Consider the following 205,077-nt stretch of genomic DNA (forward strand, 5'->3'; position numbering starts at 1 on the left):
AATTATTATAATACACACACATATATGTATATGGCCTTCCAAATACTGTTTCGATCCCTAACATCACTGAAGAGACATTAATTGTCGAAATCCGGATATGGTGTAAAAAAAGCACCTCATGTTTGTGGTTTACCAATTTTGACGCAAAGTTATTGTTTTCTGTTTGGTATTAAATTAAGATAAAGATCCATTTGTTAAATCTTGTGATCAATTTATTTGGCAATCGTCAATGGCAGTCAGCAGGGTTAAACTTTTTCACTCTTTTGGTCTTTTGGAAAATGTTGTTTGTGCTGTATTTATAACCCTCTACAACGAAATTATTTTACACGCACACATATAAAAATTGCAGTTTTTATCCAACGCAATCATAGGTTTGAACGTTGCTTTCAATTTAGACTTGTTTATATATAATGTACACAGCCACGCATCACCTTTACTGCTGGTGATCCGATTGATAAATCTACTGAAGAGTTGTCACGGGTTCAGACCTTCTTATAAATATAATTATTTCTGTGACTGTATCTTGCATTAATTTGTATGATTCTTTACAATAGATATTTCAGCTGATCTGTAACCATTCCATCTTCATGCCTTATATATAATGTACTGTATTACGACGCCAGGTTAAAACTGACTAGGAAAGATAACACTCAGCCACCAAAAGCTTTATTTTGGTGAAGCCCAGGGGGCCGAGTGTGCAAGCGCGTCGGATACATTGCAGGCGATTTGTTGCGACGATATCTCAGTAGCATGAATTCGAATCCCTGCGACCGAAGAACAAAATATTTGTGAAAGCAAATTTACAGATCTAACATAAATGGGTTGATGTTTAGACGAATTATATATACATCATTTGGCAATCGCCAATGGCAGTCAGCAGGATTAAAGAACATCAGTTGTTCGACTTGTTAGTAAAATGCGTTTTGTTTAAATATACTTTTTAACATTTTTTGGTCTTTTGGAAAATGTTGTTTGTGCTGTATTTAAACCCGTCTGGAAATTTGTTTTACATGCACAAGCATTAAAATTGCGGTTTTTATACAACGCAATTATAGGTTGAAGGTGATTTTCAATTTAGACTTGTTTACTATCAAATATATATATTTATACGGCCAGCGAAAGCTCTTTTTTTGAGAGCCCAGGTGGTCGTGTGGTCTAGCGAGACGGCTGCAGTGCAGGCGATTTGGTGTCACGATATCACAGTAGCATGGGTTCGAATCCCTGCGCGGGGAGAACCAAAAATTTGCGAAAGCAAATTTACAGATCTAACATTGTTGGGTTGATGTTTAGACGAGTTGTATATATATATATATATATATATATATACGAGTCTAAATTGAAAACTACGTTCAAACCTATGACTGCGTTGGATAAAAACCGCAATTTTTATACGTGTGCATGTCAAACAAATTTCGTTGTAGAAGGGTCTAAAAACAGCACAAACAACATTTTCCAAAAGACCAAAAGAGTGAAAAAGTATATTTAAACAAAACGCATTTGACTAACAGGTCGAACAACTGATGTTCTTTAACCCTGCTGACTGCCATTGGCGATTGCCAAATAAAATTGATCACAGGTTGTAACAAAATGGATCTTATTATAAATTTAATACGTCACAGAAAAAAAAAATTGTTACTTGTGGACAGGATGTTGTGCCACAAACATTCGGTGTCAATATTTCTTTAGTACACCATATCCGGATTTCGACAATAAATGTCTCTTCAGTGATGTTAGGGATCGAAACGGTATTTGGAAGGCCATATAAAAAGCACCCTCATTTTTAGAGAAAGTACCCTCATTTTTAGATTAACTCTTGAATTTTAAGAGTCAATATATAGGATGAACGGATCATATAAACCGGAGGGAAAATATGATACATGCCCAAACAAAAAATATAAACGAGTCTAAATTGAAAACTACGTTCAAACCTATGACTGCGTTGGATAAAAACCGCAATTTTTATACGTGTGCATGTCAAACAAATTTCGTTGTAGAAGGGTCTAAAAACAGCACAAACAACATTTTCCAAAAGACCAAAAGAGTGAAAAAGTATATTTAAACAAAACGCATTTGACTAACAGGTCGAACAACTGATGTTCTTTAACCCTGCTGATATATACACACAATCATTCAATTACGGTAAATATTCCAGTGTCCCTTGTCCTTAGTTCTAAATGACTTTTTGATGTAGGACACTAATTTATTTACTTGTGATGGTGTTGATGGATTGAGTACAAACATCACATTTTCTTCATCAGATAAATCTTTAACAAAAAAGTTTTATTCCAACACGAACATTTATTACTCTTTTGAGGACATTAATTGCGTATCAAAGAGTCAGTGTACTAGTAGTTTAAAAATACTGGGCCTGTGATTTTAAATATTCTATCATGGTGTAGTTTGACCCTCATTTCTAGTCTAGCAAAACATCTGGGGCTTGGGAGTCAAAGACCACAACGCGGATACACCATGTAAAATAATGACAAACCGGCGTCGAGCTTTCTAGTTTTCAACAAATACAAATGCAAAAGTAGAATTTTATTATATGTTTGATTTTTGTTATAAGCCAACTAGAAAAGGAGAGCATGTTAGACAAATGTGTCAAAGAGACAACAACGCGACCAAGAGGTATAATTCATATCTCTATTTTGTACTGGCCATGTACGTTTTGACACATCTCTATTTTTTTCTATATCGAAAAGAGTTTAGTTTGTACAAAACCTATGATGTCATATTTTACTGTTAATCAAAATAAGTACGTTTAGAAGAGTAATTTTTCTCCTTTCCATACATGTACCCCATTTCCAATTTTGCCTTCTACCAAAATTATTGTGTAAATTATTAAATTTAAAACTTAAAAAAAAAAGATATTGTACATGACATTTTATCTGATCGTTGACGGTTCATTCCAATAAGGTTAGTGTCAATATGTACACCAAAACGTTTTTAACAATCTATAGTTTAATTGATCAACTGAAATATTAATATCTGAACTATTTCCAGTTGAATAAATCCTCTGTTTTGAACCTATAATCATTGATTCACATATTTTTGGCATTTAGTTTTATTCAATTTTTGGAACACCAATATTCAGTAGTATAATTATATCATTTTTAAGGTTTATAGCATTTAAATCGTGTACATTATAACATTTACTATGTAAAGAAGAATAATTTTATATTAATACATATCTCCAATTCTATGAAAATAAATCATTGTTTGTATCGGTAGTTATTTATATCAATAGTCAACCACTCTGGGTTTTTGCTTGGTCTTCCCACTTTTCCTTATAATTTTTGTAAGTCATGTTTGTCGAGTGTTTGGAAAAGGATTATACCAAAAATTAGCTGCTTCCTCAACATCTCCAATTGATTTGTTTTATTCAATTTGATCAAATTTGTTTGAACGATCTGTATTTAATGTATATATTATATATTAGTTGACTATTTTTATTACACATACATGTATAGAATAGTTAGCACTAATTTCATGACTAGGCACATTAAGTTTTTCCTTCTATGATATGATCTTCATCCGTCACCGGTATATATATGGTCTATAATAGTTGATGTACAGTTATCTGTTACTCTTTTCGGTTTATGTATAATTTTCTCTAAACCATAAAAATAAATAGTCTTTCCAATTTGATTTCTGACAACCGTATTTCTTTATATGTGAATACTTTACATTGAAATCTAATAAAAGTATAATTTCTTTATTTTCTGTTGACGCCTTGTCTATTTGATTTCAATTGAATCAATATAAGATTGCAGATTTTTTGCGGACGATAAAAAATGCCTATCAAAATACATTTTGTTTTTTGGATTTTCATTTCAATCCAATATCAATATAGATTCAATACCACCTTATTCTGTATCAATTCTTCTCTCCGACGTGGCAATTACAATAATCGCAATATTCCTGTCAAAACGAAAGAACTGAAGTAATGTTCAATGAACTTGTTACCTTTATTTTCATTAGAGTGACCAAGCCACCTTTCCACATTTTCCACTTAAATGGACCACCATATCTGCAGGCTAAATTGTGATTTTCGTGTAGAGATATGTTTCAATTTTTGTCTTGTGGAAGAATTGAATACAGGTGCAATTTTTAGGGCAAAGTTCGGTAACTGGGATTTTCATAAGTGTTTAACAAATTTCATATTGGGTAATTGAAAGTAAAAAAATGATATCCGAATTGTGAAATGAGCAAGACAATACTCCTTTAACAAAAGAATAAACAACGGCAATTCTTTTTCGAATATTTTAACTTAAGAAACAAAAACAAACCCGATGAAATATCATAGGAACAAAATTTATCAGTCAAAAACATTTATAAGCATTGGTCAACATACATGTGATACAAAAAATATCCATCCTAACAATTGAAGCGCTTTGTTATTAAAAGTGAATATGCCTCGTATCGGTAAAATTAATAAATCCAGAAATTCACAGAATAATAATGTTTATCAAGAATATGTTGAAAAAATGTGAATTCATTAGACAAACTGAGCAGGATAGGTCTCATAACTTTTCAAATGAAGTGTTATTTCTTTTTAACACACACAAATTGGAAGATATTGGTATAATGTAAATTTACAAATGTATGTAACCACTCAGTGGAAATAAAACAGGGTGCATATTCTTAAAATAATTATCAAAGGTACCAGGATTATAATTTAGTACGCCAGACGCGCGTTTCGTCTACATCAGACTCATCAATGACGCTCATATCAAAATATTTATAAAACCAAACAAGTACAAAGTTGAAGAGCATTGAGGATACAAAATTCCAAGAAAGTTGTGCCAAATACAGCTAATCTATGCCTGGGATAAGAAAATCCTTAGTGTTTCGAAAAATTCAAAGTTTTGTAAACAGTAAATTTATAAAAATGACCACATTATTGATAATCATGTCAACACCGGTCCGAAATGTTGACTACTGGGCTGGTGATACCCTCGGGGACGTAACGTCCACTAGCAGTGGCATCAACCCAGTGACGTAAATGATTATCAAAGGTACCAGGATTATGATTTAGTACGCCAGAGGCGTACTAAGAGAAAAAAATATAAGGCTACATTAAAGAAATTATAGGTATGCCATAGAAATAGCACTTGAACTTTCATAAAATGGAGTTTGAGGACTATAATAAAGAAATAAAGTTAATATTTAAATTTGTCGAGTTGCATTTTGAATGTCTTTTTATTTCCATTTTATGAAAAACAGATCATTATGAAATGGCTACGACCGGGCAAAAATGTAAGATTAGTGAAATTTGCTTTGCAATCTTATTTTAGTCGGTCCGTCAAATTCGTAAAATAAGCACATTTTTCTTGATTTCCCACTCCACTATTTTAAATAATTGAGAGAAAATAATAAGACAAACAACATTTTTTGGTAGCCTTTTCAATGATTCATTGAAACCGTTTACAACTAAACGTATTGTATTCTTCGGGTCCTTTATAACTTCATTTTTTAGCCGTTGGTGCTTGGGAGTGATTCTTTGGAGTTTGTTTCTGTGGAAGTACTTTTATGGTGTTCACTTGAGCCTTCTATATGATTCTTTCAATTACAGGAGCATATATTTCGTTTATATATGTGTTGTTCTTGTAGTCGCTAATTTCATACGCCATGCATACCAACATACATATTGATTGTTACTTGTTTATTTTGCTTCTGACTTTCTTTGAATACTTGGAAAACAAAAACGGCTTTTGATTATTTATTTTTATTTTCACGATCACGTACTTTGTAATGGAACAGATTCCAAACATACCACTATTGGATGTTGGTATGCACCATTCTGACAGAAGCTTCATGGGAACTTTCAGTTGGTTGTAGTTCTCATTTTGAAGCAAATCCATTAAATAAATAACACCATACGCTTTTGCGATTTATGATGATGTCAGAAGGGTATAAAACTTAAAGAGATAATACGCAGCAGTTGTTGCAGCAGTGATGAAACTTAACTCGGCAAAGTTGAGATATGTAAGAAATCGCCCAAACAGAATGAAGTGATATCCCTGGAAATTGGACCACAAGAATTGTGCCATAAGAAAGTTTTATTACGTTCAAAGCAGAAAACGATGATGCTGATGAAATCGGGAAGGAGAACAAGTCACATCCGTGAGTTTCTCTTATTATTTCGTAACTGACTTTTAAAGTTTGAACTGTATAAACTGAAACAAAAAGTTTATTGGTATTGGCATTTCGTGTTTTGTGTTCAATTTCATTCTGAGAAAAAAATTAAAGAAAAAGTTTTTGTGTTCACTTTAAAAAAAAAAGAAGAAAAAAAGAATAGAATTGACGAACCAAGGACGGCTAGTATCACATGACGACTAATGGACATGTGGTATGACGACTCAAAGACATGACCACGAAGAACCCTTGAAACAACTCTTCGAGGGGTCCGTAGTTGGCCTGTTGCAAGGCAAGATTTCTGTCCATATCCAATATACCCTCATTTTCCAGTGATAGTCGGAATTCCAGTAACCATCATCCTGGTGGGCCTCTATTATCACAGAACCTACCTGTTGTATCTATTGTTTACTAGTTCTTGTACATGCATGTAATATTTGCCAGTGTACTTTAGGCAACCAACAATAACGCAATCATCAACAAATATCATAAGTTGGTTAGGGATAAATACAAGTATTTTATTTAAAAACTCGATCACTGTATTTATTCTTACATTTCAACCATTAATGAATGGAAAATGATTTTTTATGAACTATATGGCCACGTTCTTTATGTGCCTGTTTTAAGCCATGACTTCTCATTTTCTCGATTGTCGTTGTTTGTTGTGTGTCATTAATGATGTTATTCCATGTTTTTGATGAAGATGAGAGCAGGTTGGTTTTTTTTACGATTATTTAGTAGTTTCGCTCGCTTTCAAGTAGACATTTACAGCTTTCAATGTGGTATGATTTTTCGTTGTTGATTTGTGTGTGTGAAAAACGGAGAAGAAGCCGTCATAAAGACAGTCAAATTCAATCACATAAGCAACCCATACAAAACCATCAAACGGAGGTCACCAATACAATTCTTCAATGTTTGGCAGTCCACAACATACAAGAAGCGCTGAATGACTCCGACAAAAAAAAAAGCATATGTAGCTGTGCAGCAGCATGTCAGAATATCGTTCATCAAACTAAATGCATAACTACACGAAGACATGACATGACTTTGTCCGACTTGGGACAGAGGTGCATATAAATGTGGCGGGTTGAACATATTTTGTCGTCGTCTGACAATTATAATTACTAGTATACATAGTATTCTTGTTCTGTTGTTGATAGTTGGAAGGCATACCACATGTCTTTTTGAATTCGGAATAAAACTGGGGAAGGGCTCAGCAAAAACTCGCCTTTCCCCAGTTTTTCAGCCTCATACAAACATTTTAAATTTTGTTCTGACATTGACCTTATATTGCATGTGAAGAAGTACTTAAAGATGATAAAAGTTTAAGTACTGAAAAATGAGTAAAATATTTAGTACTGAAAAATGAGTAAAATATTTAGTACTGTGACATGACTGAAATTTACAATAGTGTAAAATAACAAAAATTCACAGTACTGGAAAATGATTGAACTTGCAGTACTGTTAAGGTGGTATGGGTGTCTTCCTTCATCTTGGTTTGTAAAAAACAGAGAACCAAAGGTCCAGATTTTCTATCAAGTTAGCAAAATGGGATCAGGAATGCAGATATTTAATGAGGATTTTCATTAAAAAGAACCAACCAATTTATAAGAATATAACTTATAAATATTAATATTTTTGCAAATGTTGATATTTTTGGTTGACTTTATATTTTTTTTCAATTGGTATTTTAAGGGGAGGTAACTCTAAAATAGTTCATTTTCTGAAGGATTCTACATGAAATTTTCCTATTTTGTATTTTAGCCGAAAACAACGTACGGTGACCCTATCTTTTCTTTTGATATTCTCAAAACATTGTCTGAAAGCTATCTTTTCCTTAAGTATTTAACAATTCTATCATTTGTTAAGTTTCTAATCACAAAATGGTGTTTTTTCCTGTACAATCCATACAAAATATGTCATTTTGTAACGTCCTGCAGCTTGAGAAAATGCACGGTGACCTATCATTTTTATTATATTTTTCAACATATATCAATAGATACTACGTTTTGGCAAAGTATGAATAAATTCTATCATTTTTATTTCAGACTCCCATACCACCTTAAATGACTGAATTTTCCAGTACTGAAAAATGATTGACATTTACAGTACTAAAAACGACTGAAACTTTCTGTACTGAAAAATGAATGAAAACTTTTCCACAACATAACTGAAAAAAACCCATACAATTAATTGTACTGAATTCATATGAGTAAGAAATGTACTGATTGATGGCATTTTATACCGGTACTGTACTTGCAGTGGAATTAATTAATATTAACATGTAAATGCTGTATCAATTCCTGGTAGTGTACAGTTTGATTAAATAAACTGTTACATATAGTTGAATTCCTCAAGGTTTCAATAACTGAGAGTGAAAACAAAAACAGGAGAATGAGGCTGAACCCTTAATCGGTGTGCGTTATTTGTTAGATTGGTTCAATTCACAAATACTATATCTTTAGACAGAACAACAGACTAGAAAATATATTGTATGCTAAGTAAAACCGCCAGTTTCTATGCTTAAACTGAAAAAATGGCACTAATCAATACTAGTGTCTTTTTGTTCTTTTTCCCTTCTTAATCATTATTGATTTGGACAAATATTGACCAAATCATGTCTTTTTGGCTTATTTCGTGATTTTTATTTAACCACTGTGAAATCAAATAATGAAATAAAACACATCTGTCCAAACAACTGCCGGAGTCATGGATTGAAGCTATTCCGTCATACTATGTGATCGAATAAATATAAAAGAAAAAAATCGGAAGCGTAAGTAATTGAATTGTTTAAAGCAGTGTTTATGTTCTATAAATGCAATGCATAAGAAAACAAGTTAAAGTCATATGAAACGAGTGAGTGGTGAAAAAATGATGTTTATCCAATTCTTGAACCAATACATGTATATATCATAAACTTAGTCCTCTGTGCAAGATTTTATCATTTTTTTCGCAAATAAATCATATAATCGTCAATTTTTTTTCTCTCTGTTTGTTATGATTTAACTAATATGGTTGCTCATTAAATGCCGTGTTTTGAAGCCGAGTTTTACCGATTGTGAACTTATTGTAAACAAATCACAAAAGGCATGGGTATCGAGCACGTGTTTAACATGTATAATCAGATATTTGTTTATTTCAATGATAGATCCATGCGTATTGCGATCACCGAATTTTTACGAGAAGGGTTACGCTCGGGTCACTATGCATACGGGAAATATGTCGGCGAATTGCTTCCTGGAAGCAAGCAATTAAAGATAAATAAACTTCTTCTAAATGTGGACAAATTAAAGAATTTTCCTCAGAAAAAAAGTATATGTACATAAGTTTATTTTTATTTTTTATTTTAATTTTTTATCATTGTATAGTGTAAAGTATCCATTTAGTTATATAAAAACATATGCATATTTTTTTTCAATTTGAGGTTTCTTATGACTTTCACGATGCAGATAATAAATGCTTAACGTTTTATGGAAATTTTTTACATTCATAAAAATATGTGAACAAATTAATGTTAATATATATCAAATCCTGCTTTGTACTAGATAGATGACAAGCAAAGCCATATTTTTAACGTGACAGTTCACAAGGTAATGACATGACACCGGGCACACCTGTCTGTTTTCCGATCCGACTGATAATGGTTCCTACTGCAAAATGCCATGTTATTAACAATCAACATTTATTTTCAAGGCTTCTTGTTTTAACCGTTGGTAGATCGAACCTAAAAACCCCTTAGCTTAAAAATATTTATTTAAAGTGGATCGTGAAATAAGTTATTGCAACTTATATTAATCCCTTTCAACTTTGCGGGTGTGAGTGTTGCCTTGAAGCGGCATTATCCTGCTCTTTGGAAATCTGTAAGGGTGTCTTTTACGTGCAAGAAATATGGCACTATCTTAACACGGATTAGCCATTTATCGTATCTTTCCATCGGACTATCATCGTTTCTCAAGACCATACTTGCAAGCCAAAAATTCAGTCCCTGAAACCAGGAACCTTTGTGCAAACCACTACACAACGGCTCGCCCAGTCTCCTTATCAAGGCAAGTAGGCTACATCGAGACCCACAAATAACATTCAAAAAGAAACGAACTATTTTTCAGTAGATATAGGAAGATGTGGTGTGAGTGCCAATGAGACAACTCTCCATCCAAATAACTGTTTTTGCTAGTGTCTTTTTGTTCTTTTTCCCTTCTTAATCATTATTGATTTGGACAAATATTGACCAAATCATGTCTTTTTGGCTTATTTTGTGATTTTTATTTAACCACTGTGAAATCAAATAATGAAATAAAACACATCTATCCAAACAACTTCCGGAGTCATGGATTGAAGCTATTCCGTCATACTATGTGATCGAATAAATATAAAAGAAAAAAATTGGAAGCGTAAGTAATTGAATTGTTTAAAGCAGTGTTTATGTTCTATAAATGCAATGCATAAGAAAACAAGTTAAAGTCATATGAAACGAGTGAGTGGTGAAAAAATGATGTTTATCCAATTCTTGAACCAATACATGTATATATCATAAACTTAGTCCTCTGTGCAAGATTTTATCATTTTTTTCGCAAATAAATCATATAATCGTCAATTTTTTTTCTCTCTGTTTGTTATGATTTAACTAATATGGTTGCTCATTAAATGCCGTGTTTTGAAGCCGAGTTTTACCGATTGTGAACTTATTGTAAACAAATCACAAAAGGCATGGGTATCGAGCACGTGTTTAACATGTATAATCAGATATTTGTTTATTTCAATGACAGATCCATGCGTATTGCGATCACCGGATTTTTACGAGGAGGGTTACGCTCGGGTCACTATGCATACGGGAAATATGTCGGCGAATTGCTTCCTGGAAGCAAGCAATTAAAGATAAATAAACTTCTTCTAAATGTGGACAAATTAAAGAATTTTCCTCAGAAAAAAAGTATATGTACATAAGTTTATTTTTATTTTTTATTTTAATTTTTTATCATTGTATAGTGTAAAGTATCCATTTAGTTATATAAAAACATATGCATATTTTTTTTCAATTTGAGGTTTCTTATGACTTTCACGATGCAGATAATAAATGCTTAACGTTTTATGGAAATTTTTTACATTCATAAAAATATGTGAACAAATTAATGTTAATATATATCAAATCCTGCTTTGTACTAGATAGATGACAAGCAAAGCCATATTTTTAACGTGACAGTTCACAAGGTAATGACATGACACCGGGCACACCTGTCTGTTTTCCGATCCGACTGATAATGGTTCCTACTGCAAAATGCCATGTTATTAACAATCAACATTTATTTTCAAGGCTTCTTGTTTTAACCGTTGGTAGATCGAACCTAAAACCCCCTTAGCTTAAAAATATTTATTTAAAGTGGATCGTGAAATAAGTTATTGCAACTTATATTAATCCCTTTCAACTTTGCGGGTGTGAGTGTTGCCTTGAAGCGGCATTATCCTGCTCTTTGGAAATCTGTAAGGGTGTCTTTTACGTGCAAGAAATATGGCACTATCTTAACACGGATTAGCCATTTATCGTATCTTTCCATCGGACTATCATCGTTTCTCAAGACCATACTCGCAAGCCAAAAATTCAGTCCCTGAAACCAGGAACCTTTGTGCAAACCACTACACAACGGCTCGCCCAGTCTCCTTATCAAGGCAAGTAGGCTACATCGAGACCCACAAATAACATTCAAAAAGAAACGAACTATTTTTCAGTAGATATAGGAAGATGTGGTGTGAGTGCCAATGAGACAACTCTCCATCCAAATAACTGTTTTTGCTAGTGTCTTTTTGTTCTTTTTCCCTTCTTAATCATTATTGATTTGGACAAATATTGACCAAATCATGTCTTTTTGGCTTATTTTGTGATTTTTATTTAACCACTGTGAAATCAAATAATGAAATAAAACACATCTATCCAAACAACTGCCGGAGTCATGGATTGAAGCTATTCCGTCATACTATGTGATCGAATAAATATAAAAGAAAAAAATCGGAAGCGTAAGTAATTGAATTGTTTAAAGCAGTGTTTATGTTCTATAAATGCAATGCATAAGAAAACAAGTTAAAGTCATATGAAACGAGTGAGTGGTGAAAAAATGATGTTTATCCAATTCTTGAACCAATACATGTATATATCATAAACTTAGTCCTCTGTGCAAGATTTTATCATTTTTTTCGCAAATAAATCATATAATCGTCAATTTTTTTTCTCTCTGTTTGTTATGATTTAACTAATATGGTTGCTCATTAAATGCCGTGTTTTGAAGCCGAGTTTTACCGATTGTGAACTTATTGTAAACAAATCACAAAAGGCATGGGTATCGAGCACGTGTTTAACATGTATAATCAGATATTTGTTTATTTCAATGACAGATCCATGCGTATTGCGATCACCGGATTTTTACGAGGAGGGTTACGCTCGGGTCACTATGCATACGGGAAATATGTCGGCGAATTGCTTCCTGGAAGCAAGCAATTAAAGATAAATAAACTTCTTCCAAATGTAGACAAATTAAAGAATTTTCCTCAGAAAAAAAGTATATGTACATAATTTTATTTTTATTTTTTATTTTTATTTTTTATCATTGTATAGTGTAAACTATCCATTAAGTTATATAAAAACATATGCATATTTTTTTTCAATTTGAGGTTTCTTATGACTTTCACGATGCAGATAATAAATGCTTAACGTTTTATGGAAATTTTTTACATTCATAAAAATATGTGAACAAATTAATGTTAATATATATCAAATCCTGCTTTGTACTAGATAGATGACAAGCAACGCCATATTTTTAACGTGACAGTTCACAAGGTAATGACATGACACCGGGCACACCTGTCTGTTTTCCGATCCGACTGATAATGGTTCCTACTGCAAAATGCCATGTTATTAACAATCAACATTTATTTTCAAGGCTTCTTGTTTTAACCGTTGGTAGATCGAACCTAAAACCCCCTTAGCTTAAAAATATTTATTTAAAGTGGATCGTGAAATAAGTTATTGCAACTTATATTAATCCCTTTCAACTTTGCGGGTGTGAGTGTTGCCTTGAAGCGGCATTATCCTGCTCTTTGGAAATCTGTAAGGGTGTCTTTTACGTGCAAGAAATATGGCACTATCTTAACACGGATTAGCCATTTATCGTATCTTTCCATCGGACTATCATCGTTTTTCAAGACCATACTCGCAAGCCAAAAATTCAGTCCCTGAAACCAGGAACCTTTGTGCAAACCACTACACAACGGCTCGCCCAGTCTCCTTATCAAGGCAAGTAGGCTACATCGAGACCCACAAATAACATTCAAAAAGAAACGAACTATTTTTCAGTAGATATAGGAAGATGTGGTGTGAGTGCCAATGAGACAACTCTCCATCCAAATAACTGTTTTTGCTAGAATCATGCAGGTTCCTGCTAATTAATGATTTTTACCCCTCTTTACATGTCTTTATATTATGCCTTTGAATAAGGTATCATAAAAGTGGGAAATAAAGTTTCATCATTCAGGCTTAATAAAGTAGGGAATTCTACCGTATTGATAGACAAATAACAAACAAAATAAAAATTGTAAAAAAAAAATCATTTACCACATACTGAAGGGTACAACAGACATAAATTAGCCCACCCTATATTCGTTTTTGTAACTTTTTAATAAAATGAGTTCCAAGTGAATTACGATTAGCGCGTTAAGGTTTTTGTCTGTAACTTAATAGAAAGGCGTTGGTAAGGACTTCATAATATTGTAGTACTGGTACTACTCTACGACTTCCCCCAATAACATCTTATTAAATCACATGATATTTTTTTCCTTTTCAGCTATATGATATTTTCTGCTGCAAACAGGGATCAAAAACATGAAACAACGAAATAAGATTGGAGTTTATATAACTATATTGTTAGAATGGAAGCACACACAATTTTTTTTCTGATTATTAAAGCAAATGTTGTCGCATTAATTTACTGTCTTCATTTTTCTTTCCAACTAGGCAGAAAAATTACATGTAATTAAAGTCCTAGATGATGCTACATATATTATTGATTATTATTGGTCATTAATTGAAATTATTGCATTTGTAATCATCATTATAGATAATTCTTAAACACATTTCTCTTGAACTAGCCTTGTGGGAGATAATTATTCTATCGACTAGTTTTTCAATAAAAGTTTTCTCTTGTATCTAATCATTCCTAGACAATAAAATCTGACTGACTGCCTTATCGTCATACTTAGAAAAGAAAATTAGTATATTATTACACTACAGGGTTTTAGGTCTTTGTACAATCAAGTGCTGTGATAAATCAGTGTCGCTTCGGGGATCATTTAGCGCCCATTGGGGTGTGTACTTAAAGATCCATTTCGATGTTGTTAATCAAATCATAGGTTAAGTGGAAGGAACTGGCTACCATACAACTCGAAACACTGCAGCAATAGTACAATGAAGAGGCTATTTTATGTATCATATTGACTGGCCATGACGTTAAAATACTGATTCCCTGGGATGTGTTTTAGTTAATTTTAATGTCTGATACATGATGTTTTATTATTGTGTGTGGCTTTCAAAACTAGCTGTTAGTAACTGCGCGTTTTAGTTAATTTTAATAAAGGCAACTTGTATCAGCATCTCACTCTTGATCACTTACTGAATTTCCATTACACTACTTTGATAAAGGTAAATAGTCGATAGATTTCATTTCCATGGAGATTATTTGACCTGCACTCTCAGTTATGGTCTTTTGACTTGGAAATATTAACTTAGTTAACATGTTAAAGTTTGTGTTCATGCCAATTTAAAGGGCATATATGGTTATGTTGTTGTATATGCATTGGAAAATTTTATTTTCGTGGAGATTACGGGTGTAAAAGGTCAAAATCTATGGTAAGAAATACATCTCCAAAACATAATTGATGGATACGCGGCAATAAAAAGACTCCAAATCACGACGATGACCAACCATTTAGAACGTATAATCTCTTCCGACTTTCGCCAGACATGCACTTTATTATGTCACAGAAGCAATATAATTTTTGTTTTGTTACTGACATTTTCAACTACCATTTTTGACTGCCCAGATAAACTCTGTATACACAACCGCTTAATTTTGTCGCAATTCATAACTGTTGATGTAAATGTCTTTCGGTTTTTCGAGTCTTTATTTACTCCTTGGTTTTGATTGATATTGTCTTTACACCTGAAATTGTTGTTTTCTTGTTGAAACTTTATACGATATATTCCCTCATCAAATATCGTAACATACAGTAGTAGAAGACACATCACATCATATCCTACCACAAAATAGTCACATTTTATGGCTTTCAGAGTGCGACGTCGATCAGCTTTTATAATCCGGAAAAGGATCATGTCGTCTCGTGTGGTTGTATTTTTCTTCCATCACTTAAAAACATTAAATATTTTTTTGTCCCTCCTGCTCCCGAATCCGGTTGAAAAAATTATGATTCTTTAACGTTGATTCAGGTCGCGATTGAAATTGTATAACTCGAAAATCAATCATTTGACATAAATCGGGTTCCTTACCGCTATGTGTCATACCTAGGATATGATTTTCTGGTTTCCTAGTCTTACTTCCACATGACATCATAGTGAAAATAGGTCCAAATAGCAATTCTAAAACGATAGAAGAAAAGAAATTAAGACGAATTTCTTAATATACTGGTTTCACGTAGGTTGATGAGGTGTGTACTACTGCTGACCTAAATTGATAAAAAAAACAAACCATTTTGTGACTTGATTTCTCAGGCGTCTTCAACAAAATTTCGTTAAACTACTAACAACTAAGTGTCGAATTCATGTACTTTAGCATCTGGTGCAAGAAAATTGGTACCGTTAATTTTATTAATTTACTATTTTCGTGGATTGGAATAAGGCTTAGAAATTAAACCATCTAAATCGGTTTACTTCAGGTGAACAAAAAGCCATAAGAGATTACCACATCAGTGATGACTGTCGAAGTTGTTTCTTTTATCTTTTTTTTTGTAAACACAACTTAGCCAGTTGGAATCATCCTGTCCACAACTTTCACGTATTCTTATGATGTAAATTTAAAGATTATAACATTATCTAACGTTTCTAACGCTCACACATCAGCATAATCAACGTTTATATATACTAGTAGACTTAACACTCATTTGATAGCTCTCATTTCTTAGGAAAATTAATGAGTTGATGATCTCCATTTAGTATAATGCCCGAACCGTGATATTAAAACGAATATATTTAATGGACTTTAAAAGTGTTTGTATAAAAAATTCTGAAAAATCACGTAGAAGCTTCACAAATGGAACACCTGAGGTAAATTAATCTCCCATATTTTAAGACAGACCATGCAAACTAAGATTACCAAGAAATGTGCAAATATACTTGATAATACACAATCTAAAGTTATCTTTGTTTCTGTCGTATATGCCCATTGTGTTCTATCAACTTTCGCATTGAGTGACCATCTATGCTTTCGTTTAAAAATATTTTAAATATCATCAATTTTAGATATAATAAAAACATTGTATTACACTTTTATTTTATGGGATCAAAGATAATAATGAATTACTTCCCTTCTTATTGGGGGCATCTACTGCTGTTTGTAATTTACGATCTTAATCAAAGAGAAAAACGCCGTTGACCAAAAGTTTATAAAGCCAATATCATCAAATGTTTTGTTAACAGAACTATCAAAACCGTATAAGGAAAATTCGTCTGTGGGAGTTAAACTATTGTATCATAGTTATCTTGTTGTTTACAAGCTGGAGATGTTTCATTTATGACAGTATTTACACAATAAAAAATGGTTTCATGCTCAAACCCAAGATCTGACATATGTATCTGTGGGATGTGGAATCAAACAATGCGCTCTGACCATAATTAATTTGTATATCTGTTCAAGGCTGATGATAGTCCAATTCAATGTATATGACGAAGATTTCGGAATAGACAACTCGGAGCCTGCAACTCGTTAATACCTTTACATTAATCTCTCCAGTTCTTTTTACAGCTAAAACTAGAAATGACCTGTTACTAGTGTGTTGAACGTTTTATATTAAAAAAAAGTATCTTTATTTTTTTCAAAGCGGCTGGCTCTTAAAGCTTTTTTTCAATCATGAATAACAAAATATGATATACATAATAAAATTAACTGTTTTGAAACTTTCGGTCAAAAAGATAAAGACAGTTCTTGTGTTAAGTCATTAATTACTCCTGTTATAATGAACTTTACGCTAACAATTCCGTATTTCTATGATATGAAATAAGTTCAAAGATAATTTGCACGAAACCATGAAATAATGTTTTCTTTACTCGTTTGTAGGAGTTTCATTGCCTTCCGGAAATTGTTTTTCTTTCGGGTCACAGAACCGCCTTGACGCATTCATACTTTTAATGATTCTAATTCAGTTCTATGATTAATTGTAAATGTAACATTTGATTTATTTGAAATGATGAAACTTATTCCTACGAGAAAGTAATTATGAATTTGAAAAGGGGATTTATGGTTTGTTCTTTTTCAAATAAATGTTTATAATGAAGATTATCGATCAAACAAGCCAAGATATCTTCCGAAAATTAGTTTTCTTCATAACAGAAAATTCTATAGGATTGGAAAAAAACACAAAGATTCCGGTGATAATTTCTGTCATTGTTAATTGTATATGTCATTTATTGTAAAACAAATTTCAAAATTTTACGAGATAACCTTAAGGTTGATATGATAAAAAACAAATCTCGAGAGTAAGAATGACAATATTTGAAATTACAAAAGCAAGAAATAATGAATAAGCCTTTATTGTTGTTCTTTTTTAATGGTTTGTGTCAATATGATGAGTCAAGTCTTTGGAATTTGATTTTTCAGTTCGCTTTCATGTTGTGCTGTTACAACACTATTCCGGATTAGACAACGGATAATGGCATGTTTAATGCCCTTTAGTATTCTTTGTGTGACTATCCCATAGGCGACAATACTATTTTTTTTCTTCTAAATTTACCACTTTTTATAATAGAAACTTGGATAAATCAGTCATGTGTGGGATTAGTACGTTATTATTCTGTTTTAAAGATTGAAGCCAAATAGTATCATGACCAATTTCCAACGGAGCTTGTTCATGCCCATTTTACATTTTTATACGTCATTTTACACCAAATTAATGAAATTTTGGAAGTCTTTTCGAAAAATTCTCTAGAAAGTATTTCACTAGGTTTAAAAATGTATATTGTAAATATACATACTGCAGTTATTCATAGATAAATAAAAACATAAATATTGTACCCTTCCATTTAATCACAGCGCCCCTAAGTTGACTTCCTACACCTGTCAGTGGTACACAAAGGTCAACCTGGGTAAATGTAACAGTATCGTTTTCCTTATACCCGTTTATGTTTTGTAAATATATGAGTCCGTTGTTTTCATGTTTAAATTTTATAAATTGTCATGTCGGGGCACTTTATAGCTTACTATACGGTTTTGTTTATCGTTGACGTCAAACTGTGACGTTGTTCGTCAGATATCCGAAGGTCCTCGGCGAAGTGTCTGAATGCGTGTTGCTCAGTCTTTAATTTTCTCTGGTGTGTTTTATGTACGATTGTTTGTCTGTTGGTCTTTCTCCTTTCTAGCCATTGCGTTGTCAGCTTGTGATTTTGAATACCCCATGGTATCTTTCGCCTCTTTTTGTGAATGAAATGCACGAAATGTCCGTTTACAAATTTGAAAATTTTAAGAAACAAAGGTTTCAAGTCCCTCAGGCAAAGTTGACTTTTGATGAATTTTTGACATATAGCTCTTCAACGGTTTTGGTACTTATACATCCTCGGATTTCAAATGTTTGTCTTTGAGAGTTCCTGATGAAGGTAAATCCAGAAAGATGCTTCCGACGCAAGAAATTATTAAAGTTATTTTCAATTTACATTCAAAATCAACTAAATATTTATCCCAACGTTTAACGCGCTAAATTTTTTTATACTTTGGATCTTAAAAGACCAATATTTGGGCTTACATGACGTCGTTCCCTGTGCGATACATCGTCAGTTTGTCTCTTAACGGAATCTTGATGAAAACAATCAAGTGAAGAAATTGGGAACATATAAAAAGGACAATAACCCGACCAAAGAACAGATAAAAGCCAAAGGGCACTAATGGCTCTTTATCGCAGCGAGGTAATCCCGCACCTGAAGGTCGACCTCAGCTGGCCAAAGTCGGTCAAACTAGATTAACGATGATTTTTTTTATTGCATTTTGCTCTAATACGAAAACAAGATATATATATATTCTATAACGCTAATGTCAATTTACTATTTACTTCCAAGTTCTTTTTGGTGTTCTCATTGCGCTCCGCGTTTAAGTCATATCGATTACTTCCAAAACACTCATTCAACGATTTAGTCGTGAAAAAATGTTTTAATTAGTTGCAGGACATATCAGCTGAATTTGTACTTTGCTCGCATTACATCTGTTTCGTGGCCGCGTACAAATACAGCTGATGTTTAAAGACACTAAACAGTTAATACGTATTTGGGACAATTTTTTGGAATTTCGGATCCTCAATGCTCATCAACTTTGTACTTGTTTGGCTTAATACATATTTTAAAATGAGCGTCACTGATGAGTCTTATGTAGACGAAACGCGCGTCTGGCGTACTAAATTATAATCCTGGAACCTTTGATAACTAATAATATCCTTCAGAAATATGTAAATAAAGACGCAGCAGTTACAATTTACAACTGAAGCAAGCAAAATAGTTTGTTAGGAGACTTAATGCTACCATCAGAATGTTCTCTAGATTACCTAACGAATATCAACTGATTAAAAGGAGAGGTTTCAGTTCATTTCCAATTTGTCAACATCACAAACCCTGTTTCTAAAACGACAAGCTAACACAAAGTTATATATAATATTGATTTATTGTTATTATTTACAGCCATATCTTTCTCATTTCTCAAAGCTCTGCAGAAAAGTATTTTATTATTTTTCAGATAGATTTTTAAATTTAATCTTTATGACTTGACTTTCGCTTACGCCAAGGTCATCCGACAATCAAAGCCAGGAAAAAAATCAAATTAGTCTTCATCTCAGCGGCAAATAAAGAAGTAATTACTAGTATCTTGCTTTCTCATCACATGGTCTTACCTAGCTGAGTTAAGGACGCAATATCAATTATCTTTCTTAAAAACAAGCAGTTGACACAAAAAAATGCAATCAACAAACAACCACACACATTATACCCATCAGAAAACTATTTTTGGGTGATTCGTTGGGATTCAGTGGTATAAACAGCACATAGAATGTCTTATATACTTGTGAAATCATTACATCTTTTGTTTGTTATACACATTCTTATCATTGTAATCACTGTATATATAGCCTTTCTCGTTGGGAACCATGTCAAAACGTTAATCTATATCACAAAGAATGGATTAGCACATCAGGTGCATACTTATAGATCCATTATGTACCATGATACAATCACCTCAACGTATTCTGATAAGTATTAGACAAATGCACTATGTTGTTTACACAACTTCCACCTTTCATCATAAGTAATGAATTTCTTTATCCTTATTGTCTTATACTTTATACATGATATATTTGATTATTCTCTTCATTGTAATTATTCTGAATGCTGAAGTTAATGAATTCCTTATGTAAATATTTAACCATTCAACGAAAACATTATCTATTTACATAACAAATTAAACCTTAATTTCGAATTTTCGAAATAAACAGAAAATACTTCCAAGACCAATTAGATATTAAATATAGTAGTGCTGAAAGGGTTTTACAGATATAATTCTAAGTAGAATTTTGTTGTGAATATGTTTTATATATATATTTTTCAATCTCGACTATAAAGTAGTTTTGGTTAATCCGTCTGTTAAAAAGTTTGTTGTGTAAAAATCGATTTTGCATTATTTAAAACAAATAAATGTTTTATTTCTTTTGCAAAATAAAGAGATACAAAACTTCTATATCGTTTGTCTATTTTGATGTACGAATGCGTCTTAAAGATTATCTCCTTTTCCCATGTAGGAATCAGTACCAATATATATATATGACAAATATGAATATATAACAGTCTTCTGTAGACAAAACGCGCGTTTGACGTACACAGTTTTAGTCTTTGCGTTTACGATGAGTTTATTTCATACCATATATCAGGGTAAGTTGAAGGTTCATCATAGTCATTATTAGTAGATTTGTGTTACACAATACTACGGACTAAAATCATAATCGAACAAAAACATATCTTAATTATACACGCTGGAACAATTATAAAGCTCTATGTTTTTTTACCACTGGAACATTTCTTATATTTATATATTTTATAGGGCGGGTATACATTAATTTGTATATCTGGTTGTATCTTACAGATCACATAAAATGGCATTGAAAAGATATAGAAATAACAAATGTCTATTCCAGGTTTCAAATTTCAGCTGTCTTTGTAGTTCTTCAGAGTTTTATAATTCTATTTTGTTACAGGATTAAGTCTCAACCTGTGAAATTACAGTGCAAAATTGATATCAAGATATTAGATAAATCCCGAATAGTATCTGTTTTACATCTACATAAAAACATTCATTGATTGCGTTAAAGAAAAAAAACAAAAAAAGTAAACGACAATCCAAGCAAGTGAAATATTATTGAGTTATCAATTTTTATTGTCACAGTCGGACTGTTATATAGTCTCCCTATAAATTAATGCAGTTTCCTCATATTCTATATATAAAGATAAATGATATACATTCTCATAGTTTAAAAATTGAACATTTAAGAAACCAAATAAAAGGTACGATATACATGTTGTAAGTGAATTCTTCATCCCGGAAATATATGACTTTAAAAAGGAGAGAAGATACCAAGGGGCAATCAAATTAAATTCATACGAAGAACAAAACACATCTCTATACTTCAAAGAAAAAACAAAGACGAAATACAGTTCACAAAACACTACAGGAAAACTAAAGGTAAATCTTCACGAACACCATCCAAAATGGGGGTTAAATAGATGCTTTGTAAGGCTCGCCGTTCTTGTTACTCATGTAAAACGTTCCAGTAGAATAAATGAGAATATAGCATTTATCAGTGTCATATATTTGTTATAATTACAGTTAACCGAAATTAAATCTGTTAATTCTATTTAACAGATATACCCTTTTGAAATATAAATTGAACATATATGGATAAATCATAGAAATATGCGAGACAGTCGTAGAAAGTTTCTCTGGATGGAATGATATGTTATCACTTTCGCCATTATACTTTTATTAACATTGCCCACGATACGTATTTCTGGACGAATTTTCATCAAGCACGCCCGGTTAAGTTGAGATAGAATAAATATCTAAAACTGTTTAAAGGAACAATAAAACTTTGCCAATTGTCATCAGTACAATGTTTTTTTTTATATATATATATACAGGTACTAATGCAGTTAAAACATCTGTGGATTGATTTACGGATATCTGTGTGCTATGAGATGGGTCTAGAAAGCATCGTCGTCATCAATGCCAAATAGGCTAAGCAGTAGTTCATTCTAGTGTTTGATGTTCTAGTTCATTCCAGTGTTTCGCTGTTCAGAACTTGTTGACAATTCGTTTTTAATGGAATTGACGAGCCATTCTTGCTGATGTTATCAAGTATTCTGGAAATGTGATAGTTTTAGATCCTCTTATAAATATGTCGCTATACCTGGGCCTCGAGAATACTCATTCCTAATGAATCTGGCTGCTCTCCTTCGGACCATTTCAAGTTGGTGAATGTGTTTTTGTAGATGTGGGTCCCAGACACTGCTAGTGTATACTACTGTTGTTCTTTGATTGACTCTTTAGTGATATGTCCGATGTGGTCATTCCACAATGAAGTTTTTGATAGCTCCAGGTATGAATTGTGGTTGATTGTTTCAAAGATGTGTTCTTTGATTTCATATGCTCAGATTATTGTTTGTCGTCTTGTAGTTATACGTAGTACAAATGATTTCTCCTTAGTAGAATATATCAATATTTTACGTTTAACCTGAAAACTTACATAATATGTAGGACGGATTTACATATTTCATTCTTTAAATTTCTTCTAATTGGCTTGCGATTTCATTTGAAAGGTTAGGAATATAAGCAAGACAGATGTTTACCTTTATTTCTTTCTTATCATGAGGCTTTAATATAAGATAAAGAAAGGAGGAAAACAAAAGTAGTTAAATTTTACTGTTTTGTAGTGAATAAAACTCAGATTGCTTTGGAGAGAGATAAAAAAATTGTTGAAAATATAAAAGGAGTATGTAACAGATTACTGACTTTTAATCAACTGTAATGCAAACATTGTAAGATGCATATCAGTATCGAATTGAAGGAAAAAGTATCTTTGCTAGTGAAGAGATTCGTGTACGATATTTTATTGTTATGTTCTATAGACTGAGGTTTCTAATGACAACTCGATTACATTTAGGACATTTAACCTGTGACTTGAGAAACCATTTCAAAATGCACGTCTCATGGAAAATATGGTTACAAGGTGTAACTTTTGCTGAATCCATGTTCTGAAAGCATATTGAACATACATCATTGTTCAGTACAATTTGATCCTCGGTGGCATTGTTCAATCCTGCAGTAAACTCAAATATCTGCTTTCTTTGAAAATAAACTTTCCATATAGCCATTATTGCATGATAAATACCAAGAGATGCAATTCCAATTAATTGAAATACATCCAACTTTGTGTAAACGCCGATATTAAGGTGTGTGAACAAATTACGTACAAGTGTCACGATGCCAAAACACACGGTTAAAATGTTAACCACTATTATTGTTGCAAAACTTACGAGTCTAATACTAAATACAATATCATCAAAATTTTCCCAAAACTCCTGGCGTATGAACTCATATTTATTCAGGATAAATATAAACAATGATGTAACGGCTCGCACTCCTAAAGTTACATAAAATGAAGTTGTCAGAAATATTGCCAAATTCGTCATAGAGTAAGTTCTAGTAAACTCTAAAGTAATGTAGACTGGAAGAACGATTAATAATGATTCAATGAAAACAACCCTCACTGCTTGAAGAAGGGTACCTTGTATTAATTCTGGTTCTGCTGATATTTTATCCACTTTTATCAAACAAGCCTCCAGTAGAAATACAATCAATATCCATACACAATTTATTATAAATTCGCCACGTATTACTGACTCTAAATCAAAAAAGCACATATCATAAGTCACCACAAGTACTCCTATCATATATCTTGAATCAATAATTTGTTCTTCTTCAATAGCATGGAAACCTTTGACAAACATAGAGCACATTTTAACGATATATTTTGAAATAAGGAAGAATGATTCGTTGAATGATTTCAAGGAAACTATCGTACAAACGCATGAGCCGATTGTGGATTGTATGATCCATTTGGTACTATTACTTTCCTCATCTACATTAACCCAATAATAACTAAAGGTTACAGTTATTAATAACGCAAAATAGACCTCATATACATTTTGTGTTCCCCGAATAAATGTCAATAAAAGTTGTCTATATAGTTCTACTTCGTTGCCATTCTCAGCATCCTGGAATATGTTATTTATTTCGTTTTCTGAGATCGGTATTCCATTGTCTAAAACGTGTAAAAAAAACAAGACAAGAAGAAACAATGTAACCATGGAAATGATATTGATGGTCCAGGAAGGTGTAACTTTGAGTATAGTTCCTGTAAGTATAAACAAGTAAACGTACATGGCAAACCGAAATGGTGAGTTCACGGCCATCACATAGCATATTAGAATGCCGATACAAAACTGGATGTGTGCATGAATGAAAAAAACAATTAAAGGAAAATGTTCCTGATCATTGTCAATTCTTTTAAACTCGGAAACAAAATACCACGCGAGTCCTATGAGGCTAATTCCACAAACAAACCGTGTTACATCCTTGAACTGATAACCTCTCAGAAATGGAATGCAGCTGATAAATACCACAGCTACAAAAGAGAAAAAAGACATGAAAACAAAAACATTTCAGATTTACATAAATGCATACATTTTTTGTACTTCTTACTCGATTTATATTTTTTAGAGATATTTTACAGCTCGGAACGTTTGCTCTCTTTAATTTCCGTTATATTTAGTATTAAGGAACGGTGAAACGGTATTTGATTTTCTCTTATTATGATGACGTTCATGTGTTTCTTAATATTAAGGTCACAATGATTGATTTCATGGACATTGCTATGTCCAGATTATACCTGTTATATTCTTTGACATTTGTTTTTGATATCTGATACTTGGATGCACCATCTCAAGAGGCTGTGTCATCTTCTATGAAATAAGAAACTTTGATCTTATTACATTCAGGGTCAAATTTTTGATTTAAATTGTTCATTTATTAAAGCTTGTTATTATTTACATACAGTTACACCGGTAGTGTCATACAGTTTTCAGTTCAGGATGTAGGTATATGCTTTGACAAAAAGCTCTCCTACAACTGTTTATACTGATTAAAAACTTTTCTGTCCATTTACATAATCCCTCTACGATGTTTATTGTTTTCCTATATGGTATGCGGTAGAGGTAGTGGAAGATCTATATGTTCACAGGGCCTACACTAACTAAAGTAAAAGAAAAATATCAAAAGGTAACTTATTAGCTTAAAAATAGACTTACCAAAAGAACGAGCAATGTAGGAGAACCATCCAATGTAGTAATAGCTGTATCTACATACTACATCTGTGAAAGCAAGACACAGTACGAAGGAACCTGTGTTGATTAGATTTTTTATTTGAACGGATTGATATACAATCTCAAACAAATAATTCATTTTCTAAAAAAAAAATATGAAAATGTATCAACAAAAAATAAAATTTATCAACAAAAAATAAAATCCATCTATGAAACGAAATTAAACAATGATATATATGATGTTAGATAAAATACAAATTTATAACAAATAAAGTTATAACGAAATAAGAAACAACAGATGATTCTAAAGTTTTAATCTCAAAATTATTTGAAACTTTAATGATTTCTAATTTCACGTGAATCTAGCAATATTTGGCTAAGTAAGTTTGTAGTATTTTTGGTTTACAATGCTATTCAAGTTCGATAAGGAGATGAGGTATGATTGGCAATGGGACAACAATCCACCAGTGTCTCAGTGACAAAGAAATTAACCAATGATATATATGATATAGGTCACCGTTCGGCTTTTAACAATTGGAAAAACACTTATCGTAGTCAGCTATCACAAGATACGAATGAGAAAACTAACAGCCTGATTTATGACATAAAAAAATGAACGAAAACAAAAATTACAAGACAGCAACCAAACCCTTATACTTAAGTACATCCTAAATTGGGTAAAAAACATCAGAAATGAGACGGGGTCGAACCATCAACCCTCCTCTTACACGGAACAGTGATAAATATAAAGCAAAACCTAAGAAGAACCAGCATCAATTAGTTGCAAATAGCCTGATTCATAAAATTAGCACAAACAAAAACACAACTAAAAAGTAAAATCACAATACTGAACTCAGAGGAAAATCAATTTGGAAAGTCCATAATCACATGGCAAAATCAAAAAACAAAACGCATCAAAAACGAATGGACAAGAACTGTCATATTCCTGACTTGGTACAGGCATTTTCAAATGTAGAAAATGGTGGATTAAACCTGGTTCTATAGCGCTAACCCTCTCACTTTAATAACAGTCTCATCAAATTCCGCTACATTTACATGATGCGTTTAATAAACAGTCACAATTAATAAAATAGTCAAAATATGGGTACATCAGTCATCATCGTATAACAATTTTAAAAGGAACAATTTAACAGGACACAAAAACATCTACTATCTACGAACACATGGATTGATTTGAGTGTCTGATGTTAGAAAAATTATATACGTCACATAAATTTGTCGTTCAATGTGCATACAATAGTTATCAAAAGTACCAGGATTATAAACAATTTTAAAATTTACATAGGCAATGAACGCATACAGGGTTAAAAAATCAAAAGTATGTAAGAATAAATTACAGAAATAGACCGAGATTCAAACTAGTCCAAAAATTATACATAGAATTTATGAGAATCCAACTTTTAAAAGGAACAATTTAACAGGACACAAAAACACTATCTACGAACACATGGATTGATTTGAGTGTCTGACGTCAGAAAAATTATATACGTCACATAAATTTGTCGTTCAATGTGCATACAAACAATTTTAAAATTTATTTAAGCAATGTACTAACATAATGATAAACACCCACAAAGTACCGAACTATAAGTTTATTTTAGATAGTTCTTAGCCATTTACTATTGATAAATAAACCATGTTCTCAGTAACTTAATCCACATTTTCCCAACTGTTGCAGTTATACCAGTGAGGACGACTTGTTTCCTTTGTACTAAATTTCAAAACCATTATCTTCAGTAGTATTTTTAGATGCCAATCTATAGGATAGTGATGGAGCAATGATCACAGTTCACCGCGATCGAACCACAAGTACACTGTGATGCAATTGTAGTGGTTATCAGGGTTATTACATCAAAACATAGTTATTTCCTCCCAGAAAGAGTACTATCCTTTTCCGATTTCAAAGTCTCTATGAAAAATTTAGGGGCTATGAAATTTCGGAATAAAAAATCATTTTAGCATTGTTACGAATGGACGTCTTGAATTAGAAATATGCCACAGACCACATCGACCTGCATTACCTCCTTTATTATACATCGAATTCATTATTTGTTCATACGTTTTTAGATAATGTACGTAGTTAATGTCAAATAAATATGGTGTAATTCTAAAAACTAAAGGTTTGGTTGTTTTTGACAGTCATTTCTTATTCTACAATAAGTTCTTATAAAGTTCGATAGTTTGAAGTTTCTCCTTCATTTAATGTGTTTTCTATTTAAAAAAATAAGAACAAAGAACATGTCTGAACTGGACCAGTTTTGATATAATGAACATGGAGTACATCAAATTAAACGCACTAAGTAAAATTATGTGTCTCTCTGGAAATAACTTGTAACATCCCTGCACAGGAATGAAGAAGATATGTAAAACTATAGATGAATATTTATTGAACAACTTAGTCCAAGTGACTAGTTGAAGTGATTTGGAATGTGGGAACCTATTCCACAAGTGACCGACCAGCACGCTATTTTACAAATACGCAGGAGTGAATTGTCAGTGTGATGTCTTATCTTGAAGATAGTTCAACTGAAACGAAGATATCACGGGAATAACATTTCAAAGCGGCATTTTAAAAACGGTTTTATGAAGAAAAAACCATTGCTTGCTTCTGAACGCCATTTGCAAGTGTGAAAATATTTCGTATAATTCCAGATAAAATATTTGTTTACACTAATTTGATTGCATGGTTATCACGATGTATGTGTACTATGACATTGAAGAAACCCTTAAGCACTCACCTGTATGAGACTGTTCTAGTAAAACACACTCATACTCATGTTGTGAAAGCCTTCACTTTTAGCATATACTTAGACAATGTTAAGGATGAATGCTAGCAGTTTTTATGACACCCCTGTCGTTCATTCCTAACAGGTTAATAATATACAGTTTGTATCAACAATTGTTCAAGAAATTATAACTTAGACGGATTTGTGTTACAACCGTAATTCATGTTTCTTACCTGCAAAGCTGCCATACTTTTTTCAGTTTTGAAACTACTTTCGTTTTTTGTGGAATGTGTTTAAAATATAACCCATGTAAATCTACAGGATCTTTGCCAATTTATGTCATTGTCAAATAATATTTTTAAAAATCTATTTTTAGAATTTGAATAAGTGGGAAAACCAACAACCTTGAAAAAAAATTAATTTAAAATATCAACAAAGGTGTTAATAAAATAGGAAAAAATAGTAATGCAATGCTTGCTTTAACAAATGGGAAAATAAAAATTACAAAAAGTTTTCAAAATATAAAAAAAATAAAAAAAATGCATCTGCATGGACTATTGATCTTGTGTCGCCTTCTTTAAAGGAGCTTTACCTACACATTAACAAAATAAGCGAGAGAAAAAACCCAAAACATTGCTGCTGTATTATTGGCTCGCACGTCTTTTAAGTTCATTCATGCAATATTTTCTTTATATTAGTGTACATGTGTGCATCATGCTGTAAATAGATATAGGAATATGTGATATGAGTGAGAATTCATTTAAAAATTGCAAGAATGTCAACATTGAAAAGTGAAACCGGGGATAAGACTAACAAAAATCATTTCTATACTGGTAAAACGATGATAAATACACAGTTTTCATATTATCAGTATTGACTCAATGTTAATGGTAGCAAACTCAACCTCACAAGTCATCGTTCGGTTTTTTGCATTACATAAACAATGAAGAGTCGGAGCATAATGTCTGAAAAGCGATAGGCGTATAAATATAATATTCTATAAACATAACAATAATGATCAACTGAAAAAAGATGAATAAGTTAGGATGCAACTTTGGACGCCGCCGAATTAGTTTACATATTTAGAAAATATGTGATCTATGGTTACAACGTTTAAACATATTGTTTAAAGTCCCCGTCACACCAGAACACGATCACATCACGCTCACCGAGATCTAAAATAAATTCAGATCGTGGTGAGGTCAATACACATTTTTTTTTGTATTATATTGCTATAAATGTTAAATGGAGATTCAGAAGACTTCATAAGTCTGTTCGACTTGTGTGTTATCCAATTTGTACTTGAACAAATAAAATATGTTTAAACTATACATATGAGCGCCATCACAATGTAAATTTGCATTGTTTTATTGTTGTGATGGTGATACAAGGCTGAAAACGCATTCTGTATATATAACTCGTCTAAATAACTCATGATACTGAGATATCGTTGCACCAAATTAAAATATAATAATAAATTTTGACTAAGGTTAGATAGTTGAATGTGGCTTTTTACTTTTACATCCCTTAAAATGAATAGAACCAAGCAATTTAAACGGGTATACTCACCAATTTTTTTTAAGAGTTGAGTTTAATAGGTAAAGAAATAGAAACAGAAACTATAGTAATAAGTCAAATATAAAGCTCTGCACGAAGTCTAACTACATCTTTTCATTTATCCCATTTGGTGCAAAAGTTTTTAATTTTCTTATACAAAATATTTCCCGAGTGTCCTCCCTATACCAAGCAGTGTTGGGGTCAATAATTTTTGATAATAATTCGATCGGGATCTGCCTTAGTTTGGCCAGGGGAGCTCAAATGTCGACTGAGAGGGAGGTCTTGCTTGAATTGGTATTTGCTATATACGATGTGAACTTTCCATTTATGTGTAGTATTTTTCCAGCAGTGCATGCATGCACATAAATATCTTAGTTGAAACTCAAATCCAAGACGTGTGCTTCCTATAATACATGGACAGAGGGTTGGTGCTTACAATGATGCTATTGTAACAATGGTTCCTGTTAGTTGATTCATTCAAAAGATAGCATCATGATTTGGTTGATTGTTATTGAATATATGTATCAACGGAGAACATAGCTATGATCCAATGATCGAATCTACAATCCTGCCATTGTTCCTCGATCATGACAGCGCTTCATACAAACTGCACTTCGGTCAACGCTTTTACACCCCAATGAAGTTACAAAAAGAAGCATTCAATTCTTAAATAATATACTTGTCATGTACAACACGACGAGTGACACTCTGTTGAGGAGAATTTTCATTCCTTGCACCTTCCGTTTTTGTTACCCAATCATAGATATAGGAAGATGTGGTGTGAGTGCCAATGAGACAACTCTCCATCCAAAAAACAATTTAAAAAGTAAACCATTATAGGTTAAAGTACGGCCTTCAACACGGAGCCTTGGCTCACACCGAACAACAAGCTATAAATACCCAACATTACTAGTATAAAACCATTCAAACGGGAAAACCAACGGTCTAATCTTTATAAACAAAATAGGGTTGTTTTTGTTACCCAATCGTAGGGTTGTTTTTTGTTACCCAATCGTAGGGTTGTTTTTTGTTACCCAATCATAGGGTTGTTTTTGGTGTTTTGTAAACTGTTGTTTGTCTTTCCGTCTTTGTTCTTTCTTTTCATTAGATTATCTGTTTGTCTTTCCGTCTTTGTTCTTTCTTTTCATTAGATTATCTGTTTGTCTTTCCGTCTTTGTTCTTTCTTTTCATTAGATTATCTGTTTGTCTTTCCGTCTTCTTTTTCTTTTTTCATTAGATTATCTGTTTGTCTTTCCGTCTTTGTTCTTTCTTTTCATAAGATTAGCTGTTTGTCTTTCCGTCTTTGTTCTTTCTTTTCATAAGATTAGCTGTTTGTCTTTCCGTCTTTGTTCTTTCTTTTCATTAGATTATCTGTTTGTCTTTCCGTCTTTGTTCTTTCTTTTCATTAGATTATCTGTTTGTCTTTCCGTCTTCTTTTTCTTTTTTCATTAGATTATCTGTTTGTCTTTCCGTCTTTGTTCTTTCTTTTCATAAGATTAGCTGTTTGTCTTTCCGTCTTTGTTCTTTCTTTTCATAATATTAGCTGTTTGTCTTTCCGTCTTTGTTCTTTCTTTTCATTAGATTAGCTGTTTGTCTTTCCGTCTTTGTTCTTTCTTTTCATAAGATTAGCTGTTTGTCTTTCCGTCTTTGTTCTTTCTTTTCATAAGATTAGCTGTTTGTCTTCGACTCATAATTTATCGTCTCATTATATAAATAACAATCAATCAATCTGTTGATGTCGGCCAGATACAGGGTAAAGACAGAATACGCAGTCTGGGAACAGCATACACCAGGTATCGTATAGAATGCCAGATGTAAGCATCGACAGTATGCATGACTTAAAAAGATGTCCAGATAGCAACTGATGCATAGTTTTAGTACCGATGAAGACAATAGGCAAATTTCTTACTAAATTGTTATTTTCGAATCAATACCATTGAGGACCAATAAATTTACATTGGTCGTGACTTAATTTGTAAGCCTAATTCATGTAACATCAACTTAATGAAATATATTCCGTTTGATATTAAGCTATCTTGAAGTACAGTTCAACAATTTTGTGTAATATAACTGCAGATTCTATAATTGTATCAACACACTGTGCTTGTCATGAAGATGCAAACACAGTTTTGAATAACAATTCAATGATTTTGGTAATATTAACGTACAGTAACGTGTCTCAAACAAATCACGTATAATATTTCATAGAAAAGAAACTATACTCCGAGCAAATAGATTTCCAGTTATACTTCATTTAATGTTAAGGAATATTATATATGTACTTTTGATACCAGCCTGTCTATGAAAGAACCATAACTTTCAAGATAAAGGTCATTTCCAAAACCATTTATCATTTGACATGTTACATAAAAATATTTTGTTTCTTTGCATTTTAAGATAAATATCTGTGGGATACATATATAGTGTTTTATTAAAACTATAAAAAAAAATGTAACCGATAACTTATCACAATCGTAGCATTACTATCTATTTTCTGTTAAAGTGTGTAATACAAAATACTTTTCATGGTTACCAGTTTTAAGATAAATTGACTAGACTAATTGACTCTCCATTGTTATTAATGATTATTGATAGCTTCTTGTTAGATCTTTGGTTATTCAAAAGCCCATTTCCTGAAGTAAATACAGGAGTCGTATCATCGAAGGACAATCAAGATAAGTGGAGGAAGCAAGCAAGTTTAGAACGTCATTGACCATGTTCTAGGGATTAATTGTTTTTCCCGCTCTTCAAGTCTTAAAACTAATTACTGGGGTAGTCGAAACTACATTTGTCTTTATGAACACTTAGCAGACTTACAAAAACATGGGTCACAATCTCATATAAAACCAAAAATCAAATTAAATTAAAGCTACGTCTATCATTTATCGATCATTCGATTTGCCTGTTAAAACTTTGAAGGGATTGTAAAGAGTATTAAGAGACTGAAAACATAACATTAAATCTAATTACCTTATTCTTTAGCTTGTCTTACAATGGAAAGTTGACTCCAATTTAACATGTCTTTTTCCCTAGAACCAGAATCGATAAGAGTCATGTCTTATTCAATAAATTGTTTTATACTTCTTCAATATTATGGTGGTTTAAATTGTAATTTCTAAATCTAATACCAACTAGTTTGCTTATTTATTTTTTTAAATCAAGGATTGTCAAAGATTAAGCAAATTTGTACACTTATTTCGATGCAACAAATATCTCATTGCATAAGTTAAGTGACTTCAAATGGCCTTTTTTACAAATGAAATTTGATTATATTGGCCTATAATATGTTTTACAACAAATTGGAGTATGAACAGTCTGAGACTTGATTTGAAACCACCTGATGATGATCTTGTAAAAATATGTGATATATATATTGTAATCAATGTTATTGTGTTACAATTATTACTTCAAACTTCACTTTTACATTTGTGAATTGATTAATGTTAAAATTACTTGTCCATTAATACATTGATTTGGTAATTATGGTAAATAAATCCCAGATTAAAAATCGTCTTGTTTTAGTTTTAGTTTTAATTTAACGTATCGTTATAAACAATCACTGAAAAAACGAACGAGACGCACATTTTGGCTTGGTGTTTAGTCACTGGTGGTAAGCGGACGGTCGTAACGTAGAGCTAAGGTTATCCGAAAATGGGAGACAACTCTGGAGGTCAGTTTTTCTTTTCCGATTTACGTACAGTAAAAGGTTTATTCGAGCCAAACCGCTTGTCTCATATACACTAATCGTCAGTGGTTGAAATTGAAAAATACTCTAACGCATAAAAACATTCCAATTTTTGTAAAATAGCCATTCAAAAATTCAAGCTAATGGTCGTAACTAAAACATTAAAAAATGTTGAGGATGATCGTAACGAAAATTGGGATGGTCGGAATTCTTTATTAAATAGGACCAAATAAGGCAAGTCCAGATTTTTAAACGTGACTATATTTATGAACATATGATACGATATTTTTGCGATTTTTTTATTTTTTTTACACATGCACAACGTATAAAGCAATTTCGGTCCGTGTAACACTTATCAATTCACACTTTTAAAGAGTTCTCCAATTTTAGTTTTTTTGAAATTTTTATGAAAGTTTTGAAATATAAAAATTTGAAATTTTTTAAATGTTTTCAAATTTTTTAAATGTTTTCAAATTTTAACCAAATGATAAAAACTACAAGGGATGAGAGAGAGGAACCTGTAAAGTGCGAAACGGGAGAAAAGTGGAACGCATCAATACAAAATAAAATGAGCAGTCACTGTTACTTAAAATATAATGTATAAAAAAAATTAAGAGGCGTTTTAAACAAATTAAACATCACATGGAATAACAGTGTCCTGAATTTTTTGATAGAGCTTGCATCTATTGAAAACAAAAATCTTTTTAAAAATATTTTGAGTATGTCTCCATCCAAGTCACAATTATAAAAGTAAGCCATTAAAGGACAATGTACGGTTTTCAACACGAACAGCAAGCTATAAAGGGCCCCAAATATTACTAGTGTTAAACCATTCAAAAGGGGAAAACCAATGAGTATATTGAAGCCATGATAATATTAAAGTTAGAACTTTATTTATGCTTCAATTCAGCGTGCTGGTCTTTTATCAATGATATACAGAAATACATATATCGTATAAGATCGTCATGCAATCGATAAAAAATAAAAGCAACGCGAACTGCAGGATTCTGACGCGCATTTGTGGAGTTACCTTCATCGAGTGCGACCGAAAGCCGAATATTTAAAGGTCAATAGATTAGTAGAACTGCAATAGTTGATTAAAAGTTAAATATAATTGTTCAAAATTTACGTTCAATAATTTCATTTTCCGACATGACTGCATATAATAATAAAAAAAAGTCGTAAATAATTTTTTTTATTTTAAAACAAAAATGAGGGAATACACGTTTATTGAACTATTGTGTGTATGCTTAAATGTACAGTAAAAAGTATTTATTTTATACTTAGACTAAATAACATATGATTTTTACTGTATGATATAATACCATTGAATTATCGTAAATTTCATATTTTTCGAATTGGTCCTTAGCCGGCTAATATAAAAAGATTATCACATGCTTCGATTGTTATCTCATGGCATTCCGGTGATACTCGGCAAATTCAGGAAAATACACCTCAATGCTACGTTTTCAGTGAAAACTATTACAAAGTAGTGTACAAAACAATCATTTGGATACTGGGAAGTATATTTTGTGAAATAATAAAAAAAAAACAAAAAAAACAAAAAACAAAAACAAAAAAAACAAAAAAAAATAATTTTTAAATAAATACATTGTTTAAAAGTTTCAAACATAATTTAGAAAGTTACTTTAAAAAGTTGCCAAACAGTCTTCATTATGTGTATTGTTAATTTTTGTTTGTTTTTGTCAAAACGTCCATATTAAAATGTGTTTCTTCTCTGTTGAGGCAAATGATAGAAAAATTTCATATCGAATGTACTAAATTTGGGGTCCTACGTCCGTGAACTTTTCAATCTTTAAACTTCTATTACAGAACCACGTAAAAGGATCAATATACGAATCAGTTATTTTTCTCCATGGTTGAAGCATATGATAAAAAGATCATAACATGTCATTTTGCATATCGCATGTATTATCAGCCTTCGGTCAATATCAGCCATGTGGCTCTTGAGCTGATATTGAACCTAAGGCTGATAACACATGCGATATGAAAAATACCATGTGATAATCTGATAATATAAATACTCAACCCTAACATACTGTGTGTATGTTTTATATTTCTTTAACTTAATTTCTGCATACCATTATCAGAGTAACAAATAATATTGTTTGTAGTAACCATATACTAGTATGACATCTGAGTTTATTAACATGATTATGTGCACAGTACTTTTAAATAACTTGTTAAAAGTTCGTCTTAATACTCGAATTACGATCATCTTTCAAAAGTTACGACCATCTTGTGCCGGTTACGATCGCCACCTTAAATACTAAAGTTGACGTTACGACCATCACACATTTAAAGTTACAACCATCATGCTCGAATTTTTGAATAACTTATATACGGAAATTTTATCCCTAGAGTTGTTTCCCATTTTCGACTAAACGTAACTTTACTTTACGATCATCCGCTTACCACCAGTGTTAGTGGGATCATTATCCACGATGTATTCTGAAATGTAATGTATTCTCGAGTTTGAATAACAATCATCATACTAAGTAACATGAGTCAACCTCCAATGCTTCAATTACATGCTTTTTTATATAAATGTAATTTCCTTTTGATTATAAAATGAAAGGATCCAACGATCTTATGTAATTTGATTATATACACCAAACGAGCAAGTATCGTTATGCGTGATCATATTAACATTTTATAGTTTGTTTGGGACATAAAATTATGTAAATACACGTTTAGTTCTCTCTGTAACTCTCATTTTATACTGAACTTAGTAGCGATCTCCAAGATAATAAATAAGGCAGTTTACTTCTATGATCTATGTTTAGCCACACCGACAAGCGGGATGACAGGAAACATTCATTTTTAAAACTAGATCCCCCATGATAAGTTTCTTTAAAATTGGTTCATTAGTTTCAGAGGAGAATGACATACGACGAACACCAAATTATTGAAAAAGATCAAACTGGTCTTTTGGTCAGGTGAGTTTACAAGGCAAATTAACTAAAGTGAATGCAATGCGTAGAAATTTGGTACTAGTACTATAATACTTTACTATGAGACTAATATATCCAGTTCAAGAAAATGACTTTGTTTTGGATTTTCATATAATTAGAGTTTTTAAATGCCATTCCCAGGTTAAATCAACTTTCAAATTGAATAACTTTCATAACTTTCAAATTATTGTTCACCGATTTTAAAAAAAGAAAATAGCAACTCCAAGAAAAAATCGAAACGGAAAATCCTATATCAAATGGAAAAATCGAAAGCCCCCAGAGACACACAAAACGAATGGAAAACAGCTGTCAAATTCCTGACTTGGTATAAGCATTTATTTTCCTTATGTAGAAAATGGTGCATTAAAGCTGGTTTGACAGCTAGAAAAACTAGGATAATCGAATAGTCTTCTCTTATATTTTTGTTTGCGTATGCTTCAGTGTGATTGTCGGGCTTAATAATGACAGTATATTGTTTTCTTTGCTAGATTTATGTTTTTGATATATCTCCATGGCTTTGTTCGTCGATTCACAGTTGTGGTGTGATCGTCATTTTGCAAAGAATTCCGCTCAAAATGAAGCATAGGGCATTCTGAAACTTACGAAAGAGCTGGTTGTTTTTTATTTTTGGTAACGGCTTCGCTGTAACTTGAAGATGCAGAACATCAATAAAAGCGTTCCTTTGCTTTTTGTGTTGTTTTTGTCATGGATTTATAGTTATATGCTTTCTTTCCTACCAAGTTTGAAATACAAAATAAAGTTTAACCCTGCCATTTATTCGGGTCTCTGTCAAAAGTCAGAAACCTCGTTGTCTTGTGTCGAGAATATATATCGTCTTCTATAGGTGTCTTTTTGGCTTTTGTTACGGTTGGGTTGCTGGAGTCGTTTTAAAAATAAAAACACCATCTTCATTTTTCTTTACGTCTTTCATCACTATATATCCATGGGTACTTTTGACGTTTACAATTTGGTTTATTCGAATTTAATCTTTACACAATGTTCTAGATCTTGTATAAAAGTTTTATTCGTCAAATACATGATGTATATATAAAAAAAAACACAAAAAAACACAAAAAAACTAACTATACCAAAACCCGATGGTGGACGTCAGAAAAGAATGATAAACAGTTGATGTCGCAAACAAACAATTATTTATAAATTTGCAGACATCAAAGATTAGTTTATGCATCTTACTGTTTACAGTTCCTTTTTATCAATTAGCATTCTCCATATACTACCAAACAATGCTTAGGGGAAAATAAAATAACGGTTAAAATGGGTATGACTATCAAGGAAACATCAGTCCGTTTTTGACGAATTCATAGTATATTATGTCTTTCAGAGCATGGTGTTTCATTACGGGCCTTTTATAGCTGAATATGCAGTATGGGCTTTGCTTATTATTGAAGGCCAAACGATGACCTATAGTTAGTTGTTAATTTCTGTGTTATGTTGGTCTTTTGTGGAGAGTTGTCACATTGGCAATCATACCACATATCTTTTTTTTTAATGTTTATTTGCATTTACATGTAACACTTTGGTTTCTTTTAAGTCATTACGGTTGCTTGCTACTCAACATTTGCGATAGACAAAACTATATAAATTGCTTAAACATCTATGAGTAATCTTTTAAAAGACTAAATCGTATGAGTTATAGTCCCTTACTAACAATTTGAAAACAAGTTCTTATTTAAACATCTTTTATTAACTAAAAATTGTCTGAGTTATCTCCACTTGCTAACGATTTAAAATAATGAATCAATCAAACGCATTCTGTATTTATAACAAGAAAAATACAACCTCTATAGTTATATGTTTAAGAGTTTTATAACAAGACAAATACAACCTCTTTGGTTATATGTTTAAGAGTTTTCTAACAAGACAAATACAACCTCTATAGTTATATGTTTAAGAGTTTTATAACAAAGAAAAATACAACCTCTATAGTTATATGTTTAAGAGTTTTATAACAAGAAAAATACAACCTTTATAGTTATATGTTTAAGAGTTTTATAACAAGAAAAATACAACCTCTATAGTTATTTGTTTAAGAGTTTTATAACAAGAAAAAAACAACCTCTTTAGTTATATGTTTAAGAGTTTTATAACAAGAAAAATACAACCTCTATAGTTATATGTTTAAGAGTTTTATAACAAGAAAAATACAACCTCTATAGTTATATGTTTAAGAGTTTTATAACAAGAAAAATACAACCTCTATAGTTATATGTTTAAGAGTTTTATAACAAGAAAAATACAACCTCTATAGTTATATGTTTAAGAGTTTTATAACAAGAAAAATACAACCTCTATAGTTATATGTTTAAGAGTTTTATAACAAAGAAAAATACAACCTCTATAGTTATATGTTTGAGAGTTTTATAATAAGAAAAATACAACCTTTATAGTTATATGTTTAAGAGTTTTATAACAAGAAAAATACAACCTCTATAGTAATATGTTTAAGAGTTTTATAACAAGAAAAATACAACCTCTATAGTTATATGTTTAAGAGTTTTATAACAAGAAAAATATAACCTCTATAGTTATATGTTAAAGAGTTTTATAAAAGAAAAAGGTACCAAGTGGTACATCCAAACCCATAGGTCGAATATAAACTGACTGAAAAAGAAACATACTAACAGACAAATAATAGTACACAAGCACAAAGACTGAGCAAAACGAAACCCACCAAAGAGTGATCTCTGGTACCGCGGAATAGTAAGCAGATCCTGCTCCAAATCTGCTCCACATGTGGATCCTGTCGTGTTACTTTATGTAAATTTAAAGACGGTGACAAGTCTTATTTGGTGGGTCACATTCGGAGAAAAGCTACTAGATCATATATCCGTCTTTTCTGTGAAAAAAAGATATTTCATAAAGATCAACCAACTCGTAATGGCGTACGTAAAATTTACGAGGGGATGGTTCAGATTATTTGGTCTTGCATTTCAAATTACTTAAATAGTTTGAACACACGACCTGTTGCAATCAACTGGAACTTAAATACTAGGGACCCACCACCTTCGCCATTTTTTCACGTTTGGGCACATATGACTTAATTATATGTTGTATATTGTGGATCCTATTTTAATGTTGACAGATTATGCCTTTCTTAAAAAAAATTTGATATAAAATATAGATTATCGTTGATCATCTCAACGAGATTGATTATGATAATCTGTTTATCGCTATTTCATTAGCAATTTCATTAGCAACGCCACGTACCTCTAGTTTCTAGTGATAATTTTTCATCTCAAGCGAGGAACATGAAATGAAAAATTATCATGAAAAAAATCAAAGGAAAAATTCAAAAAATAGCAATAATGGGCAAAATTCATTACAAAAGATCGGTATATGACGATCTGAAACATTTTTTCTATATCTATCATTGTCTTCATGATATCCCACAAATACTTGCGTTTCACCCTTATGTTTTATAACCATGTTGGTTAATGAACCTCGATGCATATCAAAACACTGGATATGTGGAAAACTTATTTTAAACGGGATAGCAAATCCTCATTTGACGGAAATGTTGTTTCCTATCCCAGGAAATTTAGAAGCGATCCTGGCAACTAATAAATCCTTTAAATATTTTATCAGTTTAAAACCGTTACCAATTCAACAGTGTAATTAGTACTTTGTACTTTGTATATTGTTTTATTGGTATTAATATTGATTTTGTTATCAGAAAATTAAAATGAAACAAAGTATATAATGGTTATAAACATGGTTATAAACATATATATATATATATATATATATATTTATATAACTCGTCTAAACATCAACCCAACAATGTTAGATCTGTAAATTTGCTTTCGCAAATTTTTGGTTCTTCCCTCGCCGGGATTCGAACCCATGCTACTGTGATATCGTGACACCAAATCACCTGCACTGCAGCCGTCCCGCTAGACCACACGACCACCTGGGCTCTCATAAAAGAGCTTTCGGTGGCCATATGTTACCTTTCCACGTCAGTTTTTAATCTAGCGGCGTACTACAGTACATGATATATAAGGCATGAAGATGTTATTGTTACAGATCAGCTAAATTATCTATAGTAAAGGATCCTACAAATTAATGTAAGAGTTAATGCGGGACGGCAGCAGTGCAGGCGATTTGGTGTCACGATATCACAGTAGCATGGGTTCGAATCCCGGCGAGGGAAGAACCAAAAATTTGCGAAAGCAAATTTACAGATCTAACATTGTTGGGTTGATGTTTAGACGAGTTGTATATACATTATGTACACAGCCATGTATCACCATCATTGATGGCGATCCGATGGATACATCTGTTGTAGGGTTGTCACTGACTCAGACGTACTTATGAATATAATTATTTTCTGTGACTGTATCTTACATTAATTTGTAGGATCCTTTACTATAGATAATTTAGCTGATCTGTAACAATAACATCTTCATGCCTTATATATCATGTACTGTAGTACGCCGCTAGATTAAAAATTGACGTGGAAAGGTAACATATGGCCACCGAAAGCTCTTTTATGAGAGCCCAGGTGGTCGTGTGGTCTAGCGGGACGGCTGCATGCAGTGCAGGCGATTTGGTGTCACGATATCACAGTAGCATGGGCTCGAATCCCGGCGAGGGAAGAACCAAAAATTTGCGAAAGCAAATTTACAGATCTAACATTGTTGGGTTGATGTTTAGACGAGTTGTATATACATTATGTACACAGCCATGTATCACCATCATTGATGGCGATCCGATGAATACATCTGTTGTAGGGTTGTCACTGACTCTGACGTACTTATGAATATAATTATTTTCTGTGACTGTATCTTACATTAATTTGTAGGATCCTTTACTATAGATAATTTAGCTGATCTGTAACAATAACATCTTCATGCCTTATATATCATGTACTGTAGTACGCCGCTAGGTTAAAAACTGACGTGGAAAGGTAACATATGGCCACCGAAAGCTATTTTATGAGAGCCCAGGTGGTCGTGTGGTCTAGCGGGACGGCTGCAGTGCAGGCGATTTGGTGTCACGATATCACAGTAGCATGGGCTCGAATCCCGGCGAGGGAAGAACCAAAAATTTGCGAAAGCAAATTTACAGATCTAACATTGTTGGGTTGATGTTTAGACGAGTTGTATATACATTATGTACACAGCCATGTATCACCATCATTGATGGCGATCCGATGGATACATCTGTTGTAGGGTTGTCACTGACTCAGACGTACTTATGAATATAATTATTTTCTGTGACTGTATCTTACATTAATTTGTAGGATCCTTTACTATAGACAATTAAGCTGATCTGTAACAATAACATCTTCATGCCTTATATATCATGTACTGTAGTACGCCGCTAGATTAAAACTGACGTGGAAAGGTAACACATGCCCACAGGAAGCTCTTTTTATGAGAGCCCAGGTGGTCGTGTGGTCTAGCGGGACGGCTGCAGTGCAGGCGATTTGGTGTCACGATATCACAGTAGCATTGGTTCGAATCCCGGCGAGGGAAGAACCAAAAATTTGCGAAAGCAAATTTACAGATCTAACATTGTTGGGTTGATGTTTAGACGAGTTGTATATGTATATATATATGAGAGCCCAGGTGGTCGTGTGGTCTAGCGGGACGGCTGCAGTGCAGGCGATTTGGTGTCACGATATCACAGTAGCATGGGTTCGAATCCCGGCGAGGGAAGAACCAAAAATTTGCGAAAGCAAATTTACAGATCTAACATTGTTGGGTTGATGTTGAGACGAGTTGTATATATATATATATATATATATGCACTTTCATTGATCTACAATCTGTCGATTCCTGCACCTTGGCAATGTACTAGGTCAAGTTCTCTCTGACTGTTTATAATGTCTTTAAACTAAACTATTTGGTGTTGGGTGTGCTCTGATTGATAATTTTAAAAGTCTTAGATACATGCATTTTGTTATCAGTTGTTTTTGGGTTTTAACTAGCTGTCAGTAGCTTCGACTACTCTCAGATCTATACATAGTGTCCGCTTTGTTGTTGTGATGTGCAAGTGCCCAGCCACGTCCAGTCTGTGTTTTTTGTAAGTTGTATTTCTATTTGTATTCATCTGATGAGCCGTTATCAACTGATTTTTGTAGATCGTTCTTATGTTGCACTGTTACATTACTGTTTCAGGTTGGGAGGTTGAGATCCCGCTAACATGTTTAACCCACTACATAGGGATTCTGTATGGGTGTGCCTATCCCAAGTCAGGAGCCTGTAATTCGGTGATTGTCGATTGTTGCTGTGTTACATATTTGTATATTTTGTACATTAATTAGGCCGTTAGTGTTTTCGTTTGAATCGTTTTACATTTGTAATTTGTATGTGCATTGCTCATTGCTGAATGCCATACGGTGACCCTTAGCTATTAATTTCTGAGTCATTTTGTCTCTTATTTTCATCTTTTTTTTTTATTGTACTAATCAATTTGTCCGGTTGCTTTAGATGAATAAGCCGACGGACAGTGACATCATGCGATAGCAAAGGCCCATATTACAACTTGTACATGTAGTAATCTTCGGCTAGATGAGCAAAAACAAATCGTGCACTTGGAACTGACAATTTTTTAATAACAAAACCGGAGTGGCAATCTCTCGAAAGTCAATGACTTGAATAAATAAGTGTCATCGACAAAAACAGGACAGCTGCAAAAGTCTTAAATTGTCAATCGTGTAGGCGGTTGATGACCTGAATATATTATAATATTGTTAGAATTTCTCCAAAAAAATATAAACATTCTTAAATTTGATAACATGAACTTAAAACTTAAGACGATATATGTGGACATACCTTTGGCATAAACAATGGACTCATAACCTAAAGTTTGGCATTTCAGTAATTAATTATGTCAGTCAATCGCGTTTATGTTTTACTCTTCGTTCTTATTCTAAAATTAAAAGCATACTATATTCCTCACCAGGACAACTTCAATAAAGTGTTCATTTTCTAATAACGGTAAAATGATTGTTAGGACTTAACAGTTAAAGCTTATAATATTGTCATAAATTGATATTGTATTCACTGAACAGTAACATTAAAGATCCAACAGTCAGCTATTTAACACCACTGCATAATATATATCATGCGTGAAAAACTTTAATGTCACATATCCGGCTAGTTTCGACGTATAGGAAAAAGTGCCAGGGTGATTCTTCAATGACAGTGAGGAATTCTATTAATTTTGTGTAATTATTTTCTGCATATGTTGAACACATTTCATATATTTCCGTATCAATGTAAAACAGTGTAACTCAGTTAATAAGTGAGAAGTTCAAATATAGTTATTCAATACGGAATGGATAAAACTTTTCAATTTTTAGAAGGTATGTAAATTATTTCTCTATTCATATAGATGCAGAATGTTTGATTTCAATTGATTACAACATCATCTTCAAACGAATTATTCGAATCCACTACCCTCCCTAATCTTCACACATATCAACATGGTTCCACCGTAAGAAAATGCAGACAATCATACCTATGAAATTAAAAGTAATTGCATGAAACTGTTAAGTATTCTCTCTATTTTAATTTATAAATCATTAAATTAAGAGGAAATAGCCAGCTAGTCCATACAGTATACAGGGTCTGTTGTAAATTACTATCTTAGGGTCAATATGAAACTTAATATTCTAACTAAAATTGTTTTCTTTTCTAGACTACAAAAACAACAGGACGCCCTTTTAATTTTAAACAAGGTTAGACAGGGATATATTTATAAAATACTGATAAGATCTAGAACGTATAAGCAAACGGAGGACATTATTTGTTACAATTTGTATTTTAATTTGTGACAAAAATGTATGTATACTTGACTCATATATAACTTTGAACCCATTTATTTAAGTGTATTGGATAGTAATGACACTTAAAAACCATATTTATTTCATTGAAGTTAAACACTTAAAATGTTTGAAAAATTATAGCTAGATTTGCTAAAAATAGCTTATAATATTAGTATCGATAATTTGGACTGTATAGTGTATAGATAATATGATAATTATATAACTCCATTTATCTGGTTTTAATTATTGTAATTATCAGAATACATTGTTAATAACCAGCCAATTGGAAATATACTTTATATTAAGCTGTAAGGGCTTTCAAAACGAATAAATCGTAGTGTATAGTGCACGCAAAGCGTTGCAAAATTAACTTCTGAACCATGAAAAATAACGTCTTTGTTTTTGTTCTAAAGCAAACATGAAAAAGGCCTGTCAAGGTATTGTCCATTTAACCAACTTAACATATAATCCTGGCAAAATAATTACAATCATTCAACATTGTACAATTGGGATTGGTATTTTTAGAATCAAAATATAATATTGTTTTCTAAAATCAATACCCAAAAAAGGTTGCAATTACATAGAAACTGACAAGACAATGTAAACTGTAATTATAGTAAAACAAGTTGAGATATCATATAGTGTATTGAGGATTGACAGTTTAAATTAACTTTGTTATTTCCCATTATTTTTTATGTCAGAATAGAGTAAAATGATGGGATAACCGTCAGATAGGCAACAACCCAACAATCTGGTATAAACATAACTATAAATATGTCAACCAAAGTTTTCAATGATTGTGTAAACAAAAAGGGTCTGCTCAATTCTATGCGATTGTTTTCAGTTTCATTTTTAACAGAAAGCATATAAGTGGGTATATTACTGTGTTGACTTGAGTTATCATTGATATGTTCATAATCATAAATCAACTGTTTACAAAATTTTTAATTTTGAAAAAACTAAGGCTTTTATCCCTCAGGAATAGATTACCTTAGCTGTATTTGTGAAAACTTTAGGATTTTTTGGTTCTCTTTGCTTTTCAACTTCGTTCTTTATTTGGCCTTTTAAACATTTTTTGATTCGAGCGTCTTTTGTAAACGAAACGCTCAACGTCTGGCGTAAATATGGAATTTTAATCCTGGTATCTATGATGAGTTTATTTACAGGATGAATGCATGGATATATATATTTGAATTCACTAAACTCTATATGTTTGAATAGAAATTGCACCTTTAAAACTAGATATAATTTGTTATATAAGAGTGAAATTTTGCCATAATATAAAAATGAATTAAAACAATTTCTTATACCGACTAATCTAGTTGCTTGTTCTGTAATCCCCATTTCGTTTTATTACTTGTTTTGTATGTCTGTCTTTGATGATATCAATTGTATATTCCACAATGTATCTTACCCAAGTCAGTTGTCTTTCAATTGAAGTATGGTTTTTCAAAATGAGATTTTTTTTGGCATTGAAGGTAAAATGGTGTACACACTTTTGTACACATGAATTAATTCAAATTTCAACAAACAACTGCCAGCACCATCTTACGTCAATTACATCAGCTTTATTAATATTCTTGAAATTGATGGAATTCAACTTCAAAATTTGGAATGTGCCTTTTTCAATTACATTTCTCTTTACCAAATTAATCATATATAGATTACCGTGGCCACGTAATATGAATATGGAGTCATTATAGCATGCCTATACAGCTTTACATGTTCTTCTATAGATAGAGATCAATTATATTTTATTTTCTGTAACACCTGCAAATAGGTTAACGATATATTTTCTGTAAACATTGCATTAAAAAAAAACACCAAATGACTAACATTAACCACAACACACCCTATATCAAACTCATATACCAGTAGTAAGTGTTAATCGTTATGTATACTTAATCTTTTAATTTCTCGTGATAATCATCATACCATAATTTTATCCTATTGTTAATTTAACCTTCCTTGACGATACTGTACCGTGTGATATACCTGACTTAGGTTTGGGGGACTAAAGACGAATTATATATATTGCAAATAAGAAGAAGAACTTTCAAATTATGATCCTTTACTTTGGATTCAAACGCCAAAAGAGGCTGATACATGTATGTAATCATCACAACAATCATGGTTCAGACAATACAACGTTTCCGGAAAGTACGGATTCAACATACATATATATAACAACCGTTGTCTCACTCTATTATGTTTAACAGTTGTTTTTCGGCTTAATGGACTCATTTGGTAAAGTTTAACTGTTGTTTTTCAATCACAACATTGGTATTATGGGGGATAAAATTCAACTCGTTAATTTATAGTTTGATACCAAAAAATGTTTCGTGTGCTTTTCTTCATCGTAATTGTCTGGTTTGTTCTGTACATTAATATGACACAATCATGTCTGCTTGTACTGTTACTTATTCAAAATATATCTTATATGAAGATCAGTCACCCATAATATGGTGTAGGAGGATTTTTTTTTTGGGGGGGGGGGGGTCATCGGTCTCGCCAAATTGATCTGCATTGATCTTTCGTTTGTCACCCAATATCCAGAAAAGAAATAGTTTGTCAGATAAAAACAAACTTGCCTGTCTGCAGAAGTAATGGTTTTAAAATTGATGACTTTTTAATATCATTGTAAAGTCAATCACAGCAAATTTCATCAAATTTACAACATCTCATGAATACAAAATACTTTCGTATCATTTGTGAAAAACGAATCACTTAGAAATGACATTTATAACTTTAAAAATGTTGCAATGACAAAGAACAAAATAATAGATTGAATTCTGTTTTAAATCATAAAAAAATATTGTTTTGTTGTAAAACACAACCAATTACTGAAACGGAAAGGCACAATTAGTTTTTCTAAAAGTATTAACAAAATAATAAGCAGACAAATGCCATCAATAGATTTCACGTATTATTTTATATGTAGCGTTTACTTCCATCTTAATTAGCATATGATTTCAAGACAAGACAAAATATTTTATTTCCTCAGACACAAACGTGTCTAGTATGGTAAAATTTTCATAGCGTTTTTCTTTTTATGTCATTGTCTTTACCAATTGTTCTGTGTCTGGGTTTTTTCTCCAACAAAATGAAATCAGATGAGATTTTTTACTACTAATTTCTTAAAGTTTTGCGTTATATATCTGTTAGTACTACGATGGTACATAGGTTGCGCATACAAAATACAATTTTCATAAGTGTATAATTATATAATATTTGCATTTTAATCATTTACTATACACCTTTGACGAGTGTCTTTCTGTGTATCTCACTTATGCACCATCAAACATAACGTGTGTATGTAGATATATTCCATGAGATGATAGCTTGAGAAAGTAGTTACAAATTTATAGCATAACTTTATAAGTTGAGAATGTCAATGATATGATGTTGCAAACGTTCAGCAGAAAATTGTGTAATGCATTCAATTGAAATTCATGTTGTAGTTGATATTTTGATGAATTCGTTTTTTTTTTTTATATATTATAGTGTTTCAAGAATGATAATGTATTATTCAAAACACCAGTTTTCATTTAAGACCAAAAAAATGTATACTACTAGTATAACATTCGCAAAGGATGTTAAAATTTAACAGCTACTATCACTTTTTATAACCAGAAGGTACTTGCCATTTCAAATTGCGCTTTTGAATAAAGGGAGCTGTATACAGGAACCATGTATATGAGCGAAGGGGTTAACTGAGTCTTGTAAGCGAAATTTCAACCGTTTTAAATTTTTAAAGGACATATACTTTTTTGTATTAAGCATTAAATGCATATTGAATGTACATGTATCATTTGAACGTCTGGTGTTAAGCGTAAATTCACACATGTAAATGTCCCTCATATGAGCCTTACAGTCCATTATATATGGTAAAGTATTTCAAATTGGTAAAATTATCTGTCTGTTAAAGAAAATGTTTTCTTTTAATCATGGAGTAATAACTGACGTTCGTACGATGCATTCAGACTATATATATAGAGACTCGGAAAGCCTTTTCAGCGTGTCAGCAACCTGATTAAATCTCAGCCTGCTTTTTAAGATGAAATTTAAATATGTTTCAGCCTACGTTATTTATCGAAGAGAACATTTCCATCTCGCATCTCTAACAAGAGTGTTATTCAATTTTGTTTCCTGATAACAAAGTTAAATTTGAGCAATATTGGTTCATTTTATTCTAACAGAATTTACAAAGGGTTGATAAGAAAGACGTATTTTCATAAAAACATTGAAAAGCTATTTAGAATTCAAATTACATTTCAATCTAGTGTTATGGAGTGTTGAACGACGGGGACGTCCGTCGAGATTTGTCAGGTTTATTTTGTGTTGAAATAATCAGATTCTGCTATTTATTGTACCATACACTGGTGATTTTTATCTGACATAAGAAATTTGAACTGAGACTCTCATGCCGAAGTTAAAATACAATACTTTCCCCAGATATATTCCGAACAAAAAATTGATTCATTTCATGAGATTATGAAGTATCAAATATTTCCATTTAGATTTTCTCGATATCAAAATGTGACAAAATGGCAAAATTATTACGATAAAATGTGAAATTAGAAAATAAAATGCTATCTTCAAATCATTTCAACTTCTGTCATCAAAGTTTCACCCCAATGAAATAAACTGAATGTATATGCAAATTAAAATCCTATTTGCTATCACACACACTCAAACCATAGTTGTAAAATTGAAAATATGTTCAAAAGCTCCCCATCATGTTCGGAATATATAGAAATTGTCAGTGCAGAAATAAACAAATACATAAATTAAGTCAAATTGCAGTTTACCCATGCAGTGTATTCTTTGACTTGGGTAAAGTGAATCTCAGTTCGAAATATAAAAAACCTAAGGAATTTAGTACATTAAAGTTAACCATGAAGGTAAGAAGAGACAAGTTATACTTTTAATGTTGTGCTGTGAAAATATTTTAAGTGATATAAACATTGTTGCCACTTTTGTTTTAATTTCCAGACTATCGTTAGTATATATCTGGTTAGTAGAGTAGACATTAAACATAAACCCACAAGTGTATGTCGCACCACCAATAAGGTTATCAATTAAATAACGATCACAGCGAAGTAAATATGAAAGTCACACCACAGACGAGTTCGCAGATCACCTTTAAATAAGGTTACGAACGTACGACTTATTTTGTGAAATTCAATATGACATGAACGAATTGACCATTTGAAGAATGGTTTGCAGACACCATCACGAGTAGGTTAATACCATTATAGAATATCTGTGTCAAAGATGACCATGAACATGCCCCAAATTGGTGCAACCACAATTCTTTCCTCCTTTTGTTTGGTTGGTTGATAATACTCTTTAGTATCTATGTAGTTTTCTGTGGATTTGTTATCTTTTCTTCAATTGTATTGGTGACCCGTATAGTGATTCAAGATTTCAGGAAATATTTATATAATTCACAACCAGTACGAAATCAGTCTACATTAAACTCGAATTTGCAAAGGAAATCTTCCCCATTCTCTAAACACCATAAAATTGAGAACTTACACAATTCTTTTGCAAAATTCCAATTACACTTGCTCAATAATTTTCAAATTCTTAAAACCCAGGGGTGGTGTTCTCGAAGGTATCCTAAGATTCGTCCTAAGTCATAGATAAGACCGATTTAAGGATGGACTTAGGATCGACTTTGGACACTCTTAAGTTGTGTCTCGAAGCTCTCTCAGACGAATCTTATGTTAGGACGTCCTAAACATTTTCTAAGTCGAAATTTTAAATCTTCAAAGTTATTTTTTGACAAAACATTTATTAATGACGAAATTATTTAACAAAATTGTTTACGAATTTTATAATAACATGTACAGAATTAAATGCATAATTACCAATGTAATTATATCAAAAAGGATTGTTATTTAAACTTGAAAACAATTTGTTTTGAAATGAGAATAAAATTTGTTGTGTAATCGTTTCGTGAAACACGAAGTTCAAAGTTTAAAATCATGCACAATTTCTTTATATACGAGTAATGACCGATGATGCTATTCATTTCATGTTCATTTTCACGTAAAATAATGAGCAAAAAGCGAAATCCAAACATTATTACACTAGGATGAAGATATGATGCTCTTAAGACACCTTATTGGGTGTCCTAAAGTTAGGACGAAAAATGAGATATATCATAAGTTAAGAGAGGTTCGAGAACACGACTTAGGACAAAGACTTGTCATAAGATAGACTTAGGACACGTCCTAATCCTAAGATAGCTTCGAGAACACCACCCCTGAACCTCAGAACAATATAAAAGAATTGTTTCTATCTGAGAATAAAAAAAGGTCAGTTGCAAATCTATCGGATTTTTTTCGTTTCCAACAATTCGATGTATAAAATGCATCGATTTTTTGCGCTTGGTCTTGGTTTTTTTTTGGTATCTAACAATGTACCGACCGTTATATTTAAAGTTTTAAATACCAATATAAGAACAATTTTATCCAGAAAGAACTTCTTTTTAACAGAAAGACATAAAGTTTTCTGTCATAGAAAGGAATTATTTTGACATTTGTAGAACTATGGAAGTCTGAAGTTGTCTTTTTAAGGTATAATTGCATTGAACGTGTAATTTATTCACAGGAACACTACGAGTTTTCAATGATATTTCGTTCCTATGACCAACATTTGTTAACCAATACATTTTTAAACTCCTTTTTGAGTAAAACTCATATCAGTTTCTAGTAGAATTAATAACATGTAATCATTAAAAAAACCTTATACCTCGACAAAATGGAAATTGTGTAATGAAAGAAAATTTGACAATTTGCACCGTCACTTAAAAACGTAAATTATGCTATTCGGGTTAATGTAGTTTACTTTGTCTGTCTTTTTAATTCATCTTGAATAATAGTTGCATGGTTAAATATTTGTTTGTCTTTCTATGTTGTGATGTTACACGATTGTTTCAGGTATACGTAAGATTGAAGGGTTTCATACATATTAACACGTTTAAAGTCTGGAACCTGATGTTCAGTGGTTGCTGTTTGTTGATGTGGTTCATAAATGTTTACCCGTGGGACTTGGATGGAGAGTTGTCTCATTAGCACTCATACCACATCTTCTTTTATCCAATTAAACATGTATAGGAAGATATTATATGTTTATTCAATTTAAAGATATCTTATACAGGTTATAAGAATTATCTTTTGAAGTAAATAAGGTATCTTTTATTATTTATATGATTACTTATGTGAATTGAAGTTAATCTGTAATGTCTCAGAAAAATATATATCGCTGTATATTAACATCAATTTCGGGAATAGAGATGTGTTTTTTTTCTGAGACAAGTGTTTATGACTATCTACAAGAACTTGCGGTCATCCGATATTCAGTGCTTCAGTACTTTGATTTACATTGAAGCTTGAAGATTTAGTTTGGTTTAAGCTTCAAAATTCTACAGAAAGATATTTAGAAAACATTAAGTAAAATCATTTTGAATCACCCGATACGCAAGTATAAGCTATAGAATCAAATACAGATCAGCGATAAGAAAAAAAGTTATGTATACAAATTTGTTGATTTGTATCAATTTATTCCATTAAATGAAAATGTGTTTTTAAAGTGAAGTTTAATTTACAATATATGCTGAATAGATAATAATACTGTTGGTTTATTGCATTAATTTAAAGTGATAAACATTTAAATTTAAGCAGGATCATGGATACAATATGAATGAATGCTGATGTTACTGCTGGATGCAGGTTGACATAATAGAATGTTTTTGTTTTCATTTCAGTAATACATGCATTTATTATCAGAGCTAAGCGATCTTAATGCAAATAAAATATTTCATTTTACCGAAATCATGACTTGTGGCTTGATTTGTTATGCATTAAAACGTCAAAATCTGCATTGTTCTACATTAAGTAAATATGAATGCATATAACATAAATAATTAGATTATTCAAGTAATAATGAGTATTCCAATTACTTGTTTTCACCTGAAATGGATGCAGTGACGGATTCAAAACTCTTTGATTAGATGTTTGTGTGTGCGTATAATGTATATATTCAGAATTCAACCTTTTAAAAATCCCGAATCCACCCCTCGTCGTGTACATTTAAGCCGAAACATTACAGTGCAATTGACGAAATCTGATTTATTTTTATTTAAGTAATTTATGTTTAAACACCCTAACATGGATAACATTAATACATGTACCGTTTCTTAATTTCAAAATATCTATGCGATTGTTAATGCTTATAAAATTTTATCTCTGTTCTAATTAAAGCATTTTGATTTATAATTGTATTTTTTGCCTTTCATGTTTTATGGCCATTCCATATATTTACCACGATTAAAAGCTAAACGATCTTTAAAGAAATATATAAAAGAATTTATCATTCGATCAACCGTGTCACGTATTTAGTATATTCTCTAGTCAACCATTCAATCTTGAAAAAAAATTATATATCTATTAATGAAGGCGTTTTCGTCTTACAAGTATGTATTGTATCATTTGAATTTGAAGATAAGTAATTCACGTCCTCGCCTAGGCCTGAATGCAACTAAGCCTCTGACTGTGAAAAAAAGATGCTTTTAGATGTTACAGACACCTACGGTTCTTTTTACATCATATTAAGGGAAAGTTTATTACAGGAGTGTTTCTCAGGTAGACCTATTCTACACGTATTCAACAGCTTTGCTATCTCATTTCAATTCTATTTAACAAATCGACAGGGATCTTTCTATGTGGCTAAAGAACAACCTTAAAATGTAATTTGTCAAAGGGATAACGACTGAGAGCATATATTATTTTACTATCTGTGAAAATAACATCTTGGTGTAGGTATTAGAATTTGAAATAAAAATTTAAATCGAAAGTTGTATATAAATTGACTCGGATTACAACATTTGTTATTGATATGAACTCTAGCATGACATTATGAATTCAGTTTTGAATATTTATTTGACGTCTTTATTTATATATTTTAATCAAAATGTTAAGTATTTAAATATTTTTTCTCGAATGAATTGATATCATAATTTACCTTTCATTACTAGGGTTATTCAGACACCATAACCGAACAGTTACGATAAATTAAAGAAATTTCAATTTTACCAAAATAATGCAGTAGAACATATAAAATATACCAGTGCTATTGTAATCAGTACACATTTGTAAATACATTATAATATATTCAAAAATGTTTAATTTTCGATAACAATATAAGTAATAAAAATAGTACTAAACGAAATATATGATAAAACAAAAATATTATAACCTATATATGCCAATTTTTGTCGTTGGTTTGCTGTCTTCTCTTGACTTAAACCCTATTATGTTGTTATATTATACATACCATGCAAAGTCGGCGTTTTAGTGCATTGATAGGATATTTCAGCGAACAAAATCAGATGTTTTAGCGCCAAAGAAGAACCACTTTTAGCGCCTGTTTTTAACCTATTTTAGCAAAAATTAAAATGGTCAAAGCCCGTTTTAGTAAAATATTTTTAACCCATTATGATATATAATAAATAAATAAAACTTTTCTAGACCCAAAACAGCACAATATAAAACATATGATGTCCATAAAAATACAGCACTAAATGTCTGAAAGATTTAATCAAATGTTAAAAGTTCGTTCTAGCCTGGAATAAATGTCCTAGAGAACGTACGCAATCTATTATAGTCCCTGTACAATACCGTTGAATTGCATGAGGAACTGTTCTAAGACTGTCTCTTTATCTTTTTCTAGATTTTAATGCACACTCGCCTATAATTCGTAATTTTGTATATGTTGTTGTTTGGAATTTGAGAATAATATCAAGTAAAACGTAAATAGCTCGTTGACAACTATAACATTGCTCATTATAATGGTCATGGAAGACTCTGGACCATTATTTGTTCCCTTCGAATTACACTAAACTTCTGCCCAAAGCTAAGTGAGGATTATTCAACCAGGTTAGTTTTCGCTTAAATGGGCTATCGAAAAAAACAGGTGAACGGATTAATCCGGCGCTAAAATGGGCTCTAAAGCTGGCGCTCAAATGGGCGCATTGCATTTGCGCCAATTTTTGAAAAATTACAATCTTTCATTTGCGCCACAAGGTAATATTTCATTTGCGCCAAAAACTAAAAAAAACTTCATTTGCGCCATTTTACAGGTAATTCAGGAAAGAAATAACGGAGACGTTAAATATGCATTGCTCTAAAAGGTTTGTCTCTACAGTACTTCTCTGGATAATGGGGTGAGTTCAATGCCACACTCATTTCTGAAGCCGAGAGTCACTAAGGTTTATAATTGGGGTGAGTTCGATGCCACACTCATTTCAGAAGCTGAGAGTCACAAAGGTTTATAATTATATATAGTGTTCACATGTTCGAGGTGTCAAGATGGACATTTTCAATTTAGACATAAAACAGGAGAATAATTTAAAAGTGTGTAATATTTGATGACAACACTTTTAGTTTATTATCAGATCATACGTTCTGAAAAATGGAGACCAAGAAATAAACCTTGCAAAGCAATTATAACAACTGAAATGGACTGCAGTTCATGAAAAAAACGGACTATCTTTTATCAATATGGTATGCACTTGAGATCAGAAATTTTCCAGACATGAATTCATCAATGATACAAACTTTAATTATCAATAGTCTTTTTTTTAAAATATATACTGAGTGCCAATGAAAACGCAACACTTTTGTTTTTCAAAAAAATCTTATAATTTTTATTTTATTTATATTAAAACTTTGTATAGTTGGTTTAAAATGACTTTTAAGACCATTGACGACAACTTTATGGTTGAGTAATTTTTGGAACAAATGCGAAGTAAGGGTTATTTTGAACGGACATAATCCGAGTTCACCGCTTTTCAACATACGCATCATTTTCACGATTTTGTCATTTAAAGCTTGGCTAATGTCATGAATTTTCCCGCCCTTATTGTAAGGAAACTGCAATAAACATCTGAGTAAATGCCAGGACTTTCTGACAACCAGCGACATGCAGTTTTGAGCATGATCCAATGAAGCCTTTCAAATCATACAATTACGAGAAGACTGAAGTTGTAGCATCTACAATAATCCAAATCATCCAAAAATTCAACCAAAATGGATCATTTAATGTTAAGCGACATCCCGGGGTACAAAAAGCAAGAAACGTTCAGCCAGACCGATACGTTTGGTCTTAAACATATTCGATATTGACTCTGATGGGTGTACAAAGGTCACGAGACTTCAATGGTGGTCACGGTAGATCCATTGGAGCAATTTTAGTAAAGCACCCTTTGCGCAGAAATTGTTAAAGAGCACCAAAGTCTTTCCTCGGTGACATCTAAATGGACGTAAGGCGTAAATATTGAATTCTGTAAACCAAAAATCATTCAATGTTACCCAAACCCGTCAGTAATGGTTACATTGACATTTGGCACCAATCTTGGCCAAAAGTCATGTGTTTCGCCCGATTTTGGTCCGATCGAGCAAATTTTGCATCCGATTGGACATGGTTTAGACGACGAAAAACACCACCAATATCATAAAGTCAGCTTGAGTTTTATATGCGGGACAAGTGGAACAACATTCCTCGAGATCACATTAAACGTCCTGGATGATCAATTCCATGGCGCTGTCGAGATTGCGCTGCACAACGGGGTTGTAACATGTTTTGTTAGGACTGTGAGTTGAACATTGGATGTTTCGTTTACCTATATCGTCTGAAAGATGACAATGAAACATTTTTGTTTGATATCGATCTTTTGTTAGAATTGTTAATTTTCAAGAACAATTTATTTTGAAAGATTATCATTTCTATTATAAATTTTATTTTGGAAAAACCAAGTGTTGCGTTTTCTTTGGCACTCAGTATATATGTTTTATACTATTTACCTGTATTTACCTGTAATATTGGCGCAATTGAAAGGTTTTAGTTTGGCGCATATGAAATATTGTTTGTGGCGCAAATGAAAGATTTTTTTTGGCGCAAATGAAACGCCAATTGGTGCAAAAGCAAAGCACCGGCTCAAATGTCCCATAGTAGTTTACAAATTTTCGCTTAAATGTCCTACGCCCATTCAAAGGCGCGTACATAAATTATTTAAAAAAAACCTGTCCATGTTCAACTTTGCTTTACTGAGTTGCCATATATATAATATATGTATCCATGCATAGACCAGACCTATGATTATCCAGGATTTCCTTCTTTGTAATTTATGTTGGGGTATATTTTGAGTTTCCGGCTGAACTATCAATACCTTTATATTCATTTATTTAGCATTTCATGTAAAGTATTTTCCTCACAAAACAATGTTTGCGGCTTTGTCTGTGGGTACAACAACATAACTGACACGGAGGAAGGACTGGTTTGATGGAACATTTGTGTCTAAATTGCGAATGAATTTAATCAATTTATTTAAAACCCCATGAACAAAAAAGGTAACGCTAGTGAGGATCGAATTTGTTGTTGTGGTTAGTGCTCCTACGTTATACATGCGAGGTAATGATCGTTGAATGATGGAAACAATACAAGGAAGATCGTCTCTCTAGAGATGATTTTGAAATCAAATATGTGTGAACAGACGATGTTGCAGGAGGAAATTAATTGAAACTGTTTGGTTAAACAGTACGATAAGGAGGGCGATTCACCGAGCATAGTTGCAAGAACGTCCAAGTCCTTACAGAAGTTTGAATTCGCTAGATTATAAAATACCAGTAATCCGGTTTTTTCTTAAATTTATTATTCTGTGCACGAGAACATTTTTCCATGCGTATGCTTGTTTGATGATGTAAAGAAAGTCCGATTGACACATGCTGTGAGGCGTATATACCTATATATGACTACTAGTATATAAGATTTGCAGATATTGAGGAATGTGCTTTCGGCTAAATTCCGACTAGAGTGTATGTGGTACAAGCTTTGACAAGTTAATATTTTATGGTATTATTCTTAACAAAGCATAAAAATGTCGGCATTCACCTTAAAAGCTAACCAAGCCTTTAAACAGACTATTCGGAAAGGATACAGTTACAAAAAAATGCGTTGAAAACCCATTGGTGGTTTTCGGCTGTTATCTGCTCTTTAATCGGGTTGTTGTCTCTTTGACACATTACCTATTTACATTTTCAATTTGATGATGGTATGTTACATTATAATTATTTCATTTCTTTTGTAGAGTGGTCAGTTTCCTTGTTTTTCAATTGTACAAAATAAGTTTTTTGCAAATTGTCTTTTGGTATATAATGTCAAAGTGGGATTTTGTGTTTATAATATTTAATGGTCATTAAAATAAACTATACTACGTTCAATACGGTTATGTGAATTGACCACTATATTTTTATGCAAGCTGATGTGATTGCAAAACAAAATGAACAAGCACAAGCTGTATAAGTTTATCTATTATTGACTTAGTTCCTCTTTTAGTTAGGTTGATTTGTTTAAACAATATTTAAAATGTGTTGAATATAATCAACGGAGTGGCTATTCGTCCGGCTAGCCGGACGAATAGTTAAAAATCTCTATCATCGTCCGGCCATCCGTCTGCGGATGCGCAAATCTTCAATATCAACAAAAGTGTCATGTGACGCGGAAAGTGTCCCGGATGAGGTGTCGGATAACACACGCGGTGTCGGATAACACACGCGCGTATGCAATGGACGTTTTGAGATTGGAGATAGTTACTTATATTTAAAGATGTCATAGAGAAAACCTGAGAGAATGTGATTGCTTTAAACAAATGTAAACAGGAGTGATTCTAGAACAATAGCGTGTACATGTTAATTGTGAGGAATCTGAGTGAGGAATAAGCTTGAAATCGAAGTGAAATTGATGATTTACCCCCATTTACCTTATGGAGGCAAAACGCATTCGGAAAAAATACTATATCAAACTTGCTTGAATGAAAATTACTATATCAAACTTGCTTGAATGAAAATTACTATATCAAACTTGCTTGGATGCATTATTTTCAAGTTCTACTACAACGGAGATATATGAACATACTGATGTGCCTTGACAGTGAATAAGACACAAGGGTTGGAGTACCCACCCCCTTTTTTCTGTTATATCTATACACAATTTCCAAAACAATATTATCGAAAACAAAATCCTACTTTTGGGGACAGGTTACACGTGCCTGCCCTTGTCTCTAATTTTCTATGAATTAAAAATCTCCGAACAATTTAAATGAAGAATCGTGCATAATCATATGGAGACCTTCCTTTAACCAAACTTCACAGAAACAATAAATTCAGGATCTTTTGGAATCATAGATAAAGCCAATAATGATTGGCCAGACTATTTACCTTTAATGAAATTCTTAGGCAGAACTACAAAAGAGAGAAACATCCCCCCTCCTACCCAAATTCCTTTAGAATATTAAAAATAAATAAATCTGAATCAAATGTATAGTTTTTTTTTTTTTTTTATTAGAATGAGTTCTTTTTCATAAAACGATGTTAGACAACATTTTTTCAAACAACTCGTGCTTTATTTAAAACCTTCAAAACACAAAGCTATATCTTGATTATTATGTTTTTGGCCGGACAAATAGCGAAAAACCGTAAAAATGCTATTTGGCCGGCTTGCCGGATGAATAGACATTTTTGACTATTTGTCCGGCTAGCCGGACGAATAGCCATTGCCTATAATCAAGGGTCGTTATCCCTTTTTACTGCAACTACCGAAGGCATCGAATGGTTAGGAAAACAAATACAAAACATTACAATACATATAAACATCTAAAATATGTTCAACACCAAAAATAATTAAAGAATTCTAAATGCTAAATACTGATATGTTGAGATATATTATTTCTGTTAATATGTGTTTATGTAATATGTACACACTTATGTTTAGTCGTAATTGATTTTTCCTTTTGGTATTTTGCTGCGCTAGTGCTCAAGCTTTTCCGTGCAGAGATGGCACGAAGCAAACTAAACAACCAATCATTGTTATCCGTGATATTTATTGATCCTTAATACGATTCATTGATTTCATTATGGGGTATATATTTTTAGCCCGATTTTGGTTGCATTGTTGAAGATACAAGATTTTGAACTTTCTTACCCTGTAAGGGGCGATATCTATTTGCGCCAAAAAAACGAACCCATTTGCTCCAATACAACTTCTGAGCCACTTCATTTTACAAACAATAGTTATCATTTGCGCCAAATAAAGAATCATCTAAATGCGCCAATTTTATGAACTTATTTGCATTTACTTATATATTATATATAAAAACTAAATGATTGCCTTTCATCCTCCTTATCGAGGCTTGAGTCTGGCAGTTTACTGACTGACCAGGATAAGGTTCATTTGAATACAAAAAATAAGCCGAATTAGAATGTCTAAATATACATGTACATTTGTATATATAAGTCTAAATTGAAAACAACGATTAACCCTATGATTGCGCAATTTTTATACGTGCGCATGTAAAACAAATTTCGTTGTAGAAGCGTCTAATACAACACAAACAACATTTTCCAAAAGACCAACACAGCTAAAAAGTATATTTCAACAAAACTTATTGTGTGTGATGTGCTTATACTCCCCATGATAGACAATAGAAAATGTGTAGAATGGATTTTATTCCGATTTAACGGTATGACAAAACAACAACATAAAATGAATAAATTGTTTGAATGCAAGAGTGCCTTATTACTTCAAAAAGAGTTACAGTACAAACTTGACTTAGCATTGACCGAGCGAAGACCATGTAATCACACGCTTGTGATCATGCAGACCATTCTTTAAATAGAATTTGACCTTTATTGAGGTAGGTGATATTTAACGCCAAATTAAACAGAAGTAATAGTCAACATTGTTGTTTAATAGGAGTTATTTATCCTATTTACCTACAAAGAATCGCAGATAATTTATTCAGTTGTCAGCCATGTCGTATGGAAATTGAGATGCAAAACGGCATTCGATCATTTGTCTGATGACTGAATTTGTATAATTATTTCTTATGTTGACTTACTGCAACATAACATCCGCTTTCATGCATTTCTATACTTGTTTGGTTGCGTAGTTAATCTTTTAAACATGATAGGCTTGGGACAATATTATCCCACAAGTAAAACTTTTAAATATTTGACGCATTACAAGTAAGTCTATATATAGAAAACAAGCTGAAAAAATAGAGTGTAATTAAAGTTGACGATAAAAATAGTTTTAAAACTATAATTGTTTGTAAAACTGTATTTATAATACTCTTGAAATTTAATCCTTATGAAAGGTTAAGTCTATTGCTCTCACTGATAGACAAGTATGCATAGATCTGTATAGAGTAGGTCGATATCGTAATTGTATTGTTTTCGGATTTTAATAGACATGTATTAGTTCTGTGACAAGTAAATGCTTGTTCACTGTCATTTGGACACGTTCTGTGAGGCAAACTAGGTAGAAAATAAAACCACAACGGCTTGACTTTAATGACAAAACGAAAAAAACGTGTAACAGACTTCAACGTCAGCCACTGAATTACAGGCTCCAAAGACATGACTTTTGCAAAAGACATAAAGTCTGTGACGAAGTTAAACACTTGTGTGAGTCCACACTTAATTTCGGATTATGGTTTAATATTTAAACCAACTGATGATATCGACACGAAGCATAAAACAACCAGCATAAAAAACACAGAGTAAAAGTCTAAGATTACTCGCAGTTATTGCAAACTATTCAAATCTCCAAGACTTCGAACGCTTACATCTCTATGCCTAACTTGGAACATATTTCAACTATTGAAATGCAGATGTGCGGTAAAAAAAAACCTATTTGCAGCATTTTTATGGTTGTATTTATACTAATTTGAAAACAACGTTCAGTATGGTTATATATATATATATATATATATATATATGTTACATACATCATACATGAAGGTGTTCTCCCTATACATCATACATGAAGGTGTTCTCCCTATACATCATACATGAAGGTGTTCTCCGTTGCTTTTGTTGTTTGTAGGATTTTCTCACTGAAGTTTATATAACACCTTTCGATTCTCAACAGTAAATAAAGTTATAAATTAAGAAGCATATATATATCGATTCTCAGAAGTAAATAAAGTTATAAGAAGCATATATAGTTAAAAGCATTATAAATTGAATTAGGAACATATTTAAATTAAAAAAAAAAGACTGCATTTGATTTGAAGATTAATAATATATCAATGCGTGTTAAAAATCTTTTGATATAATGATAAAAAAAATTCGTAAAATACAAAGTTTTGAAAATTTGTATGATTTTCTTACTATGCAATGGGTTTATTTGATAGTGCATTATTAAGTGTAATTCATCGTATTTGTAAATGTATTTTAATTCTATTTCTGGAGTAGGAACTATACTTCCACAATAAATCTCCATACAATTGAAATTAAATGAATATTATAATAGCCAATGTTTAGAAAGTTTATGATATCTAGGAAAATCTACATCAAGTCGGACACTTTTTACTGTAAAGGCTCTTTGTACCGTATTAGAACAATCAAGTACCTGGTTAGTTTCGATATATATCGAAGTTCTTCAGAAAATAGCACTATCAGTCAATAAATGTCCATGAAACTATCGTAATTGGTCTCTTTAATCATAAACGTAATTAGGTTCCATATCTGAACAAGTCGTTACGACAGAGTCGGACAAAATTAATATCGTCTTCAAGTCGGTTGTTTCAAACATGGAATTATGTACCAAATTCATGTATAATATTAATTTAACAAGGAGATTTGTTATGATTTCAAATGAGACAACCACTGTCTCAGGTTAGGGGAGGGTTGAGATCCCGCTTCCATGTTTAACCCCGCCACATTCTATATGTATTTGCTGGTCCCAAGTCAGGAGCCTGTAATTCAGTTGTTGTCGTTTGTATGTGTTACATATTTGTTTTTCGTTCCTTTTTTGTACATAATTTGGTCGTTAGTTTTCTCGAATGAATTGTTTTACATTTGTCATTTCTGGGCCATTAATAGCTGACTATACTGTATGGGCTTTGTTCATTGTTGAAGGCCCTACGGTGACCTATAGTTGTCAATTACTGTGTCATTTGGTTTCTTGTGGAGAGTTGTCTCATTGAAATTCATACCGCATCTTAGAATGAAATTCAAAACAATGTTGCTATTGATTGACAGATTAAATTCATCCATTGACTGGGACAATTTACGTATACGCTTGTCTGTAACGACCACTGTTCACGACGTACCTACGATAGACATTTAAACTGTGAGGTCACCAAAGGTTTCTAAACGCCTTTAATTATAAAATAATTCGAAATTTTAATCAGGAATAATCTTTATGTTTTGATTTATATAATTGATATTAATCGAAACATCGTGTTACTTCTGATTAATTTTTCGAATTACTTTATTTAGGTGTTGAGAACCTTTGGTGACCCCATAGTTTAAGATACTTTTAAAAGTGCATAGTGAGCAGTGCTCGTTACATACACATGTTCACCTAAATTGTCCTAGTCAATGGATGAATTAAATGTGTCAATCAACGGCCACAGCCACACTGTTTTGAATTTCATTCTATTTTTGTATATGAACTATCTGAGACTACTATAGTAGTCTCAGGAACTATGTAATGACAAAAATACTTATCCAAGAATTAAAACTGTGATAATTATTGCGTCGTTCTGTATTTTCTAGATATTCAGATAGTTTATTTAATTGTCGTGTTTGAATATAAAAATAAGACAATAACCGAACAATGCATGTATTAAAAAAGTGCGCATAACCAAATAGTCTTATTTCTTTTAATTTTTAAAAGAATCATATATATATAAAATATTTTTAGAGTTATATTGGTGTTAGTTAGAGTCACTATAAGTATTGTCGATTTCACTTTTTTGACATATTAATAAATGGCAAATTGCCTAATTGTCACTTTGGAAGATTGGTGCCGATTTGATGAATTCTTTTGGGCTTTTTATTTTGACATTTTCGTAGTGACTTTTTGTTTAGTATTTTCCTCGGAGTTCGGTATTTTGGTTATTTTACTGTGACTTTTTGCGTTGTGTTTTGTTACTTTTAAAATTACGAATGGAAACCTGTTTCGTCTTTAGATCGTTTTTCGTTTTTTTGCCATGTCATTTTCAGTTTGTTTTCGACTGATAAGTTTGACTATCCCTATGGTATCTTCCGTCTCTTAATCAATAGGTTAAAGTATACTTTTTCACTTCTTTTATCTTTTGGAAAACGTTGTTTGTGCTGTACCACGAAATTTGTTTGACATGCTCAAATATAAAAATTGCGGGTTTTCATGTCTTTATTTGTACACTACACATGTGTATTCCTCAAAAGACGCTTGACTTACATGTAGAGTTTAGAGACTGACAAAATTCGAGATGTCGTGAATAAACGTTTGCTAAATTTGACAGTAATGTGTTGCACTAAAACAGTTTTGGTTAAACCGGTAATTGGACGTTTGAATTAAGTATTGATTTTCAAATATTTTTGCCTAAAGTGTCTGTGAAGAAACATTAATTGTTAAAAATGCGCATCTGGCGAAGAAACAATTGTACGTTAATTTGTTGCCATTTTTATATTTAGTGTTCCCTATGTTCAATTATTAAAAAGGTTTTAACTCTGTATATTCTTCTTATTTTAAATGTACTTATATTGGAGTTCAAATTGACAACAGTATTTAATTACAGTAACTTATAATTGAACATGTTAAAGTTTTAATTAAAACTTGTATGCTGTTACAGTCGCTGCTTGGTGTCAGTTTGTTCAGAACCTGCCAAGAACTACAAGACAGTCTTTAATGGTAACTTGAGCAAACATTAATTGACAAATTGTTAAATTAAGGAAAGACATCTGCATTGTTGAAGCTTATCATTAAACTTGAAGTTGAAGAGAAACAAACCAATTTGCAGTTCACAAAATTAGACGGAAGCAACATGTTGAATGGGAATCAGTAATGACATACGTGCAAGCATTGTATAATTATGACTTTTCTTTCCTTTAGTCAATTCCAAAAGTCGATATATAATGCACAATGTTGAAAGAGGGAATAGGTTACATAATTCATTTTGGATTATTATACTTAATTACATTTTGGATTATTATACTTAATTACATTTTGGATTATTATACTTATTTACATTTTTATCATATTGTAAATATCATGTATGTTGTTCTGTTGGATTTTCCCTTATATATATATATATATATATATTTCGTCGAAACTTCATCACTACAAGTTTTTTTGCAAATTTTGTTTTCTTCCCTGCCCAGTATTCAAACACAAACTACTGAGATATCGTGGCACCAAATCGCATTCATAATACCCGACGAGTTCGTCTGAACCCTTGACAACTCTACGACAACTTTTATCTATCGGATCACCAGAAAACAAGTCTAAATTGAAAACAACGTTCAAACCTATAATTGTGGTGGATAAAAAAAAACTGAAATTTGTATACGTGTGCATCCAAAACAATTTATTGGTAGAGGGTCTAAATACAGCACAAACAACATTTGACAAAAGACCAAAAAAATGAAAAGTATATTTTAAACAAAACGCTTCTGACTTACAGGTCGAACAACCGATTTTCTTAAAACCTGCTTACAGCCATGATGTTCGCCAAATAAATTGTTCACCAGATGTAACAAAATAAACTTATCATAGATACCAGGATTAAAATTTAATATATACGGCAGATGCGCGTGTCGTCTTCAAAAGACTCATCAGTGACGCTCGAATCAAACATTTTTAAAAGGCAAAATAATTGATTTTTACTATTAATTAAAAACCATACAGAAAAAATTAAACTTGCGGGAAAATGGTATACCGCAAAAATGAGGTTCAACAATGTGTACAACATATGTTGATTTCGGATATTAATGTCTCTTCAGTGATGTTAGGGATCGAAACGGTATTTAGAAGGCCATATAATTTTCCTCAAATTAAGATAGACTCTTGTATTTGTAGAGTCGAAATAGGATGAACGGATAATATAAAACACACGGGAAATATAATACAAGCCGTAAACCGACCGTGCAAGGGCTGAATAGCCAGTGAAGGTCGTTAAAAACTTTCATTTGCTGTATAAGCCCTAACGAACAAATATAAACAAGTCTAGATTAAAAACACCGTTTGAACCAATGAACATTTTCCAAAAGACCAAAAAGTGATAAAGTATATTTCAACAGAACGCATTTAACTAATAGGTCAGACAACATATGTTCTTAAACCATGTTGACTGCCATCGCGATTGCCAAGTATACGGATCACCAGTTGTAATACAATGGTTTTAGTTATTAATGTAATGCTAAACAGAAAACAATAAACAATAAACTTGCGAAAAAGATGGTATACCACGATCATGAGGTACAAACAAATTGACATTAATGTCTCTTGATGTTACGAATCGAAACAGTATTTGGAAGGCCATATAATTTAGAACAGACTCTTGAATTTTGAAGATACGAAATAGGACGAACAGATATATTATGATATATGTGCTGTATTCAATAAAACATTTTATTCCACTCTCTATTCATATTGATAGTTAAATCGCTATTTGATTGGTTGATACTATATCCCACGTGTCATTGAACATATCTTTATATTCCCGTCTCAGTATCATATTCCCTTCAAAAATGTCGGGACAACATCGTGCGACGTTACGCGTTCTGAGTATGTTTTCAAATTGCGATAGTAAAACTCATTATCGTGTTCAAATTTAGTTCAGACGTTAAAACAAAAAGACTAATACTTAACTTTTGATTCGTACTATTTATCAATGTGTATGTAGTGTTTAGTTATACAAACAAGCGGATAAGAAGACAAATATGAATACAAACTAATATTTTATGTTCAGGTAGTAAATTTAATAAAGCAAGGACAGTAGAGTTAAACATTCATTTCCCTTGTCTTCGAGAGATATGAAGATTTGCTCACCCTTGAAGAATCATATTTCCCTCGGGCAAAGCCCTCGTGAAATATGATTATTCTTGGGTGAACAAATCTTCATATCTCCATCAGGCACGGGAAATTAGGAGATAACTGTATTGTATTTTAAGCTTGGCCTTCGTAAAACGTAGATTTTACTGTGGCAAATTGAGTTTACCTAGCGACGCGGAGCGGAGATAGGTAAACGGATATTTGCCACAGTAAAATCAAGTTTTACGAAGGCCAAGCTTAAAATACAATACAGTTATCTCCATTCTAATGCCACATATTAAATTAAATTTCATTTAATAAATGTTTTGGCTTAAAAATGCCATAAATGAAAAAGTCCGCGAAACTGTTGCATCGTCTTTAGCATCTAAACAATGTGACGTCATATGTATACTCTGGATGTCAAACATGAATACTAAATGTATTTTTACTTTTCGTACGCTTCAGAATGGTTTCAATATAGACAAAAAGAAGAATTTGAGGCTCAAAATGTGACAATCTTGTTTATTTTTTGAGAAAATATATACCCCAAAAAAATCGGAATTCAAAATGGTGGCTTTCTTAGTTACGGACTGGTAGAACGTGGAATCTAACCCCTCAAAATATTTGTCAACGTCCAATGAAAATTATCGTTACAAACTAATTGCATTAGAATAGAAGTTTTGATATTTAATTTTGGTTTTATTTCAAAATGTGTTATATGTTACATTGCTTGATGCATACTTAATATTTGACCCATTTTTTTTTAGCTGGGTGACTCTTCAATTACTAAGGTTATCTTTATTTAGCAAAGGATATTGAAACTATTCATCAATAGGCACATGCATTCCGTCTAATTAACAAAGAACAAAAGTATAGATAATTTAGAAATATTAGCCTAGTATTTATTATAGTTGACAAGCAACATCTCTACTAAAATCCATCTAGTCTGGGTCGTTATAGAATAATTCCTATATTACAAAACAAAAATCCGAATAGTAATTGTCTGAAATCCGGTTTTAATTACTTTTCCTCTTGTTCAAAACAATATATAGACAAACTGTATCCATTTGTATCTATATATCTTAAAGGATTTGCATTGTAGAATAATTTGCTCCGTTTTCTAACCAAAACAATATTGACCGATTTGAAAAATAACCAAGTCATTTATTGTAAACGACTGAAGTAATAAAAGTATACTAGTATAATTAAAAAGGGAGATAAAATACTTATTCAAAATGCAATGGAAAAAAACAAACATCTCATGAAATAAAAGCAAGAAAAAATAATGGAAATAAAAAAGTTAGACTTTACAAAGAGCTGCATAAACACTTGTCAAGACTAAATAATGTGTTTGTAGTCTTCTTTGTATATCAATTATTGCATGGGTAATGTTAACATAAAAACATTTGTCGAATTGTAATAAAACTGAATTGCATCTGACAAATGTGTTTTTTCCTTCTTCACTGGCATATTTTTACGAAGGATCAATTGTAGAAGCCGGAGCATTCCATTGGGACAAAGTTTCGGGTTTCAATCATAATCCTCACATCGAAACATTTCACATAATTGATAAATATAAAAAAGATTTTAGAAAAATGATCATTTTCTACCTCAGGCATACATTAACTTAGCTGTATTTGGCAACACTTTTAGGAATTTTGGATCTCAATGCTCTTCAACTTCGTACTTAATTCGGCTTTTTAAAACTTTTTTGGATTCGAGCGTCACTGATGAGTCTTTTGTAGACGAAACGCACATCTGACGTATATATAAAATTTAGTCTTGGTATCTATGATGAGTTTATTTGCAATAAGAAATGTCTATAAATAAAGGCAACAGTAGTATACCGCTACTCGAAATTTATAAATCGATCTTTGCCATGGTGTTAATCCAATTGAAACCAAATGATTATCATTTATAAAAGACCTCTTATACATTATTCCTGTCATGATTTGAAAAAACTCGCTAAAAGTTTTGTGAGAACATGAACTTGTGATTTTTCAATAGAAACTGTACTGCCTGTGTCATAATGTTTGTTTATCGATCAACATTTATGTATGATGGAATTGTTGAACGACCTTGACTGGTTATTCAGCCCTCGCACGATCGTCTCGATGCCCAAAGGCGTTTGGTTAGTGTTTAAATCAGTTGTTGTCATAGATCGAAATGCAGGAACAGTTGGAAAGGACGGCCGCCATTTTGGTTATGGTTTTAGGGCCAGGTTTGTCAGCTTGGCAGCCCGCTTACCACAATGACGAGGTTCTGGTCGACGAGTCGCAGATATATAAATAACGCTGACAGGAAGCATTATCAGAACCAAAATTGTAGGTATACAGTGAAATGGCGGTCCATTATCTAACACTTAAGATAAAGACTCTTGAACGTCAGTCGGCAAAATATTCACCATCCAAAATGTTTTTTTTAGTATATGCTGACGTGGGTATCAACGTAGACTGTACAGCGTTGAATTGGTTAAATGCTTTTCAAATTTGTACTTGTTTTGGCTTTCGAACTTTTTTCATCTGAGTGTCACTGGTTACTCTTGTGTGGACAAAACGATCGTCTGGCGTATTAAATTTAAAACCTGGTACCTTTAGTTAGCTATTTTTCGTGTGTTTCTCTGTCCTGTCCTATATGTTCTCCCATTTTGGTGTTTGGACTTTTGATTTTGCCTTTTGATTTTTGATTTTCCTTTTTGAATTTTCCTCGGAGTTCGGTATTTTTGTGTTTTTACTTTTTATTTGTATTGTAGTCCTGTCGTGTAATGTTGTCATTGTTATGTTATATTTAACATTTCCATAAAAGCGGAAGGTTTGGCATGCCACAAAACCAGGTTCAATCAACCATTTTGTTTCTTAAAATGTCTTGTACCAAGTAAGGAAAAATGGACATTTTTATATTAGTTCGTTTATTAGTTTGTTTTTGTGTGTGTTACATTTTAATGTTGTGTTTCTGTTGTGTCGTATATCTCCTTTTATATTAGACGGGTTCCCTCAGTTTTAGTTTGTAACCCGGATTTGTTTTTTTCTCAATCGATTTATGAAATTCGAACAGCGGTATACTGCTGTTATTTTTGGCATCGAAAGTAGCAAGTCGTTGATCCATCTATCAGTATATTAACATCGTAGGTAGCGGATAAAGATGAGCTTACCCAGCACGTCCTGTCAGTTGTAATGGCTGAGATGTGAATGGATTGAATTGAGATGGACACTTATGAAAAAGGCATACCTACGGCAAACAGAACACTTGCATTATGTTATGAAAAAGGACAATAGTAGGGCTTGAAAAGATTAGCTATCCATCCCCACTGTCTCCAAAATAAATCTCTTGGAGCGTAATTGAAACTGTACAAAAATATATAGCAATAGAATGCCCGCTTTATTTGTAAAATCAAAACACAATTATCCGTTAAAGTGCCATGAACTCTTCAAAAGCAGGAAGTGTTATTAATAATAAACGAATCAATAGTGCAAAATCCTAAGCAGGTAAACTTATTTTTAAATTTTCAGGAAATGTAAACTTGTAAGCGTTAAACATTAAAGTTGTTTTAAGTATGACAAAATTTTGTAAAAAACAGATCAAGAACAGACCGAGTATTTTTTTTTATATAAACAATGCATAATAAATGTATTTCTACAGAAAAATTACCAATCATTAATTCTGCAATAATGATTATGATTTCTTTTTTACAGAATTTTCTGTTATTTCATGTTTGTCGGACTTATAAAAAGGGAAAATAAATCAACCTACAAAGTACATACAATAAATATTAAAATATGAAAGTGCATTATAGATTTAAATACAGTAATATGTTCATTTTAATGACCTATTTGGGTTGAATTTGTACCTTGTCATTTCCAGTAACTATCGACAACAAAACAGAAAATGTTCAAAAAAGTAAATATCTCAGAACTTCGGTGTTGGCATGAATATCAATTATATGGTCATTTTTTTTTTTATGAATTTACTGTTTGCAAAAGTTTGAATTATTCCAAAAACTAAGGATTTCTTATCCCAGGCATATATTACCTTTGCGTATTTGGTACATCTTTTTGGAATTTTGGGTCCCAAATGCTCTTCAACTTTATACTTGTTTGACTTTTTAACTATTTTTATCTGAGCGTCACTGATGAGTTTTATGTAGACGAAATGCGTGTCTGGCGTAATTAATTATAAGCCTGGTACTTTTGATAACTATCAACACCACTGCTGGTGGACGTTTAGTCCCCGAGGGTATCACCAGCCCAGTAGTCAGTATTTCGGTGTTGACATGGATATCAATTGTATGGTCATTATTATAAATTTACTGTTTGCAAAAGTTTGAATTATTCGAAATACTATGGATTGTCTTATCCACGGCATAGATTACCTTAGCCGTATTATGCACATCTTTTTGGAATTTTGGGCCTCAATGCTCGTCCACTTTATAATTGTTTGGCTTTTCAACTATTTTGATTTGGGCTTCACTGGTGAGTCTTATGTAGACGAAACGCGCGTCTGGCGTAATAAATTATAAGCCTGATACCTTTGATAACTATTGAGATGACCTAGTCTAGTCTACTAGATGCTTTTAATTCTTTAATTTTATTGGTTGCTGTCTGATTGACGATACCCGCACATATTTTATTAAGAATATCGATATAAAAAAGCAAGAAAATATATTGCAATCATTAGATTGGCGGTATATAATATATACATGAATTAGGTCTTGACAATTCACTTGGAAACTTAACACTTACTCCCTCGACACTTGATAAAGAGGAAATCCTGTATAATCATAGGTCTGTTAAACGTTCCTTTGAAACTTTGTCCAAAGATAAACTTGATTTTCTTTTACTGTATTGGATACCTCAACTACATAAGTATCGTTACAACAACGGTATATTGTTGGGTATACCAAGTGTTCAACGAAACTTCTTCAAATTGTTAACTTCAATTTTATCAACAATCAAATCCGGGCTTCTAATTTATTGTGGTCTGAATCAGATGTGGATACTAAAAATAAAAAAAATAAAAATATCTTTTAGAGTACATACAATCTTAATCTCTTTCATCTTGCTATATAGTATTATAACGTTTGACTTTTTCTACGCTGAACACAAGTATTTCTCATTCTAAACTTATGGACAAATTGAAAGAGTTTGCCCTGCTTTGTTCACTGGGGTAAAGCTGATGACCGTAATTCGATTCAATATTCAATGATAATACTATAATATATAAAGGCAACAGTAGTATACCGCTGTTCAAAATCAATCATCAGCTACCTCAGTGTTGTTTCTTAAAAAATGAATGGCCAACGTATTTACAAGTATCTTGTCTAAGGGGATCTTGCTTTGTGAAAAATTACTGATTCTAACAACAAATTTTCTGAAAATGACAATATCAAGATGTTTGATTTCTTGATTGACAACATATTTGTTGCGTTTGGAGGACGACTTTTTCAACAAACAATCGGCATTCTCATGGGAACAAACAGTGCCCTTTTCTTGCCGACTTGTTCTTTTATTCATATGAGACTGACTACATACTGGAACTTCTGGAAAAAAAGAATTAAGTTAGCAGTATCCTTTAAATTTATTTTCCGATTTTTAGATCTTTTAGTAAATGATTCAAAATTTGAGGACTGTGTTGAACGAATCTAGTATCCTATCGAACTCGAGATAAAGGATACAACAGTAATAGTTAGTCTGCCTCATATTTTGTCTTACATCTATAAGCTGATAATGAGGATCAGTTGAAAACAACTTTACGACAAAAGAGATGATTTCAGCTTCTTATTGTGATGTCTTGTGACTCGAGAATTCTAAAACTATGCTACTACTCAGTTTCGGAACATTTGGTTTGACTTCGGCAATCACTTCAATATACGAAACAATATGCAGACTTTATTTGTTTGTTCTTGAGATCGTTTGAAAAAGGACCTAAACGATGATGGTGATTATGACGACCTTGACTGACTGTAAAGCTCTCGTATAGTCGACACTCGATGCCTGAAGGCGATTGTTGGGCGTGAAATAATTTCTGTTTGCAGATTTGGTCATTCAGGTAGAAGTCGCAAACTTGGTAGGCGGCCATTTTGGTTTACGTGAGTTGGTATGATATTTTTTTTGGACTATTTTGTTGTTTCTGTACAGTTTCAACTCTAAAAAAGGTGCTTTCATGGCCAAACGTTCTACAGTCGGTTGCTTATATACACTTGGAATGGATTAGATCATACCATTACAGAGCAATACTATTCTATTTTTTGCCGTTTAATGAGGGGTCTTTGAATCATGGGCGAGTCCATGATGGGATCATAATTGGACTACACCATATAGAGCGTGGTGTTGTTGTGGCTATACGAAAAATGGTATCAAAAGACCTGTTAGACCAGAATGCATAAATCAACTAACTATCATCAACTACCGGGCAATCTTCATTGCAAGTTTACTCTTGAGCAATTTTATATAATAGCTACAGATATATATTCATAAACAATTAAACAAAATTAGAATAATGTCCAATTTAAGATCTATGATAAGGCAACTAGTCGATTGATAAACATTGCAGCTTAAATATTGTATATGATATGTATCTAATTAATATTAGCATGTCTCAACCGAGTACTAAATATAATTACTGGTTTGTTATTTCAACTTTGATTGTCATTTATTATCGGTTTAGGGGACTGAAACGACCGATTTTATCCGTTAATAATATCTTCTTTATATTTTATATTTACTTTCGGTTAGGTAAAAGCTTCTAAAAAAGCAAATGAAAAAATGGGGTCACCGACCTCGTTTTCGATTTAAAACGACGTCTTTTTCATGGAATTTGGAAATCGGGACTTCTAGTCAATAGCAGTGTAATATTTTTTTTTTAAAGTTGGTTTCCCATAAAACTTGTTTGTTCTGTTAACCAAGTTGTTAATACAAACTATTTTAATAATTTTACCAATTTCTGAGTTGAAAATAAAAGCGATAAGTTGCGAAAATAATTTCCCGCCTTTTTTTATTGTGAAATAACTACAAAAGAATGATATTTAATAAAAATTGACCAATAATTTCTCGATGAGTATTCAACAGAATATGCGTTGTGTATATCTAAATAAAATCATGAAATAAAAAGTTGGGGTCACCGGAATGGAAAAAGAGATATTTCTACCAAATGGGTTAACAATTTGAAATGGCGGGAATACATTACGCCAATTCTAAAACAACGTCGAAAGCCGTTCTGCCGGTTTTGAGCGATATTCCTATACAAATTACGGACAACACCGTTCTCATTATTTGCTGTTATGTTGTTTTTGTTTGTTTTCAACAACAATAAATGAATATTAATTTACACGTGATAGTACTTAGTTTTCAGTCAGTTTCATAGACACGATATACAAATGCGGTGGTTGGAAAACAATGCGTTGAACAAATGTACACGCGAATGGAGTATGCTTCTATGAACAAAATTTCTATTCAGGTTATTTATAGTGCTTATGTGTTGAACAGAATTTCTTATTAAAATAGTAAAATTGAGAATAGAAATAGGGAATGTGTCAAAGAGACAACAACCCGACCATAGAAAAAAATAATAGCAGAAGGTCACCAACAGGTCTTCAATGTAGCGAGAAATTCCCGCACCCGGAGGCGTCCTTGTGAATACATTTGTTATCATCATTTCAAAGTTCAGACAAAGTATATCTGAAAGACAAGACAGACTCGGACCTTTGCTTTCGATATCATGAATTCTAATTTCGGTTTTGATTGTTGTTCCTTTTTATTTTGATGATAATAACTTAAAATAAATAGAAGTCCCCTAACAATAAAGATCGCCAATCTTTAGTATTGCAAATATGAAAAAGATCGATCTTCATCGGACTTAAAAATACCACTTCCAAATGTAGTTATAAAAAAGATCGATTTTTTATGGTTCTGTTCAATATCGTAGCGGCTACGTAGTGCTAAATAGATTTTGTTTCTATGAACGAGTAGCTAGGCTAGCTGCAATCAATATCTATGTAGCAGCTAGGCTAGCTACATGTTCAATAGTCATAAATATATGTAGCCGCTACGATATTAAACGTAGCCCTGATCTTTGTTTGAATATAAACGCTTAGAGAAATCGCGATCTACTTTTCATGCAATCGATCGACCGATCTTCAATTTAAAGTGTTTTATGTAGATCACCATACGGCCTTCAACAATGAGCAAATCGCATAATGCATATAAAGCTATAAAAGGTCCAGACATGACAAATGGAAAACAATTCAAACGAGAAAATAACGTCTTAATTTATGAACAAAAAAAAAATAAATGAAAAACAAATATGTAATACTTTAACAAACGGCAACTACTTTTAATTTACAAGCTCCTGACCTTGGTCAGGACCCGTTTCAATGCTCAATTGATACCGTTACTTATTCGTTCCGTTTCTGCTTAATATACATGTGTTAATCGGTGCACATTTTAAAAACTATCTTTTCAATTGTATTTATTCATTATTATTTTTTTTATTATTTTCTGTAAATTCCTAGTCTTCAAACAAAATGACCGTTAAAAGTAAAATTATTCTGACATTTCTTTGTTTTTAAAAGAACTTATGACATATTAATCAAAAAGATAAATAATAAATGGAGATGCACATTTAATGAACCAAATATTTTCTTATTCTATTAACTTCGAGTTTTTTTTAACGAAATGACCGATTTTTTTTAGAATTGCAATGTAAACTTAATGTAAACGCTCAAGTTCTAAAAAGATCGTAAACGCGAGATGCTCTTAAAAGATCGACTCAATTTCGTGTAAGTGGTTAATGACGGGTCTATTTAACATACTACTGTTTTGATCATTCATTCTTAGGCATCTATAATTATTGAAATATTCCATCATGTTGCTAGAAACTCAGTCTACGCATACAGTTGTCATACCGCGTGATTATGCCTGACACATTCAAAATACGTATGTGCAATTTGCCGTATCCATACAGGTACGTAAGGTTTTCTATTTATATAGATACATTGAATTTTGATGACATCATTGATGGTTTTCGTACTTTCTTAATGATTTGTGGAAATATAAATACAATTTAAAACCTACCAAAGAGATTGACTCTATAAAATAGATCAGTCCATACACGTAGCAAATTATGGAAATTAGTTTTATATAATAATATGATTGGCTCATCTCGAAAGGGGGGGGGGGTAGGAGGGGTCCTGATTCCGAAATCACTTTAAAAAAACTTAAGACTTAAAAAACCGTTGTTTCAGATACACTTAATTCACATAATTGATGCATATATCCAATTCCGGAACATGTCTATTATATAAAAACAATTTTCATTATTTCTCGGCAAATCTACCTATCAAAACGTTTTACACTCTCTCCATCGGCTCAAAGAGGAATAACTCTCATTAACGTTTCGAGTTCGCGGAAACCACGACGTCATAAATCGCTGACGGCATAGTACTGTTGCGCTTGTATATGCGCATGAACAATAGAGGGATTTGTCTTTAATAGGTTTAGTAGGTGATTGGAAGTACTTTTTATTTAAAAAAATAATTCTACAATGAGTTGAGGTACTCACATGTAACACTTCGTAATGTTTATGATAAGAGAAACTTTAAATAGACTTGATTCTTATGTTCTGCATTCAAGGGAAATGCAATTCATTATATAACAAGCATGAACTTTTCTGACATTGTAAAATAGCTATTAGCTTCCCTAATCAATATCATAACATTTCCTTGAATTATTCCTTGCCCATTACATTGTCTGTTGATTAGCCGCTTTTAGGGCAATAAATTTACAGCACGTGATTTAATAAGAGAGGTGTTGCTAATGATATTGAAGTTGCTTCATGATGATTTGGAGAATTGTCTGAGTGACATTTATTTGACAGCTTTAAATATCAAGGGACTACGAAAACGACGTTTCAATGCAATACTGTGACATTACAAAATGTAGTAAACTGTTTCCGTAGGGAAAGAGGAAATCTGTTTTGACAACTTTCTAATCGTTGGCTTTTTCACTGTTTAATATCTTTTGGTATATGCAAATAGTATGTACGGCTACGAATATATGGGGAAAAGGTTTAGGATTGTAAAACATTCTTGAATTTCTATTTGATGTTGGTTGGAAATAATTCATTTAACTAGTGATAACATAATTCTACTATTCTTATGAAGAAATCGTCGGTTGCTTGAGAAAAGTAAGCATATATTCTGTTAGAATTCACGTTGGAATCGTGTGGTATTGTCGAGATACTCATGTAATGTGATGCAATATGGTTGGTTCAAATCTATAAGCATAAAAACTGCGATACAGGCAGAACAACATTGAAACACGATGCAAGGTTCGAATAATTAATTTTTAGCTCACCTGGAGTCCGTCGTCGTTTGTTGGTTGTAGTCGTTTACTTTTTACATTTTGAACTTATTCTAGAGAACCAACAAATGTAATGAAACCAAACATGGCATGAATGTTGCAAATGATGTGCTAATCAAGTGTTTGTTACTTTGAAGCCGATCCATCATCCAAGGTGATCCCCAGGCTTAGTTTTACCTTGGCCCTGTGGGCAAAGATTTGAATGTCTTTTTTTTTTTTTTTTTTTTATATAGAACCACTACATGGAATGAAATAAAACATAGCATGCATGTTCCTTATGAGGTTCTGACCAAGTGTTATAACATTTTAGCAAATCCATCAACAAATATGGCTGCTAACGGGGGATTAAGTTTAACAAGGGACCTTATGGGAAATATATACAAATGTCTTCATCTAGGAAACCGCTTCATGAATTGAAACCAAACACGGTATAAATATTTTTGAGGCTTTGTAGCTGATTTGTCTTCCGTCATTTTCTACAATTCCAAAGAATTTATTGGTAATTTCTGTAAACTTCAAAAAAATCGTCTGCTTTTAAATAAATTATGGGGCCAATATTAAACCTAAATAATTTTTTTTATTAGGTATCTGTTATGATTTTAATCTATTTTACAAGAGTTCAAACTCCAAAGAAGCATCAAGTGAGCGACAGCCTTTGGGAGCCTCTAGTTTATTTTTAATTTAGAAACTTTATTATTTGTTCATGATGGAAATCGTTACGTCTTCATATTATTATTTCCGATTTCATGCCGGTTTTTTTTTTTTTATAAAAGGGAGTAATTATATCTTATTGTCTTTGGATTTGCATGGCTTTAGAAAAGTTTTGCTAAAGATAATAAGTTTTGACATGTTGTACACGTAAAACAAAAGATTAAAATAACATGATTTTACATTCAGTTGGACTTGTTATTTGAATTATTTTCCTTGTAGACTGACAAGTTATGGGATGACAATCGTTATAGTAAAGTACAGTATTGTTTTATTGAGGTAAATTCAAGCACATATACAAATCTTCACATGACAAGACCATACTATATATATACAAGTTGATACACGGCTGAACACATCTTGTCCTCGGGTCGTGTACTGTATATGGGTTTTGATTTTTGGCTTATACATTTCAAAGTAAATGCATGGTAACCACTTCGTACGTTATTCTATAATTATAAGGAGCTTGAAGTGTGAACGTTGAACTTTAATATATATTTTTTCAATATCGTAACATGTTCTGTCCGTTTTAATGATTTTTCATGCATCGCTGCACTTTTGTCGGTACTTCTAATTGTATTGACATCTAGATTATACCATTACGACATTATTCTAATGATTAAACACTATTACTAGTATGTACACACACTGAATATTTATAAGCCTATGATATATGTGCAAAACAGCTGGTTCAGGTATTCTTTTATTTATAAAGGAGATATTTGATAAGTCGAGAGGAATATTTTTATTAATTGTTTTCCAAATTTTTGCTGAGCCTGCGATTGACCGCAAAAGTAGGCGAGACACTGGGTTCCGCGGAACCCTTACATTTTTTTTGAATATCAGCTTAATGCTGAATTAGTATTGCAGATTATGATGGAGCTGACGCTAATTATAAAAGCACTATGATGCATAAAAAGGTCTAGATCAGATATGATATAAAAAAGAAGATGTGGTATGATTGCCAATGAGACAACTCATCAGGTGTTATACCACCAAATCATGTTACGTCACAACCGGTTGCATACAAAAATAGGTCACATTTTAATTTGAGGTTTCTATAGAATATTTTGAAACTTGAAGTTAGATGGTTACTAAAGTTTGTACACATGTTAAATAACTTCGGGGAATTTGATTGGTCCATTTCCATTTATGTACATGTTAAACTGGTGAAATGTCAATATTTTCAGTTTTGTCAATGCTTTTATCTTATTTTTCCTTGTGTCATTTTCTTTGCTATACACTTTTTCTTCAGTTGATGAATTAATTTCAATTTCATTTGTATCTATTTTTAAACTTACAATTCCGATTTACAATACTGTATTAATGAATGTTGTATATACAATGTGTCTCCGGTGCACAGTTTAATCAATATGTGACAGATGACAAGACAAATGTATATTTCATAAGATAATCACCCTAACTTTTCTTTATACATCTATAGATAGTTTAGCCTTAAGCCGTTTAACGTTGGTGTTAAGAAATCGTGAACCGTCAGCCGTGAAGATGCGACTATTTAGGAGGCAATCAGCGTGATGAGTTGGTTAGAAACTTCACAAACGATCCGTGAGAGGATTATACAATTCACACATTTCAATTGAAATGGAAATATAAAAAAGTTAACTAATAAACATTCTACAAATGAAATCAATATCTTGATGTATTCTATAAGTTACTATACATCAGTATTAAGGCAGTCCGTAGATTAATTTGAGTTTGAGAGACATTGTTTACCGGTACTGATGCTGTTCAGTTTGTCATTTGAATTCCTCTCAAGATGATCAATTTCTTCCATTGATCGATCGTCAACTGACGAGTAGCGTTTGAATATTAACAAAAACCTAGCGTAACTTCACTAAAATCCTCACTCGCTGCCAAACGAGGTTATTTTTATCAGGATGTCTGAGAAACCTTACATGATGCTTTATGTGTGTTAAGTGACAAAACAGATTTCTTTGTTGGTGATATAACAATTCTTTTTTTCACTTCAGGACGAACTATAGTTAACAACCAAAGGTAAGGGGATTTTTTTTTAATTATTAACACTTGTAATTTTTGTTTGTTTGTTTGCTTTCTTCTTTCTTTATTTTCTATCAAAAATGTAATCATGTTATTCAAGTTCAGTTATAACTGAGGTCACATGTAATCAAGACTGTAAATACTCCATGTCATCTCAGAACTACAGCAAATTAAAATGTTATGGAAGAATGGCAAAAATTGAAAGTAATGTTACTATCCTATAGATCCTGATGAAGTGATTATTTTGTACAGAAATTCTACTATAAGTATATATGTGACGGGAACTGTCTTCCTTCACACTCTTTATCTTATCTGCAGAATTGTGCATAATTGAAGTTAACAAAAGATACCAAATCTCGCAAATGTTAATAATATTTTATTTATTTATATGTTGTAAAGTCTCAGAGGACATTGTATTAAACAGGTTAATTAACAAACAATTATATATATAAATCGATAATATACAAACTTATGTTGCAAGATATATCCACATGTGTTATTGACAATTCAGGACTTTAACGTATTTCGTTTCCTTTTAAGTTTAAACGTAATATCAAAGAAAGAGTGACACATATGTCTTTGATATATACAGAATGACTAATGTTGGGTCATATTGTTGAACAGAATAAAAACAGAACGATGATATTAAAGATAACGCAAGTTAACTGATAATTTAAAATTTTGTCCACTAAAAATATGTTGAAGGCCGAAGTTTGACCTATAACGATTTACTTTTACAAATTGTGACTTGGATGGAGAGTTTTCTCAACGGCACTCATACCACATCTTCTTATGTCGATGTTCTATAATTATTTTCTTTGTTGAAAAATTTCTGATAAGAAGTATCAAACATTAATTATCTGTTACAGAATTGTCGTCGTTAACATGTAAAAAAAACATGGGCTCATGCAACATGTTTTTCTGTTTCTGATTATTGGATCCACTGTATTATTCAAGCTACAGTTGGTATAACCCTTGGCCGTAAAGTGCATATTCAAAAGGTGCATTTCTTAAACAACACATATATCTAGTTGAAATATTTGTTTACGAGAATGTTGACATTTGTTGCTCCCTTTCCCCATTCTTACAAAGGGTGAATGAACCTTCCATGCCAAACGTATTTAGTATATATATATATAAATTATTGACGAAATGTATATAGTAACTGACTAGCTTAGAGATAAAATGTTAGCTTACCTAATGATTTATTACCTCTTACACATATTGTTTGTAACTTTCTATTCTTACATGATATGCACAATATTCATCATTCCCATTTATTTTTAATTTTGGCTTTTTACAATCAATTTTCTCAAAATTTTACATTTATTATTGAAAGCCTTAGTTTATTTATTTTTTTACAGTTACTACACGATGTTTTCATTAATTTAAAAGATTTGATTCACACCCCTCCCCTTTTTCCAAAAAAAAAGGAGAGAAAAAAAGAAGTTATGCCTTTCAGTGTATGTTAAAAATTTCAAGATCTTTATATGTTTGTTTTTTTAACCAAAATAGAAAAGAACTTCATTTTTCAACAGCTTAATGTTAGTTTATTTTTTTTTTAGTTTAAACAATATTTTATTCAAATAAATTGAATTGGATTGGGCAACCAGCATAGCCTATGTAAGCACTCTCCACAAAGAGGATGAGTATCAATAACATGGTTAGCAACTACATGTACATTTTGGTTGTCATGGCTTCTATTTAAACACATTATATGATGTACTGAAACTATAAATACGTAAACCCTCGGTTTGAGTCATAGGTTACAACACTTAGTAATCTGAAGTTGTCATTTATACATGTATTGTGCTAAATTTCGTGCCATACCAGTTTACTTGTGTTCTTCTTTTTGGCGATAAAATTTCCATTCATAAAAAGGCCTTACTAAAAGTTCAGTATTCCTTATGGTTTACTTTACCAACATATTTTAGCCTTTAGAAACGGTTTAATTTATTAAAAGGTTTAAAGGGATGTTGTCAAGGTATACCAATCCTTCTTTGCTGTCTTGAGTCTTATCGAAGAAATGAAATCAATGTATAATAAAGTGTGTCGTCCTGCTTCTCACAGATATTTTTTTCAAGGTCAGTATCGGGTAAAAAAGCTAACCACCTTAGGCAAATAATGATATGCTGGGGGGAAGGGGCTTCGCGAGTGCACATGTGTTGGAGTCGAGAACGTCTTTCTGTTTGTGACATATGCATAACTGACGATTCTAAATATGCTTATACAGATGTTTATTTTTTTAAGCCAGCTATCTCATTTAATTAGTCTTGAGCGGATGAGTATCAATAAATATATATTCAAGGTTTTATCAGCACTTATATGTAAAGGCAAAATACAAGGGATAGAGAAACTTGAAACTTTATGCGTTAAGAAAGAAAAAAATATATTCTTTGAAATTTGTTTTAACAAAAAGCTGTCTTGTTTTCCTATCGGTTGGTCAAGTCAATTTTAAAACTCCATTTGATGCTGTTTGACAATGGCAGAAGAAGATCTTTTTGAATGATGCATGGAAATTGAGAGTCGAAGGCAGTAGTTGTTTTTTAAAGCTGAAAATTGTTAGTATTTTGTCTATTCTTCAAAAAAGTTTTGTCGTAGCCTTCGACTGTTCACTGGCTCAATTAATCGCGCCTATGTTCTTCATTTCTCCTTCGCCTATGTGTTCTTCCTCTTAAATACGAAAAACCCCATTTATTCGGTCATGTTTTTCTATCATAAAAAAAAGAAACACAATCTCTGTAAAGCATTTTTGTATCATTTCTTTTTTAAGTCTGTTAAACGATACTTTGTAGAGAGAAGGGAGGAATTAAGAAGTGGTAAGGAAGTATATTTAAAGGCAATTGCAGCAAAGTCAATGTTTTGTACAAGTTTTCATTTTTATATTTAAGAATTAGACCATATACTAATACAGCGGAAACTGTATTGATTAAATACAGAAAAGACTGTGGCAATTGATTTTAATAATCTCAGCATAATAAGGAGAAGTGACTGCTTTTTTAAACAAATGAGCAAATATGGGGAGACATTAAACATGAGTGCTTGGTCGGTCATTGCGCTATAAAGTTTTGTAGTAGTCTCATAAGTAGCCGGAACAATTGTTTCACTGTCAACAGTGGGGTGGTTCTCTCCAGGCAATCATGCTTCCCAATAAAATCTGGCAAACATCAATATAATGTTGTTTTTTTTTATCTTACCATTTGTATCTAATTGTTTAAAACAATGTATTGTACAATTCCAATGTTTATGTCAAGTCTGAGAATACCATTACAGTTACAGTTGTGTCAGTTTATGTTCCAAATTGACATAAGCAATTACAGTGCATGTTTCAACTTGTCAGAAACTATATAAAAAATGTATTACCCAAATATTTAGTACCCAGTCTGGTGCATATCTATAGAAAAAACGAGTTTACCCTCGACCATGTTGACAATGCCGGATGAATCTAAGTGACATAAAAGATATTGCTTAAAATATAACTTGAAAAGTCCATTTTAAACGAAGTATCAAACTTTTAGTTTTTATCGCTGTGTAAATCGGATTAATTATTCCGTTAACAATGATGTATGGAACAGACTACAATATCTTGGAAATATATATAGAAGTGGCTTACTCAGCTGTGAAATAACATCTCTATATTTGCAACTAATTTTCTTCACTTTACTGAACATATTATTGAATGTTTAGGAAAACCGATGCTTGCATCGCAAAGCTATTTCATAAAGGCTTAATATAATAAATTCTAACGTATTTTTCCTCCGGTTATATACATTTGTAGCAGCATAAATCACAATACACTTGATGCCGTCGATGTAATGAAATACAAGCCAATAATATAATTTTATTAGATGTTAATTGGAAATCTAATTTATCACTTAACATGTAGAAATAAACAATCGACATGATTACCAGTCATTAGATCAGCATGCACATCAACCAATTATCGTACAATTCACTACAGTTTAAGCAATGGATTGACAAAAAAAAATCGACAATAAATTTTTCTAAAAGACGTTTATTTGTGTGCAATTCATTTTAAAGTTGTTAAATGATAGCTATTTAAATTTTTTGGGGAAAATGTTTTTTATGAATATAAACAAGTGTGGACACAGATGAGTGTGGATAGTATGTTTGGATGTTTGAAAGTGTCTTAAAGCTTATGACAATAAAGTTCTATGTTTTTCCTATATGGTGTTAATAACTGTGTTGCACGGTGACAACCGATCTGAGCATTAGGAGTGTTATTTATTTGATATTTTTTTATGTTCAATACAGACATGGGGAGACAGTAATTACATTAGTTACCAAATGATTATGATAGAACATGTTCTACATCTTTGGTTTTGGATACATTTTGTAGCTGGGAGAGCAATTGTAAATTTCTGTGTCGATTTGGTCTCTTGTGGAGAATTGTCTCATTGGCAATCATACCTCATCTTTTTTATATGTATTTGCTTACTATTGGTATGGTTCTATTTACATTACATGTTGTACTTTGTGGTGGATCGTCAGTATCATTAGTAAATTTTTTTGATAAATGTCGAATTTTTTCCTCAGATTAGAATACATTTATTGGTCTTAAGTAATGACAATGGCTTATATCTGACATGATTATTGGGACTAAATAAGATAGGAGGTAAACCTCTGTGCTGATTTATATCAATTCTTTATATCTCCTCCAAAGCTGGTCGAAGCAAAGACAAATTTTGACCAATATAAAAATGATTTCACCAAAAGAACCTTTGTGAGCATGCTTCAAAGACTCATAATTGCTCCAAAAGTAATCTGATCTAATTTGAAGCATGTCAAGCAGATATCATCAACATCTACTTAATAAGTCTTAATATGTCTAAATACCTAAAAAGCTCTTTATTACTCAAAGGTATTGCAAAATTATTCCTTTTCATTTTTTGTTTTGTTATATGGATACAAATATAAGTGATACATATGTACCAATACAGTATGTATTTGTTGTGGTATGCAAGTGTAGTAATTAACATTTACTGTAACAATGTTAATTCACACAAATTAAGAAATAACAAATGAATGGAACAGATACTCCGCAGGGTGCTGCTTTATACGACTGAAGAGGTGGAAACCTGAATGGTTGGGGCTAGTATGGACACAACATTCAAGCTGGATACAGCTCTGAATTTGGATTGTGGTTAAATAGTTGACACAACATAGGTTTCTGACACAGATTGAATGTGGTCTAAGGCCTAAATAAAAATATTGTTTGTTTCCCCAATCCCGACATCCACAGTATGTTATAATTTTAAGGCTTCCTTTTTACTTATACTGAAGTTATTATCTGGAAACCATCCGTCTTGGGAAGACGACGACAGGATACCTACATGTATTTCAACTGCAAAAAATTCTGTGGTTGTTTAAAAATTTCAAACATGTACAATGAAATATTGTTTTAGAAATTGATAAGCCTAGATATGCCTTATAATTTTTCCCCGCATAGTTGAAGGACCATTTACACTCAGAACCGAGTCATCAGTAGGCAGCTAGTACAGATGTATTAAAACAACCTAGCATCATATTGCTAGTTGTGGTAGTAGCATTCTCGGGTAAATTTGTTCTTTTTTTTTATAATATGTTTGGTTCAAATCAAAATAGAATGCTTTTATCTCCCTAATACTTACATTGTAAATAGAGGTGATACTACTTTGACAAATCCTTTTCCATGAGAGTTTTCTGTCAAATCTTTATTTCACAAAGAATGATTTGTATAACAATGAACTGAGCTCAAAGCAAAGTATTCAATAATACACTTAGACAAAGAGCTAAATTCAGTGATAAACTTTGTACTACAGGTCCTTCATTAACATCCATCGACCAAAACCACATCTCAAAAACATTCCATACTACATGGTTGGATTCAGAAGTCCTGAAAAAGACATGATTTTTTTTATCATATTTTAAGTATATATATACACAGGTTAAAACTTTCTTGTGGTACAATCATTCCGTATCTAGCAACTATCAATTTGCTTCATGCACATATTGATATGTGTTGAGTTTACCTCTGTTGGAAATAAGAACACACAAACCTCCACCTAATTTTAGTCAACGGACAAAACATTCAAAACTATAAAATATTATCTAAGACTTGTCAGTGTCTATTTACCATTGCCACTGAATCAGTGATATATGTACACATAATTATGTACATGTAAGACTAAAATTATAAAGTATATATATAAGACTAAAACTGACATTCAGTCTTTACGATATCTTCATTCCCAAAGTCATTTTCAAATCTGACTTCATGGTAAAATAAGATTCCATATCTACAACCAATGAAAAAGAAATATCCCTCTAATAGACTAGCATTAAAATCACAGTTTTCGAAAATGGAAGCTAGGTCACCGTGGAACCTAGAACTAAAAAAATCGAAACAATATATCTTAAATATTTCAAATGCATGTACATGAAATAATATTAATCTCTAAAATTCACCATATTGTTCCCTTTTTTATCTTCTGTTCGATACTGTATATCCAGTGGCGGATCCAAAAATTGTCTAAAGTGGGGGCCCACTGACTGACCTAAGAGGGGGCTCGCTCCAGTCAAGATTCAGTGATTCCCTATATAAGCAACCAAATTTTTTCTCAAAAAGCAGGGGCCCACCCCCCGGCCTAAATCCACCTCTAATATCAACCTCTAGATGTCTTTCAATTACATTCAGTTTAGTGTGGGTTGATGTTTGATTGTTGTACATGTTACAATGAGCAAAGCCCATACCGCAGTCAGCTATAAAAGGCCCTGATAAGACAATGTAAAACAATTCAAACGAGAAAACTAACATGTTTGTTTAAGGTTACATCATCAAAATATGTAGGGTAGGTAGGTAGGTCGGTATTTTCTTTTTATTATTTTGTCCATTTTATTTTATGCGCCATGATTTTGAATTGTGTGGTCCATCTGGAAGGTCCGAGTTGTCCATGGGGCGAGAGTTCCCCTATTTATAATGATTGGATTATTTCTTATGACGGCAATAAAATGGCTTAGGGTGGGTGCTCAAAATAGGATCGGTCAGGTTCCCGTAAACAAACATATTTTTTTGGCCTTACCGAGAGCACCATTGAAATACAAATGTATATACAAATCACGGATGGGATACGCATCAACTATGTAAGACCTAATTTCAACACCCCTAAACAGTGAATATTTTTATCGCAAACAGTAGAATTTTATAACATAATCTGAAAGATGAAACCTTGAACTTCACAGGAAAAATCGTTTAAAAAAGTATCAGTTCAATATGTAAAGCCATTATTATAGCATTTTTTCAACTCAAATAGAATTTTCACCTAAATGATAGCATCAAAGGCATACAACTTACTACTTAAAAGTAGCAAAAAGTGTTTTTTTTTTTTAAATGTACATGTACTAAATAACAGATATCATTTAAATCTATTTGTTTTAAGTTTTGAAAAACTACAAAATCCCAGTTTGTGACTAAACCTTGCAAATTGAATTTTCTACTAAAAAAAGTGATTTAATAATCACTTATTTCAGTAAGTCCCCTGCATGACTGAACATGGCAATTTATGAGCTGCCATTTTATCACACCAAAACATCGGACCATATGAGTATGAATACTTGTTTGGTTATTAACGGGCCGGACCATATGAGTATTTGGACCTTATAGGTATATTTTTTTAAATTACATTATACAAATTTCAATAATAGAAAAACTTTATATAAAAAACAATGATGGTTACATGACAATGTAATATTTTTATAATTCAAATACTACATAAAATTTAAATATTGATACCATAGCTAGTTTTCATCGCTAATTACATTCTTGCATGTAGGCTTGGGGTGACATTTACTTCCACACGGTATCATAGCCTTTTTTGTACAATCTGCAACTTTTGGTTGTGCAAGATCCTTTTCATTTACATCTTTCGTTTGCAAGTGAAAAGCTAGCCTTTTTGTAGCTGCGTACAGTGATACCGAGGTCTTGGGCCATTCCGATATGTCTACGGTGTTTTTAAGAGGCTCTAGATCTCAAATATCTTAACATGACTGCAATACACCATATTCACAAGACAACTTAAATAAACTTTGTTACTTCCAGTGACTTCTTGTGTAACAGTTCATTAAGAAACTTTTGGAATTTCTTTTTATAAGTCGACATATGCCAATCACTCATAAACCAAATCAGTAATGACCATCGGTAATGACCATCGGTATAAAATGTGTTTATTATAGTATTGACAAGTAAGTAAAACTACCAATGTAAAACTTCTAATTTTTATTAAGCTAACCTTTTTATTATAATATTACATGTATAATAAAAATTAGCTATATGATAGCGTCTTTTTAATGAACGATCATACAATGAAGAGTCTAGGAGTATTAAAGTAAACTGTAACAGAGTGTTAATTACCCCGACCATACGCGTACGGTCGGACCATATGAGTATATACCCATATGGTCATGACCATACACGTATGGTCCGTATGGTCCAAATACTCGTATGGTCCGGAACATATAAACAATCATTGCTAAACTATACATTTCATACTCTATGCATTTATAAATAAATATTGGTTTAAAAAAAAAAGAAATATTGATGTGTATGACAGTCATGACTATCATGCTTATTCCAAATTGATGGTAAATTCCATGTCAGCATTGTATTTAAGGAATTCCCAGGTAAATGCCATGTCTAAATACAGCTGCTTCATCTATACTATAGCTGTCTGTAAATATATTCTTCCAATCAAGGCAAACTCGGCTGAGTACGGTGTCTAAAAATACACTGAATATCCTCCACCAGTATTTACATACGTACAATAAATCCGTACAATAAATCCGTTAAAGAGTAAACCTCTCCTACCCCCCCCTCATTAAATGCACCAAGAATTTCAGGGCTGTAATGTAGGGCATTTATACACACCAAAATTGTACAAAAAACTTATCATATGTCATGTTTCTGTATACCAAATTATCATGAAATTGAGCTGTTTCCTTCAACATATACAAATATGTAGAAATAATGTACATCGTTTTCATTAAGATACCAGATACGACTAAACATGTAAACAACCCCTGAACTACAATGTTATATGGAATCGTCCATAATGTAAACCCCTAATATACAATGTTGTATGGAATCGTCCATGCAGGCGAAAGACAGAATTCGCGAATACACGGTTTCCGCTGTTAATGCAGGTGTTATCATGACTGACATTAGGGGATGAAATGCATATAGATGTCTATAAACAGCTGATAAAGTCTATTCAATAGTAACTTTTTTGTTCGTTGAAATGTGTGGGATTGTGCAGCACGTGTCATCATGACATGTGCCCCTTCGCGGCCTTCAGTTTAAATTATAGACTAGAGAAGAGACTAAATGCGTACAAACCTGATGTCAAATGAAGATATACGGAATTTAAATAACGTTGATCCTTTAAATGTACGAAACACAAACACATATGACAATTGTTCACATAAAATAGATAGCAAAATTTTCCAAATGAACGTCCATTAAAATTAAGTCTCTGATGAATGATTCCCGCGCAAATGTCATGGAATAGACCAAAACGAATTTTAGGTGTGTGTTGTCATTAAAACATTCGGGTCAATGAACACAGTTAGATTAAATATATAAATATGTTAACTATATTTATATTGGTTTTTCAGAAAAGTGACTTTACCAGATTTTTTTTTGTGGCAAACAACGGTAAATAGCCTATATCATCTTGACATGACATATGAAAACCCCTAAAGCATAATGGTGTGTGTATGGAATAGTCCATGGAATTGTCCAAACCGATACAGGTGAAATACATAGAATAATATTGCTGTGTCTATTGTGGACACAGCAATAAAATCAGATTTAAGATCCTTATGAGCCCGAAGTAAAGTAAAAAAAACTGTAAAAAGCCTTATTTAATAAAATTTGATCGATTAACCTTGAAGTGAAGACTAATCAAAATTTGCGTGTATAGTGAACCCCCTAAATAAAATAATACTGTGTTCTAGACCACTTCCCCTTTCGGTGATCTACAGAAATGATTTTTTACTATATAGTATGTTAATCATTGAACGGAAATTCGCTTAGAATATATAGATAGCTTTAGGAAAAGTACAAATTGGAAACTATATCCCTTGTGTCTTTCAAAAGTAGAAAACGAATTATAGATTACTATAGTATAAAATGTACAAAACCAAGGACTTAAAATAGACGTCCCTGACAAAACTAAAAATAATTAGAGAACAAATATTTTCTGTAGCTTTAATAATTAAGTGAAATAGTTCCAGTGAACTTCTTTTTTGAATACGATTAATGGAGCAAGTTTTATATTTGTGTACACTTAGAGTGAGGGTGATATAATTAGAACTATTGTAAAATTCATATTCTAGAAGTTCAAATTTAGTAATGAATAACTATATGGTACTAACTCTTTCGCATAGATTTGTATATCAATGGAACAATATTTTCTTTTAAATAAGAGGGGATGTATTTTTGAATGCATGTCGTGTTGATTATGATGTTCAAATAAAGCTTTTTAAGTAATTAATTTGATTTTCTTTACTTTTCTGTACTATAAGTTTTTGACTTGAGCTGCCTATTTATGGTTTCAGTCCGAAGTCCGTCCAAGAAACATTTTTCCTCTTTCTTCGTACGAAATACGAAAGAAACAACATTTTGTTGGGTGTTAATTGGATACACCGAAAAAATATCGAGATCTACATTTAGAAAAAAACGCACATAGAACAGAGTTTTAAACTTGTATGTCAGATAGTTCAAGTGAGCGATTACTGAGACCATTTTATTAAAAGCCTAACGTCTCTATATCGTTCTCAGCAATAATTATGTTTGTCATGTTATAATGGCCGCGGTTAATAGAGATCAGTAATTGAGGGATGTTTTATAGTTCTATGCGAATACATTTATCGACAAATTTCACGATTGTCTTTTCGTTATATTGCTTACAGCAAGTGTCTAACCGATATTAAGATACGAATTGCATTACAGAGAAACACACAATTTATAGGGTTTTGCATACCTGATCTATTCGTTGCTCTACTATGAAGAAATGTTTTATTGATATAACCTTTTATTGGTCTTTTCTTTGAAGTCACATTAATATCTGACCATATAGAAAATCATTACTCTTAGTATAAGCAGCTCTATTGTTTGCAAATGTTCAGCCTCTTAAGGTTTTATAAAAACGTCCTATAGCCACGTTTTTATTAATTTATGAAATTCAGAAACCATAATACTTTGTTGTCGCTCACCTCACAAATCTGACGGTAGTTAGAAGTGAGGTTTATAACTACCCTCAGCATATGAGCGGTAGCTGGTCACGAGGTTTACAACAATCATTAGTACCCTCAGCATATGATCGGAAGCTGGTCACAAGGTTTACAACAATCATTTGAACCCTCAGCATATGAGCGGTAGCTGGTCACAAGGTTTACAACAATCATTAGTACCCTCAGCATATGAGCGGTAGCTGGTCACAAGGTTTACAACAATCATTAGTACCCTCAGCATATGAGCGGTAGCTGGTCACAAGGTTTACAACAATCATTAGTACCCTCAGCATATGATCGGTAGCTGGTCACAAGGTTTACAACAATCATTAGTACCCTCAGCATATGATCGGTAGCTGGTCAGAAGGTTTACAACAATCATTAGTACCCTCAGCATATGATCGGTAGCTGGTCACAAGGTTTACAACAATCATTAGTACCCTCAGCATATGATCGGTAGCTGGTCACAAGGTTTACAACAATCATTAGTACCCTCAGCATATGATCGGTAGCTGGTCACAATGTTTACAACAATCATTAGTACCCTCAGCATATGAGCGGTAGCTGGTCACAAGGTTTACAACAATCATTAGTACCCTCAGCATATGAGCGGTAGCTGGTCACAAGGTTTACAACAATCATTAGTACCCTCAGCATATGAGCGGTAGCTGGTCACAAGGTTTACAACAATCATTAGAACCCTCGGTATATGAGCGGTAACTGGTCACAAGGTTTACAACAATCATTAGAATCCTCGGTATATCAGCGGTAAATGATAACAAGGTTTACAACAATCATTAGAACCCTCGGTATATGAGCGGTAACTGGTCACAAGGTTTACAACAATCATTAGTACCCTCAGCATATCAGCGGTAACTGATCACAAGGTTTACAACAAGCATAAGAATCCTCGGTATATCAGCGGTAACTGATCACAAGGTTTACAAACATCATTAGAACCCTCAGCATATGAGCGGTAACTGGTCACAAGGTTTACAACAATCATTAGTACCCTCAGCATATGAGCGGTAGCTGGTCACAAGGTTTACAACAATCATTAGAACCCTCGGTATATGAGTGGTAGCTATATGTACAACACGTTTCATAACTTCCAGCAGTGTACTGGCGATAGCTAATAACAAGGGTTATAACTTCCCTCTATATATGAACTGTAGCTATGTAAAGTGTATAACCGCCCTATGTATATGAGGGGTAGCAAGTTGTAATGTCAATATAATATTCATCTTCAAAATTTGAAATATATGAGCAGTAGATAGTAACACGGTTTATAGCTATCCCTAATGGTCACAGACAATGTAACAAAATTTCTTTTTTATAGTATAGTTTCAACTGGCATTTACGATGCAAATATAGTCTTTCAGTTAATGTATAGAGAATTATTGTAACCCGTATTTTAAAAATTTGTTCTAAGCAATTTGCTGCATAGTAAATGTCATCGTTCTTGGTAAAACAGAAACATGTATATACCAATATGCAAAAAGGATCTGCGGAATGTTTGCCAATAAAACAATTAACCACTCGAGTTCCTGTACACTATGAACAGATAGCAATTGTACAGTTTAAATTCGATAGTTTTCTCCAATAATAGGGTTTTATAAAATACTTTCGAAGTTCATTATACTTTTCACATACTAAAATAAAATGATACTCATCTTCAATTACTTGTTTATCACACATGTTACAAAGTTTCAGATGTGTCTCAATATTTTAAAATCTACAAGTATCTATATTCAAACAATGAGCAGATATGCGATATTTACAAATACATGGTTTATAAATATAATTTACAGCATGATCTAAATAAAATTGTAACCTGTTGGGGTCAAATGCATATCTATAAAACCTACATTTTGGCTAATCTTCAAAAAAAGGGTTTAGTTCACTATGAAAACTACCCTTTACTCTACCCTTAAATTTAATTACAAAAAAATCCACATTTTAACACCCAGATGTAACCATGCATACATTCTGGAACCCATACATGTATAATATGACTCTAATTCGATATCAAGCATTTCTTCATAACAGATAATAAGAATACAGATATCAGTTTATAATAACTTAAACCAATATTTTAATATTCGACAATATCTTACTATAAACATAGGGTATCGTCCACAACTCACAATAAACCATATAATTAACAGTACTGTAGATGCTTTCACCTTTAAAATACGTTTTTTAAAGAATTTCATTTGAACTTGTTCGATAACATCACATTTGTGATTACCCCAAACTTCACAACTATAATTCAAAATACTTGCTACATACGTGTCAAACAATGACAGCAATAGTTTCAAAAATAAAACAGTCAATTCTGCAATTTACTAAACAAACTAAATAATGCTTTACGACCTTGTTTCGCTTATGATTTTGGGTATATGTAAAACAACTATTATATCTAAATAAGATACCCAGATACAAATGTATACAAATTAATCACACATATCTATTGAATTTCAACTTAAATACCATCTCTCATTTGCTTTAACTTGACCTCTTTTTCTAAACACAACATTTTTTTTATAAACCAAACAATTGATAAATACATTTTGCTTATTAGAATAGTCATTTATACAATTAATCATGTTTTGTATATCTTCAAAATTTTCGCTGAAGAAAACTGTGTCATCTGCATGCATAAGAAAATACAAGTTCAAGATTTTCAACTCGTACTGTTGACATCCTTCACTAATAAGTTCTATTTCCATCATTGTCCATGTCATTTACGTACAATGAATATAAAAATGGGGATAATAATAAAATGTGGCCGATGACACGATTCCTTAAATTGAGTATGACGATGAAAACAACCGACAACTGTTTTTTATTCTTTGTGCAGATGATTTCATCTTGACGTTTTATTCAATAGTACCAGGTAAATTGACATGACTTGTGACATTTTTAGACACAACAGAATACGGTTTAAGTCAATATCTGTTACGTCAAAAAGTAAAGAACATGATTTTTTTTTGAAAGAAATTGAATAAACTGCAATTGAAATTTCCATTTGTAAAAACATGATACGAATTTATCACTTTTAATAGCGCATATTAAGGATTATGTTATCGAAATAATATAACATCAAATTTTGGAGGAGCCCCTTTGGTGTTCTTATGTTTAAAAAAATATATGATAAAACATAAATAACAACACAAAATGGGCTTGAAAATGGCAGTAGTAGAGGTTATCTCCCATAAACATGTGCTCGTCAAAGTTTGTATATATATAAAGAAGAATGTCTGGCGTAAAAAAATCATAATATTATATATTTTTACAATTGACTCTACTGAAACTTGAAATACTGTAATTGTGTTGTGTAGTTCCGTTAAGTTTGCATACTACAATGTATATAAACACTTTATGTAGTTCCTTTAAGATGGTATACTACAATGTAAATCCACACTAGTTTTTTGTGAACGTGATTGGTAACATAGTTCTAAAAAATCTATGCCTGGCTATTTTCCGCTATTATCTTATTATCAAGAAGCTTGCTATTTTTTCTTACATAAAATACACAGTAGTAAGTTTCCTGTGCACATTCATTACGACCTCCTTACTTATCGATTTAAAACATATCATAGATTTTGCATTGTCTCCTTTTATTTCTGAAATGAAATAGAAGGATTTTAATTCCCACTTTAATTTTGAAATCTATCTTTTTTTCCCCTTTTTAATAATTTCTCCATTTTATTTAACGTTGTAAAATTTATCGTCAGATTTATGTCCTACCTAAACTATTAGAGCTATGTCAGACTATTAAGATTTAAATACTATTGGTTACAGTTCATTATTCTGCCATAAATGATTTTTCAATCTTTGATGTGCAACCACTTTATATGAAAGGTTAGAAATAACATTTCTAATAAGCCCTAGAAGATGACGACATTAATGTTTTTTGAGGTTTCTACACATTTATTTCATTTAAGCTTGTAACATATTGCAAAATATTTGTATAATAATAAAAACTCTACAATGTCAACCAAGATGTGACAGCATGGTGTAAATAAAAGCGTAGCAGATATTGTATCATATGAATTGTATTGAGATTATTCGTTCAAGGTTAATTTATAGACAGTAGATGAATGTATATATTTCATTAGTTATTAACATTTAAGAGGATGGGTTCCTTTATAATGAAACACACTTTTCTAATTTAATGGTAGTTAAATTTAGTTAACAAAATAATCTTTTTTTAAATTTTGAAAGTCTCTTTGTTCGTTTGATTATCCAGTGCAACAGTTACCGTAAACGATTTTTTTAGGGTGGACTTTGTATAATAATTAACTTGTGATGCAATAGAAATTGGTTGTGTGTCTACATGTCACTTAACGATTGATAATTAAGATCTATGTCTAGATGTTCTGCAACTTCATTAATAACTGTCGTATTTTTTGGTATTTTTTTTTAAGAATGCATCAATTGACAAAAGTTGAAAATTCAGACCTCTGTTCTCTGGAAATTTACAGATATTAGTATTTTTCTCAGTGGAATTATAACTTAATAATATTGTTATGAAGTAAATGGTATACAGGAAAAATAATCAAGAAAGATTAGGCTATGCGTTATTTTGTTCGTGAAAACAATGCATTGGCAAGACTATATGTTTTGCTTTTCGTAGATAAACTATCCATGCTTACGACGGTGCATAAGTGTCTCATTGGCAATCTTAACACATCAGTTATTATGCCCCACCTACGATAGTAGAGAGGCATTATGTTTTCTGGTCTGTGCGTCCGTTCGTCCGTCTGTCTGTCCGTTCGTTCGTTCGTCTGTCCGTTCGTTCGTTCGTCTGTCCGTTCGTCCGTCTGTCCCGCTTCAAGTTAAATTTTTTGGTCGAGGTAGTTTTTGATGAAGCTGAAGTCCAATCAACTTGAAACTTAGTACACATGTTCCTTTTGATATGATCTTTCTTATTTTAAAGCCAAATTAGACTTTTGACCCCCAATTTCACGGTCCACTGAACATAGAAAATGAAAGTGTTAGTTTCAGGTTAAAGTTTTTGGTCAAGGTAGTTTTTGATGATGTTGAAGTCCAATTAACTTGAAACTTTTTACCCAATTTCACGGTCCATTGAACATGAGATATTATAGTGCGAGTGGGGCATCTGTGTACTTTGGACACATTCTTGTTTTTATTTATATTTCTCTTTGAAAGAGGCAAACTGTGAACATAACTAAAAAAATCCAAAATAATGTCATCATGGATTGATTAATATCTTTGTAACTATAATGTTAGGCCACACCAATTTGATTCCTTGTTCGACAGACCCGCCCGCACCCTTTTTTTCAAAACAGAATGTTTTTATTTTTATTATATTCCCGCTTCCCGCATCCGGAAATGAAATCATGTCCAATTCCCGCACCGTTTTTTTGTAAATATTATAAAATCACATTCTAGCCTTTATATAACGATTTTAAACCTATCAGTACCCCACAACACTCTAAATATCTGCGAGAATATTTGTTTCAGCATGAAACCAATTTATTTCACATGGGAGTGCTCTGGGAGAGTGCTCCGAGCCTCCGATATAAATATATAACCGGAAATACCAGTACAGAACAAAACGTTGCTTTCTTTCCCCCTAACTTGTATTCCCTATAAAAAATGTTCGTTGTTAAAATAAAGTACGAAGAACTTCTGAAGGATTTGCCTTCAACTGCAATTATTATGTATGGTGATGATCATACCCGCTGCAGGTTTGTGCACCTGTCCAGGTATATTCAGGGACCTGTCGTTCAGCCGTTAACGTTTGTTGATGTGGTTCATTGGTAATTTCCCGTTTGGAAATATATTATAAGTTAGATCGTTGGTTTTCCTGTTCGAATTGTGTACGATACTAAGTTGTGGTCCCTCATAGGTTGCTGGTTGGTCTAGATCAAAGCTGTGTGTAAAAGGCCGTACTTTGGCATATGTTTGTTATTATCAAGTTGGGAACAACCTTCCTTCAGACAAGGGCCTTGAAGGGGTCATTTTACCATGTTTACTGATGTAGAAAAGAAAATAGAAATACTAAGGATTTGTATAGTGCTACTATACAAAACCTTTGACAACTTAGAATGTTTTACTCAAAAAGAGGAGAAATACATTATATTTTAAAATATTTTCTAAAAGAGGGATGGGTCCACTTATTTTGAATAATATTAAACTGTTAAAGTAAATGTGTTAACATGGTTAAAGTCCAGCAATATTACAAAATTCTTGGACATGTTTTGACCATTTAATACCAAATATTATAGTTCTTTTTGGAAAATATTAGCCCTTTTGTACAGAACCGGATTGTGACTTGGATGGAGAATTGTCTCATTGTCAGTCACACATACATAGACCAGATTTAATTATTCAATTATTTCTTGTTGAACAGGGAAAATATATTTCGTTAATTAAAGAAATGTCAAGGTACAAGTAATAAATCAAGTTTTAATATAGTCAAAACCTACTATTTTATGTTTACAAAAAAAAATTATAATCGCTCGCCTTTACTTTTTAAGCTTCCGAATCGCCTCAAAAATTTGCAAATTAAATATTTTTTTATTAAAATTTTCAAATCGCTCGCTCGCCCCAATTTTTGAAGTTCAACAATCCGTAGAACAAGAAATTAAATTGGTGTGGCCTTAAATGCATTTGTGAATGCCCAAAGTGAGAGGGAGTTTTGGTGTTCCTTTTTGGAGTTAAATTTAATGTGAACGCATTGATATAAGTGAAAATTTTAACTTTTGAACCGCGAGTGTGGTTTGATTAGTTTTCTAGCTGGGTCTGTACTTTTACAACTTTGTACTTTACTTGTTTGGCTTTATAAATATTTTGATATGCGCGTCACTGATGAGTCTTATGTAGACGAAACGCTCATCTGGCGTACTAAATTACAATCCTGGTACCTTTGATAACTATTTACACCACAAGGTCGATGCCACTGTTTGTGGACGTTTCGTCTCCGAGGGTATCACCAGTCCAGTAGTCAACATTTCGGCGTTGGCATGAACATCAATAATGTGGTCATTTGTATATATTTCCTGTTTACAAAACTTTACTTTTTTTTAACTATGGATTTATTTTTATCCCAGGCATAGATTACCTTACATGTATTTGGCACAACCATTTGGAATTTTGGATCCTCAATGCTCTTCAACTTTGTACTATACTTGTTTGGCTGAATACATATTTTGATATGAGTGTCAATGATGAGTCTTATGTAGACGAAATGCGCGTCTGGTCTACTAAATTATAATTCTGGTACCTTTGATAACTATAATATTACCAATGAGTTCTATTTCTGCTCGTTACACGTCTGGATTCGCTTGCCTGGTAATGTTTCTTACCAGAAGACGGTTGCTTGCAGACACAACTGCTCTCGTTCTGTTTGGAATAAATAATTTACCATGAGTTTTTTTTCATAGTATTAATGGATTCTTTAAAAAAAAAATCAATCTTAGGGAGTGTACACTGTCTTACTATTATGCATATCTTATTCATATTTATCAACATTGCCAAAGGAAATAACATTACTTATTAAAATAACTCAATAAAAAAGTAAAATAAAAAAAAATACAATATTCAGTGAAAATATTCTATTTAAAAAAAAAGGTTTTACAAACTATATTCTTGTCAATAAGATGCGAATCAGCATAGTAAAGTAGTTACAATACTTAAATAGCTGTCGGTGAAATTTACTTCTTCTATGTTATCCGCCCCATTTACCTCATATAAAAATAAGGAGATGACTCAGATACTATTTTCTGAGGATTTCAGTCCCGAAACTAGTTTTATTTGATTTTTAAAAGATTATTTTTTTCATTATAATTTTCTCGAAAAAATAGACAATTTTGAATACCGAAAGTACTGCATTTCAGTTTCTAAGTTTTCAACGGAAATATATTTGATTCGACAATTAACTCTTGATGGCTCTAGGCTACGGACACAAAACTGCTTGTTATTCTTAATCATTGAAAGCTAGTAATTTTCACAATCTTTCAGCTATCGTTAATTCCTGATAACATACATGACCATAAGCATTTTGAGATCGCGTTTCGATGGGAATTCATGGCCTCGATGCATTTGAGTTTTAATTCTGTTTCAAATTTACAAAAAACACTTTTGATATTCTTTCACTGATTACGTTGAGGATGGTGATATATTGATTTTTTAGAAGTACGGAACGACAAATAAGTATACGTTAGTATTTAAAACGGTTCTTAATTTTTTAACCGCATTTAAAGGTTTCTTTCTTCTTTCTAAGTAGTTTGACGTTATTAGAATGTATGTTAGTAAAGTGTAATAACTCACATTTGAACAACCTATACGACGAATAACTATTCAACAGACAATAAGAGAGCTTCGAGATTGTAAACGGGAAAATATGTTGTATAGTTAATATAGTTTACATATTGTCAAATAGTGAAATCATCCAAGATTCTTCAAGGAACTGATGACCTTTTCTTGTTATTGACCTGTACAAGTGATGAGTCTTTTGTAGACGAAACGCGCGTTTGGCGTATTTACTAAATTTAGTCCTGGTATCTATGATGATTTTATTTTCAACCACTGGGTAGATGCCACTGCTGGTGGAGATTTATTTCCCCGAGGGTATCACAAGCCGAGTAGTCAGCACTTTTTGTGCTGACATGAATTGTCATTGATATGGTTATATTTATAAATTTACTGTTTACAATTTTTTTTATTTTTTTTAAATACTTAGGCTTTTCTATCCAGACATAAATCACCTTAGCTGTATTTGGCAAAACTTTTAGGAATTTTGGTTCTCAATGCCCTTCAACTTCGTACTTTATTTGGCCTTTTTAACTTTTTTGGATTCAAGCGTCACTGATGCGTCTTTTGTAGACGAAACGCGCGTCTGGCGTATATACAAAATTTAGTCTTGGTATCTATGATGAGTTTTTTTTAGCACATGTTTATATATGCATATTTTGATTTTTAACATCTAATGTTGTCTGCTATTCGTATAATGATACTGCTGACCGTTAAAACAAAAAGCACATCTTATTTCGACCCCTTGAGTGAACATTTGAAATCAAACTTTTCCAAAACCTTTTGTCAGTTTCCTAAACATATATACATTGAAAAGATATAAGTTGTCGAAACGCATATTTGGTATCATTAATGTTGTCAATACATCAAACAAAAATGGTTTAACAATACGACTGCTTATATACAACCGTTTAAAACAGCACTTACGTTTAATCTTCCAAATTAAAAAAATCCTATTGGGAACTATTCAGACATAAAGTTACATATTTTCAACCAGTGAAAATTATATGCACAAAGATTTTAAATACTTCTTGTTAGTTTTTATTGTAAGTAGTTATCATGTCATTTTTTAAATGATGTGTAATTAAACAAAAAAACACACAAAAAAAGATTTTTATGATGACTTTTCTAAGAAGATGATCAAATTTATAACATACTAATTGAAGATACTTATTCAAGACACAATTCAAGATCAATTTTAGGAAACGAATGTAATAAGCAAATAAAACCTAATGAAAAGATGCATATGTACATATAAATGCTTGTACGTGTAGTTAGTTAGGTATACTCCATTATACAAAATTTCCCGATCATTACTTCACAAAGATGTTAAGTTGTTTAGGCAATCTCGATAATACAAATTTTCTTGATCATTTACTCACAAAACATTGAAAGACTACTATTGACTGTCAGTGTCGCTTCCGGAATTATCGACTGCTTCCTGTTTATCCCTATCATCTGGTAATTATGTAATGGTACAATTTAAGGCGACCCAATTTATGCTTCCTTCAATTTCTCTATGCTGATACATACATACTTAAGGATGATAAGCCTTAGATGAATCGTGTTTCTTCTAATGATGGATGGAATATTTCACCGTCTGTAATTCTGCCAAGACATGAATTTTGAATTCGTTGATATGTCCTTTTAATCATTAACGTTATTTAGGTTTTGCATACCATTACCGTTCCTTTATTTTCATTATTATAAAGTGGGTTTCAAACACCTTTTCAGCATGTTATACAACCTAGAATAGCAATTGGAAGCTGATTTGCTTCAATTTTGATACACCTGTGTTTTTCGACTTTTTGCTTTCGTTTCATGATTTGCTTGGTTTCAGAAAGAGCTTCTTATTGACTATATTAATGTTGTCGTTTTATAATGATAGTTACTGATAATGATAGCATGGCCCGATATATAATCAATTAAGATCCCTTTTAAGATAAGACGGACAACTGATACATCCAAGTACCATCAAATTTGGTCCTAAAGCTTATCGTCTAATAAAAGCACAGTTCAATGCAGACAATTCAGACACTATGCAAATTATCAGTTGTTACAAAATGTTGGCTTGTGTTCATAATTATAAATCAACTGTTCACAAAACTTTGAAAATTTGAAAAACTAAGGTTTTTCTACCTCAGGAATATATCTTAGCTGTATTTAGCACAACTTTCAGTAGGAATTTTTGGTCCTCAATGCCCTTCAACTTCGTACTTTATCTGGCCCTATAAACATTTTTTGATTCGAGCGTCACTGATGAGTCTTTTGGAGACGAAATGCGCGTCTGGCGTAAATATAAACTTTTAATCCTGGTATCTATGATGAGTTTATTTGGGTATCGATGCATGTATAATTGTTTACAAATTGTTGTGATATAATACATTTTACTTCCTGCTAGAGCTGACAATGGAAAATGTCTTCAAACGTAAAGACCACGTGACTATTGACCTCTATTGATGTCTTGCATCTTTTGGATGTTGTTTCATTTGCGTCTATCCCATTTCTTCTTTTATTCATAATGATTACATCACTTACTAAACATCGGAAGATTGAACCCTTAAATAAATCTTGAACATTATCAAAAGGACAAATGGTAACCAATCTTGTCGGAAACGTACTGTTAAGAGTAAAAAAAGGACATTATTTGATTAAAGGGAAGTAATATTTAATAGGTCATGTCATAGATTTTTGTCATATCTTGCATAGAGCATTGGTTTCTTTTTCTCTTGATAATCATAGAGCATTGGTATTCTAAATTTGAACTCCAAAAAGGTAATTCGTTTATCTCCTTTTGCTGATATATTATTGATTGAATTTATTTTCATTAGGTGAACATTTGTGTAGAAAGAACATAGCATCTTTAATTTCTTATGGTACTTCAAATTTTTTAAAAAGTTGGAAGATTTTGTATAAACCTGAATGGAAATTATACTACAAAACACGTGTATATGGACTTTTTCTTTCTCATATTAAAATCTTGATAAATGTACTGTTAATATTTGTTGAACTGTTGTTCTCCCTTGCTGTAATTTGCTGAAAGCTTTATCATTGCAGTGATTTAACCCCAAGACCACTCGGTACGTCGAATACCTAATAATATTTAGTTTAACAATACATTAATTATAACGATATTGTATTAGAAATTGTTAATGAGCTTACTTATCTACATACAGGTGTCTTATTCAGTAGGTTTTTTTAAATGCTTAAATAGCCCAAGCAAATAAAGCACATGAACATGAACGAAATTCTCAAAATCTTTCTATTGAATGTCAAATGGAATTATTTTACAAGATTGTTAAACCTGTTTTAATTTATATTTTTGTGTAATAATTCTGTTAAAGAAAGGGTTTATATGAAATTCTGCCAGCTTTTGCTAAAGGTTAAAATTATACACCTACTTTTATGATATATGGATAGTAGGATAGATATCCTTTGGAAATTGATGTAAAATTGCATATAATCCAATACTGGACAAACGTATTGTCTGGAAAAACAAGAAAAACTTTCTTGCAATTCTATACAAGTACTCATTGTATAAATATAAAAATGAGTTTACTTGATTAAAACATGTTAAATCTATTCTTTATGAATCTGGTTTGTCATTTGTGTGGGATACCCTATATTTTGCAGGTGAAAAAATGGCTATATTCTATTATTTAAAAAATCTTGTTGATCATTTCATACCAAAGTGATTTGGTTTGCTAAGAAATTAAGATAAATGTATCGATCAAGTGCAAGGAAAAGGCCGGGATAAAACTTTGAAGTAAGATAGTGTCAATTCATTCTAAAAGAAACACACACAAAACCAACATTTGACACAAACAAGACATTAAAGTGAACAACAAATGACAGCTGGTATTAAATGTATATCATTAGGTTGTGTTGTTCAATATTTATTGTATAGACGTATTATTTTATGAACTGTCTTTTCTTCATTTCTTTTTGCAATGATGTGTCCTATTTTCCGACTTATGGGTTCTTGATTGTCTTCTTTGCATCAGTTTTTAGTTCATCCTAAATACCACTAAAAGATGGATGATGCATTTTAGTACTGATAACTGTCAGTACTTCACAAGAAAGTCTGTCTTTCGTATAACTGTCAGAACGTCATAAGATCATTGTTATGATTCTTTTTAACGAAGAGTATTGCTGCAGATAAATAAGATATTTCAAACTTGTTTGGAAAGTGTATGTAATCTTTGCAATAATCAGGTTCCTTTCTAAGCTGTTAATGGTCAGTTAACTGTAGGTTAAATACACATTACAACAAGGAAACAAGTGTCGAGTGATGTGTATCGATTGGTTCGTATTCCCTTGACTCGAACTTGTTCAAAAATAATCTTTAGTGTTAATTAATATGTGTATAAAATATATCCATTTAATCCTTGATGAGTTGTTATCGTGCCTAATGCAACGCTTCCAAAGTTTTCTCCGTTAGTAAATATTTTTAGCCATAATTTCCCTTGAGCTTCCTATATTCTTCTGTTTGTTATTATATTATGAGTTTTCGGGCTTACTCGATTGCATTGGAAATTCATAATATGGAGTTGTCACATAAAAATGACAGAAATATTAGTATTTATTGCGATACTCCAATATTCAACAACGTCTTCATAATTTTAGTTTAGGAAGCTAAATCTGGATAAAATAGAAAAAAACGACGCAAACATAAAGGTATTCTGAATAAACTAAATGCTTGGAGATTATATTATCAGTTGCGGATCCAGAAATTTTCACAAAGGACGTACATTGAATGCTAAAGAGGGGGCTCGCTGCAGTCATTTTTCAGTGATTATCTGAAATAATCAACCAAATTGTGCCGACTAAAAGGATGAGGCTCCCCTGCCCACCCTAAATCAGCCTCTGAATAAATCACAATGAATATATACACCGATCATATGGAAAGTATACAAAATTGATAACACTAGGAGAGATAAATTCCTTGTGTTGTTTTTCTTGAATAAATAAGTATTATGTAAAGAATCCTAATTACGCTAAAAATTCATTTATTGCAACTTTTAATTTCATACATGTAATAATGGAGGCACAATTTTGAAAGTTTTGATTTACTCCTCTTGGGTTTAACGTTCTAGAATTAGATAACATTTTAACTGCCATATCTGTCAAATACTTAATTCTTATTAATTTAGGAAGCTATATTTTCTGCAATTACTTGCAGATCACATCCATTTCTAGATCAATACAGAAACATACTATCTGATCAAACTAGCTTCGATGTTCAATGTCACTCCTTGTTCTAATTGAGGCAATCAATGGAAAATAGGATACCTTGTAAACAAGTAAAAAGCTGGGCTGCTCTATCACCCTTAAGCAGCTGATACATCATAAAGTATTATACTTGACGGGTTCATATATTTGTTGTTGTTTGGAAAATTTGAAGAATAGATAACCAAATGTATATGCACGTTTCATGAACTGGTAGCCATCTGCCGAGAACATAAGTTTTTATATGTAGGTTCATTGGTAAGTCTTCCGTATAGATACAGTATGTCTGAGTTTATGATATCACTATTTGGAGGCCAACGCCGTTTTTCATTAAGTTTATCGTTTGATAGATTGTCATTTATGATGTTAGCCTAACGATCGGAAAATAATTACTGAGTACGGACCCGATAAGAATTATTTAATCATAATGGTTTCAATCTCTTCCTATTTCATTGATTGCATTGCTCTTATTCTTTAAATACTTTCGTGGTAGGATCTTCTTCTAATAATATATGTATAGGCACAATTAAAGAAATAAATGGAATCTAAAAATCTACTGGATATTGAAATTAATTATTATTGTGTGTGCATGTGGTCATAATTAGTGAAAGTTGAAAGCATTATCGGGTATTTGTCAAATGTCATTTTAAGTATGAATACGAAATATCAGTCACTGGGACAAAAACCAAACAACTCAAAATCAACCAAGTGTTATCGTACAGTCCTCAAAAAGGGGTAACTCAAACTGTATCGTCTTTTAAAAAGGGACCTTATATTTCAAATGTGAAACAATTCAAACGGAAAATTCAACGGCCTTATTGGGGTAAAAAATACAGAGAAGCCAAAAATTAACACGCAATAACTAACTCCAACAAATGATTAGGAACAGTTACATACAGAATGTGGCGGGGCTTAGTATGTTGACATTATTATTTCAAATTACACTTGACATTTATTATAATATGTATGCTGATTCCTTGTTCAAATTGGAAACGTCTGTTTTCGGAGAGATTGTTTGTGTTAATGGCTCTGATGTCTAATACTTTTTTTAATGCAGGTAAAATTCTCTATCATACATGACTGACGAAGTAATAAATTAGAAAATTATTGATAATAAGCCAATTGAATTCCGTTTATGATAGACCCAATTTCAATGTGAGAAGATAGTCTTTTACATTTGTCTTTATTGTCGGTTCTTAAAATGTTAAAAAACGAACATTAGTACAAGAATTTTATGGCAACAAAATCGTCAAGGGTTATCTATTCCTGTATACAGTTAATTGACGCAATATTTTCTATTTCGATGCTAATGTTGCTTATGCATGAATGAGTCAATAGACGTTCTCACTGTAGATTTTTTTCCCGTGAAACTGCTTTTTTACTTCTTTTTTCAATGATGATGTATTCATTATATGATGTATGTTAGTCTTGCGCTGGATATTAAAGTAAAAGCAAACGTTCATAAAACATCCTGTTTTCTAAAGCTTTCTCCTATTCATTAGAAGTATACTTTCACTACACCTAATTTACCACGTTTCTTTATCAATGCCAAACATTCGAGCAGCAACATTTAACTGATCAAACAGAAATAATTGCTTTACCATAGAGCACGTTAAACGTCAGACTGGGATATCGGTTTCATTATTATGGAAATTACTGTAATCCTATTGATGTTACCAGCAACAAAAACTTATTCGAAAAAACGCCGGCATCTACTACTTCGGTTTTCCTTTCCCAATAGTTTATCTATTCAGTTCATTTGTCGATGAAAAGGCCGCCATCCATTTGAATAATGTAAGAACGGGCATTTAGAAGCAATCAGACTCGTATTTAGAAGAATTTGATGTATCTTTAATTATATACATTGTAATGAATATTTTTATTTCTCAGTATTTTATAGCAGAAGAAGCTTCTGTATTCATTTTCTTTGACTTCGTTTAAACATTTAAATTTACATTTAACAAGTTCGTTACTTAAATTCAATTTATATTGTCATTTATTACTAAATTTATGTATTACATTTCACATTTTTGATTCATTATTTCAGTGACAATTTTTGTTTATATTGTTAACAGCAACACATTTATACGGGTGTCATCAAGATTTGAACGAATTTCATTAAAAAAAATGGTAGTATTGTCAAAACAAAAAAAACAAAAATGTAAATAAGTAACAACTGAGAAAACAATTGCAAGATACAACATTTGTACCCTTATCACTAGACGAATGAATACATTGGAATGCCCTTACAGTGGGGAAGTGTTTGAAAAGAAAATTTCGATTAAGGCATCATAGGCACCATAAATATGTCAATATCGTCACTACCATACTTCTTATACATTTAGCCGTGCGCGTATTTTATTCAGATTTTCAAGAGACACATGCATGGCCACAAGGTCAAGTGAAAGATTTATTGCAGGGCGTTCCCGGTCGTGTCAAATCAAGACTTTATTTTAGACTTGTATCTATTGCTTCTCCGCCAAGCAAGCAAATTTATGACTGGATGCAAATACAGTTTGGTTCGGCTCCGAAATAATGTGTTGGCTGTGCTAAAAAAAAAATCTTGATTTTTTCGATTTAGTCTTGTTCTTAGTTTTCTCGTATCATCGGTATTGTTTGACTATTATGTTTACAGATAAACACATAAGAAAAATCAAAAATGTCTATCCCGAGATTTCAAATATAGTTAATACTCAACGAGTGACGGAACAACACATTAATTCAAGAAAGTGCGTAACATATGAGTTAAATATCAGTGTTGACTTGTACCGGCAACAGTTTAACTGATATATTAAACTCTTTGATAACTTATTCTTTTGATTACAATGCTCATGGACAATATAAATGGAAACCATTCAGAAAATGTTATATAAATCATATATCTTTTCTACGCACCCTCATGTCGTTATGGCGCAACGTCATCGACAATGTATTGGCAAACATATCGTATGCTGTATGACGTCAGATGAGTGAAATTATCTAGTTTTATTTTTATAGGAAATTTCCGATATTTAATTGCAACCAATGAAAAAAGTTGTGTGCTTTTACTTACGATAAAGATTGGATCACGTCAACCATACGATATCGCATGGTTTTCATGTATCGAATAGTGTAACATTTTTCTTTAGTTATTTAATGAAACAAGTTTCCAATAAAATGACATAATTCATCATCGGACTTTCCTTAAAAATAGAACGAACGTAAATATTGGCGTATTGATAAATAAACAAACGTTATGAAAATCTATAATACAATTCTATTTTTCAACTGAAACATAATAGAACTCTTATACGTTAAGAACAATTTTACCACACGCCTTATTGTGTCACAATATTGTAATTCCCTTCTTTTAGATTACTTTTATGTCTGCTGTAGATATATAAGTATAAGAAAATCATTTGTTTGTCGGCTCTCAAGAGATAGGTGGAAAATTTCAATTCATTGATTGGTCAATTCTTTTAGTCATATATTTTTTTTTCAAAGTTTAGCCTAATAGTAATAATAGTTATTACGACGAGGTTGAATTTCCTGTCATTTATTCATCATCAACGCACGAACTTGTCTCAGAAAAAAAACTTTATACATTCACCTCAGTTTCAGGTATAGAGGTGTGATTTTTTTTCTGTGACAAGTGCATTTGGCCATCCACAAGAACTTGCGGTCATCCGATGTTCAGTACTTCAGTACTTTGATAGTTTTATGCTTGTGATACATAGCAATCATTTTGACATTTATTCCAAGATACCATTTTAGAACTGAGATGGTTACCATACAAATAAAAGTTTTGGTGAGCTGTAAAATCTAGTTCAACCAACCATTGTCTATCAAAAACTGAACAAGGACAGTCATGTAATAATTGTCGATCGTTCTTATTAGGAATTTCTCTACAAGTATTTTTTTGTTTGTTTAACATGATGTTTTTAAAGTCAGCAAAGTAAACTTACACCTACTTAAAAAGTTGAGGTTCTGATGCCTTAATTTTTTGTTTCATTTATTACTTGAATTATTTCTATGCATTTTTGTTAGTTTAAATACCTAAATGAATAATATAAAATTCAGCAGACTGGTTGTTTGGTTTGTAGCTGTACTGTAATAAATATATGTTTGTATGTGTGACAGATATTAATTAAGTTCACAACCACTTCCACGTTCCTATGTTTTTGTTGTGTCATGTTTGTCATACCATTATTATTTTATCCTCTGATTAAAGATTGTCTTATTGTGATCATTCTAAGTGTTTAAGTTTATTGAAATAAAGAATTGTGGCACTTGCTCGTTGTATATATATACATTTGATATCGAATTGCTAGCCTAAATAAGAGGGAATGCAAGGAAATCTAGTTTACCTGATATTGTCTTGTCCTCCCTTTAATGACCGGATAGGGTTTTGCACCAGTTGTACCAACAACAAGTGTATAATGCATTCAAACTAATCAATCATCTGATTTCACTTAATATGATTGATTTGTTGTTTGTGTTTAATGCCCCTCTTTAGCACTTTCCCTGGCAATTCAGGTAAATTAAAATCGGGAGTGGGGATACAACTGTTACGTGCGGGGTTCAAACTCACATCCTCAGTGTTATGTTGACATGTTTGTTGGTGACTCCTTTGAAGAACTTTTTATAACCGCATAGATCGAAATAATCCGACTTAAAGTTACATCAGTACTATTAAAGATGGATAATGTACGATAAAAGTCTTTAGGCAATATCTGCATATTAAACCTGACTCGAGACCCGACTCTGTATTCGGAGAGAATGTATAATCTTGCTGACAGATTTTACCACTTCGATACATCATTTACTCAATATCCTTCAGAATTGTCTGGAAAATTTAAGTTCATTTTTTTGTATTAACTTAATTTTACTCTTCATTTCAGGAAGCGTTGGTGTATACTTTCTAATAATTGATGCTTCATTGTAAATGTCACTAAACAAAAAACATGTCAAAGAAGATGTGATGTTTTTTTTTATTTAGATCTGCATGAATAATTGCTTACTTGTACTCATGTTTGCTATTGAAAGTAAAAAGTAGGACCAATTTGCATATAATGTTTTATCGTTCGCAGTTTCAAAATCCAAAAAATGTCATAAGATTGAGTTTTTTTTTTTTTTTATAAAACACATTAAAGATACTGACTATGATGACGTACTGCAAACAAGTAACTCACATTCTAGTGATTGGTTTACCAAATCATGATTTATCTTCAAATAGTTGTCATGAATGCGTACCATTCTTCTTTCTGTTTAGAAGAATTCAATACCTGACTGACTGCTGAACATCCCTGATTATTGACGTCTCATAAATACCTTAAAGCGAATTAAAAGTTTTTTTCTTCGTAAAATGTTTCTTTGCACTCAGTAAAAAATGTACATTTCTATATTACGGAGACAACGCCGCTTTGATAAGTTTTCAGAGATAGGTTTACGATTGAACGTCACTGCTAACAATGTCGTCGGATGTTGTGGCAGACAGAATCACGCAATAATATTTCCCCATATATTAAAATGCCGACTGCAGAAAAAAAATATGTTTAGCTCTACAGTATAAACCACATTGTTGCCATAACTGACTTGTATTATGGGAAACAGAGGCTAAAAAATGAACAAAACAGAACCCAACACATGCCCCACGGAACTGTTTGATAGAATTTTCTATCTATCGTGGGCTACCATACATTTATTTCCTGTACCTGATGGAGATAAGAAGAATTTTTTTTCATCCAAGAAAAAATATATTTCACGAGGGCGTCGCCCGAGGGAAATATGACTTATCGAAGGTGAACAAATCTGTATATCGTCCTAAGCCAAGGAAAATGAAGTTTTATTCCAATGCATATACTTTTTTTTATAACTAAACACAGCATACACAATACTAATCAGTATCGATTAAAAGTTATTTAATCATTTATTTTTGTTTGTTTTTATATTTGAAATATTTTTTAGAAACGATCAAAAAGTTTTTAAAAAATCTAACCAAGGGTAACGTCGCACAAGGCAATCCAGACGTTCAGAGTAGAATATGATATCAGAAGGAAATATGAAGTTTTGTTCGACGTCAACCAGAATACATGTAGTTTCAACCAACCAAATGTTGATTTTGCTATCAAAATCCACAGGCAGCGGAATTAAACCAGTCATTTCCTCGACAGTTTCATATCCATTCTAATTCGATTGTGACTGCTTTGCAAAAAAAAAACAAAAAAAAAACAATCGTCGGGCAATCATAATTTGGTTACATGTTTAGACAGACCTCATCGTGTATTTACATTGTAGTACTTCAAATACCAAATTCAAACTTTCATATTGCCAATTTTACAAGACTGGAAAGTTTGAAAATGGCCCTGTTATAATTTTGTTTTAGAAGGGGGCATCGTGTTAACATCTTTTTGTATTCAAAACAACTGAACAAAATAAATTTCAAGATTAAATTCTTGATAATGTAATTGATTTCAAAATCATTTTAGTTACTTTAAAGTTCTTAAATGGGTAAAAAGCTAGCACATACATTTCTCTTTAACGTAATTATTGATGATATGTAACTGAAAAGGGTGTTTCTGATGAGAAGGGAAATAAGATCTTCCTTTGTTTCATAATAAGTATGAATCCAGCGTAAATCTTCTTTTATGTCATAATAAGTATGAATCCAGCGTAAATCTTCTTTTGTGTCATAATAAGTATGAATCCAGCGTAAATCTTCTTTTGTGTCATAATAAGTATGAATCCAACGTAAATCTTCTTTTGTGTCATAATAAGTATGAATCCAGCGTAAATCTTCTTTTGAAACATCATAAGCATGAATCCAACGTAAATCTTCTTTTAAAACATCATAAGCATGAATCCAGCGTAAAGCTTCTTTTGAAACATCATAAGCATGAATCCAACGTAAATCTTCTTTTGAAACATCATAAGCATGAATCCAACGTAAATCTTCTTTTGAAACATCATAAACATGAATCCAACGTAAATCTTCTTTTGAAACATCATAAGCATGAATCCAACGTAAATCTTCTTTTGAAACATCATAAGTATGAATCCAACGTAAATCTTCTTTTGAAACATCATAAGCATGAATCCAACGTAAATCTTCTTTTGAAACATCATAAGCATGAATCCAACGTAAATCTTCTTTTGAAACATCATGAGCATGAATTCAACGTAAATTTTCTTTTGAAACATCATAAGTATGAGTCCAACATAAATCTTCTTTTGAAACATCATAAGCATGAATCCAACGTAAATTTTCTTTTGAAACATCATAAGCATGAATTCAACGTAAATTTTCTTTTAAAACATCATAAGTATGAATCCAACGTAAATTTTCTTTTGAAACATCATAAGCATGAATCCAACGTAAATCTTCTTTTAAAACATCATAAGCATGAATCCAGCGTAAAGCTTCTTTTGAAACATCATAAGCATGAATCCAACGTAAATCTTCTTTTGAAACATCATAAGCATGAATCCAACGTAAATCTTCTTTTGAAACATCATAAACATGAATCCAACGTAAATCTTCTTTTGAAACATCATAAACATGAATCCAACGTAAATCTTCTTTTGAAACATCATAAGTATGAATCCAACGTAAATCTTCTTTTGAAACATCATAAGCATGAATCCAACGTAAATCTTCTTTTGAAACATCATAAGCATGAATCCAACGTAAATCTTCTTTTGAAACATCATGAGCATGAATCCAACGTAAATTTTCTTTTGAAACATCATAAGTATGAGTCCAACATAAATCTTCTTTTGAAACATCATAAGCATGAATCCAACGTAAATTTTCTTTTGAAACATCATAAGCATGAATTCAACGTAAATTTTCTTTTGAAACATCATAAGTATGAATCCAACGTAAATTTTCTTTTGAAACATCATAAGCATGAATCCAACGTTCGAAGTCTAAAGAGGTGTACCATTCAGAATTCATTACCAGACCTTCTTATTATTGTATATTCACTTCTTTATATTTTATTGATTGATTGTTTTTCCACAACATATTGATTTCGTGAACAGAGTCATTATACTTTCTGCAAAATCAACTCAAGTAACTTTTAAAAAAAAACATTCAACTTATCTAAAATCTATTTACTAAAAACTGTCTATTTCTTTAAACAACATTGAAAACTTTTATGTCATAATAAGTATGAATCCAGCGTAAATCTTCTTTTGTGTCATAATAAGTATGAATCCAACGTAAATCTTCTTTTGTGTCATAATAAGTATGAATCCAACGTAAATCTTCTTTTGTGTCATAATAAGTATGAATCCAGCGTAAGTCTTCTTTTGAAACATCATAAGCATGAATCCAACGTAAAGCTTCTTTTGAAACATCATAAGCATGAATCCAACGTAAATCTTCTTTTGAAACATCATAAACATGAATCCAACGTAAATCTTCTTTTGAAACATCATAAGCATGAATCCAACGTAAATCTTCTTTTGAAACATCATAAGTATGAATCCAACGTAAATCTTCTTTTGAAACATCATAAGCATGAATCCAACGTAAATCTTCTTTTGAAACATCATAAGCATGAATCCAACGTAAATCTTCTTTTGAAACATCATGAGCATGAATCCAACGTAAATTTTCTTTTGAAACATCATAAGTATGAGTCCAACATAAATCTTCTTTTGAAACATCATAAGCATGAATCCAACGTAAATTTTCTTTTGAAACATCATAAGCATGAATACAACGTAAATTTTCTTTTGAAACATCATAAGTATGAATCCAACGTAAATTTTCTTTTGAAACATCATAAGCATGAATCCAACGTTCGAAGTCTAAAGAGGTGTACCATTCAAAATTCATTACCAGACCTTCTTATTATTGTATATTCACTTCTTTATATTTTATTGATTGATTGTTTTTCCACAACATATTGATTTCGTGAACAGAGTCATTATACTTTCTGCAAAATCAACTCAAGTAACTTTTAAAAAAAACATTCAACTTATCTAAAATCTATTTACTAAAAACTGTCTATTTCTTTAAACAACATTGAAAACCCCATTTTTAAAACATACACTCTAATACATTGACCTTTGTCTGAAAGATCTTCGTTAAAAGATACTTCATATTTAATCAGACAATTTCAGACATACAAAATAATTATATACTGTAGAAATGTGCTGTCTTATAATGATTATCCGCAAATAGATCTTCAAATGAACCACAACTTCCTGATTGCGCGTTGCTCAAAGACGATGACTGGACATATACAATGCATTTCCTATATATATACTGTATCCATTCGTATGTAAGAAAGATAGGTTGATATATTATTTTTTGACAAAGTATGTGAAAATTCAAGTTAGTTATATAACTTTAGAATTATGAAGCTCACTCAAGTAAATTAACATTAATAGGGCTTGGATCTTCTTTTAGTTCTTTGCGTGCGTGTCGGTTTTGTATACCGACTTCAATAGCCAAACATTTCATTTTGAAAATATATACTTATATTTAAAAAAAAAAAACCTTCATAACATGGATGTGTGAAATTCGCAGTGCTACCTTCCAGATTACAAACTGTGTGTGGACTGCTTTACAATAAAAACATCAATATTTAATCAACGATGTTATGTATATGCTAATAGTATTGGCTAGGGCGTTGTCTGTCATTCTCTGGTGGTTACTTTTGAACTAGAAACAGAATAATTTCTTAATGGATCAAAACCTTTTCCTAGAACGAAGTTACTCAGTGCAGATTAGTTGTAATTTGGATCTATAAGATTTTAAAATCAAGGGTCTAGCTGTGCATTACTGATAATCAGTCAATCAATTAAACATATTTTTCTCTATCTAACACTACATTTTACAACATTATTACTGAGAACCAACGAACCAAAATGATGCAACTTTATTTTAATGGAAGAGAACAATAAAAAATCAATATTGCCTTCAAACACTTTTAATCCTGTAATCAAACGTTATAAAGTGATAATAACATATTTACATGTTCTGATTCAATTTTATACTGACATAACAAATACAATCAAATAGAAACTTTAAAAAAAAAGTCAAATAAATTGCCGTGACCATGTTGACCTGTCAATGGCTAAATCTAGTGTGGCTGTTATCGTCACCTATATGACAGGTACTTTAAGTGACTGTTCGGACTTGATAAACTATAGATCAATCTTTAAATTGACTTTCTCTTTTCAATCAGAAAAATGGAAGATTGGTTCAGTAATAATTGTTTATTTTTCTAGACACATTTAAACATAAAAAATCGGAAAAGACTTATTATTGTTCAGTAGTATACGGATGTCAACAAGCAATCTTTAGTAAGACATAACTTTGAATATATTTTGTACATTTGTAACCAATTGTACTGTTATTTTAGAGTTAATTGTGTTTTCTGTACTGAAGTATACTGTAAGTTCTATTATGCACGATTTGTTATCATACTCTTCTCGAGGAAAAGTGTTGACAACTCAAATGACGTTTTATTTTTTCACATATATATATACACGTACTCGTCTCTAAAAAATGAAAACAAGATTTTATAAATCTCATGAGTAGATCGCGTTGTTCTGCATTTACTGGATCTATTTTCATCAGGAATGTAGAAACGCCCGAATGTTTGAAAGCCGAAAGATGTATACGAACTGAACAGTTGATAAGCTATATAACCAAAACAGTAACCTCGTTAGAAGTTGTTATGTCATATCACTCAGACGTTTTTGTTTTTGTTTTTTTGTTGTCTTTTTTATGGGGAGAAGGGTTAGAAAAAATGGCAGATCGTATAATAGTTTGCGTTTAATTAATTCACAAATGTTTAAAATTGATTTTGGATTATTTAGAGCTAGACATATTAATATATGAAAAACTACCTAGTTTTTGTGATGTTTAATATATATTTAACATAATATCCAAATTTCACAATAATTTATAAATACTTAAACAAAGCAACTCTTTTAAATCGGTTATTGTTTAATAAAAAAAGGACTGTGTTTAAGCAACAACACACACTTTCTAGCTGTTTACTACGATGCACTAAAGGTAAAATATCCAACCGATAGGGGTCGAACACAAATGATGGGCGGGAAATTTGGGAATACTGAAAATAGACAGCTTTGCATTAGGCCGCCTACGAATTCCTCACATACATCATAGTTGTTGCAAGGATTCTAAACGTGAAGAGAATTTGACACTATCTCTACAAGAGGCATAGGATTCCTTTACGCAGATGTTGCAACGAAATTAATTTAAACATCAGTGCAGCCAAAATAGTCATACTTTGTCATATATTTTACTGCCAGTTGAGGGAGGGCCAATGGGTGATCGGGGTTGAACTGCATCAAGATAAAACTGTATCTTGCCTGGTCTACTACAAGCATAACTTTAAAGTTTTAAGCACTCAACTTTTATTTTGACTAACAATTGAATAGTAAGATATTATAGATCCTACACATTCAAAGCACAAGATTAATGTACATTGTAGTATGGCTGAGCTATCGTTATTCATCAAAATGTTAAAACCAACGATCGCGCATCAGATAAGAAAATATTCGGCTGTCGTTTTTTTCTTGTCGTTCGTCTTTACACTTGAATACCAGACTCCTCAACATATTTTGTGATCTACTGTAGGGCATCCACTGGTCCATATAGCATCTGTCATTTTAAAATACCAATCAAACAATGGTGAACAACTGCAAAGTATAGAAAAATGTTTGATTACGAAATGTCTGATACAAACCGATGCAGACCGGAGAAAGTAACAGTGAGATATCCTGTACAATCGAGCGAAACAGTCCAAGCAAGTTTGAAGTGACGTTCAAATGCATACATGTATAAACGACTAACACAATGTGTCTCCGAAATTCGGTTTCCTCCTTGAAATACGATGCAAGCATGCTACTAGAGGTATAAAACCGCTCACTTTGACATATTATATGTATTGTCGTGGTATCTTCTCCCCTTTTTCAAATAGCTAAACACTGGTGGGTAGGAGAAAAAATACTGTATTCCAATTATAAACATGTATAACTGTTGAATCATGATATTGTTTTTAAGTCGTTTGTTTGTAAAAGTATAGAACATTATGGATACTAGTAATTGAATTAGTTTTAATATGATAAAGGTAGCAACTAGAATTGAAGAACATGGCATTTTATAATCATCATATATATTCCTAAGGCGTAGACGTTAAATATAATTCATATATAGATATAGTAGTTTTTCTATGTTCGTAAACATGAAATTATGTTAAGGAAACTTAATAAAAGCATGCATTAGTCTTTTATAATCATTTGGGTCTATGACATTGCACCGATGGAATCTCTCAAGTCATCGTTGTTAGCTTCCTTATTAAATCTCTAAATTTATTCAATACCCTAACTATATATGGTCGAAATGAGAATGGCGGAATATAATTGCAAGGTTTTCAATAGAAGCACGAATTTGAATGCAAAATTCTACTAGATGTCTGTCACAATCCAATTTTTGATTGACAAATGATATTGGTTGTATCGATTTGGAAGACAGATACACGATATTGCTTTTTGGTCTACAGCTTTTACCTTCTATATCTGTACCTAGAAGATACTTTCCATGAAAAAGAATATTATGTTATTGCAATGCAATTATGCAATGAACATAAGTCGGTTCATTTACATTTAAATTGTTTTCTGTAGAAGTGCAGACCTATCTGAATCTCAGAAGGCATATGGGGATGGTAAACAGAATAAAGGCAAATCTCTTTCAGTATAATTTATGTACAGGGGATAAAGATTCAATTGAACTGTAAACTTTATATATGAAAGTATATTGATGTTTACATGAAGTTGAACTAACATAATCTTCTTTATGAAAATATTGGTATATTGATTATTTTTATTTATTTTCTTTTTTCTGTCTCCTAAACAATCTTGTTATAAAATTCTCATTGCAAAATTACAAAGAAATAAATTGTACGGGCAATACTTTTGTATACTGAGTATATATCTCCCAATTGATACGCTATTCCCGCGCTTGTATTTTCTATCATGATTTCCTTGATAGAGGGTTGCTGCTCACAATTTTAGGAAGCTATTAAGCCAGGAGTTCCAAATGGTGAAGTTGAAATCATCCCTTCGTTAATTTTACAGAGTTGGTTGACCGTTATTGGATAACCGTTTCATAGATGATATCCTCTTCCCTTTTTATACAGGAGATCTACCAAATTGGAATATTTACCCAATTTGTAATTAAAGAGGGACGAAAGATACCGAAGTGATAGTCAAACTCATAAATCTTATACAAACTGACAACGCCATGGCTAAAAAGGAAAATGACAAACAATAGTGTATACGACACAACATAGAAAACTAAAGAATAAACAACACGAACCCCAACAAAAACTAGGGGTGATCTCAGGTGCTCCGGAAGGGTAAGCAGATCCGGCTCCACATGTGGCACCCGTCGTGTTGCTTATGTGATAACAAAGCCGGTTAATAGTATTATTTGGTAGGTCACATTCATGAAAAGGAAGGGGATTGTAATTACGACGTAAGAAACATATCCGATATTATTTGTGAAACGGTTATTCCATTTCGGCAACCAACTCGTGATGGCGTCCGTAAAATTTACGAAGGGATGATTCCAACTTCACCATTTGAAACTCTTGGTTTAACAGCTTCCTTGTGAGCAATACGACGGGTGCCACATGTGGAGCAGGATCTGCTAACCCTTCAGTTTTTTGGTGGGGTTAGTGTTGCTCAGTCTTTAGTTTTCTATGTTGTGTCGTGTGGATTATTATTTGTCTGTGTGTTTATTTCATTTTTAGCCAAGGCGTTGTAAGTTTATTTTCGATTTATGAGTTTGACTGTTCCTCTGGTATCTTGTCTTATTTCATTGAAAGTTAATTTCAAGCAATAAAATTAAGTAATTTGAAAATCTTTATGAAAATGTACTTTACTAATGTACACGTATTCAGTAAGAACCGATTTTTTCCATTGATTTTTAGTGGTCTCTTTTATCGTTAACCAATTTCCTACCATGAAGTATATTGTTGTTGTGTAGATGTGTATGATTTACTTTATATTGACCTTGAGGTTTATTTATTTGTTTTCTTTGTTATCTTTTGGCACACAAGATTGATGGGGATTGTAAAGAGATATATATATTTCTGCATTTGCAAAAAGGAGAAACTTATTATGTTTCATGAGATATTTTTCTCTCCTTCATAATATGTGCATTTTTGCAATGACAAATATATATAAATAACCACATAACAATGCAAAAGGAACTGTGAATAAAAATAGACTTGACAGTAATAACCAATGCAAAGGTATTCAGAATTGTGTCCCGTGATTAATTATATTCAGATTGGAGATAGGTGCAGACGTTAATGTCGTTCACAGAAAGGGAGTACTCGATCATAGTATCATCATGCACAAATATAAAATCAAGTTTTAAACTTAGAAAAAAAAAAGGAAAAAAAAGAACAATCAGAATATGTTCTAGGCATGGTAGATCTGAGAGAATATGTTTTTAAAAGTCAACAAAGGTTCCTGGTTCAATTCCCGTTTGGGATGAAAATCTCAGGAACTCAATTTTCGGCTCTCCCTTGTTACTGTTTGTATGCATATTGAACGACAAATTTATGTGACGTATACAAATTTTATGAAGTCAGACACTCAAGTCAATCCATGTGTTCGTAGATAGATCTTTTTGTGTTCTGTTAAATTGTCCCTTTTAAAATTGTTATGCGATGATGACTGATGTTACGGAAGCGTATTAGCGCCACACATTTTTTTTCCCTATGTTTGCGTTATAACGCAAAATGTTTGCGTTATAACGCAAATGTTTGCGTTATAACGCAAAGGTTTGCGTTACAACGCAAAGGTTTGCGTTGTAACGCAAACATAGGGGAAAAACAATTGTGTGGCGCTAATACGCTTCCGTATGATGTACCCATATTTTGACTATTTTATTAATTGTGACCGTTTATTTAACGCATCATGTAAATATAACGGAATTTGATGAGACTGTTATTAAAGAGAGAGGGTTAGCGCTATAGAACCAGGTTTAATCCACCATTTTCTACATTTGAAAATGCCTGTACCAAGTCAGGAATATGACAGTTCTTGTCTATTCGTTTTTGATGCGTTTTGTTATTTGATTTTGCCATGTGATTATGGACTTTATCGATTTTCCTCTGAGTTCAGTATTTTTGTGATTTTACTTTTGACACCATTTGCGAGTATGGTCTTGAGGAAACGATGATAGTCCGTCGGACGGGGACGATAAATGGCTGACCCGTGTTAAGAGAGAGCCATATCTCTTGCACGTTAAAGATACCCTTGTAGATTTCGAAAAAAGAGTAGGCTTATGCCGCTACAAGGCAGAACTCGCACCCGCAAAGTGGAAAGGGATTAATATAAGTTGTAAAACTTGTTTCCCAATCCACTATAAATAAATATGTTTAAACTAAAAGTCCCATTTACCACAATTTTTCAAACTGTGATCATTTGGGCGCCCATGATGAGTCTTATATAGATTAAACGCGCATATAGCGTATCAAATTATAAACTTGGTAGCTTTGGTGATTTTTTTTAGGTGTCAAGAGAGGCTATGAGAGAATGTCTAGAACAGTTCTTAGTGTAAATATCTAAAGATATGTTTGAATAGATTCAAACTGTACGCCTAATCTTCTGGATACTTCGAAATATATCGACTACTTATTGTTCCCGTTCATTGAAGAAAAAATAGGTGCATTCTGCGTTCTGTGTTTATTTTGCATACTCTGGACAATTCAAAAGAACGTTATATCCCATTGTTGCCACATATTGAGTAAACAGGAGCCAAGTTGTCTGTTTGACATTGATATAGATGGTTATATGTATATGATATAAATCTGTAACTATGATTTATTAATACTGAGGATGTTGTTGTCTTCTGATATACTAACGATACTATTCTAGACACGAAGACACCACAATTTTATACAATTGGAATTACTAAAATATTTGATTTATACAAAAGAAACGTCTTGGTCCTTATTTCTTACTTTCATTGTGAATTATTGAAGATATGACGTCAAGAAAGGCCAATCTACCATTTTAATTATTTTGTTGGGTCGACATTCGCATTCGTTATATACCTAACAGTAAACATTAAAGTTATTTCCCTTTTTGATATTTACTGGTATTGGCATCATTTTAATTTTTCATAGAATAGAAATAACACGTTGCACACTGTATCTATTTATCATTTGGTGTCATAAAGACTGTTTAATATATGTGGAAGGTTAATGTCCTATTAATTGTGTAATTTTGTAATTTAGTGCTAAGTGTAGTTTCCTTGATTTCTGACTTTTTATTTATACTTGATTTCTTTTCCTGTCAACAATTAACAGAAACCATAAAAAGATTCTAGCAAAAATAATCTTCTATCGGAAAACTTTAAACATTCGCGAAGAGCGTATTGTTTTCAACATTTTCTTCTTAGATTGATATCAATAGCTGATATTGTATTATATTTTGTATGTTGAATTGACACATTTTTTTTTCAATATATGGCATAAAGTGTTTCATTTAGTTTTGTAGCCTCTAAGCGTGGATTGTAACCTCACATTTACGTCAATCCTACAAACACATATTGATTAATATGTTCCCAGTGCAATTGTTGTCTTTTAACCTAACTCAAAGTCTGAAAAGTCACTAAATGCTTGTCATGTTGTGGATAACTCAATCACATTATTTTGTCATATGTAACTTTTATCAAGGGATAGAGGAAGGGACATTCCTATCAAAGCAATATACTTTTATTGTATGTGCAACAAACGCAATATAAATTTGGTGTAATTGTCATCTAAAAAAAATAATAAGGGAAATTGGAAAAAAACTTTCGATCATCATGCTTTTAAATGTTGTTTCCCTTTCTGTTGACCTTCTTCAAACCCACTTATTTTCTACCTATCAAAGCTTCTAAATTAATAAAATTAATCTTCTTTCGATGTTTTAGAAATATTGGTGAACCTTTCACCGTTTCAGGAAATTGATTACGGCAGTATTGGTTAAAGATTACAGGGTTACCTGTATCATCGTTCATCAATTAATATCAACGCTGAAATAAACTGTAGTTAATAAATACCGTCATACCCAGTTGCATGCGGTCTTCCAATATTTTGAAGGCGATGTTCAACATACTAGTAGTTGTGATGGCATAAATTCAAACAATCATTTGTATAAATCTACAATCAGAAATGAAATTTAAATTATGAATCAAATTGTTAAATAAATACATTAATCTTGATATTAAGTATGTTTTCCCCCTTTTCAGTCCGCGTTTTTAAAGACAAATATCGGTTATTAAGTTGGTGATATACAGCAGGTGGACAGGCAGGTGGGCGACATTAATCTGTCATTGGACCGATGAATGGAATTAAAACAAAGGTACAGAAACTTAATAAACATTGATTGACTTTTGTTTTGGCCTGACAAGGCTGGGTATTTACACATACTGGATAGCACAGTAAGCGTCTCTCTTTAGCATGTTTTTTTTTGTAATGATAAGGTAACCACACCCCCTATAATCCAGTCAACCATTGCGATCATAAACTTTGAAACATATATAAAGGCATTTTGTATGTTGTTGAAACAAGAGATTGAAGATATCAATAATCGCTATGCAACTGTTTTTTATAACTATTTTGAACAATGGTACGATGCTTATACAATTTTGAATATCAGTAAATTCATAACAGATACCAGGATTTCAGTTTTGTATTTGCGCCGGACGCGCGTTTTGTCTACAAAAGAGTCACCAGTTACGCCAGAAAAAATTGAATAAGACCCAAAAAATACTTGACGTATGTTACGCAAAGTTAGTTTCATGCAAGTACAAAAATGTACTTGATTGTTATTAAGCGAAAAAATTTAAAATGGTACGCAATAAATAAATTGGGTGTGATATTTTTTTTTATCATTAGGCTTATAAAAAGGGTATTAGGAAAGATTATTTTCCGCTTCACGGTGAATGTCCTTAAACAAATTAAGGAGGGGATCTCAAATAAATAAATCAGATATAGTGTTAAGCAAATGTTGATATCGTTAGACAAGTACAGAAATTTATATACGATTGTTCTTTGATAAATGAACGGTACATGGATTTCACTCAAGTAGTATGCACGAATGACAGCCAATTACCAAGCAAAATTAGTTAAGCAGATGGACAAAAGCTGTAAGAACATTTATTATTTAAGTTTGTTGCTTTTATAATAACGGAAGGTTTGAGTTGCTTTTTTTTGGTGAGAGGCATTATTTTAACTCTTAGCTCTAGCAAGCATATGTTTTGTACGTTAATAAATATAATGATAAAAAATTCAATCGTTGAATTCATATATATTCCACCCGACAAAAGTTAAGAAAACACTCAACTGCTTTTATATGCGTTTGTGTTAATTTTTTAAACGGGACGATTCCTATATGAAGCCTCATTGCAGCTAGAAATAACTCGATAAGATAATGCAAAATGCAGAATTTAGAACGCAAATAGACGCATGCATTTCAGTGTGTATATAAAGTGCGAATCCAGTAAGCTTATTTTCGCTGTCGTATGCGAATTGTAGAATAAAAGATGATGGTGAAAAACTGCGTTTGTTTACTCCTGAAAATACGAAAAAAAATATTTGAATGTATGTTTTAACACAAATTCATCCAAATATAGCTTTTGATCTATGCCAACGGGATTCAAGTAAAAACATGTGTAATTAAAGCAGATGAATATTAATGAATGCGATTAATTTTAATTGTAAATGCTATGCATATAATCACTGTAAGTGCGATAATTTCTGATGTGGAATTTTTGGAGGTGCGATGAATTTTCATTGTTGTTTTATATGATAGTTCGATATGCAACAAATGAAAATAGTCTTTGATGACTTTAATATTCATGATCTTTACAATTTCAATTGCAAGCTAGTCGTAGATGCTTTCTTGAATATACACACTGGTATAATCAATGTACATGTATGGTTGATTCTGGACTCTGAACGTTGTCTATTGTACGACGATTTTTTTCTGTAGTTACGTTCGTTGCGTGATTTCGTCATAGTTCTTTACCGTTCGTAAGTCAAACATCGAGAACAAAATAAAGATTTTGCTTTTTATATTCCAATACCTATTTTGTTTTTGTTAGCAAATATTTGCAACTTCTTATACTATTTGACATTTCTAACATTTCTAACATTTCATATTAAAGATTAAATCATTCTGAATTTTATATTTGCTTGGTGTGAAGCAGAACTTGCTGGAGCAAGAGAAGCTCACTCATCGAGAGCGCCTTATTTCAATCATGTTTCTTAGAAATTCAGTATTTTGATCTCGAGGTAAAAGGTCAAGCTTACACGAGGATCAGGGTGATATGTGACACATGGTCTTAAGTAAAACACGTTCATATCATGCAAGAGTTGAACATTCATGAGCGTATTTTATGGCGAATTGTTCATGAAAAGTTTTAGTACTCTCTTAGAACATTTGTCAAGCCTGATTCATACGTATTGCTACCATAGTCTTTCGCACAACGAATAGTTTAAGAATTTAGAACGGTACTAAAGAAAAAGAGAAAAATACAAAGAGAATGAATCGTAAAGTACCGAAATTCAAGGCTTTATGCATAAAACAATTTCCAGGTTAAGTTTTCCATGAACAAAAAACAAAGAATATTCTTTTCGGTAACACTTACAACATGAGTTATTGTTCTTGCGAAGTGCAAATATGATTAGGATTAAACATTTGCGAAATATCCATCAATCATAGGTGATGCAATTTGAAGATCATTCTCTCGAGATTTAAATCACTGTTTTTCGTTTTTTAATTATCAAATTGTTGCTCTTGGTGTCCGGACTTTTCCCAAAACGCCTATAAAGCTTTGGTATATTTGATAGTTATACATGGTATGAGTGGCAAACCAATATAATTCTACTCGTTTCCGATGTCTGAACATCGAACCTTTGAACGATCCTTTATAATTTCCCATTGATCTGACGGTGAAGTCTGTCAAAGAATTTAGAGCAATAATGTTTCAACGAATTACGCAGACAAATCACATTATTCCCAACGCCAGAATTTAGTATACTTTTACTTCAGAAATACGAAAGAAACGTTTTTCTCTCAACCGATATTATCTTAAATGGATATCGACGTATCGTGATCAATTCATGAAGCAATTCTTGCATGGGGGCTATCTGTGGGAACTCTTTAAACCAAGGAAAAAATATAAAACAAGAAATATCTTAATTTATTAACTCTGTGTTGTGGCTTATATTCTCGGGGTCAAGCCATGTGTTCTGTGTTCATTTCTACAACACCCAATCCGACAAAAAATATACAATCAATTAACACTGATTTCACAGAGATCGACAAATTCGTTACTTGCCATCAGTGTTATTCAAAAGTATTATATGCAGTTTATGACAATGGACACTTAGATGCTGCATAAAATTATTTTTGAAACTTATCTTATTATCACCCGAACAGATAATAAACCCCAAAGTGGTGTCGTGGGTTAATATTGGATACCGGGACTGATATGGAAAATAATTGGTATTACTCCTTTGCATAAAAATATAGATAGCAAAATCAATATATTATTGGTTGAGACTATCCCGCGTGACATTGCACAAAAGTTCATATTACTCTTGAAATTTGGGACTACCTCATTCTACGTTACACGTATACATATAACGTTTTGGTGCTGTTTAAAGCTATAGTATACAATCTATAGATATTGGAAGATGTTGTGTGAGTGCCCGTGAGACAACTCTCCATCCAAATAACAATAGTTTATATCGTGTTTGCACCATCAAACGGCGTTTATATATCCTAACACGTTGGTTATGGCCCCTTGGTTATGCCCACGTGTGCAATGATCTTACGTTCGTGTTCATTTGACCTGTTACCACAATTTTTAATGCATTTTTGTTATTCAATATTTACTTGTTTTGTGTTATATATCGTCTCACTATTCCAAACAAATACCACCTTTGTATTTAGTATGACGATACATTTTCACTTTTGTATTCGTACTGTGAACTACATATTTATTTATTTTGTAAAATATAAAAAAAAATAATCTGTATCTATAACAACAAAATTATTGTATTATTTTATTTTTAAAACTTTATTTATTTAACTGATTTGAATTGTCTTTTTGACATTGTTCGTTTGTTTTTTATTTTTGTTTTTACATTAATATTGTATTTATAATTGTGACATATCGAACTTATTCATTTGAAGTGGTGTATGTTGACATGTTTTTTTCTATGTTTTTTTATTCGAGTTAAGATATTTCAATTGATATTTTATAGTGCGTCTTTTTATGCTGTAATGATACACTACTGTTTCAGGTAAGGGTGAAGATTGGCGCCTGTAAAAACATTTTAATCCGCTGCAAAATCCAAAGTACGACATTCAACACGAAGAATTGTCTCACACCAGACAGCAAGTTATAAAGGGCCCCAAAAATGACTAGTGTAAAACCAATCAAACAGGAAAACCAACGGTCTAATATATATATAAAAAAACAAGAAACGAGAAACACTTATGAACCATATCAATAAACGACTACCACTGGACAACAGGTTCCTGACTTAGGACAGGTGCACACAAATACATCGGATTTAAACTTTTTAACAGGCACCAACCTTCATCCTGACCTGGAAGTATCTATTTATAAGCGTATGATATACACAATTTACATCTCATACATTTGATATCATTTTATCAAAGAAGAAACTTTGATCGAACTGTGAGCACTGATCGAATTCATTATTCAACGTTTTGACAGTGTCACACACTTCTTCTTCAGTTGAACCGTTTACCATCTATGCCACAAGACTTACCTAATTGATAAACTGTTAAATATGTTACCGTCTTAAATTTGATTCAATGTTTAATAATGAATATAAAAAAAATGCAAGGTACTTTAATAGTCTAACAGTAAGATTGAATTATTTATAAGTCAGTCATCAGTCATCTGAGTTAACAGTACGTCAGTGCTTTGATTAGTATTGAGTTAAACATCAATAATGAAAGATAATTAACCTGCATGTGTCCTTCGAGTTAATCGATTTGATTTTATTGTCGTCGTTGTGTAGAAAAGTTGGGATACTTTAGAGATAGGTGAACGATCAAGACTCTTTCAGAACTTTGAATGTTTCTGAAAATGACGCATTTGTACGTGATAAGTCGAAAAAATATTATCAAAATAATTTCATTCCATTTAATAATCATTTGCATCGCTTTTCTCTGATAGCCCCGATTTTCTAAAGGAAAACAGATACATTTCTGCATCTTCTTTTCCCGTATAGAGAGACAGTAATTATGTTTTTTCCTGAATAAAATGCAACCCCCTTGATTGCAAATAACATAGCACGTTATAGTGATGAAAAGCTTAGAAATTCCAATGAACCAAAGAGTATAAATGTATCGACTTTAAAGAAAGGCAATACATCATCTATAGCAATGCTATTCGAAAATAATGTATACCAGAAGAAATTTTAAGCAGAGGTTATAATTTGCACTGAGTTCTGAATGATGATTGACCCTCTTAGAACTAAGATAATACGTACAGTTAATAACTCGATAGCTTCATTCATTCTTTGTGATAAAAAGATGTGCTATATTTCAAGTAAAAATACGTATATGTGCGTTTTAAACCAATATGTAAAAACATTTTGTATAATTAATTAACAGATTTGTTTTTTTAGAGGATACACACTTCTACATTTTTTAAAAATAATTAACAGATTTGTTTTTTTAGAGGATACACACTTCTACAGTTTGTAAAAGTAATTAACAGATTTAATGAGTTTGATGAGTGATGATAAAAACATTTATAAAGGTCAAAGTTGGATTTCCTTATTGAAACAGGTTTATTTAAATCAAACGATTCGGATCAATTGCTCTTGAGATTGAAACTACTAAAATAGAATCAATCAATGGATAGTATGAAAGGATGATACGTTCATATTGAAAATCAAATGATTTAGTTCAAATCTGAAAGAACCATATATTTTAAGCTGCGACTTCTTAGATCACTGCACTATAGCATATAACAAAATCATAATTAAATCGGAAATTCTCAACCCAAAGGGTTTATAAAGTTATTCACTAAAACCGGTTAACATGAAGAATTTGTGGTAATAAATATAAGATAGTAGAGAAAATCAATGCACTGAAGTGTCAAAAATGCAGTTAGATGATTTATCTTACATGCCTGATCTGCTTTAACACATATTTACCCTTTGTTTGCTTACAAGATCACTCGGAAAGAAAGTTGCGTGTTTCTGTTGTACTTCAAATAAGTTTTTTTTTGTAATGTGAAATCCGTTTTTTTCCTTACAGATCTAGAGATCTATCCAAGTACATTTTCTGTGAATGCATACATGTACATATTGAAAAAATCTTCGGGCTACGATTAGCATATGACGTTTGCTTAATACTATAGAGCTGTCGACCAGTAAAAATAGTAAATCATTAGTATGATTTATAGTTTGATTTGTACAAAAGTTATGAGACGGATACACAACGGACGGACGAACGGACGGACAAATAGGTAGACAAGGTGTTTCCTTTTTACCCTTTAACTATTTCTGAGGGAGGTATAATAAAGACAGCTGCGCTCTACGTACTCCAAGACCCGAGAACAGAATAAATCAAATATGAAAATAACACTTTATCAATTGCACGTGGTTCTCTGAACAAAAAACAAATATTTGAAACCCAAAGATAATTCACGAAGACATTATTTGAAATATAACATATACAATGTAGCCCCCAGCCATCTAAGGTCAACTGTGGCCTAGGAAGTAATAACGAAAGCTCCTTAATGCCGTTAAGAACATGTATAAACGGAATAATTAAAAAAGAGATGTAAAAAATAATGGCAAAGCACTGACTATTGGGCTGATGGATACCCTCGATGATAAATAGTCCACCATCACGGATTTCGATACAAAAAAATGTTAATATAAATTGTTTATTATAAATATGGTGAACCTTTATTTTGAATTTCTGAAAGCTGTAAAAATAACAATGAAAAGCAGATCTATAAAATAAAATCAAATGTGATGAGTTTATACTTCAATGTGACATAATTTCTACGACATATACAATACATAAAAGACATCTAAAAGTGAACACAGTCAAAAAATGTTTGCATCTATAAAATATGTAGTTCTCTAAATCTAATCTAAGATAGTTGTGACTAAATTTACAAATCACAATCAAAGATCTGTTATCAACACCAACTCCGTTAATTATAAAAATCAACTTTCCTCATTTCCTTCCTCATTCCCTATTTTAATTCTCAATTATAACTATATTATTTGTTAGGATTGATTGATTTATTGAACTTGTTAAATTATAATATAGTCTGTCCAATACCTTAAAAATAGAACGATACTTCAATGTAATCACAACGAGACTGCAGTGTAATCAGGAAAACCATGAAAACGCAATTGATTGATACCAGTCAAATGGTTTTAATCCTGATCAATTTGAAGGCAGAATCGTGTGGAGAATTAAGATTCATTAAAACACGATGATATCAACAACATTGGTGATCTCGAAACTATGTATAGTGTTATTCAAATATGTACAATGAAACATATTCTACGTAAGTGATTTCATAAAAAAAATATTCAAGTGTACAGTAAATCTATTTATAATAACATTTTCTTAGAAACAATCGCACAAAAGTATACTATCTTCCATTCAAAAACTGCTTCATTCGATATTGACGAGAATTGGTAAATTATAATTCCCCCACATATCCGTCTTATTTACAATTGACAGATATATAACTACAATATAATTTTGATGTGATCAGGGTTTTACAGTGCATTATGTATATTTGTTGGGAAAGGGTCACTTTTAATTATTTTGATTATAGTATTTGATTTTAAAAGTTAAAGTACAAATTTGATATCTATTACAATACATTATAACACGTTTGCTTTCTTATAAAAACATCAAAAACATCAAAAACATGTGTACAGTTAGCAACTGAACGTTCAGATTTATTGAAGACCTCAATGTTTAATTTTCTTTATTTATATTTCCAAAACATGATGGTTGTGTTACGTAATGTAGTGGTATTCTCACTTTACGTTTTATTCATATAAAACGAGTGACTGGTGAAAAATAATGTTTATCCAATTTTTGAAACAATGCCTGTTTATATCATAAACTTACTTTTTTGTGCACGATTTTATTATTTTTTACGCATTCATAACGTACAATCTTTTTTTGTTTGTTTTGTTTTTATCTCGGTCTGTTATGATGTTAAAATATGGCAGCTAAATAATTGTCGTGTTTTGAAGATGTAGCTTACCGATTGTCACCTTATAATAAACAATCAACAACAAAACATGAATGTTGAGCACGTGTATAAAATGTACAAGATAATACTAGGTCATTTCAATGGCGGATCCATGCATATTGCGATCACCGCATACGGTGAAGCTAATTCAGCATGCGTTAAAAAGAAGATTTTTCAAATATACAGCATTCAATTCAATTTAACCTGTTTTGGCCATTATTCAAAATCTTTAAATCCATGCATAGTAGTTTGTGTACTATTAAAAGAACAAGACTAAAGCTTTAACTGGACCGCGTTCAATATCGTAGCTGCTACGTAGTGCTACGTACATAATGACCATTGAACGTGTAGCTATAGACTAGCTGCTACATAGATATTGATAGCAGCTACGTAGCCATTACGTAGCTGCTACGATATTGATTTCAACACTGTTGTAAATTTCGTGATAGTTGCTGGGATGTCTTCGGTGACAAAATAAAAAGCTCACGCGTAATTGACTGGGATTGTCAATTTTCCTGTTGAAGGTATGTGGTTCTCTACAGACATTCGAGTATCCTCCACCAGTACAAACTGGCCCCCATGAAATAGAAAATAGTTCTGAAAGTGGCGTTAAATATCTAAATAAACAATGTTGCGCCATGTATCGGTTGACTAAAGTCACGCACATTCTGGATATATTTTTCTTGACCAATGGTAGCACCTGAACTCCTTTCAGTTCATGTGGAGGTGAAAACAAAGTTACAAACTTGGTGAAGCAGAAAACGAAAATATACGTTGACATTTCAACATTTGTGCAGGTAACATACACATGAACTTCTATAAGTTGATTTAGAACATTTAAATCGTCACTTAATGCCGTGGTATGTTGCGGGTTTTTTTTTGGAAAACGGGGGGGGGGGGGGGGGATAAATACCTGCTGCACAATCAGCGCGTGATTTATATTTATACGGTAACGAACAATATAATTAGTGGCAGTATGACTATGCATGAAACGAAGTAAATAATTCATTCTTAAAATTATATATTGCATATTCTTCGTTTCTGCCCGTTTAAAAGTGTTATTCAATAGGTATGTTGTATTACAAAGCAATTCGTATTATTTCTTGACTTATCTATTACTTGCTATTGTAATCTTACAAGTTGCATATTGTACCGGTTTTCGCTTGAAAAGGGACATCAAACAAGTTATTACACTAAGCAGTTTGTTTACAAGATAAAGTTGACCATTAGCCGGTCCATGAACTTGTTATAGACCTAAGAAGATTAAATGTAATGCTTTACAAGTATTCGTTTTAGTAATGCACAAATGTGTATGTGCCGGTTTATAATTAGTTTTAACTCAAGTTTTGTCAAATGGAGGAATTGTAAAATGTAAAAAAGTGTCATAACGGGAAAATAAAAGAATTAATTTGTGTGTTACTAAAGTACATCGCTTAAAATTATTGTTACTGATAAACTTTCCATAATGAGTCTGTATTTTACAACTGTCTTGATCATTACACTTGTACTATGACACAACTTTCAATCGTGCGACACTATGAATATTTAAGCTTCTTGCACATGTAATGACATGTTACGTGTCTTTCTTTTAAAATTCATATTAGGGATTTCGGGGGGGGGGGATAACCATCAGGTGAAATGGTTGTTCTTTATAAATTCGGAAACATACGGTGACGACTTGCTACAGTCGCCGACATTAAAGGGACACTAGCTGTCAAATTCATGTTCACCGATTTTAATCAAATTCTTATATTTGATTTAAAACAATGTAAAACAATTATCAAAATCATAAAAAGTCGAAAATTAAAAATATACCTGGCATACATTAGGCTCAGCGTGTTATTTTAAAGTGTGCACCATATTAAATCCAATTCAAAATTCCATTTCAAGACGAAGTAAATCATTAATAACATTGAAGACGTCACGGTCACATGAGAAAATAATGTCTATGGGCTAATAGATAAAACACTGCCAGCCAATCAGACGATTCGATACATCTAAAATTAAATTATTAGATCATAAACACAATTTGAAAAAGAAACTTATGGTGATAAAAGAAAGGTTAACATTTCCTTTTTCGTTAGTTAGACATTTTCTTCCTCCTGTCAAAAAGTCATAGTTGGTAACAAGTCATGTGAATGTCGTTTGTTTATGTGTCACATATTTGTTTTTCATTCATTTTTTTTTTATATAAATAAGGCCGTTAGTTTTCTCGTTTGAATTGTTTGACATTGTCTTTTCGGTGCCTTTTATAAATGAATATGCGTTATGGATTTGCTCATTGTTGAAGGCTGTACGGTTACCTATAGTTAATAATTTATGTGTCATTTTGGTCTCCTGTGGACAGATGCCAGTCCTATTGGCAATCATACCACATCTTCTTTTTTGTATAAACGATGTTAGCATATATCAGTAGGATTAAACAATGAAGTAGAGGGAGTAAACACATGATGAATCGAGTTATTAAAAAATACTCGCGATACCTTAAACGTGTTGATGAAAGTTTAAATATATTTATAGTATTCTGAACGTTAAGGAGATTGTCTCTTCACCTTAAAGAGTAACAATACTATATAGATCCAATTATTTTACAGGTAAAGCTTTAGTAAGAAGTTAGTTATATACTGTATCCCTACACTTATCTATCACGATGATCACCATAGGAATATTATAAACTATTCATAGGACGGACAAATTCACGTGAGTATAGTATATAGTACATTTGCTTTATCAACCTTTTGTCTATATGTCTCAAATGACCTTAGAATATCTTACCAGTATCCTTGCACACATCTGTAGACTTTTATACATTTTTTCCTGTTTGCATATCATGTATGGGCGATTTTTGTTTTGAGATGTGTAATGTACTAGAATAATAAATTTATCTACATAAACACATTTTTGTGTCATATGATAAATATTGAGAATGTTTTCTTTAATATCATTCAGATTATCATTTATTTATAAAATATATGATAGCAAATCCAATCAATCGTAGCAGGACTTCCTTTGTAAATGTTCATTTGCCATAGACAGTATAAAAATATTTATATATTATTTTAAATTAGATTGAAGTATGTTAGATGTATCATTACTAGTCCACTTTTGACTACCCTTTTCATAATATCATAAGCTGTTTTCTATTTGGCTATTACCAATCATGGACGAATGCCCACAGTATGATAAATCAATACCCTTTACAAATACACCGAGGAAATTACTGAACGTTCCGCAGTGTCAGAGAGGAAAGTAAAGTGTTGGAAATTAACACGAAAATTTGGTAGGTTATTTCATTTTTATGAACAATAGGAGATAACTCAAATTATATAAAAATTAGGAGCCTACTCAAATGATATAAAACATGTAAAATGATTGCCAGTGAGATAAATATACACCTAAGTCCAAATGAAGAATATTTAAGCATGTATATAGAGGTCATCATCGTACGACTTTCAACAAAGATTATTTATTATGTTCATAAAATTTGCAAGTATTTCACAAACTAGTTTGGATTTCTACTCATTTTAAATGTACACGTATGACAGGGCATTGACCGGCTGTGGTTTTATTCATATTACAAACAATAGTTTCAAACAAGTGTAGTAAAAGTATTTAGTCGCCACGGTTTTTTAAAGTTGGTTTTGCTCGGTCTTAAGTTGTGTTTTGTGTACTGTTGCTTTTCTTTTGGTCTTTTTCATATTAAGCCATATTTTATCAGTTTATTTTTTACTTATGAGTTTGTATGTCCATATGGTATCTTTCGCCTCTCTATTGATACAAGTAGGTTTCGAATAATTGCAAAAAAATGAGTTTAAACTTTGTTAACATCTTTTGTCTGGAGTTTTATATTCAAAATGTGCAAACGATTATTTGATTGCTGATAGTTGTTCCTGTGTGGATTGTTTCTATAACATTCAGAGACCATTCAGATCACGAACAATCAATAAAAGTAAATTTTGCACTAGGTGAGCGTAAAACAGATCATCGCAAGGAAATCTTAAAAATAGCGAGATACGTAGGATTATTGAGTACCAAATGAGTTGCATTTTGAATGCGGACTATTACAACTATATCAAACAGAAACCGTGTAGGTTAATTACATTTTGATATTTTCCGAATGTGTTCTGTCTGATAACCATGTCAGGCTATTTGTGAAGAAGCTTTTAAAATTACAACCAATTTTAAACTGATGTCTCTCTGAGATCAAATAATGTGGCTTCTATTGACAGTTTGTTATAAATTCAATGAGGAGGTCGACATCTAAATCAACCATGCAATTTGATTTTTGTAATATTTTGTTAGGAGGAAGAACGGGAAATGTGGCCCTCTTTTTAACCATGAATTTGCCAGGACTTCTTAAATGGATTCTTCGTTACAATGTACTAAATTACAACATTTAATTTCTCAATTGCAAATTAACAATTCTTATTCAAACAAGATATTTATCCGATTTCCGAGTGAAATGCTCCTTTGAATGCTTTAATTTATGTTAATTTAGTCATATCCAAGATGTCGAATAGTTTTCCAATGTGAATCAAAAAGAGAATGCTCCAAACAAAATGTCACCACCTTGCTATATTAAAAACAATGAGAAACGGTCTTTGATATGACTTTTTTTGTAAAAACTACCAAAAATATTAACGAACGTCTTCTAAAACGTTTTATATGCAGACCGATAGGATTAAAGCATTGTCACAATACATTTTTTAAAGCAGATATGACCCGTTTCATGGAAAAGATTACACTATTTCCGATAATACAACCTATTACATGTAGTTATTGATAGATACGTGGTTGCTGCATCAGTTGTCTTTTAAGATATAGTAGTTTGTCAACTTATGTTTGTATTTTTGTTTGACTATGTTTTTCTCTGTCCTTAGTCACCTAGTACTATTTGCCCCATGATATCTTCTTACTTTGCTTCATTCATGTATTATTGTTCACGAGATACACTATTAAAGAGAGATTGTTTGTCCTTTACGATTAAAATATATTTGAAAAATAATATTAATACAAATTTAAAACCCTTTCTGTAACCATGTGAATTACGAAATTTCCAACTGCAATAAAGTAGATAAAGTATGTCATATATTAGATGAGATTTAAATTGCAGGAGTTATAAGCTGATAGTATTTAGTATCAGATGAAACGTATGAAAATAATCATTACTATTGCACATTTATATAATCATTACTATTGCACATTTATATGATCATTACTATTGCACATTTATATAATCATTACTATTGCACATTTATATGATCATTACTATTGCACATTTATATGATCATTACTATTGCACATTTATATGATCATTACTATTGCACATTTATATGATCATTACTATTGCACATTTATATAATCATTACTATTGCACATTTATATAATCATTACTATTGCACATTTATATAATCATTACTATTGCACATTTATATAATCATTACTATTGCACATTTATATAATCATTACTATTGCACATTTATATAATCATTACTATTGCACATTTATATAATCATTACTATTGCACATTTATATGATCATTACTATTGCACATTTATATGATCATTACTATTGCACATTTATATGATCTAACAATTAGTAAATTTCTGCTTTGATATTTAGAATTGAGTCAGAATTATACAAAACTCATAAATTTCTGGTATTGTGATTTTAACCTTCATGGATTCCAAAGCATTTAACTAATTTTATAAACATTTATTTATTTTTGATTGAAAGAAAATAATAACTTTCAAATTTCAAATCGATATTGTGAAAGGGGAAACACCTAAATTACTGTTATATTATACCCCTGTTCAATGAAACAGTGTATTTTGCATTTTATTCGTTGTGTACGTAAGTTGGACTATTCACACTCTGTATCCACATTTCTCAGCTCGAATGGTGTCACGTGTAAAGCAGGATATGCTTACCCTTCCGGAGCACCTGAGATTATCCCCAAATTTTGGTGGGGTTCGTGTTGCGCAGTATTTAGTTTTCTATGTTGTTTCTTGTGTTCTATTATTTGTCTGTTTGGTTTTTTTTTTTCATTTTTAGCCCTAACGTTGTCAGTTTATTTTTGATTTATGAGTTTGATTGTTCCTCTGATATCCTTCTAATCAAGTGGCAGAATTTGCAATGAATATTCCAGATTTTTTTTTATATAACGTTGTTGTGCACTTAAAATTTGTCTTTTATCCAAATTGTTATTGTTACAATATAGTATTTTTGCTCTCTCTGCAGTTCCAGTATGTGTGATGCATTAAAAATTGATCAACGTGATATTTTTGTCGATTTGATGTCTTGTTCACGCTTCACATCGAGACTAGTATATATCTACTAACACATATCATTTGATTTTAAATCCAAACTGTTGACTGATCAAAACTCAATTTAAAGTGAAAAAAGCACTTTCTGTAAATTCTATACATTTATAGACCTATTTCACAAACGTTTCAATAACTCTCTGTGTGTGTGTTTGTGTGTGTTTGTAAATGTATGTAACAAATGTCAATTTTTCGATAATCAGCTACTGTACAACGACTACCAAAAGCACACACAATTTCATAAAAAAATCAAAATAATTGCCTACTGCGTATATTAAGAACATCTCGTGGCGAAACCGGTGACGCGAGAACAATTGAAAAGTAAATCGACGATAAGGCGACAAAATCAAGAATGCAAAACAATACTGGTGAGGAGACTTATTAGAAGCAGGTTCGGAACAATAATCGTACATTTTAAAGAAATTATTTTTATGAATGAATGAATAGGTTCATTTGCAATCAGCATATACAAAACAATCCAAACATATATTACATGTATGACTCAAAGATAAACAGAAGACAACACCACACATGATACAATTTTAAGGTGGTACCTAACACTACATGGAGATAACTCTGTAAAATCAGCTAAACGTTTTAATCACATTGTATTGTTTTAAGGAAATAAGCTTCACAATGATCAAAATTAGTGTTTGTTTAGTTTAGTTTATTAGAGAAAACTCAGCCGCAGAAGACTGCGTAACAGGAGCATATTTATATACACAATATATTAATTACAACATAGTTCATAATACAAACAGAATACATTTTTAAATTATATATCTTCAGAAATAAGTTTGTGTTTATTACAGTTTTAAATTAGACAAGCATCTTTTCTACCTTTTGAATAAAAATTGACAGCTTAGACAGCACATTACTATTACTATATTTAAGCATGCCAAGTACTTTTTTTTCATTTGGATATTTTAAATAATATGGAGGTATGAACTTCCCCCTTAAATCCTTAACTTCACAGTTGGTATATTTACATATATAGTGGTATACATCTCCAAGACCAGCTTTACAGAGTGGACAAATCCTCTCATTTCGTGGTACGTTTCTCCGTCTTCCTGTTTCGATGGGAAACTTTGTGTTACATACCCTTAATTTACATATGTTTACTCTATGACCCCGCCTTAATTTTAACATATATGGTTCCAAGCAAAATTCTTTTTTAAAGTGTAGATAAAATTCCCCCCTTGATGAATTGTTTATATCTGAGAACTATTTTTGAATAAACTGGTCCTGGAGACGCTGCCTTACATGAATTTTAATATAATTATAGTCAACTTGCTCCGGAAAATTATATAGTTCACAAAAGCCACAATCATTAAACACAGATTTTACATAGTTAAACCACTTAAAATTATAACCTTCATGCTCATGCATGTACCAGAGTCACTTATAAAATTTACCCGATAGTTTTTTTGCTAGCTTGTGCCAAAAACAAACCATTTTTAACTTGATCTGCAGTTCAAGTGGAAATCTTCCAAGTTCCCCATATACCATAAAATGTGGCGTAGATGATCGCACACCCAAACTGCGCTTACAAAACTGTAGATGTAACTTTTCAGTATTATTTTTATTTTCAAACCCCCATATTTCCGAGGAATAGGTCAAAATAGGAACCACCAACGCATCAAATAATTTTAGCTGTAAATCAATCGGAAGTGAAATATTTTGAATCTTCTTGTAAAGAAAAGAGCATAAAGTGCTTTTTGAGCTTGGTCTACCAATTTTTTACGAGCTTGAAAGAAATTTCCGTTGTAATTAAACATTTTGTCAAACTGTATATGTCCAATGACATTTTTCTGAGGAAACGCTTGGTTCAATTTTTTGAAATTTTTATATTTTTGTCAAAGAGTAAAAGGAAATATTTTGACAAAGTTTTATGAAAATTAAACGACCCAAAATAATTTTAGTTAAGGTGTTGGATAATTTATATTCACCAGAGAGGTATACAGTCATAAGAAAAATTTAATTGAATTTGGTATTTCAGGAATTATATCGTATAGCAACTTTGTAACCATTCGTCGTTTGCTATTTTAAGAGGGAAATAGTGACATAATGTTAACAATTTGTATGTATTTCAATTTGTGTTCATTGTAACGATTTACCATAGATAAGGACTTTAACGGGACGAATATTGAAAAGACATCATTTTCAGTTTGCAGGGGAGGTAATATGTTAACACTAAATGTCTCGCTGACCCTTATTAGTATATCTGTCTTTTTAGTGTTCGTGTACTATAATTTTTTGTAACGCTACACATTTACAGCAATTTCAAACCATAAAACGAAAAATTAGACTCCGATCATTGAAATGGCAAAAATAGTTCAAATGATTCTATAAATACAAGGGATATGGACTTCAGTCGCCAACATACTTACTCGTATACTGATCGAATAGAGCTTTATTTATTAACAATTCAGTTTGTTTATAACATGGAATAAATTAATGCCTAATAAGGGTTTATCTGTTAATAGATTAGTTATTATTGTGGAGCATTATAGAATTCCGAAGGGTATTTAAATTTTACAAAATTGGTTGGTGTATTTGTATAATTGAAATTAAATCCCGACTTTAACAGTAGAAATGATTTAAAAAAAGATTTTGATCTTATTTGAATTTAATTTAGTTCCAACTCATGTTATATCGTTAGTACACAGATTCGAAATAGCTTTTTTTCACAAAAAAATACTTTTAAATAAGTCATAAAATTGAGAATGGAAACGGGGAATGTATCAAAGAGACAACAACCCGACCATAGAAAAAAAAAACAACAGCAGAAGGTCACCAACATGTCTTCAATGTAACGAGAAATTCCCGCATAACTGTTTTAAAACAAAAATCCATCTTTATAAGTAAGGACAATTTCCGCCTGAATTTAATTCACACCATTGTTCTTTTCGTGAAGTTTTAAATTGATACTAAAATTCACAGAATAACAGCTTCATTTGTGTTCTTTGTTGTTATTCTACGGCGACTTCGTATTGACCGCCTTCGCTGCCACGTTGAAGTTTACGTAGTGGAAACGTATAAACATATAAAAAGAAAAAAAAATTCCACAATTAATAAAAAAAATAAAATCGCATAGTGCACATTATTAACATTGATTATTGTCCTTTTTAAGATTAATATAATTACACGTGATAAAGCTACTGTCTGTAGGTGTGATTTGAAACAGCTGCCTTGAACGACTCTACAAAGCCGCTCATCACAATAATTAGAGGAAGGTCGTTCCATTGTTTTGAAATCGTACGAGGAAAAGCTATTATTACAGTATTTGTGTTTTGCAGGATGCAATTTGGTATGAGAGTGTGTTCATGTTCCGAATCTGTCTGTTTTTGTGAGTACAAGGGGTTGATATAAAAGTTTAAACAACATTACAAGGTTTCTTCATTTTTTTAGGTGTTCCTGTGTCGGTAAACGAAAAATCTAGTAGTCCTTCTTTGAATTTTTTAGTAGATTATATCTTCATTAAATTTAGGGTTCCACACTTAACAGGTATATTTTAGTTATGGCCTGACTAATGATTTATTTGCCTTACTGAGGTGAAACTGATGTGTAGATTCCTTTTGAGAATTATTGTAGATGGTTTATGTGCCATTGTAGGTCTTATTGAATTGTCACGCCTAGATATTTTGTCTTGTCAACATGTAGTCATGAAACGGCCATGTATGTAGAGTATAATTCGATTTAAATGGATTTTTATTTTGGCTGATGGACATAACATTACACTTGTCAAATTGAAAAGCCATTTTACAGGTGGGTTTCAAAATGCCTAGTGTATGAAGGGATTTGCAATCGCTGTTATTACCAGATACGCAATGGTGTTGTCTTCAAATATGCATTATAGAGTCATTGGTGAAAAACACGGTTCCAAAACAGATCATTATGGCACTTTTAATTTCACAATGACATAACCTGAATTCTCCATGATGACTGCTTGTGTACGACATGATAAGAAACCCTGTATCCATGCGTTTATTTTAAACTGTATCCCATAGTGATTTGCTTTGTGCGTTTCTAAATCATTAGTAGCTTTATCGAAAACTTGTTAAAAGTCTGTTACAAATACATTTGTTTGTTTTGAGTTTTCTAATATTTTAGTGACATCATTTATAAATTCCAAAATGTGAGGTTCACAAGATCTATTTTTTTCGAAAGCCGTATTGAAGAGGACACATGATATCGTGGTTGTCTATGTGTGTTATGGTTGCACTGACTACAACATGCTACATTATTTTGCAACATGCATGTTAAAGAAATGTATATCCAATTTTCTGGGTTATATTTGTACCCTTTTTGAGAATGGGGTCGTTTTGTGCAGTTCGCAAGTCAGTGGTGACTTCGTCAGTGCCTAATGATTTCTTGCATATAAGAGATAGCATACGTGATATGTCATGTGCTAACTCCCTTATGAGATGTAGCTTAAGTTCGTCTAGTCTATTTGCTTTTCTTGTGAAATTTTATCATCGTGTATCCCAATATTTAACTAAACAACACATATATAATAAAAGATTGCTCTACACTCTTATTTTGCTTGATTTTGACGAATTTTGTGAAACAGATGAAAAATCAAAGTACTAAAGTACTGAAGTACTGAACATCGGATGATCAAAAGCACTTGTCACAGAAAAAGATCGCATCTCAATACCTGAAACTGAGGTTATTGTACAGAGATATATTTTTTTCTGAGACAAGTTCGTGCGTGGATGACGAATTAATGACAATGAAATTCAACCTCATCGTAATAACTATTATATTGTAGTGATACAATTCAGTATACAATGGTTTGTTATTATAGATTATATTAATATAGCAGTTACATGTATTTATAGTTTTCATCCATTTGTATTCTATTTTATTATTCTAATAATATTGCAGTCCAAGTGCATGGTGAAAACTCTTCTATATACATACATTTTTCTAAAAGATTGGATATAAGTATAGGCATTCATATTTTCCCGCAAAAACAATTACAGAATTACCGGTCCTTGCCGGGATTGTCGCAAAACGTTCTTTTGATATTCTTCTACGTGCTTTAACACAATTTTCTGTACATTTGCATAGATCTTATCTTATCAATGATTTTGTACTTACATATATATGTTTCGTTGAAGAAGGGTATAAATACAGCACAAATAACATTTTCCAAAAGACCCAAACAGCGCCGTATGAGACTTTCTTCAACCCGACTTAGGATCAAAACTTGTCCTCGCCCTAAAGAGGGTTGTTGAAATGGCCCCATGAATGGCAGTAGTCTGTTGACTTCGCATACATTTTTCTTTTTGTAAATTTGTGAATTGAATTTTTTTTCTTGAATTTGACTATTCCCATAACTTAATTTTAAAATAATTTTAATCACATTTGATATATTTTGCATTTTGGAATTTCTCAACCAGAGATAAAGAACTGGATCTTCCATCACTGTATTGGATACCTAAACTACATAAGTGTCCTTACAAACAAGGGTATATTGATGTGTCTTCCAAGTGCTCCACGAAACATCTTTCTAAATAATTAATATCTGTTTTATCAGTAAATAAAACCGGGCCCAAAAGTTATTGTGAAACTGCCTATTCTAGAGTAGGCGTGAATCAGATGTGGATGTTAAAAAGTTCTTTAAGAGACCACACAATCTAAGACTCTCTCATCTTGCAATATTATTAAAACATTTAACTTTTCTACACTTTACACAAGTATTCTCCATTCCAAACTAAAAGACAAATTAAAAGAGTTGATATTACTTTGTTTCATTAAAAAGAATGGCGAACTTAGATGCAAGTATCTTGTCTATGAGAGGGATACATCCTACTTTGTAAAGAATAACTCTGATTCAAACAAAAAAATCATAAACTGACATTATCAAGATGCTTGATTTTTTTATTGACAGCATATATGTTACGTTTGGCGGACGTTTATTTTCAACAGACTGTCGGAATTCCAATAGGAACCAATTGTGCTCCTCTTCTGGCCGACTTGTTTCTTTATTATTATGAGATTGACTTCATACAGGAACTTCTTAGAAAGAAAGATAATAAGTTCGCAATATCCTTTATTTTCACGTTCCGCTATATAGATGATTTTCTCTCACTAAATAATACAAAATTTGGTGCCGACTATGTCGAATCTATCCCATCGAACTAGAAATAAAGGATACTACAGATGCAGTATAGTCTGCATTATGTCTAGAAATAGACAATGAGGGTCGGTTGAAAACAAAACTTTACGACAAAAGAGATGATTTCAGCTACCCAATTGTGAACTTTCCATTTCTATGTAACAATTTGTCAGCAGCTCCTGCATACGAAGTATATATCTCCCAATTGATACGATACGGGCTTGTATTTTCTATAATGATTTCCTTGATAGAGGATTGCTACTCACAAGGAAGCTATTAAACCAAGAGTTACAAATGGTGAAGTTATAATCACCCCATCGTAAATTTTACGGACGTCATCACGAGTTGGTTGATCGTTATAAAATAACCGTTCCACAGATGATATCGGATATGTTACCCTACAATACTACAATACCCGTCCCTTTTCACGAATGTGACCTACCGAATAAGACTATTTACCGGATTTGTTATAAAATAAACAACACGACGGGTGCCCCATATGGAGCAGGATCTGCTTACCCTTCCGGAGCACCTGAGATCTTCCCAATTGTTTAATAGGGTTCGTGTTGCTAAGTCTTTAGTTTTCTTCTGTTTTGTTGATTCTTCTGTACTATTATTTGTCTGTTTGTCTTTTTTAGCTTTATCCATGGCGTTGTAACTTTATTTTCAAACTATGAGCTTGACTCTCCCTCTGATATCTCTCTTCCCTCTTTTATGTTTCTTAAATAATCCCCACGCACATGTTATATGTTAAATGAGACGATGGGTATACTGTCAGTGTTACAATAGGACAGTGCCATTCCTTAAACCTGAAAGCATTCTGAAAATAGTCTCATGTAAATTGTTTCTTTATTTTTTGAATATATTAATAGATTAGCCCAAATGAAGGCGGTTCTGGTTATTGTCAGCAAAACCTAGAGTAAAATTATCACAAATTGCTAGTTCTTAATAGGACTTTAGCAGTCGAATTCATATTCACCAATTTGAATTTACTTCTCATATTTCATTTACAGGGCGCATTGCATTTGGGCCAATGTAAAAAAAATCTAATCTTTCAATTGCGCCACAAGGTTATTTTTGATTTGAGCTCAAATATAAAAACTTCATTTGCGCCATTTCACAGTTAATACAGGTAACATATGACGAAAACGTTAAACATTCATTGCTGTATCGTGAATAAGATTTGTTTCTACAGTATTTCTCCTGGATAATTGTTCATACTCATTTCTAATACAAAACTGAGGTTTAGAATTATAAAGATGGACATTGTCAGCTCAGAGTCTGAGACAAACAGAGAAAATAAGTCTATTGTTTATGATCACACATACGGTATATCATAGCTTATCATATGCATCATGATATTAAAAACATTGAAGTGTTCCTTAAAACTATGGTATGGACAGATTTATAACTGTAATTTAGTAAATAATGCTTAGAAATATTTGCAATTTAACTCCCTTTATACACAGCTACTTTTGCATAGGTACTATTTCTGTACTAAAAATCTGTAGTACTGGAAATTTACTTTTAATATTCAGTACTATTTTGTTACTTTAAAATTATTGTAATATTTAGGTACCTGTATTTTACAGTACTTAATTTGTACTTGAAATTTAGGTACTACAGATTTTTGGTTACTACCGTTACATTTTCAGCATTTTGAAAGTTTTTCTATTTCAAATCTCTTAAAATTATGTTTTCAAACATAGAATATTGTATTATTTCTGTACCAAAATATTTAGTACAAATCAAGTACTGTAAAATACAAGTACCTAAATATAACAATAATATTAAAGTAAAGAAATAATACTAAATATTAAAAGTAAATTTCCAGTACTACATATTTTTAGTACAGAAATAGTACCTATGCAAAAGTAGCTGTGTAATATGTTCAAAGTAACAGAACTGTGTTTAAACGAAGTGTTAACATACCTTGTATGGTTTAATACTATTTACCTGTGTTATTGGCGCAAATAAAAGGTTTTATTTTTGGCACAAATGAAAGATTTTTCTGGCGCAAATAAAATGCCAATTGGCGGAAAACAACGCGCCGGTTTTCTAACCATATAAACATTTATCCAAATTATAAAAAGATTAGAATAAACAATTAACAGGGCTCGATAATATGTAGCTTCGTTTTGTGTGTATTTAGTCTTGTTGCCATCTAATTAACTACCGAGTTGAGATTCGAAGACCACCGATGGTTATATAAGCGATATAAACATAAATATGATATAAATAGAAAGCGACCTCATGCAATTGCATTTTTCTACGTCTGTTTAATTTCATATTATAGATTAAAAATATATGTTAATCATCTTTTTTACCTGGCTAAATTGGAACATGGGGGTAAAATGCATCATTGGCATTTAAAAAATATATGACCGATAGTTTAGTTCAAAGATATTTATTTATTATAGTGGATTGGGAAACTAGTTTTACAACTTATATTAATCCTTTTCCACTTTGCGGGTGCTGCCTTGTAGCGGCATTAGCCTACTCTTTTTCGAAATCTACAAGGGCATCTTAAACGTGCAAGAGATATGGCTCTCTCTTTACACGGGTCAGCCATTTATCGTCCACCTTCCGACGGACTATCATCGTTTCCTCAAGACCATACTCGCAAATGGTGTCAAGGGAGAGCCGAAAATTGAGTTCCTGAAATTTTCATCCCGAACGGGAATCGGACCATGCAGAAACCTTTGTGTTAGTAGTCCGATGCACCAACAACTACACCACGACTCTCAGTGGTGTAGTATGACCGATACAAAGAACATTTATAAATAAAAAAATTAAGCCACTCATTTATTTATATTTAAAAGCAAAAATAATCATTGAAATTAGTGGTCAGCGATTCAGTCTCTTGAGTGCCTCTTGTTTGTATTTTCGTCGTCATTTGTCTTTTGTCAAGTTATTCTTATTCATGATATTTAATTTACATCGGATGACCGAGAGGGCTATTCAGTGTATTGCTGTCGCCTATATTTCTTAACGTAACTTTCATGTTGGGATTGTTACCGATCTATAAACATTATACATATGTTCCGGACCATATGAGTATTTGGACCATACGCGTATGGTCATGACCATATGGGTATATACTCATATGGTCGGGGTAATTAACACTCTGTTACAGTTTACTGTACATACTTATAAACTTTTCATAGGGTATGACCGTTCATTAAAAAGACGCATTCATGTAGGTAATTTTATTATTATATTATAATAAAACGATTAGCTAAATAAAAAATTGAAGTTTCACACAGTTAGTTTTATTTACTTGTCAAAACTATACTAAACGCATGTTATACCGATGGTCATTACCGATGGTCATTATCGATTTGTTATCACGAGTGAAGGGCAAAATGTCGATTTAAAAAAGATAATTTTCAAAAATTTCTTCTGTTACAAAAAGGCTACCTTTTCACTCGCAAACAAAAGGTGTAAATGAAAAGGATCGTGCACAACCAAGACTTGCAAATGCGAAAAAGCTATGTTATTAGCGATGAAAACTAACTATGTCATCAATGTTTAACCTTTACGTAGTATTTGAGTTATAAAAATTATACATTGTTATGTCACCATTATTGTTTTTTTTATATAAGTTTTCGTATTATTGAAACTTTTAAATTGTAATTTAAAAAAAAATACCTACATGGTCCAAATACTCATATGGTCCGGCCCGTTAATAACCAAACGAGTATTATACTCATATGGTCCGACCATACGCGTACGGTCGGACCATACGCGTATGGTCGGACCATATGAGTATACGTATATGGTCATGACCATACGCGTATGGTCCAAATACTCATATGGTCCGGAACACATACATTATCGAATGTTAAATATTATTCCTTATCACTTGTTATCAATTCATTTTTTCAATGGATACTCCTGAAGAAAATAAATCAATAATATGGAAATGCTTTGTCGTTAGAAATATATATATAAGTAAAAAATCTTTAATATCTATGCAAACATACAAGAAAAGTATGTTAAAACGCATGCGGAAGAAAATCGCAAGAACGTTATCAATCTCCCATGCATACTAGTAGTTATCGGTCCTTGCTCTTTCAATGACCAATAACTCTTTATTGGAGAATGAAAGTTTGGCGGGAAAATATGAATGAGTACTAAAATCCAATCTATTAGAAACATCGAATTATTGCAGAAGAGTGTCCATCATGCACGTGAGCACTGCACTATCTTTAATATTGTAGATAATAATGATAAATAGATGGATGAAATTTATATAAACATGTTATTGTAATATACAAATATTTGAATAATATTTAACAACAAACCAGAGTATACTGATTTGTATTACTACAGTATAATAGTTATTACGATGAGGTTGAATTCCCTGTCATTTCTTTATCATCCTCGCACGAACTTGTCTCAGATTTCTTTTTATATTTTTACATTAACCTCACTTTCGGGTATAGAGATGTGTTTTTCTTCCTTTCTAAAGTGCTTGTGACCATCCACAAGAACTTGCAGTCATCCGATGTTCAGAATTTCAGTACTTAGTATGGTCATACACAAATTGTTTCTTACAATTACCGCTTTTAAGGCGGATATTATACATTTTGATTTATTTTAAAATCGAAGTTCAGTCGGTGCTCTCGGCTGAATGATTAGTAAATATATTATCTAAAAGTTAAATCTATAAACTATAATTACCATTAATCTATAGACAATCCTGCGTCAAACCTACCTTTTTATCAGAATGAACGCACAATGAGAACTATACATTTTGATGATTCTTTGAAATAAAAATAAAATAATCTTCATTTACATGCAGTAATTCCTCAAAACTACTAGACAATCTTTAGTTTTTCGCTATACGTGTAGATGTGCTATACACATGCTTTTTTTATCCCTTTGTGTCAGATCGATCTGTTTCCGGATGGCAACAATATATTTGGTTAAAAATACTACAGACATATTCTTTTCATAAAAATTCTTACGCATAAAATTGATCGTACGTTATACTGAAATGCGTATGTCTTGCGAGTATTTTTTCTCTTATAATTTTTTTTGTGAAAAGATCCGAAGGGTTAGAATTTTTGTACGCCACACTCGCAATTCGTCTACAAAAGACCCACCAGTGGCACTTGAACCAAAAACATTAAAAGACCAAATCAATTACGACTTTGATATTTATTTTTTGATGGCAAGCATTGACCATTCGACTTAAAACGTAAACATTCTTTTGTCGATGGGATAAATTCACCAAAAGGAAAGTTACCCCTCAAACAAATCAGCTAGGATTAATACAGATGGTTTAGGAAAACCATAACAATAAAGAGTTGGAATAGTATGAAATCAGGCAAGACTAGCACTGATACATTTGTATGAGAAGGGTCAGACGAAACCCTTGCACTCCTGCAAATCTGAAGTTTTCACAAAAGATCGTTGTTCCCTGGAAGAACTTTATATAGTACTTCCAAGTTTTTACCAACATATGGTATTATTAAGTATTCCCTGTATATTATTTATCTTATTTATAAATAATTACATTGTAATATTGTCGTCAAGATTTCTTTGTAAACAAAGGACTTATAAATAATATATATATATATATATTTAATAAGTATGTCTGAATCAGTGACAACTCTACGACAGGTTTTATCCATCGGATCATCAGTGATGGTGATACAATAAAGGCTGAAAATACATTTTGTATATATAATTCGTCTAAATATCAGCCCAAACAATGATACATCTGTAAATTTGCGTTATCATATATATTTATATACAATTTTATATATGTATGAAAATTATATATGAACTTTTGACCGGCATTATTTGTATTGTTTTAAGTGAAGATAGGTCGCAATTTGTTATCAAACTTAACTTTGACTTTATTAAAAAAAAAATGGCAATAAAATGATACAACCGCCAATTCGATTAATCAAAAAAAATCCTGGTAACAAACTATAACCGAGTGAAACACATAAACTAAATTAACTAAAGAAGTGTTTTCATAAACATTTCAAGAACTGTCTTCATAAACATTGATAAAAAAAACTATCTTCATAAACATTTATAGAAAAAAACTCTCTTCATAAACAGTATAGAAAAAACTATCTCCATAAACATTTATAGAAAAAACTATCTTCATAAACATTTATAGAAAAAACTATCTTCATAAACATAAAAATAACTGTCTTGATAAACATAAAAATAACTGTCTTCATAAACACATAAGTTCTAAAGACAAATACTGTTTAAAAATGAATATCATATATCACATGGAGTTTCAAAAGTGTGCTAAACTTTATATCGTAATTCGAACTATGGCTTAATTCCTATATATTAAACAAGTGTGTTCTTAATTGATATAAAGAATAGTTTGGAGGGGGGGGGGGGGGAGAGAAGTGTTCGCAACTTCAAAAAAGACACAAGCTGGTAGATTCAAATTGGTACACTCAAAGAGTTTTATTAGTTTTGGTGACAAACAGGTTCAACATTATCGAGTCTTATGTAGAACTAAAATAAAAAAAATAAAAAAACTAGAGAGCAACATACGATGTAAACACAAGTTAATCTAAACAAATGAAGTCGAGAACATGCAACTACAAAGACATTTGCGAACAGAAAATGCTTTCGGTCATCCGTTGGTCATTTTTATTCCTACTTTTAGTAAAATATCGAGTTATGCAAGACTTTTAAATATTCATATTGATTAAAGAACATTTAAAGAACTTCAATAAATATTCACGTCAGATATTCGAGGTTTAGTAAGAAAGTAATTCACACTGTGGTTCTTCAAATTACCATAATTTCCTCCCTTGGACATCCCGACTTGTTTCCGTCAACACATTATCATCATTAATAAAAGTAAAAATATTTTAAAATGTATATTTCTTCGTATTTTTCAGATACAGTTATGCTTGAGCAATCACGATACGTTCATCGACCGCTACGTTCCTAACTGAAGAAATAATTTTATTTAGTGAACGAAAGGATTAAGTGAATTATGGGTTTATAATATCATTTGTGAATATGTTGTAAACGTGGGTAAAAATGGCAATACATAAGATGTAGACACACGGAAAACTTTATATTAAAGGTGAATAGAAGTTCTCTTCGAGTGCAACTATTAAAGGATGAATTAAAGTATATATTAACAGGGATTATATCAAGAGGATTATCGTTATTGCAAACATTTTTAATTCAGGGCTGAATTATAATACTAATGACCCTACTGTGTTACAAACGTATCCAAACTATACCAGGTGGAATATAAGTGAACGAATCATCCAATACAATAATTGAAAGTTCTAAAGACAAATATTGTTATCTAAACGACTAAGCTGTGATTCTATCTTGCATATAGGAGCCAATACTCGAGTGCATACATCATGCATACGGCACATAATGCGTCAATTTTCCTGAATTGATACACAGATTGACATACAAATCAATAATTGTAGGTGTGTCAGTATCTTTTGTAACCGTCCGAATTGATTCAAAATTTATCACGAAAGATGTTTGAAACAAATATCAGATGCGCCAACGATATTCTTAACATGGAGTGCGTTGAAGTATAGGAAACCAATCATTACTTATATTTTCTTCCGTAGAAATGAGTGCAAACATTTCGGATAGTATATCATCGTACGATATATTGCCGATTTTCAATAGTAGTAGTGAGTTTACTATCGGACACATTGGCGATAACAGTTCTTCAATACCTCCGAATACATCAGGAACTAATTATTCTTCTGACGACCCGCCAATATCTATTTACACGCCATGGCAGCAGGCACTAGTGACGTTAGCACTTGCGTTAATGGTTTTAGGCACAATAGTTGGAAATTGCTTAGTGTGTATAGCCGTTGGAATAGTGAAAAAGCTTCAAACACCTTCAAATCTTCTCATTTTATCATTAGCCGTGTCGGACCTCTTAGTTGCTGTATTAGTGATGCCATTTGTAACCACATACCAAGTGCTGAGCTATTGGCCGTTCGGAAATGTGATTTGTGATTTGTTTACTTCTTTAGATGTCATATTGTGCACAGCATCCATCCTTAATTTATGTATGATTAGTGTTGATCGATATTTTGTAATCACACGGCCCTTTCAATATGCAATGAAACGAACACCAAAAAGAATGGGCATAATGATTGCCGGTGTATGGTGTTCCTCTGTGTTGATATCTCTTCCACCTTTATTTGGATGGAAAGAAGACCCGCCTAAATGGCATTGTATTATCAGCCAGAATATAGGCTATCAAATCTATGCAACTTTAGGTGCCTTCTACGTTCCACTTTTCGTCATGTTGGCAGTTTACTACAGAATATGGAGAGTATCTTCTCGATTAGCAAAAAAAGAAAGTACAAATCAGCTTGGCAGTATTGACAAAGGCCAAAGCAATGCCCATTACTCAAATAGAGTAAAGACGAATTCTGTTGAAACGGGATGTACTGTTTTACCTAACGGTAACGTAAGAAATGGTTGCCATAGTGAAAAAGATGAAGATGAAAGAGTAGAAATGCTTGCAAAAAATAGTGCTTCAATTCAAAGACGTAGATTTACAATTAAAAGTATTTTACCAAAAGGTCGTAGATCATCTGGGCATAAAGATTCGAAAGCCATTAAAACACTAGGAATTATAATGGGTGGATTTACGGCGTGTTGGTTGCCATTTTTTATTCTTGCCGTTATTAGACCATTCGTAGGAGATAACGACATTCCAATCCACATGATAAGTGTCTTTAATTGGCTAGGATACTTTAATTCATTTCTGAACCCAGTGATCTACGCAAGGTTCAACAGGGATTTTCGAACTCCTTTCAAGGAAATTTTATGCTTGCGTTGCAAGGGAATTAATGTGAGAATTCGTTCAGAAAGCTACGTCGAGCAATATGGACCAGATCCTAGATTGAGAGATTGTTTACGACCTCCTACCTCCTCGGTTGTTCGATACGACAGTCAAGGTCGCACGGAAGTTCATTTAGGAAATGGTTCGACGCCTTCTGAAAGTAAAGTATGACGAACCAAAACAATCTTAATAAAGCTTATACTCTGTCTCCAAAGATGACACCTGCATGCATTAAGAATGTCGGTGTTATCGACAAGTTCATCGACTTCATGTACTGTGATATAAACTGACGAGAGATTTGTAAATTGTTATTTAATGACTTTTTTGTGACCCAAAATGTAGTTTTGGGCTCATTGTATATTTAAGAAGCTGTGATAAAACTTGCTATAAATACAATAGAGAAACTCATTTATGTTCTTCTATGTACGACAGAATATGGTATACATTATATGTTAGCATTTACAGTATAGGTAAAATACATTTTATACGTTTGAAACTGTGCTGACGTCACAGCGGATTATAAATCCCTTATTTATATACGTACATTCTCTGTGATTTTTACGGTTATATTAATTTCAACTTGGAAACAATATCGTTTTGTTTTTGTTTTTTCAATTGCCTCCTGTTTTCAAATATTTGTTTCTTAATTCTGTTTTGAAATTATCAGCTAAATTATTAGATATTGTTTTATTAGGCTGTAAAATTTTTTGAAAATAAACTTATTATCGTTAAATTATGTACAGTTTGGTGAAACCAAATTAAATGCATTGATACAAATAAACGAAGATTCAAGATTTAATTACACTGTAACGACGATTTTGCAGGTTATCTGTTTATTTAAAGAATGAAAAAAATATCGAGTTTTATCCGTTAACCGTTATATTTGTTCAGACATTTCATAATCATGTACGTCTGACTTAATCTGGTGCTAAGTGTTATTATAAAGTAGATATTAGGAGGCAATTGATTCATTTCATTACAATCGCTACAAAATAGACGACGAGATATGAAAAGTTATTAGATTTGATTTCATGTAAGAGACTTCAGATATGAAATTATTACTCATATTTACTTCATTCAAATAATTGAACTTTTTTTCCTAAGAGATTGTCGCTTTTTGCGTTTTCATAATGTATGTGGTTTTTTTTTTAAAGAAAAGGGAGAAAAAACAAGGAGAGAGACTCTTTTAGATATAATTAACCTACTTAAGTTTGAGTAGATTTAGAAGATTCAGTTTGATCTTACAATTAGCACACTTTACAAATAGGTTTTAAATGTTTTTATTTTTATATAAAATTCATTTGAAAAACCTCTTGCGGCAGATATTATTCAATTTTTACAATAGAGCTTTGGTCAAAGTTCTTTTAATAGGTATGTCCTGCTGCTTTTATTAGCACATATTATATTTGGCTTTAAAAAAAAATAATGCTTTTAAAACTATATAGCTTGAAGAAATGAAATGATAACGCTGAAAGAAGTTCAAATCGGCTTGTTATTCAGTGCGTCTTTGTTGAATTTTCAATAAATCATATGGAAATAAATCTTAAAAATTTTGTGCTTCCAAAGGGGTTTAGATTAACAATAATGTTTTAACAACATGGAGATGAATCTCTGGGAAAATACTGAATTACTTTACTCTAGACTACACCATACATATGACAAGTGTGTTGGGAAAGAACGTAGTTTGAGTTTATAACCTAGCCGATATCGATTAAACTGCACACGATGCGAATTAAAATTTTACTGTCTTTTCATCGACCCTCCATGCCATGAAATAAATAAAAAAAAACTTATACAAATTTGAAGAGCATATATATACAAAAGAATAATATTTACTTCACCAGATGTGCATTTTGATATTTTATATGTCTTTGGTTATTCTCAAGGTCAAAGTATTTGAAAATCCTAAGCCGAATATAATCTTTCAATATTTGTTGTTCATAAAGGGTTTTTGTTAAGTCATAACTGGTCGTAATTAAAATTGTTGGTAAGAACAACGTGCGTTAAGTTTGTCATTAAATTTGTAAAAGTGTTTTTATTCCAACCCTTATTATTACAAAAAGTGTAAAACAATGTTAATAATTGAAACTAAGCAGGACTAAATGTTTTTTAAGATACATATGTATTGTAAGTAAAATTACATGCAGAAAAGACACATACTATCATAGTGTAATGTCTTTGAATCGACCAATGAAGAACACAACACATGTACAAGTCACTAAACACAGAATTTTGATTGATGTGTAACAGTGTTTGTGTTATTATTTAAAACATAGAATATATGTATGAGGGACGACAATGCGATTAATTATCACGGGTTTCTTTCTGTGTCGTTAAGTATTATAAAAAAATATCAGCTTAATTTTTGGGTATTGTCCAACAAGCAAAGTTTTTGTAATAACTATTAGCCATTTACTAATGTTATTGTCAGCTCAGTCGATTTATAGCATTCTCTTACGTAATAATGAAAATAAAAATTGTTATAAATATGATCAAATATGTATATGGTTCTATTATGAAAAATTACTTCCTAACAATGACTCCCAAAAATGTCAGGGCTTCTTCTCAATTTAACAACAGGGCAACATACACTTTATTATTAATAACTGAAACATTCTTTCATCTCTGATCTACACTGTATGTAAAACAGGTAATACATTTGTACAAGCAAATAAGAAAACCAATAAGGGGTTTCCTAACGTAGTGGAAAGGGGGACTTGGAAAGACCGTAAGTATAAAAGTCCATATATATCACATGGGCCTACATTATTTACCTTTTGCTTGGGAAAATGTGTACATCAATTAATTATAACTGCTCGAAAGAAAATCAAATTTAAAAAAAAAACATGGATAAATGTTTTGTCATAAAGACCACATAGTCCTTTTGTCAATAATTTCCTTTAGATTTTTATAGTTAAGACTTATTGATATTTTAATTTATCTCTTCTTCAAACGTTATATATACAGTGGTTAATTCTCGCTTTATTTATAATATTATGCACTGCAGAGAAACAAGATATTGCTATGTGTGTTTCCTAGTATAGACGTACATGAATATGTTATTTTCTTTTCAATACAGTATAAATGTCATTAAGGATACAAAAATTCCAAATATGTAGTAGTTTAGATTAGCATAAAATTGTAAAAAATCACAGAGAATGGTTTATTTTTATTATTTGTGTTGCAGCTAAGCTGTTTTATTAATTTTACTGCTGATTATTAGCATGCAATAGCAAAGACTTGTAAATAAATTATCATATTTATTTTCATCATCATCCATAGAACAAACAAGTTTTACAGAAATTGCATTTATCGCCATGTGGTAGAAAACGAAGTGGTCACACGTAGAATCACATTCCATTTATTTAATTGATGAAGACATAAAAAATTCCAAGAAAATTCAAAATCCAGTATTTTTATACGAAAAAATACTCTTTAGTTAAAGATTTTTATGATCATCTTGCCTGCTAGTATTTATATTTGATATAATGTTAGTGATGTACTGTTTAAGTTATTACTTGAATCCTATGAATTATAAATTAAACTCGTTATCTTAATTGATTAAATCCACTTAGTTTGCGAAAACTTGTGTACCAACTGATACCAATCGACTAAAAATATCATCGATTAAAGACTTAAATAATCTAATGAGTTATAATTTAGACCCCAGGCAAACTATCACCTATTTTTATTTCATACGTTTTTATAAATTTTATTTTTCGAAATAAGCATTATGATGTAAAGACACTAGAAAGATCCTCTTTTCTAAAATTTCATTTGATGCCAACATTTCCTAAATATATTGCATGTTTAAAAAGTTACACATATGCTTGGTGAAACGTTAACTACTTTGTTGTATATTATATTTATTTCTGTAATATTCTTCCTGAGCGAAATTTTGATTACATTTGTGAATTGTGTTAACTCTGTTAAGCAGTGATACTGCTTTAGAAGACGGCTTTAGTATATCAAAGCTTTTTTGTTAATTTTTCAGTAACAAAAGTAACCAGTGTTACTTGTGTATTTGATGTTATTTTTGCTTGTTTGTGTGTTAATTTGAAGGGACTGTTTTTGTTTATACATCTTGCCATATTAAACTTTTCAGTTAAAAGCAGATAAATGACTAATTATTACTGTTGATAAGATGAGGTTTTATAAAGTTTAGTTATGAATTATTTGCTTTGACAAGTTATCATATTATTATTTTGTTTTTAATTTTAACTACATTGTATACTGAGCAAAGGTAACTTCAGACATAAAAAGGGTTTACATCCAACTAAATGTTAGGTAAACTGCCAGCAAACTTCCTTGACTATTGCTCTCATTACTTATTCATATAAGAGATAATGGAACAGCTACTTTTTAAAGGATGATATTTCGTTTGCTAAAATGAATCACCTGGTAATTAAGATAAATGTGCATGAAAGTTTCAAAAAACAATTACAACTGTTATTGGACCAAACAGTAAATGATATGTTTTAATTTTTAAAAAAATCTGGATTTGTTTCTGCATTATTTCCAAAACGTTTAAACCGAGAGGTCTTTTTTTGTAAACCTTTTATTTTACTTAAGCTATTAAGGTATCAACGACAACAAAAAATAAAATAGTCTTTTTTTGTCAAATGGTCAAATATGAAATAATACTATACTCTTGATACTAGGTTCTATCATATATAGTTCATCTTTTTTAATACGTTTTTATCTTCTTTTGGGACAAATAAGATGGAAGATTGCCCTGTCACTCAATTCATTGGCCTTGTGGACGTTATGGGAGAAGAACGCGAGAGATATTCAAAAATGTATTTAAGGAGAAGACATCTATTGTGACAAATACCTATATAATTATTTAGAACATTTATGTTGTAATTACAACTGTTATAAACTTAATATAAATAACTATTGATTTTCTAGTTTGTAACATATACATTCTATATTGTAAAATATTGCTCACTATCATTTCTAGTCGATACCATTAGAAACGTTGGTCACTTGCGTCAGTTTTTATTTCTTCATATTCTCAGGTTTTTTCATCTCAAATCTAAAAAAAGTTTCACAACTATGCACATAAGTTATCAAAAGGTACAACCCTCTGACTAAACTTAAGACTTTAAATCTCCTCAAACGAAATTACACAAATAAATAAAATGAATTGATACCGCCAACGCCACCACATACCTTAAATAACAACAGATTGTTGTTTTCTGTATGTGCTTATTAAAAAAAAATATTCCTCTACAATTGTTTCATAAAGCTTCATGAAAGGAATAAAATTGTTCAGGCACAACTATTTGGTAAAAATTGTACAAGCCTAGTAGTTATCCTTCATGGTATAATGCAAACTACGCGACTGATGGTTAACATTTTGGAAAATAAAAAAAATGCAAATTAGCGAAGCAGCAAAATTATTTCTGATAATGTAAGAAATAAGTGAACATTTGCATTTTCCGAGATGACTTTCGGTTATGTCCTTTTGTACCCTTTCAGAGGGTTAAAAGGTGCACATGTGAAACTGCACATAAGTCCATCTCAGATTTACCTCGAATTTTTGGTGGTTTTTTTTTTAATAAAGAAATCAATAAGGTAAAACTAAAAGCAAACAAATTCTAGACAATTATTTTTTATCATGCTGTTGTACCAAGCAGAAAAATTCTGAATTAAGAAAATAAACCTTGTTGCCTCAAGCAATGTAACTGCTGCTATATACTTAGTAGCCCGGATGATCAGTCAATGTATTATATTTCATCGTGCAACTATGTCTTCTGTTGTACACATGACAGGTATACAAATACAATTATTGCTTTATTTCTATAGTATACAAATACAACCTTCTTGTATCTGGTTGCCTTGTTGAACAAACGGTTGTTCTAAAATTTTTGGGCGCTCTTCGCGGTTCGTAATTGTAAATGAAAATAGTCGAAAACAACGGTTAGGAATAAAAACAAATAAACGTAGCAGTAAAAAGGTTAAATTTCAGGATAAAAATTTTACAGTGTCAAAAGACATATATTTAACTTTGCCCGCTTCGAAACAAAAAGAATAGCTAGGCTAAGCTTCTGCTAGTTTTGGATGCACGGATAGATACAATTTATATTTTCTTCCAATGTACATTTGTTGAACACGTCTTCATTGATGTATAACTGATAAGAAATCATTTTTAAAGTCAATTTTGTAATTTTCTTGTTTGTGTTACGTCGATCTCTTAAATTGCCATTGCCATCGAATTCCACTGGTATTAGTCTCCTTCATTTTCAGTTTTATTTGCCAAAAATTTTCTTTTTCCTACTAGCAATCAATTTAACTAATAAGTCCTCTAATACATTCAGGATTGTTTATTTATTGAATATTAACTCATGAGTTACTCATGCATTGTATAGACAGCAGTCTCAATGCTTGAAATTTTGCGCAGTGACAACGTGGTCTTTTTTCTGAGGAAAATCTTCCCCTTCCTATACAAAACTTAAGATATCGGTCTTTATCAAATTAGATAGGATACTAGTAGATACTTTAAGTGTTGATCGTTACCTACAAGTGAAGGTCAATTGAATCGTCTGGGCATACTCCTTTAAATTACTGCTGAAATATTAGCTGCTTGTAAACGCCTGTTGAAATAATATTTTTGTATAAAACAGTTTAGCGCATTGTTGATCATATAATAACGTGAATTTAGAGTTCATATGGTTCAAAGCATAATAAATATATAAATACTGAAGAAAGAGTTTTTTTTATTTCTGTCTTCAAAGATTGATGTACTCCTTTTTCATGACACGATTATCAGTGTAAGGTTTCTGGAACAGTTACCGCTATGGCCATGAAAAAGTTGATGTCAAAAATGTGAAATGTTCTGTATAAAAATGATAATACCATGATATGGCCTTGTCAATGTCACCAAGTATTCAATTGACATATAGGTGAATTGGAATACCGGTATAGTCTTATATACATTGATCTTTTTGATCATCACTGTAAATATGCTGATGCATTAGTATAGTTCATTGTGATATAGATATTCTTTGCTTAACGCCCTGTGGCAAATATTTCATCTGCCAATGTTATATGCGATATAACTGCAAATGAGAAAACTATTAATCAAAGGATTATGATATCAACACGTATAGGTCATTATACTGCCTTCAACAATGAGAAACAAAACCTAAAACCATATGGTTAAAGATGAGAAATTTTGACTAGCACGGGGAAATGAGGGCATTTTAAATATAAGTAGACATTTAGTCTGGTAATAGTTTTTAAACGCGCCAAAAACTCCGCTCCATATTTATTTCTGTGGTTTGTGTCTATCGTACGAGAAAAGCCTTTTACAATAGATTTGTTCGGATTTTCCCTCTGTTGTGATGTTGTGTCCCTATAGTAGATAAGGGGAATGTTGAGCCCACACAACCATGTTCAACTCCCTACATATTATAATTTTTTTGTGCAACATCAGTGGTTGTCGTTGTTTGCTGGCCGGCACATTTTATTTTGTTTTTTGATTTCAGCCTTAATCAGGCCATTGCTTTGCTTGAATGATTGGTGTTGAATGCCTTGTTTAGCGCTAATGAATATTTCGTGGCGGTCAGTTTTTATTTGTGAAGGAAGCAGGAATACCCACAGAAAGTCTGCCTAAGGACAAGTTGCTCTCTGTTTCCTTGGATCAGTACATGATGATGTGAATGAGGCTCCTCCTGTTGTCAAGGTTGATGTTAAGGTCATTGATTGGAAAGATTTGTCAAGACTTCTCAGATATCATCCCAGGGCTTCTTCTTGCTCTTCTTCTTTCTTAATAGCATATGAAGAGATCAGCCGTAACTAGGTGGAAATAAAGCCAAAATTGTAAAGCAAGAAGGGGGGTTAGCGTTGTGTTGTCCCCCTCCCCCGAGTAAATCAATCCTCACTGGAACAGGGAAATTATTTTACTCCTTATCTTCTAGTGGGAGGTATGCTTTCTCATTTTCTAGATCAATGGTCTCTGATGTTTTTAGATAAGTGATTTATTTCGAAAGACGCTTATTTGAACATTCAAATTTCTCCTAAGTTTCGTCATTTCCTAAAACTAGTTTGGGCAGACAAGGTGTACAATTTCAAAGCTAAATCTTTTGGCCTTGCTACAGCTCTCCTAGTTTTTACCAGGATTTTTTCAGACTGTGGTGTACTTATTTACTTCTAACTAGACGATTCCTTTATCAAGAATTACTGCCGAAAAAAAAATCGGATAATTCCTAGTAAAAATTTCATTTTCCTGGAAGAACATTTTCTGACAGATAGGGTCTAGAGATTCCTCCAGATTAGAAGGTAATCAAGGTACTTCAGTTGTCAACTGCTCTGATACAGTTTTCAAATGTCCCAGCTTTTTCAATTTCTACAGCTGGTGTGTTTCTTGATTTCAATCATTGACATCATTCTACTAAGAGGTCTACGCATCCAGTTGTATCTGTCGGAGTTGTGGCAACCAATTTCTCAGTTGTGGGAGGCATCTCTTCCAATTCTGCCTCGGTTGTCACTCATCATCATTACTGGCTGCAACAAAAAACCTGTTCTCTAGGGAGTTTTGTTGAATCATCGACACCCAGGTCTATCTCTCTTCACAGATGCCAGCTTGATGGGGTTGAAAATTCATCTGAAAAGCAGAACAGCCTCAGGTCTTTGGTCAGGTGCTCAATTTTGAAGAACACATCAATTTTCTAGACATGAGACCTGTATTACTTTCTCTCCTTTATTTTCAAGCCGTGATTTAGGATCAGTCACCTCTGGTTGCCATGCAACGGACAACTCCACAATAGTAGCTAATCGTCAGAATCAAGGGGAACTCACTCCTTCTCCCTGTTTCTTCCGAGTATGGAAATTATTCTTCTGTGTTACAGTTCCGATATAGTTCTGTATTTCAATAATGATCTAGACAGTCAAAATCTATCAACAGATGCTCTTTCCAGTTCGCATTTCCAAGTGAACATAGAAGGGGAACTTCATTCATCGGTGAATCCGCATTCTTCGTTGGGATCGTCATCATATAGATATGGTGCCACTAGTCTGAAACACAAGTTGAAGACGTAGATTTTCCAAATTCAAGACTTCCTTCTTAGTTCAAGGGAAGAAAGATTCATCAAGGTCTAGATAATCTTCATCATATGCACGCATGGTTACTGTCAGGAATTCCATCATGAAAGGAAGACTTTTCTGAAGAAACAACCAAGCGTATCGAAGGACTAGTCACGTAATCTACAGGAGTTGTTTATGCAATTTTGCTATTACAAGATCAACTTCACCATCTCATTACACAGAGCTTTTTCTAAAACCATTGGAATCGGTCTTCTGGCCGACTTGTTTTAGTACACGTTTGTAGCAGAAGACAATAACAATCAAAACCAAGAAGTAAACAAAGACTAAAAACCCAAAGGTCATTTACAACAGCATACTCTTTTCCTCAATTCGTTCAGAACCTTATAAAGGACAAAAAGAAAACAAAAGCTTGCAAAATTGCAAAATTCTTTCATTTTGTTTATAGATATATTGATGATTTTCTATTACTGAATAATCCATATTTCAGTCAGTATTGCATCTCATATATCCCAAGTGAACATGAAATTAAGAATCTTTTTCTCAATGTTGACACAGATTTCACACTACAATCTGTGACAAACGGGATGATTTCAACTTCCTAATTATCAATTTCCCAATTTGTGGCAGTCACATATCCCTCTGTTACGTCGTATGGTGTTAACATATCTCAACTGATACGTTATTCTCGTGCTTTTTAACACTATACGGAATTCATATACTAGACTTTTCGCAGAAACTGCTCCACAAGAGTTAAGTGAGAAAATATGAAATATGAAAAATGAAACTCCGTTAATTTTATGGACATCATCACGAATTTGTTGATATATACAATTAAATGTGGCTTAACTAACTAATGACAGTTTTTCCACGTCAATATCTATGTCGTATGTCTACGAAGAACCGCACATTAAATATTTCCGATTATGGCTGTTTTACCGGGTGTGAATTTGCATTGATATAAGACATATCTTGGTATTTGGTACATCCATCATTCAAATGTTTATTTTTGGTGTTTCGGTTGGATAATGTGTTATGTCTTATCGTTTGTAATCCAAACAATCATAATAGGATTATAATTTAGTACGCCAGACGCGCGTTTCGTCTACATAAGACTCATCAGTGACGCTCATATCAAAAAAGTTATAAAGCCAAACAAATACAAAGTGGAAGAGCATTGAAGTTCTAAAATTCCAAAAAGTTGTGCCAATACGGCTAAGGTTATACTATGCCTTGGATAAAAACATCCTTAGACTTTAGAAAAAAATCAAAGTTTTGTAAACAGGAAATTTATAAAACTGACCGCATAATTGATATTCATGTTAACACCGAAGTGCCGACTACTAGGTTGGTGATATCATCGGGGACAAGACGTCCACCAGCAAAGACTTCGACCCAGTGGTGTTAATAGGTATCATAGGTACCAGGATTATAATTTAGTACGCCAGACGCGCGTTACGTCTACATAAGACTCATCAGTGACGCTCATATCAAAATGGTTATAAAGCCAAACAAATACAAAGTTGAAGAGAATTGAAGATCCAAAATTCCAAAAAGTTGTGTCAATACGGCTAAGGTAATCAATGCCTTGGATAAGAAAATCCTTAGTTTTTAGAAAATTTTAAAAGTTTTGTAAACAGGAAATTTATGAAAAAGACCACATAATTGATATTCATGTCAACACCGAAGTGCCGACTACTGGGCTGGTGAAACCCTTGGACGTTTCGTCCATCAGCAGAGGCATCGAACTAGTGGTGTAAATAGTTATGAAAGGTACCAGGATTACTATTTAGTACGCCAGACGCGCGTTTCGTCTACATAAGACTCATCAGTGACGCTCTTAACAAAATAGTTATAAAGCCAAACAAATACAAAGTTAAGATAGTCTTTCATAACCGTCATTGTCATGACATTATTTTGGATTGACATTGTGAATACAATTGAATATGATTCGTAATATAGGTATGTCACTGTTTGTGCTCTCTGTCGTTGATAAGAGATGTTCGGTGTTGTTCTGAGTTTTGCATGAAGTGTTAACTATTATATTATTTGTATGTGTGTGTTTTTGTGATTTATTTTTAAGTTTTAAGTTTTTATTTTTTGTGATTGTGTTGTATTTCTGTCAGTTAGTGTTGTCCTTTTAGCGGTATTTGTTAACATTGTCAATCAAGCAGGAAGTTTAAATTGGCTAGTCATACAACCTGGTTCAACCCACCATTTTTCTTAAAATGTGCTGTGCCAAGTCAAAAATGTGACAGTTGTATTCAAACAGTTCGTTTCTATGTATGTTGGCGTTGATTTGTTGCACTTTAGTGTTCCAGTTGTGTATTTGTTTTCTTCTTATAGTTGATGTGTTTCCCTTGGGTTAGTTTTGTTTTCTTCTAATTGATTTATGACTTTGAACAGTGATATATAACTGTTGCCTGAATTTGTGACTCTAAATGTAACATTTTATGTTAATGGTGTCAGTTTAAATGGATTTATCTTCTCTTAGTTACTGTGCAACATTAAGTGTATTTCGTGAAAGGCGTTTTGTTCCTTCTTAAGACTTAGGTTTTGTCTTGAACGTTCTTCAGTTTCCGCCTATTGGACCTTAGCACTCAAGTATTCATGTAATAAATGTTGCTTTCATAAACTGGTCTGAGAATAAGCAAAATTCATGCCTAGCCTATTTCTGAGTCTTGCCTCTGCTGATAAGACCTCAGTTACAATCCTAAATGATCCTTCTTTTCTAGCTTAGAATCAATCACATGATAAAGGTTCTGGGTTGAGGTTTATCATAAGGAATTGAAAAATATGACGTGTTTACAATATTCACGTAATTAAGGTGGTTCGTAGGTACACAAATTTCAGGAAAAAATTAAACCATTATTTTGTCAGTACAAATTTTATTTATTACACTATTTGTTATTACTTTATGATATGGTACAAAAAGCAACCCAAAAAATTCGTTTCGGTTTGGCCTCAGATGACTTTTAAAATGTTTATATCATTGAAAAAGCTCAAAGTTATCTCCCTTTGGACCAAAAATGCCATCTTTTTGCATTAAATTTGAAATATCTTTTTTAACTCATCGGTGACCTATATTTTTTAATTACTGTTTTCAAATAAGCTGTACATAAACTAAATTATTGTAAAATTTAAGTGATTTCTGTAATTAGGTTAATTTTTTCTTCTTCGATATTACCTCTATTTCTCCTATTAGTCGAACAGAAAAAAAGGAAATTAACAAATTAAAAATGTAGTCAGATTGTGATCTTAAATGAAAGGTGACCCCATTTTTTATTTCAGTTTTCTTTCAAGTAAATGATAAATTATAAAAAAAAAAAAAAGATGTGGTATTATCGCCAATGAGACAACTATCCACAAAAGACCAAAATGACACAAACATTAACAACTATAGGTAACCGTACGGCCTTCAACAATGAGCAAAGCCCATACCGCATATAGTAAGCTATAAAAGGCCCCGATAAGACAATGTAAAACAATTCAAACGAGAAAACTAACGGCCTTATTTATGTTACAAAATGAACGAAAAACAAATATGTAGCACATTAACAAACGAAAACCACTGAATTACAGGCTCCTGACTTGGGACAGTAAATATTCAGATAAAGTTCATTTATAACAAAAATATAGCGAAATCATATATTAGAAAATAAAATTGATTTATACCCAGGAGCCCCCTTAAGTTCCTCTTTAATTCAATATCAATATTTACAATTAGAATATCAGTCACCTCTGGATAGTCTATTTGTATGACTAGTTTTTATAATTTGAACCTGCAAAACAAATAATCAGTACAAAGAAAGATAATTCTTACTGTTCATTTAAAATTAAAAAAACAATACAGCCCGCAAATTATATTTATATCCTTCTGTAAAATTGATTCTCTTTTTATTTAGTGTATGTAAAGAATGTAAACCATGAGAAATGTTGTTCACATCATCAAATATGAGTGAACAGTTTTTTGTATTACATTATCGTGACTTTTGTTGATCCAGATCAACCCTTTCATCTTTTTTCTGTTGCTTCCTTTCAATCAACGTTTTTCGTTTACTTTAACTGTTTTGCAGCAAATACATAACTTTTGATTAGTCATTTATAAAAAAAAAACATTCTTGCTACACAAGACAATTTTACGGAATTGTGACCGTTTTGAGAAATAATTACTCACGTCTCATAGATTTGATATAATTCTTATTGTGCGCATAAATTGTACAAATAACGATACAATAAAGTTAATTTTTCATCATTAAAGCCCTTTTATTATGTATTTCTCTTTATTAAGATATTTTTTTAACAAACTAAGCATCGATGGACATAGATTAAATGAATAATTCGTAGCCTTTCAACACGTCTTTTCATTTTCAATGTTGGTGAAAAAAGGAAGTTATGTCACTGTGAGTTTGTTCACATTTGCCGCAGCTGAATACCGCAAATATTTTAAGATAACAAAAAAACCTACCACTGCGGATAAGAGATTTAAAATCTAGTTTTGAATCCTTTTATCTTGGATGATCAGAAAGACAAAACGACTTAAGGGTAATTGGTCACAGTTTGATAAATTAATTATATCACACAAATATCAGAGGTAAATTGATACTCAAAACTCAAAAGTTTGATGATCTACTGGTAAAATTTGGGGGGAAATGTATAAATACCCGGCCACGTCCACTTGGTTTTTTTTTGTCTATCTGATGAGTTAAGCCTTTTTTCAACTAATTTTTATAGTTCGTTCTTATGTTGTACTGTTATACCACTGTCCCAGGTTAGGGGAAGGGTTGGGATCATGCTAACATGTTTAACCCCCCACATAATTTATGTATGTGCCTGTCCCAAGTCAGGAGCCTGTATTTCAATGGTTGTCGTTTGTTTATGAGTTACATATTTGTTTTTCGTTCATTTTTTTAACATAAAAAATGCCGTTAGTCTCATCTCGTTTGAACTGTTTTACAATGTCTTTTATAGCTGACTATGTGGTATGGGCTGTGCTCATTGTAAAAGGCCGTACGGTTACCTATACTTGTTAATGTTTGTGTCATTTTGGTCTTTTGTGGATAGTTGTCTCATTGGCAACAATACCACATCTTCTTTTTTATATGTATTGATATATGTGTAGAAAGACTTAATCAGATTTAACCGATATATATTTACAGTATACAAAATCTGAAGTCACATTGTACATTTTGTGAAAATGTAGATAAAGTTTATAAATCTAATGCAGACAAGCCTTGGTTTACTGATGAATGCAATACACTATATATAAAATATCAAAATGCATTAGACAGTTTCAACAAATACCAGTCGGATTATAACAGAACTAACCGTAACCTTACGAAGCAAAAGTATAGTGCTGCGAAAATAGACTCAAAAGGCAATATAAGAATCAACGAAGAAATAAGCTCTCGTCACAAAGCAGGAAAAATCCAAACCTTTTCTATAAGAATTTAAAAAAAAAAAAAACGCATTATAAATAGCATTTCATTGGACCAAATCGAGGAACCTTTTTTAAAAACTTATGTCTAAATCTCCCAAAGTGAATGTCGGAATGACTTATACGCCGGAAACAGTTTTTGAGAAACAAGATCTTACGTTTACAGAGAATGAACTTGATCTATGCATCAAACATTTAAAAAGAGTCGAGTCCACTGGTTATATTGATATAATGAACGAGTATGTACTGTTTGGTAAAACTTTATTGCAAACTTTTCAACAATATTTTATTTTCTGGAAATTTTCATGAAACATAGGTAGAATGTATTTTAACTCCAATCTTTAAGAAAGGAAATCCTGACAATCATGGAAACTACAGAGGTATTTCGTTGGTGTCACACCTAGGAAATCTATTTACGTCGTTGATTAATTCAAGGCTTAAAACATGATGCAAGATTAAGAATACTCTGACAAATGCACAGTTTGAATTCTGTCCTGGATACGGTAATTCTGATGCAATCTTCTGTCTTCATTCTTTGATTTCTTGGTCATTAAGGAAGGTAAACGCTTATATTGCTGTTTCATCGATTTTAATAAAGCCTTTGAGAGTGTTTTTAATTTAAAGTTGAGGTTTAGACTAGTTAGATGAGGAGTTACTGGTCAAGTTACTGTAATTAAATCTATGTATTCAAAATTGAAAACTTGTATCAAGTGTAATGGAAAATTCAGATTTCTTTTAATGAAATACTGGCTTGATGCATGGTGAATCTATCCTCATTATTATACTCGTTGTATGTTAATGATATGGAAGTAGAGCTAATGAGTACATATGTCAGTTATATGAATTGAAACTAAAATTTGTTTTTTTTCTCATGTATGCAGACGACACTGTTGTATTTAGTGAGAACATAGATGATTTGCAAAATATGATAAATGCTATAAACTCTTCTGCAAAGGGATATCGATTATATATTATTATGTCTAAAACTAAAGTAGTCGAGTTTAGAAATAAAGGAAGTGTAAAAACTCAAGTAAAATGGTATTTTTTTTAATAACAACCAACTTGATATATGTGACAGTTTTGTATATTTAGGTATCCTTTTTAATTATAATGGTAGCTTTTAAAATACACAAACAAATAGTTAACCAATCAAGGAAGAAAGGTTGTTTTTTGTTTATGTAGTAAAATTGTAGATGAATATTATAACTGTGAAACCGATACTAGACACATAAGGATCAAATAAGGACAGTATCAGACCACAATGTTTATATCATTGAAAAAATCTTCAAATTATCTCCCTTTGGTGCAAAAATGCCATTTTTTGCATTTTTAATTGAAAGAACTTTCTTAACTCATTGGTGACCTATATTTATTATTATCATTTCCAAATAATATGTAAGTAGACTAAACCACTGTACAAATTAGGCGATATCTGTAATTTAGTTCTATCGTATTTCGATATTACATCAATTTCTCCTTTTAGTTCAACAGAAAAAACGTACCTTAACAAATAAACAGTAAGAATTATCTTTCTTTGTGTTGATTATTTGTATTTGTTTTGCAAAAAGACGATGTGCTATGATTGCCAGCGACACAACTCTTTACAAGACACCAACGGACACGAAATTTAACAACTATAATAGATAACCGTACGTCAGAAAACTGAACAAAAATTTGAAAGCAATATGATATCATGTAAATCACATTATTTCTAGTATCATTGCAAGTTTTTGATTATTTTATCTTAAACATTTAATTTCAATTCAAAAGTCCTAGAAATACCTATTCAGCACTTTGATTTAATTATTGATTGAATAATGAACAATTAGGTTAGCTGATCAGTAAATAAAATCTGAATATTTTGGTTTTTTTAAATAAGAATGTTACTATGTCATAAAATTTACTGAATCAACTTAAAATTTAATTGAAATTCATATTAAACTGCTCTTAAATGCAAAAGCAATTGAAACACAAAAGAAAACACCGCTGACTTAAAAACCATGTATTCAGAAAATGTTTGAAAAGTGATCAAAAACCTGAGATTTAGTATTCCGATTTCGGAAAACATATCAAAACTGTCAAAACAGAATGCATGTTCTTATTACTGCGATATTCAATGAAATTGCGTAAATTTCATTAATAAAACCTTGTGATCATTTCAGAATTTACAGTCTGCGATTTACGTTTCCTATAGTAGATATAGAAAGATGTGGTGTGAGTGCCAATGAGACAACTCTCCATCCAAATAACAATTTAAAAAGTAAACCATTATAGGTTAAAGTACGGCCTTCAACACGGAGCCTTGGCTCACACCGAACAACAAGCTATAAAGGGCCCCAAAATTACTAGTGTAAAACCATTCAAAAGGGAAAACCAACGGTCTAAATATGCCTAAATAGGTTCTAAAAAGTTGCATAGAGTAATATAAGTATCACATATTAGAATTATTGTTCGTATTATTGCAATAAGTTATCATTAACATTTTTTTTCATTTGTAGTTTATTTTTTATAGCCCCAAAATATATAGTATGGAATCAATACAAACATCTACATACTTAACATTGGTAACCTTATCAAAATGAATTGCCTGCACAAGAAAATCGTGATTGTTGATTATTACAAACATGGTTGCCCTTTTACAAACAAAGTTTATTGTTAATGTATATATATATATATATATAACCTGAAATCTTTAAATGACGATGTGAATCATTGGAGAATATTTGTTTTCCAAATGATTAAGGTTCATGTGGACCCCTCGTCTAAAATGTCATTTTCACCTCATAATTTTCTCTGAGTACAGAAAAACCTGTGTATATGGAAAAGTTTTAATGCATAACATGCCCTATATAAATTAATTTCAGTGAGCGTCACTGATGAGTCTTACGTAGACTAAACGCGCGTCTGGCGTACTAAATTATAATCCTGGTACTATTAAAAAAATTAACAGGATTTTGCAGTACACTTTTTTCATTCCTGCAGAAGGTGTCAAAATAAACTAATGAGGTTTGAGAACTTCCCCTAGGTAAAAGTAGAAGTGAGCTGCATTGATTGACATTGACAATAGACGGACAACGATACCTGACAATATTGACTGATTTAAACTGTGAACCTGAGTGACCATATCAAATGAAACTAATCAATTTTATCATCTTCTGCAGGGACGAAAATAAATGCATTGCAAAATCCAGTAAAGTTTAGAAATATATCTAGATAAGATTAGCAGTAAGAGATATACTTTTACTCTACTTTCCGCTATAAAGATGATCTTCTTTCACTAAATAATTCATCACTTGGTGACTATGTGGAACGCATCTATCCCATCAACATGAGATAAAAGATACTACAGATACAGTTAAGTCTGTCTCATATCTTGACTTACATCTTGAAAACAAAACTATACGACAAACGAGATGATTTCAGCTTTCCAATTGTGAACTTTCCATTTCTAAGTAGCAACATTCCAGAAGCACCTGCATACGGGGTATATATCTCCCAATTGCAGCTTACAAGGAAGCTATTAAACCAAAAGTTCTAAATGGAAAAGTTGAAATAATCCGTTCGTACATTTTACGCACGCCATAACGAGTTGGTTGACCTTTATGGAATAACCCTCTGACAAATGATATCGGATATGTTCTTTAAGTCGTAACTACAATCCCCTTCCCTTTCATTAATGTCACCTACCGAGTTAGACTATTTACCGAATGTGTTATCACATAAGCAATACGACGGGTGCCATAGATGAAGCAGAATCTGCTTACCGTTCCGGAGCACCTGAGATCACCCCTATTATTTTGTGGGGTTCGTATTGCTTATTCTTTAGTTTTCCATGTTGTGTCAAGTGTACTATTGTTTGTCTATTTGTCTTTTTCATTTTTAGCCATGGCGTTGTAAGTTTATTTTCGATTTATGAGTTTGACTGTCCCTCTTTTAAAGAAAGCTAATACTAGTACTAACAATGAACAGAACTCTTTCCTAGATCTTGATAACTCAACCATTAACATGAAGCTTAATATCAAAATTTATGATAAAAGAGATGATTTTATTTCCTATTGTTAATTATCTTTTTTTAGATGGTGGCGTTCCATTGTCATCCTCTTATGGTGTTTATTTATCTCAACATCTAAGAGTTTTTTGTATGCAACAAAGTATTATATTTTCGCGAATTTAATCTATGTATTACGGAAGAATTATTACATCAATGTTTTCGATGTCACAAACTAGTCAAAACATTTACTAATTTTATCATAGTTACAAGGACATCATTCGCAAATATAAATCATTACAAAAATACAACAGCGAAATCTACGGCATTTAGAGCGTGACCAATGCAACCAGGTAAGTAAGTTTATCATTGTATGATGAATTTTTGTAGAAGATGTTTTTACTAGAATTTTAGCAAAGGTGTCAAAAGTCATAGCTATATGTGTACCATTGTAACAGGATTTTTTTTTAAGCCCTCCTTTTTTTATCCAAAGTCCCGTCTGTGTTTTGTTTTCTGTTTACTACATGTATATGCACATGCATCTCTATATAAATTATCAGAGACCATCGTGGAAAGTAAACTTGGAATTAATAGTAAATAGATAATACACTTTATTTATAGTATATGTATTATCAAAGTATTCAGAAAAACGCGAAAACAATTATCCTGTCCCCAAATACTTTTGAAAAGTATGTGTAAGTGTAAAGGAACAGTCCTAATAGGAAAACTTGTCTATAACTTAAAAATCTGTCCGTTGACGGAAACAATATATGTCTTCTCATTTAATATTGTGATACTTATTTAACTTTATAAATGTTTTGATATCAGCGTCACTGATGAGTCTTGTGTGGACGAAATGCGCATCTGGCGAACTTAGTTATAATCCTAGTACCTAAGTAACAAAACCTATAAACAGACTCATTAAGCAGGGATATAGTTACGAAATTGTTGTCAAGTCATTAAAGATGGCATAGTTTGGCTTTAATATTAATTTACTTTACATCGGAAATAAACACATTTATTCTAAAGTTATTGGCATGATACTGACTATGTTCTATATTTTATGATGATATGATACTAAACCAATAACTGGAGGGATTGTGTTTGATATTCATATGAAAAAGACATAATATTTCCATCAGTTTAATTGAGGTCTGTATCTGGCATCTCAGTAACTGCTAGTAGTCCCTTTTTAGTTAATGTACCCTTGTTTAGATCGTTTTGTAACCTATTCTGACATCGGACTCGGACTTCTTTTAAACTGATTTTGGATAAGAAAGTTGAGGACAGTTTTCCCAGAAGGCATTAATGAAAAAAACATAGAATGAGTCATTTATTTTCTGTCATCACTTGTTTCCTGTAACTCCGGCTTCCGTGCTGACTTAACAGTTTGAAGATTTAAAAGAAATACAGTTTAAATTACAGGGCTCCATTTATTTGGGATTTATGTATAAATACGTAGCCACGTCAAATTTTTTACCTTATTAGATAACACTTTTTTTCTAACCATTATTAAACTGCTATTCGTTTGGGAGGCTTACATATGTAGTTTCTGTTGCAATTGACCTACCGTTGTCAAATTTGAGATATTATACCAACTTGGATCGGTTAGGGCATTGTTTATTTTTCTGTTTGAGGACTGCCCTCCAAGCAGTTATAACATCTAAACTGTCACAACCTTTGTCAATTTAGAGTTGTGCCAGTTCACATCGCAAATAACTATTTTTATTTGGCATATCTTTGTAATCTTTGCGCCGTGTTTGGAAATTTTGAAATTACCAGTACCAGCGTCTGTGATGTCCGCTTAAATTGTATATACTTTCAATTTATTGATAGTGTCTCAATTTGATTATATTGATATGATTCATTTGACATCGTGCTAATTTTGAAGAATGATATCTGTTATCCGAAATATCTAATATTTGTTCATTTTATAGTTATTTAATGGTAATGTTGTACCCTATTTGACTTGTTGTATATAATATAAAATTGAGAATGGAAATGGGGAATGTGTCAAAGAGACAACAACCCGATCGTAGAAAAAAAACCAGCAGAAGGTCACCAACAGGTCATCAATGTAGCGAGAAATTCCCGCACCCGGAGGCGTCCTTCAGCTGGCCCCTTAACAAATATATACTAGTTCAGTGACAATGAACGCCATACTAATTTCCAAATTGTACACAAGAAACTAAAATAAAAATAATACAAGACTAACAAAGGCCAGAAGCTCCTGACTTCGGACAGGCGCAAAAATGCGGCGTGGGTAAACATGTTTGTGAAATCTCAACCCTCCCCCGATACCTCTAGCGAATGTAGAAAAGTAAACGCATAACAATACGCACATTTAAATTCAGTTCAAGAGAAGTCCGAGTCTGATGACAGAAGATATAATCAAAGAAAATAAACAAAATGACAATAATACATAAATAACAACAGACTACTAGCAGTTATTTGACATGCCAGCTCCAGACTTCAATTAAACTGACTGAAAGATTGTGATTTCATCATTTGAACATCAGACACAATCCTTCCCGTTAGGGGTTTAGTATCATACCATCATAACATATATGACAAGAACATAACCCGTGTCATGCCAACAACTGGTTTTTGAATAAATGTGTTTAGTTCCGACGCAAAGACCCTATAAGTGAATCAATATTAACGCCAAAATATGCAAACTTTCATGACCTGACAACAGTATCGTTACTATATCCCTTCTTTATAAATATATTCAAATATTTTGTTAGTTTCTGAGGTGAATACTGATACCTTTGTGCTTTATAAAGAATATTTCCATAAAAAATTGGATGTGAAATACCTGAACGTATAAGAAGTCTGCATATTGAGCTATATTTACGAATGATGTCCTTATACCGATGATAAAATTTAGTAAATGTTTTGACTAGTTTGTGATATCGAAAACCCTGATGTAATAATTTTTCAGTAATACATAAATTTCTCTCGTTAAAATCAAAAACATTGTTACATACACGAGCGAATCGTACAAGTTGAAATTATTATAAATTAAGGAATGTATCTCCCTCGTGCAAAGCTCTGATTCCTTTCACGAATTTGGCTATACTTTTTGGACCTTTTGGATTATAGCTCTTCATCTTTTATATAAGCTTTGGATTTCAAATATTTGGGCCACGAGCATCACTGAAGAGACATGTATTGTCGAAATGCGCATCTGGTGCAACAAAATTGGTACCGTTGATTTTATTGAAATATATAAACACCGTAAGGTGGTGACAAGGGAACGTCACCATCTAAAAATGGATAATTAACAATAGGAAATGAATATATACATTTATATATTATATATATAAATCGTCTAAACATCAGCCCAACTAATTCGTCAAAAAATAAGCCCAGCAATGATAGATTTGTAGATTTGCTCTCGCACTCATGCTACTGAGATATCGTGGCACCATATCACATATACTGTGCTCGGCGTTCTAGACCACTGGGCCGCATGGGCTTTTATGAAAAGAGCTTTCGGAGGCCGGGTGTTAATTTTCCTCGTCAGTTTTAATCTAGCTTCGTAACACAGCAAATGATATATAATGCATGAAGATGGAATGGTTACAGATCAGCTAAGTTATCTACTGTAAATCCTACAAAATAATGCAAGATGCAGTAACAGAAATAGTATTAAAATATTATATATATATATATATTGTATGTATTCAAGTTTTCATAAAGAACGTGTAGAGTATACATTTAAATGAATGTGACTCATATGTTTATAATGTAACAATGAATAATTAAACTAACCTTTATATGTTACCTGTAAAGTGACGCCAAAGCAGTTTTCATTTATTAGCCCAAATGAAAAATTGGCGCAAATTTAGTGCTCTAATTTTGACACCTATTTACAAGTAAACACATTGTAAAGTAATGGAGAACAAACAGTGGGATAATCCGTAACTAATATCCTTCCATTCAGGTAATTGACAAGTCGGCCATGCAGAAATACAACCTGTTGTTTATGAATTGATCAACTCTCTTGAACTGAATTTTACTGTGCGTATTGCTATACTTTTACTTTTCTACATTGGCAAGAGGTATAGGGGGTGGGTTGAAATATCAAAAAGCATGTTTTACCCTGCCGCATTTTTGTGCCTGTTCCAAGTCAAGAGCCTCTGGCCTTTGTTAGTCCTGTATGATTTTTAATTTTAGTTTCTTCTGTATAATTCGGAGTATAGTATGGCGTCCATTATCACTGTACTTGTATACATATTAGTTTAAGGGCCAGCTAAAGTACACCTCCGGGTGCGGGAGTTTTTCGCTGCATTGAAGACCTATTGATGACCTTTTGCTGTTTTCTGTCCTATTATCGGGTTGTTTTCTTTTTGACACATTCCCCATTTCCATATCAATTTTAATTTTCGGTTTAATATTTTGGACCATAAAAAAGGTATTGGGAACACCCGGTGTTCAAATGTGCACTAGCTACGAGATATATGAAATATCTGAAATATGATATTTTATTTCCATCATTTATGTAAGTGAAATAGTTAAATGATAATCCAATATGGTTCAATCTCTCAAAATATGGGAAGAAACATTGATGATAAATTATTCACTTGCAAGTGAATAATTTGACCTCATTGAATCCATATTTATGTAAATTTCAATTTGACCCCTTAGCTAGGGATAGATAACTCGTGAATTGTGTTTGTTCGGTCATTTAAAGGAAAAGAATGTCAACATTAAAAGTGAAACCAGGTAAATCATTTGATTGACATATTCGATCCACAAAAACTCATTTGTATACAGGTAATTACGATGGTGAACATATATGTTTAATAAAATTGAGAATGGAAATGGGGAATGTATCAAAGAGACAACAACCCGACCATAGAAAAAACAACAGCAGAAGGTCACCAACAGGTCTTCAATGTAACGAAAAATTCCCGCACCTGGAGGCGTCCTTCAGCTGGCCCCTCAACAAATATATACTAGTTCAGTGATAATGAACGCCATACTAATTTCCAAATTGTACACAAGAAACTAAAATTAAAATATTACAAGACTAACAAAGACCAGAGGTGCCTGCTTGGGACAGGCGCAAAAATGCGGCGGGGTTAAACATGTTTATGAGATCTCAACCCTCCCCCTATACCTCTAGTTAATGTAGAAAAGTAAACGCATAACAATACGTACATTTAAAATTCAATTCAAGAGAAGTCCGAGTCTGATGTCAGAAAATGAAACCAAAGAAAATAAACAAAATGACAATTATACAAAAATAACAACAGACTACTAGCAGTTAACTGACATGCCAGCTCCAGACTTCAATTAAACTGATTGAAAGATTATGATTTCATCATATGAATATCAGGCACAATCCTTCCCGTCAGGGGTTTAGTATCATACCATCATAACATATATGAGAAGAACATAACCCGTGTCATGCCAACAACTGTTTTTTGAATAAATGTGTTTAGTTCCGATGCAAAGACCCTATAAGTGAATCAATATTAATGCCAAAATATGCAATCTTTAATGACTTGACAACAGTATCGTAACTATATCCCTTCTTAATAAGTCTATTTAAAGGTTTTGTTTGTTTCTATGGTGAATACTGACATTTTTGTGCTTTATAAAGAATATTTCCATAAAAAATTGGATGTGAAATACCTAAACGTATAAGAAGTCTGCATGTTGAGCTATATTTACGAATGATGTCCTTATACCGATGATAAAATTGAGTAAATGTTTTGACTAGTTTGTGATATCGAAAACCCTGGTATGAAACCCTGATATGAAATCGAACAGACCTAGAGAAATCCAATTCATATATTTATCTTTATTAATGTTATATTATCATCGGACGTATTCGGGGGCCATGCCATGCAAATTATTTCTGTAAGACTTTTTTGACTTTGGATAAATATTTTGCATTTTTATGAATTGAATATGACAATCTAAGTCAAATCGGTGAACATGAATCTGACTGCTATTGCTACTTTAACTTTTTGTATTACAGGTACATGTAGTAATACTTATAATGTCAAATCAAGTTGTAATACAACTTCACATGTAAACAAAATGATTACTTTTTGCTCGACTTTATAAAATCATTCTTTTTAATTTCAAATAGCTGGATCATTATATATTGATCTGTAAGTTATTCTTTTTCCTCAACCTCGAGTAATATTTTGTTGTTGAAAACTCAATGTTTACATAATCAAATTTTCCCTATCCTTTGTTTTTAATTGAAACACTTTTTCTTTTGAACAAGGATTTGTTCTCCTCAAAATGAGGATACTTATCATAATTTATCTTAAAAGAAAAAATCCCCCCAACAACAACAACAACGACACACGCACAAAACAATAAGAATTATAATAATCTCAACACGCCTTTAGTACAGTCCTCGTATGGTAACTGTGTAAATTCACATTTCAGTGAAGCATTTTAAAATTCTGTCATATTATGTTGACCAGTATGCTCATTTTTTTTTAAAACTGGTCAAAATAAAGGATGAGCTTTGGAGTGATTACTGAAATCAACGAACAGTTTACAATTCATATTACAAATGTAATAAGAATTTAGATAATTTTTATTTTTCACAGTACGAGGAGTTAACCTTTTACGCAATTATCGTTTTGTTTTGCATTTCTAACAAATGAGGTCAACCTTCAAGTTAATGATCACTTATTATGTTTGTTATATCCTAATTAACAAAACAAAAGTTACTATAAAATATAATGAATAGGAAAAGCTGTTAAATTATTCAATGAAAAACATTCATTTGCAAAGCAAATGCATGTGATTAAGAGAATCTTTACCAAATTGGAAAGAGAGGAAATACCGTCGTATTGAACACGAGGGTCAAATTTATTTTGCGGAAAATTATGACAAAAGTCGACTCAACATTTCGAAGATGAGAGCTTAGTATTGAAAGATCTACAAAGGCATTCACAATTTTAAGCAGACCTTGTTTAAATTTAAAGTTTTTTATCGATATTTTAAATTTTTGGGGGTAAAATACGATTTTTGAAAAAAACATATTCCCCAAATAAATTGCGTATTTGCCTAAAATCGATAGTTTTGATAAGAAATTAACATTCTGTAAATATTAGTCTAGACCAATTTGGTAAGTATTTATCTTGGTACAGTGTATCCAATTTGATTATACATGGCAATTACAATGCATTCAAGTTAAATCGTTTCTTTCGTTGACTATTAATATACCATTTTGATAATTTGTTTATGTACTATATTTTGAAATCGTTTAAGATATTAAAAACATATGTCCCTCTTGATTTCTTTTAAGCGCTTGGCTTTACTTATGGTTCTTTTTTATTCTTTTATACAAAATAAGGAGGTGTGAATGAGACAACTATCCATAAAAGTTCAAATGAAGTGTATGCAAGCAATGATATATAAATCTCTTCGACGCTTGCATTATGTTTTGGACTTTCATATATGTTTACCTCCAGCATTACTGAAAAATAGCAAATATGGTGCAGTAAAATTGGTAAAATTGGTACCATTAATGTTATTTAAGTTCTCCTTTATAATAGATTACTTTTTATCCGATAAAGGAAATGCATATTTAATAACTCAAGACAAGGAAATAGGTTGATTTGCAGAAAATAAATACAAATTAGCACAACAGCTTGAAATCAATCAAGTTTTAATATAACAAAAATGTAACATTTATCATATATATTTTTTGTTTTTATAACAAAGGTGTTTAGGTATGGACTTGGTGCGTAACAGTGCTCTGTACTGAACTATCATTTTGTGGAGAGGACTTACATAGGCTATGCCTGTTGCCCAATCCAATTAAATTTATTTGAATAACATATTGTTTAAACTAAAACTAACCTATAATTTTCAGTGTTTAAGATGTCCTTTAATTGATAGTGGAAACTTTAAATCACCATTTCACTTAATAGAGTGTCTGCCAAAAAAAAATCAGACAGTGTAAAATCGGTGACTGTTATACACGTATTCACATGACGTGGATTTAAGATAGTATACGTCTCGTGTAGCCTTTAACAACGAGTAAATCCCCTACTGTACCAACAACTATTAAAGTCACCGAAACGTGAATTGTAAAAAGTCAAAAATGTCAAACTTCAAAGAAAATTTAAACTGGAAAGTCTGTTATTATTTATCAAAATCAAAGGCTCAAACACATCAAGCGAAACAATTTAAACTAAACATGAGGCTCTCAAGAGCCAGAATTGTTAACCTGTAATTTTTTGCGTACACTTTCGTATATGATTATTTTTTGTTTTTAATATATATTAATGATAGGCTTAAACGTGCATTTATGTTTCATTTATTCTTCAAAAGTGAAAATAAAGGTGCGTTTACCACAATGTTTCGTTACAGCCATTGTTGAAATGTTTCTTGACGTACAAGGGAAAAAAAATCTAAATAGTTATATAAGTTACTAAAAAACTCATTTGGTCTAAAGTTTGGCTAAAATTGATTCAGCATTTTCAAAGAACAAGTAAGCGAACGAGATGAAAACATGACTCTAAGGGACATAACTCCTGAGGGGTTCAATTGATAATTTGGTCATAACACTTATTTGTAGGTATGAGTGATTTTTTCAAATACAGGATTTCGCTATATTTTTCTATAAATCAACTTTATGATTGCAAATAGAAAAATAAAATTAAAAAATCATCGTTCATTTAAGCTTACAATCTGCCTTCAAAAGAAGCATACCTTTCTGTTGAACTAGTAAGAGAAAATGCGGTAATATCAATATAAAAAAAAACAAATTAATAACAGAAATTGCTCAAATTTGATAAAAGTTTAGATTAAAGATGAACACCTCTGAGAAGCCAAAAATTTCTAAACTTTTTTCTTAACCTGATTTTCGGGTATATAAGACTGTAAAAAATAATTGGTGAAGAAAAAATCATACGGTGTTGCATTTCCCTTTTTGCTACGGCCCTTTGAAAGTACCCAATTTTGATGATTTTCCAATTTTTCATAAATTTTTACCTCTTTTTTGGCTATTTTTGTTTTAAAAAATTACAGTTCCACAATTAAACTTTTTTTCATACTTTTAATAAAGATGAAGTGGACCAATATGAATAAATTTAACTTACAAAAACTATATGCAGGTGTTAATATATTCATATAACAGATCGTATCTGAATTTCCAGGTCGTTAAAATGTAGGGTATACTAAATCAGTTACAGCCAAACCATACCTTGGTATTTTTGGAAGAATTCTACAAGCAGAGATATTTATAATGTGTTGTAAAATAAAAAAAAAACATGTTATAAATTCCAAACGTCCAATGTTTTTTTTCTTCTCTAGATTTACCTACAGCAGGAACGTTAGAGCCAAATATTATAAAACCAAGAAATTATTTAGACCCGAAACAGCTAAGGGTGAAAAGGGAACTGAATTTAGCCAAATCAATGTATGGTTAACTTTGCATGAGGGGGTTGAAAACTTAGGTTCTATTTATTGGAGCCGCTTTTAGAGTGCGTAATTTCAGTTACATGTAGGATACTCATCTCTTGAATCGACATATTGACGTACAATAAAAAAAAATAACAAAGTAGTAAACAAAATCCCAAAAGTAAGTCATCATGCAATATGCAGTTGCAATCTTTAGGCTTTTGAATTCTAATTTACTGATTTAAATGTTTTACAGTTAAGAAATGTTTAATAAAAATTGTGCACTAACAAGTACTAACCTTATCACTGAAATGCTATATACTAACGTTAACGAGACCGGGATAAAGTACCGGTACTTCATGTATCTCTTACAAATGTAAAATTCAAATAAAATAATATAACACTTGGAAAAAAAAGTTTAATAAATAATAACTTCTGCGTAAATGACCATTAATGCTTTTCACCTAAATACAGTACTTAATTACACATTGAAAATGTGATACGTCTTAAATGCAGGTTTTACGAGCTAATAATAGAATTATATTCAATAATTATCCCAGAATGTGTTACATCTTAATACACAAAACGAAAACTTCAATGTTATTATAGTGTCTAACAAGATTTTGTAAGGTAGACGGAACCTTAAAACGATCGTATTGATGTCCAAATGTGGGCAGATCTGAAATATTTTGGCTTAATTTAATGACCACTTTTATTTTGGATTATTTAAAATCAATATATTCCAATGAGACTCAAAAATAGTATTAAATGGCACAGCCGTGCGTTAAATATATGTCGGCATATTTCTTCGAAATAAAACGTACGTCTTACGTATTAGTAAATTTTCTCTTTAATCTCCGTAATATCTATTAAAAATAATTTATCTAATGTGTATGTGGAAAGTTTTGTGAAACTAAATTTGTCGGAACGACACGAATGACCCCGTCTTAAAAAATTGAAAATTCGGCAATTTTAACAACACATGTGGACACAAACATGATGAAAGTCTTACACGTAAAGTAAAAATATTAAAATATTGGATTCGTCTATTACGGACGAGAAATTGTATTCTTTAATAGTGCTATATATAAGGTACCTGTCTTGTATTACAATTTCAGTTCCCGGTGCAAGTCGAATCATGAAGTGTAATAAAATAGTCTCAATTTTTCTAATTTTTTTTTCTTCACTGTCTAATTAAAACTTTGTGATGAATTGAAAGTACTGGAAATGTAACTCAAATATTGCATCTCTTTTTAAAAATTAAAACAGAAAGATGGGAAGATCCCATGTTTACTAGAAGTGGTGCGGTTAGATGAAAACAGCAATCAAAAAGTAGAAAAAAGGCAGTTTTGACATTAAGGTTGATTAACTTTTAATTCTTCGTGGCAAGGTGTACTTTTTGCATGATATCAGAGTATAACATTACTAAATGCATGAAGAAGAGCAGCTGTTTTGCATGTAAGCCTATTGAGCAATCAATTACAAGACTGCAACCATAATGATATGTATGATGAGTGTGATTCAGGAAATAAGTCATAAGGAGTTAATTATATATCTTTATTTGCAAAACATACAAAAAACAATTTTGGTTGTGGCAAAAACATTGACAAACAAACATAATGAAACATAATGAAAACTCAACAATATTATAAGAAATATGATAAAAGCAGTTACTGTTCTCCTTTCCTCAGTTCTAATGACTCTTTAATAAAAGAAACAACTGCTTTTACATCATTTGGTGTTAATGGATTAAGTATTATCACGAGTTTATCAGTAAAATTAAGTGTATTAAAATTTACATATTTTTGTATATAATATTTTTGAAAGATTTCTCTTTTATTTTTACTTATTTTACAGTTGACGAAAAAATGAAATTCATCGTCTAAGATATTACATATTTTACATTTTCTTTCATTTCGTGGTATTTTGGTATATCGTCCAGTTTCTATGAAGAGACAAAGATCCTTATTCTAAATTTGGTTAACATTTTTCTTGTCTCTTTACTTGGGTGTGATAGGTAGTATTGCATTTGGTTATTTATATTAGATTCAAGAAATTTATATCGATATATTTTATTATTTTCATTTAAGTTATTTATTTTATCATCAATAAGAGTTTGATTATAGTTGATATAACTTTTTTTTAATTGGGGTTTTAACATTTTAGTCTGTTTTAAAGTTTTAGTCAATATTTATATTTTGTGACACATAATGTTGCTTAGCTTAGGTTTTGGGAATATATGGTAAGCACAGAATGTTGTGTACGAAGAAGTATTTTTCATTTTATTCAAACAAAGGCTTAGTATAGTAAGGCCATTTTCTTCGGGAATGAAATATGTTTTTCGATTCATCATCAAAATGTACTATTTATAAACATCTTGTGGATAATTATCAATTGCAGCTTTATTTAACAAAAAAATTATATCCACAATGACTTAGATTTTTACTTAGTATAGACTGAATTCGCACACATTATATATTGAATATAGTGGAATCACTTGAAAAATAAGAAATGAAAGATTATGTATTTTACGTAACCAGGGTGATATCGATGATAAGTTTCATTTTATTTTTAAATGTCCAAAATATAACAATATAAAAAAGTTGTATATTAAAAGGTATTTTTTTACAAATGCATCTCTTTTTATGTTATTTTCTTGTCTCAGGAATACATTACCTTAGCCGTATTTTGCATAACTTTTTGGAATTTTGGGTCCTCAATGCTCTTCAACTTTGTACTTGTTTGGTTTTATAACTATTTTGATCTGAGAGTCACTGGTTAGTCTGATGTATATGAAACGCACGTCTGGCGTACTCAATTATCACCCTGGTACCTTTGATAATTATTTATACCACTGGGTCGATGTCACTGCTGGTGGATGTTTCGTCCCCGAGGGTATCGCCATACCAGTAGTCACCACTTCGGTGTTGATATGAATATCAGTTATATGGCATTTTTTTTTTAATTTCCGGTTACAAAACATTGAATATTTTGAAAAACTTAGGATTTTCTCATCCCAGGAATAGATGATGGGATGCTGCATCTGAGTAATCTATAACGTTGGTGAGTCCTTGTTGGTATCTGTCTATTAGTAGTTTTAAATGTGTTTTACTCTGTATCGTCGTTTTTTTGTGGATGTGCTCCTCCTGCTGCATACTTGATAATATTACATTCTGTTAGTGCCTTGTTCTTCTTCATTCACTTCAATTATCTCGTAGATGTTTGGATAGGCATGTTTGAGTCTCTTCTTAAGTCTGTTGTGCCAGTCTTTTGGGTGATTTTTAGTGCGGGGGTCCTTCTGTGTAGTTAGGTTTTCATTGCATTATTGTTTTTTTTTAAGAAAATGCTAGATTGGATGCAGATGACTGTTCAAATTGTGTCATATTTAAAGCTTGGCTACTGACCAGTTAATATCCTATTTGTTAGAATTAATTGGATGTTTTTCATATTAACTTTCAGAACAGTGTGTTTATTAAAATTTATAAAAGTAAGTTTAATAAATAAGAAGAAATTCAAATTACAATTATTTCAATATAAAGATTCATTATTTGACTTTTGACTTTTTTTTTCAAAATGTTCCAATAATTAAAACTGATAAATTATTTTTCTCTATGTATTATTTTCATATTTTTCTTAATTGATTATTTGTATTCGTTTGAACTTTGGTGGATAGTTGTCTCATTGGGAACCATATCATAGCTCCTTATTTTCGTATTAAATAATTTTGTCTGTCGTCGTTAGCTTTTACAAAAATCTTCTCCTCTGAAACTACTGGGCCAAATTAAACCAAACTTGGTCACAATCATCATTAATGTATCTAGTTTAAAACTTGTGTTTTTTGACCCGGCCAACCAACCAAGATGGCCGCCATGGCTAAAAATAAAACATAGGGGTAAAATCAATTTTTGGCTTATAACTCAAAAACCAAAGCATTTAGACCAAATCTGACATGGGGTAAAATTGTTTATCAGGTCAAGATCTATCTGTCCTGAAATTTTCAGATGAATCAGACATTCCATTGTTGGGTTGCTGCCCCTAAATTGGTAATTTTAAGGAAATTTTACTGTTTTTTGTTATTATCTTGAATATTATTATAGATGGAGATAAACTGTAAACAGCAATAATGTTCAGCAAAGTAAGATTTACTAATAAGTCAACATGACCAAAATGATCAGTTGACCCCTTTAGGAGTTATTGCCCTTTATAGTCAGTTTTTAACCATTTTTCGTAAATCTCCATGAACTTTTACAAAAATCTTCTCCTCTGAAACTATTGAGCCAAATTAATTCAAACTTGGCCACAATCATCATTGATGTATTGAGTTTAAAAATTGTGTTTTTTGACCCGACCAACCAACCAAGATGGCCTCCACGGCTAAAAAAAGAACATGGAGGTTAAATGTAGTTTTTGGTTATAACTCAAAAAACCAAAGCATTTATAGCAAATCTGATGAGGGGTAAAATTGTTTATCTGGTCAAGATCTATCTGCCCTGAAATTTTAAGATGAATGGGACAACCCGTTGTTGGGTTGCTGCCCCTGAATTGGTAATTTTAAAGAAATTTGGCAGTTTTTGGATATTATCTTGAATATTATTATGGATAGAGATAAACTGTAAACAGAAAAAATGTTCAGCAAAGTAAGATTTACAAATAAGTCAACTGGACCAAAATGATCAGTTGACTCCTTTTGGAGTTATTGCCCTTTATTGTCAATTTTTAACCATTTTTCGTAAATCTTAAAAGTTAACTTTTACAAAAATCTTCTCCTCTAAAACTACAGGACCAAATTTTACCAAACATAGCCAGAATCATTATTAGGCTATCTAGTTTAAAAATTGTGTTTTGTGACCGGGCAAACCAACCAAGATGGCCGCTACGGCTAAAAATATAACATAGGGGTAAAATGCAGTTTTTGGCTTATAACTCAAAAAACCAAAGCATTTAGACCAAATTGTACAAGGGGTAAAATTAATTATCTGGTCAAGATCTATCTGCCCTGAAATTTTAAGATGAATGGGACAACCCGTTGTTGGGTTGGGTTGCTGCCCCTGAATTGGTAATTGTAAGGAAATTTTGCTGTTTTTGGATATTATCTTGAATATTATTATGGATAGAGATCAACTGTAACAGAAAAAATGTTCAGCAAAATAAGATTTACAAATAAGTGAACTGGACCAAAATATTCAGTTGACCCCTTGAGGAGTTATTGCCCTTTATCATTGTTTATAGTCAATTTTTAACCATTTTTCGTAAATCTCCATGAACTTTTACAAAAATCTTCTCCTCAGAAACTACTGAGCCAAATTAATCCAAACTTGGCCACAATCATCATTGATGTATCTAGTTTAAAAATTGTGTGTTTTGACCCGCCCAACCAACCAAGATGGCCGCCACGGCTAAAAAAAGAACATGGAGGTTAAATGTAGTTTTTGGTTATTACTCAAAAACCTTGTTTATCTGGTCAAGATCTATCTGCATTGAAATTTTTAGATGAATCGGACAACTCGTTGTTAGGTTGCTGACCCTAAATTGGTAATTTAAAGGAAATTTTGCTGTTTTGGGTTATTATCTTGAATATTATTATAGACAGAGATAAACTGTAAACAGCAATAATGTTCAGCAATTCAAGACTCAAAAATAAGTCAAAATGACCAAAATGGTCAATTGACCCTTTAAGAAGTTATTGCCCTTTTAAGTCAATTTTTAACAATTTTCATAAAATTTGTTAATTTTCACCAACATTTTTCATTGAATCTATTGTTCATTATAGATAGAGATAATTTTAAGCAGCAAGAATGTTTAGAAAAGTAAGATTAACAAACACATCCCCATCATCAAAACACAATTTTGTCATAAATCCATCTGTGTCCTTTGTTAAATATTCACATAGACCAAGTTTTTTAGTAAGAAAACTCAATTCAGGACTTTTTTATAACATTTTATTGCATCTTGTTGATTTTTTTTTACTGAATTTTAGGTATTAAGTAAAGGATGCCATCATGATGGCCGATTGGGATATTTAATTTTCATAATTATGATGATTACTACAAATAAATAGAATTCAATAATTTGGGAATTTGATGTGTGTAAGCAATGTGATCTTTTCTGTAATAACGTATGTCTTTATGCATGATATGTAACGGCATCATGGTGTGTTTATCAGTAATCAGATCGATGCACGACATGCATTATCAAACCCTAACTAGAAAAAATGAAACAGCTCTTTCAGTTCTTACACTAATGTGACTTATTTGTTTTGTATATAAAGGGGTGAATATGGTCCCCGATGACGAAAACCCTTTTAATGAATTTCTGTTTTGTTAAAGTGAGGTCCTTGTCATCACTTCATGTACTTCTGATGTTAACAAAAATAGTTGTATACTCATGTGAATCTGATAACTGCTTGGATATATGCTACTAATCTCTCATTGGCACTCAATCCACATCTTATTTATACAATAACTTTCAATCGACCATCTTAAATTTATTACTAAACAAGTTTGAGTTGTGATAAGTGTGGCTGATATTGAATTAGCTGTAACCTGTTAAAAAATGGAACACATCAAGAAGGGAAGATGCAATCATACAATGGTGACCTGGTAGTATTGAATTTTGTCTTTGAGACCCGATAGATAAACATTTTGGTACATGATCACATATTGTTAGATATTCGCTGATAGGCACCATTGATATATAAGTATTATGCATTTTCTTTGTTTTATCGGAATAGCACGATTCGGTTTTACATAAGTCCAATGTATGATGTGCATGATTCTAATATCATATCATCACTCATCACATACAATACATACAACGAAAAGGGTACATTGTTGACTCGTGTGTTTAGTCGATACTTACCAAATATGTTACTATTATATATTTATGACTTATTGCGTCTCCAATGTCATAACCAAGACATCGAAACCGCTGGTTTCCGTCATCCCGTTTGTTCTTCATTGTCATTGTCTGATAGACCTATGAAGAAAACTACCATCAATTTGTTCTTTGCTCCTATGAAAGAAATGATTTTGTACTTGTTCTGCAGCTTAATAATGTTGAACTGTACTTGTAAGCAATATTTCATACTTTTTGTTTGCCGACAATTTGTTTCCCCATTCAAGTTTAAGTGTAACTTTTTAACGTTTTTTCTACTGTTACAATTCCTTAGCCATGACACTCAAGAGCAAAACCTTCCCTTGTAAGTCGCATCTATGATAAATAAAAGTATCAATGCAAGAAAAAATATGTTAAAAGACAAGTTATTAAAACTGCCGTCTTGTTTAAAACCAAAATAACAAATTAACAAAAAAAAAGAAGAAAAAAAGCTGACATCAACTTATGATTATGCGAGGCACTAAATACATTTTAGAGATTTCAAATGTCAGTTGTAATATATTTCGATAAACAGATAAATAACCAACAATAATGACACTAATTGTTGGTGTTAGTGCTTAGTTAGGCTGAAAAGAATAGCAACGTCATGACATGATCTACAAAAAGATTCAGATCAGACATGATAGTGACATACCGAACTTATAAGTTTCATAAATAAAGAAGGATATTGGGTATCCAGAATGAGTATATGCACCGCAAAAACACAAAATGATTTCAAGCTTCAACTCATTTATACATTTTAAATTTTGTTATGCTGTTTCACTATACTTTCTTAGGTTAAGGGTTGGGTTAAAAGGTCTTAAACAAGTTTCACCCTGTTACATTCCTTATGTGTCTGAACAAAATCAGAATCTTACACTTCAGTGGTTGACTTTGTTTCATGACTGTCATAAATTCTTGTGTTATAAATAAGGCAGTTGTAGGCGATTGACTTATTTCAAAAAGACGCTTAGTTAACCACTTTAATGCACCCAGCTAACACACGGCTTTATTATATATCATTCGCAAGCTAATAATCTGTACTTTTTTTTTGTCCGATCGTAAAACAATCGTACGGTGCATTTTCTGTTAAATCAAGGTCAAATGTCATGAATTAACATTCCATTTTTTTGCGATTATTAAACAAAAGTTCATTTTCTAATTCTTGCACAATAAAATTTTTCAAAAGATCATATGAACTTTAAATAACACGAATTATATTTCCAAATCAAACAAAAATATGAGGTTAGATGCGCAATATATAAAGGAACTAAATATAATGCTCTGTTTCTTATCAAGTTTAAAATTAGTGTTAGACATATTAAATTTGTTTAGAAGTTAATCTCTTTATTATTTGAATAAAAGATGCTTTGAGTATTTACAACATAAGCTTTTAAAATACAAATGCAGGTCATTTTGTGTGTAAAACACTATAAGCATTTGTTAAATAAAATAAAAGAAAAAGTTAAATACCCTTCCTGACCTCATAATATCATTCACTGTTTTAGGCAGTGATCGTTTTCATTCTGTGCTGTGTATTATTGATTGTTGTTCGTCTCTTGGACTTTAATTTTATTTTGTTCGTGGTTTTGATTAAGTTTGTTGTAAGATTCATGGTTTGAGATGTTGATTGTCCCTTTGGTTTTATTTTACTTTAAAGACATTAACCTGCAGTAATGCAAATCGGCAAAAAAAAAATCGCATCAAAGTAAAGTGAAGAAGATTAACGCAATAATCTGCGTAAATAACTTAGTTTGCTCACGGTGATATTTATATAGAACCAAATCGTTATCATGAAACATTTGACTACAATGATCAACAATTTTAAAAACTTTTACTACTTGAAGAGTGACGAAATATATCAAAGGGACATCAACTCATAATTGAAAACGAACTGACAAAGCTAAGCAAAATACGAAATAGACCAGCAACAGTCTACAAAACACTACACATATAGATACAGGTTGAGTAGCACAAACTCTCCAAAAATATTTAGGGTGAACACAGGGGCTCCCAAAGGGTAAGCAGATCGTGTTCCACATGTGACACCCGTCTTGTGGCTCATGTAATTCCTAACTCGGTACCAAGTCTTATGCGGTAGGTGATTTCAAAGCAGAAATGACGGCATTTATTACGTCGATTTGAACTTACCAGTAACAGATATTTCATAATTGTCAACCAACTCGTAGTGACGTCCATAACATTTTCAAAGGGATGATTTCAACTTTACAACCATGTTTCTTCTAATAGATATAGGAAGATGCGGTATGAGTGCCAACTCTCCATCCAAATAACAATTTATAAAAGTAAACCATTATAGGTCAAGGTACGGCCATCAACACGGAGTCTTGTCTCACACCGAACAACAAGCTATAAAGGGTCTCAAAATTACTAGTGTAAAATCATTCAAACGGGACAACCAACGGTCTAATCTATAGATATAAAAAAAACGAGAAACACGTATATATAACATAATCAAACAACAACTAGTGTACATTAGATTCCTGACTTAGGACAGATGCAAGCATTTGCAGCGGGATTAAACGTTTTAATGGTACCAAACCTTCTCCCTTTTTCTGAAACAATAGTATAACATCACAACATAGAAAAAACACTCGATAAAATATCAATTGGAAGGCTTAACTCAATAAAAAAAAACGTAAATTTAAATGTCCTGTACCAATTCAGGCATATGGCAGTTGGTATCGAATAATCTGTTCATTTGTATACGTATGTTTGCGTTTGTTTTTGTTGCAGTTCAGTGTTTCTGATTTTTTCCCGTTGTGTTCCTTTTATAATTAATGCGTTTCCCTCGGTTTTGGTTTGTGACCTGAATTTGTATCAGTTACTTGAAATCGATTGATGACTATTGAATAGCAGAATCGCGTTGCAATTGGGTAAGTGTTTAGATAATTTCGCGGGCAGTACGTCGACTGAGCATGCAAAGACATTAAGGAAATACAATAGCCTATATTTATACGTCCTATCACAATAATTCCGACTTGCTATTGTTTCAGAGGAGTTGAGGCTCAATGAATCATGTCTCCTTTAGTAGAATAGATATGTAGGCGTTGCTATAATGTTGCTACATAGAAATGAAAAATTTATAATTGGGTAGTAAGGAGTGTTTTTATGGGTTGATTTATGCTCATCTCTTCTGTCGTAAAACTTTTTCTCAACCAACCCTCATCGTCGATTTCAAGATACGTGATAGAGTAAACTTTTATTTTCAATTTCAATGGAAAATACGAGTCCAACATTGTCACAAATTGGGCACTATTCGCTGAGTGAGATGAAATCATCTTTATAGTGGAAAGTGAACTTTCAAGAAACTGGTAGCCTCTTTTCAGTCGTATCAGAAGATATTGCATGAGTTCATCCTCGTATGAAAAATGAACTAGTCATTCAAACTATTCAGGAAGTCTAGTTTTAACTAGAATCGTTGCGTATTTATGGACTTTTTCTTCAACATTATTCTTATTTAATGGATTAATGCATTTAAACAATGAAAAACGCAATTTAAGCAATCAATAAGTTTTTATATGTGTTTACTGGTTTTTTAATTCTTTGAAATTTCAATTTTTCATCAATTTAGTTTTTATTTATTTTTGGTCTAGATTTTCAATTTCTTTTTAATGGTTCACAACAAATAATTAAAAGTTCTTTTCATTACATCAGTATTTATAATGAAGCTACAAATCAAACAATTCAAAAAGTCGAAAGATGTTGATTTCATTCTGGTAGTTACAATGTAGATTACAATTTCTTAGTTTCGCCCCCTTTATTTCAACCAATAGTATGATTCGCGCACATTTTGTTTTACTTTACATCTTTCAGATTCAAAAGAAATTTGTTTATTAAATCTTGTATTGACCGCATACAATGCAATGTTTGAATTGAAAGAAATGCTTAAAAGCTGGGTTTTTCGCAGATTAGAAGTAAGCATATTTTTAGGTTACTTATGATGTCAAAAACTTCTATGATAGTTATCACAGGGTTTTACTTAGTTTTGAGCGTTAAGCAGTTGCATCAGAAAGAAAACAAATGGGTTTTCACACAATTTGTCAACTTTTACTCGAATTTCAGGAAGCATGTGCTGTCTATCAAACACGCTTTAAATATTTAAAAATGCATTTAATTAAAGACTGTTAATCTCTCGCCTAAAAGTTTAAATTGTTTGCATATGTGAATTCAATATATGAAAGTCATATAATGCAATCAAGATGAACTCTTAGAAAATATGCACTTCTTCGTCCTTGACATTTGAGTTTGATTTGACGGAAATTGCACCGTATGATTATTTTACGACCAAGCCAAACAGAGAGTACAGATGTGTAGCTTTCAAATGATATATAACTTAGCTGTGTGTTAGGTGGGAGCTTTAAAAGTTTAATTTTGTGGTTAATGACACTCGCCTTTTGGTTTTTATCGTTCGAATTCTTTCACATTTCTCATATCAGGACCTGTTTTATGATATGGCCATTTCTCATTGTTGAATTCGTACGTTGGTCTATAATTACTTATATCTTTTCCTAATAAACTCTGGAAGATGGCTGTCTCATTTGTAATCATACCAGAATCCTTCTCTTCATATAAACAAAAGCTGTATCAGATTGTAAAAACATATTGATGGTGCATAAAAAAGTAAGTACATAAAAAGTCTCTTTACAATGATACACGTTTTAATTTTTAACAGGCGACCGATGATAACTATTTGTGCTGCTTTGAAGTGCAAATAGAATAATGATGTTAAACTATGGAGTTATTCCAAAAAAAAATGCAAGAACTTAATTTTCAAAAAACTTATTGTGTGAAATCCGCGTAACAAAAGGTTTTTCTGGGCGTGCAGGGAAAGTAATCTTAACTTAGTTACCAAAAATTGAACTAAAATATGTAAAAATGTATCAGCTTTAAAACGAGCCATCAAACATATTTAATACATAGGTAGAGTAATTGATGAAAAGGCTACCGTTTTGCCTACCTGAAATTAAGTTCATTGTTGACGAATGTATTAAATATCAGGCCTTTCTTTTTTATCGTTAAGTCTATTTCACATTTTGTAATATACTCCTTATCTTAAAAAAATATAAGAATAAATAGAGAAAATATTTCACCAAACAGATGTCATCAACCAAAAATACCAAAACATATAGCGTTTATTTCATCGCAATTTACAGTCAATATTACTTTTATAAATTACTCTTTTAAAACATTGGATTACAGGAGATCAAATAACCGAACTTAAGTTTTATGCTGCTGTAAGTAAATTACACAATACGTTTAACAAATGTTTTACTTGAATGAATTGTTCAATTGTCCCAATGAAACGGCTTTACTTTTGAATAAATTATCCGACCTGCTGAGGGAGAAACAGCCTGTTGATAAATTATTATTAATTGTATATCAAATCTTCTAATGATTTACTGAATCTGTAATTAATAGACTCTTGAAATACAAAATAATTTTATGGGGAAGGTTATCTTTCTGGTAGTAAGACCTGCTACGGCATTTGTATATATATATATTTTTGGATATTTTGATGATGAGCGAAAATTCAGGCTAAAATTAAGGCGTCATTACTTACGTAATTTACACAATATGACAAGTGACAGGGGTAATTTTTGTTTGTCCGTTTCCTTTATATAGGTGATTTTCTTATTAAATATAAAAATTATAAGTTACATGGTGTGTCAGTGGCCTAATATGTATGGGGTCAGTAAATTCCATATAGGGTGAGAGCGGTAGGTTAGATAAATCATATATATTTTTTTTTCTTACCTCCTATAGATTTATAGAGATATGATTGGTTAAAGGACTGCACGTTGCGGCTATGTATATTTGATATAGGGTGTCCTAGAAAATATAGAATTAGTTACCATCCACTTGTATTTGTGTCTATCTGATGAGTTCAGCCCTTTTGAACTGATTTTTATTTCGTACTGTTATACCACTAGGTATTGTCTCAGGTTAGAGGAAGGGTTGGGATCCCGCTAACATGTTTCACCCCGCCACATTATTTATGTATGTGCCTGTCCCAAGTCAGGAGCCTGTAATTCAGTTGTTGTCGTTTGTTTATGTGTTACATATTTGTTTTTCGTTCATTTTTTTTATACAAATAAGGCCGTTAGTTTTCTCGTTTGAATTGTTTTATATAGGTGATATCAGCCCAGTAATCAACATTTCGGTGTTGACATGAATATCAATAATGTGGTCATTTTTTTTTTAATTTCCTGTTTACAAAACTTTAAAATTTTCGAAATACTAACGATTTTTTTATCCCAGGGATAGATAACCTTAGCCGTATTTAGCACAACTTTTTGGAATTTTGGATCCTCAATGCTCTTCATCTTTGTACTTGTTTGGGTTTATAAATATTTTGATATGAGATTCACTGATGAGTCTTATGTAGACGAAACGCGCGTCTAGTGTACTAAATTATAATCCTGGTACCTTTGATAACTATTTGCATTGTCATATCGGGGCCTTTTATAGCTGACTATGATATATGTGTTTTGCTCATTGTTGAAGGCCGTACAGTGACCTATAGTTGTAAATGTCTGTGTCATTTTGGTCTCTTGCGGACGGTTGTCTCATTGGCAATTATACTACATCTTCTTTTGTATTTTAGTTACTATAGTGGGCAAGTAAGAAGTTACTTCTCTTTCAAAACAAAAAAGATGCCACAACCCTATATAAAAACATCACAGTGTTAAGAAAAGATTTCAACAGACTAAAAAAATGATGATCAAAGGTTGAAATAAGTTCATAATACATAAAGCTAACTAGTTGTAATCATTTGCACAACACAGAGTTACTTCTCTTTCAAAGCAAAACAAATAGAAATCTGAAAGGATTCAACAGACGAATAAATTGATAATTGTAATGACGATTGAAATAAACTCATAGAATAAATTTAAAGCTAAAAAGTTGTTATTGTTGGCATTTGTTTTCTGTATAGACAAATGGAAGCAGGATCGTAATACTAAGTATTTAAGATTTAATCACTCTGATAGGCCGCTAGTCAAAATAGATTGTCGATAAGATGAATTCGTAATATGGTGTGTTAACGCTCCGCTCTCACCCCATATGCAATTTACTGACCCCATGTATATCGTATTACTTTATTAACACACCATGTAACTAATAATACATATATACATAAAGATATTATAGACACGCTAAGCAGGAAACAATAAAACAAAATCACGTTAATGGATATTACTGTTAATTTTAACTCGAACATATAAAAAGATTAATCACATAGACTATTAAACACGTGACTTAGTTTAAAATTATTTATTCACATTGAAGAACAGCTTGTTTCCAATATTTTTGTTATGATAATGTTTTGAATTCAAGATACAAAAATCTTCCTAAAACCCGTTTGCAAAACCCAATGCACCTTGATTTTAATCCATGGTATATAAAGGAATAAAAAAAACGTCTGAAATGAACTAAAACCAACAACTACCTTTAAGAATAAACTGGTCCCCTTTTTTCATCTCATATGTTGATATTCGTCAATGATACAGTGCGAGGTTTTGCTAGCCGCAAACTCAGGTTCAAATCTCCATTTTTTCTTAAAATATCTTGTACCAAGTCAGGAAAAAATGGCAGTTGTTATCCTATACTTCGTTTCTGTGTGTGTGAATTGTCTTTTCCTTCTCTTTTTTTATTTTGGCGACCTTCAGTGTTTCGTTGTTTTCTTCTTATAGTTGATGTGTGTACCTCAGTTTTAGTTTGTAACCCGGATTTATTTTCTCTAAATCGATCTATGACTTTCAAACATCGGTATACTACTGTTGCCTTTATTTACAAAACGAAAAAATATAACTAAAAGAAATATCCTTCTAAAGAGCAGCACACGGTCTTTAACAGTAGACATTTTTTTCTACATCAATTAATGTCTCTTCTGCTTTGCTTCTGCTATGCTGCAGGCAAATTTATTGAAAGCCAAATCAGGTAGAAATGTGTTCAATTCACATGTCAAGCAGTAAATCGCTTTTAAACAGATTCGTTTAGCTCACTTTTAAACATATTCGGATGAAGGTTAGATAATCAATATTGTCCAAGCCTCAGGAAATTCAGAACCTTATTATGCATAGAACAAAAACCAATAGGTATATATTGAAGAAAAAAAATTTCCCCGCTAAACGGATATTTTTAGTTCCTAGAACAAAATTGCAGTTTAAGACTTCATACTGTATATATAGTCTATGAAGCATTTTTAAAACTTTATTTGTAGTCTGCAAGATTCTGATACAATGTTATTTTTTGAAAGTTAAGTTTAGTCACCAACATAAAATACACGATTTTTATGCCCCACCTACGATAGTAGAGGGGCATTATGTTTCTAGTCTGTGCGTCCGTTCGTCCGTCTGTCCCGCTTCAGGTTATAGTTTTTGGTCAAGGTAGTTTTTGATGCAGTTGAAGTCCAATTGACTTCAAACTTGGTACACATGTTCCTTATGATATGATCTTTCTAATTTAAATGCCAAATTAGAGATTTTACCCGAATTTCACGGTCCACTGAAAATAGAAAATGATAGTGCAAGTGGGGCATTCGTATACTGAGGACACATTCTTGTTGTTTATCACTTGTAGCACTTGCAAGCTGAAACATGTAAGTGAAATAGAAACAAACTGGACCTCAAATTAAGTAATCAAAATCATTCATAATATTTATGAAGTGTCAGTTGGTATAATCGTGAATACAAATCTGTAAACCTGGGGCCGGTAACAAAAAGCATTCTTATGTCTTACGAACGTCTAAAGGGTGTCTTAAGATTTAACAATGTAACAAGACCCAACCTCAGACCTGTCTTAGAATGATTGACAACCCTTAATGTTTTGAAAAAGTACATGATTTAAGAACGATTCTTACGCCTACCGTAAAGCGATCTTACTAATTCTGGTAACACAAAATCATTCTTAAATTTTGGTCAGTTATTAAGTGTTCTTAAAACAAATTTAGCAACTTATGGGTGTACCAAGAACAATTCGCAATAGCTTCACTTGATATTTTTTGTAAGAGTGGTCCCAACTACTCTTAGTTGTACATTAACTTGTTAATAATAGAACAAGTTGCTTAAAAAAGTTAATACGTGAACCTTAGAACTTTTTTATTCTAATTATTAATTCATCTGAATAGGAAATTATATATCAGTGTTTTCTTGGCCATGTGTGTGGAGGATGGTAGTTTCTCTTTATTGTAAACCATTACAATTTTGGCTTGTTGAGAGAAGTGTTAAATATAAAGTAAGGAGACATTTGTGACCTTTTTCAATTTTAAACCAAGAGTTCCAAATGGTGAAGTTTAAATCACCACTTCTTGAATTTTACGGAAGCCATCATGAGTTGGTTAACAAATATGGAATATCCGTTATACAGATGATATCGGATATGTTCATTATGTCGTAACTATCGTCCAATTCCTTTTTCACGAATGTGACCTAACGAATTAAACTATTTACCGGCTTTGTAACATAATGAGAAACACGATGGGCGCCACACGTGGAGCAGCATATGCTTACCCTTCCGGATCATCTGCAATCAATCCCAGTTTTTAGCGGGTTTCGTGTTGCTGTTATACACCTATTTTTGACATTTTTGCCTATTGTGTCTGGTTTGTTCACGCATCATTATCAATATACTTGAATTCGATAGGAATGTCATACAAGTGAGAGGTTCAGCTCTTTAAGCCAGGTTCAATCCATCATTTTTTACAGTTTGAAAATGCCTGTAACAAGTCAGGAATATGACAAGTGTCGCCAATTTATTTGATGTGTTTTATCATTTGATTTTGCCATTTGGTTACGGACTTTCTGTTTTGAATTTTCCTCGGAGTTCAGTATTTTTGTGATTTTATTTTTTGTAAGAAGGCTTTCAAAGAAAAAAATTATTGTTATAAAGTGAAAAAATATAGGAAGATGTGGTATGAGTGTCAATGAGCCAACTCTCCATCCAAATAACAATTTTCAAAAGTAAACCATTATAGTAGTGATTTGACCGAAATGAAAGTAAAATAGAAAGATAAGCCTACGTCATTTATACAATACTTAAATCCTACCATTGGCCTGGTGAATAATAGGGCACTCAAAAGAAAAAGTACTGATGGATTGTCTTGAGACAAGCATATTTTTATTAAAATAATTATGGTCTATTATAAGCAGTTGAATTAAGGTTCCACTTAAGTCAAAATATAGGACACTTCATAAACATCTAAACTTTGCCTGTATTTTTCAACCTATAATGCATTAAGTCATAAACTATGAGAACATATGTTCATTTAAACATACTTTATATATACACATTGTGTAAATTGTAAATAAACTCTAAATTATTATGTTGTGGCCAAACCGGTTCTTGGGGTGAACACTAAATTTTCAAAAAAATCTGCAGGCCTGCAAGACGACTTAATTTGCTTAAAATTGGCATGGACGAATACTGTTACATGTAATGCAGTCGTCTTGCAGGCCTCCAGATTTTTTTGAAAATTTCTTGTTCACCCCAAGAACCGGTTTGGCCACAACATAACAATTTCAAGTTTATTTACAATTTATACAGTGTGTATATGTAAAGTATGTTTAAATGAACATGGTAGATTGTGGTTTGTCATTATGTCGTCTAATCTTTTAATTACCAAACGCGACTTATTCCCGATTGTGACTGTTTTGCTGAATGTGAATTCGCATTACTATAAGACGTGTTTCTGCACTTGTTTATCTCAAAATTCATGTATTTAGTTTACATGTTTAATGTTATATTTGTAATTCTCATCGGATTTTGTCAAATGTGTTGACGTCTTTTTAATATATTTAGGTGTTACGGATAGAAAAATTAATCACCGCCTCTTTATTAATTATATTAAATTTTGTACGATTATTTACGTTTGAAGTTGGATTCATAACAAACTGGACATATATATATATTACAGTTAATTGCTATTAATAAGTATTGCAATATGCATTTTGTTAAATTGTATTATCAGTTTTTAGTTCTAATACAATCTTAAATCAATCCTAATTATATCTCACTTTTGAATGATAGTTTTTCATATGTGACGTCATGCTGTTTCTAAATTTCATAAATTCAAATGTGGCATAACGTTTCTGCCTTTTCGCCATCGTATGTGACGTCACATTTTATTTAATTAAGTTGACGCCTGGAATGATTCGGGTGTGTCTATTTTGTGATAAACTCGGGTTTAGTTTTCTGTAATTAGTTAATACTTCAGTTTCATTATGTATATCTCTTTCATATTCATTTGTTAAAATTTACTGTTTGCAATAGCATAAAGTGTTCTATATAATAAGGATGTTCTCATCCCGTGCATAAAAACAATGCCGTATTTGTCAAAACCTTTTCAACATTTGATCTTCAGTGCTGTACAGCTTTGTACCTTTTTCACGTTCGATCTTTTATATTTGGGCGTTATGTATTCGGGTTTAGTTTTCTGTAATTAGTTAATACTTCAGTTTCTTTGTGTATATCTCTTTCATATTCATTTGATAAAATTTACTGTTTGCAATAGCATGAATTGTTCTATATAATAATAATGTTCTTATCCCGGGCATAAAAACAATGCCGTATTTGGTGAAACCTTTTCAACTTTTGATCTTCAGTGCTGTACAACTTTGTACTTTTTTCACTTTCGATCTTTTATATCTGGGCGTCACTGGTGAGTCTTGTGTGGACAAGGCGTGTTTTTGGCGTATTGAATTTTAAACCTGATGCTTTTTGTTATCTATTAATCATGTTTTTCTTTGTCTAATATGTTCTCCTATTTATTTGTATTGTAGTCCTGTAATATTATGTTGTCATTTCAATGTTATATTTAACTTTGCCATTAAAGTGCGAGGTTTGGCATGCCATAAAACCAGGTTCAACCCACCACTTATATTTCCCTTTAAAAGTGTCCTGTACCAAGTCGGGAAGATGGCTATTGATACAATATTGTTCGTTTCTGTGTGTGTTGCATTTTAACGTTGAGTCGTTTGTGTTTTCTCTTATTTTTGAGATATTGAGATAAGACGTGGCACGGTACTTGTCTATCCCAAATTCATGTATTTGGTTTTCATGTTATATTTGTTATTCTCGTGGTGTTTTGTCTGGTGCTTGGTCCGTTTCGGTGTTGTGTCGTTGTTCTCCTCTTATATTTAATGCGTTTCCCTCGGTTTTGGTTTGTTACCCCGATTTTGTTTTTTGGCCATGGATTTATGAGTTTTGAACAGCGGTATACTACTGTTGCCTTTATTTATGACTTTATTCCTTATAGGTTGAAAAATACAGGCAAAGTTTAGATGTTTATGAAGTGTCCTATATTTTGACTTTAGTGGAACCTTAATTTCATGTTTGATGCGGTGCACATTTTTAGTTCAATTTGACTTTAATTTATCAAAAAGGGGAAGAATGAATATGGTGGTCTGAGGCCAGAATTGTTTTCCTTAGGTTAAATGGGTAATTGATTGTTATGCCCATTTTATTGTTCATTCAAACGTTTTTATGATTCATTTAAGGTGATTTTAAGAGGATCCAAAAACGGAGACGCCAGAAAATTATTAAGATCTCGTAACTTGAAAACTATAACTATGCAACTTAAGTAATAAGACCGATCTACGAACAACCTGAGTGAGCTTTGATTTACACTCTTTGAATGATCTTAGAATGATCTTATTTTCCCCTTAATTCAATACTTACGACCTCTCTTAATAACATTTCTTGTTACCGGCCCCTGATCTCAATTACGTTGCTTCAATGCATTGACTTAAGTAGTAAGCACCGTGGTCAGATTTAAAAAAAATTGTAAGGGTTCCGCGGAACCCAGTGTATCGCCTACTTTTGCTTTAACTCCCAGGCTCAACAAAAATGAGGGAAAAAAATATTCCTCTTGATACTATCTTTTGATTGTAAGAAGCTTCTGTCCAAGTTTGGTAAAAATTTCAGGATAGTTTATGAATCAAATAAATACTTAACTGTAGACTGTATGTACAAATGTTAACTGGAAGAAAAACTAAGGATTTATTTTTTTAGAAAATTTACTTCTGGATACTATCTTATGATCATAAACAAGCTTCTGTCCAAGTTTGGTGCAAACCCAGGATAGTTAAAGAAAGTTATTAAAATTTAAAAAACTTTAACCACAGAGTGAATGTAATGTTTCCCCGCAGAAAAACTAAGTCCCTTTATAAGTAAAAAACAGAAAAAATGGAATTTATTTTTGCAAACTTTACTTCTGGATACTATCTTATGATCATAAACAAGCTTCTGTCCAAGTTTGGTAGAAATCCAGTTTAGTTTAAGAAAGATATTCAAATTTTAAAAACTTTAACCACAGAGTGAATGTAATGTTTCCCCGCAGAAAAGTCCATTTATACATAAAATACAGAAACAAGAGGCTCTCAAGAGCCTGAATCGCTCACCTTAACTTTTTTGGTTGAATCTCTCATCAATGATTATTTTGGCTCTTCAATATATTTAAATGTTCCTTGAATCGTCCTATTTTCTTCAAAAGCAAAAAAAAATATCATTTTCTCCTATGTTCTATTTTAGCCATAGGAGATACAAGGAAATAAAATATAAAATTTATACTAGATACTCTGAAACTCATTTAGCCTAAGTTTGGCTGAAATTGATACAGCAGTTTCAAAGGAGAAGATTTTTTTAAAGTAAGTCAACATGATGAACAAATTGTGAAAAAAAGTCTTTAAAGGGCAATAACTCCTTAAGGGGTCAATTGACAATTTTGGTCAATTTGACTTATTTGTAGATCTTACTTTGCTTAACATTTTTGCTATTAAAACAGTTTATCTGTATCTTTAATAATATTCAAGATAATAACCAAAAACTGCAAAATTTCTTTAAAATCATCAATTTAGGAGCATTATACCTGAAAAACCAGTAACCCTTTTCGGGTGAAAATTTCAGGAAAGGTAAACCCTGACCTAATAAATACTTTAACTTCTTGTCTTATTTGCTCTAAATGCTGGAGTTTTTGAGATATAAGCCAAAAACTGCATTTTACCCTTTGTTCTATTATTAGCCATGACGGCCATGTTTTTTGACGAAATAGAAAATAAAACACAAACTTTATTTAATACACCCTACTGATCATTCAGTTGAAGTTTGGTTGAATTTGGTTGAGTAGTTTTAGAGAAGAAGATTTTTTAAAGTTAGCAAATATGATGAACAAATTGTGAAAAATTGTCATTAAAGGACAATAACCCCTTAAGGGGTCAATTGACAATTTGGTCATATTAACTTATTTGTAGATCTTACTTTGCCGATCATTTTCGCTGTTTACAGTTTATCTTTATCTATAATAATATTCAAGATAATGACCAAAAACTGCAAAATTTCCTTAAAATTACCAATTAAGTGGTAGAAACCCAACAATGGGTTGTTTGATTCATCTGAAAATTTCAGGGTTGATATATCTTCACCTAATGAACATTTTTAAACCTGTCAGAATTGCTCAGAATGCTTTCGTTTTTGAGATATAAGCCAAAAACTGCATTTGACCCCTATGTTCTATTTTAAGTAACGGCGGCCAATTTTTTGACGGATCAAAAATCGAAGTACAAACTTTGTGCAGGATAATCTAAGGAACAATCATGCTAAGTTTCATCCAAATCCATTCAGCAGTTTCAGAGGAGAAGATGTTTGAAAAATTGTTAACGACGACAGACGAGAACGACGACGACGACGACGACGGACGCCAAGTGATGAGAAAAGCTGACATTTCCTTTTAGGAAAGGTGAGCTAAAAATTGAATTTTATTTTTACAAAATTTACTTCTGGATACTATCTTATGATCATAAACAAGCTTCTGTATAAGTTTGGTAGAAATCCAGTATAGTTTAAGAAAGTTATTAAATTTTTAAAAACTTTAACCACAGAGTGAATATTTGTTGACGACGCCGACGACGACGGAATGTAGGATCGCTTAGTCTCGCTTTTTGACTAAAGTCGAAGGCTCGACAAAAATGGTAAGTTAACACAAATATATATATTCACTTAAAAGAATCAACATTAGTAATGTCAATATCTTTATTTGCCTTCCCCTTTGAATACGCATGTAGAACTTGCCTTCAAAAGAATAATATTTTAATGTCTTTTACTGTTTTGTCATGTGAAACAGGAAACGGCTCATTGTCATATTATCGGCAAAGCTATAGTCTATGTCCTCCAAGGTAAAATATTATAATAGTGCTCATGTTTCAAATTCGATATACGTAAATTAGATATTTGATTTCTTTTAAATATGTTTGTAATAGAAATATGCTGTATGAACTCATTGCAGCTAAATCTTATTACATGAATCATATAAAATGCACTAAACCCTTCAATCAAATCAAATGTGTAAGTAACTAATGTGTTATACAGTGAAAACGAATTGAAAACAGCTGCCTCCAATCTATAATTATCTTTGACATGAGTGATTTTATTTCTAAATACAGTACATACAAATTACCATTTCAATAAAGTTTCCTCTTTTGATCATGAACATTGTAGTTCTTTTTTTTTTCTTTTTTTTTATTATGTGTTAATGGGCAAAGAACTTCATATATAATATAATTATAGTAAATAAGTTCATAGTACATCAGCAAAATCGAGACAATTACATAAAGTTGATATTTTGACTCCCTCTATAAATGTATAATATTATTAATAATAATTTTCAAAAAAGAATAGAAAATCTGAGGTAACATGGATTGGATAGATATTTTTAATAACGTGAAAGTTAACTTATAAAATCATTCTATTAGTTTGAGCCAGGGGTTGCATTTTTGTTTTGTATATGTAATATTTAGTTAATAGTATAAGGAGGTTTCTTATGTATTTTTTTTCAGTTTTTTCTAATATCCCAAATAAGACAATATCTAAATTAAGTGGTAGTTCAATTTGGACTTTTGAAAATATCCATTTATTAGACATGTCCAGAATATGTGTTCAATAGTTTCTATTGAGTCCGTACAGAAAGTGCATTTATTGTTTTTTGAGACTTTAATTTTGTAGAGAAATTTATTAGTTCCCGAAATTCTGTGATTAATACTGAATTGGAGCCACTGTAAGTTTGAGTTTTTAGTAATGTAAAATGGTAGTGTGTATTTTTTATTCCAAAAAATATTATGTCTATTTAGGATTAAGGACCACTTTTCCTGTGATGTGATATTTGTTATTTTTTTATTTAAAACATTGTACATGTCTATTGATCCTTTTGTAGATTTCATTAATATAGAAATAGTAGTTGGTATAATTGGGCCATAAGGCTTTATAAGCTGATTACTTTTAATATATAGACTTTCCATATAGGAATCAACAGGTGACATTGCTCCTTGAAATATAAGAAAGTTGGTATCAATATCATATGGTTTTTTTTTAAATTCCTGCCAATTCATTAAATGTCCATCATTATCAATTAAATCATTTATTAGCCAGACGCCCTTTTCAGTCCATTTTTTATACAGAGGGATTTGATTACCAATTTTAATTTCTTTATTATTCCAAAGATTAGATGTGATAAAATCATATTTGTTCTTAATAGCTACTTTGGTTTGTAGTTCAGTCCAAGCATTAAAAACCTCCAGCCAAAAAAGATTTCTTACTTGTGTTCTTGGACCTACCAAGAATAATACATTTAATTCATTTTTTTCAGTACAAGATAGTACTTACAATAGTTATTAGTTTGTTTGATTAATCTTCTTATCCAAGTTAGTTTTAATCCGTTGATGTATTGTTTTAGATTTAACATGTTAAGTCCACCCAGTTCATATATTTGAGCACGTGTTTCCCTTTTAATTTTGTCTGGTTTACCATCCCAAATAAAATCAAATAATTTTATTGATTTAGTTATCCATTATTAAGATTTGGTAAAGTTGAAAATAGGTGATTGAGCTTTGAAATTATAAGACTTTTAATTAATGTATTTTTTCCAATTGGGGAAAAGTATTTGTTAGACCAGCTTTTCATTGTTCTTTCTCTCTCTTTAAATTTGGGTTCAAAATTTAGTGTTTCCATTTCTTGTAAGTCTACTGAATATTTAATACCCAAGAGCGTAAATCTGTTGGAACCCCACTCCAATCCCCACTTTGCACACATTGTATCTTGGCTATATTTCTTTTTCAGAATCCAGACTACATTTGTGTCTCTAAATTCATCTTGAGACCATACCATTCAGCATATAGTTCTAAAACACAAAGAGATGCATCTAAGGATTCTGGTGAACCATCTAACATAAGTGTGGTGTCTTCAGCATATTGTGATTACAAAAATTTTGAGTCTTCAATAGTAATACCTTTTATATTTTCGGTTTTTTTAAGTAATATTCCTAAAATTTCTGCACATAACAAGAAAATGTAAGGGGATAAAGGATCCCCTTGTCTGCAACCCCTTTCAATTGTAAAAAAAACATTGTAGTTCTATGATGATAATTCTACTGAAACATGGCGAAGATTCAGAAAAGTGTTGATTTTTATGTGGTTTTTATCTTGTATAAGTACATTGTCGGCAATGTCCATGCTGGAAACGAGGAGATGACGCCAGTTTACTTGTTTTTAGAAAACAACGGCGTCTTTATGTGCGTTCTAATGTTATCCACGCTATCGAGACAATGCGATATTATACATAACACAATGAAAAACTTTTTTTTAAATCATAAGGCCACACCAATTTAATTTCTTGTTCCACGGATTTTTGGACTCCAAAATTCCTAAATACTGTAAACCAACTTATTTTCGCGAGCAATTTATTTTCGCGTTTTTCGCGAGACGAAAAATGACGCGAATATTAATCGTCGCGAATATATAAAACATGGAACGTTTCTACAAGTTAATAGCCGCGAAGTGGTATAGAAAGGGTAACACACGAAATAAAGTATCCGCGAAAATAAGTTGGTTTACAGTACATGTTGGATGTACAAATACCGTGACACGTCTTATAGCAATTCGAAATCATACTCAGCAACACAGTCATAATCGGGAATTGGTCGCGTTCGTAACTTAGAATACCATACAACGTAAATGGTAAACCACAATCTGAGACCTTGTAAAAAGTCCTAAGTTAGTTTAGACACAGACACATGCATATGCACGAGCAGAGCATAACGTATCAATTGAGATATCAATACAAACCAGTAAAAGTTTGAAATGGCCTATATTTGTACCCGACTGTACTGATTTTTACTTGACCAGTCTGAACTGGTCTGAAATTTACTTGATATTACTCGACTGTAGTCTGAACCATACTGAAGATTCTGAACTTGTACTCGCTCAGTTCTTCATCATTGATTTAATACGAGTCTGAACCATGATCGACCTAATCTGAACCAATCTCGACCTGGTCTGAACCATACTCAACCTAGTCTGAACCATGCTCAACCTGGTCTGAACCATACTCAACCTAGTCTGAACCATGCTCGACCTGGTCTGAACCATACTCAACCTAGTCTGAACCATGCTCGACCAGGTCTTAACCAACCTAGTCATATTCTTTGTATCCATCAAATTCATTAGAAATGTATTCAATTTAGTATTTAAATTAAAATTTCACAATAATAAATCATGGTATTACTTCAACACAATATTCATCAACACTTACATAATTATTTATATCAACTTTAAAATATAAATGAAACAAGATGATCAAATAATCTTAAAAATGAATTGTGACTAATATTTTCAATGTTATTCAAAAGTTTTTGAATGTTTTAGAAGTATTTCAAGCCAACGGTACTGGCATGAACATACGGATTTTTTGTGTTATTAAAATTTGCTGTTACAAAATATTATAAATTATTATAAATTAAGGAATGTATCTCACTCATGCAAAGCTCTGATTCCTTTCACGGATTTTGCTATACTTTTTGGATCTTTTGGATTATAGCTCTTCATCTTTTATATAAACTTTAGATTTCAAATATTTTGGCCACGAGCATCACTGAAGAGACATACATTAATGAGTTGCTAAACAAATTTCATCTCAAATGGAGTAGGCGAAACGCGGGGCATTGTTTGCCCCGCTTAGAATAATGTTAAGTATACATATGTGTATCATTCAACTTCACAAATAATACATGATGGTCTTGATATATAGATTCTGCGTACTGATGTTGTTTATTATCCTTACAACGTGTTGTATTGCTTTTTCATTTGTCTTTGTTCTATTATTACTATAACTTTTACTATTGGAATGATTTATGTGATATCGATTTAACGTGGGTCGGTACTTAAACATCCAGTCAATGTGTTTGTATTATCTGTCAAACTTTGCTGGTGTTTAAATTAACCATTGATAGCCCTAACTATAAAGCTTTACTACAACTACCACATAAAATTAAATTGATTAAACAAAATGAGGTAAAGATCATATAAACTAGACAACAACTACGTGTACATATA

The 205,077-nt window shown here is 31.8% G+C and overlaps 2 protein-coding genes across 5 annotated transcripts; one reads left to right on the top strand and one right to left on the bottom strand.

Annotated features, from left to right (window-relative positions):
- Positions 1 to 22,169: 22,169 nt before the first annotated feature.
- On the bottom strand, positions 22,170 to 28,888 carry LOC134713986 (RING finger protein 145-like). Its single transcript, XM_063575246.1, has 3 exons — positions 28,794 to 28,888; positions 25,799 to 25,955; positions 22,170 to 25,116 (listed from the first exon to the last, which is right to left on the bottom strand). The coding sequence occupies exons 1-3, from the start codon at positions 28,806 to 28,808 to the stop codon at positions 23,552 to 23,554; spliced, it is 1,737 nt and encodes a 578-aa protein (XP_063431316.1). The 5' UTR covers positions 28,809 to 28,888; the 3' UTR covers positions 22,170 to 23,551.
- Positions 28,889 to 43,838: 14,950 nt separating this feature from the next.
- LOC134715433 (5-hydroxytryptamine receptor 1-like) lies at positions 43,839 to 157,661 on the top strand. 4 transcript variants are annotated; one of them, XM_063577603.1, is made up of 4 exons: positions 43,839 to 44,113; positions 79,503 to 79,527; positions 132,253 to 132,358; positions 148,999 to 157,661. In XM_063577603.1, the coding sequence occupies exon 4, from the start codon at positions 149,706 to 149,708 to the stop codon at positions 151,113 to 151,115; it is 1,410 nt and encodes a 469-aa protein (XP_063433673.1). In that variant the 5' UTR covers positions 43,839 to 44,113; positions 79,503 to 79,527; positions 132,253 to 132,358; positions 148,999 to 149,705; the 3' UTR covers positions 151,116 to 157,661. The 4 variants fall into 4 exon arrangements, with proteins under 4 accessions (XP_063433673.1, XP_063433674.1, XP_063433671.1 ...); XM_063577604.1 differs by lacking the exon at positions 132,253 to 132,358; XM_063577601.1 differs by lacking the exon at positions 43,839 to 44,113 and having other exon boundaries at positions 79,016 to 79,527.
- The last annotated feature ends 47,416 nt before the right edge of the window (positions 157,662 to 205,077 follow it).

This window comes from Mytilus trossulus, chromosome 4 (genome assembly GCF_036588685.1).
Source record: "Mytilus trossulus isolate FHL-02 chromosome 4, PNRI_Mtr1.1.1.hap1, whole genome shotgun sequence".
NCBI lineage: Eukaryota > Metazoa > Mollusca > Bivalvia > Mytilida > Mytilidae > Mytilus > Mytilus trossulus.

Coding starts and splice junctions, on each gene's coding strand:
- LOC134713986 (XM_063575246.1), bottom strand. Junction 25,117..25,798: donor CTACATTGCTCGTTCTTTTG/GTAAGTCTATTT, acceptor TCTCTTTTGTAG/CTGTGGTATTTATCAGCTGC.
- LOC134715433 (XM_063577603.1), top strand. CDS start 149,706: ATGAGTGCAAACATTTCGGATAGTATATCATCGTACGATATATTGCCG.